General features: G+C 46.9%; 12 protein-coding genes and 2 long non-coding RNA genes across 33 annotated transcripts in view; 7 read left to right on the top strand and 7 right to left on the bottom strand.

Annotated features, from left to right (window-relative positions):
- The first annotated feature begins 8,007 nt into the window (after nt 1-8,007).
- Nucleotides 8,008-14,441, top strand: APOE (apolipoprotein E). Of its 4 annotated transcripts, none has more exons than XM_083515972.1 (4): nt 8,008-8,164; nt 8,520-8,586; nt 10,969-11,119; nt 13,404-14,441. In XM_083515972.1, exons 2-4 carry the CDS (start codon nt 8,544-8,546, stop codon nt 14,017-14,019), a joined length of 810 nt encoding a protein of 269 aa, XP_083372098.1. In that variant the 5' UTR covers nt 8,008-8,164; nt 8,520-8,543; the 3' UTR covers nt 14,020-14,441. The 4 variants fall into 4 exon arrangements, with proteins under 4 accessions (XP_083372098.1, XP_083372099.1, XP_083372097.1 ...); XM_083515973.1 differs by having other exon boundaries at nt 8,131-8,219; XM_083515971.1 differs by lacking the exon at nt 8,008-8,164 and adding an exon at nt 8,347-8,428.
- Nucleotides 14,442-30,773: 16,332 nt separating this feature from the next.
- APOC1 (apolipoprotein C1) lies at nt 30,774-38,213 on the top strand. The gene is made up of 4 exons (XM_083516079.1): nt 30,774-30,948; nt 33,023-33,100; nt 35,764-35,914; nt 37,893-38,213. The coding sequence occupies exons 2-4, from the start codon at nt 33,046-33,048 to the stop codon at nt 37,966-37,968; spliced, it is 282 nt and encodes a 93-aa protein (XP_083372205.1). The 5' UTR covers nt 30,774-30,948; nt 33,023-33,045; the 3' UTR covers nt 37,969-38,213.
- LOC310712766 lies at nt 38,138-41,813 on the bottom strand. Its single transcript, XR_014528998.1, has 2 exons — nt 39,060-41,813; nt 38,138-38,622 (listed from the first exon to the last, which is right to left on the bottom strand). It is a non-coding gene; the product is annotated as an uncharacterized lncRNA (long non-coding RNA).
- Nucleotides 41,814-46,787: 4,974 nt separating this feature from the next.
- LOC310712734 (apolipoprotein C-II-like) lies at nt 46,788-54,298 on the top strand. 2 transcript variants are annotated; one of them, XM_083516077.1, is made up of 5 exons: nt 46,788-46,872; nt 47,360-47,413; nt 49,748-49,814; nt 53,383-53,539; nt 54,077-54,298. In XM_083516077.1, the coding sequence occupies exons 3-5, from the start codon at nt 49,763-49,765 to the stop codon at nt 54,165-54,167; spliced, it is 300 nt and encodes a 99-aa protein (XP_083372203.1). In that variant the 5' UTR covers nt 46,788-46,872; nt 47,360-47,413; nt 49,748-49,762; the 3' UTR covers nt 54,168-54,298. The 2 variants fall into 2 exon arrangements, with proteins under 2 accessions (XP_083372203.1, XP_083372204.1); XM_083516078.1 differs by having other exon boundaries at nt 46,842-46,950.
- A 5,682-nt stretch (nt 54,299-59,980) lies between these two features.
- Nucleotides 59,981-69,385, top strand: LOC310712691 (trypsin-like). 2 transcript variants are annotated; one of them, XM_083515999.1, is made up of 6 exons: nt 59,981-60,414; nt 61,784-61,937; nt 64,752-64,926; nt 66,537-66,796; nt 67,607-67,743; nt 68,855-69,385. In XM_083515999.1, the coding sequence occupies exons 2-6, from the start codon at nt 61,898-61,900 to the stop codon at nt 69,002-69,004; spliced, it is 762 nt and encodes a 253-aa protein (XP_083372125.1). In that variant the 5' UTR covers nt 59,981-60,414; nt 61,784-61,897; the 3' UTR covers nt 69,005-69,385. The 2 variants fall into 2 exon arrangements, with proteins under 2 accessions (XP_083372125.1, XP_083372124.1); XM_083515998.1 differs by lacking the exon at nt 59,981-60,414 and adding an exon at nt 60,961-61,349 and having other exon boundaries at nt 61,697-61,937.
- Nucleotides 69,386-72,809: 3,424 nt separating this feature from the next.
- LOC310710440 (C-X-C chemokine receptor type 3-2-like) lies at nt 72,810-76,375 on the bottom strand. The gene is made up of 2 exons (XM_083511309.1): nt 76,335-76,375; nt 72,810-74,450 (listed from the first exon to the last, which is right to left on the bottom strand). Exons 1-2 carry the CDS (start codon nt 76,371-76,373, stop codon nt 73,413-73,415), a joined length of 1,077 nt encoding a protein of 358 aa, XP_083367435.1. The 5' UTR covers nt 76,374-76,375; the 3' UTR covers nt 72,810-73,412.
- A 3,923-nt stretch (nt 76,376-80,298) lies between these two features.
- CXCR3 (C-X-C motif chemokine receptor 3) lies at nt 80,299-96,589 on the bottom strand. The gene is made up of 3 exons (XM_083515950.1): nt 95,581-96,589; nt 90,284-90,413; nt 80,299-82,886 (listed from the first exon to the last, which is right to left on the bottom strand). Exons 2-3 carry the CDS (start codon nt 90,284-90,286, stop codon nt 81,792-81,794), a joined length of 1,098 nt encoding a protein of 365 aa, XP_083372076.1. The 5' UTR covers nt 90,287-90,413; nt 95,581-96,589; the 3' UTR covers nt 80,299-81,791.
- A 14,103-nt stretch (nt 96,590-110,692) lies between these two features.
- On the bottom strand, nt 110,693-124,528 carry LOC310712710 (galectin-5-like). Of its 5 annotated transcripts, none has more exons than XM_083516037.1 (6): nt 124,474-124,528; nt 119,410-119,504; nt 115,177-115,414; nt 113,392-113,511; nt 112,947-112,997; nt 110,693-111,660 (listed from the first exon to the last, which is right to left on the bottom strand). In XM_083516037.1, the coding sequence occupies exons 1-6, from the start codon at nt 124,474-124,476 to the stop codon at nt 111,619-111,621; spliced, it is 549 nt and encodes a 182-aa protein (XP_083372163.1). In that variant the 5' UTR covers nt 124,477-124,528; the 3' UTR covers nt 110,693-111,618. The 5 variants fall into 5 exon arrangements, with proteins under 5 accessions (XP_083372163.1, XP_083372164.1, XP_083372161.1 ...); XM_083516038.1 differs by lacking the exon at nt 124,474-124,528 and adding an exon at nt 123,240-123,383 and having other exon boundaries at nt 110,693-111,657; XM_083516035.1 differs by lacking the exon at nt 124,474-124,528 and adding an exon at nt 123,240-123,382.
- A 6,323-nt stretch (nt 124,529-130,851) lies between these two features.
- Nucleotides 130,852-139,448, bottom strand: LOC310712724 (galectin-9-like). The gene is made up of 5 exons (XM_083516064.1): nt 139,292-139,448; nt 136,958-137,046; nt 133,880-134,075; nt 131,893-132,001; nt 130,852-130,991 (listed from the first exon to the last, which is right to left on the bottom strand). Exons 1-4 carry the CDS (start codon nt 139,319-139,321, stop codon nt 131,894-131,896), a joined length of 423 nt encoding a protein of 140 aa, XP_083372190.1. The 5' UTR covers nt 139,322-139,448; the 3' UTR covers nt 130,852-130,991; nt 131,893.
- Nucleotides 139,449-148,337: 8,889 nt separating this feature from the next.
- Nucleotides 148,338-150,615, top strand: BLOC1S3 (biogenesis of lysosomal organelles complex 1 subunit 3). Its single transcript, XM_083516030.1, has 2 exons — nt 148,338-148,442; nt 149,785-150,615. Exon 2 carries the CDS (start codon nt 149,796-149,798, stop codon nt 150,369-150,371), a length of 576 nt encoding a protein of 191 aa, XP_083372156.1. The 5' UTR covers nt 148,338-148,442; nt 149,785-149,795; the 3' UTR covers nt 150,372-150,615.
- A 555-nt stretch (nt 150,616-151,170) lies between these two features.
- LOC310712673 (galectin-4-like) lies at nt 151,171-170,728 on the bottom strand. Of its 4 annotated transcripts, XM_083515959.1 has the most exons (11): nt 170,393-170,726; nt 166,634-166,722; nt 162,975-163,170; nt 161,160-161,279; nt 159,858-159,908; nt 158,384-158,431; nt 157,110-157,133; nt 156,915-156,944; nt 155,242-155,330; nt 152,633-152,798; nt 151,171-151,794 (listed from the first exon to the last, which is right to left on the bottom strand). In XM_083515959.1, exons 1-11 carry the CDS (start codon nt 170,417-170,419, stop codon nt 151,651-151,653), a joined length of 984 nt encoding a protein of 327 aa, XP_083372085.1. In that variant the 5' UTR covers nt 170,420-170,726; the 3' UTR covers nt 151,171-151,650. The 4 variants fall into 4 exon arrangements, with proteins under 4 accessions (XP_083372085.1, XP_083372087.1, XP_083372084.1 ...); XM_083515961.1 differs by lacking the exon at nt 157,110-157,133 and having other exon boundaries at nt 170,393-170,728; XM_083515958.1 differs by lacking the exons at nt 166,634-166,722; nt 170,393-170,726 and adding an exon at nt 165,897-166,042.
- LOC310712758 lies at nt 165,648-187,727 on the top strand. The gene is made up of 4 exons (XR_014528990.1): nt 165,648-165,928; nt 182,322-182,414; nt 184,982-185,040; nt 187,680-187,727. It is a non-coding gene; the product is annotated as an uncharacterized lncRNA (long non-coding RNA).
- A 175-nt stretch (nt 187,728-187,902) lies between these two features.
- Nucleotides 187,903-243,390, top strand: NKPD1 (NTPase KAP family P-loop domain containing 1). Of its 7 annotated transcripts, none has more exons than XM_083515842.1 (5): nt 187,903-187,917; nt 191,214-191,342; nt 230,950-231,208; nt 239,246-239,377; nt 240,538-243,390. In XM_083515842.1, exons 3-5 carry the CDS (start codon nt 231,088-231,090, stop codon nt 242,265-242,267), a joined length of 1,983 nt encoding a protein of 660 aa, XP_083371968.1. In that variant the 5' UTR covers nt 187,903-187,917; nt 191,214-191,342; nt 230,950-231,087; the 3' UTR covers nt 242,268-243,390. The 7 variants fall into 7 exon arrangements, with proteins under 7 accessions (XP_083371968.1, XP_083371966.1, XP_083371963.1 ...); XM_083515840.1 differs by lacking the exons at nt 187,903-187,917; nt 191,214-191,342 and adding exons at nt 213,111-213,555; nt 228,905-229,383; XM_083515838.1 differs by lacking the exons at nt 187,903-187,917; nt 191,214-191,342 and adding exons at nt 223,119-223,355; nt 228,905-229,383.
- Nucleotides 243,391-249,587: 6,197 nt separating this feature from the next.
- The window catches only part of PPP1R37 (protein phosphatase 1 regulatory subunit 37), a 52,255-nt gene continuing 19,203 nt past the window's right edge, over nt 249,588-282,639 (bottom strand). Inside the window, exons 2-13 of one of the 2 annotated variants that reach the window (XM_083515782.1) lie at nt 273,260-273,357; nt 271,646-271,691; nt 269,809-269,909; nt 267,489-267,608; nt 264,338-264,488; nt 262,420-262,575; nt 261,335-261,447; nt 259,065-259,206; nt 258,770-258,936; nt 254,633-255,608; nt 254,286-254,376; nt 249,588-252,530 (exon numbers count right to left, since the gene is read on the bottom strand). In XM_083515782.1, the coding sequence (XP_083371908.1) occupies nt 254,294-254,376; nt 254,633-255,608; nt 258,770-258,936; nt 259,065-259,206; nt 261,335-261,447; nt 262,420-262,575; nt 264,338-264,488; nt 267,489-267,608; nt 269,809-269,909; nt 271,646-271,691; nt 273,260-273,357 (2,153 nt within the window). In that variant the 3' untranslated portion in view covers nt 249,588-252,530; nt 254,286-254,293. The remainder of the gene's footprint in view (nt 252,531-254,285; nt 254,377-254,632; nt 255,609-258,769; nt 258,937-259,064; nt 259,207-261,334; nt 261,448-262,419; nt 262,576-264,337; nt 264,489-267,488; nt 267,609-269,808; nt 269,910-271,645; nt 271,692-273,259; nt 273,358-282,639) is intronic. The other variant, XM_083515781.1, reaches the window with a different exon arrangement.

Raw genomic sequence — 282,639 nt, forward strand, 5'->3', positions numbered from 1 at the left:
GTTATGTGGTCTTGATGGCCTCCCCCAGTCACCAGTCTAGCTGCCGCATCTGAGTGGGACCCAGATGAATGGGAAGGGAATGCCTCTGGTTTGAATGTTAAAGTGTTAGTTTCGCGTGCAGTGGTTAAAGTCCATAAACAGCTGGGGCTTCGTCACCATAAACTGACCCTGGAACAAGTAAGAGCTGCTCAACTGTGGAATGGTCTCCTTCAGGAAGAAGTGGGCTCTCCTTCCTTTGAGGTTTTTAAGCAGATGTTGGAAGACCATCTGTCACGGATGGTTTAGTTGAGATTCCTGCATTACAGGGGGCTGGACTTGATGGCCCCTGGAGGTCCCTTCCAACTCTACGAATCTATGATACTGTGAACAATAGAGCGTAATATAAAGGCATGTTAAAAGTAAAGGGACCCCTGACCATTAGGTCCAGTCATGGCCGACTCTGGGGTTGCGCTCTCATCTCGCTTTATTGGCCGAGGGACCCGGCGTACAGCTTCCGGGTCATGTGGCCAGCATGACTAAGCCGCTTCTGGCGAACTAGAGCAGCGCACAGAAACACCGTTTACCTTCCTGCCGGAGCAGTACCTCTTTATCTACTTGCACTTTGACGTGCTTTCGAACTGCTAGGTTGGCAGGAGCAGGGACCGAGCAACGGGAGCTCACTCTGTCACGGGGAGTCGAACCACCGACCTTCTGATCGGCAAGCCCTAGGCTCTGTGGTTTAACCCACAGCGCCACCCGTGCCCCTCAAAGGCATGTTATGCCCCCCCCCAAAGCTGGACCTGTAGCAAGGCCGCTCTTAAAGCAGGCTTCCCTGACCTGTTTCTTCTCCAGATGTTTGCGCCTGCCACTCAGGCAGGGCTGGTGGGAATCAGAGCCCAAAACATCTGGAAAAGAAGCAGGCTGAGGCAGGCTGTCCCTAAAGGCATGCAGGGATCTCTGTCAGGAAGAAAATACTAGCTGGAGGCAGTTTCCACCACGTGGTGACGAAGCCCCAGCTGTTTGCTTATCTGCTAGAAAAATAAACCCCCAAGATGTTTTCAGCGTGTCTCCATGAACCTCAGATACGGTCATCCTGACCTCTGGTCTCAGCAGCGCTAAGGAGGGTTACTTTAGGTCAGACTTTGAAATGAGAAGCACGCTTTGCATTGAAGCCCAAAAGGGTAGCTGTGTGCTAGTTCCTTTTCTGAGCGGACGTTCCCAGGATCCCATTCTTTTATTCTGAATTAATTACCGCCAAATTGTGGGATTAGAAGGGGCTTCCGATGAGCTGCCTAGCCCTGGGGTTGCCAGCTTTTAAAACCAGCCCTGCACCTGTGTCTTTTGATAAAAAGATGCCTGCTTCTTGGGAGAAAAGCAATGACAGACCTAGACAGCATCTTAAAAAGCAGAGACATCACCTTTCTGACAAAGGTCCGTATGGTTAAAGCTATGGTTTTCCTAGTGGTGATGTATGGAAGTGAGAGCTGGACCATAAAGAAGGCTGATCGCCGAAGAATCGATGCTTTTGAATTATGGTGCTGGAGGAGACTCTTGAGAGTCCCATGGACTGCAAGAAGATCAAACCTCTCCATTCTGAAGGAAATCAGCCCTGAGTGCTCACTGGAAGGACAGATCCTGAAGCTGAGGCTCCAATACTTTGGCCACCTCATGAGAAGAGAAGACTCCCTGGAAAAGACCCTGATGTTGGGAAAGATGGAGGGCACAAGGAGAAGGGGACGACAGAGGACGAGATGGTTGGACAGTGTTCTCGAAGCTACAAACATGAGTTTGACCAAACTGTGGGAGGCAGTGGAAGACAGGAGTGCCTGGGGTGCTCTGGTCCAGGGGGTCACGAAGAGTTGGACACGACTAAATGACTAAACAACAACAACAACAATGCAGATAAACCAAGCGGCCGAAGCTTTTCCTGGGGTAAAGATGAAGACCTATAGAGGAAGAACGTCACCTTATTTTTGACATTTCACCAGCAGCAGCAAAAGGAGGGTGTGGGAGAGGAGGTGGTAAACAGTAGCCAGGTTTGCCAACTTTTCAGCCAGCCACTGCAGCTGTGCCTTTAACAGCAGCCTGTTCTGAGCTACTTAGCAGATGACAGTGTTTTGCCTCCAAGCCGTGGAGGTAAAAACCACCCAGAGCTGCAGAAGAGCAGAGTGCTGTTCTGATCAATTGGCAACATGGTACTAACCAGTAACTATATTAATAAGTCTTGCAAACACAGCCAATTAAGCTCAAGGCCCAATTATTACAAGAAACAGTGGTGTGGTGTGGAGAGGAATATTGTTTTGTAGGCCCAGCTGAAGACTGGCTTCCAGAAGCAAGCGGTTTCTTTCAGAGTTGCAATACAGGCAGACGTCCGAAGAGGTGATCTCTTCCCCATCGCCATATCTCCAGACTGGTGGGAAAGTCACCCGTTGAATTTTTTTACCTGTCGTGATTAAAGCAAGAAAGGGTTCTGCTGGGAAAATAAAACTCCCCTTGTGCCTCAGCTTAATTCCTAGCTAGAAGCTCGAGAAAGGCACTTGTGTGTGTGTGTGTGCTTAAAAGGGTGTGTGAAACGGCGTTGATGTTAAAAAACAACAACACTGTTTCATAGAACTTCCTACCCAGGTGTTTTTAGACACCGAGGTGTTTTAGAGCACCTCAAAGACCCTGCTTGTAGTATTCATCACAGCACCTCAGCCGAGCCTACAACCCAAAATACAGTCTGTGGTGGAGGAATTCCACCTCTCTTGTTGACTTCCTTCCTTAAAAACTGGACAGGCTGTGTAGTTTGAGCTATCCGGGGTGGGAGGAAATCTGGGGGCTTGGAGTCCTGTTCCCGATACGCCACAGGGGATTCACAGTAAAAAAGGCTTCAGTGGTAGACTTGGCAATTAAACTCCTGCGGTTCAGGAGAAGCAGTAAGGTCAAACAAGGACAGAGGCGACTGCGAGGCGATAAAGGCCACATTCACACAATGTATTTAAAGATTTCTGGGAGCATCTTAAGGATGCTGAGAGTTGACACCTATCCCCCCCCCTCCCAGAGCTACAATTCCCAGACTTCCCTGGGGAGAAGGATTTAATGCCAAACCACTCTGGGAATTGTAGCTCTGGGATGGGGAACTAGCATTTCCTTGCCACTTCCGGCACCCTCAACAAACCGCAGGTCCCAGAATTCTTGGCGGGAAGCCATGGCCCATGGCAGTTTAAAATAGTATCATTGTGTTTTAAACGTATGGTGTGCATGTGGCCAACGTCAGTGGGTGGTGAGGAGGAAGTGGGGGCCCCCCAGCACCAGAAAGGGGGTTATTTATATATCATTATTTTAATGTATTTTTAATTTTTGTTGGAAGACGCCCAGAGTGGCTGGGGAGACCCAGCCAGATGGGTGGGGTACAAATAATAAATTATTATTATTATTATTTTTACAGTCATACCTCAGGTTACAGATACTTCAGGTCGCGTGATTTTGGGTTGTGCATCGCGCTGAACCCGGAAGTACTGGAAGTGCGCAGACGCGGTGCTGCGGGTTGTGGGTGCTGCGGGTTGCGAACATGCTTCCCGCACAGATCACGTTTGCAACCCAAGCGTCCACTGTATTATTATTATTATTATTATTATTATTATTATTATTATTATTATTATTAAATTTGCCATCCTCTTTATCTCACCCAGAGCAACCCAAAGCAACTGCCAACCAAAATGTTACCCTGAGCCCAATACATTTGACTCCTGAAAAGGCACATCCCTGTGATGTCGTCCCCTTGCTGGTGGTTGTTATTCCATTTGCTGCCTGAAACAGCCGCCTCACTTTACCTCAGATCTGTCCACGCAACTCCGCGACCCGCCAAGCTGAATGGATTGTGGGCTCCATTTGTCTTGGTGGGTCACACAGGTTGTATGTATGCCGGTTTGCTCTACTGCTAAGGCAGCAAGAGGCCTGTTAGCACTTGTCTAGAAAACAGCTGGTGGTACAAGGAATAATAATAATAAGGATAATAATTTGTACCCCGCCCATCTGGCTGGGTTTCCCCAGCCACTCTGGGCAGCTTCCAACAAAGATTAAGAATACATTAAAAAGAAAGAAGCTCAGACTGTCACGGGTTGTGCATGTCTGCAAGAGTTTGTGCCTTGCATGTGCTCATTTTGTTAGGCCTCGGTTTCGTGTTCAGTTCAGCATGTGCCTGGCAGGGTGAATTCACCTCTTTGACTCACAACCCTGCTAACCCTTCTCTCTCGAAGAACCCTTACGAAATCCCTCCAGTCAACAGAGTCACAAGAAGAGAAGTCTCCTCCGTCCCAGCGACCCAGACGTTTGCAACAGGACACCCACGATTTCCTGCATCCTAGTAGCAAAGAATGACGTTTTCCCCAGTAAAACTCCACCTCGCCTCTAAAAGTTCTGTCTAAAGTTGTGGACAAAATGGCCTCTCAAAATTCTGTACTCTTTATTTGTGGGCAAAGAAACCGTGGGGAGAAACATTCACAGCCAGCCCTACCGTTGGACAGATTTGAGTTGGCTGCCTCAGGTGGCAAATGCGGGGGGTGGGGAGCGGTGGCCAGATGATAGTGGACTGCATCATGTGATCTGCAGCCTCCTAAGCTCAGGTGTTCTGGAAGGTACTGCTCTGTTGACAATGGCGAAACAAGATTCAGGGCAACGTCTGGACACCACTGCATTGAATGAAAGGCTTCAGTGAGCCAGACACTATCTTGTTGTTGTTGTTGTTGTTTAGTCGTTTAGTCGTGTCCGACTCTTCGTGACCCCATGGACCAGAGCATGCCAGGCACTCCTGTCTTCCACTGCCTCCCGCAGTTTGATCAAACCCATGCTGGTAGCTTCGAGAACACTATCCAACCATCTTGTCCTCTGTCGTCCCCTTCTCCTTGTACCCTCCATCTTTCCCAACATCAGGGTCTTTTCCAGGGAGTCTTCTCTTCTCATGAGGTGGCCAAAGTATTGGAGCCTCAGCTTCAGGATCTTGCTTTTCACCCAAAGCAGCCAAGGCTACCTTTGTACCATATATCTAAAGATCTTTTATACAAGTTTAAGTCTCACGGATCTCCCCCAAGGCATACTGGGAACTGTAGTTTGTTAAGGGTACTGAGAGTTGTTAGGCGATCCGTATCCTCGCCCAAGAGCTACAATTCCCAAAGCGGCTTAACAAGCAATCCCTCTTCCTAGAGAACTCTGGGAATGGCAGCTCTGGGAGTGGAATAGCAGTCGTCGCGCTGTGGGTTAAACCACAGAGCCTAGGACTTGCCGATCAGAAGGTTGGCGGTTCGAATCCCCCCGACGGGGTGAGCTCCCATTGCTCGGTCCCTGCTCCTGCCAACCTAGCAGTTTGTCAAAGTGCAAGTAGATAAATAGGTACTGCTCTGGCGGGAAGGTAAATGGCGTTTCCGTGCGCTGCTCTGGTTCGCCAGAAGCGGCTTAGTCATGCTGGCCACATGACCCGGAAGCTGTTCACCGGCTCCCTCGGCCAGTAAAGCGAGATGAGCGCCGCAACCCCAGATTCGGCCACGACTGGACCTAACGGTCAGGGGTCCCTTTACCTTTACCAACTCTCAGCAGCTTTAACAAACAACAGTTCCCAGGATGCTCTGGAGAAAGCCATGCCTGTTGAAGTGGCGTAAGAGTGCAATGACTGATAAATTTCAACCCCTTTCTAGTTTTGTCAGGTGTGCAGTAACATACCCTTTCCTGTTTCATATGGGAGTAAACCAGAGCAACAAACACCTCTTGGTTCCTTCCCCACAACATGAAATATTATTCTTGCTGCCCACTAATATGAATTAGGTAGTTTGGGGGTTTGCACCCCAAATATGTCTCAATAAATGGCGTGGATAAACCACTTTGGTTTATAACCCTATGAGCAATTCTGGGAGTAAGCCCCATTGAACTCAATGAGACGTACACCTGTGTAGACAAACGTTGGCAAGAGTACCTGCATTTCATGCAGGAGTTTTGAAGTTCAACACCTGGCATCTACGGGTAAAGCTGAAAGCGACACCTGCCTAAAATCATGAGTAGCCGTTGTCATTACTGAGCTAGCTGGACCAAGGGTCTGACACAGCATGAGGCAGCTTACTCTGTTCCTGTGAGTTGACTTGATTTCCCTTGGTATAACTTGAAGAAGAAGAAGAGTTTGGATTTGATATCCCGCCTTTCACTCCCCTTCAGGAGTCTCAAAGCGGCTCACATTCTCCTTTCCCTTCCTCCCCCACAACAAACACTCTGTGAGGTGGGTGGGGCTGAGATACTTCAAAGAAGTGTGACTGGCCCAAGGTCACCCAGCAGCTGCATGTGGAGGAGCGGAGACACGAACCCGGTTTCCCAGATTACGTGACTACCGCTCTTAACCACTACACCACACTGGCTCTCTCTCAGGTGTCTGTCTATTGACAGATCTGGCAATTGCGACCTGTCACGTAGGGGTGTGGACAATCCCAGATGAATTTTCCAAGGGTCCAAAATCTCACAAAATCACCGTGTACAGTTGACTGTGTCTCTTACTGTCTGGATTCACTTGTGTGTACCTGAAAAAGTGGTAGAAATGTGTACAGTGGTACCTCGGGTTACATACGCTTCAGGTTACAGACGCTTCAGCTTACAGACTCCGCTAACCCAGAAATAGTGCTTCGGGTTAAGAACTTTGCTTCAGGATGAGAACAGAAATCGTGCTCCGGTGGCGCGGCAGCAGCGGGAGGCCCCATTAGCTAAAGTGGTACCTCAGGTTAATAACAGTTTCAGGTTAAGAACGGACCTCCGGAACGAATTAAGTACCGTATTTTTTGCTTTATAAGACTCACTTTTCCCCTCCTAAAAAGTAAGGGGAAATGTGTGTGTGTCTTATGGAGCGAATGCAGGCTGTGCAGCTATCCCAGAAGCCAGAACAGCAAGAGGGATTGCTGCTTTCGCTGCGCAGCGATCCCTCTTGCTGTTCTGGCTTCTGAAATTCAGAATTTTTTCCCCTTGTTTTCCTCCTCCAAAAACTAGGTGCGTCTTGTGGTCTGGTGCGTCTTATAGAGCGAAAAACACGACACTTAACCCAAGGTACCACTGTACATTTGTTTTCAGACACTCATAAGCTACACATTCAGCAACAGACTTGAACTGATAAATCTCAACAGCAAAACAGTTGAATGGCAGTAGAGGGGAGGATATAGTTTGGAGGAGAGAAGGGGCAAATGTCTCCCCCATCTTCTTCCCTGTTACCTCTGCTGGGGTATTCCAATATGAGTTTGTCACCACTGGGAACAGAAGCGTTAAGGGAGAAGAAATCGGTGGATAAGAGCTTTGCATGGCCTCCCGCTGCTGCTTCTCCCCTCTGAATCACCCTTTCCCCAAGTCTGTCCCACTGTTTTATGTTAACTCAGTCTGACTTTGATCGACCATTTCGGGCCTCACTGTAGCATAAACACATTTTAATCAATGCCATCTTTTCTCCACCACCCAAGAACACAATTCGTTTCATGCAAGAAAACAATTTTCAGTGAAGCTTGTGCAAATACACTGGTACCTCAGGTTAAGTGCTTAATTCGTTCCAGAGGTCCGTTCTTAACCTGAAACTGTTCTTAACCTGAAGCACCACTTTAGCTAATGGGGCCTCCTGCTGCTGCTGCGCCACTGGAGCGCGATTTCTGTTCTCATTCTGAAGCAAAGTTCTTAGGTACTATTTCTGGGTTAGTGGAGTCTGTAACCTGAAGTGTATGTAACCCGAGGTACTACTGTAGCTGCAAAAAAATGGGAGAAAGATGGCCATGGGAAATGTGTGAGAGCACCTCTCCACGTTCTTCAGGCAGAGAGGAAAAAGAATTATTTAACAGCTTCTATTCTGCCTGGTGGGGAGACTTGTGTCAGTCAAAAGTTCACATACTTGATGCAATAAAAAAAAACATTGCTTTAACTATTTTGTTTTCCTCCCTCCCTCTCTTTCTCTGGTGAGTTCAGGGTTAAGACTTTCCCTAGCAGTGTGTGTGTGCAAAGTGTGTGTGTGGGTGTTAAACTTTGTCCTCGATGCCACTTTGGCAAAATTTTGTGACTACTGCTGCTGCTGACTCTGCCAGTCCCGCCTCCCTCTCCCCCCCCCTCTCTTTCCTACCAGCTGAGCTGGGTATTTAAGTCTGCACTGAGGTCTGGCTGAACACTTTCCAGACTCCAGAGGAAGGGAAGGTAAAGGAAGGTGAGAGCAAAGCAGAATAACTGGCAACTTTGCACAATCTCTTCTTGTTTTGAAGGTGTGTCGGGTTTGTGGGTTCTAATGTGCATTGTGGACTGGGACCAAGAGACCAAGGGGAAAGAGCTGTTTTCGATTTAAGGACATTTGGAGAAAAGTCTGCTAATGTGTGGGGGTGTGTGTTTTTTTAATGGTATGGCATTCGGTGGGGTCTCTCTTTCAGGACTGAGCAGATACAGTCTCATCGTTGGCTGGGCTGCGATTAATCCTGTGTGTGTCTCTTAAAGATTCCTGCTGGTGGAGGAAAATACCCACTCCATTACCTAATTTTGTCCCTTTTTTTAATGTCTCCGTTTCTCAGAAGGGTCCAGAAAAGTCGGTGATCATGAAATTCCTTGCCCTGTTTTTCACAGCCGTCCTGCTGGGAGGTGAGTGGCGGAATTGGAAGAGGTGGTTTGTCTTGAATAAAATCGGACGCACAGAACGAGCTAAGCACCCTTCGTCCCCTCTATCCCAATGCTCCTTAAAGGCTAGTTCAAAGGCAGCACGGACTTCTATACTCCATGGGTGTGGAACTTCCACAAACAGTGGCAGTTTACCTCGGTGAAGCAGATCAGAGCAGCTCTTAGTCTTATGCCATGGTTTATTGGGAGAATATCGCTTCTCCACAAGTTGTGTGTGGCGTGAGCTAATGTAAAGAGGGAAAGAGGGATGAAGGTAGACTAGACACATCAGAACATCAGGGTTGCGTTGTGGGGAGCGGCCAGAAATCTGAGCTAGCTTGACTTTTGTGCTTTGAAATTATGGGGATGTTGGCCACATGGGCTTTAAAACTCTGTCCTGCTCACTGTGCGATTGATGCTGCTTTATTAAAAAAATTGGACACTTGTCCATTTAGCTCAGTGCTGTCTGCACTGGCTGGTAGCAGTGTCGGATTTACGTATAAGCTAAACAAGCTATAGCTTAGGGGGCCCCCAAAAAAATTATAGGAAAAAACCTGGATGTACATTTCCAAAATATAAGATAAAAAACAAATAAAATAAAACCTACATACAGCAACAGTGTTTTGCGTTGTATAGGCTCCTAGGATGTAAGTCATGGGCCCCGCCTGCTAGCCTGCACCCTAAAATATCACTGGTTTGCTCATTTGTATATATAGGATAGGGACACGGAGGCACTGTGGGTTAAACCACAGAGCCTAGGACTTGCCGATCAGAAGGTCAGCGTTCGAATCCCCATGACGGGGTGAGCTCCCATTGTTTGGTCCCAGCTCCTGCCAACCTAGCAGTTCGAAAGCATGTCAAAGTGCAAGTAGATAAATAGGTACCACTCTGGCAGGAAGGTAAACGGCATTTCCATGCGTTGCTCTGGTTCGCCAGAAGCGGCTTAGTCATGCTGACCACATGACCCAGAAGCTGTACACCGGCTCCCTCGGCCAATAAAGCGAGATGAGCGTCGCAACCCCAGAGTCTGTCACGAGTGGACCTAATGGTCAGGAGTCCCTTTACCTTTACCTATATATAGGGTGCATACATTCTGCATGTGCAAATGGCTTTAGATACCTGTTAGGTCCATAAATTACCCTATAGCATATATCCAACACAAAAAACAGCAGCCATTTGTTGTTGACAAAGAGCAGCTGGACATATAAAGGGCCCCATTACCTTCAGTAGCTTAGGGCCTCATCAAACTTAAATACGGCCCTGGCTAGTAGCATCTCTCAGGGGCACAGAGCGCTTCACTTGTGCAACTGTGTAATGTGAAATAAGGGAAGGGACCTATTGCTGATTGTGGAAGGAGGGAGCTGTAGAGTCCTTTGCCCCCTCTCATAGCTTGGCAACGCAGTGTAGTGGTTAGAGCATGAGACTAAAACTTGGGGGAGAGCCAGGTTTAAATTCCTGCTCGGAGAGGGTTGACTCTGAGTCAGCCGGCCTTGGCTACCTTGCAGGGTTGTTTTGAGGATAAAGAGGGGAGTTCTCGGAGGGCAGAGCACGATAAACCTGCAAACAAATGGGAAGAAAATGCATCCTAAGGGGAAAGGTTGGGGTGGGCTTGGCTCCCCAGAAGGGAAGGCTCTGTGGGGGTCTGGACTGACCACCCTAGGCTGAAGTAGGTCGCTATTTGCCTATTTAGGCATGCAGGTGCCTCGTCAAGGTTAGTTTAGGACTTGTGTTTAACAACCGCAACCTTTGGCCCCATCAATGGGTCACCCTATCTAGGAATGCTGAGTTGTGAAAGTAACATCAGCCCTAAAAGCTGCTGGGATTAAGTAAGGACGTTTGTGCCATCGATTGATGACACAAGGGAAGGAGGTGTAATGGCACTTCCATCTGGGCTTGCGAAATGACCAGCATTTTGAAAAACAAAACACTGGACAGTCACAAACTACACGCTCAAGCCCTTCCATCCCATTCCAGTCACTGAGACACTAGCTAGCGATGGGAAGAGGCGACAAGATGGCGGCACTTCCCCTCTGCAACAGGAAGTACCTTCTTAATTGGGGATATGTCTCCAACAAAGTTATATTCAGAGGAGGCCCACTGAAATCAATGGACACATGCCTATTGTTTTTAGTGGGTCTCCTCTGAGCAGGACTACGCCGCATAAATCCCTTCATGTTTTGCCTCCTTGCCATCACTCGCAGGAGTGTGGCTTCGCTGATTCCAAGGGCCTCACTTTGTAAGTGGCTTGCGGCCAGGTGGGATGCCCCAGGTGGGATGCCCCATATTGACTCATTCAGTATGGGGGGACGTGAGTTTGGCCTGTTGCTAGATCCTTGAATGTTTTCCTCCTTTCCCTAATCCACGCAGGCTCCTTGGCCAACCCTGTCCCCGAAGAAGGGACAAAGTCCAAATGGGAGGAGACGGTGGATGTCTTCAGGGATGTAGTGACCAGGATTGGGGATGCGGCTGATGATGCCACTGCTCAGATCAAGAGTTCGCAGCTCAGCAAGGAACTGGAGTGAGTGATTTTGCTTCTTCCTTTTTAGTGGGTACAGGCGCTAGGTGGGTTTTTTTTAATGACACGTGCTCAGCTGGAGTTTTCACAGCCCCAGTACATGCTCCAAAAAGTCCAAGCTCACATTGCTCTTAAATCTCATAGAATGACATAGATCTTAAGATGGGTGATATCTTATTATTAGAACTGAAACACATTTTGGGGAGAAGGAAAAAAATGAAGGCTGTGTACATTTACAGCACATTCAAAGCATGTTACCTCACCCCACCTCAAAGAATTCTGGGCACTGTAGTTTGATAAGGGCTCCTGGGAACTGTAACTCTGCGAGGGGTAAACTACTGTTTACCCATAATTCTCTGAGGGAAAGAATGCATTTTGAATGTGCTTTAAAGGTATAGTATGTACACAGCCCATATCACACTTACATGGCAGGAATCCCAATCGGAATTGTACAATTTCTGAAGTTAAAAAACCCCTGGATTTTAGAATCTTCTGTTTTTGTTTGTTTGGACACCAGCCCCTAGAATTTTCAAATTTGTCAGGTCCTTTGCAAAATGTTGCTTTGGTTCTTGCATGCCTAATTTGTTCTGGAACCAACAGAACTTTGAAATTTACTGGGGCCTGGTGTTAAAGACTGGCGTTGTCAGATTGGCTCACACCCTGATAGGGCCACGATATCTTCCAGAGTGGTCCCTTGTTACCTCCATCCTGCTGAAGGATGATTTAGGCTGTGCACACATTGCCAGCTTGAAACACAGTTGGACGTTCTTTTCCTCAATAATAATAATAATTTATTATTTATACCCCATCCATATGGCTGGGTTTTCCAAGCTGCTCTGGGCGGCTTCCAACAAAAGATTAAAAATACATTAAAACATCAGTCATTAAAAACTTTCCTAAACAGGGATGCCTTCGGCTGTCTTCTAAACATTGGATAGTTGTTTATTTCTTTGACATCTGGTGGGAGGGTGTTCCACAGGGCGGGTGCCACTACCAAGAAGGCCCTCTGCCTGGTTCCCTGCAACTTCACTTTTTGCAATGAGGGAACCACCAGAAGGCCCTGCGGAGATGAAAAGGTGGGAAAGAATCCTGGGAACTGTAATTTGTAAAAGTGCTAGGACTGTGACTTCAATGCAACCATAATAATAATAATAATAATAATAATAATAATAATAATAATAATAATTCCTTATTTAAATGCTGTCCACCTGAATGGGTTTCCCCAGCCGCTCTGGGCAGCTCCCAACAGAATATTAAAAACGCAATAAAACATCAAACATTAAAAACTTCCCTAAGCAGGGCTGCCTTCAGATGTCTTCTTCTTTTTTTTTTTTTTTGAATTCTTTTTATTAGGTTTCCTTTGTCGTACACATACAAAAAGAAAGACAAATGCAAGGGGAAAAAAACAAAAAAACAAAAATGTAGCTACTCAATTCACACAATAATTGAGTGAATTGACAAAAAAGACACTAAAAAAGAAAAAGAAAAGGAGGGGGGAAAAGAAAAAGAAAAAGACAGAAAAATTGGTACATATAACAATTAACATACAACAGATGTCTTCTAAAAGTCTTCAGATGTCTTCTAAAAGTCAATTAGTTGTTTATTTCCTTGACATCTGCTGGGAGGGCGTTCCACAGGGCGGGCGCCACGACCGAGAAGGCCCTCTGTCTGGTTCCCTGTAACCTCACTTCTCGCAGGGAGGGAACCACCAGAAGGCCCTCAGAGCTGAACCTCAGTGTCCAGGCTGAACGATGGGGTGGAGATGCTCCTTCAGGTATATAAGGTCAATGAGGCTGTTTAGAGCTTTAATCAGCACCAACACTTTGAATTGAGCTTGGAAATGTACTGGGAGACGATATAAATCCTCTTAAGACTGGTGTTATATGTTCCCGGCTGCCACTCCCAGTCACTAGTCCGGCAGCCGTGTTCTGGATTAGATGGTAGTTTCCAAGTCACCTTCAAAGGTAGCCCCACGTAGAGAACATTGCAGTAGTCCAAGCAGGAGATAACCAGATGATCTGCAGTTGCCAGGTTTCTCCTGGGTTTTGCTAGTGAGGTATACGAGGGATTTAAATGTATGGTGTGAATGTGGCGCCAGGGTTGCCAAAATCTCCTTGCCACTTAGCAGGGTGGTACAGGCACCCATGTTCCTCCAAGGTGGGCAAGCTCACCTCAGGATAGATTGGTTGTCTATCCTGCAAGAATTATGGCTGCAGGGCCGAATGCTAGAGAATGACCAGGGTGACACGATTCTGACCCTTCCCTGCTACCTCCTCCTTCTCCACAGTGGCTTTATCACAGACACCATGGCGGAGTTGGACCTCTACACAGAGAACCTGCGCTCCAAGATAGGCCCCTATGCCCAGGATGTGCAGCAGCGCCTGACGACCGAAATGTCGGCCTTGTCCGAGAAGCTGCGGACCGACATGGAGGAGACCAAGGGCAAGGTGGTCCAGTACACCAACGACGCGCGCCTGATGCTCAACCACAACATGGAGGTCCTGCGGTCCCAGTTCAACCTCTACATGCGCAAGATGAAGAAGCGCCTCACGAAGGACGTCGACGACCTGCAGAGGAAGTTTGAAGCCTACAGGGCGGAGGTGCAGACCAGCGCAGACGAGAAGGTGGAAGCCGTGCGCCAGAGCCTGGAGCCCTATTTCTCCAAAATCCGCGAGAAGGGGCAGCAGCGTTTCCAGGCCCTGGCGCAGGCCGTCGGCGAGCAAGGGAAGATGGTCCACGAGCAACTCAACAGCCGAGCTCAGGAGTTGAAGGACTCCTTTGACCAGACGGCCGAAAAGGTGCGCGAGTGGTTCGCGCCCTTGGTGGAGGACCTCACCACCCGGATCCAGGCCATTGTGGAGAAAGTCAAGGAGGCTCAGGCGCAGGTGGAGGCACAGGCCTAAGGCCTAAGGCCTGTGCTCCCAGGAAGAGCAACATGGCTGACCTCCGTTTCTGTGGGAACCAAGATGGCTCTCTTTGGCTGGACAGGCGTTGACGGTCCTTGCTGTATACTAACCTCACACCGCACGGCAGGTCCCCCTCCCTGTCCAGCTCTACTTGGCCAGAGTGCTGCCATTTTGGCCAATTAACATTCCACACACTTTTCTCTGGTGACCAGCACTTTCTACGTCCTCCATTAGTAACCGCTGTTGCACCTGCGAACCACTGACAAGAAAAGGGCGCTCTGCCCTGTTTCCCCGTTTTAACACCTCACACCCAAGACACTTGTGTCATTCCTTTCACCACAATTTCTTGGCTTTCCTGGTGTGTTTTTTCCTTTCTTTCCCATTTTGACCTGTTAACTGAATAAAACGTACTTTGGATACAGGGGTCTCCCTTTCTTGTGATGGAGTTTCATGTCTCGTTTTGCATTGCACGACAACCGGTATACACACAGAGCAGGAGGAACAGGTAAACAGTAATTGAAACGGCATCGGTTATCCCGAATCAGCAGCATACCTTTGCAGCTCCACAGGAAGCATGAAATCATAGAAGGGACCTCTGAGGGCCATCTAGTCCAACCCCCAGCAATGCGGGATGTTTCTGAACACCCAGGCGCAAAAACTCAGGGTTGTTTCTGCTTTGCCAGCTATATTCAAGTGGTTTCTTTCTTTTTGCCCGTCCTGCCACACACAGGCCCAGGCAAAAATGAATGCTATAAAATGATGCGCTTGGGAATTTACTGGATTGTAGGCCCTGATGGAATTAGATAGGATGGAGGTTAAAGAAGAAGTAAAGTCTATTGTTTTCTTGGCCTGGAAGAAGGGGCCATCTGAATTGGAGAAGGGGCATAGATCTGATTTGCAGGGAGAAGGTGCCAGTTTCAATCCTTGGTATCTTCAAATAGGGCTGGAAGAGACTCCCGCCTGCTGCTGCCAGTCAGTGTAGACCAGGGGTCAGCAACCTTTTTCAGCCATGGGCCGGTCCACCATCCCTCAGACCATGTGGTGGGCTGGACTATATTTTTTTTTGGGGGGGGGGTGAACGAATTCCTATGCAGCATAGGCTATACACCACAAATAATCCAGAGATGCATTTTAAATAAAAGCACACATTCTACTCATGTAAAAACACGCTGATTCCCAGACCATCCATGGGCCAGATTGAGAAGGTGATTGGGCCGCATCCGGCCCCCAGGCCTTAGGTTGCCTACCCATGATGTAGATAGTACAGTGGTACCTCGGGTTACATACGCTTCAGGTTACAGATTCCGCTAACCCAGAAATAGTGCTTCAGGTTAAGAACTTTGCTTCAGGATGAGAACAGAAATCGTGCTCCGGCGGTGCGGCAGCAGCGGGAGGCCCCATTAGCTAAAGTGGTGCTTCAGGTTAAGAACAGTTTCAGGTTAAGAATGGACCTCCGGAACGAATTAAGTACTTAACCCGAGGTTCCACTGTATGGAGTTTGATGGACCAAAGGTTTGGCTCTGTATGAGGCAGCTTCCCTTGTTCCTGTGTGGTGGCTCGTCGCTTTCTGTAAAGATGCCAACTTTGATCGCCTGATGGAGCCATGGGGCAGAGTCCAAGGCAGATCGCTACTCAGGTCGCATGGGAAGGCAGGTGTGGTAACAATCCCCACAGCTGCCATGTCGGCAAGTTGCTCTGCCGCTGCTCTCACCCACCTGCCTGCCTGAGCTCAGCATAGCATGTGACGTGCATCTGTGAAGATATCTTCCACATGTAGCTTTGCATGTGTTGGTCAACCTATTTGGGACTCTACAGTTGACCAGAGATGTTGTCTAATGTATTTCTTTTCTTTTTGAAAAGCCCAGCTTCAGTTAAAAACATAATGCTCACCCTGCCAATTTCTGGCACTTGCACAATGAATTCTGGCAACTGGCCCAGAGTAAAAACAATCGGACTCTCTTATTTCTGGTTCATTGGCTGCCCTTTGGCTCTGAACTAGCAGTTCACAACAAGGATAATCCCTTGGCTACTTACAGTGTGGCAATCCAAGATGGCTGCCCCCACAATCCCTTGGGGAATTGTCCTCCCCTTCACCCATTGCAGCATCAGAGGCTATGAGTGATGACATATTATGCGTATGGGGTGTTAAGGCGAGGGGTAGCACCTCTGGTAGGGACGCTGTGGCACTGTGGGTTAGACCACAGAGCCTAGGACTTACCAATCAGAAGGTCGGAGGTTCAAATCCCCGTGACGGGGTGAGCTCCCATTGCTCAGTCCCAGCTCCTGCCAACCTAGCAGTTCAAAAGCATGTCAAAGCGCAAGTAGATAAATAGGTACCACTCCGGCGGGAAGGTAAATGGCGTTTCTGTGTGCTGCTCTGGTTTAACAGAAGTGGCTTAGTCATGCTGGCCACATGACCCGGAAGCTGTACGCCGGCTCCCTCGGCCAATAAAGCAGGATGAGCGCCGCAACCCCAGAGTCGGCCACAACTGGACCTAATGGTCAGGGGTCCCTTTACCTTTAGCACCTCTGGTGGGGGACACATCATGCTCCTTCTGGGGTAGTTTGCCCCTCTTTGGTCCCCACCATGCATTCAGCCCTCACCTGTGGCTCCTAGAAGCTGTCAGCAGGCGACAGCGGCCACAACCGAGGAACGGATTTGACTGGCCTGCTAAACCAGGTGAGGGTAGCTGATGGGTCTCAAACCCTCAGTGAGTCAGGGACTTCCCTGGATGCGGATTGAGCAGATGATACCAAGAGTGGGTTCAATGGCCAAGAAGGCAGTTACTGCACAGGCTGTAGAAGGAAGTGAGGGGCAGATGGGGCTCGTCCACCTAAAAAGGTCACCCATCTAGGAGAAGGAAAACTCAGATCCTAAATCTCCGCTGCCTTGCAGAACATCTTTGGGAGAAGAAATGGCTAAGGAGGAAACCCTACAAAAACCTGGGGTGCAGTCCCTAAGATGGTTAGATGGTGCCTTGTACGCCTCCTTACGGCAACTCCTGCAGCCCAGCTGGTGCCAAAGGTCTTGCTCTGCTTTCCTTCAGACCACATCAGCGAGATTGGGAGGGGAGTCTTGTCGTCTGGGCAGCCCCGGACCTCCAGCCACACTGCCCAGGCTTGTGCCCCAGGGAGGTCCCTTCGGTGCTGCTAATACAGTGGGGTTTGACTTCACCCCTGGAGGCGCACTCCATTGTCTCTCGAGACAGACAAATGCCGAGGATCGCAAACTATTTCAATATGCTACAGTAGCAGCTAGGATCCTCGTGGCTCAAAAGTGGAAATTACAGGAGATCCCCAACAGCAATGGAGTGGCAGACTAAATTTTTTGAGTATACAGAATTAGCTAAAATGACTTATAAAATTCGAGACCAAAAAGGGACAAAGTTTGAAGAAGAGTGGGGTAAATTTGTTGCATACATAAGAATTAACTGTAGAAGTCTAAAATCTGTAGCAGGGTTAACATAAATCCTGTGATGTGTATAGAAGGTAAATAAGAATCTGCAAGAGAAGATATATACTAAGAAAACCAAAACAGGGAAGGAAGGAAGTCTGGGCGTGAATATACACAGTGTAAATAAGACGACGTAAAATGTTGACTGTAAAAGATTAAGTTTTATTTATGTTTGTGAAAATCCAATAAAAAGCATTTTTTAAAAAGAGAGAGAGAGAGAGAGAGAGAGAGAGAGAGACAGACAAATGCCAGCAACAGCAGACATGGTCTAGCTTATAAGACGTAGAGCTGCACGCAGCAGCTTGGAAATGGAAACTGTAACTCAATAAAGACTTTTATAAAGTGAACGCCGGCTAGCGTGATCCTCTGTGAGCTAGGATCTGGAAGCAGCTCTGACAAATATATAAAAGGATGTCACATAGAGGAGGGAGAAAGGTTGTTTTCTGCTGCTCCAGAGAAGCGGACACGGAGCAATGGATCAAAACTACAAGAAAGAAGATTCCACCTAAACATTAGGAAGAACTTCCTGACAGTAAGAGCTGTTCGACAGTGGAATTTGCTGCCAAGGAGTGTGGTGGAGTCTCCTCCTTTGGAGGTCTTTAAGCAGAGGCTTGACAACCATATGTCAGGAGTGCTCTGATGGTGTTTCCTGCTTGGCAGGTGGTTGGACTCGATGGCCCTTGTGGTCTCTTCCAACTCTATGATTCTATGATTCTATTCTATGATTCTATGAGAGAGAGAGTGAGAGAAGGGGCAATGGTTTACTAGGAACAGGTACCAGAAACTGGGATTTCGCCCTGCGTGTCTCAGAGTGGTTGATATGCACACACATGATACAAAGAGATAGTAATAAGACTTTCAGAGTCAAGCAGAGACATGTCCTTCGAGAGGCAGAAATTGCTTTGGGGAGCGTCGTGGCACCAGATCAGCCAGTGGTATCCAGAGTACCGTATTTTTCCGTGTATAAGACTAGATTCTTTCCCTAAAAAACAGTGTCCAAAATTTTGGGGCGTCTTATACGTGGGGGCATCTTATAGGCCATCTCTTCCCCCCTCCTCATTTTCTTAAACCAGAGTCCACCAGAATAGGGGGCGTCTTATACATGGGGGCGTCTTATAGACGGGAAAGTACGGTATTTAGAAAGCACCCGTGTTTTATTTTAATGCACATTTCTTTGTGGACGGGGTGGAAAAACAAGTCCTTTTTAGGGAAGCTACCCATGCAGCTTGGCCCAAAGGAGAGAAACAAGTTGGGGCATGAAGCCGCCAAAGTATGACTGAGAACACAGAAGAATACAAATATGGCCTGCATGACGTGAGAATATCCAGCCAGACACAAATGAGGCTCATTGGCCAGATGATGTGTGACAACCATTATTTGCAGCCCTCGAGAGGCGCTGGGGAGGTATCAGGCCTGGCTGGTGACGTGTGTTTGGCTTTGTTATGTCCAAGAAAATGATCAAAGCGATCGAGCGACTCCCCATGAGAAATGGCAGCAGCATTTTTAGCTTAGGGAAAAGGCGAGTCAGAGGCAACATGCTAGAAGTTTATGAAAACCATGCATGGCACAGAAAACGAGTGGATAGAGGAAGGGTTTTTCTCGCTCTTTCGTAAAAGAAAGAAAGAAAGAAAGAAATTCCCGCAGGAATTTAATAATAAATAAATAATATCCTTGGAAATCTGCGCTTCTCCACATTTTGCAATGTAGTTCTCCAACCAAATAATGCAAAAAAAGCATGGATATTTGGGGAGGCACAAAGCTGTCATAAAAATGCACATTATTATTATTGAAAATAGCATACAAGAAACCACTGTATCGGGCAAAGCTGCTTGCAGAGAATGTGGATGATAGAAGAACCGTACACTAAAATCTTGGCGATTTTTAAAAAAATTGCAAACATTCCGAAATCTGGGGAACTGTATTTAAACTGGGGAGGGGGGCATAGTGTTATGTACTGAAGTTCTTACCCTGGGCCAGCAGGGGGATACTGTAGATAGTTATGCAAATAAGGGATTGAAAGTGACATTCAGTGATTGGATAGTTTTAGAAAATTGTTACAGTTACATTGTACTGGAGCTCTATATAAGCAGGCTGGCTGAACCCTTCAGTTCAGTTCTGTCCTGGCCTGTGAATAAACAAGAGCTGTTTGAAGAATCGCTGTGTCGTCTGATATGTTCACCCACAACTTAACACATAGAAACTCAGGGTCATATCCAGTGTTGAACATAAGAAGAGCCCAGGTTGACAGGATATCTAGTTCTCTAGCATTCTGTTCTCACAGTGGCCTTCCAAGTGCCCGTCAGAAACCTGCACCTCTCCTCCATGAATCTGTCCAATCATCTCTTAAGTTGGTGTCCATCACTGCCTCCTGTGGCAGTGAGTTCCACAGTTTAACTGTGTGCTCATTTTCTTCTATCTGTCCTGAATCTCCCAGCATTCGGCTTCACTGGGGGCCCAACAAGTTCCTGTGTGATGAGAGAGCGAGAAAAGCTCCCCGCTAGCCACTTTCTGCACGCCACACATCATTTTATAATTCTGAAACGGCGCATGCTGCCGTTAAACTCGCACAGACTTTTCTGCTTGCACAGTGGAACCTCTCCTCCCTCCCTCAAGCACCCTCAAAATCTGCTCCAGACAGTTGAGGATTTGGGGCGGAGGAAAAGAGGGGGAACTCTCACAGATTAAGTGGAATTTTCCTTGTGCAGTGTTGGTCTCCAAAACCGAGAGACTCGCCCATATTTAAGCGCATTCTAGCAAGTAAAAGAGACGCGGTTGGCACTGTGGGTTAAACCACAGAGCCTAGGACTTGCCGATCAGAAGGTCGGCAGTTCGAATCCCCACAACAGGGTGAGCTCCCATTGCTCGGTCCCTGCTCCTGCCAACCTAGCAGTTCAAAAGCACGTCAAAGTGCAAGTAGATAAATAGGTACCGCTCCGGCAGGAAGGTAAATGGCGTTTCCGTGCACTGCTCTGGTTCGCCAGAAGCGGCTTAGTCATGCTGGCTGTACGTCGGCTCCCTTGGCCAATAAAGCGAGATGAGCGCCGCAACCCCAGAGTCGGCCACGACTGGACCTAATGGTCAGGGGTCCCTTTACCTTTGCCTTTTAGCAAGTACAGTAGAACCTCTGGTTGCAAACGGGATCCATTCCAGAGGTCTGTTCACAACATGAAAAGCCTGCAACCTGAAGCGCTGTATCTGTGCAGGTGCGTGGCACGATTTGGTGCTTGTGCGCATGTGCAAAGCGTGATTTAGTGTGTGATAGGAATTTTGAGGTCTTAGATATATGTTAAATGTTCATAAGTGTACCAACCAAGCACGTACATAGATCAGCACAGGAAGACCGACCTGGAACCATTTTGATTCCCAAACTGTCCCAAACTGAACAAATGTTTTCTCTGCAAGGTCAAAGGAAAATGGAAAAGCCTCCCCATTGTCTTTTCCTTCACAAATCCTGTCTTAAGGGTATGTCTGTGTTTGAATAGGGTGTGAGCCTGTGACCTGGCCCAGGAACTAAGTATTTATCATTACAAAAGATTAGCCAGGCTCCCCAGGCAATCCAATCAAGTAACCTGCCAGACAGGAGATAAACAAGGACAGGAGAAAAACAACATTCAAATTTCTGTTTTAGACCTCCTTTTCTGTGATGTAGGTATGATGTATCTGAGGGGTGGTCTTAGGTTACACCCCTTCTGTGATGTATGTATGATGTTTCTGGGGGTGGTCTTGATCTACAGGGTGGCAATTTCAAAAGTCTTTATAAGGCCTTGCGGCCATTTTTCTGGGTTCCTCCTCCTTTCCTGCGGGTGAGGGGAGCACCCTGTTGCAACAGTTCAATAAAGATCAAGCTTACTAGCTGCTTTGCTTCTCAATATTCTCTGGTTGGCCTCTGTTGTTCTGTCCTACCAATAGGGAAACTATGTAAGGTCTCTATATGGGCGCTTGGATACCCCATAAGGGGAAAAGGGCAGATTTTTGTTTACAATAAGTGCTTCTGCGCATGTGCGAGCGGCGAAACCTGGAAGTAACCCTTTCCGGTGCAGTTGTACCTCAGGTTACAGACACTTCAGGTTACATACACTTCAGGTTACAAACTCCGCTCACCCAGAACTATTGCTTCAGGTTAAGAACTTTGCTTCAGGATGAGAACAGAAATTGTGCTCCAGCGGCGCGGCGGCAGCAGGAGGCCCCATTAGCTAAAGTGGTGCCTCAGGTTAAGAACAGTTTCAGGTTAAGAACGGACCTCCGGAACGAATTAAGTTCTTAACCTGAGCTACCACTGTACTTCTGGGTTGCCGTGGGATGCAACCTGAAAAAACGTAACATTAAGCCTAGAGCCTAGGACTTGCCGATCAGAAGGTCGGCAGTTCGAATCCCCGTGACAAGGTGAGCTCCGGTTGCTTGGTCCCTGCTCCTGCCCACCTAGCAGTTCGAAAGCATGTCAAAGTGCAAGTAGATAAATAGGTACCACTCTGGCAGGAAGGTAAACGGCGTTTCCGTGCGCTGCTCTGGTTCGCCAGAAGCGGCTTAGTCATGCTGGCCACATGACCCGGAAGCTGTACGCCGGCTCCCTCGGCCAATAAAGCGAGATGAGCGTCGCAACCCCAGAGTCGGTCATGACTGGACCTAATGGTCAGGGGTCCCTTTACCTTTAACATGAGGTATGACTGTAGCTTTATTCAACAGGCAGCTTTTCCCATCATGGAGACAAATGGAAGCTTGAGAAAGCATCCCCTGCTAAAATAATCCCTGCAATAGGCAAAGGAACGAGGAGGGAATAGGAGTGGCCTCAAGGCACCTGTGCGTGAGAACTGCCGCAGAGCACTGTGACGTCACTGCCCCGTCCCATCCTGCTGACGCTGAGGCATGCCCGTGGGACTTTGCTCCCTGAGCAAATCCAGACCTCTATGGTTGTGGCAACTTTTCTTCCATGCTCTCTCCAAACTGCGGGGGCCCCCGCCAGGCTGACTCTCTTGGAAAGCGATGAGGCTGCACTTTCGAAAAGAGACTTTGTGTTTTGCTTGGGGTTGGCTGGTTACTGATGCAGCTGGTGTTTCGGGGAGCTTGCGCAACACGGGCAGAAAACCTGAGCTAGGAATCCGGGGGGGGGGGGGAGGGAAGAGATGTCTTTTTTTGAAAAAAGGTTGAAAGGAAAAGAAATGGCTTATTTCAAAATAATAATGGTGACGATTATTTAAAACACACACACAAATTAAAAAGCAGGAAAGTTGCCTGTACCGTTCTAATACGAAACCTTCAATTCATCATCTGCATTTAATCAACTGATGACGACTTCTTTGTTTTTTGGCAGAAAAACACTATTATCCTGCTTTGCTTTGAGGTGGATGGTTTTAAACTTCTGTTCATGTTGGACTTCAATGCTTTGTTTTAGTTCTGTTGTTGTTTAAATAGGCTTTGTGACTTTTTTATTTTGTAAACTACCTTGATAAATGCATTTATCATTAATTAGGGCTTGCCGATCAGAAGGTCACCAGTTCGAATCCCCACGACGGGGTGAGCTCCCGTTGCTCGGTCCCTGCTCCTGCCAACCTAGCTGTTCGAAAGCACGTCAAAGTGCAAGTAGATAAATAGGTACTGCTCCGGCGGGAAGGTAAACGGCATTTCCGTGCGCTGCTCTGGTTTCGCCAGAAGTGGCTTAGTCATGCTGGCCACATGACCCGGAAGCTGTCTGTGGACAAACGCCGGCTCCCTCAGCCTATAGAGCGAGATGATCGCCATCCGCGACTGGGCCTAATGGTCGGGGGTACCTTTACCTTTTCCTAATTGATTTAAATCAACGGAGAATCTCATGACCAGTTCTGGTATGTTATGCATTTTAGATTAGCAATCTGGCCCTCTGTATGATAACATACCCTCCAACATTTCCCCGATGAAAATAGGGACGTCCCATTCCATAATGATAATTTTACTATTTATACCCCCCCCCCAACATCTCACTGGGTTGCCCCAGCCACTCTGGGCAGCTTCCAACATATATAAAAACATAATAAGACATTAAACATTTTAAAAAGCCTTCCCTATACAGGATTGTCTTCAGATAGCTCAGGGATTGGATATCTCTGTAACCTCCCAACATTTATCCAATGAAAATAGGGACGTCCTAAGGAAAAGTGGGACATTCTGGGATGAAATCAGAAACTAGGACGGCTTCTCTAAATCAGGGACACCCCTGGAAAATAGGGACACTTGGCGGGTCTGCAATAAGGCCTGATTCACAAATAATATAGTGGTCCATCTATGGCTTGAGCTCCCTGCCTTGATGAGAGGGTTCTGGGTGGCTGCATACATGTGAAATACTAGTCAGTGTTTTACCACTAAGTGGTACGAACAGGAAAGAACCATATAATTTGTGGATAGCCCACATTTCCAAAATATTATAGCGTGCCTAAAGCTCTGTATACACTAACTTGCTTGTAACACAAAATGTAGTTTCCCTCTCAATCCGGAATTGTCCTTGCACATTTTCAGCATGCTGCTGTCACTCTAGATTGGTTCTAGATCCTGTCACCCACCCAAATGGGTGTAGTTACTGGAAACACATTTGAAAACCCTCCCTTTGATTAAGTCATTCATGTCCCTTCCTCCCTGCATGTGCTCCAGCTGAAGGAAGAAGAAAAAGAGGAAGAGGAAGAAGAAGAAGAAGAGGAGGAGGAGGAGGAGGAGGAGGAGGAATTTTGATTTGATATTCCGCTTTATCACTACCCGAAGGAGTCTCATCAGCTGGGACGTGGCTGGCCCTGTGGGTTAAACCACAGAGCCTAGGACTTGCCGATCAGAAGGTCGGTGGTTCGAATCCCCATGACGGGGTGAGCTCCCGTTGCTCGGTCCCTGCTCCTGCCAATCTAGCAGTTCGAAAGCACCTCAAAGTGCAAGTAGATAAATAGGTACCACTCCAGCGGGAAGGTAAAGGCATTTCCATGCGCTGCTCTGGTTTGCCAGAAGCGGCTTAGTCCTGCTGGCCACATGACCCGGAAGCTGTACACCGGCTCCCTTGGCCAATGAAGCGAGATGAGCGCCGCAACCCCAGAGTCGGCCACGACTGGACCTAATGGTCAGGAGTCCCTTTACCTTTACCTAAGGAGTCTCAAAGCAGCTAACATTCTCCTTTCCCTTCCTCCCCCACAACAAACACTCTGTGAGGTGAGTGAGGCTGAGAGACTTCAGAGAAGTGTGACTAGCCGAAGGTCACCGCTCTTAACCACTACACCACACTGGCGTAGGGTGGCTGTGATCTTGGACATATGACTACTCACGGGGTCATTGGGGTGGATGAATGCCCCATTTCTGGGACCGCCCACTCAGTGCATAGTTAAACTATGGAACTCTCTGCCACAGGAAGCAGTGGTGACCACCAGCTTCACGGAGGAGAAAGCTACAGATGGCTGCTAGCCACAATAGCTATGCTCTGCCCCCACTGTCTTGGCAGTAGTGTTGGCAGAAGGGGAGAGGCCTCTTTTGCTTGAGAGTCGCTGCTTTGAGAACAGGATGCCAGACGGAAGGAGCCATCAGCCTTATCTAGCAGGACTCTTCTGATACTCTTATCTGTTTTAATCTCTTTTCGAGTGGACCGCAGTATGTGGTAATGCAGAATCAATCTGCAATAAGCTTTTATTCTCAGAATGAAGCCAGTTTCTATCACAGAATTGTAGAGATGGAAGGGTGCCAACTAGTCCACCCCTACGCATCGCAGGAATCGCAGCTAAATAATCCCCCTTGTTATATATCGTTGTGGTATTTTGCCTGCGAGCACTAGAGCTCCAAAAGCTTAGAAATGTTTTGTCGATCGCTTAGAAGGCTGTTTTGCTCTACAAAGTGGGTCTTTCCCCCACCTCAACTCTACTCACCCCTTTGCTGAAGTTGCCTTAAAAACCTTTACTCTCTTTCTCTGGGGTTGTTTTCCTGTCTTGATCTCAGAAGTCTCCTTGCCCCCCCCCCCCCAAGATCAGACTGTTATTTCTAGAGATAGGACCCGAGGAGCACTTTCCAGGGGCAAAAATTAGGGAATAGATCTAGACTGTGTGTACAAATATGCAAGCCTGCATTGAGTTTAGAATAAAACGTGGTGTGTGTGTGTGTGTGTGTGTGTGTGTGTGTGTGTGTGTGTGGACTAAGGACTACAGTGCAAGAAAGAAGAAAAAATTTCCACAAGAGAAAGGGTGTGGGAGAGTTGAGTTTCTCAACAAAAACAAAGGATTTCTTAACCGGGGCTGTTTATCTAAAAAATGTGGACCTCGAGATAAAATAAATCCTAAAAGATCCCAGGAGGGGGTTACTGCCGTTCAGCATTTTGTTATTGGGAAGGGGAAAGGAAGGAGGCTTGGATTTCCAAACAAACATTTTGCAATGAACGCAAATAACCCCTCCAGGCTCCTCCTCTCCTCCCGGGCCGGATGAGTGGGGTTGCCAGGTCAAAAACTGGGGAGAAAAGGGACATTGTGGAACGGGACTGTTTGTTCCACAGAGCTGTATAGGTTAGAGACAAAAGGGCTGTTAAAGAGAGATGTGTGATGCTGTGGTGAATAAGACACAAATAAGGGCCTGCTTTAAAATAATGGGAGATTTCTGGGGGTACATGCTAGAACAGGGGTCAGCAAACATTTTCAGCAGGGGGCCGGTCCACTGTCCCTCAGACCTTGTGGGGGGCCAGACTATATTTTGAAGAGGGGGACAAGAACGAATTCCTATGCCCCACAAATAACCCAGAGATGCATTTTAAATAAAAGCACACATTCTACTCATGTAAAAACACCAGGCAGGTGCCACAAATAACCCAGAGAAGCATTTTAAATAAAAGGGCACATTCTACTCATGTAAAAACATGAGTAGATTCCCGGGCCAGATTTAGAAGGCGATTGGGTCGGATCCAGCCCCTGGGCCTTAGTTTGCCTGCCCATGTGCTAGAAGCTTCTACCACCACTGACATCTGTGGGGAAGGCTTCAAACTTTGAGACTCCTCAGGCATTATGGCCTGTGTAAGACCCCCAGTATCTGTTCTGGGAAACAGATGGAGGCACAGAGAGAGAGGGGGTGGGGAGTGAGAGAAGAAAGTTTTCAAAAAACTTTACAAGATGGGGGACACCTGGCTTGAGAGCAGTACATGTGAAAAGGATCTAGGAGTCTTGGTTGACCACAAACTTGACATGAGCCAACAGTGTGACGCGGCAGCTAAAAAAGCCAATGCAATTCTGGGCTGCATCAATAGGAGTATAGCATCTAGATCAAGGGAAGTAATAGTGCCACTGTATTCTGCTCTGGTCAGACCTCACCTGGAGTACTGTGTCCAGTTCTGGGCACCACAATTCAAGAAGGACACTGACAAACTGGAACGTGTCCAGAGGAGGGCAACCAAAATGGTCAAAGGCCTGGAAACGATGCCTTATGAGGAACGGCTAAGGGAGCTGGGCATGTTTAGCCTGGAGAAGAGGAGGTTAAGGGGTGATATGATAGCCATGTTCAAATATATAAAAGGATGTCACATAGAGGAGAGAGAAAGTTTGTTTTCTGCTGCTCCAGAGAAGCGGACACAGAGCAATGGATCCAAACTACAAGAAAGAAGATTCCACCTAAACATTAGGAAGAACTTCCTGACAGTAAGAGCTGTTCGACAGTGGAATTTGCTGCCAAGGAGTGTGGTGGAGTCTCCTCCTTTGGAGGTCTTTAAGCAGAGGCTTGACAACCATATGTCAGGAGTGCTCTGATGGTGTTTCCTGCTGGGCAGGGGGTTGGACTCGATGGCCCTTGTGGTCTCTTCCAACTCTATGATTCTATGATTCTATTCTATGATTCTATGATCCCAGGATTGCACCACAGATTCTGGGAGCTTTTGGTTCTCTCAGCTTCTCAAACTTCCAAATCTTTAATTCACAAATTAAAGATTCTCTCTCACACACACCCATTCTTTAATTCCACAGCTCTGCAGCAATTGGAAAGTCTTGTTTTGTTTTTTTAAAGTCTCATGAATATTCTCCAGCATTTTAGTGCGAATTTTGCCCAATCAACACATATTTGCGTGCCGTTTTGACAAGTACTGTAGACACGCTTTGGGGGAGCAGTTTCACCTGACGCAATGCATGTCTGCATGTCACTGTCATGAATATACATGTCCATATGCACACTTAACCTAGACTGATGCATTTCTGCTGTCACTGCTGGAGAGCAGCACAACAAAATTCAGAAAAGTCCGAATTTTGAGAGGCGGCTGTGTTCTAGTTCACGTGTTGTTTCGGAAATTGCAAATTAGGCAAGTTTGACTTTAAATTGGATCGGGTTTCTCCCCCAGCCCTGCCCAGGGAAGGGGATGACATCCTGTGCAGCCTACAAACTTGTTGTACTGCCTGCCTCATGAGGACTAGGATGGTGGCTCTGAGTCTTGGAAGAATGGGACTGAGAACAGCTTTGCACCTTGACACCTGCCCTGTTCCGCCGACTTCTGGAGCAGGCCAAGGAAGAAGAGCAAGAAGGGAGATTCTGCTTCAGAAAATAAAATTAACATGCTGTATAAACCAATTTGTCATGAGTAGAGAAGCTTGAGGAAGATGGTGTTTGTGAATTCCTGAACAATATTTTCTGACCTGCACCTCTCAGACTAATGTGTGGCACACAGTGGTGTAGCGTGGGGGGTGCAGGGGGGGCCCGGCCGCACCGGGCGCAACATCTGGGGGTTAGGGTTAGGGGGCGCAAATCCACGGGTTAGGGGGCGCAAATTACTTGCCTTGCCCCGGGTGCTCACAACCCACGCTACGCCACTGGTGGCACATATTTTAGCGATCCACTGGACTTCACACTTCTCCTGTCCTGCAATGCAATTCTTGGCTGTTTGAAGGCATCAGAATTCCCATTTTTGAAAATGCATGTATTTAGAGAAAATACACATTTAAATGTGTTGTGGGATGGGGAGGGGGAGAGGAGGGATGGGTAAAAACGTACAAAACTCCCCAATTCCATCCTTTCCCCAAATCCTGGATGGTCACTGCCAGTCAGAGTAGGCAATATTGAACGAGATGGACCAATGGTCTGACTCAGTAGGAGACAGCTTCCTGTGTTGCAGCTGAAAACACACAATGTGAGAATATACCCCTGAAGTATAGAAACCAACTCTTTGTGTTCAGGGCTATGTATTCTTACTTGCTTCGTCAGCCTATCTGCTCTCTGTCTTTAAGAAGGTCTTCAAGCCAGTTAATAATAATAATAATAATAATAATAATAATAATAATAATAATTTATTATTTGTACCCCGCCCATCTGGCTGGGTTTCCCCAGCCACTCTGGGCGGCTTCCAACAAAGATGAAAAATACACTAAAATGTCACATATTAAAACTTCCCTTCAGATGTCCTCTGAATGTCAGGTAATTGTTTATTGCTTTGACATCTGATGGGAGGGCGTTCCACAGGGCGGGCGCAACTACCGAGAAGGACCTCTGCCTGGTTCCCTGTAACTTGGCCTCTCGCAGTGAGGGAACCGGCAGAAGGCCCTCGGTACTGGACCTCAGTGTCCGGGCAGAACGATGGGGGTGGAGACGCTCCTTCAGATATACTGGACCGAGGCCGTTTAGGGCTTTAAAGGTCAGCACCAACACTTTGAATTGTGCTCAGAAACGTACTGGGAGCCAGTGTAGGTCTTTCAAGACCGGTGTTATATGGTCTCGGTGGCCGCTCCCAGTCACCAGTCTAGCTGCCGCATTCTGGATTAGTTGTAGTTTCCGGGTCACCTTCAAAGGTAGCCCCACGTAGAGCGCATTGCAGTAGTCCAAGTGGGAGATAACCAGAGCATGCACCACTCTGGCGAGGCAGTCCGCAGGCAGATAGGGTCTCAGCCTGCGTACCAGATGGAGCTGGTAAACAGCTGCCCTGGATACAGATTTGACCTGTGCCTCCATGGACAGCTGTGAGTCCAAAATGACTCCCAGGCTGCGCACCTGGTCCTTCAGGGGCACAGTTACCCCATTCAGGACCAGGGAATCCTCCACACCTGCCCGCCTCCTGTCCCCCCAAAACAGTACTTCTGTCTTGTCAACAAACCTCAGTAGCACAGCAAAGATCATCACTATCTATCTGATCATCTCTTTTAAAATTGAAGGTAGCAGGGATTAGACCCAGGATGTTCTGCTTGCAAAACACGAGCTCTCTGTCTGAGCAAAGGAGCCTCCTTTTTGAGTCTCACCACTCACATCCTATGCATGTTGCTGACCCAAAGAACATGAGAAGACCCTGCAGGATCAAGCCAATCGATAGCATATCACAGGGGCCACTCAGATACCTGTGGGAAACTTGCAAGCCCTCTCCCCTCCGGCAGTTTCCAGAAAGATGACTGTCTCCGACTGCGTAGACAGAACATAGCTATCATGTCTAGTAGCCATTGAATAGCCTTATCTTCCTCGAATTTGTCAATTCCTCTTTTGTAGCCTTCCAAATTGTGGTGGCCTTGAGGCTACCTCAGAAGGTTAGAGACAGACGACGACCTTTGAAAATGCAAATTCCAAATCTGAGACTTTCAGGAAGCCCCCACAGACTGAGCGTTTTGAGAATCAGGCGCAAGTGCTTCCATGTGTGAACTTAAAAACTGGGGGGGAAATATGACTTGAGAGACCATAATCTCTTCTCAGTAGTGACGCCCTCCCACCAGATGTCAAAGAGAACAACAGCTACCAGACTTTTAGAAGACATCTGAAGGCAGCCCTGTTTAGGGAAGCTTTTAATGTTTGATGCATTACTGTATTTTAATATTTTGTTGGAAGCCACCCAGAGTGGCTGGGGACGCCCAGCCAGATGGGCAGGGTATAAATAATAAATTATTATTATTATTATTATTATTATTAGTAGAATCGTAGAGCTGGGAGGGAACCTTTAGGATCATTTACTCCAACCCCCTGAAACGCAGAAATATGCAGCTATCCCACAGGGGGACCGAACCTGCGACCTTCGTGTTATCAGCACCATGCTCTAACCAGCTGAGCTATCCTTTAACTGTGCCTAAGGCTATTTATCCTTCCAGATCACGAAAGCATCTTAGAGGCAAAACCCTATCCGGGAAGCCTCAAGAAGGGGGGCAGGCCTCTTCTTTTCCCCAGCCTTTTTGCAAACTGCTCAGGCAGACAAAAAGTACAAGCAAACTGGGCTGGGTGGAAGGTGGTTCCTTCTCTCTCCCCCACCCCCAACTTCCCAGTGACTTTAAAGTTTGAGGAAATGGGATTGTGCGTGTGCACACACACACACACACACACACACACATTTGCCTTCTTTTCTTACAGCATCCCTGGCTGCGGTTTAAATTCCTGGGAGGGATGGAGCAACCTCCCAATTGCAGAGGGGAGGAGAAAGAGCAGCGAGGCTCAGGTTGCTGCCCTCCGAGGGGCGGATGTTGGAGGCAGGGTGCTAGGTTTATAGGGAGCAGCTGGAGCAGCTGGGAAGGAATTCCGATTTCACCTTGGATTCTCGCCTCCACTCCCAGCTGCAAGTAAGTGGAAATATAGAAATGGATTCATTTGGCATGTGGGGAAAGGGGAATTCAAACGGGGTGACTAAATTAGAGTCAAGTTGTTATTATTATTATTTCAAAATCTAGACGTGGCAAGTTAACGCAGAGCCCCTGGCGATGGCATCTTAAATGAGAAGTGTGTGAAGATGGAGCACTTTCTCTCTCTGAGTGGCCTCATTCCTGCCTCTTTAACAGCAGGAATTTACTGCACAGAAATTCAGCAGGGAAAGCTGTTGCTTTCGCTGCATCTCCATGCCAGGGAGAGCTTCACCTGTTAAATGACTGCCTGCTGCGTTGCTTTTCAAAAACAGCAACAGAGCCTTTTAAAAAAAATGAAGCAAATCTAAGAACATGAGACCGAGCAAAGTGCAGGATTGGGGAGTGGTGTGGGGGCAAACGGACGGGACTACAGACTCAGAAGAGGGGAGAAAGGTTCAGAAAGTTTAGTGGGCAGAGGGAGGTGGCAGTGAAGTGCAACCCTAAGAGAGCTTTTTGCCTCATTTTTCCAAGATGTTGACTTAGCTTTTGCCACTAACAGAGGGTTGCAATTTTCTAGCCGTAGTAAAGGTAAAAAGGGACCCCTGACCATTAGGTCCAGTCGTGGCCGCCTCTGGGGTTGCGGCACGCATCACGCTTTACTGGCTGAGGGAGCCAGCGTACAGCTTCTGCGTCATGTGGCCAGCATGACTAAGCCGCTTCTGGCAAACCAGAGCAGCACACGGAAACGACGTTTACCTTCCCGCCGGAGTGGTACCTATTTATCTACTTGCACTTTGACGTGCTTTCGAACTGCTAAGTTGGCAGGAGCAGGGACCGAGCAACGGGAGCTCACCCCGTCGCGGGGATTTGAACCGCTGACCTTCTGATCGGCAAGTCCTAGGCTCTGTGGTTTAACCCACAGCGCCACCCGCGTCCCTTCCTAGCCGTAGTAGAACATCTGATTTTCATGCATAAAATCCCAGGTTTGACCCACGGCCTCTCTAGGTGGGTCTGGGACGTCTCCAGGCTGCAACCCTGGAAAGCAGCTGCCAGCCAGAGTATACAATACTAAACCACTGGTATAAAAGGATCTTCCTGCGTTTTTATGCCTTTAAGAGCTGCATGAAGCAGGTGAAGCTTTGACATGCCCCCTCCCCAAAATCGCTGTCAGAAGCTCTTCAAAACCAAGAGCAGACAGCCATGCAAGCGACTCAGATTTATTAGGAGTCATCTAACATGGCTGCATTGACCCCTGCCTTTCCTTCTTCCTTAATGGAGAGTTCATGCCATCGTGAGTTTCATACCAGGCAGAAATTCAGCCGGTGAAGGATCCTTCCATAACAGCATTGCTATGCTGGGGTGAAGCTTTGCCTGTCAGCTGGCGAGCTGTGAAACGCACCGGTGCCTTTTCAGGTGACAGGTGGCAATCGTCTGTCGCCGTCCTTCAAGAGAGGAGGCAGAACATCATTCCATTTCTGGGTGGAGGTGGGGAATCAGAGACGGGACGGGAGGGCAGTGAAGGAGCACATGGAAAGAAAAAGAAGCCATTTGCAGCGTTGTTGAGAATTTTACAATGTGTATTGAACCCAGTAAAGGTGCGGAAGATTTCTGCTGCAAGGGTTGCCAACTCTCTCTCCTTTTAAACCAGTCCCTGCCCCTGCGCCTCTTAGGGTGCTTCCAGGCTGTTGCTAGTTCCAGGTAGGGTTTGATCGCATACCAGCACTCAGGCTGCACAACTGAAGTTAATCTTGTGCAACAAACCCACCTCTCAGAACTGGACTTCTTGCTGGAAGGAAAGTAATGGGGAAATCCCTGGGAAGTGTGAGGTGATATAGCTGGCTGGATGCAATGTCATCTGACCTCCCTGCAGGCAAATCAGAATAAATACTCAATGAACGGCTGATGGCATCGAAGCTCCACACAAATTTTGTGAGAACAGTTCAGGATTACTTAGTCATGTGGAGGAAACCTTAGGCACAGTCGTCAGGCAGCGCACGAGCATTTCAACACCATTGTCACCGTTATTAACCAGTTCTCCCAAATATGCCCTTGTTTTCTTCCTTTTTTCCTCCAGGAACTCGAAGACCCTCCAACACCATGCAGCTTGCGGTTTCCGTGGCAGTGGTCCTCATGGCTTTGTTTGCTGTGACAGGTAGGAGCCGAAAACCGTTTCTTAGCTCATTATGCAGCGCCACCAATGCGACTGGAACAGGCTAGACTGCATCTATTCCCTTCCACTGGCTAATTTGGAAATTCTAGTTACGCAGGTTTGGCAAAGGATCCTTTCCACACCTTCCTGCTCCCAGACACACACACCCCGGGCCCAAAATAAGCCCCTCCTTCTGACAGCTCTTCCCATTTGACATGTCTGTGCAGATCCTATCACTGCAGCTGGGCAACATATTTTTTTCTCTCTCATATGAAAGCACCAACACTTCTTTTTCCTGGCCAGAGAAAATTTGGCTTCCCATCAGTGCCGGGTTTGGATCTGCAGCTGGCCAAGTTTGTGGGCAGAATCTGCGCTGGGCATTGATGTTAAGTGGGTGTGAGGTTTGGAAGCAACAGAGGCTTAAAAATAAGAGGGGGAGGCAGGCTGGACGTGATCTGGAGAGTGTTAACAAAAGTCACTTATATAATGAGAAAAGACTTGGTAAAACTTTACTGAGGAAAACAGAACAAAACACTGTATAATTTGAGGAGAAAGAACTAGAGAGCGGATTATTTTTTTCTGGTGGGGGGGTGTTTCTTAATTCAGGCCTTGTGCAGGGCAGGAAGACATTCAGCCGAACATACAGAGAAAAGCTCCTCCAGAACTTCACAGCCAATCACAGCATGTGCTATCTCAGCAAAGAGCATGCCACTATGTTTAGTTGCTAAGCAACACCTCCACCAGTTCCTTTTTTGGCCTGCTTGCTAGCGTCAGAATTAACCCTTAAGTCGCAAACTGAACGATCCCTGCTGTTGCACGTATCTAACAGATAGCAGGAGGAACCTTAGAGATCGCAGGTTTAAAGAAATCAAAATCAAAACGATTTCCCATTTTGGAGTTTTGTGGTGTGCGCTTTATGAGAGGAATCCTGTTTGTTTCATGAATCAAAACACATAGGCTGCAATCCAACCTCCCCCTTATGCTCCACTGTTGTGGGTTTAGAAAGAGCAGAGGGGTCCCCAGTCTCACTTCTCTGTGTGTCTGGGGTACCACCCTATCTTTGCTCCATCCCAGCTTCCACTCTGGCTGAGCACAGAAGAGCAGCTCTTCCAGGCTCCTTTAGCTGGTACCTCTCGCCTCAAATCTAGAATCCAGAGCCATAACCAGGTAGACTGCCCCACCTGCTGGATGCGCTCTCTCTCTCTCTCTCTCCCAGAGGAGAAAACTAGACCACAGAGGTAGCAGCCATAGCACACCACTTTGCTTTGGGGTAATACAGCAGCCCCATGGCCCAATGCCAAAGGCGTAATGGTTGATACCTTAACCCTGGTTAAGAGTTTGGGAGAGGTCAGGCTCTGCCTCTTGTCTCCTTCTCAGCACTTTGACATGAATGAGCCTCCCTTCCTTTGTCAGCCTTAACCATGGTTCAGCTTTACATCTGCGCTGGCTGTAACCAAGGTTGGGGCTTCCTAGCGCTAGGTGTTGTCTCAGTCGATTGAATGTTCTGTCTCTCCTCCCTCCCTCCCCCCTTTCCTTGTGGTTATTTTCCATGTTTACCCACATCAAATGCAGGGGTTCATCCCCCAATCTGTGCATCTTAAAAAGAAATAGAGGGAGCATCTCTCTTTAATGCTACGGTGGCTCAGAGTTGTAGGTGCACATGTGTGTTTAGCCGGTATAGAAAAAATTGCTTCGCCCCCACAGTCCATTGTGCCTTTTTATATTTCTGTTTTGTCCTTTACATTCCTCTCTCCATTTGCTTTTTGTTACCAACAGTCAGGGATTTTAAAGTGGCTTTTGAACTAGGGCATGGAAATTAAAAATTGTGTCTTTTACTATGTGGGCAGGATACGTTCTTCCTTACTTTTAAATTTAGGTACCTTTATGCATCCTTTTGTTGTGTGTGGAGTGGGGCGGGAATCTGCCTTTCATTATTAAGCAAAAAAGGGAAAAGTTCAATTGGCTGTAATTTGTATTTTACGTCAGACTTCTTCATAATAGGTTGGAGTCATATAATTGGAAATATATGAATATTTTGTCTGATAGCTGACTGTGTAAGTGGCACGAGAGAGTTCAATCTCTCTGTTATCACCTCTTCAGCCATTAGGAAGGTTTGAGATACTATAGCACTGGCAAGAATCAAAATTTATATGAAAATTGTTGAAAGTTAAGAACATGAATACTAGCAATATATCACAGCTTCTATAACCTACATATAGTAGGGGTATTAAAAATGAGAGTCGTCATGGCAATCCATAGTTAAAAGTAGAAGTTGGCAAATGTGTCCTCTTTTTTCGCTCTTCAAAATATGGCAGCCCTAACTAACCGAGGTTAGTTTTTAGCTAGGTTTGCATACCCTGGTTCAATTGAAACTTGGTTCAACCGTGCAAGGTTGAAACCATGCTAGCTAATTACACGTAAGATGTGATTGTGCCATACTAACCGAGGTTAGCTTTTGGCAGTTTTGCATAACCTTGGTTCACTTGAATCATTCATGTCGATGAAGATGCAACACAAGGACATGTTTAGGGCCAACCAGAGAATCAGAGAACAGCAGGAGGAAGGAGGGGAGTCGGGGCATATTGCAAAACCAGATATGTTTAGTTTCCAAGCTGTGCAATCCATTTCTCACTGCCTTTGCCACTGTTCTCTTTGCTTTCTCTAAGCCTCCGCTGAGGTTGAACCGACAGAGCCCTCCCTGTCTCAAAGGTTTGAGAACTTCCAGCGCAATGTTCAGACTTTTATGGACAACGCTGGAGAGAGGACCAAAACAGCTTTCCAGGAGTTCCACAACAGTGAGCCGATCACCAAAGCCAGGTGAATTTCCGGTGGTTTCCTTGCAAGGCCTGAAACCCAGGGCTGTGTACACACAGAATTCTCCCCATCCAAGAAAAGAATTCTGGGCATTGCAGTTTGTTCATGGTTGCTGGGAATTCTAACTCTGTGAGGGAGAAACTACAGTGCCCAGAATTCTTTGAGGGAAAGAGTGCGTGTCAAATGTGCCTCAGAGCCATAGTGTGGGCAAAACTTCAGAGGGGGCAACTCCTGAGACTCATGAAGCAGACAGAGTTTTGTGCGCCACGGAACCTGCCCTGAGCCCCCTAGCCTAGCAAAATATCTCACCTAACTACTTGAATAGAGAGCCAGTGTGGTGTAGTGGTTAAGAGCAGTAGATTTGTAATCTGGTGAACCGGGTTCGCGTCTCCGCTCCTCCTCATGCAGCTGCTGGGTGACCTTGGGCCAGTCACACTTCTTTGAAGTCTCTCAGCCCCACTCACCTCACAGAGTGTTTGTTGTGGCGGAGGAAGGGAAAGGAGAATGTTAGCCGCTTTGAGACTCCTTAGGGTAGTGATAAAGCGGGATATCAAATCCAAACTCTTCTACTTAGAAAGTGGGATGGCATAAAAAGAAGCTCCAACAACAACAAAGTCATGCTCCTTGATGAATCTGAATTATGTCTTTTCACCAATTCTCATTAAGGCCCAGAAGGAACCCGAAAGCTCCTGTGGGTTGTAGCATAGTGGCTCTGCATGCAGAAGGTCTGACACCTAGCATTTCCAGAGAAAGGCTAGGAATGGCCACTGTATAAAGCTCCGGAGAACCTCTGCCAGTCAGATTAGACCATATTGAGCTAGATGGATAGAGCTAGATTCAAGCTAAGTATAAGGCGGGTTCTTATATTTCCTCTCTCAGAGTACAGAGTTGGGCTCCAACTAAATTCCGGCTAGATTGTCTAGAAGGCATCAGGCCCTGCATTTGGGGGGGGGGGGGGTTGCAAAGGAAAAGGGGCCACAGTGGTAGCAAGGATCTGCAGAGAGCAACATCTTTCCCCAACCTTGACAGGTATCTCAAGAGAAATAACAGTTCCTCCAGCCACCAGTAGATGGAGAGAGCAGAGCGGGACAGAATGTGGCAGGGCGAAAAAGCACTCTCCCCAGTCACTGCCCCTTTGCCACGGCAGCTAGAAATTCGTTTCAGACACTCTTGTGGACTGGTGGCGATGTAGGTGCTCTCCGCCGGGCCCCCTTGCCCCCAGAATGCCTCCCCCTGAAGAAGGACCTTGCTCACCTCTGTGCAAGGTAGAGAAGGGGGCAAGGCAGATTTCAGGAGGCTGCCGCCGCCGCTATTGCATTATTGAAATCATTGAAATACTTTATTGTCACTTGTACAACTTGTAAACAGTGAGATTACACAAGCACCCCCCACTCAGCTCTTAGTCTTAATTCCCCTCGTTTACTGACGCACACCCACCAAACCCGAAAGTCAGTTGCCCTGTTGTTATCTTTTCATTCAGCAGCCTAACAGCCCACGGATAGAAGCTGTTCTTTACCCTGTTGGTGTGACTAATCATGCTTCTATATCTTCTGCCCGAGGGCAGGAGATCAAGGAAGTGCCAGCCAGGGTGTGAATCATCCCTGAGAATTTTCCTCACTCTCCTGAGGCAACCTTCTTCCGCTGTTTCATCCAGCGGATTCACAGGGCAGCCCATAATATCTTGTGCTGTATTCACCACCCTCTGTAGGCACGTCCTATCAGTTGATGTCAAACCAGCATACCACACCGTGATGCAGTATGAAAGGCCAGGGTGTGAATCATCCCTGAGAATTTTCCTCACTTATTTTCCTCATTAGAGGGGGCAGAACTGTTTAACAGCCAATTGGGGGAAGGAGGAGAGGAGGAGGGGTAGCGTGGGGGGTGGGAGGGGGGATGGTGCCCACCTCGATCAAGTGCCGTGTCTTGCACAGACCCTGGCGAGGGTGGCATGGCTCCTTCACTGTTCCCTTCCCATTGGCAGGAACTGGCTCTCTGAAAGATTCCAGCAGGTGAAGGACAAAGTCAAGGCGACGTTTTCCAACGATGGCTCTGCCTGAATCCATCCCTTCCCTCACCATCGCACACCTCTGATTAGAAGGGAGATCTGCATATGACTCTCCACCGCCAGCAGGTTGCAGTGGAGGAACATCTATTTCTCTCCAGGTGCAGAAAAATCTGGGAGGAGGAGGCAGGGCTGCTTGGCTGTACCTCTCCTCAGCTCCTCCATTTTCTATTTTTTTGTTATGCATTTATTGGAATCATTTATTACCCTCAAATAAACAGAAGATTCCTCGCTCTGTAATCTCAATTGTTATTGCAATGGTTATCTGTTTATTGATTAGGTTTTCTTCCAAAGGTTTCATCGTGGGGCAGGAAGAATTGTGATTTGGGTTCCTTCCCAAGTTCTCAAACAATTTCCTGAAGTTGCCCCACCAGCAAAACTATTTCTTCCTCTCTTCTTCCCCCCCCCCCCGCAAGGTATTTCATGTGCGTTCAAATTTTCACACGGTCAGACTCCGAAGTTGTTTGCGCTTCAAAGGACACACCCCATCATCTTCTCTCACAAAAGAACTTTGAAAGTCGCAGGAGTGAATTCTCAAAGAAAATTGCATCTGAGACCATGTGTGCGTGTATGCTAGAGAAACAGAGTGAGGTTGGACTAACTGTTTTAAGTTGACAAAAGTACAAAATCCAGCCTTTCCCCCAGATCCCTGAAATAGAGATGGGAGAGAAATTTGATTCAGATTGCATTTAAAAGTGAACTTGCCTAATTCACACTTTGCAAAACAATACATAGAACCATAGAGTCATCTAGCCAACCCCTGTAGATGCAGGAATGAACCGAAACACAGCCATCCCTCAAAATGCACATTTCTTTGAACTTTGTTGTGTGTGCATCCCAGCAAGGGTAGAAGATACAGCTTTGATTTCAATCCGCTTCCTCTGCAGAGGGGAAAATGCTCTGCTTTTAATTTTTCTTTCTGTAGGGACTGCAAAGGGTTTCCCATTAATCGCAATCCTAAACCTCTTCTGAAGGTGCACTCCTAATGCCAAGCATCTTCAAAGAAGGTTGCTGCAACTGCCAATCATCTAGTCATCACTTAGAGCAACTTTCTCCTGAACTCAGGTCCGTGTATATACAATATACCTTTAAAGCACATTTGCTGAGAATGGTAACCCTGTGAGGAGTAAACTACTGCACCCACAATTCTTTGAGGCAAAGAATATACTTTCAACGTGTTTGAAGTCTAGTATGTACACAGCCTCAAATAGGTGTCATTTCCCTGATGTCATTGTGACATCAGGTGATGGACAGGTGAATGGTCCCAACCCACTTTTCCAAGTTGGACTTTGGAGGGTGGTGGGCTTAGATTGTTGGATCAATCCATCAACCTCTGATGGATGATTTAGAACAGGCATCCCGAAACTCAGCCCTCCAGATGTTTTGGGACTACAACTCCCATCATCCCTAGCTAACAGGACCAGTGGTCAAGAATGGTGGAAATTGTAGTCCCAAAACAGCTGGAGGGCTGAGTTCCCACAGAAAATGTCCTTGCATAGACAAAACAATCTCAGCCTTCTGCTGCTTCTTGAATCTTCTTCTCCATTCTTCTCTGTTTCTGGAACAAATGATTCTCACACACAGAGAGAGAATATCCAACATAGATACCGTATTTTCGCTCGCTCCGTAAGACACACTTTTTTCTTCCTAAAAAGTAAGGGGAAATGTCAGTGCATCTTATGGAGCGAATGTGTGGTCCCTGGAGCCGAATTGCCTAGGGGAGAAAAGCAGATCATGCTTTTTTCTTTTTCTTTTTGAAAGAGGGAAGTGGGTATTGAAACAAAGCCGCTAATCGGCAAGTGATCGGGAGGGAGATAAGGGACACTAGAGATGAAGGAGGCTGCTTGGGAGGGGGGAGGTAAAGACAGCAAACTTGCAAGGAGAGGAGACAGGAAGACTAAAGCAATGAGGAGAGAAATTAGAAGAAAAGGAGGAGCAAAAAACTGCTCCAGCTAAGGAAAAGACACTAAGGCAAACAAGAGGGAAGGGAGTGTTGAAAGGAAGCAGCTGATTGGCGCTAGAGATAAAGGAGGCTGCCTGGGAGGGGGGAGGTAAAAGCCCATGGATCCTCAGGATTTTTGCATTGGGTCACCCCAAATTCACCATCAGATCACATAGCATGTCCATCGCTATAGCCTACATAAAAAAAAAATCATGCATCCACTGTTGCTTTGGGCCGCAATGGCACAAAAACGTGGTTACAAAGCACGGATCCACATGGATTCTCAGGATTTTTGCATTGGGATACCCCAAACTCACCATCAAATCACATGTCTGTGGCCACAGCATGAACCACAAAAATCATACATCCACTGTTTCATTCAGAATTTTATTTTCTTGTTTTCCTCCTCTAAAAACTAGGTGCGTCTTATGGTCAGGTGCATCTTGTGGAGCTAGGTTAGCAGGAGCAGGGACCGAGCAACGGGAGCTCACCCCGTCGCAGGGATTCGAACCGCTGATCTTCTGATCGGCAAATCCTAGGCTCTGTGGTTTAGGCCACAGCGCCACCCGCCACCCCAGGCATAGACCTTTTTTAAGGTGGTGAGGCTGCAGGAGAGGTTCCATCTCAAGTTATTTTGTGCTGTCGCCACATTGAACACCCCAAAGGATCTCCTCTCCGCTGTAGAAAGGACGACACAATTTTTATCTCCATAGCAGGAGAGAGGGAAGGACGTGTGAGGGGATTGGTGGGTGCAGAGTGGGTGGGTGTCTGTGTGTATGTACTGATGAGCACCATCAGTACCAAACCAAACTGGTTTCTCACTCTCCTTTGCATTGCAAAGTTTATGGGGCTGTCACCTCGATCTTGGAATAAAAGTCTTTTCAACGCTCTTCAAGCCCGCATGGAATCAGGGCAACATTTCCTGACCTCCTGTGCGTCTGCTCCCCTTCTGGGTGGAAAGGGGAGATTCAGAAAAAGGGAAATGAGTAAATAACACAGACAAGCGATCGCCCACAACTGGAAGGTTGCCAACTTCTTCTTTTCTTTTTTGAAACAAAAGCTGCAGCTACAGGAATCAGGGGAAGTTCATAGTTCCCTTAACGCTGGGTGATGTTGTAAACAAAAATTGGCCTTTTCCCTTATGGGGTATCCAAGAGCCCATATAGAGTCCTTACATAGGTTCCCTATTGGTAGGACAGAACAACAGAGGCCAACCAGAGAATATTGAGAAGCAAAGCAGCTAGTAAGCTTGATCTTTATTGAACTGTTGCAACAGGGTGCTCCCCTCACCCGCAGGAAAGGAGGAGGAACCCAGAAAAATGGCCGCAAAGCCTTATAAAGACTTTTGAAATTGCCACCCTGTAGATCAAGACCACCCCCAGAAACATCACAGAAGGGGTGTAACCTAAGACCACCCCTCAGATACATTATTCCTACATCACAGAAAAGGCGGTCTAAACAGAAATTTGAATGTTGTTTTTCTCCTGTCCTTGTTTATCTCCTGTCTGGCAGGTTACTTGATTGGATTGCCTGGGGAGCCTGGCTAATCTTTTGTAATGATAAATACTTAGTTCCTGGGCCATGTCACAGGCTCACACCCTATTCAAACACAGATATACCCTTAAGACAGGATTTGTGAAGGACAAGACAATGGGGAGGCTTTTCCATTTTCCTTTGACCTTGCAGAGAAAACATTTGCTCAGTTTAAGAATCAAAATGGCTTCAGGTCGGTCTTCCTGTGCTGATCTATGTACGTGCGGTTATGAACATTGCCATATATCTAAGACCTCAAAATTCCTATCACAGTGAAAAGCTACATTTGCTCATGTCTCGATATCAAACTGCTGTCTAAAGCAGGGGGCTTAAATAGCTTTTCTTCTTCCTGGTCGGCTGGCAACCTTATACAGTGGTACCTCGCAAGACGAATGCCTCGCAAGACGAAAAACACGCAAGACGAAAGAGTTTTCCGTTTTTTGAGTCGTTCCGCAAGACGAATTTCCCTATGGGCTTGCTTTGCAAGACGAAACGTCTTGCGAGTTCTTGCGAGTTTGTTTCCTTTTTCTTAAAGCCGCTAAGCCGCTAATAGCCGTGCTTCGCAAGACGAAAAAACCGCAAGACGAAGAGACTCGCGGAACGGATTAATTTCGTCTTGCGAGGCACCACTGTAATAACAATAGCAATAAAATCTGAGAACAGTTGTTAATATCTGAAAAAGAAATGTGTCTGGGCTGCCTGGAAGCCGCATTGCTTGGAGGAGAAAGTTTTTCCCCCTAATCCCTGAAATGTGTCGCTGCCTAGAAAAGCATATTATGGCCTTTGTCAGCCTGGTGCCTTCCAGATGTTTTGGACTACAACTCCCATCAGTCCCAGCTGATGGGAGTTGTAGTCCAAAACATCTGGAAGGCATCAGGTTGACAAAGTGGCATACTGGATGCTCTCAAGCAGCCCCTGTTGTTATACTCCCATCACATGTTCCAGGGTTAATTGATAGTGCTCAGAAAGGAGTATGTATCAGGAAGCCACACTGATGGATCTTAGTTATAAACCAGCAGTGTCTTCTCCTCCCCCCCAGCCAAGTCCCCCGCTTGGTGCCTAGAGATTTCCTCTGCTTGTGAGAGGTGGGGGGTGGGTTGGTTTTTTTGAAGCTCCTCCAGAATAAAGTTGGTTGATCAGTGACCGGGGACAAACATTGCACAAGGCCTAAGCAAACTGTCCTTGTCTGCCCAAACTCTGCCTGCTCATCACTTTGCATCCTTGAATAAACAGCCCTTTGGACTTGCCCATTGCTGGGGGAGGCGCGTCAAAGAAAGGTCCAGCCCGGGGCTGGGATGGAGACATCACCGAGCACAGACTGGCCGGGTGTGGCGGGTTAGGGGGAAAGGCCTTGTTCCACTGCTTCTGGTGCAGTCAGTGCGTTCACACAACTACTTTCCACACTGTGTATACAGTGGACGCTCGGGTTGCAAACGTGATCTGTGCGGGAAGCATGTTCGCAATCCGCAGCGGCGCGTCTGCGCATGCACGGGTTGTGATTCAGTGCTTCTGCACATGCGCAAAGCGCAATTTCGCGCTTCTGCACATGCGTGACCCCCGAAACCCGGAAGTAACCCGTTCCGATACCTCCGGGTTTCGGCAGCTCTGTAACCTGAAAAAGCACAACCTGAAGCGTCTGTAACCCGAGGTATGACTGTCACAGAGAGAGAAAAATTATGCACAACCTGCATCTTTGTGGAATTTTCCCAGGGAGGATCCTGTGTTGTATTTAGGCATAGTTAACACTTTGCTGCTGCGGACAGAATCATGGAATCATAAGAGTTACAAGGGACCTCAAGGGCCAACTAGTTCAAACTCATGTACAGTGGTACTTCGGGTTACATACACTTCAGGTTACATACGCTTCAGGTTACAGACTCCGCTAACCCAGAAATAGTACCTCGGGTTAAGCACTTTGCTTCAGGATGAGAACAGAAATTGTGCTCCGGCAGCACGGCAGCAGCAGGAGGCCCCGTTAGCTAAAGTGGTGTTTCAGGTTAAGAACAGTTTCAGGTTAAGAACGGACCTCCAGAACGAATTAAGTACTTAACCTGAGGTACCACTGTACTGCGTCTCATGCTCTACTGACTGAGATATCCACCAGGGCAAAAGCCCAATTCCTCATTCAGAATCATCCCACTGGACTTAATAATAATAATAATAATAATTTATTATTTATACCACGCCCATCTGGCTGGGTTTCCCCAGACACTCTGGACGGCTTCCATTTTATCTCAACACCAAGGCAGCCATGTTCAGTGAGGCTTCCTCCTCCTCCTAGAAAAGTGCCCATCAGAGCCAATGCCTTCGCTGTTCCATCTGAAATCACTACAAATTGTTGTGGACCAGCCCACAAGCGAGGTCCCAATTAAAGAAGAACGGCAACTTAAACTGATGGAATATGTGCAGCTTGCAGACCTAAAATATAGAATAAGAGAACAAGAAAAACATATGTTTAAAGAAGATTGGAAAACGTTTATTGAATATATGAGGGGGAATTGTGTACACTTGAAAACACTGGCAGCATTAAGATAAATTCAGCAGTGTAAATAAGTTTTTATGGATGTAATAATGGAATACTGAATGGTTTAGTTTGTGTAAAATATGGCAGGGGTTTATGTCATGTAAAACGAACCATGGAAAGAGAAGAATGGAAGTCATTGATATTTTAAGGTTATTTAAATGAATACTCTAAATTTATAAAACAGAAAACTTAAACACACACACACACATGTTTGTGTGAAGTTTGTTGTGGACTGACGGGAGGAAGAGAGGCGTGCGGGCGAGGGCAACCTCAGGGCCTGCTCTTGTGAGGCCATGTTCCCATCGTCGCTCACAAGGCATTAGTCACGACGCATGACAATCCTGTAGTTTCTTGACAAATCCTGTTGTTCAATGTGGGCTTTCCCCTCAAACCAGCTTCAATCCCATTAGAAAACCAGAAGCAGTAATGTGAACATACCCAACCCCCCTCAACTGTCCTGCAAAAACTGTGACATTCCGTTTTTTCCCCTAGCGAGAACATGGCGGCCATTTTGGGCACACCATAGTTCCCTCTTCCCTGTGGCCATAATCTTGAGGGGGAACCATGACATGAGAGATCACAGCGCCCAAAATAACCACTATGCTCTCAGGAGAAACAAATGGAAAGATGGCATCCCAGAATATAGTGTTCCAGTTTTTCCCTTTGACACGTTTTCCCTCAAATGACGTGAGTTTCTCCCTCTGGTGAACATTTTTGTCCATGCTGAGCATTTGCTACCCAAAGAAGGGCGACTTTGGCACCAATGAAAAACAGCACACACGTTCTCCACCATCGTGAGAAAACCCCTTAATCCCGTTTTTTATTTTAATTTATTCTTTGGCAGATGTACAAAAAGAGAAACACACACCAATAAATAAATTTAAGAAAGGGGCGGAATTAGATGCAGATGCACAAAGCATCTTTTTTTACTGTTCAATTTTTTTTAATGAATTTTTCAAATTTATAACCAATACAACACAAAAAAGAAAACATATAAAAAGAAAAACAAACAAACATATAGAATCTGTGATCATAAAGAGGAGAAATATCAAGAAGATTGGAAGAAATTTAAGGAATATCTAGCTAAATATTATAATATAAGTGGAAATACTTGCAAGTATCAAATTGGTTTAGGATTAAAGTATGTTGAATTGTATAATACTATGGATTGAGATTATGATGAAAAGAAAGGAAGTTAATAATTTGAACTAGTTAATTATATTAGAAAGTGAATATTGGAAAATTGCTAAATGAGATTTAATGAAAATCAGTTAGGAAGGATTCGAGGAAGTCACTTAATAATGGAAATTAATTTGGATTTTTTATCACAAAGCATTTTTTTAAAAAAAAAACACACACACCAAGACTCCTTGTGCTCCACTCCCCCTTTCTTCCCACCCAGGGCAGCCCTGCCCTCTGCCTGCCCCTCAGGGCCGGTGCAACAACACAGGGCTGGGCCTCAGGGGTGCAAGCCTCTCCTGCTCTGCTCTCCAGCAGCTGGTATGCCCCGCGGAGGACCTTAAGGTCCACAAATAACAACACTTTGGAGGTCCTGAGTCGCAAGGTGGTTAGATTGGTCTCAACTAGGGCCAGGGCCTTTTCAGTACTGGCCCCGACGTGGTGGAACGCTCTGTCACCAGAGACCAGGGCCCTGCGGGACTTGACATCTTTGTGCAGGGCCTGCAAGACAGAGCTGTTCCGCCTGGCCTTTGGTTTGGACTCAGTCTGACCCTTATGTTTCCCTCCCCTTATGGTCTTGATTTATCAGCTATTTTAAAACGAGGCTGCATTTTAAATTGCATTTAACCTTTATTTTAAATTGGTTCCCCCCTCTCTTTCCCCCCTATTATGTTTTTAATTTTATTGGTGTTAGGCGCCCTGAGCCCGGCTCTGGCCAGGGAGGGCGAGGTATAAATAAAATTAACTATTATTATTATTATGAGTTGCCCAAGGGAGGAGGCTGGCAGCGGCAGCCATGAAGAGGCAATGGGATGCTCCCTCACAGCCGCCATCGTCATCAATTTGGACAAACGCCGGCTCTTCCTGCTCCCAGAACTCAGCGCTGGCAGGGGAAATAGGGACCTTCTGGGATCAAATCAGAAGCCGGGGCGGCTTTTGTAATTCCAGGACTGGAAAATCAGGACCCCTGGAGGTCCTGTGTATCGGGCGAAGACATCCCTGCCTCCCGTGACCTCACTGCATTTTAAGCTGCTAATATGGAGGGCTGGTTCCATGCGGATTAGGCCAGGGGCAGCCAGTAGCTAACAGCCCCTGTGGGAGGCAGTATGTCTCTAGGTACAAGTTTCTGTGAATCCCAAGATGGGGAGAGCACTGTTGCACTCCGAGAGGGGCCTCCAAAGGCATCTATCTGACCACTGTGAGATCGGGACGTTGGACCAGATCGGCGTTTCTCAAACTTGGGTCGCCAGTGGTTTTTGGACTACAACTCCCATCATCCCTAGCTAGCAGGGCCAGTGGTCGGGGATGATGGGGACTGTAGTCCGAAAAACAGTTGGAGACCCAAGTTTGGAACACCCTGGGCTAGGTGGACCTTTGACTTGATCCAGAAGGGCTCTGCTTCATGTCCTAAACTCTCGGGCCTCCAAAGTTGGTAATGGATGGGATAACTTTATCAATGGGCAGTGTCCCAACTGTTATTCAGCTGAGCCCCACAGCCTGCTGGCTCCTAAAGGCGAATATTCGCTGGAAACTCTCGTCCATCAGTGTTGCAGCTCAGACCTGTTTGCTTGAACTTTGGACATGTCAGGGGATGTGCCATTTGGCCAAGAGGATTGTGGGAGAAGGTGGGGCTGTGAGTGCAAGAGCGCCGTCTCATATAAAAGCGCGGTGGCTAATTCTGGGACAGGGAAGGGCAACACGGACGACGACGGCTGCAGAGAGTGAGTGTGCTTGTCTGCTCAGGGGCTTAACTCTGCGGCCACCTCCCTTGTACCTTTGGAAAGACCAGCAGGAGCCAGGTTTGACAAGGGAAAATGGGGGAGAGAAGTTGTCTGCGTGCTTGACTCCTGTACCCATGCAACAGATGAGGAAGTTGAAGCCACGCCAGGACCCAACGGGGAGATCCGTCACATTAAGATGTGCTCCTTGGAGACCCAGGGACCAAGGCCAGGGGAGGGGGAGTGTTGCAGAATTTAGGAACTGGTGTTATAATTCCCCCACCTTGTTTAAAAAAATGTTGTCTGTTGTCCTCGGATGCCTTGCCCACAGTCCATTTATATTTTTGCATATTTGAGAACAAGGTAGGAAATCAAACAGGCTTTTTGGAATTCTTGTTCTAAGGAGGTCAAGGGCTGACCTCTGATTCCGAAAGGGGAAGAACCGTTGTCCCTAACGGGCTCTGTTCACTTGCATATCTTCTGTGCTTAGTTTTAGGTCTCCCTAACAGCAAAGAAGAAGGAACGCGGCAATTTAAACTGAGAGGTAAGTCTCCATTTCTACTAGCCGACGTATTTCATAGAATCATAGAACTGTAGAGCTGGAAGGGACTCGCCCCCCCCCAAGGGCCATCTAGTCCAACCCCCTGCATTGCAGGAATCTCACCTAGATCTTGTGGGAGTCTGTTCCACCGGACATGCTCTTGTGGCTTTAACGTGTTTCCACGCCGAAACATAGCAAGTTTCCCACTAAATATCTAATGCCGGCGAGAGCTTCACCTGCTTAATCCCTGCATCTCGGACAGATGTTAGAGATACGAAAGGCAGAGGCTATTGAAAAGTTTGCAGCTGTTCCTGCAAGGCTGGAGGATCTGTGGCCCATCAGATGCTTTGTTGGACTCCAACTCCCATCAGCCCCAGCCAGCATGGCCAGCGGTCAGGTATGATGGGAGTTGTAGTCCAGTCACATGTTCCCCTCCTCGGCTTTACTGAACGGCAGCCTTCAGCATTATACTTCGAAATGTGTACTGTGAATTTATGGTAGCTTCATTAAGCACATAAGAAGATTAATTGGATCAGGTCGAAATGTTCTAGTCCAGCATCCTATTCTTATAGGAGCTATCAAATTGTTGTTTTCATTTCTATACCAGTTTATATATAAAAGTAAAGGTAAAGGGACCCCTGACCATTAGGTCTAGTCATGGCTGACTGTGGGGTTGCGGCGCTCATCTCGCTTCACTGGCTGAGGGAGCCGGCGTACAGCTTCCGGGTCATGTGGCCAGCATGACTAAGCCGTTTCTGGCGAACCAGAGCAGCACACGGAAACGCCGCTTACCTTCCCGCCGGAGCGGTACCTATTTATCTACTTGCACTTTGACGTGCTTTCGAACTGCTAGGTTGGCAGGAGCTGGGACCAAACAACGGGAGCTCACCCCGTCACGGGGATTCGAACCGCCGACCTTCTGATCGGCAAGCCCTAGGCTCTGTGGTTTAACCCACAGCGCCACCCGCGTCCCGTAGTTTATATATATATATATATTTAAAATCTCAAAGCAGTTTACAACCTCCGTTGGAATGTCAAATAAAACAATCCAGAATAGTACGAAAAACTATGGTAGAAATGGATTCTTTTTTTAAAAAATAATAGAGAAAATTAAAGGAAGCAGTTGAAAAGAAAAAGATTGACAAAGGTAACCACAGAAGGGCAGAGGGAAGTCGAAGCATTCAGGGACTCCTAAATGAGGGTGTTGATGATTAACGTTTGAATTTAAATTTGTAATGTAAAATTCAATAAAAATATAATTTTTTAAAAAAACAATCCAGAATAAAGCATTGCAAAAGAAAATCAAATCTAAAGTATACATTCAAGACGATGCAAATTAACAAGAAAGCTAAAATGCCATCTGAAAGATTTCAAAATAAGGCATTGCAAAGGAGGCCACTGCAGAATGCACATTACCCTGCAAGCGGGACCAGAATGGAACAGCAGCTGTCCCCACTTGTCAATCAATCAATCAATCAATCAATCAATCAATCAATCCTGCCTCCAACAGGGTAGAAAAAAGCCAGTTGTGGCTAGTAGTAGCCATTGATAGCCTTTGACCTGGCAATGATTTCCAGATGTCTCCCAACTGTGTTGTTCTATTGCCAGAGTTGTTTGCCTTGCATCAACGAAAGCAAAATGTGTTTTTTGTGTGTGATGAATCTGCTCATTTGGCTGAATTCAACTTAAAAATAAAACCCCCGAACACTGTAACCCTCCCTCCTAGCACAGAGGGTGAGAAAGGACTGTGTTTTATCTGGCAACGATTTATTTGTGAGATTCAAAATGTTTCAGCAAACACATATCATGGCCGTTGGGTCGGCAACTCCAGGGACTCCGCAGTAAGTGGATAGGGATGAATAAGATATCGACTGCCATCTTGTGCCCTCTGCCCTTCATCCAAGACCACCACCCCTTTATCATCACAACGACCCTGTGAGGTGGGCTACACTGAGAAACAGTGATTGGCCCCAGGTCATTCTGCGAACTTCACAGCAGAGTATTTGAAATGTCTCTCCACAGTCTAGGTCCAGCTCTGGCTCTTTAAAAACAAAAAGTATAATAAAGATAATAGAATCATAGAATTGTAGAGTTGGAAGGGACCACGAGGGTCATCTAGTCCAACCCCCTGCGATGTAGGATTCTTTTGCCCAACGTGGGGCTCGAACCCATGACCGAGAGATCAAGAGTCTCGCGCTTAACCGACTGAGCTGGATGGGGGGGGGGATTTGTTTTGGCTGGGAAACAGCAGGACCCGCTATATCCCACGAGGGGCTCAGCTTTGCCTGTTTCCTAACCCGGTTTACTTAAGCGAATGTTTGTGTTTCGACATCCTAGGCGGCGGTTGTGAAAATGGATCTGAAACTTGTGGCCGCGTCGATCCTGTTAGTGCTTTTCTGCTCAGGCAAGTTTCCTCCGATTGCTGATTTGAGAAGGCGTGTCTGTATATGGATATCTGTATGCGCCGTACATTGAAAGCGAGCGCACCCAAATCGCTGGGATTTGTAGTTTGTTAAGGCTGCTGGGAACTGTAGCTCTGTGAGGGGTGAATCATAAGAACATAAAAAGTGACCAGGGGCCCATCCTAGTCCAGCAACCTGTTCTCACAGTGGCCATTGAGATGCCAAACACACAAACAAGACCTGATCACAAAGAGCATTTCTCCTCCTATGGCTCCAGCAGAGGCACGGCCATTTTGGCCAGTAGCCACTGATAGCCTCTCACCTCCATGAATTGGTCCAGTCTTCATTTAAAGCCTATAGGTGGGCAGCCACCACTGCTTCCTGTGGCAGAGAGTTCCACAGTTTAAAGATGTGCTGTTCCCAGTATGCTTTGTGGTGGCATCAAAAGAGCATGCGTTAAATGTTTGTGGTGTGTACAGCAGTTGACGGCTGTGCTTCGGTCTCCGATAAAGTGGAAATCACAAATAGTTTTATGTTCCGATGTGAAGTGTAAAAGGCAGGTAGGATCAGGCGAAAGGGCCCTTGAACAGGGCACATCCCAAATGGTTGCAATGAATCCAAAAGTTCCCTGCGCTTTTTACCGTTTGTGTGCATCTAAACCCCACTAAGCTAATAAAATGCAAGTCAGCATGCAGAAGACGGAGATTTATGTGAGAGGTGGAATGTGAGAGGTGGAATGTCTCAGGCTGCAGATGCTATGGTGATTGGGGGGGGGGGGCAATGGTGGCAGTTCTTTGGCTGTTCCTCCAGAGCCCCATGCCATTCCTCCCTGTTGAGGGATAAGGGCCCGTCCATAAAGGTACAGGTATTAGGTCCAGTCGGGACCGACTCTGGGGTTGCAGCGCTCATCTCGCTTTACTGGCCGAGGGAGCCGGCGTACAGCTTCTGGGTCATGTGGCCAGCATGACTAAGCCGCTTCTGGCGAACCAGAGCAACGCATGGAAATGCCGTTTACCTTCCTGCCAGAGTGGTACCTATTTATCTACTTGCACTTTGACATGCTTTCGAACTGCTAGGTTGGCAGGAGCTGGGACCAAACAATGGGAGCTCACCCCGTTATGGGGATTCGAACCGCTGACCTTCTGATCAGCAAGTCCTAGGCTCTGTGGTTTAACCCACAGCGCCACCTGCGTCCCTAGGGGCCCGTCCATACTTTGACTTAATGTGGATTACAAATTCCTTGCATCTCCTTGAATTCCTTCCCCCTTCTCAGGGCCGTCTTAAGCATATCCAGTGCCGTGGTTCAAAGCTCCCTCCAGCGCCGCCACCCCCCATTTCCCAGAGTTTTTTTTAGGTAGGATGGCGCTGCCAGTGGGGCTGGAGGAGGCGGGCAGCAGCTGGAGGGCGGATCCTCCACCGGGGAAGAGGCGGAGACTGAACACGGCGCCTCCTGGCTCAGCTGGCCACTTCGTGCTGTGGTGGCCATGGCAGACGGAGGCTCCGGGTGCGGCGCTGCTTCGGCGCAGCATGGCGGAGGCGGGTGAGGGCAGCGAGCTGATGCCGCATCCAGCCTTCGCCTCTTCCCTGGCGCCCTCCAGAACTTGGCGCCCTGCACTACTAGCCTCTATGGGTAAGAAGGCCCTACCCCTTCTCCACGTCACACTTCTCCTCCTTAAATCTGGAGATTCCTTTGGCTTTGAAAATCCAGGGAACTACACCGATTGCATAGGGAATCTCCAGATTTACGGAAGAGAGGGCAGCAGCAGCTGGAGGCGAACGCCACAGAATAACCACTCTCCCATCAAAACTGGAAAGCGCCGTTTGTGAGGCCGCACGCGGCGCCCCGATCCCTGAGACAACGGCAGATGTTCCTGTTCCGCCTCCCCATGTCACAGCCCTTTGGGGTTCCCGCCAAGCCTCAGTTCGAACGAACCTATCTGTGGCAGGGGGAGGCGGAGCTATTTGCGTAGTTGAAAGGGGCGGAGCCTACCTGAGAGCACACAGTCAGCTCCAGAGCTCCCCCCCCTCCCCTCCCTGCTGTTAAGGGACTGGGAAGGAATTTCTCTGCATTGGCAGGTGTTTCGCCTTCCCCGTAGCAGATGTCACAACTAAATGGGGGGGGGGCAGTGCTGGATCTACGTATAAACTAAACAAGCTATTGCTTAGGGTCCCACTCTCTTTTGGGGGGCCCCAAAAAAAATTAAAGGGGAAAAACAACTGGGTGTACATTTCCAAAATGTAAGATAAAAAACAATTAAAATAAAACCTACATACATCAACACTGTATATAGGGTGCCTACATTCTGCATGGACTGATGGCAACATGTGCAAATGGCTTGAGATACCTATTAGGTCCATAAATTACCATATAGCATCTATTCAACACAAAAAACAGCGGCAATTTGTTGTTGACAAAGGACAGCTGGACATATAAAGGGCCCCATTACCTTCAGTAGCTTAGGGCCTCATCAAACCTAAATACGGCCCTGGAGGCGGGGGCGTGAAGTGGTGATGCATACCTTACCCCCCACGGCAGCAATCCCAGGGTTCCCCGTTAAAGGGGCTGAGGCGGAGGGGAGTCACTGGCCATACGCTGAAAGGTTGTCAGTGGACTCCCCATCATTGGTGTGAAATGGTGTCTTCCAGAGCCAATCCAGACAGACCTGATTACCCTGATGTGCCTCAGATCAGGGAGCCAGCATGGTGCAGTGGTTAAGAGCGGTGGACTCGTAATCCGGTGAACCGGGTTCGCGTCTCCGCTCCTCCACATGCAGCTGCTGGGTGACCTTGGGCCAGTCACACTTCTCTGAAGTCTCTCAGCCCCACTCACCTCACAGAGTGTTTGTTGTGGGGGAGGAAGGGAAAGGAGATTGTGAGCCGCTTTGAGACTCCTTAAAAGGGAGTGAAAGGCGGGATATCAAGTCCAAACTCTTCTTCTTCTTCTGATCCCCAGCTGGGGACTGGGAGAGATACGCGCCCAATGCCTAAGCCAAGGTCTTCCTACATCTGAAAGTTTAAATAAAGTTTTGGCCAATTTAATCCCATAACATGTTGTCACGAGTCATTCATTTCTTCCGGGTGGCTCTTGGGGTCGGGGTGTGTGTGTGTGTCTCTGCCTGGGCACACAATTAAAAGAGACATGACGAGTTCACAATCCACATTAAGCCGAGGTATTTCTGACAGGGGACCCCCTAAATTAGCGTATTGCCCTCAGGTGTGCAGGGAGATGTTATCCGCATGCCGGCTTTAAAGTAAGATTTCACAGCCAGCCTAGTCACCCTCTGTATACAGAATGGTGGGGGCGCCATCTTGTCCTCCGCCTCAGGCGGCAAAATGCCATGGACTGGCCCTGGTCATAAGGAAAGGCCCAAACCGAACAAACTGTGGTTTCATTTCCCTTAATGAATTTACATCTCTCTTTGAACAGGAAGCTCCCAGGAGCTTACAATAACTTCAAAACAAAAGTCACCATTTCAATCACCCGAGGAACACAAACAATAAATAAAGCAATTCATCCCCCAAATCTTAACAGTTTACCTTTTTTTCTTTTCTGTTCACCTTTTTTTGCAGAAGTCTCCAGCTATCGCTTGCAGAAACGAGAAGCCGAGGAGCCGGAACTGTTCGCTCAAGTTAAGGAGAAAGTCACAGGGGCCTGGGAACAAGTTTCCAGCACAGCCCAGGGCTGGCTAGCGAAAATCCAAAATCTGGAAGTCACAAAGCCAATAATGTGAGAATAAGGCAGGGGACAACCAGAGAGGAGGTGGACGGAGGGAGGTTTTCCAATAATTTCGGGTTGTAGCCAGTGTTACTCATACTCAGAAATTGAAATTGATGGACATGACTAACTCAGATCTATTAATTTCACTGGGTCCACTCTGAGTTCAAAATCTGTATTTGCAGAACTATGATAGCACTTTAAACTGTCATGGCTTCCCCCAGAGAATCCTGGGAACTCTCATTTGTTAAGGGTGCTTAGAGTGTTAGGAGGCCTGCTATTCCCCTTCCAGAGCTACAATTCACAGAGTGGTTTCGCAAGCCAATCCCTCTTCCTAGGGAACTCTGTAAATTATGGATCTGTTGGGGGAATGGGGGCAGGGTCTCTTATCAACACCCAGCACCTTTAACAAACTACATCTCCCAGAATTCTTTGGAAAAGGGGATCCCATGAGTGTTTCAAGCGGCGCCACTATGCTTTAAATATATATGGTGTGGATGTGGCCACTGACGACCCATCTTCAACCCTTCTTTCCTTTATCCTTTCCAGAAACATGTACGAAAACAGTGTGTCAAGGATTAAGACCTACACGGACATACTCTCCGACCAAGTTTACCACCTGCTGCAAAGTGAGAGTTAATGTCGCCCACCTTTCTCCCTTCTGCAGAGACTAGTCGCTGAGGCTCAGGGAAGCCTTCGTTTTTTTCATACATTTTGCTTGTAAAGATGCTCCCATGCTTAGGAAATGAATAAAGCTCCTTTCCTGCTGAAGTGGCTGATTTGTGAGTTGCATTCTTTCTCTGGGAGGGAGGAAAGTGTTGACATTTCAACCGATGAGCTACAAAATAAGGAGAGGCATTTCAGGGTGTGTGTTATTCTCAGCTCATTTTTCTCCAGTCGCTAGCTGGGTTCTCCACATTTCCACATCAGTTTTCATTCTATTTATTTATGTTAAAAGGTCGTCGTGGAAATTCGCCTGCTCCTAGCCGTGAATGTATCCCAACAGACACATTCTTGAATTCAATTTTGTGTTTTGATTGGGAACCTTAGGGTGGTGGGCACGCAATAGATCGCAACGACAAAACAGTAATTACACCTTTTGCAAAGCCATTTTGGCGTTCGTTATTTTCTACCACCGCATGCATTTTTATTTTATTTTTTGCAAACATTAGCATATGCAACCTTGTATTCATTACCTGGCTCGAGGACTCGCTCGCAAAATTCGGGAAAGTGTGCGAGGGACGGTTGCGATTTGATTCGCGCAATGCTTCGGAAAGCACAAATTAGGTAAGTTCTCTTTCAAATGCAAGCTGACTTTAATTTCTGCCACCCACCAACTTCCCCTACCTGCCACTCATTCTGTCACCTTAAGAACTTTGGGGGAGATATCGCGAGGTTAGAGGGAGCTAGAATTCTCAGCATTCTGACTATGCATTTCAACAGGGACAAATGTAAGTTTCTATATTTGAAATAATCAGATGCATAAATATAGGATGGGGGGGGGGAGAGAGAGACATGTGCATGTGAAAGGAATCCAGGGGTCTTCATAGACCACAAGCTGAACATGAGTCAACAGAGTGATGCAGCAGCAAAAAAGGCAAATGCTATTCTAGGCTGCAGTCTAGTGTCCGGATCAAGGGAAGGAATATTCCCGCTCTATTCTGCCTTGGTCAAACCACACCTGGAGTCCTGTGTCCAGTTGTGGGCACCACTATTTAAAGAGGATACAGTGGTGCCTCGCAAGACGAAATTAATTCGTTCCGTGAGTTTTTTCGTCTAGCGAATTTTTCGTCTTGCGAAGCACGGTGTCGGAAAAGTTTTGGAAAAGCTTCAAAAATCACCAAAAAACCTCAAAAAAGGCTACCACACTGCGTTCTATGAGTTGCTCCTCGAAGTCAAGTCGCAACTGTATTAACGGTGTTAAGAAAAAGGAAACAAACTTGCAAAAAGCACAAGACGTTTTCGTCTTGCGAAGCAAGCCCATAGGGAAATTCGTCTTGCGAAGCAGCTCAAAAACCGCAAAACCCTTTCGTCTAGTGAGTTTTTCGTCTTGCGAGGCATTCGTCTTGCGGGGCACCACTGTATGCACAAGATGCAACGTGTGCAAAGGAGGGTGACCAAGATGATAAAGGCTTTTGGAAACAAAGCCATATGAGGAACGGTTGAGGGAGTTGGGCGTGTTTAGCGTGGAGAAGAGGAGAATGACAGGAGGTATCAAAGCCATCTTCAAATATCTCAAGGGCTGGCACGTTGAGGATGGAGCATGCATGTTTTCTGCAGCTCCCAAAGTTAGGACCTGAAGCAATGGCTTCAAGTTTACAAGAAAGGAGATTCCAACTAAACATATGGAAGAACTTTCTGGTGGCAGTGGAACAGACTCCCACGAGTAGTGGTGGACTTTCCTTCACTGGAGGTTTTTAAGCAGAGCTTAGAGGGCCATCTGTCACAGATATTTAGTTGTGGTTCCTGGGGGGGCCTTCCCAGATCCTGACACTGAGTTAAACCACAGTAGGTATGTTTGCATCTTCACCGATGAGGCTTCCATTGGTTCAGTTGAACATTTTCTGCTGCCTAGCGCCACCTCCAGGGCTTGGAGAAAATTGCACAAGTGAAATAATAAATGGTTAAAAACCTAAGAATTTGGAGAGTGTGGTGTCTTGGTTTTGCCATTGTGGAGAGCTTTGAAACATCCTACAATGGTCCAGTAGCATGGCATACACTAATACATGTGCCTTTCTATTTAATCTTCACCCTGTTTGCTTAGGAGACAAATTTGCAGTGGTGTACTACAAGGAAACAGAACTCTGGGACTATTTTCACAACAAGAGTGAGGATATGTTCCAGCGTACTGGGGTAATGGACAGACCCTCCTTGTCCTGGAAAACATATGACCTTGTAGCTTTCAAGCTTGTTTGTGATAAATTATCACAGAAAAAAAAAGCCATTCTGGGAAATAACCCAGGAGAGGCTGGGTACGTCGTCCCTTTCCTTTGACCGCTCTCCTGTTTCAGGATAGCAATTTAGATGGTGGATGTTTCTCTGAAGGATTGTTTAATTAATAGCCAAAGCCGCTGCGTTCCAGCTGGCTGAAGATAATTTGTTAAAGCCCAGTGTGTTTTGGTAGTTGAACTTATATCGTCGGAGAAGTAAGCCTTGCTGTGTTTCATGGAGCTTACTCCCAGGCAACCGGTTGTACAGCTGCAGCCATGCCACAGCCAATAATAATACCTGATGTGTTGCCTTGAAGTCTAGCTAGGAACAGGTTTGATGGTTATAGGGTGGGAGGGAGGAGCAGGATCCAGGCTGGCTAAATCCTGAGCTCCTCCACAGGCCACGCTGACAGACGGGTGGGGTTGCCCTCTTGTCAATCACCAGGTGACACCCTGAAAAATATATGAAGATTCCTGTCAGGCCTAATTTGGCCCAGGAGCTGGAGGTTCCCCGTAATCTGTTCTGAAGATTTCACGACAAGTTCCTGCCCCTCAAAATTTACTCCCACGCCACTACCAATTATGAACAAACTGCTAGTCTCTGGTGTCAGCGCTGCTTAAAATGTTTTTTTTATTAAGGCTTGACCTCAGGTCACTCAGCGCTGCAAATAATAAGACCATCATCTGGTGCATCCAAGACTTCTTTAATTCTTTTTCTTTTTAAAGCAAATATATTTATAAACAGCTAATTTTTTAAAAAATGAGGGATGCAGGTAGCACTGTGGGTTAAACCACAGAGCTTAGGACTTGCCGATCAGAAGGTCGGCGGTTCGAATCCGCGCAACGGGGTGAGCTCCCATTGCTCGGTCCCTGCTCCTGCCAACCTAGCAGTTTGAAAGCACCTCAAAGTGCAAGTAGATAAATAGGTACCACTCCGGCGGGAAGGTAAACGGGGTTTCCGTGTGCTGCTCTGGTTCGCCAGAAGTGGCTTAGTTATGCTGGCCACATGAACCGGAAGCTGTACACCTGCTCCCTCGGCCAATAAAGCGAGATGAGTGCCGCAACCCCAGTGTCGGCCACGACTGGACCTAACGGTCAGGGGTCCCTTTACCTTTACCTTCTATTTTTTTAAAAAAACAAAAAAGATAAAGCAGATTGCAACAGATTTACATAAACCTCCACAATTAAAAAAACCACAACATACACCAAGTTAAAACCAGAAATCAGCTAACTGTTGTGGAAAGATGCCTTCTTTATTGACTACATAGGCCTGAAAGAATAGAATTTTCCCCCAGGAAACGGAAGTTACCTGCTTTCTCTATTGCCAGAGAATTTCACAACAGTGAGCAAATGACAATAAAGGCTCCTTTTTTTTCTTTTTTGGTCAAATGAGCCTTTCCAGCTCAGGGAACAACCAGTGTCACTCCTGCAGATGATCTCAAGGACTGAGCTGGGATACAAAGCTTCACCTTGTCCTTGAGGCAACCAGGACCTAAGGCCACATGCACCCCTTATCTGTAAAATATGACACCTCCTTAAGCAGTCATTGCTTCCTTCAAGGAATTCTGGGAGCTGTAGTTTTTTAGGGGTGCTGGGCATTGTTGGGGGGGGCGCTATTCCCCCTTACAGAGCTACAATTCCCAGAATGGTTTAACAGTCAATCCATCTTCACAGGGAACTTGTGGACAGGGGTGCTGAGTGTGGGCGAGTGGGACCACCTCATAAGAACATGAGAACAGAAGAAGATCGCTCCTGTTGTTGTTGTTGTTTAGTCGTTTAGTTGTGTCCGACTCTTTGTGACCCCATGGACCAGAGCACGCCAGGCACTCCTGTCTTCCACTGCCTCCCGCAGCTTGGTCAAACTCATGCTGGTAGCTTCGAGAACATTATCCAACCATCTCGTCCTCTGTCGTCCCCTTCGCCTTGTGCCCTCCATCTTTCTCAACATCAGGGTCTTTTCCAGGGAGTCTTCGCTTCTCATTAGGTGGCCAAAGTCTTGGAGCCTCAGCTTCAGGATCTGTCCTTCCAGTGAGCACTCAGGGCTGATTTCCTTCGGAATGGATCGGTTTGATCTTCTTGCAGCCCATGGGACTCTCAAGAGTCTCCTCCAGCACCATAATTCAAAAGCATCAATTCTTCGGCGATCAGCCTTCTTTATGGTCCAGCTCTCACTTCCATACATCACTAGTGGGAAAACCATAGCTTTAACTATACGGACCTTTGTCAGCAAGGTGATGTCTCTGCTTTTTAAGATGCTGTCTAGGTTTGTCATTGCTTTTCTCCCAAGAAGCAGGCGTCTTTTAATTTTGTGGCTGCTGTCAACATCTGCAGTGATCATGGAGCCCAAGAAAGTAAAATCTCTCACTGCCTCCATTTCTTCCCCTTCTATTTGCCAGGAGGTGATGGGACGGGCGGCCATGATCTTCGTTTTTTTGAGCTTCAGCGCATATTTTGCGCTCTCCTCTTTCACCTGGATCAACGCAATGGCCCATTTGGCCCAGAATCCTGTTCTCACAACAGCCAACCAGACACCCATGGGAAACCCACAAGAAGAATCTGAGTGCAAGAGCACTTCTCCCCTCCTGTACTGGTATTCAGAAGCCATGGAAGCAGAGCGGAGCCATCACCGCTAGAAGCCATCAATAGCTTTCTCCCCTATGAATTTGTCCAACAATCCTTTTTTTAAAAAAAAGCCATCCATGTTGGTGACCCTCACAGCCTCCTCCGGGTGTGAGTTCCCATAGTTATGCGCTGTTTGGAGAAGCACACACTTTTGTAAGCAATACACCCCCACGTGAACTCATACACATCTGCACTGAACACCTTCACACCGGTGCGTATTTTTAAATTCTTACCTATTGTGGCACCAGCATTCAAGAAATAATTTTAAACCAAAACAAATCAATACAGAATTACCACTTCCCCAGTGGCACAAAACATGTGCTAAAAGAAAGGAGGCAGAGCAGTCTATCGTCACATCTCTAGGTCTCCAGGGAGACCAGACGTCTGCAGTATATTTCAACGACAAAAAACCAAATAGAGATATTTAGCCACTAACTTGGTGAGCTCCTGATCATTCCCCAGTAATAGAAAATGTATGGCCTCCAACTCTGGTTTCCATTGGGGGATACAGAGTTGATCTAGAAATTGCTGGCGGAGATCAGCATATAGTTTACAATGAAGAACCATATGTGTGAGGGTTTCCACCAGGTGGTCTTCACATGGGCAAGTTCTTCCACCCTTCCTGAGAACCTTCCCCAAAAGAGGTTGGATGGACTTGAATTAAAGCTGGCCAGAGAAAATGCCTTTCTTTCTTGAGGGTTAAGCAAAAATTCAAGGTAATTGTGGTTAGTTTAAACCAGCTTTCAAACATGGCATGTGTGTGAGAGATTGCCATTGGGATATCTTACAGCTTGCAGCCAAATACTATTTGTTCCCTGACCCCCTCAGAAATTCGCCCCTGCTCTGAGGGTACATATTTTTCCCAGACAGGTGCCTTTGAAGTGTGTTTAACTTGGCAAGGTGCAGAAACTTCACCTGCCAAGCCCAGACCGTCATCTGCTGGCAAACAAGCTTGTCCTTGTGTTTCCGCGCCAGGGTCGCCAGTCAAGCTGTCCTTCGGTGAAATTAGCAACCCATTAAGCGCTGGTAATTTAATTGCGGTCGGAGTAAACTTGACCCTTTCGGTTTCTTTGGCGTGGGGACAAAAACCTGTACTTATTAAAAGTCATGGCAGGACAGTCCAACCCTCAGGGGGAAGTGAAGTGTCTTTCCTGAGTGAGGCTCATTGATCGTGGAGCAACATTCAAGGCCGGCAGCTGACTGCAAATAGCTTTGTTTGCTCACATCGGCCAGCCTGTTCACCATCACAATCGGAGTTAAGTGTTGTGTGGGGCAGGAAAGATGACGTGGACTCCCAGAGCAGGCGAAAACAAGTTGGCTCCATCTCCCAGATGAGTCCATCCATAGATGCCAGCTCCCTGGGGTCCTGGGTGCCCGAGCACCCACAAAATTCCCCACGAAGGGGCCGGGCACCCACAGATTGCGGCGCAAAGGTCACAGTTGCAGGGCCAAGCTGCTATGCCTGAGTCCATCAACATCTGGAGGGCCACAGTTAGAATCATAGAATCATAGAATCATAGAGTTGGAAGAGACCACAAGGGCCATCGAGTCCAACCCCCTGCCAAGCAGGAAACACCATCAGAGCACTCCTGACATATGGTTGTCAAGCCTCTGCTTAAAGACCTCCAAAGAAGGAGACTCCACCACACTCCTTGGCAGCAAATTCCACTGTCGAACAGCTCTTACTGTCAGGAAGTTCTTCCTAATGTTTAGGTGGAATCTTCTTTCTTGTAGTTTGGATCCATTGCTCCGTGTCCGCTTCTCTGGAGCAGCAGAAAACAACCTTTCTCCCTCCTCTATGTGACATCCTTTTATATATTTGAACATGGCTATCATATCACCCCTTAACCTCCTCTTCTCCAGGCTAAACATGCCCAGTTTCCCAGCCCTCTTTCACGGGTTACTAGGTCCACATGGCTGAAGTGAGGGAGGATTGGAACTGGTGCAAGTCCTCCCGGATGTCCCATTTGAGGGGTTTAAGCCAGCTGAATTTACACCAGCACAGCCCCAGTTTAGCCAGGAGGACCCAACATCTCCTGAATTTGAAACTCCATTTGCCTCAGTTGCCTATAGTTTGGATTGCTCTGTCCAGCAGTGACTGCCGTTTAGCACCCTTAGATCTCAAAAATCCTTATAGCGGCTTATGAGAGAGAAGGCAAATAGTCCATGGAAGCCTGAATGCTGAGAACGGACAGCAGAAGGAGGAAGAAGAAACAACCCTTCGCTTTAAGGCCTACGTTACCTTGACCGCTTTTAGAACAGGGTGCGTCGTTCTGAGTTACAGTGGTGCCCCGCAAGACGAATGCCTCGCAAGATGAAAAACTCGCTAGACGAAAGGGTTTTGCGGTTTTTGAGCTGCTTCTCGAGACGAATTTCCCTATGGGCTTGCTTCGCAAGACGAAAACGTCTTGCAAGTTTGTTTCCTTTTTCTTAACACCGTTAATACAGTTGCGACTTGACTTCGAGGAGCAACTCATAGAATGTGGTGTGGTAGCCTTTTTTGAGGTTTTGGGTGATTTTTGAAGCTTTTCCAAAACTTTTCCGACACCGTGCTTCGCAAGACGAAAAATTCGCTAGACGGAAAAACTCGCGGAACAAATTAATTTCGTCTTGCGAGGCACCACTGTATTTAAAAATTCCCACCCAGGGAATGTGTCAGGTGGAACCGACAACCATTTCCCTCAAAACTATCCCTCAAAGATAGTGGGGGCTGTTCTTTCTATTTTTGGCCTGTCAACGGAGCAGCTGTGAGATAAGGGGAGGCGATGGCTAATATATAAAAGGATCCAGGGTGACCACTGTTCTGTCTCCTGACACAATGGCAATTTTCCTGTTAGCGGTTCTCCTGGGTGCAGCAGGTAAGATCTCCATCTCTCTCTGTGTGTGTCTCCTGAAGCTTAGCATTGTAGAGTTGGAAGGGATCCCAAGTGTCATCTAGTCCAAGCCCCTTCCTAACATCTGAGGGGATGTTGCCAGAAAGGGGCATTCCCTATCTCCTCAGAATATTGCAAAAGAATGATGTCAATCAACATTTGATGATCTCCTTCTACTGGTCAACAATAGAAAGTGTCCTTTCATACTGCATCACGGTGTGGTACGCTGGTTTGACACCAACTGATAGGAAGTGCCTACAGAGGGTGGTGAATACAGCACAAGATATTATGGGCTGTCCCGTGAATCCACTGGATGAAATAGCAGAAGAACATTACCTCAGGAGAGTGAGGAAAATTCTCAGGGATGATTCACATCCTGGCCGGCACTTTCTTGATCTCCTGCCCTAAGGCAGAAGATATAGAAGCATGACAGAAGCAAGAGCAGCTTCTATCTGTGGACTGTTAGGCTGCTGAATGAAAAGATAATAACAGGGCAACTGACTTTTGGGTTTGGTGGGTGTGCGTCAGTAAACAAGGGGAATTAAGACTAAGAGAGCTGAGTGGGGAGTGCTCGTGTAATCTCACTGTATACAAATTGTACAAGTGACAATAAAGTATTTCAGTTCAATTTCAATTTCAGTTTCAATTTCCTTCACCTATAGAGAACATTAGGGATTTATCTCCTGTTTTGCAACAACAACAACAACGCTTTATATAATAATGTTGGAACTTCACACCCATGAGTCTAACGTGGTCACGGGAACCCCCTCCATGACTCGGGCAGCTAAGTGGCCTGAGGCTCAGGGCTTTGCACATTTGGCTACAGACTGACAGCTCATGGTTGTGGTTTTGTTGGGGGTCTCAAGCCAAAGCTGCGATGGGGTTCTTAAGAATATCTGAACATCTGTTTGATCAGCCAGGATCCAGTTCCCATGGGGGCCAACCATATGCCCCAATGGGAATTTCTCAAGAGGAATCTGAGCACAAGACCACTCTTCTCACTTGTGATTCCTAGCAACCAGCATTCAGAGGCCTACTCCTTCTTCCAACCATGGAGTAAAGCCTAGCCATCATGGCTAGCCTAGTAGTAGTCACTGAGTATGTGGGTCCTCCTTCTAACATCTCCATCTCCAATCACTTTCAGTCTCCCATCACGCATCTGTAGCCCCTCCATAGTTTCATACCCTCCAACACTTTGAAGGCAAAATCCAGGACGACATCTTCTGAGGCAACATCTTCCCGTTTTTTTCATTGCTAGAGAATGGCAGCCATTTTGGTTGCTGCGATCTCGCACAATTTCACATCATAGTCCCCCCCCCCAAAAAAATGTGGGTTTTTTTCAGACACCGTGCTCACAAACGTGTGTGTTGGGGCGCCATGCAAGATCACAGCCCCAAAAAAGCCCACATGTAGTGGGGGAGGGAACTGCGACAAGAAATCATGTGAGATCGTGGCAACCAAAATGACCGTCGTTCTCTCTTCTTTTTTAAAAAATATTTTTATTAGTTTTTTTAACATATCGTTTCCAACATTCATATAGCAGAATTTCTTATCTTATACAATGTTTTTGACTTCCGTCAGCTCCTCTGGTGATTTTTCGTTTTTATCACTTATTCTGCATTTCCTAATTTTTCTGTTACTCTTAATTATCACTAACTAATAATTCTCTTCATAGTCTTTTTTGCAATATTTCACATAATCCTCCTTACAAAACGTCTTGCAATGCTACTAGCGTAATCTCTTCATTACAATTAATTTTCAAATAGTTCGTATATTTACTCCAGTCTTCTGAGAATCTCTGGTCCCGTAGGTTTCGAATCCTTCCTGTTAGTTTATCTAGCTCTGCACAGTCCATCAGTTCCATCCTCCATTCTTCTTTCGTCGGTAGTTCTTCTTGTTTCTATTTTTGCGCCAATAATATTCTTGCCGCCGTCATTCTATATAAAAACAACTTACAATCCTGTCTATTTATATCATCTCCTACAATGCCAAGTAAAAATGCTTCTGGTTTCTTAATAAATGTATATTTCAACATCTTTTTCATCTCATTATATATCATTTCTCTCGTGATAACAAACGGGATGTCCGGGATTTTCCAGGACACTTGTGGGGCATGCGAAACATTGCACACTCACCATGTGCTGTGACCTGCATGTTGCTTGAGAAACCCATCTGCCGGCAAGAGTATTATTAGCCCAGAAATGGAAGCAAGAAGAAATTCTGACAAAAGAAGAATGGCAGACAAAATTAATGGATTATGCAGAATTAGATAAAATGACAGGAAGGATTCGAAACCTGCGGGACCAGAGATTTACAGAAGATTGGAAGAAATATAAGAACTATTTGAAGAGCAACTGTAATCAACAAATTACGCTAGCAGGACTACAAGAAGTTTTCTAAGGAGAAATGTACGAAGCATTGCAAAGTAGAGAAAGAATAGTGATATTAGTTATGAGTTAAATGTAATTGTGGAGGTAAGAAATGTATATTTAGTGAATAGACTGGAAAATTTTCAGATGTGATTGATGGAAGTCAAAAAACTGTATAAGATGTTAAAGTACTGTATGCTTAATTATTGTTGAAAATGATATGTTGAAAACTAATAAAAAATCTATATAAAAGAGAAACCCATGTGTCTTCCTAGCCCAGACAACTCCTAAAATCTGAAGGCTTCTCAAGACCCTGCTGGGCTGCACAAAGGCCTGCCATTTGTGTTAAGGTGCAGGAGCCCCTGCCAGGGGAAGGAACTGGCAGCCCCCAATCTCCACTGACGCTGCACGCTTGCTTGTCTTCCTGCAGCAGCTACACCGCTGAAAGGCTATGATGACGACGATAAGATCATCGCCGGGTACGAGTGTCCGGCTCACTCCCAGCCTTGGCAAGTCTTCTTAACCTACGGTGCCGGTTACCGGTGGTGTGGTGGTTCCCTCATTAATGACCGCTGGGTCATCTCGGCTGCCCACTGCTACAAAACGTGAGTTTAATGTGTAGGGTCGATGGGTTTATATGGATCATTCTTTAAAAAGCAAGCATGGCTGCATTACAGACTCCTTGGGGCAGAAAGGGCTTGGCAGGGGTATTCAACTTGAGTTACAGAACTGGCAGTATATTGGGGAAAGCCAGATGTGTACACTAAGAAAACAACAGTCCAGAACTTTCATAGAATCTGCTTCAAAGTCACACCCCATATTGCTCTCTCTAGTTCCCATAAAGAAACTGGGAGACATTCAAATAACTTTTCTTTAAAAGACAATCATCTGCCGATTGGAAAACTTACCATGGATGCTGGACGCTGTTTGGATAAGGCATCAGAGAGGACTTTGGCTGGCCCAGTGGGTCAGGTGATAGCAAAATATATTTTTTGTTATGTACTGAAGTTCTCACCCTGGGCCAGCAGGGGGATACTGTAGATAGTTTTCACTCAGGTCCACATATGCAAATAAGGGATTGAAAGCGACATTCAGTGATTGGATAGTTACAGAAAATGGTTACTGTTGCATTGTAGTGGAGCTCTATATAAGCAGGCTGGCTGCTGCGCGAAAAAAAAATAGGGTGTCCCATTTTTCCTGGGGCACTTGGCAGGTATGAAGTAGTGGCGCAGGAAAGGCACTCTGCGCAGGCTCAGAGAGCCCCTCTTTGTTGCTTTTGCTCTCTTACATATTTCTGATGGCGTAATTTTAAAATATTTTTGATAGCATGATTTTGAGCAGTGATTTTAAAAACACAGGTTCTGGATGGAGCACAAGGTTGAGGCCGGGTTAAAATCACGACCTGCCTGCTTCTGGCTTTGTGGTTATTTGCTCTCGAGAAGGTTTACTGTGAATCACTCTGAGTTCACACCAAAATCATAGAATCATAGAGTTGGAAGAGACCACAAGGGCCATCGAGTCCAACCCCCTGCCAAGCAGGAAACACCATCAGAGCACTCCTGACATATGGTTGTCAAGCCTCTGCTTAAAGACCTCCAAAGCAGGAGACTCCACCACACTCCTTGGCAGCAAATTCCACTGTCAAACAGCTCTGACTGTCAGGAAGTTCTTCCTAATGTTTAGGTGGAATCTTCTTTCTTGTAGTTTGGATCCATTGCTCCGTGTCCGCTTCTCTGGAGCAGCAGAAAACAACCTTTCTCCCTCCTCTATGTGACATCCTTTTATATATTTGAACATGGCTATCATATCACCCCTTAACCTCCTCTTCTCCAGACTAAACATGCCCAGCTTCCTTAGCCGTTCCTCATAAGGCTTCGTTTCTAGGCCTTTGACCATTTTGGTTGCCCTCCTCTGGACACGTTCCAGTTTGTCAGTGTCCTTCTTGAACTGTGGTGCCCAGATCTGGACACAGTACTCCAGGTGAGGTTTGACCAGAGCAGAATACAGTGGCACTATTACTTCCCTTGATCTAGATGCTATACTCCTATTGATGCAGCCCAGAATTGTATTGGCTTTTTTAGCTGCCGTGTCACACTGTTGGCTCATGTCAAGTTTGTGGTCAACCAAGACTCCTAGATCCTTTTCACATGTACTGCTCTCAAGCCAGGTGTCACCCAGTCTCTCTCTCTCTCTCTCTCTCTCTCTCTCTCTCCAGCCCCCGGACTCTCATGGCCCACCTTGGGGAGCATGATACCAGCCAGGAGGAAGGTACTGAACAGCACATCCAGGTGGAGAAAGCTATCCGCTACCCTGGGTACGATGCGCGGACGACGGACAACGATTTCATGCTGATCAAACTCTCGCAGCCGGTCACTTTCAACGCCTTTGCCCAGCCCATTGACATTTCCCCAAGCTGCCCCAGTGTGGGAGAGGATTGCCTCGTCTCAGGCTGGGGGAACACTCGGACTTCAGGAGGTACAGCGTTTATCCCTCACGATAATAATAATAATAATAATAATTTATTATTTATACCCTGCCCATATGGCTGGGTCTCCCCAGCCACTCTGAGTGGCTTCCAACAGAACACCAAAATATAATAACCTATTAAACATTAAAAGCTTCCCTAAACAGGGCTGCCTTCAGATGTCTTCTAAAAGTCTGGTAGTTGTTTTTCTCTTTGACATCTGGTGGGAGGGCGTTCCACAGGGTGGGTGCCACTACTGAGAAGGCCCTCTGCCTGGTTCCCTGTAACTTGGCTTCTCACAGTGAGGGAACTGCCAGAAGGCCCTCGGCGCTGGACCTCATTGTCAAGGTAGAATGATGGGGGTGGAGACACTACTTCAGGTATACTGGACCAAGGCCGTTTAGGGCTTTAAAGGTCAGCACCTACACTTTGAATTGTGCTAGGAAATGTACTGGGAGCCAGTGCAGGTCTTTCAAGACCAGTGTTATATGGTCTCGGCGGCCGCCCCCAGTCACCAGTCTAGCTGCCACATTCTGGATTACTTGTAGTTTCCGGGTCACCTTCAAAGGTAGCCGCACATAGAGCGCATTGCAGTAGTCCAAGTGGGAGATAACCAGAGCATGCACGACTCTGGCGAGACAGTCCACGAGCGGGTAGGGTCTCAGCCTGTGTGCCAGATATTGCCCTGAGACCCTTCTTTACAAAATAATAACCGTGGCAAACCGGCATGGAATTGTGAAGAGCTGAACTTATGACTGGGGAGCCGAAAAGGTCAGATTCACACCATCCCTAACTGAGACGCACCTTTGTTCTTTCCCCAGTCGAATACCCAGACAAATTGCAATGCCTGAAATTGCCGATTCTGTCCTCCTCTGCCTGCCAGACCTCCTATCCTGGCCGCATCAGTAAAAACATGTTTTGTGCTGGCTACATAGAGGGCGGCAAAGACTCTTGCCAGGTAAGAGGGAAACTGGGTTTCTTGAACTGGGGGGTGGGGTGGGAAGGGGGGAAAGGAGAAGCCCTGTCGGCAGGGCTGGATTTAGGTTTGATGAGGCCCTAAGCTACTGAATCATGTAATGGGGCCCTTTATATGTCCAGCTGTCCTTTGTCAATAACAAATGGTCGCTGTTTTTGTGTGTGTTGAATATATGCTGTATGGTAATTTATGGACCTAACAGGTATCTAAAGCCATTTGCACATCACTTCTTGATCCATTCCTTGAAACATGATGAAATCAGCTCATCATGAACAACACTAACACTTTCTCTCTGGTGTTCCTCTCCTTGCATGAGAAACTACTTAATCCGTACCTTTCAAAGCAATATGGGAACTGTAATGCAGTTATCCTTCGAAGTTCGCACGTCTCTGAATTTTGTGCTGCACTTGTCCAAACAAAAATGCACACAAAGTGTCCATTAAAAGGCACGCTTTGGTGAAAATAGCATTGAAAATAGCATTATATTAGGGAAAACGGCATGCAAAAAGTGTGCATATTTGTCAGAACTGCAAAAAAACATACATTAGGAGAAATTTGCGCTAAAAAGCTCACCAATTTCCTCTAGGAATTATTATTATTATTATTATTATTATTATTATTATTATTATTACTGCAAATTACTTCCGAAACGTGGAAAACTCAATTTAGGATTGGAGAAGTGAGAAAGTGAGAGAAACCAAAATCGACAGATTCATCTCTAATTCTTGTGGCCTACCTTGCCTTCAGAGCAGTAATTTTAAGAACAAAAGTTTGTACGGACGACAAGTTAAATTCTTTAGGGGAGCAAGCTGTTATCTGACATAGTGTCCTGCTTCAATAATTATCTTAAGCATGTAATGTTATTTTATTCCATTTTATGTATTTTATTTTTTGTAGCAGCTTCGGCTACACAAATAACTAATATTTTGCGGGAAAATGTGCTTGATACCTATGGAGGGAAGGATTAAGGAGAGAGAGAGAGAGAGAGAGAGAGAGAGAGAGAGAGAGAGAGAGGTGTGTTCTTGTGTGGCTCAGTTTCTCCTCTTATTCTAGTTCAGACAGTCATGTTTTGTTTGTCTGCTCTTGGCTGCAGGGGGATTCTGGTGGGCCCCTGGTGTGTAATGGAAAACTGAGCGGCGTTGTGTCCTGGGGTGCCGGATGTGCCCAGAAAAACAAACCTGGCGTGTACACAACAGTGTGCAACTACCACTCCTGGATCCAAGAGGTGCTTGCCAACGAATGAGACACTTGAGGATTTTCTTCAAGGAAAAGGGGGTTCCTCATCTAGGAAAAAGACCACATCTGATTATCTTCCCTGCAGCAAAACAAACCACCTGCGTAAAAGTGTGAAAGCTGGTGCCAAAAAAAAACCCCTGTGGCGCCCAATATTGGGAATTGTAGTTTTGTGAGTACGCTAAGAATCTCTAAAGTGTGCCTTCTTTGGAGCTGTAGTTCTTAGGGAAATCACAGAACTAAAGTTCCCAAGATTTAAAGCTGGGAGAAAGTCTTCAACAGGTAGAAAACTGGAATGGACTTGGTGGGAAGATCAGAAAGCGGAAAAGACTAGGAGGAGTTTGCACTAGGTTGCTGTGTTTAAAAAATAAAACTTAGTATGGGCACCCTACCTCATTGTCAGGTTTATTTTTTATGGTACTCATCATCACCAAAACTTTATTGCGGCCCAAAGACCCACAAAACAATTTCAAAACTAGATACAGTTAAAACGACCAGACAGACAGATGGAAGAAACCAAGGAAGTCATTTTGTTTGTTCATAATCATCTTCGTTTCTTATAACCTCCAAAAGAAACTTAGCCACGGCCAGTGTAATATCATTTGACCGGTCTTCCAAAAGATATTTAATATGGGAGGCTTTGGATTTTCCTGGCAAATTTGCCAGCAGGGGTTTGATCAGTTAACCCCTTGCTTGCTCATATTGCCCACAATGCAGTAGGATATGCTTCGTACAATCGACGTCCTGGGAACATAAACAAAGCCTATTCTGATAGGGGGATGCCTCTCAGCCTGCCATTTAGAACTTCCGAGGGAAATACATTTAGTCTGGCTTTGGTAAATAAACGCTGATAGGTAGGTACAGACAAATTCCTAAGGTATGAGGATATCTGAAAGTCGTATATTATGGTACTCAGCCCTGAACCCAGCGTGGTGCATCAATTCTAAGAAGGAGGCACATGAAGAACGGCCTCGGAAGATGATGTCAGGGTCCGGGTAGGTTCGTATGGGAGGGGGCAGTCCTTGAGGTATTGAAGTCCTGAGCCGTTTAAGGCTTTATAGGTCAAAACCAGCACTTTGAATTGGGCCCAGAAACTACCGTATTTTTCACTCTATAGGACGCACTTTCCCCCCTCCAAAAATGAAGGGGAAATGTGTGTGCACCCTATGGGGCGAATGCAGCCTTTCCTGAACCTGGAGAGTGAGAGGGGTCGGTGCGCACCGAACCCTCTCGCTCTCCAGGCTTCAGGAAGCTATCCGCAAGCCTGGAGAGACCGGCGCGACTTCCCGCATGTCTCCCCAGGCTTGCGGATAGCAGCCTGTATCCCAAAGCCTGGGGCGCGCTGTGCATAGTGCCCTGGGCTTCGGGCAGATATCCGCAAGCCTGGGTGGGGAGACCGGCGGGAAGTCGCGCCGGTCTCCCCAGGCTTGCAGATAGCAGCCTGTTCTGGGGGCTGAGGTCGGGGGAAGCTTGGGCTTCCCCCGCCCCTGGGGGGGAATATTTTTTCTCTCTGTATTCCCCCCCCAAAAAAACTAGGTGCGCCCTATGGGCCGGTGCACCCTATGGGGCAAAAAATACGGTAATTGGCAGCCAGTGCAGTCAGACCAGGATCAGGGTCATATGCTGAAACCATCTTGCTCCGGTGAGCAATCTGGCCTTTGAATTCTGCACTAGCTGAAGTTTCCAAACTGTCTTCAGAGGCAGCCCTACGTATAACGCATTGCAGTAAATTGTGTCCTCCCTCAAAGAGGGCACGTGTTGCCGTGCAACCTGACAACCAAACCCTGTGTTGTGGGTGGGTACGATTGGATAGCCACAACACTCTATTGGTAGGTCCCTCGATGCTGGATTTAATCAGGCCAACGGGACGCTAGCCAAACGGATCGAGGGACCTTTTTTTGCCCATGCACATGACCCTGAGCTTCCTCTTTGGGCCAGTGCATCAGAACACCTGTCCACCTCTCCCTATATTTAGGGCTTGCGCTTGACCTTGCTATGCCGTCGTGTGTCGTCTGTCGTTGGGACAGGGGCATGGCAGGAACTTTCCCCACTTGGCTGATTAGCTGTTGCCATTTCGGTTTCGCCTGCCGCATAGCAAATCGTCACAACTTGCAAGGTTGTGGGTAGGCTCTGGTTCAGGTGTTAGGGATGGGGGAATGCTCTCACCATCCCTATGTGAAGGGTATTCTGTTAAAAGAATCCAGGGACTCAATAGTTTGGTCAACCCTGAGAGAGGTTGTGCCCATGCCTGAGTCCAGGGGGACATCTGGGTGGTGGACATAGCCTGTGCCTGGCTTTCCGCTTATCCAGGTGTTCACCCTTGGCTGACCTATGCTGGTACCCAGGGTCAGCACTACCTGCCACGGTGCAGGTAGCTAGTCGAACCAGATCTTATGCAACCAGTCACTTTCTGTAATCAATAAAGTTGTGGCCTAAATTCTGCCAAAAACCAAACCAAAATTTGAGTGAATTTATTTAAGGGGGAGGTTAAAAGGTCTAAACACGCAATCTAACCCTGAGGTTACCAAAGCATAGACAACAGGAGTTAGGCTGTCCCTGTCCAGACAGGGGCGTAGCTGGGCCACCAGCTGAAGCTGATGGAAGGCGATCTGGGCCACTGAGGCCACCTGAGCCTCGAGCGACAGCAGAGGATCCAGGAGGACCCCCAAGCTACGAACCTGCTCCTTCAGAGGAAGTGTAACCCTATCAAGAGCAGGCAACCTCCCAGCCATCTGGTCTAGGGAACCACCCACCAACAGAGCCTGAGTCTTATCTGGATTGAGCTTCAGTTTGTTGGCTGTAATCCAGTCCATTACCAAGACAAGGCACGGGTCCAACAGTGGGAGGTGTGCAATCCTTGTTGCTCAAGTTGTCACAGTAGACACATGGCATTCGGTAGCTAAAGCTGCTCCTACAAGACAAGGCTTCTTCGCCTGCAGCATCCCTGCATTTCTGGGGTGGTGTTTAAAGGCACAGGATCAGGCCAAGGAGAGAGGGGGAAGTGGCAATCAGCAGTTAAGGGTTCAGAGATATCTCCACAAACCAAACACCTTGAAGGGTGATGACGAAACCTGCTCCTCAGGATGAGGGGGGTGTGCACAATCGACTTCCTCTGACCAAGACAGGAGGTGATCTTTACGGTAATTCCTGTGAGGGTGATGTCAGTTGCGTGCTTGGTGTTTTGTAACCACCTTTGAAGCTGTTGCAAGGCTGGAACCTTCCACTTTGGGGGAGGTTTCCCTTTCTCCACCCGGCCTCTGATAAGACGAAACAGGAGGGGAAGAGACAGACTGAAGAAATTAGACTTTGTCTCTGGGATCTATCTGTCTGTCATCTGTCTATCGATATCAGGGGTCAGCAGCCTTTTTCATTCGTGGGCCAGTCCACCATCCCTCAGACAGGGATGTGGTGGGCCAGACTATATTTTGGAAAAAAATATGAACGAATTCCTATGCCCCACAAATAACCCAGAGATGCATTTCACATTCTACTCATGTGAAAACACACTGATTCCCAGACTGTCCGCTGGCCAGATTAAGAAGGCGATTGGGCCGCATCTGGCCCCCTGGCATTAGGTTGCCCACCCCTGATCTATATTATATATCTATAAACCAATGAATGATACTAAATATTGATTTCCACCATAACCATGTTGAAGTAAGAGTAGCGAAATCAAAGCCAAGAAGCTCAAATTGTATATCTAATGGACATCCTTATTTGGAAATCAAACCCATGTCCAGACTTTAACATTCAAAAACTTTACTTGCAGAAACTTACAGTTATAAATGAAAGAAAACATCATATTTACAGCCACGGCGCCTATGAGAGTTTCCCACTTTTACTTTTTCCTGCAGCTTTACTCTCTTTCTTTCAATCAGAAGCACACCTGCACTCTACTCCACTTAGCAGTGTTGACAGTGGATTCTAACACACAGTCCTCGTGCTTCGCATAAAAGAGTCTCTCCTTCATCAGATACCTCCCATGTGACCAACGCTAGCCAATCACACGAGAACCACCAGAACTCCGTTATGAACCAATCCAATTTAGACACGTAGCAAATGTATACAACAAGCATTTACAATTTCAGTGAATTAAATTGCTATACAGTGGTACCTCGGGTTAAGAACTTAATTCGTTCCGGAGCTCCGTTCTTAACCTAGAACTGTTCTTAACCTGAAGCACCACTTTATCTAATGGGGCCTCCTGCTGCTGCTGTGTGATTTCTGTTCTCATCCTGAAGCAAAGTTCTTAACCCGAGGTACTATTTCTGGGTTAGCGGAGTCTGTAACTTGAAGCGTATGTAACCCGAGGTACCACTGTACTTAACAAACCGTGATTTTTCTCTCTCTCCTGGGGTTCCAGTTCTTTGGGAAAGAGATCTGGTGCTCTGAATAATCCTTCCTCTCGCCCCTAATGCTCACATCATGATGGAATAGTCTACGGGTCGGGTGATGGTGTGCTCTGTGGCTTGGCTGAATTCCCAGTCGGAGATGTTGCGCTGGCGTTCTACATCCCTGTCCCGACAATGGAACAACATGGAAAGCTCTCTCTGGAACTTGACCCCCATGAGGGCATACACCAGGGGGTTGAGGCAGCAGTGGACCAGACCCATGCTCTCAGTGAAAAGCAACCCAAAATCCAGAATCTTCTCTCTGGCGCAGTCTCGGGCCACGTGACCCAGGCGTTGCAGGCTGTCCACGAAGATGAATCCGTGGAAGGGCGCCCAGCAGAGGACGAAGAGAACCAGAATCACCAGCAGGATACGCACGGCCTGGTGCCTGCAGAAGATGCTGGCTTGGCGCAGGCGATGGAAGACACGGAAATAGCAGACCGCCATTACCAGGAGAGGCAAGAAGAAGCCGAAGAGGAAGGAGACCAAGCGCAGCCCCGACCGCCAAGACTCTGCTTGCCCGGCGTCGAATCTCAGGTGGCAGATGACGGCCCCAGCCTGCGGCGCGTAGGTCGCGGAACGGAAATGGAGGTCCACCACGGAGAGGCCGAAGCAGGCGATCCACACGAGGGAGGAGAGGACGTAGGTGTGGGGAAGTTTCACGAGGTGGTGGAGCTGCATGGCGTGAATGATGACCAGGTAGCGTTCCACGCTGAGGCACGTCAGGAGGAAGACGGTGCTGTAGCTGTTCATGGTGGAAATGGCTCCCACGAGCTTGCAGGAGACTTCGCCGAACACCCAGCCCTGGGTGAATTGGACGGCACGGAAAGGGAGAGTGAGGGTTAGCAGCAGATCCGCGACGGCCATCTGGAAGAGGTAGCAGTCCGCGAAGAGCCAAGGGCAAGGGCGCCGGCCCAAAATGGCCAGCACCAGGCCGTTGCCGACCAAGCCCACCACAAAGGCCACGGAGAACACCGCTGGACCAAAATAACGAGAGAAGGCGCCCACCTCATCCTGTGTACAGGGGGCTGTTCTGGGGTCGATTTCAGGGTAGCCTGTGGGGTACTAGGAAGGAGAGAGGGAGACAGTGAGCTGGGGAATCTCTGGGGATTCAACTCGCCCGTCCTGAAGGAATGGAAGGGAAACACAAATTCACGGCACGTTTTTTGAATTCGGGACAAAGCCACTGGGTTTCGTAATTTTCAAAGGTTTGGTTGCAAACGCAGGAGCAGCAGCAGCTGATCTGTGGGTTGCATCTGGCGCCACAAAGGGGTTTTTTCGTGGTCACTCAAGACATTCCCCACCGCCACCAAAAATGTGTCGCCGTTTTTATTTCAGCTTTTAATAAAACTGTCTGCTCCTGAGAGTCCCCTACTATGGGGTCAAGATGCAGAAAGCTTTTTGGCTGCCTCCGCCCAGCCCTCCACTGCGTCATACACATATAACACAAACAAAATGTTGATTAAAATAACGGTGACATTTGCTGACCTAGATCCTTTATATGCCCTCCCCAGTCCCATCAAAATGTGTCCATTAAACATTTTCATTTTTTCATTTTTTCACAGACAGTGAGTCCCTGTTCTTGTAATGTAAAAAGATTGGGGGGGTCACCCTCCCAAATTTCAAACTTTGAATTTATTTATTTATTTATTTATTTACCAGATTCGACTATGAATGAATTACAGTGGTGCCCCGCAAGATGAAATTAATTCGTTCCGCAATTTTTGTCGTCTAGCGAATTTTTCGCCTTGCGAATCACGAAATCCCATAGGAATGCATTGAAAATCAATTAATGCGTTCCTATGGTCAAAAAAAGTCCAAACAAAGCCAAATTTGGTACAACAACAGTTTATTAACTGCTCTTTAAAGTCACACATACTGTAAAGAGCAGTTCAAAAATTGAAGGGAAAATAAATTAACTTTATAAACAAAACATGTCTTTGTTTTTAGACAAAGAAAACAAAGTCGCGAGACGTTTTCGTCTTGCGAAGCAAGCCCATAGGGGAAATTCGTCTTGCGAGGCAAATCGAAAACGGAAAAACCTTTCGTCTAGCGAGTTTTTTGTCTTGCGAGGCATTCGTCTTGCGAGGTACCACTGTATAAAAATTCTGAGTTGGAATGTAAAGAAGAGAGGTTTGGTTTTGTTTTTGTCACACACACCCCACCCCAAATTTTAACTTCAACTTTATTTACCATATTTAACAATGAATGAATGGTGGGGGGGAGGGAAATCTATCAAAGAGTTTGGGTCGTCAGTGGGAAAACCTTTTGGTAGGCTGCCTTGAGGACTCCACGTGTTCTCACCAAGCCCCCCCCCCAATTTAATGTGTGACACCCTCATCCCCACACCCAGGACTGACCCTGGGCCGATGTGTCAGCCAGCCCCGAAAAGGTTAGCACTCGCCCCCCCCCCCCGGCAACAAAGGCACAGGATCCAATCCAAAATAGCCATGCCTGGAGTCCCACTGATAAGGGAGGACTTTAAGCAGGTGCTGAACGAATGGGTTCCAGCCTATAATTCACTGGTGAGAGGCAGAAGAGCCCTGGCTGAAAAAAAGTTGGCAACCCTTCACAATTTGGGAAACAGCTTTCTTATTCCAAGCCAACCCCAGGTAAACGGGCGTCTGCGAGTGTGTGTGTGTGTGAACATCGCTAACGTTGTGTCTCAGCCTGCTCTTAAAGGTGGCCAAGTGACAAACAGGACAGGGGCTCCTGTGCTTTTAATTGGCATGTTGTAGAAGAGGTGATTTTGACAGGGTGCCCTGAGCAACAAGCTATACCTGCTTCTTCTGCATTGCTATTAAAGGTGCAGGGTGCGTGCCCTTTTTCTCAACTCCCCACCGGCTCACCCTAGCTTAAAGGCAGAGGAGCAAGGCCAGTTTTTAAAACCCCAAACGTTGGCAGAGCAGGGAGCTATCCCTGTTGCTAGACGGAGGGAGAGTTACGTACCTCTATGTAATCGGAGTAATCTCCCCAGTCGTCGGACATGTTTGCTTCCGCTACCAAACCATTGCTTTGAGCCCTCGAGTTATGGGGTAAGCCGGGCCCTGCTGCACCTTCCCCACATCTCCTCCCCCCACCTCCAAATGTGGAAGTGGCCCAAGTCATAATTCCGGAGGAGACGCCAATGTTTGCTGCAGTGACGGAAAAGAAGGTGAAACCCAAGAAACCCTCCCCCATTGCAAAAGCGTCCCAGATGGGGAAGTCAAAAAGCAGTGAGCCTGTTTTCCTGGCCCCGTGCATTTAATGGCAGCCTAACGCAAGAGTATTCAACTTTCCCTCCATTCAAAGGGCTACCTTTGAAGGTGACCCGGAAACTACAACTAATCCAGAATGCAGCAGCTAGACTGGTGACTGGGGGCAGCCACTGAGACCACCGGTCCTAAAAGACCTACATTGACTCCCAGTACGTTTCCGAGCACAATTCAAAGTGCTGGTGTTGACCTTTAAAGCCCTAAACGGCCTCAGCCCAGTATACCTGAAGGAGCGTCTCCACCCCCATCGTTCTGCCCGGACACTGAGGTCCAGCGCCGAGGGCCTTCTGGCGGTTCCCTCACTGCGAGAAGCTAAGCTACAGGGAACCAGGCAGAGGGCCTTCTTGGTAGTGGCGCCCGCCCTGTGGAACACCCTCCCAATGGATGTCAAAGAGAAAAACAACTACCGTATTTTTCGCCCTATAGGACGCACCTAATTTTTTTGGGGGGGGATAAAGAAAAAAAGATTTCCCCTCCCCAGGCACGGGGCAGGCGCGGGGGAAGCCCGAGCTTCCCCCGACCCCAGCCCCCAGAACAGCCTGCTATCTGCAAACCTAGGGAGCTGCGCCGGTCTCCCCAGGCTTGCAGAGAGGTGCGCGAAGCCCGGGGGCGCTCTTCAGCGCGCACCAAGCTTCCGAATGCAGGCAGATCTGAGCTACCCTCCGGAGCCCCGCGTGGCTTCGCGCCGGGATCCAGAGGGTGGTGCAGAGCTGCAGGAAGCCCTGGAGTGCAGGCAGCTCCGCGCCACCCTCCAGAGCCCCGCGCAGCTTCGCACCGGGATCGGGAGGGTGGCGCGGAGCTGCAGGAAGCCTGGGAAAGCCTGCATTCGCCCCATAGGACGCACACACATTTCCCCTTCATTTTTGGAGGGGAAAAAGTGCGTCCTATAGGGCGAAAAATACGGTGCCTGACATTTAGAAGACATCTGAAGGCAGCCCTGTTTAGGGAAGTTTTTAATGTGTGACATTTTAATGTATTTTTAATCTTTGTTGGAAGCAGCGCAGAGTGGCTGGGGAAGCCCAGCCAGATGGGCGGGGTACAAATAATAAATTATTATTATTATTATTATTGCTGAGTCCCCATAGAATCATAGAAATGTAGAGTCGAAATGCAGGAGTCTCAGCCAAAGCATCGAACACAGATGGCCGTCCAACCTCTGCTTGAAAGCCTTCAAGGAAGGAGAGTCCACAACCTCCTGAGAGAGAGCTGTTCCACTGTCAAACATCTCTTACTGCCAGAAAGTTCTTCCTGGTGTTTAGTCGCAATCTCCTTTCTTGTAGCTTGAAGCCCTGGGTTCGAGTCCTACCCTCCAGAGCAGGAGAAAACAAGCCTGCTCCATCTTCCATGTGGCAGCCCTTGAGATATTTGAAGATGCTATCATATCTCCTCTCCATCTCCTCCTATCCAGGCTAAACATATCCAGCTCCTTCAACCACTCCTCATAAGGCATGATTTCCAGACCCCTTGATCATCTTGGCTGCCCTTCTCTGCCCACATTCCAACTTGTCAATATAGAGCCGTCTTAAGCACATCCGGCGCTGTGGTGCAAAGATCCCTCCAGCGCCCCCTCCCTTTCCCAGAATTTAGAATTCGAGGCCCAACTTGCGGACCACCTCACAGCCCAGGGAATCGCCACCCACAGAAGACATCGCCGATGTGGTGGCTGTGGCGTGGCTGGCCAGACCACCGAAACCCTGCGTTCGCCCGCAAAGCTCCAGGGCTCCTCCTCTGCTGCCTGCCAATGACAGCCCGCTACCGCCATGATCGCTGCTGCCCAGCGCCCTGAGGAGCAGAAGGCAGTTGCCATGTTGCCGCCTGTGCCCCGGGGAGTGGTGGTGGTGGGGCGGCGGGCACCAGTGACGCAGAGGAGGCCCCTCAGGAGCCGCTCCCGCCACCACCGCTCCCGCCACTCCCTCAGACAACAGCGGCTCGGCGGGCAGCGACTGAGGGGATTCCTGCGGCCGAGGGAGAGGAGGTGGCGGCGGCGGAGGAGGAGCCAAAGGCCTTAGTGGCTTGTTGCACCCCGCCAACCATCTGGCGGCATGCAGGGAAAGAGGAGGCCGCCGGGAAAGCCGTGCAAGCTCCCCCACCTCGCTGGGGCGCCCCTGAGAGGCCGGCGCCCTGGTGCAATGAGCCACTAGGCCCTAAGGGCCTCTGTGTCAATATCTTTCTTAAATTGTGGTGCCCAGAACTGAACACAGTACTCCAGGTCTGGTTTGACCAAGGCGGAATAGAGTGGTACTCTGACTTCTCTTGATTTGGACACTATGCAGCCTAGAACAGCAGAAAATATTTTCATAGAGTCTTAGAGTTGGAAGGGACCCAAAGGTCATCTAGTCCAACCCCCTGCAATGCAATGTTTCATGGCTAAACAGGGTCTATCTCAGGCCCTTGGGAATGCTTCCACAGGCCAGGCCCCCTCCTTGCCCACACGCCCTCCCCTCAGGCCTGCTTTGCACCCTAATTTTTTTGGCTTGCCTGGAATGGTACAGTGGTTGGAGTATAGGGCCAGGACCTGGGAGACCAGAGTTCAAATCTCCACTTGGCCACGAAGCTCAGCAGGTGACCTTGGGCTGCTCACTGCCTCTCAGCCTAACCCACCTCACAGGGTTGTTGTGGGGAATTAAATGAGGAGTGGGAGACCCATTTGTGCCACTCTGAGCTCCTTGGGGGGAATGTTGGTGTATAAATGCAACAAACAAACAACAAATGAATCTTTGAAATGTGATTGCGCCTTTTGCTTGCCGGGATAGAGAGGAGATGTTTGAGTGACAGGTGTCAAAACTAGCCTGCTGTGAAAAGGCAAAAACTTCCCTTCCCTGTTCTGCCTGCTTTTGCCTCCGGACACACTGGGCTGGTGGGTGAGATCCTGTCCCGTCCCCCCCGCATATTCCGCCTGAGTGTAAATCTTAGTTGATGTTTTACTGCACAATTTTCACGGTGTCTACGTGGAAATAAGTCCTATTGAATTTGGTGGGGCTGACTCCCAGGGAAGCGGGGTGAGTATTGCAGTCTATGACACTTAGAATAAACAAGCATGGAGCTTTCCGGAGGCAGGGTTCACACACCCCGATTTAAACACGTTTATTTGAACACCTAAAGAGTGCATACTGTACAGGTATTTTATACATGTTGTGTGATCAACCCTTTTCTGGTACTTGGGTGTCTGTAGTTTTCGACATTGTCCACAAAGTGGCGCATGGACTTTCATTTGGATGGACTCCCTTTTAATTTGTTATCTGCTAGGACCACATTCACACGTTTAAAGTGCTATGGTACCACTTTGAAGAGTCGTGGCTTCCCCCAAAGAATTCTGGGAGCTGCAGGTACAGGCACTCACCCATGACATATTTTCTTTGTGAGCACAGCTGTGGCAGATGAGATGCTCAGGCGCTCATGGAACCGACCGAAAAACCTTAGAAGATTCCTGCTATGTCAGACCAAGCACTCATCTAGCCTAGCATCATGCTTCTGACAGGGGACAGCTGGAAGCTGATGACCAGGGTGTGAAGGCATCAGTCTTCCCCACGTATTTGGCTCCAGCACCCGGTTCAATAGGCTCCCTTGGACATCCCATGGAAATATAACCAGGCTGGATCAGGCCAAACACCTATCTCAGAGCATCCTCCCAACATTTCTCCAATGAAAATAGGGACGTCTTATTCCATAATAGTTTTATTAGTTATACCCTGCCCATCTGACTGGGCTGCCCCAGCCACTCTGGGCAGCCTCCAACATATAAAAGAGCATAATAAAGCATTAAACATTTAAAAGCTTCCCTATACAGGGCTGCCTTCAGACGTCTTCTAAAGGTTGTATAATTACTTATCTCCTTGGCTGCGGGGTCGCAAAACTCCGTGCCTTCCAACATTTCTCCAATGAAAATAGAGACGTCCTAAGGAAAAGTGGGACATTCCGGGATCAAGTCAGAAGCTGAGACGGCTTCTGTGAATTTGGGACCGTCCCTGGAAAACAGGGACACTTGGAGGGTCGTGCATGGAAGCATGCAAGCTGCCTTGCCCCCGTGACTGAGTGGCCCTAGGCCACGTGATGTCAGCATGCCACCCACCATGTGTGGATGTCATGGGGCGTCCTGGCGTCATTCGCACACACAGCAGGGCATGCGGGTGTGTAATGGGGAAATTTGGGGTGGTGGCCCCCTGCCCCCACCCACTTGGCTCCCCTCTCTGGAAGGAATGTGCCCCTGGCCTGTGATCCTGCCTTTACTTGCATGGATGGAGAAATGTGTGTGCATATCAGAAACCTCACCTTTGCTGTATTCCCTCTCTGCCCCTCCCCAATACAAAAGTAAAAAAATGCACACTTGTTCCTTCACCTGCTTTTGCCTCTGGTCCCACCCACCACTGGGATGTGGCCCCCATAAGGGAACATGGCCCTTGGCGGAAAAGGATTCCATACCCCTGACCTAGCTAGACCAACACCCCACTCTCACTGTGGCCAACTAGACATCTGTGGGAATCCCAGAAGCCGGGCGTGAGCTCAAGAGAGCTCTCTGGTTCCATGTTGTTCACTGGGTGGAAGTTCCAAAGTTCCAAAAATATTTACATTCAAAATGTCTTGGGTGCGAGTCTCAGAGACTCTGAAGTCACAACTCTTCGTCTGAGACTTTGTGGTGAGGAAGTGAAGAAAAAAACAAAACCTGAACGTAAACACCAAAGGGGTGTGACTTGTGTAAGTGAAGTGTGAAATAGCTATGTTCACCAGAAAGCTTTCCAAAAAAAACCCCTAGAAAATCCTGGTGGATGGAAATGGACATTTCTCCAAACCCATATTTTGAAGGGTAGTTCTTCGGAATCTTGGAAGTCTACTTTTGAATTACGTTGAGGCCCAGACCTCAGGAGGCTCCATTCAGCGCTAGCCTAGTGATACCTTTTTCGCTGTTTTTAAAAAGCGGTACGAAAGAAACAACCGCTGCACACAGTGTGAACATTCATCTGACTGTCACCCCCGGCAAATAGGTTGTGAAGGGCGTGTGTGGGTGTTATTTCAGAAATCTGTAAACCCAGGTTGGTTGGTGTTGAGAGTGGGGCAAATGTAAATGCATGGGTGCATCGAGAAGGGATGCCACTTTCGACTCTCTTAAAAGCTGTTGGCTGGGAAACTCTGGATGAACAGGGAAACTCTAGGCTTCCTAGAGCCCCGAGTAGGAGGCCTCTGTGCTTTCAGACCAAGTTGAATCTCTCCTGTGGCTGGAGCTCCTGGCATGTCTCTGCAGGAACGCATGGCTGACGCAGCCAAAGGATTCGAGAAGGCTGAGGAACCTGTTCTGAAACTTGACGCCCACGAAAGCGTAGAGCAGTGGGTTGAGGCAGCAGTGGAAGAACCCCAAGCTGGTGGTGACCGTCTCGGCCATGTCCAGTTTGGCCTCCCACTCGCAATCCTTCTGCAGGGCGTTGAAGTCGATCAGGTTCTCGATAAACTCCACCAAGTGATAGGGAGTCCAGCAGAGGAAGAAGACCACCACCACAGCCAGGATGACTCTGAAGGCCTTGTTCTTCTTGGAGCCTTTGGAGTTCATGAGGCTGAGGATGATCCTGATGTAGCAACAGGTCATCGCTACCAGTGGGAGGAAGAAGGCAAGAAGTTGGCTGAAGATGCGGATGAAGAACTTGGCTGAGCTCGAGCCCGGGGGGAAATTGAGGGTGCACGAGGTGGTGTTTTGGCGGGAATCGGGTTCAGAGGTCAGGTAGATGAAATCCGGAAGCGTGAGGAGAATGCAGAGGACCCAAACGGCCAACGAGCTGAGGAAGATGAGAGAGGATCTGCCCCTGTTGTACATGCGAATGACGTAAACAATGGAGAGGTACCTGTCGAAGCTGATGCAGACCAGGAAGAAGATGCTAGCGTAGAAGTTGATCTTGAAAACGCTGCCAACCATCTTGCACATTACGTCCCCAAAGACCCAGCTGTGCACGGCCTGGACGGCCCAGAATGGAAGGGTCAAGACAAGGAGGACATCTGCGACAGCCAGGTGTAAGATGAACACATCCGTCCCAGGTAGGGATTCCTTGGCACGCAGCAAGACAGCAATCACCATCATGTTCCCACAGAGGCCCAGGAGGAAAATCAGGATGTAGAAGGGAGGCAGGAAATAGCGCCTGAAGGCCTGGATGGTGTCGGAGCCACAGAGCAAGGTGTCATTGTTGCTGTCATAGTAGTTGAGGTATGTGCTGTTGTCCATGAAAGAGGCAATGTCAGCTTCCTCACCTGGATTCCAGACATAAGACTAAAAAGGAATAATAATAATTGTTATGATTCCTCCTCACCACTATGAGCTGAATAAAGAGCATGAAATCCACTCTCGACTCTGAGTATATTTTAATAATAATAATAATAATAATAATAATAATAATAATAATAATTGTACCACGGCCATCTGACTGGGTTGCCACACCCATTCTGGGCAGCTTGCAGCATATACAGTGGCACCTTGGGTTAAGTACTTAATTCGTTCCGGGGGTCTGTACTTAACCTGAAACTGTTCTTAACCTGAAGCACCACTTAACCTGAAGCACCACTAGGATTCCCCAGCTGTTCCACTGGGACCCCTCCCCTCATTTGCCCCTCACCCCACTCCTGCGTCGCCTCACCGGCCCCACGACTCTAAAGCTTAGTTCTGAGAGTTGAAGAGGGGACGCTTAGCTCGTTGGTTCCTTGTGGTGTACGCACTTCATTTCGCTCGCCCCTCCACCATCTCTGGTGAAGGCGGTTTTGCAGGCTTTCAAGACACCACCACATCTTTCGAAACCTGTCAACAGAGTCATTCGGGGAACGAGTGAGCACAGCACAGAGGAAGACGCTTCTCTCGTTGTACCTTTGGCTCTCCAAAGTTAGCACATATTGGCAGTTTGTCTCCCCCTCCCCAAGTGTGGTATTATTGATTTGTTATTTAATTAGAGCATTTTTACCCCCCCCCCCAAAAAAAAGGCTCCTGGAGTGGCTTACAGACAATCAATCAAAACTAGACAGCCCCTCTCTGAGAAAACTTAGGTGCCAATTCTTAAATAATAGTTCTTATAATGACCCCCTCAGCTCGGGGGCATGAGGAAGTGCTTGATAGAGCTGGTTTGGGGGCAATCCTGATGGAAGGACCCTACTGCTCATCTCTCCCACTGAGGCAAAAGTATGGCAAAAGCAGAGTTGTCTTTTGACTCCCCTGCCCTTGCTTGAGGTACAGTACTTTCCTGTCTATAAGACGCCCCCATGTATAAGAAGCCCCCTATTTTGGGGGACTCAAGTGTAGGAAAATGGGGGGAAGTTGCCCAGAGTTGTTGAGCTATTTTGGGGAGGATTGCCCCAGAGTTGTTGAGTTTTTTTTGGGGGGAGGATTGTGAGCATCAACGAGCCCACCAATCATCTGAACGCAACACAACAGGAACCGCAAATCGCCCACCCTATTGCCGCAACAGCAGCCAATCCGCAGCAGCCCTGGACGCATCCATAACTCACTCGCAAAAACACCGCTGGCAATTTCCGCCTCGCGTCTCTCATCAGCCCTCCTTCCCCCGATGCACTACCCGTGTATAAGACGAGCCCCCCATTTTTGAGGTTAGTTTTCCAGGGGGGGGGACCTCATCTAATACACGGAAAAAATACGGTAATGTCATCACAGTATGTGTGTGTGTGTGTGTGTGTGTGTGTGTGTGTGTTTGTGTGTGTAAAAAAGAGAACAAAAGACAGGCAGTTTTGGAATTAGTCAGAGATATTCGCTGAGTTTTAGACTCCAAAAGCCCTTTCAGGGGTAATGACAGCATTGCCCTAAAAATCTGATAGGGGAGCAGTGAACTTTGAGGTGTTCATTAGTCCGACATCACTCAGCTTGTACTCAAGTACAGTGGTACCTCGGGTTAAGTACTTAATTCGTTCCGGAGGACCGTACTTAACCTGAAACTGTTCTTAACCTGAAGCACCACTTTAGCTAATGGGGCCTCCTGCTGCCGCCGCGCTGCCAGAGCACGATTTCTGTTCTTATCCTGAAGCAAAGTTCTTAACCCGAGGTACTATTTCTGGGTTAGCGGAGTCTGTAACCTGAAGCATATGTAACCTGAAGCGTATGTAACAAGAGGTACCACTGTATAACTGCAATCCCATCCATCGCAGAATCATCATAGATCTCCTTCCAAGCAAACAGAACCTTGGTGCAGGCTGGGTCCCCAGCATTTTCTCCATGTGGGGAAACTGGGGGTCATAGCAGGGCATTTTCCTTGCACACACAGAAGCCCCTGGGTTCAACCCCTGGCATTTCCAGGTACAGCTGGAAGAAACCAGTGTGCGAAATACTCTGGTAAAGGTAAAGGTAAAGGGACCCCTGACCATTAGGTCCAGTCTTGGCCGACTCTGGGGTTGCGACACTCATCTCGCTTTATTGGCCGAGGGAGCCGGCGTACAGCTTCTGGGTCATGTGGCCAGCATGACTAAGCCGCTTCTGGCGAACCAGAGCAGCGCATGGAAATGCCATTTACCTTCCCGCCGGAGCAGTAGCTATTTATCTACTTGCACTTTGACGTGCTTTCGAACTGCTAGGTTGGCAGGAGCCAGGACTGAGCAATGGGAGCTCACCCCGTCGTGGGGATTCGAACCGCCAACCTTCTGATCAGCAAGTTCTAGGCTCTGTGGTTTGACCCACAGCGCCACCCGCGTCCCTAGATGATGATTATTATTATTATTACCTAAATTCATACTTCCAGATAACCTGCTTGACCTAAGGGTGCAGCAAGAACCCTGCTGAATCATCTCTTATCGGGCCTAGAATGTTGATTCCCACAGTGGTCAAGTAAAGGACTCTTGGGAACATCATGAGCAGGACACAAAAGAACAGCTTTGCCCCCCTTCCTTTCTCAATTTTTCGCCCCCTCCTCTTTCTCGCATCACCTCCCCACCCATCTCTATTTCTTGCAACCTTATCTGCAACCTTATCTCTCCCCCTACATTGTCAGCAGCCATTTCCTCTCCGCACCTCCTCTCTCTCTCTCTCTCTCTCTCTCTCTCTCTCTCTCTCTCTCTCTCTCTCTCTCTCTCTCTCCCCCCCCCCTCTCTTTTGCCACTGCCCATCTCCATGTCTCCCTCGCTACCTTCTCACTGGTCCCTCTCCCTTCCTCACCCCCTCAACTTCCGCCCTGACACATCGCACCCTTTGAAGCAGCTTCCCCACCACAAGCACAAGACAATGGTTGCTGCACATCGTTTGCGATGCTCCTGAATCCACCACTGTACATAATTAGTTCTAGTAAACGATCCTGGCCTGCAGGACTGCGTGCCAGAGATGGCAGTTTAGGAGTGGGGGGGGGGGGAGTGTGTGATAGCCATGAGAAATAATACTTCTGCTCTGTCTCATACACACCAAACACACATGTGGGCTGCATTCCTGCAAGAGAACCAACTTTGGGTTAACCCAAGAATAGTAACTTTCCAGAACGCGGTTAAATGCGCACACACACTTCCAGGAAACACGTCAAATGTTGCTCTAAACAAGTTCAATGCAGGTAACAGCAAAAAGAAAAAAGAAAAGAAAAAGAAAGAGCCAAACACACATATTGCATCCTTTACTCCAGTGTAAATCTTCCCTTTTAAATTAACTGAGCTTTCCCCCCAGAATCAATTGTCATTATGCTCAGGGAGGGACAAGTATGGCAATTTTTTGTTCCTCCTCAGTTTCTCATTTTACACATTTTTTTCCAAAGCAATGTTATATAATGTCTGATTTCCCTAATACGTCCAATGCAATGCACACTTTATGGTAGCATATGCATTTCTGTAATAATAATAATAATAATAATAATAATAATAATAATAATAATAATAATTTTTATTTATACCCGGCCCTCCCCAGCCAAGGCCGGGCCCAGGGTGGCTAACAAGCAATAATAAAAACAAGTTGAATGAATACAACTTAAAAGCAAGATTAAAATACAACATTAAATTGTAGACGTTCGGATGTGCAAAATTCGGATGTGTGGGTTTCGAAGGACGGCTGCCTTTCAGTTTTTGTGTTGTTTTGGAGAACGAATTGAGTGAGCTTGCATTTAAGTGCGAACTGGGTCAAATTCCACCCTCCTCCTGAATTAAGGTCCAATGCCGCTCCTGATTCCGGCCGGCTCGTTTCAAGTCGACCAGGAGGATGAAATCTGATCACCGTAGGCAGCCGTCTTATGGGCTCTACAGCTTCAAACAGGCCCGGTTAAAAAGATTAAAAGAAGAAGAAAACTACTTTTGTCACTGTCGGCCAAGATGCAATGATCATGGAATGTGAAGAAGAAGAAGAAGAGTTTGGATTTGATATCCCGCCTTTCACTCCCCTTCAGGAGTCTCAAAGCGGCTAACATTCTCCTTTCCCTTCCTCCCCCACAACAAACACTCTGTGAGGTGAGTGGGGCTGAGAGACTTCACAGAAGTGTGACTGGCCCAAGGTTACCCAGCAGCTGCATGTGGAGGAGCGGGGAAGCGAACCCGGTTTCCCAGATTACGTGACTACCGCTCTTAACCACTACACCACACTGGCTCAAAGAGATCTGCTGTGAAAGTGCGCTGGGGGAGGGGGAACCTTTGGCTCCCATTCAGCTGTGAGCCCCACACTCTTGCCAGAGCTGTGCACTTCAAAATGCAGCCGTTGCTCCAGCCAGCTGCTCTGTACCAAGATAAATGTGGACAAGCCTGGGAGTTCAGGGGCAACAACACATGAGCAACCACGAAAGCAAAGGCCCTGTGTTCGATTCCTGGCACCTTGAACTCTGAAAGGAATCAGGCAGCAGGTGAGTCACCCCAGAGAGCCCCTGAGTCAGTCACAGTTTCCAGCCCTGATAAGTCTGTTCTGGCAAAAACAACAAAGGCACACACTTTACATTTACAGTGGTACCTCGGGTTAAGTACTTAATTCGTTCCGGAGGTCCGTTCTTAACCTGAAACTGTACTTATCCTGAAGCACCACTTTAGCTAATGGGGCCTCCTGCTGCTGCCGCACCGCCGAAGCACAATTTCTTTTCTCATCCTGAAGCAAAGTTCTTAACCTGAAGCACTATTTCTGGGTTAGCGGAGTCTGTAACCTGAAGCGTATGTAACCTGAAGCGTATGTAACCCGAGGTACCACTGTATAGCACTCCCCCCCCCCCACAAACACAAAGAATCCCAGGAACTGTGGTTTGCCTGCACACAGCTGCATTCCCCTGCACCCATAACAAACTACAGTTCCCGGGATTTCTTGAGGTGCGTGCATGGGCTTTAAATGTATGGTGTGCACATAGCTGAAGAGCCTTGAGTTGTGACATCCCATAAATGCACGCCGCATAGGTCACAGATGGACAGATAAATAGCCTGACCTGGTTTGTATCCTGCACAAGTTGGAAGGAGGCAATCAAGCTCCTTTGCCTCTCTCCAAACAGCTGATAGGAACAATCACGGATTTTTCTTAAAAGAAGAACTCTGCACATGCCTCTAGGGCAGTGAGATCAGGGAGGGAAGCATACGGGATGCCTTATTTTCTGTCAGCATCTTGACCCACTTAGCACAGCGTCGTCTTTTCTGACCTGCAGTCTCTCTCCAAAACTTAAACTGTTTTCAATGTATTTTAAAATGTCGTGACCCACCCTGGGACCTTAGGGTGAAGGGCAGGTAATACATTGAAACAAGATTTAAGAAAAATAGCAAAACCATTACTACAATCATGGCAAGCACAGTCAAAATCCAGCGACTAACAAGAAAAGCTATTACAGGTCATGTGTTGCAAATGAAAGTCAACTGCAGCAGCAGCAGCAGTCTCTAAAATAGTTATGTATGAATCTCTGTTCTACAGTTGCAAGCCCCCACCCCATTTATTTCAATATAAGTGTCATAAATATCCCCATGTGGCGTATCCATTTCATCAGTAACGTTGGTTTGTTGCTCATGAGAGTTATCTTCTTGAGGATTAGAGACATATATAGTATCACCTGAAATAGGTTTAGAGGGGGTTCTCTGTTTTGCTCCTCTGTAGCTTTAGAGGAAACAAATCTGAGACTGGAATCCTTCGAACACCAGGGAGTGAGCTTCCTTGAGCTCAATAGGACTCCCTGCTCCCCAATTGTATGCACATAGGATCAGGCTGATAGGAACAATCACAGGTTTTTCTTAAAAGAACTCTGCACATGCCTCTAGGGCAGTGCGATCAGGGAGGGAAACATAGGGAATGCCTTATAGATCAAACCTCTCCATTCTTAAGGAAATCAGCCCTGAGTGCTCACTGGAAGGACAGATCCTGAAGTTGAGGCTCCAAGACTTTGGCCACCTCATGAGAAGAGAAGACTCCCTGGGAAAGACCCTGATGTTGGGAAAGAGGAGAAGGGGACGACAGAGGATGAGATGGTTGGACAGTGTTCTCCAAGTTACCAGCATGAGTTTGACCAAACTGCGGGAGACAGTGGAAGACAGAAGTGCCTGGCGTGCTCTGGTCCATGGGGTCACAAAGAGGCAGACACAACTAAATGACTAAACAACAACAACAGCAACAACAAGGATCAGGCTGCAAAATAATCTCAGAAGGCAAATCTGGATGGGTGGCTGTCCGTGCTTTTGGCAATGTTGCTTCTCGCGGCACAACTCTTGATTCTTTAAATGTCTCAGAGGGGCTTATTAGAACGGTGATGCTGGAAGTTTGAATCTAATATCTGGGATATGGCACCTGTGGTCCTCTAGGCAATGCTGAACTCCCAACGTCCGTCAGCCCAGCCAGCGTGGTCAGTGCTGGGAGTTGCAGTCTAACAACATGTGGAGGGCTACAGATTCCCCATTTCTGATCTGAATGCAGCCTGATATTCAGCTCCATTCAAACAAGGCTAGCAGTCTAGTGAGAACAGCTCCTACCTTCAATGCCCTCTGGCAAACTGTGTGTTCCTAAATTATTTCACATGGGGTAGCTCAGTGGGTAGATCACGAGACTTTTAACCCCAGGGTTGTGGGTTTGTGCTCCATGCTGGGCAAAATATTCCTGCATTGCAAGGTGGGGGTTGGACTCTTGCGGCCCCTTGCAACTCAGCCATTCTATCATTCTGTCCCCACGCTTGTTTTTTCAAGGCATCAGGCTCCCCACCCACCCATGCTCTGTAAAATTTTGCGTTCCCTGCCCACGGCTTTATGGGATGTGCAGTCTACAAACCTGCGTAGCCCCATCAAAACCCAGACCACAATATCACCAGCTAAGTGTTATTGGTAGGTTTTCTTTCATATTAGTAACCCACTTTAGGCAACTTCTCTGTGGATGGGGAAAATGACACACACAAACACACACACATACCGTATTTTTCGCTCTATAAGACGCACCAGACCACAAGACGCACCTAGTTTCTGGAGGAGGAAAACAAGAAAAAAAATATTCTGAATCTCAGAAGCCGGAACAGCAAGAGGGATCGCTGCGCAGTGAAAGCAGCAATCCCTCTTGCTGTTCTGGCTTCTGGGATAGCTGCGCAGCCTGCATTCGCTGCATAAGACGCAAACACATTTCCCCTTACTTTTTAGGAGGGAAAAAGTGAGTCTTATAGAGCAAAAAATACGGTAACAATTAACCCAGTTTTAAGAGCAAAGTAGATTAGATTCAGCACTGTCTATGCCTTATTTGATTATATAATCACAAATATAACCAGAGATGGAGAAACTCACCATAGCTAGAAGTGTTTAGACTTCACGCAGCCCAACGGAGTACACGGGAGGAGGTTCTTCAGAAGATGGAGCCTTTCATCTGGCCTAGACCATTTTATATCCTCTCTCTGCTGAGCGGAGGGCAGGAAGTCTGTTGAGGTAAAAGTATGGTGTGATTGCACAGCATGAAAGGGGGCTGGAGATTTGCCTCCCCCTGGCCTGCCAAGGCTCCTGACATCGTGCAGAGTGCGTGTCCCCCTCCTCTCAGCGATGACTGGATGGGTCGAAGAATCCAGGGCAGAGAGAAACCTCCCAATGAGGCTTTGAAAGAGGCCCTTCTCAATAAGAAATTCAGCATCAAGTGGAAAGTAGGAGTGAAACCTACTTTCCCTCAGTGGAATCCATTATGTACATTAAAAAGGGGAAAGAAAGCTGTGTGTGTGTCTGTGTGTGTGTGTGTGTGCACGCGCATGCATACTTGAAGCCAGAAGCTGATAAACTATATTTCATCACAATGAATCATTAATTGATTTAGGATCACCAACTGTTTTTACCAAACCTGTTCCCCTCACCAGATGCAAACATGTACAGAGATCTTGTATTTTTAAAGCGCATGTAGAAGAAAGAGAGCGTTGTCTCAAGTGCATGAAAAGATGAAATCTTCCTCCTAAGTGTACATCACCCGAGTCACCCGGAATAGGCATCGCAAATGTTTATTAAACGCATAAATTGTTCAGAACGTGGCAGGAATCCACCCAGCACTCGTGAGGAAATGTGGCATGATCAAATGAAACTTTAACACATGACATGATAAAAGCCAGTGATTTTATCAGGGCAAGTTGTTTACTGTTGTAACAGCTGTTTTCTCAAAATGTATCTTCTGTACCATGAAAATAAATAAAAACTCTGTGTGTGTGTGTGTGTGTGTGTGTGTGTGTGTGTGCACGCGCGCGCGTGTGTGTGAATAGGCATCGCTACATATTGCAGAAGTGTTTCGCATCAGAAAGGACTCACCCAGGCCACCTTTTGCACCACACTTTCCAAGCACAGATCCAGTATTTAAATCTCTTTGTCTGAGCATTCTATTTCTCTCTTTCTTTTTTGAGGGTGTCCAATTCTTTCCCTGGGAAAACCTGAGTTTTGCTGCTGAATCAGAGCAAATGGCAAACCCGGGGGGGACGGGACTGGTTGCTATTTTCTCCGATTCAATGGTAAAACATGGGTTCGCCCAACGAAAGCACAGGGACCAAAAAAAGAGAGAACTGCTTGGAAAATATGGCACAAAGGGAATTCTGGAGGAGCCCCCAGTCTGCACCAATTATGCCTGATTCACTGAAATATCACACATCACAGTATCAATATGGGTTTTCATATGTGCTAGCTATACAAGTAGTAGATCCTGCAAATCCAGTCAAATGTTACCATCATATTGCCATAGTATTCATAGACTGGCTCCTGAATCAAAAATAACCATTCATGGCTCAGATTGCAACTGCCCCTGTTTTTCATATTTAGCTAACACCTAAGGTCTTCCACAGACACGGGTGGTGCTGTGGGTTAAACCACAGAGCCTAGGACTTGCCAATCAGAAGGTCGGCGGTTCGAATCCCCGTGACGGGGTGAGCTCCCGTTGCTCGGTCCCAGCTCCTGCCAACCTAGCAGTTCGAAAGCACATCAAAGTGCAAGTAGATAAATAGGTACCACTCCAGCAGGAAGGTAAACGGCGTTTCCGTGCACTGCTCTGCTTCGACAGAAGCAGCTTAGTCATGCTGGCCACATGACCCGGAAGCTGTACGCCGGCTCCCTTGGCCAATAAAGCGAGATGTGCGCCGCAACCCCAGAGTCGGCCATGACTGGACCTAATGGTCAGGGTCCCTTTACCTTTTAAGGTCTTCCACTGCAATGTGGTTGAAACGCAGCTACAATAGTGCAACCTTCACAAGGGCCACTAAAAGTTTAGGTCTCCCTACCCGTCACCTTCTCCTTTCATCTCACTCTGAATCACAGCAAGGCTTCTGCCTTGAGCCTGAACTTCAAAATCAGAGCAAGGTCTCTGTGCATTCCCACCAGCCTCTGTTTTAACAGCTTGCCCGGCAGGATCGATGACGCGAATCCCTTTCTAGCACAGGGCTAAAGCCTGTGGTTCATTATTATAAGCGCAGGAGCAGCGACTGGTAAAATGGTTGGCAACATTGTCCTGAAGGTAGGCTGAATCCAGTGCCAAGCCTTGGCTGGACTGAACCTGAACCCAACAGGCAGAACCTTAGGCAAAGTGCAACCCAAATTGGAACCGAATTGAAACACTCCCTATCTGAGTAGATTTGAGCCGGTTGGGATTCTGCTGGTGAAAGGCTCCCTAACAGCTGCACATTTTCTTGCTATGTGCCTGCAGTCAACTCTACTTTATCTGTTGCCTTACAAACAGGAGTAGCTGGATCAGAGGGAGTGTACTGGCTGGCTGTATTGACATTTGGAATCTTCTTCGGCGATCACTCGTAGCCGAGTAAGATTGTCTTCCATGAACGGTGTGTCTGTAGGTGACTATGGAGGCCAATTCTGGATCCACCCGTCTTTCCACAGTGGGGACATTGGTTTCCAGGTAGGAGTTGATCACAGTAGGGATTTGCCAAATTTGCCTTCCTCTTAGCTCATTTCTCCCTTTCATCCTGAGTTCATGCTTCTTCAAAGTCCATGATGCCTTTGGTAAAGGCTATTTTCTAATTGGAGCGCTCGCAGGCCAGTGTTTCCCAATTTTCTGTGCATTTCTTTTTAGATTTGCCTTGAGAGCATCTTTAAACCTTGATTGACTACATGGAATTGGCAGAAATGACTGACAGAATCCAAGACCAGGAAGAAGAGTCGGTGGAAGAAGATTGGAAGAAAATTAAAGATTATTTACAGAAATATTGTAAAATTAATGAATGTTAGAAGGATGTTGGATAGAAATTAAGTGGTTTCCAGCTGTAATGCTTTAAGAGAATATGAAAAAAGGCTTATAAATGGGTAAAAGCTTAATGGTAAGGATTTGCTGAGCTAATAAACCTAAGTGGAATACAAAAAAGGGAGGTATGAGGAGGTCCAGGGAAATAAGCTTAAGGAAAATAAGAAACGGAAAATTAATGTGTTGTTGTTTTTTAAACTGTTTTTATTTTGTTTTTTTGTTTTTCTTTTTCCATTTTTATTGTAATATGTTAAAAAATCTTAATAAATATCTTATAAAAAAAAGAGAGAGAGCATCTTTAAACCTCTTTTGTTGTACTGGAATAACCCAGGCCAGACTGAAGAGAAGTGAAACTCTTGATTTTAAGAAACGCAACAGTTTCTTTTCCAGGCTCAGATCGTCAAGAAACTTTAACTTTTAACTTTGTGTCCGTACACTCAAGACAATACGCATAAATGAATGTTCAGCCTGAATTCTGCCGACTGGGCATTTGAAGTCATATCTGTAGAACTGATGAAACCAGGAGGAGCAATTAACTAGCAAAGGTGTGAAAACATTCCATTGTGGACAGCCATCAGAAACATTTCTGGCTGATGTTTTTTAAAAAAAATTAAAAAAAAATTAAAACATGCCAAGAGAGAACAGGAATAAATATGTACAGCTAATTTACCACCGTTTCGTAACTTAACCAATCTGAATTTGTTCAGGAGGCCCACAAGCTGGCCATCTCTTATCTGCACCCAAGGTTGCCCATTGTTCCCTGCCCTACCCTGGCCAGACATTTTAAATGACTGAATCACACTTACATGTGCATCATGGGAAAGGGCAAGAGCATCTGTTTTGCATGCAGAAGGTCCCAGGTTCAACCCTCAGTATGTCCAGGTAGGGCTGTGAATGTTCCTCTCCTGAATTCCTGGATGGCCACTGCCATTTAATGTTGACAAAAGCTAGATGGACCAACCTCTGCTGGGCGTAAGGCAACTTCCTCTATGAAAGTTGTTGCTGCTGCTGCTAGTATTATTATTACTATTTCCCACGTCTCCTCCAAGGAGATGCACGCATGGTTCTCCCCCTCCCTATTTGTGTCCTCATGAAGAAGAAGAAGAGTTTGGATTTGATATCCCGCCTTTCACTCCCCTTAAGGAGTCTCAAAGCGGCTAACAATCTCCTTTCCCTTCCTCCCCCACAACAAACACTCTGTGAGGTGAGTGGGGCTGAGAGACTTCACAGAAGTGTGACTGGCCCAAGGTCACCCAGCAGCTGCATGTGGAGGAGCTGGGAAGCGAACCCGGTTCACCAGATTACGAGTCCACCGCTCTTAACCACTACACCACACTGGCTTCTGACATCATGACAAGGCAAGTCAGGCTTCGAGAGACTGGGACTGGCCCACAGTGAGTTGAGTCCAGAGGCACTAGCTTCTCCAGAGGATCGGGGGAGCCCTGTGTGACATTGAACATTGTCCTCTGAATATTTGGGGCGGTGAAATTGCCTCGGCCCCTAGGAGTCGGCGCCTATGGTTGAGTGGGAGGATTTGAAGCCTAGTTTTCCAGGTCTTGGTCCAACATTCTAGCCAATACACTTGTTTCACACAAGCTGGCTACCTGCAGCAGGAGTTGAGAACCCTCTTTCAGCCTGAGGGTTGGCTTCCCACCTGGCCAATCTTCCAAGTGCCAAAGGTTCCAGAGGCAAAGTGGGGTGGGTGGGGCAAGATGTTGTGCCTCTTGCTGTGATGGCCTGGGATTCGGACTCGGATGCTGAACCTGAGGGATCCCATCCTGCACAGGATTCCCCGCCTCCAGAACCAGCTGAGCCGGGGCTGGGGCTTGAGCCTGAAGGGTCCTCACCTGTGCTGGATCCTCAGGTGCAGCACCAGCTGAGTCTGCTCTGACTCCTGAGGTGATGGAGGACCCATTGCCTGCTGGTGCTCCACTCTCAGCCCCGTCAGGGGAAGCTGGGGTTGCCTCTGGGTCCAGTAACCCTCCAGCCTCTCCTGAGCTGCAGAGGCTCAGGGCAGAGAGGCGGAGGGAACTAAGTTCCCGCAGGAGGAGTGCTCGCCTCCAGGCCAGGAGAGGCGAGTTACCAGAGGATCGGGGCCGCCCTATGCCTCGGGGCAGATAAAAGCCGGCCAGCCCCAGTCCCAAGTTGCGGGAGCAATATTGTTGGTTGCTAGTTCCTGCCTGAACCCTGTCCTGCTTTTCTGCCTGAGCTCCTGGCCCGCCCTGGTTCCCTGCTTGCAAGCCTGTTCCTGACTTCACCCGACTCCCTGCCCTGCACCCAGCTTCAGCTATAACGCACTGCCTCCACGTTGCACCTTTGACCACGGACCGGACTTGGACCTCGCCTCTTGGGTAACCCACGGGACCAGCACACTTACCTTTGATGCAAGTGACAGAAGCATCCGCATCGCATGGCCTCTTGCTGAAATTCTTGAGGGGACCTCATTTCCTCTCCACGGAGATCCCAAGAGGGCTGATTGCCATTCCTGCACTCCAAGATCTTGAGAACTTCAGACACATGCATGCACAGGAGCATGGTGTGAAACTGGTTCTTGCTTCCGCTCAGCAAAAGTGGGAAGTGTGTGGGGTGGATCTCTGGAAACAGAGGAGGAAGAGCTCAGGAGCTGCGCAAGAGCCGCAAGTGGAGATTTGGCAGAGCGAAATGGTTCACATTGGCAAGAGTTGCAGAGATAATGAACACTGAAGGTCACTGTCTGACTTGAAATATCCAGTCAAGCTGTTGTCTGCAGGTGGTAAGAAGTGTCTTCTGGGTGAGACAAAATGGCCACCTAGTTCAGGATCCTGTTCCCAGAGTGGCCGAAACAAAAGACAGATAAAAGGGGTAGCAGAAAGAAGGAGAGAAGGGGTGGTCCCTCCCACTTTTGCTCCGGCCCCACTCGCTACAGGCTTCATCCTGCTCTCAGTTGGTGTGTGGCCCTGAAAGATAGACTCTGAAGGAATGTGTACAAAAACTTGGTCTACACTCTAGTTCTGTGATACATCCACATTTCCTCCAGTTCCTTAGACAGGGATATACACATCAAGTACAGTGGTACCTTGGTTTAAGAACAGCTTAGTTTATGAACAACTTGGATTGAGAACACTGCAAACCAGGAAGTAGGTGTTTGGTTTGTGAACTTTGCCTTGGAATAAGAACATTCTCCACTTCCTGTTGAGTGTGTTCCATTTGTAAATTGAGTCGCCCACTGCTATGGGAAAGCACACCTTGGTTTAAGAATGCTTTGGTTTAAGAACAGACTTCCGGAATGGATTAAGTTTGTAAATCAAGGTTCCACTGTAATCTAAAATTGACAATACCTACCCAGTGAAGACACAGGTGGCACTGTGGGTTAAACCACTGAGCCCAGGGCTTGCTGATCAGAAGGTCGGTGGTTTGAATCCCCGTGACGGGGTGAGCTCCCGTTGTTTGGTCTCAGCTTCTGCCAACCTAGCAGCTCGAAAGCACACAGTGCAAGTAGATAAATAGGTACCGCTCTGGCGGGAAGGTAAACGGCATTTCCATGTGCTGCTCTGGTTCGCCAGAAGCGGCTTAGTCATGCTGGCCACATGACCCGGAAGCTGTACGCCGGCTCCCTTGGCCAATAAAGCAAGATGAGTGCCACAACCCCAGAGTCGGCCACGACTGGACCTAATGGTCAGGGGTCCCTTTACCTTTACCCAGTGAAGAAACAGAGGGACAAAGTCAAAGTGTAACCCAGAAGAGGGTTGATGTGGTGCAGCAGTGAGAGTTTGGGATGTGGACAAAGATGATCTGAAGTGAAGACCAAGGGAGCAAGAGTTGCAATTTCCAAGTGCTGGAAAGATTTCCAAACAAATAGCCTTGAATTTTGTTGGCATCCGTCTGTCTCGGGAGTTAATGGAGGAGAGGGCCTTTGGGGGTGAAGTCAAATGCTTAGAAGGTTGCAGCACCCGCTGTGGCTTTAGAAACTGATATGGGAGAGACATGTTTTGTTGCAGCTGGGGCAGATGGAGGTGTCTGGTTGTGCTTCTGCAGACAAACCATGGTGTTTCTTCTCTCTGTGTTCCTCCCAGAGGTCATTCCTCCTTTGGTCGCTGCTATGGATGCACAACCTGATGCAAGGGATTCACACATGGCAGGCTGAAGTTAAGACCAAACTCTCTGCAGACTTGGACAAAAGGGTTCTTGAGTCTCTGTAGAGCTTCTTGGTGTGCTGTCAAGGTTGCATCATCTGCAGACACCATCTCTCAGAGAAAGGCCCACCACGATTTTTTCTTGGTGCACAAACATGCCAGGTTGAACAGACCCCCACTCTTCTTTGATGCAGCTTCAACCATCTTCAGTCGAGCTGAAGGCACATGAGAGCCACAGGGAGAAAAAAATGCCAAAGGTAGCCTGGAACCTGCAAGGAAGATGCTTATTACAATATTTTTTGCTCTATAAGACTCACTTTTTCCCTTCTAAAAAGCAAGGGGAAATGTGTGTGCGTCTTAGGGAGCGAATGCAGGCTGCGCAGCTATCCCAGAAGCCAGAACAGCAAGAGGGATTGCTGCTTTCACTGCACAGCGTTCCCTCTTGCTGTTCTGGCTTCTGGGGTTCAGAATATTTTTTTCTTGTTTTCCTCCTCCAAAAACTAGGTGCGTCTTGTGATCTGGTGCGTCTTATAGAACAAAAAATACGGTAATTAAAAAGTGGAACGAGCAAGATTTTATTTATTTGTCTGCTCAATTCTTCCAACTGATGATGTTATCCTAGATGATTTATTTGCAACAATCCTCAACGCCACTTTACGTTCAGCTAATTGGTTTGCATTGAATGAGACTGTTCCTTTTGCATGCCTTTCTTTAAATTTAATAAAAATAATTCAAACCAGCAAAGCCAAAAGTAATATGCACAGAGCAGTTGCTCAGCAGGTTCTTCCCCCCAATCTGAGCTCAGATTCCCAATTTGCATAGCAGACATAGGAGGAAATAACTCTCTGGTTCAGTTCTCCTTCCCCTCGTTCTTCATATGGTCTGCTGCATTCCGGTCCTTAAAAAAAGTTAGGCAAGCAGGTAGGTAGAGTATTGCAAGCCTGTTCAGATATATAGAATATTAGCATGTGTTTTAATCTGTTTTTAAGCTTCCTATCGGTACTATTTTTTGAATGTTTGAAACAATTGTTTTTACCTATTTTGCCAATAATTTTATTGCGCTATTCTTTACACAAACCGCTTTGAGCGTTTCTTTCAATGATCACGCGGTATAGAAATGTTATTAAATACCGTATTTTTCGCCCTATAGGACGCACCAGCCCATAGGACGCACCTAGTTTTTTGGGGGGGAAATAAAGGGGGGGAATAATTTTTACCCCAGGCGTGGGGCTGGGGCGGGGGAAGCCCAAGCTTCCCCCAACCCCAGCCCCCAGAACAGGCAGCTCTCCGCAAGCCGTGGGAGCCCAGCGCCGGGCTCCCACGGCTTGCGGAGAGATGCGCAAAGCCTGGAGAGCGAGAGGGGTCAGTGCGCACTGACCTCTCTCGCTCTCCAGGCTTCAGCGAAAGCCTGCATTCGCCCCATAGGACGCACACACATTTCCCCTTCATTTTTGGAGGGGGAAAAGTGTGTCCTATAGGGCGAAAAATACGGTAAATAAATAGGTGCTTGTGGTGTGGAGTTGTTTGAGCTTTTCTGTTCTGAACATCTTTGTCACACCATCTCGACACCTGCTCAGGTCCTTTTAGCATCGGCTCTGTCTTTCCCCAGTCTGATTGGCACAACGGAGCTCAACAGGAAGACCAAGTAAGTCACACATGGCGGTTTCGTTTTCACACCTTCATCATTGACGAAAAGGCTGGCAGGTTTTCTGACCTCCCCTCTTCTCTTTGCGGTTTCTGAGTTCGCACTTTGCTTACTTTGCAGCCAGGTGGAAAGACATCAGAAAGGGGGGGGGGGGGACCAGGACTGTAAAAGAGAGAAAGACGTTACGTGTCATGTCATGAGCTCAGTGACACTTCCACTTCTCATTTGTGCAGGGGTTGTTTTTTTGTTTGTTTGTTTTGTCCTGAGTTCAGTTTCAAGTAGGGACATTTGATTTGGCTCGCATTTAAAGGCGAACTTTCCTAATTTGTCCATTCTGAGACAACGTGCAAACTGGAACACACCAGTCCTTTGAAATTCACACTTCCCTGAATTTTGCAGTTCTCCAAGTTTACAAAACTGCACATTCCAAGGTGAAGTGTACGTGTACCAGTGAAAGTAGCATAAGGTAAAGGGTAAAGGGACCCCTGACCATTAGGTCCAGTCATGACCAACTCTGGGGTTGTGGCACTCATCTCGCTTTATTGGCCGAGGGAGCCGGTGTACAGCTTCTGGGTCATGTGGCCAGCAGGACTAAGCCACTTCTGGCGAACCAGAGCAGCGCACGGAAACGCTGTTTACCTTCCTGCCAGAGCAGTACCTATTTGTCTACTTGCACTTTGATGTGCTTTCGAACTGCTAGGTTGGCAGGAGCTGGGACCGAGCAACGGAAGCTCACCTCGTCGCGGGGATTCGAACCCCCGACCTCCTGATCAGCAAGTCCTAGGCTCTGTGGTTTAACCCACAGCGCCAACGGGCAAAATATTAGGGCAAATTGCTTTGCTGAAATGTGTGTCTCAGGCAAAATTACGTACAAAATGTGTACAGTGGTACCCCGCAAGACGAATGCCTCGCAAGACGGAAAACCCGCAAGACGAAAGGGTTTTCTGTTTTGGAGGCGCTTCGCAAGACGAATTTCCCTATGGGCTTGCTTCGCAAGACGAAAGCCCATAGGGAAATCTCCGGGGACCTGTTATAAATGCTGGTGGTGGGGAGCAAAGCCTTTCCCCCCCTCCGGCCTTCAGAAGAGGTCCAGGAAGGCCGGCGGGGGCCGAAAGGCTTTGCTCCCCACCGCCAGCATTTTAAAAGCAGTCCGGCATAGCAGGGAAGCGCTTCCCGCTATCGCGGACGGCTTTTGAAGGCAGGCGGGGGGGAGCAAAGACTTTCGCCCCCCGCCCGCCTTCAGAAGAGGTCCTGGACCTCTTCTGAAGGCTGGCGGGGGGCGAAAGTCTTTGCTCCCCCCTGCCTGCCTTCCTGGGAGAGGAAGCTGTCGCGGACGGCTTTTGAAGGCAGGCGGGGGGCGAAGGTCTTTCGCCCCCCCCCTGCCTGCCTTCACGGGAGAGCGGAGAAAGGCGCTGCCTTTCTCCGTTGTCGCCGATGGCTTTTGAAGGCAGGCGGGGGGGAGACTTTCGCCCCCCCCCCCCGCTGGCCTTCAGGAGAGGTCCTGGACCTCTTCTGAAGGCCGGCGGGGGGCAAAAGTCTTCCCCCCCCCTGCCTGCCTTCACGGGAGAGCGGAGAAAGGCGCTGCCTTTCTCCGCTGTCGCCGATGGCTTTTGAAGGCAGGCGGGGGGAAGACTTTCACCCCCCACCGGCCTTCAGAAGAGGTCCTGGACCTCTTCTGAAGGCCGGCGGGGGGCGAAAGTCTTCCCCCCCCCGCCTGCCTTCCCAGGGGCTTTTAAATCGCCCCGGACAGCGGAGAAGTCCTCCGCTGTCCCGGGGCGATTTTAAAATGCCGCCAGCCAGCATTTTAAGATCGCCCCGGAGAAGTCCTCCGCTGTCCCGGGGTTTTTTAAAATGCTGGGGGTGGGAAGAAAAGCCCTTGTCCCCCCCCCCAGCCTTCAGAAGAGATCCGGGGACAGACTGTCCCCGGACCTGGTCTGAAGGCGGTTTCCCTAGGAACGCATTAATTGATTTTCAATGCATTCCTATGGGAAACCGTGCATCGCAAGACGAAAAACCCGCAAGACGAAGAGAATTGCGGAACGAATTAATTTCGTCTTGCGAGGCACCACTGTATATTAGGAGGAATTCACACTAAAATGCTGATGGATCATCATGAGGAGTTTTGTTTTGTTTTGCACACTGGAAATGAGGAAATGAGGACAAATGATAAACTGAGAGAAACAGAAGTTGGCAGCTTCGCTCATCTCTGTCCATAAGCATAACATAAAGAAACATGGGGATGCAAGAATCACAGCCAGCGCTTTTTAATCTTGACTAGAAATTTGATGAATCTTGCCCCATCACATTGCAACCCACATACAGAAAAATGGTGCTGAAACCAAGGTTTTCTGTGTCAAAGAACTGGTGAGATTTAAGTGGCCTACACTCTTTCGTTTGATATTCATTGATTTCCCACCCCCACAAATATGCTTAGAGTGAATAATCTAATTGCAGGGCAAGCGTGCTCCCCCCCTGTCTAGCACTCCACTCGATGGGGCTGCAGTAAGGGTGCTGTGATGGCAAAAGAAGGGTCTTTGTGCTCCTTATATGGTGTCTTCCTTGCCTTTCCTAAATCACCCAAGAAAGGGAAAAGGGGAGCAGGAAATTAGATAATAATAATATAATAACAAAATTTTATTTTACCCCACCCTTCCTGGTTCAGAAAACCGGGCTCAGGGCAGCTAATAACAAATTTAAAACACTTAATTGTTATACCAAAAAAAAAAACCCAGCATAAAAGCGTGAATAACAATAAATTCAAAGTTCTAAAATTTAGGGGGAAATCCATCCAATAAACATTAGATGATCACCAGGGCTAGATGGCTAAATTAGTCCTATTTGGGCCAGCAAGGAGGCCAGGGGAGAATTAGCTGTGGGATCCCAGAGCGGGTAATCTTCATAAAAAGGGGAGGGGGAGGGAAGGAAGGGGAATAAAATATCAGGCTAAGTTCAAATTGAAAGCCATTCGGAATAGTTCTGTCTTATAGGCCCTGCGGAAGAAGGTTAAATCCTGCAGGACCCTGTTCTCATGCGGCAGAGCATTCCACCAGGTCAAAGCCATCACTGAGAAGGCCCTGGCGGAGGATAATCTGACTTCCTTAGGGTCCGGGACCTCTAAACTATTATTATTCATGGACCTTAAGGTCCTCTGCGGGGCATACAAGGAGAGGCGGTCCCGTAAGTACGAGGGTCCTAGGCCATATAGGGCTTTAAAGGTCAAAACCAGCCCGATACTCCACCAGGAGCCAGTGCAACTGGTAAAGCACTGGGTATGAATATGCTCCCATGGCAGGGACCCCGTGAGGAGCCTCGCTGCAGCATTCTGCACCCACTGGAGTTTCCGGGACAGTTTCAAGGGCAGCCCCACGTAGAGCGAATTACAGTAGTCAAGCCTGGAGGTGACTGTCACATGGATCACTGTGGCCAGGTCGGGGCAGGAAAGGTAAGGGACCAACTGCTTGATACAGCGAAGGTGGAAAAATATCGCCTTGGCTGTTGCTGTAACCTGTGCCTCCATGGAAAGGGAGGCATCAAGGATTACACCCAAATTATTCTATTACTATTTTCCTGTTGTTGTTTACGTTGTAACTCCAGAAGGTGGATATCTCCAGAGCTCTGTCTAGGACCTAAATCTCCTTTGAGATGTCTGGAGTCATGATGAGAGGCTGCCTGTCCCCTTCTGGAGAAAGCAAACGTTGGCAGACCGTTTCTGTCTTCTGAGGAACAGTATATCATGCCCTCTGGAATCCGGGGACAAAGGGCAGCTTAATAGCTGCACAATTGTGCCTTTTGGAGCCCTATTCTATATCCAAAGCTCGGGGGGGGGGGGAATCATCAAATGCCTGAAATATAGGCATTTATATATGTCACTAAAAAGGCGCTCGAACAGTTGTTAATTGGGTGAATGGTGACTTCTCCATTTTAATTCTCAGATCTCTCTTCAATTTGATTTGAAGATCTTTGGTACTTCACAACTTCCCCTTGGCTAGGAGGAAGTAGACAAGCACTACCCATGTGGTTAGCACATCTGGGCTCTTTCTGGTCCAATAGGTGTTTTGGACTTCCATTTTTAGAATGGTGTGAATTGCGATATATATATAGTCGCACAACAAAGAATTTGTTAATTCTTTGCTAAAGAATTAACTTTGCTAAATCTTTCTTAAAGTGCTTAGGCATTCTTTCCCTTTGAAAGTTTGTTTTGAATTTTTATTAGTTAAAATTAGTTAATTAATGCCTGCAATCCATTATTTCCTTAAATCCAAAAGACACAAGCTCACTTTCTTTGGTTTCCTCCACCAATCCCTCACAATCCACCCCCCTCTGTTTGCAAGTCCTGGCCGGGGGTCAGCAAATGTTTTCAGCAGGGGGGCAGACTATATTTTGGAAAAAATAGTAGTAACAAATTCCTATGCCCCACAAATAACCCAGAGATGCATTTTAAATAAAAGCACACATTCTGCTCATGCAAAAACACCAGGCAGGCCCCACAAATAACCCAGAGAGGCATTTTAAAGAAAAGGACACATTCTACTCATGTAAAAACACGCTGATTCCTGGACTGTTCACGGGCCGGATTGAGAAGGCGATTGGGCAGGATCCGGCCCCTGGGCCTTAGTTTGCCTACCCATCTCCCAGAGGCTGCAAGAGGTAAATAGACCTGGTGAAAGAAAGAAGAACATGAGGGAAAGGAAGGATTGAAATGGGTGAGAAGGTGGAAGAAAATGCCAGCAGAGGGGAAGCGGCAGCATGCAGGCCGCTGTTGATAAAGGATTTGGGAAGTTGCTGCTCGAATTTTACTAGCTAAATAGTGGAAAACCCAAGAATTACCAGCAGTGGAAGAATGGCAGATGAAGATGATGGATTTTTCGGAGCTAGCCAACCTAACCAGAAGAGTCCGCGACCGGAAGGAAGAGGAGTTTCAGGAAGAATGGACAAAATTTAATGATTATTTAGCTAAATTTGTTAAGTTAAACTAACTGGAAATAGCTTGCAGGTAACAGGTTGGCTTAGGAATTTACCGTATATAAGTTAAGTGATGTTTAACATGTTTAACTCTGAGTTGAAAAGATATAAGGATGTTAATAGACTAAGTTAAGTTTATAAGAATTATGATTTGGAAAGCTGTTAAAAGGATATGCATGGAAATTCAACCAAGGGGAAGCAAGGAAGTCACTTAACAATGTTAATAAGGTGTAATTTTAATAAGGTTTTGCTTTATGTTTGTATATTTGTTTGTTTATTTGTTTATAATTTTGTGAAAATTAATTTTAAAAAAATGGGGGAGATAAAGGATTTGGAAAGAAGGTGAGACAAGGAACAGAGTGGCAGTAGAAAAAGTGCCGAGAAGGGGCAAGGAGGCAAAGAGAAAGGAGGAAAAGAAAACCAAAGCAGAGGACAAGAAGTGCAATAAGGTAGGAGAAATAAAGGCAGGTGACAGAGAAGGAAAATAGGTTTTGAAAGCAAAAGAAAGTAGTAGAAGACACAGAAGACGATCCTGTGAAAAACCCCAGAAAGCAGAGAGAGAACACAACTACTGAAAGTTTGGCCAACAATACACGAAATATGGTTTCACGTATTGAAAAAAATAGCATGTCAAGATATTTGCATGTGCAGGGTGGTGAGATGCTAGCAAATGAAAATTTGCAACCATCAAAGCTGTTCATTCATTCATTTAGAAACAAAGCGTGCCATTTTGAGATTTTATTATTATTTTTAAAAAAAACTGGACAACCAGTTTAGAAGAGCAGGGAAACTTTGTTCCATATGCGAGAGGAAGGAAGAATGGTTGTATCCAATCTGTTCAGAAAGCAACTCTGATTCATTGCTTTCTTCTCTAATAATAATAATAATAATAATAATAATAATAATAATAATAATAATTTATTATTTATACCCCGCCCACCTGGCTGAGTTTCCCCAGCCACTCTGGGCGGCTCCAAATCAAATGTTAAAAACAGTACAGCATTAATATTAAAAACTTCCCTGAACAAGGCTGCCTTCAGATGTCTTTTAAAGAGAAGATAGCTGCTTATTTCCTTCACATCTGAAGAGAGGGTGTTCTACAGGGTGGGCGCCACTACTGAGAAGGCCCTCTGTCTGGTTCCCTCTAACCTCACTTCTCGCAATGAGGGAACCGCCAGAAGGTCTTCGGCGCTGGATCTCAGTGTCCGGGCTGAACGATGGCAGTGGAGACGCTCCTTCAGGTATACAGGACCAAGGCCGTTTAGGGCTTTAAAGGTCAGCACCAACACTTTGAATTGTGCTCGGAAACGTATTAAGAGCCAATGCTGATCTCTCAGGACCGGTGTTATGTGGTCCCGGCGGCCGCTCCCAGGCACCAGTCTAGCTGCCGCATTCTAGATTAATTGCAGTTTCCGGGTCACCTTCAAAGGTAGCCCCACATAGAGCGCATTGCAGTACAAGCTTCCAGACACATGAGTAATGTCCTGCTTTCTGTCCTAGGATGACATGTGAAAATTGTTACTTTTGGCGAAACTAGAGCTCCCGACAGAAGCTGTCTGCAAAGAATTGGGTTCTGAACACAAAACTCTGGTTACACGTAGAAGGGAGGTGGCTGCCACGAGGGAAAGGGTTTGAAAGGCCGTTTGAACTTCAACACAAAGTTCTTGAGAGATAAATTGTTAGCATATGCTCCATTAGTTGACAACTCCTTGTGTCTTTTAAGGTTGGCACACCTTGTGGATGTGTTCAGATGTTAAAAAAAAAAGCATTCAAAAATAATAGTAATATTGAAATTTGTTCACATGGTGAATGGTGTAGCACCCTCTGCTGGGCAGAAGAAGCAACTTATGAATATGAACCATAAAGCAAGAAGCCAGCCTGCATTTTTGAAGTGTGGCTGCTTGCAGTGAGCAAGAAAAGTGGGTGCAAAGGGTTCAGGTGTAGGAGTGCAACTATCCAGAGTGTGGGGTCAGGTGAGGAATTATAAAATATGCATCAAGCCATTGTGTCCACGATGAATGATGCCTTACTAGGAACGGCTAAGGGAGCTGGGCATGTTTAGCCTGGAGAAGAGGAGGTTAAGGGGTGATATGATAGCCATGTTCAAATATATAAAAGGATGTCACATAGAGGAGGGAGAAAGGTTGTTTTCTGCTGCTCCAGAGAAGCGGACACGGAGCAATGGATCCAAACTACAAGAAAGAAGATTCCACCTAAACATTAGGAAGAACTTCCTGACAGTAAGAGCTGTTTGACAGTGGAATTTGCTGCCAAGGAGTGTGGTGGAGTCTCCTACTTTGGAGGTCTTTAAGCAGAGGCTTGACAACCATATGTCAGGAGTGCTCTGATGGTGTTTCCTGCTTGGCAGGGGGTTGGACTCGATGGCCCTTGTGGTCTCTTCCAACTCTATGATTCTATGATTCTATGATTCTATGAATGCATTGTGTTGACTGTGTTTGATTCATTGACAATAATTTCTGATCAAATCCCACAACCCTCTGCATCTCTGGCCATTTCCTCTACTGCCCATTTTTCTTGCTTGACAAGTCACGTACCCACTTAGACAGGAAGGCATCCTGGGCCATAAAGATAGTGGGCAAGTTTCTTTGATGTAGCTTTTCTGATATGTTAATCTTAGGATGTTAATCTTAGGGCCAGGAAACAGATCTCACCTGAAGGTGATAATGGTCACTGTCTTCCTGGCCCTCCTTCTTATCATGTATATTGCTTGTTTATCACCTCCGGGGTTGCCAAATGCACTCCTTTGTAGTTCTGTTCTTTGTTTACCCCAGAAATATGCATGCTTAATTAGTTTTGGTAGTTTAACTTTGTCCCCACTTGGGGTTTGTTGAAATGCTTAGAAGAAATCTGATTGGTTCTTACGAACACTCTGTAAAAAGTTCTTTTGTGAATAAAACGACCTGGGCCAGGGGGTGGAGAGAGAGATTATTATACGCACCCTTCCCAGAGTCTTGCTGGTTCAAGCCTCTGTGTGTATTCTTATTAATCAGAGTTCAATCCTTCCTTTACTTTGAGAACGCCTCATTCAGGTTCTGGTAGGCTCCAAGAAAACCCCTTTGCCACCTACCACCTACCATTTAAACCAGGAGAAGCCAACAATGTGCCCTTCAGATGATGTCCGACTACAACTCCCATCAGCCCTAGCTAGTCAGCATAATCAGTGGACAGGAGTAATGGGAGCTATAGTCCCAATATCAGGAGGGCTCTGTGTTGGCTGTTCCTGATTTAGACCAAGACTGGTAGGAAACCTTATGTAAAAACAACCCATTGGGCCATAGTATTTGTGAATTGTTCACTTATAAAAAGAGTTCAACCTATTGGAAATGAAAGCCATTGCTATATAGCCCCATATTTTGACATTCTTTGACCTTTGGGGCTGTTTTTCCTCTTCATTTGCCGGCCTAGAAGATTCCGGCCGTTGCTAGCAAAGAAGAAAAAAATCCTTTCTTTGTGTTATTTCTTTATTGACCCTCCCAAATAATTCAATAAAAATATAGTTGGAAGCAGTGGAACCTCATAACCCAAAATTCTTACGAAACAAAGTTTAATTTATTTCCAGATTGATTATTTCCAGTCGCCCTACATGTGTGGGTGTGGGGAACAACCTTTTCCTTTCTAACGCGTTTGAAAAATGTACACACAGAGATACATATACAGTGGTACCTCGGGTTACATACGCTTCAGGTTACAGATTCCGCTAACCCAGAAATAGTACCTCGGGTTAAGAACTTTGCTTCAGGATGAGAACAGAAATCGTGCTCCGGCGGCGTGGCGGCAGGAGGAGGCCCCATTAGCTAAAGTTGTGCTTCAGGTTAAGAACAGTTTCAGGTTAAGAACAGACCTCCGGAACGAATTAAGTACTTAACCCAAGGTACCACTGTATACAGTATTTCTCCACACTTCCTAACATTCCTGTCCATTGGCCAGACTAGCAGGGGAAGTGCCAAGGGCACTTTTCACTCAAAGGATTGCACCTTTGAGTTACCGTATTTTTCGCTCTATAGGGCGCACTTTTCCCCCTCCAAAAATTAAGGGGAAATGTGTGTGCATCCTATGGAGCGAATGCAGACTCCTTGGCTTCAGCGATAGCAAAACGAAGCCTCCAAAGCGCAGAGGGAGCGCTCCCTCCACGCTCCGGAGGCTTCCCGTTGCTTTCGCTGAAGCCTGGAGAGCGAAAGGGGTCGGTGCACACCGACCCCTCTCGCTCTCCAGGCTTCAGGGATAGCCACCTGAATCCTTCTGCGCGCTCCGCAGGTTTCAGGTTCCTTTTGCTGGAGCCAGGAGAGTCTTGCTCTCCCAGCTTCAGCAAAAGGAACCCAAAGCCTCCGAAGCGCAGTGGGAACTCGTGCTGCGCTCTGAAGGCTTCAGGGATAGCCAGAGGCTTTGGGTTCCTTTTGCTGAAGCTGGGAGAGCAAGACTCTCCTGGCTTCAGCAGAGAGGGAGAGCTGCGCAGCGCCCCTTCAGCCAAGCGGGAGGAGAAATGGAAGGGGCTCCGTTTCTCCTGCCGCTTCGCTGAAGGGGCGCTTAGCAGAGAGGGGGAGAATTTTTTTTCCTTGTTCTCCCCCTCTAAAACAAGATGCGTCCTATGGTCGGGTGCGTCCTATAGAGCGAAATAAGTCTTTATTGTCAAAGATAACACTGACAGTCACTTCTACAGCTCTGGATACAGAAGCACACCAATCTAGCTCCCAGGCAGCTATTCCACATCCTTGCAACCAGGATCCACCCATCCAATCCATCAGGTCTGCCATAAAATCATTCAGGGGAAAACTAAACAATGAGTCTGCAGGGTCCAAAGTGGGGGCTTGGGCAGATTAATTCCAAATATATGGGGCCACCAAAGAATATGTCTTGTCCCTGACAGCCTCATGAAGGCACCTCTGGTTGAACACTTCACACATCACCATTCGGATACAGATTTATTATTTACAATACTATGGGTAAACCAGAAGAAACGTGGGGTTGGGCAAGATTTTGAACAGCTATTGCATCAACAAGAAACCCGTTTATTTGTTTAAATCCACATATCCTGGGGGGTTGAATTCAGAACTCGACTTCAATTGTTTTATTTAAAATCTATTTTACGTAAAATCCGTTGTATTTAAATACTATTTCAGAACCATCCAAATCTGTTCTGTTTTAAGTCTGTCACTTTATGGGTTGTCTTTGCATTGTGATGCCGGAATTTACGTACTGTTCCTCTAAGTTTCTTTACATTGTCTGCAATTAATTGTTATTTGAGACACATGTGGTCAACTTTATATGTCCTACGCATTTGTGTTGCAAGCATCAGCAGCGACACTATCCAGAGAACACTGATCCACTAGTATGATCCTTACTAGTACGTATATTTCATTGATAATTATTCAGTATGTACTTCTTTATATATTTTGTTCTACTGTATAACTTAAATGCAGGTTGCTCAGTTTTGTTGTCATTCATTGCTTGCAATGCCTTGTATTCCATTTCCAGCTGATGAAGACTTTATTCCGAAACAGTTGAACTATTCCGGATATACTGTTCTTTTGAGACTTCTGAGAGACATCTTCCTTCGAGACTTTTGTGAGACGTCTTCCATTGAGAGATGGCTTGGCGTTCCTCACTATTCATTGATGTGTTGTATGATATATGTGGCTTATTCGTATATTTTGAATGACATCATAACCAATTATATATTCACTAATAGTTATTAGCCAGCATGTTGCGTTTGCATTTTTGTAGATCGTGGTAGACTCAGCAGGTTCAAACTTTGCCTGACTTGCTTCTGAAAAACCCAGCCACAACCCCACATCTCTCACTGGCCCTGCTATGAACGCTCCTTAAGTGTTTTGTCTGGCTGGAATGCCTCCCTGAACTCCAATAATGCCACTTCCTTGCCTGGAGGGAGAACACAGGTGTGTGCTTGTGCAGAAATTAGCCTACCGGAGGACGGCAAACATTAAATTCCTGCTCTGCTCGCTTTTGCCTAAGGCTGTATCCACCCCTGCTATGTGGGCTGAAAACCTTAATATCATCAAAAGTCTCTGTTTGATCTTTTAAAGCAACCTCCAATCTGCAGACCATATTTGGCTTTCTGTTGGTCCCAATTTGCCCTACGAATCTTTTCCTCCCCCAAACCGCATCCACCGGCCCGACACTTGACATGGCTGCTGTCAGGGAACAGCCATCGGTTCAGGAGGGAGAAAGGAAAAGCCGAATGGATTATAGAGAGCCCCGAAGGATCATGGGAAGCAGCTCCTCCTCAGCGGAGGAGAGTAACCACGCCTCCAGTGGAGAGGAGCTGCAGGGCTCAGAGGAGGCGAGGCGGTGCCAGGACACCTTGTCTGGGCAAAGCGGGGAGGAGAGGGGTCCTCCGTTACCCACGCCCTCCCTGCGCAGTAGGCTTCCGCGCAGAGAGGGGAGGCGCAGACTGGGCATCAAGAAATTGCTTTGCTGGGGAAAGTTTAAGAACCGCCCACTCACGGATACTGCCAGTGAATGAGCCAGCCACGATAGCGTGGCACTCTGGACAAATAAAGTTTATTTTTGCAGCTAAAGCAAGGCTTTAATACCGAGTAGGCAGGTAATTGCCTGCTTGCTCTCGAGCAACCGCTTGGAACCTTTACAGCTGCCAATACACAAGTGGCAATCTTAAAGTGTGCTGCTGGTTGTGCCTGGGCAAAAGGAGGATTGCCCCTGATGTAACGTGCATTTTAGAGAAATCACATAAAAGTAATGCAGGAATTCCTAAAGGCTCCCACATTTCACTATTCTGTTATTTATATAGCACTTTTATTTATATATTTAAAATTTCCAAGCTTGTTTGTTTCAGTTCTATACCACCTTTGCGGGTGGTTAACAAATTAAACATGACAAATTAAACATGACAAATTAAAGCAGTAGAATATTAAAATGGAATTACCAGTCAGCACAAAAAAGCAACCTAAAAGCCAGCATAAACACAAGCAGCATAAAGTACATGCCGGTCCTGCTGTCCACCTGCTCACTATCTGCCAGTTCACTTATCCAAACATAAATAATCAGGCCCAAACCTCGCTATACACTCCACAGATTCAGATATCCAAAGAGCCAGAGTTTGCCCACTTCCTCACTTGTTGTGCTTGGCTGGTAAGTGGCAGCCATTTTCGGACAGAAACCGTGGGGAAAGGGAGTGGGGAGAGAGATTGGACAAATCAATTTTTTGCTTTGCTTCCCTTTAGCTGGTTGGCTGCAGCCATTTTAGGAACAAACCATGGCAGGAGGGGACAAAGATAACCGATTCCCAAAGGCATCAATGGAAATTGTGGGTTTGTCTGCAAACATTTGCCTGACAAAGGATTTCCAGGAAATGTATTGAGGATGGCTAGCAGGATATGCTGGTAACAAAGCATTGGTGGTGACTGTTGAAGGGCCTTGAGTTTACTTGAGTTTACAATGTTTATTCCCCAAGCCTTGTCATTTTGCAATCTCCCATTGCCCTCACAACAGCCAACAATAACAAAGTACAGTATATAGAAACCATGCAAATATTTTGCTAACCACTGGTTTTTATGACACTACTTAATTTTGCTTCATTCCACACATAACAGCTGAACTCTATCCTCAGTGAGGTCAGGAAAAGAGCACCCATCCCTTTACCCAACCAGCCAGGGCTTCCATTTTCCAAAGGACCATGCAGGCTCATCTTGGGTCTTCACTATTTGGTTGACTTTGCTTCTGGGGCACGCTTCTCTTCCTGCTGAGTGGCAGAGACAAAAGAAAAGAAAAGCACAGAATGAAGTCAATGCCAAGTTATCACCAACCTAGGTGGGCTTATGGAAGACTGCCATAAAGGAACCGGGGTCAAAGCTTGTCCAACCATAAGGAGGCTGGGGTGACTGCTTATTGCTGTTGCAGTGCTCAATACATATAGCATTAAAACTTGAGTAAAAGCAAAGTTTTTTGAAGGATAATTGCTCTGAACAAACCCAAAAAATCCTAAACTTTTGTTAGCCAGCAGAGGCAGTGACCTTTTAGTGTAAAATATGCCTTTGGCAATGACAAACCTAGACAGCATCTTAAAAAGCAGAGACATCACCTTGCCAACAAAGTTCCATATACTTAAAGCTATGGTTTTCCCAGTAGTGAGGTACGGAAGTGAGAGCTGGACCATAAAGAAGGTTGATCGCCGAAGAATGGATGCTTTTGAATTATGGTGCTGGAGGAGACTCTTGAGAGTCCCATGGACTACAAGAAGATCAAACCTATCCATTCTGAAGGAAATCAGCCCTGAGTGCTCACTGGAAGGACAGATCCTGAAGCTGAGGCTCCAATACTTTGGCCATCTCATGAGAAGAGAAGCTCCCAGGAAAAGACCCTGATGTTGGGAAAGATGGAGGGCACAAGGAGAAGGGGATGGCAGAGGACGAGATGGTTGGACAGTGTTCTCGAAGCTACCAGCATGAGTTTGACCAAACTACGGGAGGCAGTGGAAGACAGGAGTGCCTGGCGTGCTCTGGTCCAGGGGGTCGCGAAGAGTCGGACACGACTAAACGACTAAACAACAACAACAACAACAACAACATGCCTTTGGACATCATGGTAAAGCCCAAAGGTCTACAGGCTGTGTTAAGATGGAAGGCAGAGGTGCAATCTCAGTTAGGATACATGGGGGAGAAATCTGATTCAGTTTGAAGTGAACCTCCCTAATTCACAGTTTCCTAAACAGTACGCAAACATCCTTTGGACGTCACTTTTCCAAATATTGCAGTGCATTTTCAAAGCCAAATAATGTGTACAAAGATGCATATAGTATATTTTTTAAAACAACAACACAAGAATGTGCATTCTATTAGGGGAAGTACAGAATTGTACACACATATGCATATCACAATAAATTCAGTTAAACTGCTAATGAATCTTCATGAGGACTTTTTTAAAAAAAATATATAAACTCATGTGCAGAATTGAGCTTACTGAAAAATCTTTACCAGTTCCATCCATTATTGGGAGAGAAGTACAAATAAACACAGGGGACTGACTTACTTTGTTATTTGTGGTGTCACCAGAATCAGTCGGGCTGTAAGGGGGTGGAGCCTGGAACACAAAAATATAGATACCAGGGGATGAGAGCAGATGTTGAAAAGTGCATGGCTTCAGACAGTGGGGACTAAGCTTTAGAAATCCAGCCACTTGCATCATAACTGTTTTCTTGTTCCAACTTTTCATCCTCAGAGACCTGAAACTGCTATGCAGTCTCATCCATCTTTTCCAACTCTGTGCTGAATCATTTAAAAACAGAAATCAGGCATTCACCCAGAAATCATTAATATCCCATCCAGAATTTTGCAGGTAAAAAGCTGAGGGCCTCCTCAAATTATTTTTGGGGAGCCTCATTTCTTTGACAAATGGCCGTTTCCCAGGTTAGATGCCCCATAAACCACACTGGCAGGTTTAAGCTAAGGACAAAAGAGGAGAAAAACCAACTCACTTTAATCTCAGAAAATTCAAAGCGGTTCACTGAGACGTCACCTTTGACCTCCAAGGTCTGGATTTCTTTGAGGGGAACACGGTGCTTGTACTCCAAAAAGTGATTTCCATTGACATACACCTACAGGAAAAATGAAACAAGTATTCCCTCATTCAGTTACCAGCTGGCAGGTACAAGAACAAGGCTTCAGGTGTTTTAAAGACTACCAGGCGTAATACAATGTGAGTTCTTGTGGGATATAGCTTCTTAAAAAACCATCTTTAGATGCGGCCACGATGGCCAACTATCGCCCAGTCTCAAATCTTCCATTCTTGGGCAAGGTGATTGAGCGAGTGGTTGCTGAACAACTCCAGGCACGCCTGGAAGAAGCGGACCATTTGGATCCAGTCGGGATTCAGGCCTCATCATGGGACTGAAACTGCCTTGGTCGCACTGGTTGATGATCTCCGGCGGGCTAGGGACAAAGGTGAGAGCTGTTTCCTAGTTCTGCTGGATCTCTCAGCGGCCTTTGACACCATCGACCATAACATCCTTCTGGACCATCTAGAGGGGCTGGGAGCTGGGGGCACTGTTATACGGTGGTTCCGCTCTTTCCTCCTGGGCCGTGTCCAGAAAGTGGTGTTGGGGGATGAATGTTCAGACCCCTGGGCTCTCACTTGTGGGGTGCCTCAGGGTTCCGTCCTCTCCCCTGTGCTTTTTAATATCTAGATGAAGCCGCTGGGAGAGATCATCAGGGGGTTTGGGCTGGGTGTTCATCAGTATGAGGATGATACCCAGCTCTACCTCTCTTTTAAATCAGAACCAGTGAAGACGGTGAAGGTCCTGTGTGAGTGCCTGGAGGCGGTTGGAGGATGGATGGCGGCTAACAGATTGAGGTAGAATCCTAAAAAGACAGAAGTACTGTTTTGGGGGGACAGGGGGCGGGTGGGTGTGGGGGACTCCCTGGTCCTGAATGGGGTAACTGTGCCCCTTAAGGACCAGGTGCGCAGCCTGGGAGTCATTTTGGACTCACAGCTGTCCATGGAGGCGCAGGTTAATTCTGTGTCCAGGGCGGCTGTCTACCAGCTCCATCTGGTACGCAGGCTGAGACCCTACCTGCCTGCAGACTGTCTCGCCAGAGTGGTGCATGCTCTAGTTATCTCCCGCTTGGACTACTGCAATGCGCTCTACGTGGGGCTACCTTTGAAGGTGACTCGGAAATTGCAATTAATCCAGAATGCGGCAGCTAGACTGGTGACTGGGAGTGGCCGTCGGGACCATATAACACTATAGTTCCCAGTACGTTTCCGAGCACAATTCAAAGTGTTGGTGCTGATCTTTAAAGCCCTAAATGGCCTCGGTCCTGTATACCTGAAGGAGCATCTCCAACCCCATTGTTATGCCCGGACACTGAGATCCAGCGCTGAGGGCCTTCTGGCGGTTCCCTCATTGCGAGAAGTGAGGTTAAAGGGAACCAGGCAGAGGGCCTTCTCGGTAGTGGCGCCTGCCCTGTGGAACGCCCTCCCTTCAGATGTGAAGGAAATAAGCAGCTATCCTATCTTTAAAAGACATCAGAAGGCGGCCCTGTTTAGGGAAGTTTTTAATATTTAATGCTGTATTGTTTTTAATACTTGATTGGAAGCCGTCCAGATGGGCGGGGTATAAAAAATTATTATTATTATTATTATTATTATTATTATTATTATTATTATTATTTCCTCCTCAGCCTTTCCTTTTCCAGCTGACACTCCAGGTTACTTACTATCAAATGGAGTAACCTGGCTCACCACCCCAGTCCCACCGCACCTGATAGCAGCCACTCTCAACATCGATGGTCATCTCAAAAGAATTGTTTTGCTTGAAAGGCATGATGGGGGCAATTTCCTCTTCTCCCCAGAAGACTTCGTCACTCTTCCAGAACTCCCAGAGCTGTTTTTCACTTTTCATCTGCGTGTTGCACACGACCACCGGCTTTAGCATATCAAATCGTGGATTGAAGTGGAAGGCGATGTCGCCATTGGCGCACAGAAAATTCACTGCAAATCTGAAATGTAAGAAGGGCAGAAGCACTGTGAGGAAGGAGAGAGCAGCCGATCGCAGAGGGAAAGGAACTGGAAAAGCCAAGTGGACAAAGAAGCAGGAACAACAATACACATGTGGTGGGGTTGTGAGGAGATTGAGAAATTTTGGGGAGTAATGCATGAGGAATTAAAGAAAATGTTGAAAATCCCAATTGTTAGAAAGCCAGAGGCATATCTCCTAGGCGTGATAGGGAAAGCTATACCGCAAGTGGGAAAAAAGAATTTTTCTATATGCAACTACGGCAGTCAGGGTAGTGATTGCTTCTAAATAGAAATCTCAAATCTTGCCCTCAAAAGAGGGGTGGATTTGCAAATTAGATGTCAAAGAGAACAACAACTACCAGACTTTTAGAAGACATCTGAAGGCAGCCCTGTTTAGGGAAGCTTTTAATGTTTGATGTATTACAGTATTTTAATATTTTTTTGGAAGCAGCCCAGAGAGGCTGGGGAAGCCCAGCCAGATGGGCGGGGGTATAAATATTAAATTAATTTATTATTATTATTATTATTATTATTATTATTATTATTATTATTTATTTAGAACTGGCAAAGCTAACCTCAATCGTAAGATATCAGTCGAATCAAAAATTAAAAAAGGAATGGAAATGTTTCAAAGATTTTATGTTAAAATCTTGTAATAAGAAAGATATGCTAATATGCCTAGAATAAAAATGTAAAGTATATCCATGAATTGGAAAAGAGAAGAGATAAATTGGAAAAGAGAAGATATAAAAGAAATACAAAGAATGATAAATTTGGAGAATGCAAAGATAAAAGCGGAAATAGAGATTCAAAGAAGTCGAATTGTGGTGGAAGAAAGCTGTGGGTGGGGGGAGTATTATATGATAAGTATGTAATATTTGTTTTCAGCGTTTTTGGATTGTTTTCAATCTTTTTTTCTTTTTTGTTGTTGTTTGGTTTTTTTCTGTATTATTTAAACAAAAATAAATAAACATGCAAACCAAAAAAGAAAAAAGAAACGGCCAAGTGGAGGGGAGAATGGAGCAAGAGAAAGGCAAGGTTTGGAAAGGGCAGGATTCATGAAGGCTGACCAGAGGGAGCACAACTGGGACTCAGCAAAAGGAAGTGGGAACACCACAGCAAAGTTTAAACCACAGAGCCTAGGACTTGCCGATCAGAAGGTCAGTGGTTCGAATCCCCGTGATGGGGTGAGCTCCCATTGCTGGGTCCCTGCTCCTGCCAACCTAGCCGTTCGAAAGCATGTCAAAGTGCAAGATAAATAGGTACCGCTCCGGCGGGAAGGTAAACGGCGTTTCCATGTGCTGCTCTGGACTAAGCCAGAAGCGGCTTAGTCATGCTGGCCACATGACCCGGAAGCTGTACGCCGGCTCCCTCAGCCAATAAAGCGAGATGAGCGCCACAACCCCAGAGTCAGTCACGACTGGACCTAATGGTCAGGGGTCCCTTTACCTTTACCTATAGCATGCCCATTGATTATCCTCCCCGAGTCTTTTAAGCATGAATATAATTCTATCAAGGCATGTACTTGCCAGTGCTCTGAATTAACCCTCCAACGAATAACAGGCTGAAGTTCATTCCCAGATCCTTATCCCCGATTCCAGGTTCCTCGCTTGACAAAACAGAGAGCTGAGGGAACAGCTTGAATCAGGACTTCCGGTGCATGTGCCCCTGTAGTCCAATACACCTCTGTGATAAGATGCTCACTAGCTCTCAGTAATATATATATATATATTTATATATATTCCAGGGGAAGACATATTCATTAACATCCAAGTCTCAAGATTTGCTCTGGCCACTGAGAAAATGCAAGCCAGGTTCCAAGAAACTTGGTGTGTGTGTGTGCTTCTGTTCTGTTGTAATATTTAACACTTTATAGCTTATTGAAGAGTTACTGTTATGTACTGAAGTTCTCACCCTGGGCCAGCAGGGGGATACTGTAGATAGTTATGCAAATGAAGGATTGAAAGTGACATTCAGTGATTGGATAGTTTGTATGCAAATGAAGGATCGAAAGTGACGTTCAGGGATTGGATAGTTTTAGAAAGTTGTTACAGTAACAAGGTACTGGAGCTCTATATAAGCAGGCTGACTGAGCCCTTCAGTTCAGTTCTGTCCTGTGAATAAACAAGAGCTGTTTGAAGAATCGCTGTGTCGTCTGATATGTTCGCCCACAACTTAACAGTTACAGTGTGTGATATGCATGTCATAGAATTCTATTTAATATTGATCCAGAGCAGAACCCCAATGTACAGTGAAATGTACTCCAGGCTTAGTACATAACATATAGTTAACAGAGTAAAAATCTAAACACGTTGCAGGATTCCCTAAAAATAGACCAGAGGCTATTAATATTTCATCCAGCAGAGCTTTACTGCTACTGAAGGCAGATGAGCATTATGGTCACAAATCCAATACATTCAGGATTGTCAATGTCCCTAAGAAATCCAGTTGCACCAGACTTAACTTAAACGTACGATAACTTATAATACATCTAAACCTTAACACTATACAGTATGCAGAGATAGAAAGAGAAAGTGAATCCCAGGCTCCTTCTGGCCCTACTTTTATAGTCAGCATGACCTTCACAGAAACAGATAAGCGAACCAGTTTAAACCAACTGTACTAGCTTCTCTGGAGAGAATACTCAAACATCATGAACCTTCTTGCTTGTTTCTTTCACACAGAGAAGCTTTCAGAATCCTCTTGAATTAATTAAAATAGGAAAGATCTCTACACATCAGATCAATACAGTGGTACCTCGGGTTAGAGACGCTTCAGGTTACATACGCTTCAGGTTACAGACTCCACTAACCCAGAAATAGTGCTTCAGGTTAAGAACTTTGCTTCAGGGTGAGAACAGAAATCGAGCTCCGGTGGCACGGCAGCAGCGGGAGGCCCCATTAGCTAAAGTGGTGCTTCAGGTTAAGAACAGTTTCAGGTTAAGAACGGACCTCCAGAACGAATTAAATACTTAACCCGAGGTACCACTGTACTTTCTGCACCAAGAAAGGCAAACTGACAGTGCAAGGGGGTGTTATTAGTTTTCAGGTGTGTGGGTGTGTGGGTGTGCTGAATACCTCAAAATGATTATTTAGCTCAGCCAGTAGACCACAAGACTCTTAATCTCAGGGTTGTGGATTCGAGCCTCACACTGAACAAATACTCCTGCATTGCAGGGGATAGACTAGATGACTCTCGTGGTCCCTTCCAACTCTACAGTTCTGTGATACTTTTATTTGTTTGTTGTGTCTTTACTGTGGTGGTCTATTGCAAGAACAAATGGCAACAAAATCAAGCGGCAAAATAAGCCCCACAGTAACACATTCAAATCAGCAACAACGCTTTTCAAACTTTTTAAAATTTTATTTTAAATCAGCATTTCTTTATGGAGTACTATTTTTTAAATTATTCCTAAGTGAACTCAAGAAGATTCAAGCAAAACACGGCTGCTTCACTACCCTGACAGACTGTATACATCACCCCACATCCATGATTTTGGTCACAGAGGAAGAAGGGCCAGTTCTGAGAGGAAGAGATGGATGGGGCAGGATAAAGGTAAAGGTAAAGGTACCCCTGCCCGTACGGGCCAGTCTTGCCAGACTCTAGGGTTGTGCGCTCATCTCACTCTATAGGCCGGGAGCCAGCGCTGTCCGCAGACACTTCCGGGTCACGTGGCCAGCGTGACAAGCTGCATCTGGCGAGCCAGCGCAGCACACGGAACGCCGTTTACCTTCCCGCTGGTAAGCAGTCCCTATTTATCTACTTGCACCCGGAGGTGCTTTCAAACTGCTAGGTTGGCAGGCGCTGGGACCGAACGACGGGAGCGCACCCCGCCACGGGGATTCGAACCGCCGACCATGTGATTGGCAAGTCCTAGGCGCTGAGGTTTTACCCACAGCGCCACCCGCGTCCCTTATGGGGCAGGATGGTTCCCCCCAAAAAAGGGAATTGAACATGACCAGCAGGCTGGACAAACCTTTTCGTGTATGGTCGGACAAAGCCTTGGATTAAAAACCTCTTTCCATCTCTGAGGCCTTCAATATTGGTCCAAGCAGCAGCAATGGGTAAACTCTGTGGAGTGGGGAGGAAAGTGCAAAAAGAAGGTCATCACATTCTCGATCCAATAGCCTCAAACTCAGCCTCAAAATTATCCCAACTGTCATGAAGATAACTCACATTTTAATGGAAACTGTTTATATCGGCTGCATACATGCTATAGTTTTAAAGCACATTTGAAGCACATTCTCTCCTCACCTCACTGTACTTTGTTAGGGGTTGCTGAGAATCATAACTCTCTGGGGGGTAATGCCAGAATGCCCAGAATTATTTGAGGGGGGGAAAGGCGTGTCGAATGTATTTTAAAGGTAGAATTTTATGTATCCGTTGTTTGAAATGAGAATTTGTTTTAAGAGCACAGCCTTCAAGGGCCCTGGGTGGAGATGACAACACTGCACAGAACCCCAGCTCAGGTTTTGAGAGTCTACCCCCATATTCTGTGCTAGTATAAACTGCATTTGTGGATGTTGTTGTTGTTGTTGTTTAGTCGCGTCCGACTCTTTGTGACCCCATGGACCAGAGCACGCCAGGCACTCCTGTCTTCCCCTGCCTCCCGCAGTTTGGTCAAACTCATGCTGGTAGCTTCGAGAACACTGTCCAACCATCTCGTCCTCTGTCGTCCCCTTCTCCTTGTGCCCTCCCATCTTTCCCAACATCAGGGTCTTTTCCAGGGAGTCTTATCTTCTCATGAGGTGGTCAAAGTATTGGAGCCTCAGCTTCAGGATCTGTCCTTCCAGTGAGCACTCAGGGGTCCCTTTACCTTTACTTCCAGTAGAGATTTATAATAGATGATGATGATAAATGTATAGTTCATTTTGGAGAATAGGAACAAGGATGTGATGCTTTTTGCTGTTTCTGCTCCACAGAGTGTTCCCTTTCTGCAATCCTTTCACGCGCCCTTGCGTGGGGAGATGTCGATTTGCATCATAGGTCCTGTATTCCGCAAAAGGGTATGTCTCCCTGTGTGCCTCCTCTTTGCCTCCCATGCCCTCCTTCCCTCAACAAATGCCCTTGAAGGACCACACATATCTGCTATTTGGCTCCCTGAAGCACAGATTCACACAAAGCGGCAAGACGCTCTTGCAGGTTATTAACAGGATTTTTATTTGAAGTGCATATGCAGAACAAAGGCACAGGGTGATCAGAACGCAACCTGTACACAGTAGTCAGGGTGCGTCCCTTTATATAGATTTGCAAAATAGAATACCACCTGATCTCTTGTAAGTCACCTGATTTCTTGTAAATCACCTGATTTCTGGGAAATCGAAACTTATAATAAGTTCCATAAATTAAGGGGTTTACAGCTGTAAAGGTTAAGATTAAAGAAAAAAGGAGGTTATAAATTTGATAAAACTAAGAGTAAGGATTTGCTGGGGAAAAAAGTTTGAAAATAGAATGCAGAAAGGGGAGGTATGGGGGAGTCGGGGAAATAAGTCACATGAAAACAAGGATCTGAAATTATACATGTTATTTGGTTTTGTGTTTGTTTGTGTTGTTGTGTTTGTTTGTTTGTTTGTTTGTTTGTTTGTTTGTTAAAAAATTTGTGAAAAATTGAATAAAAAAATTTATTTTTAAAAAAAGAAACTTATAATAAGTTCCTATTACCATATAAGGTCTTGGTCTTCTCTCCCTCCTTCCTGCAACCTCCCTCATCCTGGCATTACAAGAAATCCTTGTTCCTTATCTCTATCTGCCCAAGCTAGACATTCCGAGAGGCCCATTTGCAATGTAACATTTAAGCATGTCCTTCAATAATAGAACAATTATATTGTAATATGCTCCTTCACCCTTACCCCTCCTACAATCTTTCTCCTATTGCTAAAGAATTTCCCAGGCTGAAGTCAGAAAGTTATCTTGTTGTAGTTGTTGTTTTTTAGTCATTTAGTTGTGTCCAACTCTTCGTGACCCCACGGACCAGAGCACGCCAGGCACTCCTGTCTTCCACTGCCTCCCGCAGTTTGGTCAAACTCATGCTGGTAGCTTCAAGAACACTGTCCAACCATCTCGTCCTCTGTTGTCCCCTTCTCCTTGTGCCCTCCATCTTTCCCAACATCAGGGTCTTTTCCAGGGAGTCTTCTCTTCTCATGAGGTGGCCAAAGTATTGGAGCCTCAGCTTCAGGATCTGTCCTTCCAGTGAGCACTCAGGGCTGATTTCCTTCAGAATGGAGAGGTCTGATCTTCTTGCAGTCCATGGGACTCTCAAGAGTCTCCTCCAGCACCATAATTCAAAAATTAACTGCATTTATATACTAATATTCATTCAATCATCTTTTACTGGCATAATTTAGACACCACATGATAAGGCTGAGCCAGGAGCACCACCACTCTCCCCCATAAAGAAAGCGTTGTTCCCCCTCTGAAATGCACTATCTCTGCACCCCACCCGCCATCTTGGAGCTGGTTCATCAACTTTTCGTCTCACATTCTCCTGGCGTGAAAGTGAGATGGGCCAGTCTGTCCATTTTGGTTTTTCTCAATTTCTTATTTCTCCAATCCTAAGAATAGCTCTCCACACTCCCACATCAGGTGCACTTTCTTTCCTCAAAGCCCCTATGAAAACTAAATCAGCACTTTGGCGTGCATTTCTTGTAATATACCGTATAACACGTTCTCATGCAGTCGCGCCTCATACACATATTTTTGCAAATTGATTTCCCCTGATAAAACACGTTTCTGTATATTATTTTCATATGTGTGTTTTTATTTCCGCATTACCCCAGTACTCTTGTGCATATTATTTTGCTACATTGTTAAATTCAGAGAAGTAAGTTCCAAAGGATAGGAATCATAACTCTCTGAGGAGTAATGCCAGAATGCCAGGATTCTTTGACGGGGAAAAGGTGTATTGAGTATTCATTCATTCATCCTTTATTGCCATAATTTAGACAATAAAAATCATAAAAACGGGGGGGGGGATCTATAAAACATAGGTAATCCAGACATATTAAACACATAAAACATAAAAGACTCAGTACTAAAAATTAAGGAACGGGAAACCTCAGAGCACATTCTCGGCTAAGGAAGTTATGATCAGTACCAGGACCAAGATCAAAAGTATTTTTGCCCAAAACCCACTCCTAGTTCTCCACCCCCAAACCCCTTTTCCCTTTTTCAGCAACCTAACTTGGGGTCAGGTAAGCTTTTCAGTTACCGTAGATATGATCCTGTTAGAAAACTGGAGTCATAAACACTTGCCGATTTGTGACAAATAACTCCTGAGAGATCTCAATCTGCTTTCTGCTCACCTGGCTTCCTGAGAGCAAAGGCTCTTCTGCTTTCCCCAAATAATCTTTAGGCTGCTTTCCCATACCCTGCAAGCCCCATTTAACAATGGGACTTACTTCAGAGTAGCCAAACTTTCAACTGTGTAGGTGATTTCACGGAACATGGGATGGAGAGGAAGATTCTATCCTGAAGAAACTCTTACGCAGATTCACAAAACTTCTGAGAAGTCAACAACATGATTTTCCCACAAGGCAAAACAGGGGCAGTTCTCTGCTATGGAAAGGGGCATTAAATAGGGGCTGTGCCAGCTAAAACGAGGCCGTTAAGAGCCGATCCTTTCCTTAGGAGTGAACTGCGTCACATGTCAAGAAAGATGCTGTCGTTTTTCCTGGTGATGATAAAGCAACAGCTCAGTGCTGGGGATCAACAGCACATGCTAAGGCTGAACCAGAAGCACCACCCCACTCCCACATGAAGAAGGGGTGGTTCCCCCTCTGACATGCCCTTTCTCTGCACCCCACTCACCATCTTGCAGCTAGTTCGTCAGCTTTTCTTCTCACGTTCTCCTGGAGTGAAAATGAAAGCAAAGCCTCATCTAGCAAACATCAACCTTCCTCAGTAAAGGAGTGGGACACAAAGCTGGCAGCTCCTTTTGAGCATAGTTCAGGCCACGGGGAGAACATCCTCATGGAGGGCAGGGATGGGCCAGTCTGTCCATTTTGGTTTTTCTCAATTTCTCATTTGTTTTAAGAGCATGGCTTTCAAGGGCCCAGGGTAGAGATGAGAACACTGCACAGAACCGCAGCTCAGGTTTTGAGAGTCTACCCCCATCTTCTGTGCTAGTATAAATTGCATTTATATACTAATATTCATTCATCCTTTATTTGCATAATTTAGACAATAAAAGTCATAAAAGATAGGGGGAATCTATAAAACACAGGTAAACGAGACTTATTAAACACATAAAACATAGAAGACTCAGTACTGAAAATTAAGGAACGGGAAACCTCAGAGCACATTCTCGGCTAAGGAAGTTATGATCAGTACCAGGACCAAGATCAAAAGTATTTTTGACCAAAACCCACTCCTAGTTCTCCACCCCCAAACCCCTGTGTCCTTTTTCAGCAACCTAACTTGGGGTCAGGTAAGCTTTTCAGTTAGAAAAGATCCTGCTAGAAAACTGGAGTCATAAACACTTGCCGATTTCTGACAAATAACTCCTGAGAGATCTCAATCTGCCTTCTGCTCACCTGACTTCCTGAGAGCAAAGGCTCTTCTACTTTCCCCAAATAATCTTTAGGCTGCTTTCCCATACCCTGCAATCCCCATTTAACAATGGGACTTACTTCAGAGTAGCCAAACTTTCAACCGTGTAGGTGATTTCACGGAACATGGGATGGAGAGGAAGATTCTATCCTGAAGAAACTTTTACGCAGATTCACAAAACTTCTGAGAAGTCAACAACATGATTTTCCCACAAGGCAAAACAGGGGCAGTGCTCTGCTATGGAAAGGGGCATTAAATAGGGGGGGGGGGTGCCAGCTAAAATGAGGCCGTTAAGAGCCGATCCTTTCCTTAGGAGTGAACTGCGTCACATGTCAAGAAAGATGCTGTCGCTTTTCCTGATGATGATAAAGCAACAGCTCAGTGCTGGGGATCAACAGCACATGCTAAGGCTGAACCAGAAGCACCACCCCACTCCCACATGAAGAAGGGGTGGTTCCCCCTCTGACATGCCCTTTCTCTGCACCCCACTCACCATCTTGCAGCTAGTTCGTCAGCTTTTCTTCTCACGTTCTCCTGGCGTGAAAGTGAAAGCAAAGCCTCATCTAGCAAACATCAAGCTTCCTCGTGAAAGGGGTGGGACGCAATTCTGGCAGCTCCTTTTGAGCATAGTTCAGGCCACGGGGAGAACATCCTCATGGAGGGCAGGGATGGGCCAGTCTGTCCATTTTGGTTTCTCTCGATTTTTCATTTTCCCAATCTTAAGTATAGGTAAAGGTAAAGGGGACCCCTTTAGTTAGCATTCTAGAAACTGATGACTATATAGTGCAAAATAAAATATACAGCTGTTGTTAGTCCTCCTCCCCCCCCTCGCCCAGCTGCATTGGCTGCTTATCTGCTTCCAAGTACAGGTCAATGAACCTGCCTTGACCCATAAAGCCTGAAATTGGTTGGGGGGGCAGATAACCTGGAGGACTCTGGTGGAATCTAAGGTAAAGGTAAAGGGACCCCTGACCATTAGGTCCAGCAGTGGCTGACTCTGGGGTTGCGGCGCTCATCTCACTTTACAGGCCGAGGTAGCCAGCGTACAGCTTCCAGGTCATGTGGCCAGCATGACTAAGCCGCTTCTGGTGAACCAGAGCAGTGCACAGAAACGCCATTTACCTTCCCGCTGGAGTGGTACCTATTTATCTACTTGCACTTTGACGTGCTTTCGAACTGCTAGATTGGCAGGAGCAGGGACCGAGCAACGGAAGCTCACCCTGTCGCGGGGATTCGAACTGCCAACCTTCTGATCGGCAAGTCCTAGGCTCTGTGGTTTAACCCACAGCGCCACCTGCGTCCCTCTAATCTTAAGTATAGCTCTCCACATTTCCACATCAGTTTCTTTCCTGTGAAGCTCTATGAAAACTAATCAGCATTTTGGTGTGAATTTCTTGTAATATACCTTATAACACATTTGTATGCAGTCATGCCTAATACAGTTGTACCTTGGTTGTCGAACAGAATCCGTTTGACTTCCGAAAACGTTCGACAACCAAAATGCGGCTTCCAATTGGCTGCAGGAGCTTCCTGCACTAAAACGGAAGCCGAGTCGGATGTTTGTGTCCCAAAGAACATTTCCAAACCGGAACACTCACTTCCGGGTTTGTGGTGTTCGTGAGCCAAAACGTTTGATTTGCAAGGCGTTCAGAATCCAAGGTATGACCGTACACATATTTTTGCAAATTGATTTCCCCTAATACAACACATTTCTGTGTACAGTGGTACCTTGGGTTAAGTACTTAATTCGTTCTGGAGGTCTGTTCTTAACCTGAAACTATTCTTAACCTGAAGCACCACTTTAGCTAATGGGGCCTCCTGCTACTGCTGCGCCGCCGGAGCACAATTTCTGTTCTCATCCTGAAGCAAAGTTCTTAACCCGGGGTACTATTTCTGGGTTAGCGGAGTCTGTAACCTGAAGCGTATGTAACCTGAAGCGTATGTAACCCGAGGTACCATTGTATTATTTCATATGTGCGTTTTTATTTCCGCATTACCCCAGTATTCTTGTGCATATTATTTTGCTGCTTTGCAAAATTCAGAGAAGTAGGTTCCAAAGGAGGGCTGCGTTTCGGTTCTCATATTGTTATGGGAAGTGTGAATTAGGTGTGTTTGTCTTTAAATGCAAATTGAATCAAATTTCTCCACAATCCCTAACGAAGGGGCCAAAAGCCGGCGCAGGAGGACAAGGAGGACTATGGACCGCTCTACCTCCTCTCTTCTAGCCTTGAACCCTTGAGGGGAGGAGGCAAGAGAAGGAGAAGTTAGTGACAGATCATCTGCAACATGCATCTTAAATATTGGGACTGGGAATACAAATTATTGAGCTATGATCAATTGACGACCATAAGGAGGAATTAGCCCAGGCGCAGGGAATCTTTTTCAGTCCGGGGGTGAGAGTCCCTTCTGGGCTATTTTCTGGGGGTGAGCACATGGCGCCAGAGGCAAAAGTGCACAGAGCAGCAAATGTGAATTTTACCTACACACAGCACACAAGAACATAAGGGAAGCCTACTGAATCAGGCTATCTAGTCCAGCATCCTGTCTTCACATTGGCCAACCAGGTTCCTGGGAGAAACCTGAGGGATGCGAAACACATAGCAATCAAGTACAACATTCCTATGGGATTGATTCCTATGGGTGGCGCTGTGGGTTAAACCACAGAGCCTAGGGCTTGCTAATCAGAAGGTCGGCGGTTCGAAAGCCTGTGAAGGGGTGAGCTCCCGTTGCTCGGTCCCTGCTCCTGCCAACCTAGCAGTTCAAAAGCACATCAAAGTGCAAGTAGATAAATAGGTACCGCTCCGACGGGAAGGTAAACGGCGTTTCTGTGCGCTGCTCTGGTTCGCCAGAAGCGGCTTAGTCATGCTGGCCACATGACCCGGAAGCTGTACGCCGGCTCCCTCGGCCAATAAAGTGAGATGAGCGCCGCAACCCCAGAGTTGGCCACGACTGGACCCAATGGTCAAGGGTCCCTTTACCTTTACCTTTACAACACTCCTAGAATGGACATGCTAGTGGATGCTTTGTACCAGCCAGGAGTCTAACTTCCTGTTTCCTCCTGAGCTGGGACAAATTTCCTCTGCATGTTACTAGAGGCCTGTGTGTGTGATGCCTAATCTGGGGAAGAGGAGTGCACCATCTTCTTTAGCTTCTCTCTCTTCTCCATTTTGTTTTTCTACATGTTAGCAGAAGTGACTGCCTGTCATCAGTCACTTGGAACTATCTCCCTTATGGGATAGTTCCACATGTACATATACTTTTGTAACCTAAGTCTGCCTTCAGGGATCCAGCTGTGAACTGAATGATTGTGAGTAAACTGGTTTTATATTGACTTTAATAAGATTGCCGTGTCTATTCTTTTTAAGAGGGACGAGACGGGATCTTACCAGGAATCTTGTTTTGAGAGGCTCAGACGAGCCTGCAACAAGCTAACCGCTGTGCGTTTAAAGGGGGATGTTTAAAGTCTGCTAAGCCATAGAATTTGCTAACGGAAATTAGGAAGGAGATCATTAAACAATATATACTCTCCTGCCTCCCTGAACATTCCCACAAAGTCAGCAAACAGGAGTCAGGACTCAAGCATAAGGGCATTCTCCCTTCCTGTGCAGTGGCGTTGCAACGGGGAGGGGGGGCGGTGTGCCCTGGGTGCCATGTCTGGGGGGGTGACAAGGCACCCCGTAGGGGTTTGTGGCAGCATGGGCAGCCACCGTGCTGCCACAGCCGCATGTGAAGGATCCTCCATTCGCGGCTGCAGCCGTGAGCAGAGGATCCTGGTGCCGGGGGCAAACCGCTATGTACAGCGCATGTGCAGCGTCGCACGCATGCGCTGTACGTAACAATGCCGCACATGCACTGTACATAGCAGTTTGCCAGCGGCGGCGCTTGAGTGCCGTATGGACAGTGGTGGGATTCCTCTGCCACCGCTACAATCACAAACAGAGGGTCCTCTGCTTGTGGCTGCCGCTGCAAGCAGAGGGTCCCGGCACCGTCCGTACAGCGCTGGAGCGGCAGCGCTGGCAAACTGCTATGTACAGCGCATGTGCGGCGCCGCTACATATAGCACATGCGTGTGACGCTGCACATGCGCCGTACATAGTGGATTGCTGCCCCGGGTGTCACGACGCCTTCGTTTGCCTGTTCCTGTGACTTCCAGCAATTCAGAAGCACCCCTTCCTTTGGTAATCCTCACAGAACTCTAGCCCAGTGTTTCCCAACCTTTTTTGGGCAAAGGCACACTTGTTTCATGAAAAAAATCTCGAGGCACACCACCATTACAGCCCCGTGACGTCAGCGCGCAGCGTCACGCCGGGAGGGACGCACGAAAGTGTAAGTTTCAATTCCCTCCCCCTTGCCTTCCTTCTGTGCCAACCGCCAAAAATCAAGAATCGCGGGACCGCCGGCGGAGGGGGGGAGGGCGAGCGGAGGCAGCGGCGAGCCCCGTTCCTCCCCATCCGCCCCATTCCGTGCAAGGAGCGCGAACAGGGGTGAGAAGGGGGTCAAACCTGCGGGTCGGCGCCGGGGAACCTCCAAGCTTTGGGGGTGGGGGGGAGGAGGCAGCAAAGCGAGGCAGGAAGGAGAGCGCGGCTTGGCTGGGTGAGCTTTGGCAGGGGCAGGGAATGAGAGCCGCGAGGCGGGCGCTGCGGACGGAGGCGCTGCCCGCCGAGCTCGCAGGCAGCCAGGCAGGCAGACGGCGAGAGCCCCGCGCTGGGCGGCCTCTCCTCGCCGCCGCCGCCCCGCCTCTTGCCGCCCGACTCGCCCGCCTCCCTCCGGGGACGGCACCCCAATCGAAAATTTGACTTTAAAAAAAAAAAATCTTTCAAATTTTTTAATTTTTCCCACGGCACACCAGGCAACATCTCGCGGCACACTAGTGTGCCGCGGAACAGTGGTTGAAAAACACTGCTCTAGCCCAATGGTTGCCATTAATTTGATTTTGAATTGATTTTTAAATGAATTGATTTTAGAATGCTGTGTTACTTTTATTGTTGTTAGCTGTTCTGAGCCCGGCTTCGGCTGGGGAGGGCAGGATATAAATAAAATTTTTATTTTTTTTTTATTATTATCACTGCCTACAACTGTGGAGCTGGAGCATAGCTACGTCATGGCTATAAGCCATTGATTGCATACCCTCCAACATTCCTCATATGGAAATAGGGACATTGCTCACTCCTCACCCCAACTGACCCTCCTCGAACCCCCATTGCCGTGCCCCCTCCCCCACAGAGCATTTCCTATCAGACGAAGGGTGAGTGCCACCCCACACTTCACCAGCACACCCCCACCCTCCACCACCCACAGAAAACCCATCAATCCTGGTTTCATTTTATTCTTTGGTAGATTGACAACAAGAAAAACACACTCCGATAAATAAATTTGAGGAAGGGGCAAGATTAGATGTTGACGTACAAAGCATTTTTAAATTTTAAAAAAATCAAGACTTCTTTATTCTCCGCTCCCCCTTTCTTCCCACCCAGGGCAGCCCTGCCCTCTGCCTGCCCCTCAGAGCCAATGTCTCATGTGGGGCTGGGCCTTGGCAGTGGCAGAGAAAGGCTGGGAAGGGATGAGGAGGTGTGGAGCTCCCTGCCCACAGAGCTGCATCTGACACCTTGCCCCTGGCAAATGCTGGACACACAACACTTGAAGCTGTCCCAGAAACTCCAGCGGGTGCAGAATGCTGCAGCGAGGCTCCTCACGGGGTCCCTGCCATGGGAGCATATTCACCCAGTGCTTTACCAGTTGCACTGGCTCCCGGTGGAGTACAGGGTCAGATTTAAGGTGCTGCTTTTGACCTTTAAAGCCCTTCACGGCCTAGGACCCTCGTACCTACAGGACCGCCTCTCCCGGTATGCCCCACGGAGAGCCTCAAGGTCCATAAATAGCAACACCCTAGTGGTCCCGGGCCCTAAGGAAGTTAGATTAGCCTCCATCAGGGCCAGGGCCTTCTCAACACTGGCTCCGGCCTGGTGGAACACTCTGCCTCATGAGACCAGGGCCCTGTGGGATCTGAGTTCTTTCCGCAGGGCCTGTAAGACAGAGTTGTTCCACCTGGCCTTTGGCTTGGAGCCAGTTTGATTCCCTCCCTCTCTTTTTTCTTTTCCTTTCTCCCCCTGCGATGAGGCTACATTTTAATATTTTAATGTTTCAATATTTTAATGTTGTATTTCAATTTTGTTTTTAAGTTGTTTCAACTTGTTTTTATTATTGCTTGTTAGCCACCCTGAGCCCGGCCTTGGCTGGGAAGGGAGGGATATAAATAAAATTTATTATTATTATTATTATTATTATTATTAACACTTTGCCCTGGCTTTTGAGACTTGAGGTGTTTATTTTTTGGACCCACCTAATTTCTGTGACTGCAAGTTTTTTGAAACAGTTTTAAACTTTGTGTTTTAATGTTGTAATGCACCCCTGGACCTTAGAGTGAAGGATGGGTAGCTCATAATAACAATGGGTTCAGATTTCTCTGTGGATTGCTGTTTCCATGTGCACATTCGTGTTCCCTCATTCATACAGGGGCACTTTCAATTTTATGCCTCCAAAATCTATGTCAATGTTTCCCATTCCCACTAGTGGCCGGTGTGCTTGGTGAAATATATTTGCATTGTCTGTTGCTGTCCCCTCCCTTAAATCGGCACTTCTCTGCCCACCATAACTTCTAGAAACCTCAGATCCATTATGGGCATGCCTGCAAGTATTTGTTGATTTTATTTTTTTAAGGAGAGGACTGATCTGTTGCAAAAGGTATTTTCTTCGAGCAATAATAGTTTCTCTCTTCCCAATGTTCACAGACTCTTCAGAATCCATATGCAAGAGGCCATGAAAGCTCAGACTCGTTTTTATATACTAGTCAACAATATTTCTTCCACAAATATTAAGTTGCATTCTCTTTTATTTTATTGTAAGTAGACAAGGTATAGCAATTTATAATCCTTTTAAAAAATAAATTTGTTTTCTGTTCTGTGTCGTCTTTCTGAGCATTGTCTTCTCTTTCCCCCTCTTTTTGTTTTGTTCCTGTAAAAAAAACAAACACAACCACACACAATTTTTAAAAATGCAAATGAGTTACCGGCACCACAGGTATTCCCCATTCATCACAGTCCTACAAAGTGGTCCAGAATGATACTCTGACTGATTGCATCAGCCACCACCAAGAGATCCAGGAGATTCATCAGGGTCTCATCCTCCTTTGTCTTCCAGGGAAGATCATCCACTGGAGCAATGAGAACCAATGTTGTGTAGATTGCCATACATCCAGAATTTCCTGGACACACTCAGTATTCAGCCCTCATAAACAGCGTCTGGGCGGAAATCGCTTAAATGTCCAGGAAAATCTGGCCATATGGCAGCCATGTTGGTAGTGTGTCCAGATTTCCACTTTTTGAAATATGGCAACCCTATTGTTGTACCCTCTACACATTTTGAACTACAACTCCCAACAGCCCCAGCAAGCCTGGCCAATGTAGAGAATTATGGGAGTTGTAGTCCAAAACATCTGGAAGGCATTACATTGGCTACCCCTGCCCTACAGAAGGCAGAGCAGTTTAAGATTTCAAAACTAGGATAGACATCACAACGGAACAGATCCAAATAACCTGCCTTCATCCAAGCGTACATGGAAGTCACAGTCTGCACCCAGTCTGCATCTGTACTGGAATTATTTTCAATGTGTTTTTATTGCTTTATCACTTGTTGCTCTGCAAATCTGTCTCCTTTGGGAGGAAGGGTGGGAGATATCAATGTAATAAATAAATAAACTTGCCCAACAGCAGCTCCTTTAAGATTAGATTGCCTCATTTCAAAGGACTTCTCTTTAACTGACAAACGGCTGTTTTCCTTACCGTAAGCAAGAGAAACCACGTTGACAAGTTTTAAACGGGGAAGGATTAAGACGCTTTAAAAACCTGCCACTCACCCTAAGAGACTCTCTGCAAGTTGACATCCCCTTTGATCTCCAGAGCCCGGGCGCTAAAAAAGGGAATGCGGTGGACGTATTTCAGGAAGTCTTTACTATTGACAGTTACCTAGGGAAAGAATAGAACAAGAAGGTGACAGCACAGGCAGATTTAGGGCAGCACGACCGGTACCTCCGCATAGGGTGCCGAGCAATTGTCATCTAAGACATGTGCCCTCTCTGAGGGATGTGTGGAGGGTGGTGACATGAGAATGGGCCTTTTCGGTGATGGCTCCCTGCTTGTGGAATGCTCTCCCTAGGGAGGCCGGCCTTACAGCATCATTATACAGTGGTACCTCGGTTTAAGAACAGCCCTGTTTACAAACTATTCGGTATACGAACTCCGCAAAACCGGAAGTAGTGTCCCGGTTAGCAAACTTTACCTCTGTCTAAGAATGGAAGCCAAACAGTGGAAGGGCACCAGCGGCGGGAGGTCTCATTAGGGAAAGCGCATTTCGGTTTAAGAACAGCTTTGGTTGAAGAATGGACCTCCGGAATGGATTAAGTTCGTAAACTGAGGTACCACTGTATATCTTTATGCAACAACATTTTTTTTCGCCCAGGCTTTTGCATGTAAATTTGGAGGGTTTCAGACATTTGTTGTCTCTTTTTAGTGGGTGAGATGTGTTAATCCTGCGAAAAAGCTACTAATCAGTAGAAATAATAATAACTATCATAATAATGACTACCACTAGGAGTCAGTAAAGTTGTTTTGATACAGGAGCGAGAGGTCTCATCGCCTAGCTCCCATTAGCAGCCTCGCTGCAATGTTCTTAGCTAGCTGCTGCCTCTGAACTGTCTTCAAAGGCAGCCACACATGGCCAGATTCTCTCTGTCCAAAAGAAATCATTGTTAGGAAGCCAGTCTCAAAAATGCTTCATGCCTCAGAGGCTATTTGCACCTCCAGTGACAAAGATGAGTTCACTAGGAAGATGAATTCCTACTTTGAAACATACTTTAGATAGGAGAGGGAAACGTGCCTTATCTAATATATTAACATTAGGGGCTGTGTGTTTTCCGAAAACAAGGAGTAAAGGTAGCTCAGAGCATGTTTGCATTTGCTCATCCTTGAGAGTATTTGGGGATGCAAAAGAATAGAAGGAGAAGCAAACTCAGAAGCTTTATGCTCATCTATGCTCTTGAGAGTCCCATGAACTGCAAGAAGATCAAACCGATCCATTCTGAAGGAAATCAGCCCTGAGTGCTCACTGGAAGGACAGGTCCTGAAGCTGAGGCTCCAAGACTTTGGCCACCTCATGAGAAGAGAAGACTCCCTGGAAAAGACCCTGATGTTGGGAAAGATGGAGGGCACTAGGAGAATGTCTACATGCAGGGCATTTTTTTTCAATCGGAACTCATCAGAACTCAGTTCCAGCATCTCTCAAGAGGGCGCCATTGCCATTCTAAGAGAACGAGGGGGCGTTCATGGTGAGTTCTGGCACCTCTTTTTCTAGAAAAATAGCACTGCCTAAACATAAAGCCGGGACACGGGTGGCGCTGTGGGTTAAACCACTGAGCTTAGGACTTGCCGATCAGAAGGTCAGCAGTTCGAATCCCCATGACGGGGTGAGCTCCCGTTGCTCGGTCCCTGCTCCTCGAAAGCACTTCAAAGTGCAAGTAGATAAATAGGTACCGCTCCGGCGGGAAGGTAAACGGTGTTTCCGTGCGCTGCTCTGGTTCGCCAGAAGCGGCTTAGTCATGCTGGCCACGTGACCCAGAAGCTGTACGCCAGCTCCCTCGGCCTATAGAGCAAGATGAGCGCCGCCACCCCAGAGTCGGTCACGAATGGACCTAATGGTCAGGAGCCACTTTACCACTTTACTAAACATAAAGCCATCTTGCCTGTTACAGAAAAAGTAAAGCCATCTTGAGCCACGAGAATTAAAAGCCCACAGGCCGTGAGAAGACTGTTTGATGAACAATAGATATGCCCCACCGGCAGCCTCACCCTGTAGCAGTCGCTCATGACATCGATGATCATCATAAAAGTGGCCCCTGCCTCGAAAGGAATGGGCCAACGCTCCTCTTTTCCCCAACCTCCGTTTTGCTTCGTATTGCAGACCACCTCGTTTTCGTTCATCCGCGGGTTGAAGTGGAAGACGATGTCGCCATTCTCGCCCAACAGATTAACAGTGAACGCGAACCTGAAATGCGATATTGACACTGAAGCTACGTAGGAGGAGATGGTACTGAAGGGAAAGGTGGGGTGAGGGGGGTTAATAGCGGAGGGGTACTGGGAGAAAGGGGTAGTTTGAGGCAGAATTAAGAAAGGATGTCCTGAAACTCATCTTAGAACGATAGAATCAAAGTTGTAAGGGACCCTGAGGATCATCTAGTCCAACCCCTTGAAATGAAGGAATGTGCAAATGTCCCATATGGGGATCAAATCAGCTACCTTGGCATTATCAGCGCCATGCTCTAACCAACTCAGCTACCCAGACTTTGGGATAGGATGGGCCATTAAAGCTTATTAAATACATACTGGTGTATAGTGCTAGGGAAACTACTTAACGCAAAGATGGCTGTAGTTTTCACCTCCTTAAAATGTGTAGCATTTCAATTCACACAAGTATCTGCTTTAAAAAAAAAGGGTGGTGAAATATACTCGGAGTCGAGAGTGGATTTCATGCTCTTTATTCCCCTCATAGTGGTGAGGAGGAATGGAATTTCCCCCACAATATCTGCTTTATATACATTATTTACACAATGGGCTGCACGTGATTGGCTAATTCCAGGATTCTCCTGTAGGCCAATCAGGTTGTGGATTCACTTCCACCTGGAGCTGGATTGGGTGGCTCCTGCGGACCAATCAGACTGCTGCATTGTTCTAGGACCAATCAGACTGCTGCATTCTGGATCCTGTTGTTCTAGGACCAATCAGACTGCTGCATTCTGGATCCTGTTGTTCTAGGGCCAATCAGACTGCTGCATTTTGGATCCCATTCAACTCAGTACATAACAGGTGGGGAGGTTTGCTCACCCCGAGGGCCACATTTGCTTTCTGGACAACCTTCTGAGTGCCACCCCCCAGTGGTGGGCAGGGCCAGAGGCAAAATGGAGGAAGGAGTTGTACTTATTTAGTAATATAGTTTTACCTGTTGCGCAGCAGATTAGTTTCTCCACCAGCCTTCACCAGCCTGGTGTCCTCCAGATGCTGTGGGACAGCACCGGGTTGTTGAAAGCTGTCCTGCATCCACTCACCCATCCATCCCCATCCTTTACCCAGGGAAGCAGAAAATGCACGATCAGAGTTTGAGGGCCAATTCCAGCCAGGCAAAAGCACTCTGGATATGAAGCAGGGCCAGTGAACAGTGTGGCCTGTGGAGAGCTCCAAGGGCCAAATGCAGAGGCCTGGAGGGCCGCATCCGGACCCCAGGTCTGAGTCCCCCATACTAAATTGTGACAGAGTGGTGGTGTGATGTGTAGCCAGTGCAAAAAAAAAAGTGACCTTTTAACAGCTGCACAGAAGAATTCTGGTAAGTGTGATTTGTCCTGAAGGGGTGGAAAAAGTTGTGACAAGTATTGACACCCTGCAAGGGAACATTGGGCAGGGAGCAGCTATAGAATAAACTTTAGCTTTCTTTTAAAAATGACAACTTTTGATAGCAGTCATTATTGAAAGGAAGTTTTAACCAGTACAGGCATTTTAGTCCCAGCACTTTCCTCAGGAAGACCCAAATTTCACCACTGAATCGGAGCAACTGGAAATAGGATTTTTTGGGGGTTGCCATTTGCTCCAATTCACTTGGGTTTTCCCAGGTAAAAGAAGAAGAAGAAGAAGAGTTTGGATTTGATATCCCGCCTTTCACTCCCCTTCAGGAGTCTCAAAGCGGCTAACATTCTCCTTTCCCTTCCTCCCCCACAACAAACACTCTGTGAGGCGAGTGGGGCTGAGAGACTTCAGAGAAGTGTGACTGGCCCAAGGTCACCCAGCAGCTGCATGTGGAGGAGCGGAGACACGAACCCGGTTTCCCAGATTACGTGACTACCGCTCTTAACCACTACACCACACTGGCTCTCACCACACCGGGTTTCCCCCGGGAAAACCTGAGGACACAACAAAAAAACACTCAAACACAGAGCTGGAAAGCCTGGGCAGTTGCCTCGAAAGCATGAAAGCAAAGGTGAATGTGAATGAGCCCTCAGTGCTGCTCATAGTATCTTTTCTATGTGACAAAAAGTCAAAATATAGTCTGAAGAGTTAATGTCGGTGTGGTAGAGGGTTTGTGCTCCCTAAGATAACTTTTGCCTGTTGTCTTTGTCCATGGAGTTTTCTTGGTAGGGATACTGGAGTGGCTTGCCAGTTCCTGCTCCAGGTGGATCACGTTTGGTCAAAACTCTCCACTATGACCTGTCCATCTTGGGTAGCCCTGCACGGCATAGCTCACAGCTTCTCTGAGTTATTCAAGCCCCTTCCCCATGGCAAGGCAGTGATCCATGAAGGGGATCACTTCATTCCCAGTAGTGATGTATGGAAGTGAGAGCTAGACCATAAAGAAGGCTGATCGCCGAAGAATTGATGCTTTTGAATTATGGTGCTGGAGGAGACTCTTGAGAGTCCCATGGGCTGCAAGAAGATCAAACCTATCCATTCTGAAGGAAATCAGCCCTGAGTGCTCACTGGAAGGACAGATCCTGAAGCTGAGGCTCCAATACTTTGGCCACCTCATGAGAAGAGAAGACTCCCTGGAAAAGACCCAGATGTTGGGAAAGATGGAGGGCACAAGGAGAAGGGGACAACAGAGGACGAGATGGTTGGACAGTGTTCTCGAAGCTACCAGCATGAGTTTGGCCAAACTGCGGGAGGCAGTGGAAGACAGGAGTGCCTGGGGTGCTCTGGTCCATGGGGTCACGAAAAGTCGGACACGACTAAACAACTAAACAACAGCAACAGGAAGAAGATAACTTTCTGACTTCAGCCTGGGAAATTCTTTAGCAATAGGAGAAAGATTGTAGGAGGGGTAAGGACATTTGTTGAGGGAAGGAGGGCATGGGAGGCAAAGAGGAGGCACACAGGGAGACATACCCTTTTGCGGAATGCAGGACCTGGCCTATGATGCAAATCGACATCCCCCCACGCAAGGGCGCATGAAAGTATTGCAGAAAGGGAACACTCTGTGGAGCAGAAAAACAAAAATCATCACATCCTTGTTCCTATTCTCCAAAATGAACTATACATTTATCATCATCATCTATTATAAATCTCTACTGGAAGTAAAGGTAAAGGTAAAGGGACCCCTGACCACTAGGTCCAGTTGCGACGACTCTTGGGTTGCAGCGCTCATCTTGCTTTATTTGCCGAAGGAGCCGGCGTACAACTTCCAGGTCATGTGGCCAGCATGACTAAGCCACTTCTGGCGAACCAGAGCAGCGCACGGAAACGCCGTTTACCTTCCCGCCGGAGCGGTACCTATTTATCTACTTGCGCTTGATGTGCTTTCGAACTGCTAGGTTGGCAGGAGCAGGGACCGAGCAACGGGAGCTCACCCCGTCGCGGGGATTCGAACCGCCGACCTTCTGATCAGCAAGACCTAGGCTCTGTGGTTTAACCCACAGCGCCACCTGCGTCCCCTACTGGAAGTAGTTAAGTTTTAAAAATCAGGAGGCTGCTTCTCAAATATGCACACTTGGTCCTAGAGTTGGGGACACCCTAGGCAGAGACCTTAACTTGGGAATAAACCTAAAGCCCCTAGGGGACCTCAGCTGGGGGAGCAAGGGTTAATTCCTCCTCCATGCCCACCACAGTCCCAAAAATTATCAGGCCTCCCAGCTAATGCTATTCTATTGGCTTTGGGGTTGGTGGGAGCCCAGCATGTTAAATGCAAAGATGCATTTAACACATAGCTGTCAACGTTTTCCTTTTTTTAAGGAAAATTCCCTTATTCCGAATAGGATTCCTCGCAAGAAAAGGGAAAAGTTGACAGCTAAGATTTAACCTCCTCCTCTGATTTGGAGAGGAGGAAGGAATGTGAGCCACATCACTGCTGAGGTTAACTGGAAGTCAGCGGTTAGGATTTGCCATCAGGAAGAACTTTCTGGTGGTAAGAGCTTTTCGATAGCGGAACGGACGCGCTCAGAAGGTGGTGGACTCTCATTCCTTGGCGGTTTTTAAGCAGAGGTTTCCTGGCCATCTGTCATGGGTGCTTCAGTTGAGATTTCTGCATTGCGGGGGTTGGACTAGATGACCCTCAGGGTCCCTTCCAGCTGAACCATTCTGTTATTCTATTATCTTAGCTTTCCCTCCCCCCCCCTTACTGTGCCTTGAACAGCCTGGCAGACAAAATATTTAAGGAGACAAGCTTTTCCCATCACCCAATTGCATGCCATAAACCCTGCTGGGAGCCTTTGCAGATGACCACAGTGCCTGGAGACAGACAGTCAGGTCATGTATCCACAGCAGTGATTAGAGCAGGAATGACCAATAAAACAAAAAACCAGGCACTGTAACTCTTCAGCCATTTGACTGTTCCCCCGATGGCACTTTCGTCCATTGTCCCGCCAGGCAGATGGATGACAACTTCAATTCCATGCCAAAGCTCTGTCTACTTAGTTTCTGCATTTCCTATAAGTTTGAATCAATATCTGATCCTAGCTGCAGGTCGCCATTCCACCTGCAAGCTTGGTCAGGTTGCCTGCAAAAACTCTGCTGTGAAGGAGGCAGGAAAGGGACTGTAAATCTGCTTGGCCACTTATTTAGAGATCTGCTTTAGCGATCTGCCTCACCGTATGAGATGCATGCTGTTATTTAGAAAGCTCCAGCTTTGTGCTGCATGTTGCACTAACATACCGTATTTTTCGCTCTATAGGACGCACCGGACCATAGGAGGGGGAGAACGGGGGGGGGGAATCTCCCCCTCTCTGCTCAGCGCCCCTTCAGCAAAGCGGAGGGCAGTGGCGTAGCGTGGGTTGTCAGCACCCGGGGCAAGGCAAGTAATTTGCGCCCCCTAACCCGTGGATTTGCGCCCTCTAACCCTAACCCCCAGATGTTGCGCCCGGTGCGGCCAGCCCCCCCTGCACCCCCACGCTACGCCACTGGCGGCGGGAGAAACGGAGCCCCTTCCATTTCTGCACAGAGAGGGAAAACTGTGCAGCGCCTCTCCAGCGAAGCGAAGCCTGGAGAGCGAGAGGGATCCCTGTGCTCCGGGGGCTTCAGGCGGCTTCGCGTTGCTATCGCTGAAGCCAAGGACCTTGCATTCGCTCCATAAGACGCACACACATTTCCCCTTAATTTTTGAAAGGGAAAAGTGTGTCTTATAGAGCGCAAAATATGGTAATCTATTGAGAAGATGCCCACGCCACCCTTCTTCCCATTGCAATCCCAGAAGCTTTCATCTATTAAACATCTTATTTCTATACTCACTGGATGCAAAATAGGTGAGGAGAAAGCCATCTTATAGCACTTGCTGGAACTGACCGAATGATTCTCTACCTTTTTCTGCCCTCCAAAGACGCAATGAAAGCAGATGCTTATATAGAATTAAGTTTCATTTCCTCAGGAAGCAAAACGTGTGAAAGCAAAACCACCAGGACTGTTTTACCTTTAAATGAGACGGTTCTTGGAAATCTGCTTTGCTGCACAAGCATTTCCCCCCACCTGCACTACATTGCCCTGTGACTGGTGTCAGCAATTTCTAAAAGCTGACAGAACTGTGGCTTTTCCTTTTTTTAAAAATACTATTGTTTGATGACATACCTCTATGCTCTTTGGAAGCCCAGAGCACTTACTTGAATTGTTATAATTTTTCCTTTTATTCGTGATTATTTATTGGGGAAACAAAGTGCTTTCATTCATTAGGAAGCCGTTTTTAAAATTTAAATTTGAAGAAATGTTTATGGGTATTGATGCTTTTCTTTGTTGTTTATAATAATAAATGTGAGAGAAACGGGATTCTTTCTGGGTTAGAAAGTTTGCACAAGTATTAAGGGAACATTGGGCAGGGAGGAGATATAGAATAAACTTTAGTTTTCTTTTTAAAATAACAACTTGCATGAGCAGTCATTATTGAAAGGGTGTCCCTTACAAATACTGAAGATGTATGGTTCTGTTACTGTTTGTATGGTTATGTGTTAAGATAGTTTGTACATATGTTCATGATAAATCTATGTATATATCGAAGAAAGAAATGTAACGTACTGCATTCTGTGAATCAATATAACGACTTCTGGAAAGGTTCCACCTTCTGTATCATGTGTGTTACATCAGTGGAATTTGCTGCCTTCTTAGTAGTTTGGTTTTTATCCTCAGCTGAACACCAAAATGCGTAGCTAACCCAGGGACAGGGAACATTCCCCTCTGAGCAATCATCTGTGGGTTGAGCACAAGCCAGTGATGGTCAGGGCCAGAGGCAACAGCGAACATAGCAATAAATCTTAATTCTGCCTTCACACCGTGCACAAGAACATAAGAGGAGCCTACTGGAACAATCCAATGGCCCGTCTAGTCCAGCATCCTGTGGTCACAGTGGCCACCCAGATACCTGTGAGAAACCAGCAAGCGGGACCCAAGCACAAGAACATTCTCCCCTCCTGTAGTTTCCAACAGCTGGTATTCAAAAGTAATATTGCCTCACTGTGGAGGTGGAGAATAGCCATCATAGAATCATACAATTGTAGAGCTGGAAAGAACACCAAGGGACATCTAGTCCAACCATCATCTTTCTTACCTCTGGGGCACATCTCAGGGCCAAGTCTCTGTGATTTATTCTAGCCTAAGTATTTTTGTGGGGAACATTTGTTTAAAGGTGGATGAGGGCAGATATCAATCTAAACAACTTGTGATGTTGCTCTCCGCTGCACATGTTCCAGCTTGTCAATATCCTTCTGAAATTGTGGTGCCCACACAGTACTGTGGTACCTCAGGTTACATACGCTTCAGGTTACATACGCTTCAGGTTACATACTCCGCTAACCCAGAAATAGTGCTTCAGGTTAAGAACTTTGCTTCAGGATGAGAACAGAAATTGTGCTCCGGCGGCACAGCAGCAGCGGGAGGCCCCATTAGCTAAAGTGGTGCTTCAGGTTAAGAATAGTTTCAGGTTAAGAACGGACCTCCGGAACGAATTAAGTACTTAACCCGAGGTACCACTGTACTCCAGGTGTGGTCTGACCAAGGCAGGAGTGGTACTATTGCCGCCCTTGAATAAAACCTAGAATAGTGATAAGGGTTTTTTGCTGCTGCATCACACTGTTGACTCATGTTCATCTTGTGGTCCACTAAGACCTCTCCGTCCTTTTCACATGTACTGCTAGTAAGCCAGGTGTCTCCAATCTTATACTGTGCCACTGGTTCTTGCTGCCTAAGTGCAGAACCTTGCATTTGTCCCTGTTGAAATTCATTTTGTTAGCTTGTGTCCAGGTCTGCAATCTGTGAAGGTCATTTTAAATCCTGATTCTGTCTTCTGCAACGTTAGCTACCCCTCCTAGTTTGGTGTCATCTGCAAATTTGATGAGCATCCCCTCAATTCCTTCATCCAAGACATTGAGCAACAACAGGCCTAGGACAGAACCCTGCGACACCCCATTTGTCACTTTTTCCAGGATGATGAGGAACCATTAATGAGCACTCTTTGGGTTCAGTCACTCAACCAGCTATGAAAAAAAAACTGAAAACCAAATGAACACTAGGCCCAGATGGTGTTTCTTCAAATTTCTACAAGAAGTTTAAAGATCTGATTCTTCCTTTTTTAATTATTTTATTTAAAGAATTGGAATGGTAAAGAAATACCAGGCACTTGGAAATCATCTCAAATAATTTTGCTTACAAAACTAGAATGTTTATAATCTTTTTTATTTTAGTCGGTTATAATTGTTCTCTTTCTTTTATATACATTATAAAATGAAATAATAAAAAACTTTACAAAAAGAGAGTAAAATTAAATAAACACTTTTAAATCTACAATATATTAGACATCTTATAGCTGTGATTCCTGCACTGCAGGAAGGTGGACTAAATGATCCTCGTGGTCACTTCCAACTCTATGATTCTATGACTGGCAAGCATCAAAGCCTTATATAAAAAGCTATGATTTGACCTAAATGTCTAATGCAAACAAACAGGAGCGCAGGGAGGATGAGGAAGAGTAAGGGTGGTTTCGTTGGAAAATCAGAGGACAGCAGTCACTGGATATTTCCAATGATAGCATGCATTGAATGAGTGGTTAAATTCATGCTTCTCCCATTTATTTTACCATCCATATCAGGCATGGTCATCTGGTCCACAGTGCCTTTGAATCCGGCCTACTGCCTCCCATTCTCAACCCTGTCCCACCATGCAACAATAATTACGCTTAGATAAATAAAAAACGAAGATCATGGCAACTGGTCCCATCACCTCCTGGCAAATAGAAGGGGAAGAAATGGAGGCAGTGTGAGATTTTACTTTCTTGGGCTCCATGATCACTGCAGATGGTGACAGCAGCCACGAAATTAAAAGACGCCTGCTTCTTGGGAGAAAAGTAATGACAAACCTAGACAGCATCTTAAAAAGTAGAGACATCACCTTGCCAACAAAGGCCCATATAGTAAAAGCTATGGTTTTCCCAGTAATGATGTATGGAAGTGAGAGCTGGACCATAAAGAAGGCTGATCGCTGAAGAATGGATGTTTTTGAATTATGGTGCTGGAGGAGACTCTTGAGAGTCCCATGGACTGCAAGAAGATCAAACCTCTCCATTCTGAAGGAAATCAGCCCTGAGTCCTCACTGGAAGGACAGATCCTGAAGCTGAGACTCCAATACTCTGGCCACCTCATGAGAAGAGAAGACTCCCTGGAAAAGACCCTGATGTTGGGAAAGATGGAGGGCACAAGGAGAAGGATACGACAGAGGATGAGATGGTTGGACAGTGTTCTCGAAGCTACCAGCATGAGTTTGGCCAAACTGCGGGAGGCAGTGGAAGACAGGAGTGCCTGGCGTGCTCTGGTCCATGGGGTCACAAAGAGAACGACTAAACAACAACAACAAAAAAGCTTCCATTTTCTATTTTGCTAATTTCTTTCTGTGAAGTTCCTGTATTTTCTAAACAGTGAAAATGAAGTTGAACTTTTCATAATAAAACAAAAACTAAGCATTTCCCCCTTTTTGTTTTTGCATGGCAAGCATTTTCATTGAACATGGCTGTGAACACATTGCCATTTACTCTGGCATTCCCACAGCTGGCATCTGAAGCCATGTACACATGATATAAGCAAAAACTGCAAGGTTTTTAGCAGGGGCAGTTAGAATAAGATCTATGATTTATTGATGTAAACCCCCAAAATGTATTTTCCATAGTTAAGTTTTTACCTCTGTCTTCAGTACATTTTATTTTATTGCTATGGCTAGCCGCTGATGCAAATAAAGACTCTTCTTCTACATATTATCAGCCACAATCCATATCTATCATGTAGTTTCTTGATAAATGCTGCTGTTTGATGTGTTTCCCAGCTTCCATCCAGTTTCAGGATGTAAGCCATGGTTAAGCTGAGGTGTGTACATTTGAGGCAGCCATTGTACATGCACAGATGACAGCTTTATGAATGGGATTTGGAGGGATTGCAGGCTCATGAAAACCAAGCAGATAATGCTCCTCAGGTGAAGACATCCCTGCCCCCTCTCTAGTGTGTACTGCCATGTGCAAAAGCAACTTGAAATGTGATAGGTAGGGGGAATGAGCTGTAGTTTAAGCTGCTAATGACCCCCAGCTTTAAGTCTGAACTTTACAATGACCTGGAGAACCAAAAGTTCTAAAGGTTTCTTTTCCTTTTGTTATTGCATGACCAAAAAAAAAAAATTCAGTACAGTCCACTCTTGTTCGCGAGAAAGTTAAAATCTTGCTATATAAGGACATGTTGGGAGGAGATGCTAGCAAAAAGGAAACAACAAGGAACTCTTGAACTTCCTCTCCAGGTCATGTGAAAGTGCAACTCTTGCAAGGAAAACGAAAGATGAACTACGGTAACTATCCATGGCTCGTATTGGGTTATTTTGGAAATAACTGCAGCCCTATCTCCCTAAATCCAGAAGCAGTTGGGCTAATTTCCTAGCCAAAGTGGAGTTTCATGCACACACATGCACACAAACACAATGGACAGTCTGTGATGATCACTTGCAACAATCCTGCCAGATCCCTGGCAGTTTCATGTGGTCAGCAGACATCTGTCCTGAGTGACCTGGGTCCATAAAATCCTTAAACAGGATGCACCATCCATGGGCAAAAAACAGGGGCATGTGGTGGAGTCCCTCAGTAGAGGACCCTTGAGGCAAGAAGGTCTTCTGCAAAGGAGTGACCTTTCCTCTCAACCAGCAGTTTCCAAGGGTGCAGCTATAAAATACAGCCAGAGATTAGGGGCCACTCTTGCAAGTCTGCAAATCTATCAGCTTTTGACAACTATATCTGCTCAGCAGAATTCCCATAAATTTATTTATACTCCTAAATATTCCATTAGTTGTCTCCTCTGAAATACAAAGTGGCAGAAACTGATACAGTGGTGCCCCGCAAGACGAATGCCTCGCAAGACGAAAAACTCGCTAGACGAAAGGGTTTTCCGTTTTTGCGTTGCTTCGCTAGACGAATTTCCCTATGGGCTTGCTTCGCAAGACGAAAACGTCTTGCGCTTTTTTTTAAAAGCCGCTTGAAGAGGCGCAGTTGTGACGGACCGTGCTTCGCAAAACGAAAAACATCGCAAGACGAAAAGACTCGCGGAACGAATTATTTTCGTCTTGCGAGGCACCACTGTACAGCATTTTATATAGAACAAAAACCACATAGGGCAGCTGCTGAAACTATATTTAAAAAACCAAGCAGTGGATTATGGAAGCACCTAGCAGAAAGAGTTGTTGTTAGGCAACAAAATTGTTTTAAAATGGTTTAAAGAAGATCCAATACTGGAGGCAGAATAATTAATCATAATGAAAAAGCTTAAATATCTCCTATGGTTTAAAGAAAACTATTGGGAACTTAAATTTGAAATTCTTCCTTAGTATAAGAACCTGGTATGAAATTAAAGACAGAATATCTATGGGTCTGTCATCTTTCTCTTCCCCATTTTGTAATGAATTTCTAAATCTGGAATAAATGGTAGTTAAATATTTCAAGCAATGGGAAAATCCTGGTTTAGAAAGCATAAAGATGTTGTGGGGTTGTCATTCTGACAACTGAGGAGGTTGTGGGTACTATGAAAGGAAGGAGATCTCCACTCTTCCAGTATTTGAAATTAGATGTGTGATCTCCTCTCTGATACAAAAACATGGGGAAGTCAGGAAAGAGAACAATTGTGAAACTCTATTGTCTCTTAGTTGGATAAAGATGTAACTTCGAGACTGAATTTCAATTTTAAGACTGGTTAAACTTGGATCGGAATCAAATAGAGAAATTATATGTGCAAGATTTGGACCAAAGAATAACTAGGAAACAATGGAACTGCATTTGGAATAACTTCTAATATAATTTCAGCAGACCTAAAAGAGAACCAATCTAGCCAGTGCCGGATTTACATACAGTGGTACCTCAGGTTAAGAACTTAATTTGTTCTGGAGGTCCGCTCTTAACCTGAAACTGTTCTTAACCTGAGGTACCACTTTAGCTAATGGGGCCTCCCGCTGCCGCCGCACCGCTGCTGCACGATTTCTGTTCTCATCCTGAAGCAAAGTTCTTAACCCGAGGTACTATTTCTGGGTTAGCGGAGTCTGTAACCTGAAGCATCTGTAACCCAAGGTACCATTGTAAAAGCTAAACAAGCTATAGCTTAGGGCCACACTCTCTTGGGGGGCCCAAAAAAATTAAAAGGGGAAAAAACTGGATGTACATCTCCAAAATAGAAGATAAAAAACAAATAAAATAAAACCTACATACAGCAACAGTGTTTTGTTTTGTTTTGTTTTGTTTTGTTTTGTTTTGTTTTGTTTTGTTTTGTGTAGGCTCCTATGATGTAAGTAATGGGCCCTGCCTGCTAGCCTGCTCCCTAAAATATCACTGGTGTGCTCATCTCTATATATAGGGTGCCTACATTATGCATGTGCAAATGGCTTTAGATACCTACAGTGGCACCTTGGGTTAAGAACTTAATTCGTTCTGGAGGTCTGTTCTTAACCTGAAACTGTTCTTAACCTGAGGTACCACTTTAGCTAATGGGGCCTCCTGCTGCCACCGCTGCACGATTTCCTGTTCTCATCCTGAAGCAAAGTTCTTAACCCGAGATACTATTTCTGGGTTAGCGGAGTCTGTAGCCTGAAGCGTCTGTAACCCGAGGTACCACTGTATTAGGTCCATAAACTACCATATAGCATACAGTCATACCTCTTGTTACGTTCGGTTCAGGTTACGTCTTTTCAGGTTGCATCCCGCGGCGCCCCGGAGGTACCAGAATGGGTCCCTTCTGGGTTCGCTGCCCGAGCAAGCGCAGACGCTCAAAATGACGTCGCGCACATGCGCAGAAGCAACAAATTGCAACCCACGCATGTGCAGACACAGGTTGCGTTCTGCTCATGTTGCGAACGGAGCAGAACGGAACGGATCCCGTTCGCAACCAGAGGTACCACTGTATATTCAACACAAAAAATAGCGACAATTTGTTGTTGACAAAGGACAGCTGGACATACAAAGGGCCCCATTACCAGTGGCTTAGAGCCTCATCAAACCTAAATCTGGCCCTGCATCTAGCCCAGCATCCTGTTTTCACTGCGGCTGAAGAGTTGTCTGCATGGGAAACCAGCACGCACAAGAGCCCTCTTCCCCTCCAGCGGCTTCCTGCAACTGTGGTGCTTTGTTGTTGTTTAGTTGTGTCCGACTCTTCGTGACCCCATGGACCAGAGCACGCCAGGCACTCCTGTCTTCCACTGCCTCCCGCAGTTTGGTCAAACTCATGTTCGTAGCTTCAAGAACACTGTCCAACCATCTCGTCCTCTGTCGTCCCCTTCTCCTTGTGCCCTCCATCTTTCCCAACATCAGGGTCTTTCCCAGGGAGTCTTCTCTTCTCATGAGGTGGCCAAAGTATTGGAGCCTCCGTTCCACATTTGTAAGAACTCTGATCGCGTAGCGTGGCGGCCCCTGCCCTTTGGAACTACCTGCCTATTGAGATCCAGAAGGCGCCTTCACCACATTCTTTTCGGTGCCTGCTAAAAGCATTCCTGTTTAGGCAATGCTACCCAGATGCTTAGGGACACGGGTGGCGCTGTGGGTTAAACAACAGAGCCTAGAACTTGCTGATCAGAAGGTCAGCAGTTTGAATCCTCGCGACGGGGTGAGCTCCCATTGCTCGGTCCCAGCTCCTGCCAACCTATAAGTTCGAAAGCACGTCAAAGTGCAAGTAGATAAATAGGTACCGCTCCGGCGGGAAGGTAAACGGGGTTTCCGTGCGCTGCTCTGGTTTGCCAGAAGCGGCTTAGTCATTCTGGCCACATGACCTGGAAGCTGGACGCCAGCTCCCTCGGCCAGTGAAGTGAGATGAGCGCTGTAACCCCAGTCGGCCACGACTGGACCTAATGGTCAGGGGTCCCCTTACCTTTACCCAGATGCTTAGGAAGGAATCGAATCATAGACTTTTAAAAGCTGGAAGGCACCCCAAAGGTCATCTCACCCAAACCCCTGCATCTCAACTAAAGCACCAATGCAAACTCTGCTTAAAAACCTCCAAGGCAAGACCATGCCACTGTCGAACAGCTCTTAAAGTCAGAAAGTAAGTCGACAAGGTCATTTTAATCCGTGCTAGCATGTTAACTTTGGCGTGTTTTAAAGTAGGGTTGTAGATTTTTGGTTTCTTTGTGATTCGCTTTGAGGGTAACTGTGTGTTTACGATGAAGCCGTGTATAAATTCTATGAAATTAAGTAAGTATGTAATGAATGATGCTTTACAGGGTTAAAGGAAAAATGGCGTAATAAAAGTATATAGAACTAATCTACATTAGACACAACAATTTAGAAAGAGTAAATTTTTTGAGGTCTTAGAACAAAGGAAGTCAACAGGTGTATATGTACTGACTAGATTAGAATGAGGATATGGTTTTATTTGTAGATGTGTGCTTTTTTGTTTTGTTTTTTGTGTGTTCTGTTTTTCTTTCTTGTTTGTACAGTATTATTTTGGATTCAATGTTTGTAATTTTTGTTGTAACTCTGCATTGAAAATAAAAAAATAATAATAATAAATTAAGTAATTTCTTGGTCCAACCGTTGAGCTCTCCCTTCCCTTTCTCCACCTCGCCCCCCCCCCACCCCGCCCTTTAGAGCTCCACAAACTTCTCTAGCGCTGAGGGAAACGCGCTCTGCACCAGCCGAGCGGCCCCTTTTATAGCCTCTCCTCAGCTCAAAACTTTTCGACGGTTGGGCTCACGAAGGGAGGGAAGGCGAAGACGGCGAGGCAGAGGCGAGAGGGGATTGGCTGAGAGAAGAGGACGGCTCGCGCCAGCCTCCAGCCGCCAGCGCGCATGTGCTACTTTTTTTATAACCTCCAAACTTAAAGCGACGCGCTGCTGCGGCACGTGATCCGTCTGTGTCATGTGACCAGCTCCAAGGTGGAGACGCTTCTTCCTGATCGAAAGGTTGAGTTTGGATGTTTGGGGGGGGGGGCGAGGGTGTATGCCGTACCTAAGGCAGGAGGAGCAGTATTAATAATAGCAGCAGCAGCATGTATATATATATATAAATGCACAAAAAACCCTGCAGCTACACACTCTCTCTCTTTCTATATATATATATATATACACACACACTCTCTCTTTCTATATATATATATATAGAGAGAGAGAGAGAGAGAGTAGCTGCAGGGTTTTTTGTGCTTTTACTTAAGGAGAAAGCTCCCTTGGAGTTAGTGGCGCTTACTTCCGAGTAGGCATCCGTTAGGTCAGGCTGTGAGAGAAAAAAGGGAGGGGAGAGGAGAGGAGGATGGGGGTTGTTGCGGCTGGTTCTGCAAGTGGGTCGCGCCTTTGCTTGAGCTGGGTTGGCAACGCATCCAGTTTAAAGACTCCTGCATTTTATGCGGCTGGAGTAGATGACCCTTGGGTTCCTTTCCAGCTCTACAGTTCTCTGATTCTATGAATGGGGGGTGACGTTTCCTATCTGCATTTAGCACCTGAAGTACACACTGAGCAGCCACACAGGTAGCCTGGCCAGTCTTTCTTGCTATCATTATTTTTTATTATTATTTCATCAGTTGCTTTATCGTGCCCAAGGCAACCCCGAGCAACTTAAAACTATTTAAGTGAGACGTATGGTATCTCACCATTTATGTTACAGTAGGCTTTTACAAGCAAACAGTTTAATAGATATAAATTAGCAAATGCTACACAAATCTTGTTTGTGGTGGTGTGTTAAAAGTAACAAACCTGGGGTAACCCGTGTGAGAGGATTGGGTAATGGTATGCTATCGGGCTGCTGGCATTGTGAGTGTGGAGGAGGTTTCTGGGCGAACTTCCAGGAGCCACATTTCCACGGTGGGCAGAGTGAAAGTGAGAGGCATAAACAGAGTTTGAGGACACCTTCCAGCTGGACAAAAGGAAGATGCAAAGCTGTGATGTGAGAGGCTTGGAGGGGCACATTTGCCTCCCAGGTCTGAGGTTTCTCACCTCTGTCTCCAGCAGTGATTAGACAGCTGCCCCTGAAAAGATGACAAAGAGGAGATATGGAGGGAGCCACCCCTCTTATGTTCTCTCATCTGTCAGTACATAGATGGAACTGGTCTCTGGACATGGAGGATTTGTGGAGCAGTTCCCTCATTTTTTGTATAGCCCCCCCCCCCTCCATCAACCTCCCACATCAACAGCACTGTCTGTACATCCTATTCTTAATTACTGCTCCATAATGGGATATAATCAATTGGGGTTATCCTGGTAGGTTTATCTCCGTCACAAATTCTCAAAATTGAAGTTGCTTTTGTTTCTTTAGGTAATGCAAAAATGACCACCCGGAGGTACAAAACTGTTGTTCAGGGAGAAGCCTCAGAGACTGATTCAGAGGAAGAGGTTTATCTGTCCTCCGTACCCCAGGCTTCATGTCCCAACCTTTCTGGCGTAAAAATTGCTGGGGAGGCCTCTGAAACAGATGAGGAGGAAGATGCAAGCCCCTGTAGGCCGAAAGCAGAGCCTAAATTGATCGGCACGGACTTGCCTCCACTGATTGTTTTCAGGAATGAGGATCTGGGGTCCCCCACAGCAGTTGAAGAGAAGCCTGCCCTTCGTATCAGACATTGCGGCCGCTACAGCACTTTGCTACAGCAGAAGCTGATCGAGAGTAATGCCCGCTTGTACTACGATGTCAGCAGCACCGTCAAGCAAGTGTACCAGACTGCTATCAAGGAGATTGGGGCCATAACTGGACAGCTCAGTAACTCCCAAAACGGCATCATCAGCGCATCACACAACATCCGGCTTGTCCTGGAGGACTTGCGTGCCGTTGCAGAAAAGATAGACATCATCACCAGCTGCAACCTGCTGCCTGATATCCAGATAGAGCTACCTCCAGTAAACACCTAGCTGGTTCTAGAACAATAGCTAGCCAATTAACTGCTTTTTGCAGGCAGTTAAAGGTGTTGAGAGAGAGAGAGAGACTGCTCCATCCCTGGCCATAAGGTGCAATAAGAAACTGGAATAGAAGCTTTTGACTCAAAACTTTTGATGCCTATTGTTTCAATCACACTTGTATATCCTGTAATAACCTTGCCTAAATAGTCCAGCATGGTAGAGTCAAAGAAAATTAAACTGCTCTTGATAAATCTTTTGTTGCGCTTCAATGTATATTGAATTTTTAAAGCTAATGCTTACCATATTTATACTCAAACCAGCATCTTAAAAGCTTCCATTTCATGTAAAGAAAAAACCTAGTCTGTCCACGCATACCTCTGTTCATTTGTGACATGTGAATAGTCTGAGAAAGAGCGGGAAAGCCTGCCCACCTACAGACATATTTAATGTAGGTGATTAAGCAAGTGAGTAGTACAGGGTGAGTCCTTTAAAAGAGGCCCCGCGGATACACAGTACACATGTTCCACGGGGCATCTTTTAAAAGACTTCGCCCTGTACAAGCTTGTGATCCATCATGATGGTGGTGGAACAGGACTGGTTTGAAATTAGTTGTGTCTATATAAAACACAATCCTCTGAATACAGAAGGCTGAGTATTTGTGGAATTCAGTGAGAGAGTTGTGTTACACCTTGTGTTAATTGTGTGCGCTTGTTTCGTTACTTCATACTTTTGCAGGTGGTTATGGAGTCTGCTCAGACAAAAATAGCACAACTATATAGAGTATCATTGAATGCTGCAGTTTCAAGTATCATTCCATCTTTATCTTCATTGGCATTTATTTTTCATCAAGGAGGCATATCAGCATAATTTACATAACTGTAAAGTATGATTAAGGGTACAAGGGAAGAAGTAAATGATTATCTGAATTTGAGACAAAAAAATTCTATCTGCTGTCCAGTTAGTAAAATCTCCATTCGACATCTTTATTCAACACCTGTATATTTGCATCAGTACCAGAAAGAGTTTTAACAGAGTTTGCAAGCATGGCTTCCCTACCCACAGGTATCCCACAAGGTTACCACATTTTTTTTCTGCAAGTGATCCTTTCAGACTATAATTCCCAGGGTTCCTTGTAGGGAAAATAGTAAACATTAGCCTTGCAGGTCAGGTATGCCTGACGTGGTTTGAAGCAGCGCTGATCCGCAGGGGGGAAAGGCACTACAGAAATGTATTTGCTTTTCTCTTTCAAGATAGCTTATTTAAAATGTTGTGTAAGAAGAACAGAGACTCGTCAGTACTGCACACAGGAGAGGGTCACATCCCCAGCTATTTCCAGGTGGTCCACCTGTCCTGAAGGGATTCGATGGGTATAACTGAATATCACAATTCCATTCACAGTCACCTGATAGTTATTCTTTAGGTTGGTGATCTCCATCTAGTGGTAGAAAGTAAGAAATGTTTTATTCTGAGTTTTCAAACCATACTAATCCACACACAACAAGAGGCATGGAGCAGGTTTTATCCATGATATCAATTTTATTAGGGTTGCCATACTGTTGTTGAGGGGTTTTGTTTTTTTGCAGAATCACTTCCGACATGGGTTGCTAAACATCTGGATTTTCACAGGCATCGCTGTGATTTCTGCCCGGACACTGTTTCCGACTGCCAAATCCCGGCTACGTCTGGGAAATTATGGACGTATGGCAACCCTAATTTTATACCAGTTTAATGATTTCCTAAAATGAAGCAGTTTGTTCAGAGTGCCAAGAATCCTGTCAGATGTATAGCACTACTTTATAAAAGTATAGCGCTCTGGTCCCAAGAAAAGTCCAGCCCCCTACTGGACTAATTAGGCTAATCTGGGGAGGGGGCAATCTCTCCCTTCGTAGCTGCTTAAAAGGCATTGTTTGAGACAGAATGCTGGAATTGATGGTCTGATGTGGAAAGGCAAGTATAAGCCAGTAAAATGGCTGTAGGAATATAAACACTGCTTTCCTTGATCAGGCCAAAGGTCCTCCTTCATGTGTTTTCACCTGCACATGAAGAGCAGGAGGAAGTGGCCAGTTCCTCTCTGCTAAAAGGGCAGGGGGCAAGGAGAGTGTTGGAAGGGTCTTTCCAAGATCAGCTGTTGAAACTAATAGCTGCCACAGAATGTCAGAAGCTTCTGTGTAACCGTTGCAACCTAAATTGGTATTGTTGATGAGGTGTGCCTTCTGACAAAGATCTGAAATGTAAACCAGTGCAAATGCTCATTCCCCAAAGGTATTTCTTACATGGAAGGCCTGGCCAGGGGAGAAAGGCATGGCAGGCAAGTGCCTCTCCTCCGAGCCCCAACTGCCATGGATGAAGGTGTTCCGGACTATTGCTCCCTCCTTCAGTCGGGGGTTGATGTGCAGGGCGATGTTGCCGCTCATTGTGTTTTTCAGGTTCACGTGGAATCTGGGAGGAAAAGCGCGACAATGCATATTCCTGGGGTCTCCAAAATGATACAACACGACTTTTAACCCAGCATAGTTCTTAAGAGAACCAAGTCTTCCTGATCCTTTGCCAATTTAACTGCAAAAAACCTGCAAAAATGACATGAAAAGAGCAGGAAAATGGCTAGCGATCCAGAAGCCTTTGCGCAGACCTTTGAGGGCTGTGGAGAGTTGGGAGTTTGAGAAAGAAGGTTTGGAGGGAGCAATTGTGATGGAGTTTGCCAGATTCTTGGCGGAGTTTGGTTTTTTAGATGGTGTTCCCCACTATATATAATTCCACGCACACCTGGAAATGTAACCCCTGCCTACAAGAACTTATAAAATGGGTGGGTAAGGTGGGTGGAATAAATAACTTCTTCACAGCTTTGCAAATAAATCTACTAAAGTTACATGCCTACTGAAAATGTTTACTAGCCTGGCTGCTCCCAGTATAAATATCTAATGCTATCCTCTTCTGTACACTTAACTTGGAGTGGGCTGCATTGAACTTACTGGGATTTAGTTCTCAGTAAATATGCATAGGATCTGATAGTTGCATGTGGTCTGAAAGAAAAACTTTTTTTGATCATTTTTGTTCTTGCCATAGCCTTGAGGACTCTCCATTATTTGCCACAAGTGACTGGGTAAGTGACAAATTACAACCTGCTGTTTCTTCGAGAAATACACAAAACAAATGGGTATTTGTGAGTACTTACCTGATAGACAATCTTCTTGAGCCTGCCTTTCTCTGCTTCCTGCTCTACAGCCATCTTAAATAATTCACTCTTTCATCTGCTTGGCCTAAACTTCTTGATCTGGCTTTTATTTCACTCATGGCTCATCCAGACTACCTTTTATGCCACATTTCTAGGCACAGGTCTGGGATTTAAAGCTTTGTGTCCAAGCAGGTTTTCTTTTTTGCCCCGGTGGTTTCCCTAGGGAAACCTGCGCTTTACTGCTGATTATGGCAATCAGGTTTTCTGCAGATTTTTATTTGCTCTGATTCAGCAGTAAAATGCGGATTTTCCCAGGGAAGCACTGAGATGGAAAAAAAACCAACCAACATCACTCTGACACACAGCTTTAAATCCCAGATCTGTGCCTGAAAAGCGCAATGTAACAGAAAGACTGGATAAGCCCATGATCTTTTTAGACCTGAGTCTGCCCTGGATCAGATTTGTATTACCACACTGGTAGCACCCCTTTCCTCCAATATACAGTGGAACCTCGGGTTACATACCGTCCTCCTTACAAATGCTTCGGGTAACAAGCTCCACTAACCAGGGAGGAGATACCCCTACTTGCCCCAGGATGCAAGCAGAAGTCGCGCACCCGCAGTGTGGCGGCAGCGGGAGGCCCCATCAGTGAAAGAGCGTCTCATGTTAAGAACGGTTTTGGCTTAAGAACAGACCTCCGGAACGAATTAAGTTCGTAACTGGAGGTACCACTGTACTCAGGGTGGCATCTTTGAAGATTACTTTGCCTTACCCTCACAATAACCCTATGAGTCTCTGGCTCAACCTCATCCAGTGAGCTTCATGGCTGAACGAGGATTTGAACTCTCCAGCCGAACCACAGTGCTCACCACACTGGCTCTCGTTATTGTCCTCATTTGCAGGAAAGCAAACCTGCACCTAGGAGCCACGGGTTGACCTAGAAGCTCAGCTTCTGCTGCATGTGTGAATGTTATGAAATCAGCCACCCTTCATGACACTTGCATGTCGTTCCCAAACAACGTCACTGCCAATCGAGAAAGAAAATTACTCTGAAAGAAATAAATATTTTGGAAAAACCACACACAGCAAAGGTAAACGTAGTAAGAAGGCAGCAAAATAAGATTCAAATGTGATAGGGAAGCGAATTAGATTGGTTGTATCTCTGGAACCCGCAGACATAATTTGACAGATACTGTATATACTCAAGTATAAGCCAACCCAAATATAAGCTGAGGCGCCTAATTTTACCACAAAAAACTGGGAAAACTTACTGACTTGAGTATAAGCCGGTTCACCACACCACAAACCTCCTGGTGGGCCAGAGTGCATGTGCACACGCGCACACAGCAGAGGGGGCTTCTCTCTCCCTCCCAGCCCCTCCTGTCCCCCAGCCTACCTAGGGTGCTGCCAAGAGGCAGAGGCTGGTGGCGGCAGCGGCGGAGTAAGAACAAGCAGCCCCAAAGGGCTGCTTTCGGGCTGCTCGTTCCTCTGCCGCCGCCGCCAGTGGCAAAGGCAGAGGAAGAGGAAGGAGCAGCCCGAAAGGGACCCTCACTCGAGTATAAGCCGAGGGGGGCTTTTTCAGCATAAAAAATGTGCTGAAAAAGTTGGCTTATACACAAGTATATACGGTACTTTCTGATTGGCTTCAACTTCATTTGATAATTGAATGTAGGAAGTTGGTGCATAATATCGCCCCCTCTGCAAACGCACATGTTTGCGTGAAAAGGCACATTCCCCACAATTGTAATCTTGCGGAACTGAGTGAAATTCCCCGGGATGGCAATGTGGAATGGGACAGCCTGGAAAAAATAACAACAGGGATTCAGTCTTTCATCAAGAGAAGCAAGAAGACAAAGCAGAACTAAGACTCCCAGAACTAAGACTCCCAGAATAAGACTCCCAGAAGCTGAAGAATGTTCCTGCATTCAGAAGTCAGCACAGGTGGATCTTGATCTATTATCAGAGGCAGAAATTGGGTAGGCTGGCTGCAACCAAAGGACACAATTTACAAGTCAGCTGTAATCGCTCTTCCTTAGCCCTAAAATGCAAGTACACATTGAACTGCTAGAACCTTCCCACACTGTATCTCTATCCTCCAGCCCCTATTGAAGCAGGGAGAAGCAAGGTACAGTTTAATGCCTCTGATTATGAGGCGCCTCTAAACACCAAAAAAATGGACTAGTTTCTTAGTTTTTAGTTGCATCCTTGCCTTTGTGCCAATATATATGCAAACATCGAACGTCATTATTTCTATCTTCCTTGTCTTTTCTGATAGAATACAGTGGTGCCCCGCAAGACGAATGCCTCGCGAGACGGAAAACTCACAAGACGAAAGGTTTTTTTTGTTTTCGAGTTGCTTCGCAAGACAAATTTCCCTATGGGCGTGCTTCGCAAAACGAAGCTTGCCCCCGCACCCCGGACCTCTTTTGAAGCAAGGGGCGGGGGGAGAAGATCGCTTCTCCCTGTTGCCAGCCCCGCAATCTCCGGGGACAGAGGGGAAAGCGCGCACGCACCTTCCCCTCTGTCCCCGGACCCCTTTTGAACCAAAGGGCGGCAACGGGGAGAAGCGATCTTCTCCCCGCCGCCCCTTGCTTCAAAAGAGGGGACAGAGGGGAAGGCACGCGCGCCTTCCCCTCTCTCCCCGGACCCCTTTTGAACCAAGGGGCGGCAACGGGAAGAAGCGATTCTCCCCGCTGCCCCTTCCCTTGCTTTAAAACAGGTCCCCTCTGTCCCCAGACGGTCTCCATAGGAATGCATTGATTGATTTTCAATGCATTCCTATGGGAAACCGTGCTTCGCAAGACGAAAAACTCGCAAGAAGAAAAAACTTGCGGAACGAATTAACTTCGTCTTGCGAGGCACCACTGTACACATCATCTTGGTAGTGCTATGGGATCTCTTTAACTTATAGCTTATGTCTTAAGGGGAGAAGCTGCTGGCACGCAGAGCAAATCTCTTGATTATATTTGCACCTCTTGAACTTGCTTGCTGAGCCTTTTCTTTCATTCTGCCCTGCCCAGGCCCTCTTTGACTCCTGTCTGCTTTGCTGCCTCTTAACACTCAGCTTTCCCTAATCTAACTAGGCAACCTATGTCTAGACTTGGCCTGATACCTGTACAAGATCAGACCAATCCATCTTGACTAAGCGTCCTGTCTCCCAAGAGTGGGAAGATTCAGGAGCTTCAGGGAAAAAATGCCACAAGAACACTTCATATAGCCAAAAGGAGATGCATCTGTTGTGTGGGTGTGTTGTAAATTATATTTGGGGCCTACAGGCTGCCAGTTTACCATCTTTAATCTATGTCAAAAACGAGCAGAAATTTCTAAATTTATCTATGATGGAGAACCAAGAGGCATAGAAAACAGAACACCAATATACTCACAGGATTGGACAAAGTTATTCCACTGTTACCCTGAGAAAAGATGAAGAAACAGAGAAAAAGTGAAAGGCCTCGCAATAATAATACTGTATAGCAGAACCGAAAAGCATCAAAATTCAATCTAGACCAAACCCCTGCAGTCCTGCCTTATCTAAACTAGGTAGACTACAATATTGCCCCAGAATTTAACCCACACACCTGGGCCGTCTTCTTCTTCCTTGTCTGCAAAGAATGAAAAGAAAAGAAATCATTTGACTTACATAGAACTATTGTTTGTATTATTATTATTTTGTTTCAGGGAACACTTGTTGAACCCAGTGAATAGGTGGAGCAATCAAATGTCTCCAGAGTTGTCTACTAACTAGAGAGAATGTTTCACTGACTAGTCTTGCCAGTGCTTTTTTTCTAAAAAAAATGTTTAGGGGTATTCTCATTTTCCTACTCATACTGAAATACTGCCCCTTAGTGAGGCCAAACTTAGATTCACAAAATGATTAGGGGTATGTGTACACCTGTGTCCCCCCAGAAAAAAACACTGAGTCTTGCTTTTTGATTAGTCAGTTTAAGTAAACCCCCCCCCCTAATATAATTTTAAATGTTTTCTTTGTAAGGGCCCTGCATGAAATATCAAAATCTATACTAAGAAAGAAAGGAAAAATCATCACTCTGGAATCTATAAATACTTCAGCTTCTTCTCATTTAACATCTCACCCTAATTCTTAACCCCATTCTTCTCCTAATCCTCACTTCCTCTCTGCAATCCTGACTTGCCAGTGGGTGGATCTATACGTAGCTCAGTGGGAGGGAACAAAACTCTTCCACAGTCTCATTATTTTGCAGGTAGGATTGAAAACGCATACCAGAAAATTTAGGTTTGCACAATCAAAGTGGATTAAAGCACGTGGATTAAACAGCGTTTCCGTGCGCTGCTCTGGTTCACCAGAAGCGGCTTAGTCATGCTGGCCACATGACCCGGAAGCTGTACGCCAGCTCCCTCAGCCAGTAAAGCAAGATGAGCGCCACAACCCCAGAGTCGTCCGCGACTGGACCTAACGGTCAGGGGTCCCTTTACCTTTACCATGTGCTTAGTTTGTTTTTCTGTTCTTTTTCTAATATTTCCCTTCAACTGTTTTTCATGTTGTATATACATTGATTGAAAAAAATGGAAGAAGAAGAAGAAAGTCCCACAGATTTCAACAGGATTTATTCCCAGCCAGGTAACTGAGTATAGAATCGCAACCTTCGGAACCTTCTGCCTGGAAAGCATGTATCTTTCTCGTGGAGCTATGCCCTGCTTCCACTGAGCTCTGGGCTCAGTGCCAATCCATTTGCCAACAGGATTCTGTTGTTGTGCGGCAACCACAACAAGTCACCATTGGTGAATGGATCAGGGTGCCAGGTTGTGCCTTAGGCCTCCCATCCTTTAGCCCAGTAGTTTATAGGATCTGTGAAGTTTCCACGAAGCTACTCACAGAAAAAGATGGCTGCACAAAGTTCGGCTGAGCAAACATCCCACCAACCTGAAAAGAAAGAGATATATCATTAAGAGAGCATTAACTTTTGCAGTGACAGAAGGATATTTAGCGTTTTGATTCTGTTAGCTCTGGGATGCAGTTTCAGCATTATTATTATTATTATTATTATTATTGTTGTTGTTGTTGTTGTTGTTGTTGTTGTTGCAGACAGAGGTCACTTTAGTGCTGCTAACACAGCCATTTGACTTCAACCCCAGAGGCGCACTCTATTGGTATGTTTAACCTTGAGGACTGAGGGGGGGATACGATAACACTGCTCAAATATCTGGAAAGCTGTCACAGAGAAGAGGGGAAAGACTTATTTGCTCCTGGGAAAGATCTAGATCTTAAGTTACAGAAGGGTAGACTTCAGGTGAACGTTAGGATAAATTTTTTAATGGTCAGAGTGGTTTGACAAAGTGATCTCCCTGTTCACTGTGCATTTGGACACCTCTTAAGATATCGTAGCAAAATTTTGCATGATGTTTCTTGAGATCAAGGCACAGGGTTTTGTCTGTTTGGATATAGCTAGATGTCATTTTGAGCCCTTCAAGACTGATTTCCGAGCAACGCAGGGTATGAGACCACTGATTACGTATATGGGGTCATGGGCCTCGCGCTTACTGGAGGCCTGCAAGTTGACGTTAGACAGCCTTGTTCTAGGAATGCCTTAGTGCTGAACAGTGGAGAAGGTTGGCCCAGATGATCTGCACAACAGGTGTGGGGAACCTTTGGTTCTCCAGATGTTGCTGAACTATAACTTCCATAATTTCTGGCCACATTTGCTTGGGAGTTGTAGTTCAGCAATATCGGGGAGGCAGAGGTTCCCCCTTCCTAGTCTACAAGGCTCCTCTAACAGTGATTCTGTGATTGGCTTCCAAGAATTAGGGAGGCAAAGGTTCAATGTGAACACAAATGGGATTCTCAACTATTTTCCCCCAGTGCACCATGTGCTCAACAGTCATGTGACCAGATCTTCAGTGGGTGACCTTGAATAAGTCACTTATTTCTCCGTTCCAACCCAGAAAATGGGAAAACTAGTGGCCTACTTTGCAAGGAGTTATGAAGGTGAATGTAGTACAGTGGTACCTCGAGTTACAAACGCCTCAGGTTACAAACTCCGCTAACCTGGAAGAGTTACCTTGAGTTGAGAACTTTGCCCCAGGATGAGAACGGAAATCATGTGCCGGCAGTGCAGTGGCAGCAAGAGGCCCCATTAGCGAAAGCACACTTCTACTTAAGAACAGTTTCAGGTTAAAAACGGACTTCCAGAACGAATTAAGTTCATATCTAGAGGTACCACTGTAAAGCACTTTGTGCATTGAAACTGCTACATAAATAACCAGTACCAATCAATCCCCACCAGCCCGCCCCCCCCCCCACTAGATTTGCAAAGCAAAGAGATGCAAACAAACTAAGGGCTTCTACTTACTGTGGTGGCTGTCACAACATTGTAAGCAGGAGGGGTGTATGGCGGTGGAGGCTGAAACACAATAAAAATACGTTTGGAAATAAGAACTATTTTTTTAAAACAACAACAACTTGCCCTTCTGGCACTGTCTCTTTTCCCAATTTGATCCAAAAGCCATCAACTGCCACCTTAAAGTGATACATCCATTAGTAAATATATGAATGAGTAAATAACATTATTGGCTTCCAAAGCAAAAAAAAATTCCTTTTTTATTTGTTTGCTTCCGAAGCAAGTTTGCATTTCTTATGCCCTCTTAAGATTAAGTATGAGCACACAAAGCCACTTTGTACTAAGTCAGATCACTTATCCAGCTTGGCCCATTCTGCTTACTCCAGCTGGCAGCACCTTGGGTAACAGGGCCATGAGACTTCTGGTAGAATCCTCAGACATGCCTCTCACAGTTCTCTTACCTGATATTTGAAAATTTGAAACTTAGCATTATTGGTGGTGGTACCTTATTTATGGAATGCTTTCTCTGATAGGTCTGCCTGCTGCATATTTTCTTATACTTCACGTATCAGGCAAAGGCTAATCAAGAAGAATCTTAACCCTGCTGATCACCTTGTGATATAAAGCAAAATCTTCTGTTTCAAATATTTGTGGGTACTGTGAAATCAATTTCAAGAACTGGCAAAGACGCACGGCAAGTACGTTTCAAAAAATAACTTGCAGAACAATCCTAATGGGACACAGGGTGTGTGTGTGTGGAATTCTGTCAAATTCTGCCAAGTCCCAAAAGCTTATGCCAGGCAATGCAATTGAAGGTTTATCTGGGGTCACAAGGAGGCCTGGGATCCTATGCACCCACAGCCTCCTCTGACAGAGGCTTGGCATGGCACAACACAGTTCATTGTTGGTCTTGCCACCGCTGGTGCAGCAATGGCAGAGCACAGCACTGATGGCACTTACGTTTTCTGCCACCACGAGGAAGAAGAGTCTGTCTGCAAACCACCCTCTCTGGCATAGAGGTCTGCAGCATCCCTCCCCAGGATTGCTCCCCAAGAAGGGTAAGTTGTTCATACAAATTCACTGCATCTTGTTTCTAGTGTTCAAGCTCGCATGAGAACTGCAACCACAAATGTTTTGTCTCTTCCGACTCCATATCTCACCAGTTTCCAGCACCTCGTTTTAAAAATTGACTGACGCATTTCTAAGTGTTCTCCTTTGATTTGCAAATGGCTGCTACCCACATTACAAGGTACATGATCCACCACGGTAAGCTGAAATTGGAGGAGGTGTAAGAGGTGAAAATGTGCAACTCACATTAGTGCCAGCAAAGCTGATGCAGTTCAAAGAGACATCTCCATTGATCTGCAATGTCTGGACCTCATGGAAAGGAAGGCGGTGTCTGTACTCCAGGAAGTGGTTGCCATTGACGGATACCTAGAATAATGGAAGGAGGAGGTGAGATTAGTTCTTGGGAAACAAGAGGCAGAATTTGTGCTTTGTGGGCTCCTAATCCGAGGGCGGAACTTGGAGGGACAACCTAGTTAAGGTGTTGGAGTCAGTGAGTTGAACTAGATTATAATCAGGGTAGACTCATTGAAATTGATGGAACTAAACTGACTCTCATGTCCATTAATTTCAGTTGTCTACTCTGTGTAGAACTACAATTGGATATAAGTAACTCTTAGCATTTAACTTTATTGTTATGAGTTTGGAGGAGGTTGAGGAACTGGTTAGGCAAGTCCCTTTGAGGCGAGGCAAGATTTTGTGACATGATGCTGCTGCCACTTCATGGGCAACCCAGGTAAAGGAGGAGGAAGAGGTGTAGCATGGCAGCGCAGCACATTCCCACTTCACCTCGGGTGACACAACGCGACACACTGCCCCTGCCCTCCCCACTATGACGAGATGGATGATATTTCCATTCAAATCGATAGAAAAATGGCAGGTGCAAACGTTATGCAAATCTGTGTCTCCTTTTTTGGTGGTGCCCACATGGCCCCTGCCCTCCTCTTATGGTTTCAAGATTTAATAAATAGAAACATTTAGAAAATCCACTGTCAAGTTTATTTCTTAAAGGTTGTTTGAATAAAATTATTATAAGCATAAATACATGATTATACAGACTACAGCCATCTCTTTAATGCCTTGGATTGACTGATGTCCTATGTTTGTTTGGCTTCTCTCTTGGCCTAGCTGCTTAAAACTGAATGACAGCCCACAGGGAGACAGTTTGGTGAATTGTACTGGACGCCTCACATGATCTGTGACAGCCTACCTTCTTCTTGGAATAGAATTCCACCCTTGTTCTACTTCACCCACTAGGTGGTAGCAGCTATCAAACAAAGGGGACTTGTGAGGCAACCCATTCAGCAGAACTCACAGGTGAAGCATTTCTTCTGTATTTTCAGAAGCCTGGCCCTCCTGAAATGGAAGGCTGTGCCCACACTTGTACAAGCGCCACACCCCTCAGAATGAAAGTATGCACAGAACCCCCTAAACACTTCACTTCCCAGCGACACGCTTACTGTGGTTAGGGATGGGCAGATAAATCCATTCAAGTTTCTGCAGGTTCCTAATTCTTCCAGTCCTAAATTCATTTCTCCACAATTTGCATATCGGTCTGCTCATTTCTGTTTTAAGTCCTCATGAGAATTCATTGCAACATCGGGCCAGCCTGCACAGCTCTTATACAGCCTTTATATATTTCTTCTTCGCTACCATCATCCCCTGCCAAATTGTTCTTGTCAGCCGAGCCGCATCTCTAACGGGAATGCGGCGGGAGGGGAAGGAATGGAGAAGCATATCTCTTATAGAATCATAGAACTGTAGAGCTGGAAGGGACCTCGAGGGTCATCTACTCCCAACCCCCTGCAAAGCAAAAATTGCAACGCGAGGCTCCCCATCCAATATGAAACCATACCCGACCCTGCTTAGCTTTGCAAATGTGCTAGCAGCTCTATTGCTGCACCACTATGGGGCCAAGCTTCTGCCGGCCTAAACATAAAGCCAAGTCGGAGTCCACACTGGAGATAAATCTTGCACTTGCAAATTATCAAGTCCTTCCCCTGCAAGACACGAAGGGGCTGCATGGTAGACAGCGAGCCGGAGCAGCTTCTCCAGCCTCCTCACCTGATAGCAGTGGCTCTTGACGTTGACGATCATCTCAAAATAAATATTTGGCTGGAAAGGCATGTTGTAGGCCCGCTCCTCAGCTCCCCAGCGGCCATGTTGCTGAGTATTGCACACGACAACTCGGCCTTCGTCAAAACGGGGGTTGAAGTGGAAGGCGATGTTGCCGTTGCCGCACACTAGATTGACCGAGAATCTGAAATGTGAGGGGGTGGTTGGGCTGAAGCTCAGCGGGAAGAGATGGGCAGGTGGGCTGGTTGACCATGACCACACCTGCAGGGAAAGAACTGGAGAGATGAAATGGAGGGGAGAGTAGGGGAAAGGGGTGATTCAGAAAGAGCAGGAGCCATGAAGGTGCATAAAAGATTGTGTTGTTAATGAGCTTTAGGCTGTGTACACACCATCTCTTTAAAGCACAGTCCTCTCCCCCAAGAACATTGGGAACTGTAGTTTACCCCTCGATGACCTAGAATTCCCAGCACCTATAACAAACTACAGTTCCCATGAGGTTCTTTGAGGGCGCTTAAAACATATGGTGGACCAAAAGAACCCAAACATTTGAAGAGACTGGCAAAAAAGTTGTATTCCTCAACTAGCATCGTTGTCCATATTTGATAATCAAAATCCTGGTGTTCCTTACATTTTTAATGGTGGCGGCTCAACGGCTAATAAGTACTGGTAAAACTACTCTAGGATTAACATCATCCAGGTGGTATGAAAGCATTTGGCAAACTGATTTAGTTGAAAAGTTAACGAGAAGATTGACGTAGTGTGGGGGGTGCAGGGGGGCCGGCCGCACCGGGTGCAACATCTGGGGGGGGCGCACTCGCACTTGCAGCTCTCTGCCCCTACCTGGCTGAGCCCCACCCCTGGGGGCGCAAATTACTTGCCTTGCCCCGGGTGATGACAACCCACGCTACGCCACTGAAGGCTATGTTTTTTTTAAAAAAATGACTGACGTAGTTTTGTTTCATTTCATACATTAACAGAGCTTAGTCACATGATAATTCTTCCATCAACCCATGGAGAGACTCTAAGTTAATCTACTGGACTTCACGCAGAAGCACCATGCTTCTGTTTTAGGATAATGTTTGTTAATTGTATGTTCAGAAAGCCAGTCAATAAAAATATTTGCCAAAAAAACCCCCAAAAGTATGCCACTTCAACCCACGGCTATCATTCTGAGTGAATAACAATATATATAGCCACATGCAAAATGAATTACAGGGCTTTGTTTTAATAACTGTGCATATGTTGTATGATTTGTCATGCTTGGGTGAGAAAAGTTCCATATTCTATATACCTATTGAAGGTACAGGGACCTTGACCACTTTTGCTCCTGTCCACCCTATTTTGTTTGTTTGTTTGGGTGAAGTACCTTTTGGTCTAGGGCACACCCTCAACATGGTTCACAATATTAAAATAAAATAAGAATAAATTTTAAAATAGCCATTTAGGCTGGAATCCCCAAATAGCTACTTTTGACGGACTTGAAGGGATGGGGAAGCTTAATGTGGTTTCTGCCTTTTTAATAGATCTTCTCCCCCAAGCTGCCTCATGACATAAACCATTTCTGAGACTTCCTACAGTTTCAAAAGCGGCTCATTGTGTGACAGGGTGCTATTCAAGAAACAAAGTCCTCCTTGGTACCAGGAACTAGTTTCCTGCTTCTTTAGATTAAAGTCATAAAACTTTGTTTAACAAACAAACAAAAACCCAACAACAATTTCATTATATAATGCTGCAAAACAAGCCTCTCAACAGCACCCTCACATCGGTATCTCCCTCACACAAGAAAGGCTTTTTTGAATGATTCTTCTTTAAAATAAAATAAAAATTTACCAGTTGTTTGAAAGCCAGTTGTGTGAGGTAAATTACCACAAAACACATGAAGACCATTCTATGGTTGCTTATGGCAGCATCCCCACTCCCATTTACCACCAGTAATGGGCAAAGGCGTAGGTGGGGGAGCTGCCATATTGGCAGCCATGGAATGTCCTTCAGGCGGTTTTGTGGTAATTTACCTCACGTGTCTATATAAGAACAGCACCCCATTACTAGGGGCTGGTTTTCAAGCAACTGGTAAATGGTTGCTTCTTTCAAAAATGAAATCCCTTACTATCAAAGGGATATAATTTCTCTACAAAAATTAGCGTCAAGTACCATGAGCTATGCTATATACAGAACCAGCACCAAACAAGGTGGCCTATGGGTATTTTGAAGTGTTCGCTGGAATGAGCCCAGGCACCAGGCAAAAAAACCATTTCTTATCACCAGACCTGTGGCTTTGAATTACCCGTGGCCTAAAACATTAGGTTAGAAGAATGCTTTAGCCATGCCTTTTTAAAATACTAATGAGTTTTAGCTTTTTCTGTTTTGTTTTATGCTGGTTTTAATGTATGTGTTATCTATTTATTTTTGTAAGCTGTCTGGGTTACGTGTGTGTGTGTGTTTTACTAATAAGTTTAATTAATTAATCAATGATAGAAAAAACAGCCAGTAAGGAGATCTTGCAGGGACCCATCAGCAATGAACACCTGGGAACAGGTAGGCACACAGCTCACCTGCTCACAGTCTTCACCACTACAATGAGAGCAGATGTATTGATCTTTTAAAAATAAAATTATGGTACAAAGATTTCTCTTAGTTATACTCAGAGGAGACCCACTTAAAATAGTGAACCTACGTTAGCCTTGTCCATTAGCTCTAATGAGTCTAACTCTGAGGCGGACTAGTATTAGGTACAACCCAAGATTTCTGCACATTTTGGGCAAATCTGTCCTCTCTTATTTGGGGTGACATCTAAGTGACCACCCTAGCTAAAGGAGAGGGGTAGATTAAAAACTGCACCACACTTTCAGGGGAAGGAAAATGTGGGTCCCTTGTGGGGAATACTACATGTTCTTGCCTGGGCATTAGTACCTGGAACCAACCCCGTTTGTGGCTAAATACTGGTAAATTGTAATATTTCTACAGATATTCTTAAAATCAAGAATACTGGTAACAGGGTAGGGCTTGATGTAAAACCCTCCAAGTTCGGGGGTAGACCACATCAGTATGGGCAGAGAAGTCCACTGCAAAAGCAGCTTATTCACTTGTGGTGAGCAGCTAAAAATAACGATAGTAAAGGCTGGATGGAGTTGTGGCTTTAATCGTTCTGGAAACTATTCCAAAAGGAAAACACTGCCCATGTTGTTGTTTCTCCTGGTTCCTTGCTCACACAAATATATTTTGTCCCCTGAGGCACAATGCAAATGACACCTCCTCTAATGTCAACATGAAAGCTACCTAGGGCTGGGCAAGTTATTATGGCACCTGAGGCAGGAAATCTCACATCTCCCCGAGAGTAAAAATCTCAATAAATATAAAAGTAAATAAGAGGTGATTTTAATGCCTTGTCTTGACGACACCCAAAATTTCAGCCGCCTGAGGCAACCAACTTACTCCGCCCAATGCTAGGGCTGTTCCTGACAGAGCAACTTCACGTTAAATGCAAAATGTGAGGCACTCTCTGGAATTTGGGAAAGCAGGGGAAAGTCAGTGAAGAGGAAGGAGACGGAAAGACTGTAAAAACAGAGAATCAAATGTGAGGAAAAGGTATTGATGAGGCGGGATAATTATCAAAAGGGCACGAAGAGCTAAGCGGAAGCAGGACAAACCTTTTCACAGAAACCCGGACTTGCCCTTGGATTACAATCATCTTCCCCTCAGTCAGACCCCCAAAAATGGGGCCAGTAAAGGGAACGCTCTGTGGGGCAGAAAAAAGAAAAGAAAAAAGTGGTCATCTGCTGGGTCCCTATTCCCCAAACTCAAGTATAATCTCCTCAGGCATTATATATCTCTGAATATCATTGGTGTGATAAACAATGGAAATGGTCTAAAAGTCCTGTTTTCTAAATACAGTGGTGCCCCGCAAGACGAATGCCTCGCAAGATGGAAAACTCGCTAGACGAAAGAGTTTTCCGTTTTGGAGGTGCTTCGCAAAACGAATTTCCTATGGGCTTGCTTCGCAAGACGATAATGTCTTGCGAATTCCGGCTGGTTTTTTCCCTCCCCCCCCCTTTTTCTAAGCCGCTAAGCCGCTTATCAGCTGATCCGATCAGCAGATAAGCCACTAAAAGCCGCTAATAGCGCTAATCCGCTAATCCGCCAATGGGCTTGCTTCGCAAGACGAAAAAACCGAAAAAAGTGGGAGAAGCAACAAGAGGAACAGCCATTTTAGATCTGGTCCTAACCAATGTTGATGACCTGGTTAGTGGGGTAGAAGTGGAAGGATCATTAGGCGCGAGTGATCATGCTCTTCTGAAGTTTACTATACAGTGGAAAGGAGCAGCCAAGCATACTAGGACTCAATTTCTTGACTTTAAGAAAGCCGACTTCATAAAACTTAGGGAAGTGCTGGGTGAGATCCCATGGACAGCAATACTAAAAGGAAAGGGAGTTCATGATGGCTGGGAGTTTGTTAAGAGGGAGATACTAAAAGCACAACGTCAGGCAATACCAATGAGACGGAAACATGGAAGGTGCCTAAAGAAGCCAGGGTGGCTATCTAATGAACTTTTAACTGAATTAAGATTAAAAAAGGATGTGTACAAAAAATGGAAAAGGGGGGAAACCACCAAAGAGGAATTCAAACAAATAGCCAGCACGTGTAGACACAAAGTCAGAAAAGCTAAAGCACAGAATGAACTCAGGCTTGCTAGAGAGGTTAAAAGCAACAAAAAAGGCTTTTATGGGTATGTTCGTAGCAAAAGGAAGAACAAAGAAACAATGGGGTCACTCAGAGGAGAAGATGGTGAAATGCAAACAGGGGACACAGAAAGGGCTGAACTACTCAATGCCTTCTTTGCCTCAGTCTTCTCCGATAAAGAAAACAATGCCCGACCTGAAGAATTTGGAGCAAATGATTCAGCAAAGGAAACACAGCCCAGAATAACTAAGGAGATAGTACAAGAATATTTGGCTAGTTTAGATGTATTCAAGTCTCCAGGGCCAGATGAACTGCATCCAAGAGTATTAAAAGAACTGGCAGATGTGATCTCAGAACCACTGGCAGTCATCTTTGAGAATTCCTGGAGAACAGGCGAAGTCCCGGCAGACTGGAGGAGGGCAAATGTTGTCCCTATTTTCAAAAAGGGGAAAAGAGAGGACCCAAATAATTACCGCCCAGTCAGTCTGACATCAATAGCAGGGAAGATTCTGGAGCAGATCATTAAACAAACAGTCTGTGAGCACCTAGAAAGGAATGCTGTGATCACCAATAGTCAGCATGGATTTCTGAAAAATAAGTCATGTCAGACTAACCTGATCTCGTTTTTTGACAGAATTACAAGCCTGGTAGATGAAGGGAACGCAGTGGATGTAGCCTACCTTGATTTCAGCAAGGCATTTGACAAGGTGCCCCATGATATTCTTGTAAAGAAGCTGGTAAAATGCGGTCTTGACTATGCTACCACTCAGTGGATTTGTAACTGGCTGACTGACCGAACCCAAAGGGTGCTCATCAATGGTTCCTCTTCATCCTGGAGAAGAGTGACTAGTGGGGTGCCACAGGGTTCTGTCTTGGGCCCGGTCTTATTCAACATCTTTATCAACGACTTGGATGATGGACTCAAGGGCATCCTGATCAAATTTGCAGATGACACCAAACTGGGAGGGGTGGCTAACACCCCAGAGGACAGGATCACACTTCAAAACGACCTTGACAGATTAGAGAACTGGGCAAAAATAAACAAGATGAATTTTAACAGGGAGAAATGTAAAGTATTGCACTTGGGCAAAAAAAATGAGAGGCACAAATACAAGATGGGTGACACCTGGCTTGAGAGCAGTACATGTGAAAAGGATTTAGGAGTCTTGGTTGACCACAAACTTGACATGAGCCAACAGTGTGACGCGGCAGCTAAAAAAGCCAATGCAATTCTGGGCTGCATCAATAGGAGTATAGCATCTAGATCAAGGGAAGTAATAGTGCCACTGTATTCTGCTCTGGTCAGACCACACCTGGAGTACTGTGTCCAGTTCTGGGCACCACAATTCAAGAAGGACACTGACAAACTGGAACGTGTCCAGAGGAGGGCAACCAAAATGATCAAAGGCCTGGAAACGATGCCTTATGAGGAACGGCTAAGGGAGCTGGGCATGTTTAGCCTGGAGAAGAGGAGGTTAAGGGGTGATATGATAGCCATGTTCAAATATATAGAAGGATGTCACATAGAGGAGGGAGAAAGGTTGTTTTCTGCTGCTCCGGAGAAGCGGACACGGAGCAATGGATCCAAACTACAAGAAAGAAGATTCCACCTAAACATTAGGAAGAACTTCCTGACAGTAAGAGCTGTTCGACAGTGGAATTTGCTGCCAAGGAGTGTGGTGGAGTCTCCTACTTTGGAGGTCTTTAAGCAGAGGCTTGACAACCATATGTCAGGAGTGCTCTGATGGTGTTTCCTGCTTGGCAGGGGGTTGGACTCGATGGCCCTTGTGGTCTCTTCCAACTCTATGATTCTATGATTCTATGATTCTAGACGAAGAGAATCACAGAACGGATTCTTTTCGTCTTGCGAGGCACCACTGTACACATTTTTAGCTTAAGGCCCCAAACTTGGTGGTGGGGACATTCTGGGCAAAGATTTGACTCAAATTTGGTAGTGCGCAAGGAGTGAAAGACCTCAGGGGCAACTTAGATTGCATTGACTGGAAGGCAGCAAAGAGTCACAACCACTTTAAATTTTGCCTTGCTTTTTTCTTACCATGCCTTTCGGTTGAGGTAACATAGCCAAGGTTATTCAGCATTTATCCCGATACGCTTCCACAGAGCTAACACGAAGCTCAGGCAATGTCCGGTTTTTACTGAGCATTTGTTCCAATTTGTTTATACTACAATGAGCACCCATCCCAATTTGCTTGCGGGAAGCTTACATGTCTTCTCGCTGCTACTTCGTTCACCGCATACTTTTCAATGCATTTCCAAACCACTTTCCAAACCACAAAAAGGGCTCATCTTTGTTAAGCAGATTTATTGCACTAGGGTAACAGAGCCCTTCAGTCCACTTTAACTGTGCAAACCTAAAGTTCAGGTACGCACTTGAATCTCTCCCACAAAACAGTGTCAGTCCAGAGGAATCCAGAGAAATTGAGGAGCTGAGCTTTCCCCGTTACTTATCTCTCTGCCAAGAAAAGCCTTATCAGCTTCTGCATTTTCTCTGGGAGTTTTCTGTAACTCAATTATCCTTGCAGCAGCTCAATCCTAGCTGTAAGGATGCACATAGAAAGCTTGCTGCAAGGAGACAGGGAAGGGCTAGTCAGATCTCCCGGCTAGTTCATCCTTAGGAGAGACACAACCTCTTAGAAAATGTCTATGCAGCCTTCCTGACCACCACCTTCTCAAGCTTTCCCCTCTTACACACACTCTCCACACTCACCGGGTTTAAAATAGGCTGCAAAGCCATCTTGGAGCTTCCTGGATCTCAGCACCTGGTCTTTCTCTTTCTATGCCCTTCTGAAGGAAAAGGAAAAGCTTGCCAAAGTAGAATTAAGTTTCGTTTCCTCAGAAAAGTAGGCGGGGTACAAAACTGGCCGCTGTTCGTTCTTTTATCAAATGGGAATAAAGCTATTATCAGGGACCCAAGAGATAGCAATGAACCTGCTCCAACACCGGTTACCGCATATATTTCTGGCACGATACATTTTTTTACAACATGAAGGTGCAGCAAGGGGAGGAGAGAAGGGTTATCTGTTGAATTTTTCCCTCTTCTGCAGCCATTAAAGCACTCTACAGAAGCAGCAAAGGTTTACTATCTGTTAGCTCATATGAGAAAGTTCTGTTTAGGGATTGGGTGTGTGTAGAATTCTGTTTAATTTGTATCTGAAGGTGAACTTCGTACTTTTTGAGTCAATACATGATCTGAAACACAGGCATCCTTTGAAATTTGGACTTCTCTGAATTTTGCAATGCAGTTCTCCAACCAAGTAATGTGCTAAAAAATGCAGGTACTGATGTAAAGGTGAACATAAAATGCTCATCATAGGGACAATAACATACAAAATGCATTCTATTAGGGGGAACTGGTTTGTAAAAATATGTATATTTTGTATAGAAAAAAAAGTGTGTATTCGGACTAAGCACTAAGATGTGGACGGATATTCATGAGGACTTTTTTTTTAAGTCACAAACCGATGTGGAAATGTCTGACTGGAAATGTGAGAAACTGAGAGAAATCAAAACTGACAGATTTCCCCATCCAAACGCCTGTGTGAGACAAATTGGGTCCTCCCTTAAAGAGGGCATGTACAGTGGTGCCCCGCAAGACGAATGCCTCGCAAGACGGAAAACTCACTAGACGAAATAGTTTTCCGTTTTGGAGGTGCTTGGCAAAACGAATCTCCTATGGGCTTGCTTCGCAAGATGAAAATGTCTTGCGAGTTCCTGCGGGGGTTTCCCCCCCCCTTTTTCTAAGCCGCTAAGCCACTTATCAGCTGATCCGATAAGCCGCTAAAAGTCGCTAATAGCGCTAATCCGCTAATCCGTCAATGGGCTTGCTTCGCAAGACGAAAAAACCGCTAGACGAAGAGAATCACAGAACGGATTCTTTTCGTCTTGCGAGGCACCACTGTATTGCAGTGAGACCTGGACAACCTGTTGTGGGTGGGTACAGTTGGTTAGCCACAACACCCGATTGGTAGCTCCCTCAAAGCTGGGTACAATCTGGCCAATGGGACGCAGTCTAAACAGTTTGAGGGACCTATTTATGCACATGCACGTGACCCAGAGCTTCCTCTTTCAGCGCGTGTATTCGGAACATCCGCCCACCTCTCCTCTACTTTTGGGGCTTGTTGCGCTTGACCTTGCTGTGCCGTCGTGTGTCATCTGTCGTTGGGACAGGGGGACAGCAGGAATTTCCCCCACTTGGCTGATTGACTGTTGCCATTTAGGTTTCGCCTGCCACATAGCAAATCGTCACAACTTGTTAGGTTGCGGATAGGCTCTGCTTCAGGTGATAGGGATGGTAGAACGCTCTCGCCATCCCTATGTAAAGAGTATTCAGTTAAAGGAATCCAGGGACTCGATGGTTTGGTCAACCCCTGAGAGGGGGTTGGGCCCGTACCTGAGTCCCGGGGGACTTTGGGTGGCGGAGTTAGCCTGTGCCCAGCTTTCCGCTTATCCAGGTGTTCATCCTTGGCTGACCTATGCTGGTACCCAGGGTCAGCGCTACCTGCACGGCAGGGAGCTAGTCGAACCAGAGCCTATGCCACCAGTCACTTTCTGTAATCAATAAAGTTGTGGCCTAAATTCTGCCAAAAACCAAACCAAAATTTTGAGTCAAGTGTAAATTTATTTAGGGGGCGGTTTCTGGGTCTGAACACGCAAAAGTTACCACATGCTCACAGCTGATTATAACAGCATGGTAAAATCTGCCTCTTCTAATGGATGACTGTTTTCAGCTCGAGGTGTGTGGACAGCAATTTGTCAGGCAAACATTAAGAATCTGTAAAGTCCAGTTCTTCAGCCTACAAATTCCTTTATTTATATCCTTATCTTGTTCTACCTCCCTAAGGAGATCAGAGTGGTATACACTCAATCCAGTATAACAATGTAAGCAAGTGATAGAAAACAACAGAACTCACAGCAGCCCAAATAAGTATGAGGGCCAAAAGACCTGATTAAAAAAAAAAATTAAGCCAACCTCCTAAGGGCAAACAGTGAATGATCACCTTACGGGTAGAACATAAACCATCAGAGTTGGTGGCCACTGACAGCGTTATCTCAATGAATTTGCCTAATTCTCTTTTAAAGTCATTCAAGTTGGTGGCCATCAAAGGACTGAGGGGGGCATAGAAAATAGCATATTAAACATTGCCATCTTTTGGATACCTGGAAGGAAGGCAAGAAAGGCCTCTGTTGAAGATCTTGATTCTCGGGAAGGATTATATGGAGGGACAGAGGACTTAGTTATACAGCTGCAAATAAAACTTTTAAAGCAGGCATCATCAAACTCAGCCCTCCTATGTTTTGGGACTACAATTCCAATCATCCCTGACCACTGGTCCTGTTAGCTAGGGATGATGGGAGTTGTAGTCCCCAAAAAGCTGGAGGGCCGAGTTTGGGGATGCTTGTTTTAAAGTGTGTTGTAAAGTGCAATATACAGATGTGAAACTAGATGGCGACATTGAGCTATGGCAAATTCAATGTATTTTTCAGAACATTTTTTTAAAAAAGCATTTTCACAGCCTTTTTTATATGTGTGTGTAGATTCCACCAGAGGGACGCAGGTGGTGCTGTGGGTTAAACCACAGAGCCTAGGACTTGCCGATCAGAAGGTCGGCAGTTCGAATCCCTGCGACGGGGTGAGCTCCCGTTGCTCGGTCCCTGCTCCTGCCCACCTAGCAGTTCGAAAGCACATCAAAGTGCAAGAAGATAAATAGGTACCACTCCGGCGGGAAGGTAAACAGCGTTTCCGTGCGCTGCTCTGGTTCGCCAGAAGCGGCTTAGTCATGCTGGCCACATGACCCAGAAGCTGTACGCCGGCTCCCTCGGCCAATAAAGCGAGATGAGCACCGCAACCCCAGAGTCAGTCACGACTGGACCTAATGGTCAGGGGTCCCTTTAGCTTTACCTTAGATTCCACCAGAGTCCTCCAGGTTACCTGCCCCCCCAACCAATTTCAGGCTTTATGGGTCAAGGCAGGTTCATTGACCTGTACTTGGAAGCAGATAAGCAGCCAATGCAGCTGGGGGGGGGGGAGGACTAACAACAGCTGTATATTTTATTTTGCACTATATAGTCATCAGTTTCTAGAATGCTTACTATAAAGCACCTCAAAGCACATTGGCTGGCATCCGTCTTTTTGAGAGACCATGGACCTTTGGGTGTGAAGTCAAAGCGTTGGAAGGTTACAGTGCCTGCTCTGGCTGTAGAGAGGGATGCAGGAGAGTCATGTTTTGTTGCAGCTGGGGCAGAGGAAGTGCTTTACAGTGGTACCTCGCAAGACGAATGCCTCACAAGACGAAAGAGTTTTCCCTTTTTTGAGTCGTTCCGCAAGACGAATTTCCCTATGGGCTTGCTTCGCAAGACGAAACGTCTTGCGAGTTCTTGCGAGTTTGTTTCCTTTTTCTTAAAGCCGCTAAGCCGTTAATAGCCGCTAAGCCGCTAATAGCCGTGCTTCGCAAGACGAAAAAACCACAAGACGAAGAGACTCGTGGAACGGATTAATTTCGTCTTGCGAGGCACCACTGTACAATCATAAGAATCAAAATGTTAAAACATACTATTATGCGCCACCGCAACCTCCAAGCAGTGTGGGATTCCAGGGGTCCAGGCACTTATCCGAGGTCGGTGTTTCCTTCAGAAATGAGGCACAGAGTCAACTGTTGTGGTGTCTTTATGACATATGGTTTATTTACACATATATACAACCTGAGCCTACGGTGGAGGAATTCAGAGCTTGACACCCCAAGCAGGTCCTGTTTCTCCCACGACTGCAACGTTGGATTCAAACTGCTAGCCTGCATTGTGATCTGCATTGTGCTCTTTCTCCAGCTCGCAAAACATTTACAAAATGCAGCTACCAGTATTTTTCCTCCCGTTTACAGCAGGCCAACTCCAATCCTGAAACTCGCCCCCCCCCCAAAAAAAAGCATCTGTCCTAAGTCTTTTGCTAACTACCCAGAGCACAGTGCAAGACTCAACCCATCTGCTGGCTGGCAGACAGTTTTAGCTTTGCTGGTAGCTTCCCTTCCTGTCTTTGTTGGCTTAATGACTCTGCCTATTCCCTTCCTTTGTTCTCCTTGATGGTTCCTTCACCAGGCGATTTCCTGCACACACAGAAAAACTGGTTTGGCCTGTATTTTGGCACTTTGCTAAATCCAGCGCCTGGCAACCTATTTCAATACTCCAAGCATCGATTAAATTATAACATCTACCAAACCCAGAAATTATGGGTGCCTGTTACCCACAAACTCATAACATCACCCACCCAGGAACCAAACATCTGTCCGAGATTCACCACACACAGCTCCCCTATGGAAAAGTAACAGAAAAGTTACAAAAGGCATTTAGAACACACATCATCAAAAACGTATCGTAACACAACATCATTTTTATCCCAACCTAACACAGCAACAGCTTATTCCTGTTTAACAATATCCAGTCCCTTGTGAACTCTTCGAGCCACCCTGTTCCCCATGGTGCACACTCCCAGTCACTTCTGCATCCCAGTCCAGCTTACCCAGTTACCCCACCTAGGCATGCCCAAGATAATGGGTTTCCGACACGTTTAAGTCAAGATGTAAGCCTCAGTGGCAGAGCTGTATCGCCCAAAGGCCTTTGTTCATTCTTTCCCGTTTTTGTGCCTGTTACGGAAATTGCCGGGGGGGGGACATCTTTAAAGTTAAATATTACAAATATTATGCCTGAATGTATCCTTTCAACTTGACAGCTCAGGGAAGTTACCTAGCTGAAAAAAATAATATAAAATCATCTCCTTTCCCATTTTCCCCTTGAAAAAGGACTCCAGGAAGTTCCCAGAGGTGACAATTGCTGGGCTCATTGTTAGCCAAAGGAAGCCAAATCTCATCACCTGACTCGCCTCTGGCTCCATACATGCAAAGGAACTTCTATTGTACTTTTGGGTGGTGGGTACTTAAGACATATTTGTCTATGCTAATCTTATAACTGAGTCTTGCCCTGCCTTGTCTGCTTATGCTAATCTTGTACCAAGGACTTGTCTGGACATGTTTGCCAAGGTCAACCCCTCCCCTTTTGTGTCAGGAATAATAATAATAATAATTTATTATTTATACCCCGCCCATCTGGCTGGGCCTCCCCAGCCACTCTGGGCGGCTTCCATAAAAACCAAAAATACAGTAAAATATCACATGTTAAAAACTTCCCTGAACAGGGCTGCCTTAAGATGTCTTCTGAATGTCAGGTAGTTGTTTATCGCTTTGACATCTGCTGGAAGGGCGTTCCACAGGGCGGGCGCCACTACCGAGAAGGCCCTCTGCCTGGTTCCCTGTAGCTTTGCTTCTCGCAATGAGGGAACCGCCAGAAGGCCCTCGGCGCTGGACCTCAGCGTCCGGGCAGAATGATGGGGGTGGAGACGCTCCTTCAGGTATACTGGACCGAGGCCGTTTAGGGCTTTAAAGGTCAGCACCAACACTTTGAATTGTGCTCGGAAACGTACTGGGAGCCAATGTAGGTCTTTCAAGACCGATGTTATATGGTCCCGGCGGCCGCCCCCAGTCACCAGTCTAGCTGCCGCATTCTGGATTAGTTGTAGTTTCCGAGTCACCTTCAAAGGTAGCCCCACGTAGAGCGCATTGCAGTAGTCCAAGCGGGAGATAACCAGAGCATGCACCACTCTGGCGAGACAGTCCGCAGGCAGATAGGGTCTCAGCCTACGTACCAGATGGAGCTGGTAAACAGCTGCCCTGGACACAGATTTGACCTGTTATGGTTGATGGTGTCAAAGGCTGCTGAGAGATCCAGCAGAACTAGGAAACAGCTCTCACCTTTGTCCCTAGCCCGCTGGAGAACATCAACCAGTGCGACCAAGGCAGTTTCAGTCCCATGATGAGGCCTGAATCCCGACTGGAAGGGATCCAAATGGTCCGCTTCTTCCAGGCGTGCCTGGAGTTGTTCGGCAACCGCTCGCTCAATCACGTTGCCCAGGAATGGAAGATTTGAGACTGGGCGATAGTTGGCCATCGTGGCCGCATCTAAAGATGTTTTTTTAAGAAGCGGTTTACTAACCGCCTCTTTCAGCGGGTCTGGGAAGGCTCCCTCACGGAGGGAAGCATTCACCACCCCACGAAGCCCATCGCCCAGTCCTTCCCGGCTAGCTTTTATAAGCCAGGATGGGCAAGGATCCAGGAGACAGGTGGTTGGTTTCACTCGTCCAAGCAGCCTGTCCACATCCTCGGAGGTAACAGATTGGAATTGATCCCACTCAACTTGACTAGACAGAACTCTAGCACTCTCCCGCCCCGGTCCTGCTCCCACGGTGGAGTCTACTTCTTCCCGAATCTGAGCGATTTTATCTGCAAAAAACTTTGCAAAATCATTGCAGGAGAACATGTGGCCCGTACTGGGCCCCGATGTTGCAGGTGGTTCCGCTAAATTGTGAACCACCTGAAAAAGTCTCCTGCTGCTGTTTTCTGCGGATGCAATAGAGGCGGTGAAGAAATTCTTCTTCGCCGTCGCTATCGCCACTTGGTAGGCTCGACGTTGAGCTCTAACCTGTGTCCGGTCAGATTCTGAATGAGTTATCCGCCACCGGCGCTCTAGCCGTCTCAACGATTGTTTCATTGCCCTCAGATCCGTGGAAAACCACGGGGCTGTCCGGGTTCCATGCAATCGGAGAGGGCGCTTCGGAGCCAAACAGTCAATAGCCCTGGTTAACTCCACATTCCAGCGGGCCACCAGGGAATCAGCTGAAAGGCCATCAACATGGGATAAAGCATCCCCTACCACTCTCTGGAAACCATTTGGATCCATTAAGTGGCGGGGGCGGACCATCCGAATTGGTCCCACCTCCCTGCAGAGGGGATGGGTCGCAGAGAAGTCCAGTTGCACCAGGAAGTGATCTGACCATGGTACTTCTTTCGTTTCGCTTTTACTTAGTGTCAGATCACCAACATCCATAGAGGTAAACACCAGGTCCAAGGCATGTCCATGACTATGAGTTGGGCCAAACTTATTCAGGGACAGCCCCATGGAGACCATGCTTTCCACGAAGTCCCGAGCGGCCCCTTGTAAGGTTGTGTCGGCATGGATGTTAAAATCCCCTAGGATGACCAAGCTAGGTGTCTCCAGGAGAACATCCGCCACGACCTGAAGCAGCTCAGGCAGGGAATCCTTGGTGCAGCGGGGAGGTCGGTACACCAAAAGGAATCCTGTACTGCCCCTATTGCCCAACTTCCAGAACATGCACTCAGAAAACTGGGTCTTCCCAATAGGACGCCTGGTGCAAACTAATGACTTCCTGAAAATCACTGCAACCCCCCCTCCCCGCCCACATGACCTGGGTTGCTGTGCGTAAGAGAAACCTGGTGGACAAGCAGCGGCAAGGACAGGCCCATCTGCTTCATCCAACCAAGTCTCTGTTACACATGCCAGGTCAAGTCCTCCATCCATGATCACGTCATGGATGGCAGTGGTCTTATGAATCATTGACCTGGCATTGCACAGCAGCACCTTCAGGTCATGTGGGTATCCCTTGCTGATTCTAGTATCCATCCGGTCAGGACCAGACCCGGAGGCAGGAATAGTCCTCAGACAACGACTAAACCTGCCCCCTCTGTAATGACATGGTCTAGTCTTAGCGTAACTCCTCCTCCTACCCGTGATCATTGAGATCCGTTGTCCCAGTGCATCCCCCCCTGTGGAACATGTCCCAGCCATTTTGTGGGCTGGGGCCCACTCCCCGGCAGCCCTGACCCCTCCCCCTAAGAACAAAATAACACCTTAAACAAACAAACAAAACCAATAAAACAATACAAACAAAAAATATGTAAAAATTACAAAAACATCAAATTAAAAATAATAATTCCCCAAGCCCAACCAAACATCCATCGCACCCCCACCCCCCACATACAAAAAATCCAAATAAAATTTTTAAAAAACATTTTAAAAACACTCTGTGCCTCTCCGGCAATAACAACTGTCCTAGTGAGGCCTGTCAGGCCCTGCCCTGGGCCAGATGGTAAGTGGCAGGAAGGAGCAGGGCCCTCAGGCACTCACTCAGGGAGTCTTGCTGGGCAGCAGGCCGCAAGCAGCACACAGTCCTTATGAGGCTTCAGGCCCCGCCCCAGGCCAGATGGTAAGTGGCAGGAAGGAGCAGGGCCCTCAGGCACTCACTCAGGGGAGTCCTCCTGGGCAGCAGGCCGCAAGCAGCACGCAGTCCTTATGAGGCTTCAGGCCCCGCCCCAGGCCAGATGGTAAGTGGCAGGAAGGAGCAGGGCCCTCAGGCACTCACTCAGGGGAGTCCTCCTGGGCAGCAGGCCGCAAGCAGCACGCAGTCCTTATGAGGCCCCAGGCCCCGCCCCAGGCCAGATGGTAAGTGGCAGGAAGGAGCAGGGCCCTCAGGCACTCACTCAGGGGAGTCCTCCTGGGCAGCAGGCCGCAAGCAGCATGCAGTCCTTATGAGGCTTAAGGCCCGCCCCAGGCCAGATGGTAAATGGCAAGAACAGGGCCCTCAAGCACTCACTCAGGGAGTCTTCCTGGGCAGCAGGCCGCAAGCAGCACACAGTCCTTATGAGGCCCCAGGCCCCGCCCCAGGCCAGATGGTAAGTGGCAAGAGCAGGGCCCTCAAGCACTCACTCAGGGAGTCTTCCTGGGCAGCAGGCCGCAAGCAGCACACAGTCCTTATGAGGCTTCAGGCCCCACCCCAGGCCAGATGGTAAGTGGCAAGAACAGGGCCCTAAAGCACTCACTCAGGGAGTCTTCCTGGGCAGCAGGCCGCAAGCAGCACGCAATCCTTATGAGGCTTCCGGCCCCGCCCCAGGCCAGATGGTAAGTGGCAGGAAGGAGCAGGGCCCTCAGGCACTCACTCAGGGGAGTCCTCCTGGGCAGCAGGCCGCAAGCAGCACGCAGTCCTTATGAGGCTTCAGGCCCCGCCCCAGGCCAGATGGTAAGTGGCAGGAAGGAGCAGGGCCCTCAGGCACTCACTCAGGGAGTCCTCCTGGGCAGCAGGCCGCAAGCAGCACGCAGTCCTTATGAGGCTTCAGGCCCCCGCCCCAGGCCAGATGGTAAATGGCAAGAACAGGGCCCTCAAGCACTCACTCAGGGAGTCCTCCTGGGCAGCAGGCCGCAAGCAGCACGCAGTCCTTATGAGGCTTCAGGCCCCGCCCCAGGCCAGATGGTAAGTGGCAGGAAGGAGCAGGGCCCTCAAGCACTCACTCAGGGAGTCTTCCTGGGCAGCAGGCCGCAAGCAGCACACAGTCCTTATGAGGCCCCAGGCCCCGCCCCAGGCCAGATGGTAAGTGGCAAGAGCAGGGCCCTCAAGCACTCACTCAGGGAGTCCTCCTGGGCAGCAGGCCGCAAGCAGCACGCAGTCCTTATGAGGCTTCAGGCCCCGCCCCAGGCCAGATGGTAAGTGGCAGGAAGGAGCAGGGCCCTCAAGCACTCACTCAGGGAGTCTTCCTGGGCAGCAGGCCGCAAGCAGCACACAGTCCTTATGAGGCCCCAGGCCCCGCCCCAGGCCAGATGGTAAGTGGCAAGAGCAGGGTCCTCAAGCACTCACTCAGGGCGTCCTCCTGGGCAGCAGGCCGCAAGCAGCACACAGTCCTTATGAGGCTTCAGGCCCCGCCCCAGGCCAGATGGTAAGTGGCAGGAAGGAGCAGGGCCCTCAAGCACTCACTCAGGGAGTCTTCCTGGGCAGCAGGCCGCAAGCAGCACACAGTCCTTATGAGGCCCCAGGCCCCGCCCCAGGCCAGATGGTAAGTGGCAAGAGCAGGGTCCTCAAGCACTCACTCAGGGAGTCCTCCTGGGCAGCAGGCCGCAAGCAGCACACAGTCCTTATGAGGCCCCAGGCCCCGCCCCAGGCCAGATGGTAAGTGGCAGGAAGGAGCAGGGCCCTCAAACACTCACTCAGGGGAGTCCTCCTGGGCAGCCAAAGTAATGTAGCAATGATGCTGTACGAACTGTATTCTGGGATATGGTGGGAAAGTTTTAAATGTCTTTGTCACCCCATCCTCGGGGTTCAAATTTGCTCTTTGAACCTATTGCGCAATAAACTTTGGTCTACAGCTATTTGCTCCGGTTGGTGGCTGGAATCCTTCCTTTATTCCGCAGGGACCCGTGGGCTCTGCCCGATGGGCTGGGTGACTGAGCAGCCTCACACCTAGATTTTTTCCTTAACAGTGCCCTTGTAGCACACACATGGCTTTCAAACAAACACACAGTTACCCAAACAATCATCACAATCATTTATTTTTCCCTTGGGCGACTGCAGCACAAGGTGGCTTTCAAACACACACACACACACACACACACACACACACACACACCATGTTCTTAAAACCATTAAACAGTTCTCATCACTTAACAACCTGCCAAAAGCACAGATCAACAGCATTTTTAAACCACTGCTAAATCTTGCAGGAAAAATCTCTGTAGCAAAAGTAAACAGCCTCTCCACAAAAAAATACAAACACAACCCTCCCCCCCCCCACACACACACACATTAGGCAGCGGCCTATGTTGTTTTCATCTTGGGATTTTCACAGAGTTCTCCTTTCCTGCAGATTAAGCAGCTACTTCAGGAAAAATCACAGGTTTAATCGTTTTGGAGTCACCCCGGTTGTGGATCAGTCTCTGCAGCTGCTTCAAGACAAAACTCCACAATCCAATTTGCTTTCTCACTGGCACACTGGGGATCCTCTAAATCTTTTTCTCTCTTGGTCCGGTCCACTTCATTCCCCGATCCAAACTGCAACAACTGTTTGCTGACCAAGATGGAAATGTTCTGAAATGCCATAGCTATTGACTTTTCAAGATGGAAGCCTGTGCTATAGAGCTTTTTTTACTGATGTCCAGCAGGGCAATGGGCTTCGCTATGGTGGCCAAAGGTCTACTTTCTTAGTAGCATGACAAATAAGTTAGTTTTGCAAACATTCTGTTCTGCTGTAATTAGTTGCTTTTTCTACATACAGTGGTGCCCCGCAAGACGAATGCCTCGCAAGATGAAAAACCCGCTAGACGAAAGGGTTTTCCGTTTTTCGATGTGCTTCGCAAGACGAATTTCCCTATGGGCTTGCTTCGCAAGACAAAAACGTCTTGCGAGTCTTGCGATTTTTTTCGCTCCCCCCCTTTTTCTAAGCCGCTAATAGCCTTTTAGCCGCTAAGCCGCTAAGCCTTTAATAGCCACTAAACCGCTAATAGCACTAATCCGCTAATCTGCTAATAGGGTTGCTTCGCAAGACGAAAAAACCGCTAGACGAAGAGACTCGCGGAACGGATTATTTTCGTCTTGTGAGGCACCACTGTAGTCCACACACAATCTAGATGCGTTGCATTTCTCCTTGCCTGCTAAAAACCACTTATTGAGAATGGTTTCAATCCGAAAATAAAGCAGGTTGGTTCTGCATTACCGTGCAGTGCCATATAACCATACAATTGTAAAGTAGGAAATTGTGTCCGTTTGTAGATGGCTCCAGCAATTGTGGAGGGGGGTGTAACCACACCTGCCTAATTCCGTTGTGGGTGGACTAATAACCAAGATTGCAGTCACCGCTTCCTCCATCATTCACCTGGGCCATGTGCAGGGAGGAAGAGGAGCGGATAATCCTATCGCAAGGGGAGGGGTTTATAATGTGTTTCAGCTAATCACACCCCACCCTTGTGTACGGCAGGACCTAGAATCAATTTTGATTGAAAGCAGCATGTTGAAGATGAGCATGAACAGTTCCGGATTGAGATGAACTATATTTTTGTGCTCCAAACAGGTTAGTGTGTCCGCAGCCTGACTATGCTATAGTTAATGACAGCCTACCTGGCAATAATCATTTGGCAGTGGGTGACTGAGCAGATCTTACTCTGTGCACAGGAAATACTCATTAGGGGCCAGACTCCTCCTTTTCTGCTGGTTATCTGGGCAGTCCAAGATCTTTCCTCATCCAAACCATCTGCTGCCTGTACCCAGAAGCTGGCTTTGATCACATCCACACTATAAATGTAAAACACTAATACAGTACCGCTTTAACAGTCATGGCACTGAAACAAGTGTTTGCCATAAATATTTATCATATTCTGATTGCCTAGGAAAAAGTACTGGTTTCAGCATTAGAAGCACTCACGATGACTTGGGCTGACTGCTAGAAGTGTAAGTGGCTTATGTTCATAGATGAGCGACTAAATCTCTGTCACAAACTACTTTTGGGATGAATTCCAGAGAGGCAACTCCATTCGTCAAGGTTCCTTGTGGCACCTCAGTGACTTAACAGTTTTATTCAATGACTTATTTACTTATGAGGAATATTAATAGCCCGTCCTAAGTGGATGCCAGGATGGGGTGCAAAATACAGAATGCAGTCACATGAAACAAAAATACAGTGGTACCTCCGGTTAAGTATTTAATTCGTTCCAGAGGTCTGTTCTTAACCTGAAATTGTTCTTCACCTGAAGCACCACTTTAGCTTATGGGGCCTCCTGCTGCTGCCCCCGCACCGCTGGAGCACGATTTCTGTTCTCATCCTGAAGCAAAGTTCTTAACTCGAGGTACTATTTCTGGGTTAGCAGAGTCTGTAGCCTGAAGTGTATGTAACCTGAAGCGTATGTAACCCAAGGTACCACTGTATAAACCACTGAAAACCAGTTTAAACAATAAGAACACACACACATAATACAATGAAAATGCCTTTGCAAATAAGTAAATCTCTTACTTATAAGAGCCAGTGTGGAGTAGTAGTTGGAGACTGCTCCAACTTTGAATCCCCCCCCCCCCCCGCCTTGGTCATGAACCTAACTGGATGACCTTTGGGCCGCTCACTGCCTCTCAGCCTAACCCACCTCACAGGGTTGTTCTGGGGATTAAACGAGGATGGGGAGGACCAGTGTTCGCCACCTTGAGTTCCTTAGAGAAAAAAGGTGGGATACACAGTGGTACCTCAGGTTAAGTACTTAATTCATTCTTGAGGTCTGTTCTTAACCTGAAACTGTTCTTAACCTGAAGCACCACTTTAGCTAACGGGGCCTCCTGCTGCTGCCATGCCACCAGAGCACAATTTCTGTTCTCATCCTGAAGCAAAGTTCTTAACCCGAGGTACTGTTTCTGGGTTAGCGGAGTCTGTAACCTGAGGCGTATGTAACCCGAGGTACCACTGTACATGCAATAAATAAATGAATAAATAAATAAAACTTGGCACCAAAATGATGGAAAGTGTCAGCAAAGCACCACTACAGAGAGGGCTCTTTCTTGCTTCATCACATACTGAGACTGCCCCACACGGTGGAATGCAAAGGAGAGCTTTCTCTCCACATCTTACAGCATGAGTAGGATGAAACGGTGAGAGGATCTCCTTACCATGCCACAATCCATCCAGGTTAGTCTTTGCAACACCGTAAGGCTGTTTGTTGTTTACATCTTAGGGATGCAGTTCCTCTCCAGTTCTCCACCCCCTTAAGGATTCCACTGGTGCTTTGACTTCCTTTGAATTCCAAGCAGATAGGTTTGTTTTTATTCTGAACTGGCGGGCCTGTGAGAGCATCATCACAATGATATGCAGAGTGTCACCATGTGGGTTAAAGCAATCACTTTTCCTGGGCCAACATCTCTTGGGAAGAAACACAAAGCAGTTGTGGTAGGCTGGAGCGGCTTAAATTTGTGTTTTCAACTCATACCACCCATATTAATTAACAATGTACATATTCCAGTCTAGTGAGGTAGGGAACCAGTTAATAAGCCTTTGCCACATGAAAGAAGCATGCACAATAGTGCTGTGACTTTTTAAAAAATATAAAACTGTTGCTGTCTATCTATTTTGCTCTGATGTGGTGATTCCTTTATCTTTTTTAAACACAGTGATTCCCAAACTCCCCCCCCCCTCATAAACCACTTTAAAGTTGCTAAGCATCTTAAAGGGGGACCCCGACCATTGGGTCCAGTCATGACCGACTCTGGGGGTTGCAGCGCTCATCTTGCTTTATTGGCCAAAGGAGCCAGCATACAGCTTCCGGGTCATGTGGTCAGCATGACTAAGCCGCTTCAGGCAAACCAGAGCAGCACACGGAAACACTGTTTACCTTCCCGCCAGAGCGGTACCTATTTATCTACTTTGACGTGCTTTTGAACTGCTAGGTTGGCAGGAGCAGGGACCGAGCAACGGGAGCTCACCCGGTCGCGGGGATTCGAACCGGCGACCTTCTGATCAGCAAGTCCTAGGCTCTATGGTTTAACCCACAGCGCTACCCGCATCCACTAAGCATCTTAGCAGATCACTAAATGACTTCTCGGCCTGTTGTAGCAACTGCTGTACTATATGGTGCATGATTATTAATTGCATTTTTTTTACAGGTATGCTGTGGACCAGCTGAATGAAGCTTGTGTCCGGGATCTTGACTCCGCTATTAACAGTAGATGAATCTCAAGGGGTGTCCATTCCTGTTGTGTTGGGCGAGTTTTAGCTAGTAAAGCTCAAGGATGTGGACAAGCTGTCAGGGCCACTACTTGTATTCTGGACCCTTGCCCCTCTTGGCTGATACAAATTAGCAGGGAGGGGACAGCTGGCTGAACCAGGGAGGTGTTCAATATTGCCTTGCAAGAGGGGGGGTCCCTACCCGCTTGAAGGAGCCTGTGGCAAAACCACTCCTCAAGAAACTCTCCCTGGATTTGGAAATTAAGTAACTACCAGCCAATCTCCCCTTCCTGGGCAAGGTTCTTGAGCAGGTAGTCGTGGACTAGGGACTCTTGGAGGAAACAGATTTTCTAGATCCATTTCAATTGGGGTTTCGGCACAGAAACTGCTTTGGTCAGCCGGTATGATGAGCTCTTTTGGGAGAGAGACAGAGGAAATGTGCCGCTGTTAATTTTCTTCAACCTCTCAGCAGCTTTTGATACCATCGACCATGGTACCCTCTGGAGCAGCTGTCTGAGTTGGGGGTGAGCTTTGCGGTGGTTCTGGTCCTACTTGGATGGCCATTCCAAGAGGGTGACGCTTCAGAAGTGCTCTTGGGTCCTTCAATGTGGGGTTCCTCAGCGTTCAATTTTATCTCCTATACTGTTCAACATCTACATGAAATTGCTGAGTGGGGTTATCCAGAGTATGTTGTCAGCAATACGGTGATGACACACAGCTCTACTTCTCCTTTAAATCCACAGGTGGGGCAGTATTGGATTGATGTCTTGCCCCAGTAATGGACTGGATGAGAGCCAACAAACTGAAGCTCAGTCCAGATAAAACTGAGGCACTCTTAGCGGGTGGTTCCCGAGACCGGATGGAAGAAAGGTTGCCAGCTCTTGAGGGGGTTACACTCTCTCTGAAGGAGTGGGCCCGGTGGTTTACCAGGACAAGATAGTTTGGGCATATGACACCGATCCTGGCCTGACAGCACTGGCTGCCAGATAGTTTCCGGGCACAATTCAAAGTGCTTGTTTTGACCTATAAAGCCTTAAACGGCTCAGGACTGCAATTCCTTAAGGACCACCTCTCTCCATATGATCCAACCTGGACCATGAGATCATCATCTGAGCCCCTTCTTGGTGTGCCCCATTCAGAGAGGTGCAGAGGGTGGCAGCACAAGAAGGGGCCTTTTCTGTGGTGGCTCCTCGATTGTGGAATGCTTTACCAAGGGATGTGTGCCTGGCACCTTCATTATACATCTTTAGGCGCCGGCAAAAACGTTTCTGTTCAACCAGGCACTTGCATTGTGAACAGCCCTGTGATCTCCAGGTGAAGGGCAGTACAGTGGTACCTTGGTTTAAGAACAGCTTAGTTAATGAACAACTTGGATTAAGAACGCTGCAAACCCGGAAGTAGGTGTTTCGGTTTGGGAACTTTGCCTTGGAATAAGAACATGTTTCGCTTCCTGTTGAGTGTGTTCCATTTGTAAATTGAGTCCCCCACTGCTATGGGAAACCACGCCTTGGTTTTAAAATGCTTTGTTTAAGAACGGACTTCCGGAATGGATTAAGTTCATAAACCAAGGTACCACTGTATATAAATTTAATAAATAATAACATAAAGTTCTTCCATTGCCCTAGATTGACAGAGCACTTCAATCCTTTTTAATTTTGCAAACCTAAATTTCCAATATAATAATAATAATAATAATAATAATAATAATAATAATAATAATAATAATAATAATTTATTATTTATACCCCGCCCATCTGGCTGGGTTTCCCCAGCCACTCTGGGCGGCTTCCAAAAGAATATTAAAATACCGTGATACATCAAACATTAAAAGCTTCCCTAAAGAGGGCTGCCTTCAGATGTCTTCTAAAAGTCTGGTAGTTGTTGTTCTCTTTGACATCTGGTGGGAGGGTGTTCCACAGGGTGGGTGCCACTACTGAGAAGGCCCTCTGCCTGGTTCCCTGTAGCTTTGCTTCTCGCAATGAGGGAACTGCCAGAAGGCCCTCAGAGCTGGACCTCAGTGTCCGGGCAGAATGATGGGGGTGGAGACACTCCTTCAGGTATACTGGACCGAGGCCGAGGCTTGATTCCCTCCTGCAAAATAGTGATAGTCTGGAGGCATCCTTAGTTTATATATATTTGTTTGTTGTCTTAAGAGGATTTCTCTCTCTCTGAAAGGCAGGATATCGTTTTTGCTAAATAAACAAAGCATTGTCAGGACTACGCATGATTAGCATTAATAAGATATTTGTCACACTCCTACTCGGAGCCAAGAAGCGACAAAACATTTCCATGACTAGCTTTGTCTGCAATCCTTGCCATGCCTTTTCTCCCTGGAAACACTTCCCCTTTCCCTTTGTCACGTGTTTTCATTAGTTTAGTCAAGGTATGCATTTCATCATTCTGTAACAGAGTTTGTTGCATCTGTTAGCCTTTTTTGAACTCCTTGCCTTAGGCAGGTGCCTTTACTCTATAACTTTAGACGACTGCGGAAAACCGTTTTGTTTTTTTCAGCAAGCCTGCCCACACATAAAATTCAGTTACGGTATCTATATTTGTTTTGTTTTATTAGAAGTTCTACTCATTTTATCTGTGTTTTATTAATAGTTTATGTTTATTTGGGTTTGTTTCTTTTAACAGCCATGGATATTAGCCGTGTTCTGTGAACAATTCCATCATGTACGCTGCTCAGAGAGTAGATAGGTAGCCGTGTTGGTCTGCCATAGTCAAAATAAAAAAATTCCTTCCAGTAGCACCTTAAAGACCAACTAAGTTAGTTCTTGGTATGAGCTTTCGTGTGCATGCACACTTCTTCAGATACACAGCTGCTCAGAGAGCTTCGCGATTAAGAAATCGACAAATATTTCTAATTAAGTGAGTATTTTATTCCAATCATGAATCGTCGGCTACACTAGTCCCTCATCTGCCGTTTTCGTCAATTAACAGGACGGGAGCTCAAAGCAGGATTTGAACTGACAGGGTCATGAGAAGGTCAAGCAGTGATTTAGTCTGTGCACTAGCGCCACTACTGAGCACCAGCCAAGTCAAGGATGTACTACAAGACAATTAAACACACAACAAAAAACCATTTTTAATTTCACAGGCCAGAGCAGGTCACATGAGAATCCATCAGGAAACCTGCCGTTGAACAAGCCCTATGCTCGGTGGTGGCCAAACTCTGTGGCAAGTGTGCCACAACAAGTCAAGCACAAAGTATGAGATTGTGCCACTCAAGGGCACGCTACAGTGTCCAGTCCTCTCTGGTGTCCTGTGTACACACTCCTGTTTACTCTTTGTGGGGAGATTAGATGACGCCAGCTATTTCAGAAGCATTTATGCTGACTTGTTTGCGGGGAGGTTAGACGATGTCGCACCAAGCATTGTCTCACGCTTTCCAGTGCCATTTTCCAATGACTTTTCTTATCAGAAAAAGTCCAATCTTTTGGAAGAGCCCCATTTATCAGCTTTAGTTGTGTAGCCTGAGTTCACCAGGATGTGATTGAATACCACCAAAAAAACAGTGACACTCTGGAAGCTCCTTGAGTGAATCAACTAGCCATTACACTTGGAGGCACACGAATCTGTTCTGAAAATTCATTTTATGAATAGTAACCTCAGAGGCTGCATTCAGGAGCAGTGAAAATAAAAGGTGAGGGGCTGCTTAACCATTTCCACCATTTGTTCATGCACAATGATTCTTTCCTACACTACTTTTCTCTCAGCAGTGGTGGTGAGATAAGGTTTATTCTGTATCTTTAAAATGTGAGGCAGCAGGTTCTGAGTGAAAAAAATGCCAGAAAGGAAAATTGCTAAGCAGTCCCTCCAACCTATGCTGCAAACGCCAAGGTTGTTATTCAGTTATTTTTTTAAAAAAAGGCAATAAGACTGGAGTTTGATGAATACATCTCCTATGTAATGTCTAGTCTAGTAGGAGGAAATATTTCTGGGTGCTTGAATTCCTTTGATCAGGGAAGCTTTCCTATAAATTACATCAAGCAAACACAAAGTGAACATCAGTACTTCCTGATCCTCTCAAGTGCCCCTATTTTCCAGGCATGTCCCTGATTTAGAGAAGCTTGTCCCGATTTCTGGTTTGATGCCGGAATGTCCTGCTTTTCCTTAGGACATTCCTATTTGCATTGGAGAAATCCTTGAGGGTATGCACTTCCTTATTGTGAAGTCCTATGCACAGCAGGTGGCCCTGATTATATAATATATGCAGGTGAAACAGTCTGAATCACCTGCATAAAATACACTCCACACACATCCTCATCTCTGACTGGACACACCTCAGTCACTGCACTTGCAACACACTCTAATCTCCTGAGTGGAGCACACACAGCTTATTCGTAAAGCAGAGATAAGGAACTGGGTCCAGCGACATATCGCCCAACAGCTGTGGGTCAATTTGGCAGGAGGCGGGGCTCCCTACCTGTCAGTCACTGGATGTTGCCCTGGTGTTTTCCTTTGCAGACCGGCTTGAAAAACCCTTCCTTTGCCCTTGGAGTTTGAAATCAACAAGTGCAGCTGATAGGCGGCAGGTGCTGCAAACCTCATGGTTTGTTATCAAACTTCAAGAGCAAAAGAAATGTTTCCCTTTACGTTTCTCTTCCCATGCTTCAGAACCAGATTATAACAGCAGAGCCACCTGCTTTGCAGTTGTGTCTTCACCTGCCCCACACCTGGTGTCACACATACCTGGTAATGGCAGGTATGTGGGCAGGCTGGCACGGTTTGGGGAGAACTGCCTTGTGAGCCTAATTAGGATACCTGCCGGACTTAATTTGCCTTGAGGGGGCTGAATGTTCCCCACCACTGTCGTAAAACCTATGTTTCGAACTCAGACGTTTCAATTCCTGACAACTCCACCTGATAGATCTCTGTAACGAGGGTTGGAAAGTCTACCTGGGACAGTCATGCCAATCAGAGCACACAATACTATGCTAGACAGAACAATGGCCTGATTGGTGTAATGACAGCCCCCCTCCCAAGCAAGCAGCCTTATTTTTCCAGAGTTGGTGTGCTAAGAGGGCCTTGCACCCCTACCCCCCCCCCACCACCACCACTCCGCAAACAAGAAAGAGAGTTTTTTAAGGTTTCTGCTTTGTTTTTAAGGTTCGGGAATGCTCCCACGAGATCTTGCAGGGTCATGCAAGTTCCTGCAAGAGCATCCCAGAGTCTGGCAAGCAAGGCAGAGAGCTTAAAAGCTCCTTCCGCACTGGGAAAACCCTGTGCCAAAAGAGCTTTTAAGCTCCCCACCTTCCAGCATTTAAATTGTTTGATTTCAACCCACCAGCCTCCAACTAGGTAATTTGAAAATGCACAAGTTAAATGCGGTTGTACAGTGGTACCTCAGGTTACATACGCTTCAGGTTACATACGCTTCAGGTCACAGACTCCTCTAACCCAGAAATAGTACCTCGGGTTAAGAACTTTGCTTCAGGATGAGAACAGAAATTGTGCTCTGGCAGCAGCAGGAGGCCCCATTAGCTAAAGTGGTGCTTCAGGTTAAGAACAGTTTCAGGTTAAGAACGGACCTCCGGAATGAATTAAGTACTTAACCCGAGGTACCACTGTACTGGATTGTTAATTTGCAAGTAAGCAAGCCGTGCTAGTATCCATCAGGATCAGTTCTCCCAGTCACCTGTAAAGCATTCTCCTTTGCTGGCCAAACAGTCAAAGCTAGAGTGGACAGATGCCAAAAACTGGAACAGGGCTCCTGTACCTTTAATAGTGATATGGATGGGGCTCCTGCACCTTTAATTGTCGCATAATTTCATCCAGTGCAGCTCGTCATGCACTATATAGGGAAGCTTTTAATGTATGATATTTTAGTGTTTTTTGGTTTCTGTGGAAGCCGCCCAGAGTGGCTGGGGAAACCCAGCCAGATGGGCGGGGTACAAATAATAAATTATTATTATTATTATTATTATTATTATTATTATTATTATTATTATATACCTGCTGGAATTCTCTCTTCTACATGACTAGTGAACATGCCCTCATTTCTTTGTCACCTGGCCACCCTATTCAAATCCTCCTTAAGCTCTCCCCTACTTCTCCAGCCAGACGAGGCTCTCTCATTCATTGTAGCAGTCGCTACTGTAGATTTCTAAATGAATCAAATATTACAAAAACAGCATCCATCTCCACTTGTCTCTCCTCCATCAGAAGCCAAACCCAAGTAGTGTTTTCTCATAAGATCTCACATCTCAGGAAAGTGGGGAGAGCATGTAACAATATTCAAATCCGACTGGGCCAAATCTGCAAGCAATTGCGATGCAGTGACAAGCCTCAGGAAAGGTAATTTGCATAAAAACAATGGATGATTCTCAGATTATAAGAACTGTTTGGAATTTTATTAGCATGATTTATGTTTCCATTGAAGGATCCATCAAGTGGGTGTGTCTGATGTTTGAACTCCTAAGTCAATTTTAAAAGATGAATTGCAGACTTGCCCTAAAGGAAACAATCTAATGAGCTGTGTTTTACTTAATTGGATTTACAGTACAGTCTTCCATGTGTGTACTCAGAAGCAAGCAGCATTGAGTTCAATGGAGCTTATATCCAGGTATATATCTTTAGGATTACACCCTAATTCATATTAACTGAGGCAGTGATGAGGGACCTATGTATACCCCACAAGTGTCCCGGAAGAAAGGAACATCCTAATTTTTTTTAATCATAAGAGAATGGTGGCCGTTTTGCTTGCTGTGACCTCGCTCAATTTCCACCCGGAAAAAAAAGTGAAATTGCATGAGATCACAGCACCCCAAACTGTTGCGATAAAAAAGTTGAATCTGGCGTCCTGGATTTTGGCTTCAAAGTGTTGGAGGGTATGCCTGTGAACATCAGATGCTTTTGGACCCAACTCCCACCAGTCCCAGACAGCATGGCCAACAGCCAGGGAAGGTGGGAGTGGCTGTCCCCCAATATCTGGAAGGCCACAGGTTTCCCCATCCCTGAGTTAAAAGGCAGCCAAATCTCAAGAGTACAAAGGCCTGGAAGCTCTGTAATACTACATCCAGCATGAGTCTGAATGCGGGTAGCTGAAGCTCACAAATAGGAGAGTTACAGACAGGTATCCGTGTTGGTCTGCCATAGTCAAAATAAAAAAGTTCCTTCCAGTAGCACCTTAAAGACCAACTAAGTTAGTTCTTGGTATGAGCTTTCGTGTGCATGCACACTTCTTCAGATACACTGAAACAGAAGTTGCCAGATCCTTCTATATAGTGAGAAGGTGGGGAGGGGTATTACTCAGAAGGGTGGTGGGAATGGGTGATTGGCAGATAGCTGAGATGAGCCTGTTGACGACTCTCATGTTGACGACTAGTCATGTAGAAGAGAGAATTCCAGCAGGTATATAGTGCGTGACGAGCTGTACTGGATAGGAGAGTGTTATGGTACATCACACTGGTAAAATTGGGGGAAATGTATAAAATTGGAAACAAAGCATGCTGGAAATGTAAGCAGAAGGATGGGGACCTTTACCATATGTGGTGGGTTTGTGAGGAAATGAAAAAAATTTGGGAGCTTATATATAACGAATTAAAGAAAATTTTCAGATATACTTTTTCCAAAAAAACCGGAAGCATTTTTGTTAGGAATAATAGGTGACGAAATTAAAAAGGAAGATCAGAGATTGTTTCAATATGCAACGGTGGCGGCCAGGGTATTGATAGCTCAAAAATGGAAATCAGCAGAGATCCCTACGGTTATGGATTGGCAAGTAAAATTATTTGAATACGCAGAATTAGCAAGAATGATACATAAAATTAGACACCAAGAAGGTACAAAGTTTATTGAAGAATGGAGTAAATTTGTGACATATATTGAAAGTAATTGTAGATATTTAAAAACTACAGTAGGTTTAACATAAACCTTGTGATGTGTACATAATTGGAACAGAAACTGTAAGAGCAGAAGTATACCAAGAAAACCGCAACGGGATAGGAAGGAAGTCGAGGCGTGATCTAACGCAATGTAAATAAGATGATGGTACCAAAGAATGATTGTTAAGAGTGTTTGTTTTAGTTTCTGACTGTTTATTTTGGTTTGTTTTCTGTTTAACTGAAAATCTCAATAAAAATAATTAAAAAAATAAAAAAACAAATAGGGGAGTGCTATTGCTGTTGTGTCTCACTCCCCTCTAATTGTCTCTTGAGCCCACGGACTGCAGCAAACAGAGGCAAGGATGTTGTGTGGCTCGGCACAGGTTATTCCCCAACTAACCCAGCAAGGAAATCGTTTTTCTGGGAACCTTAAGTCACACACCACACAAGTCCCTCCAAGCTAGCCGCTGGTGTTCTTCCTTGCTTCAGCCTGAAAGCACACCCGTTCCGGTGCAGGAACCCAAGGCTCTTTCTCAACCACCCAGTGACTCCCCAAGCCAACGCTATCCTGGTGTCTAAGAAATGGGCAGGTAGGAAGAGTATGCAAGAGGAAGGGAGAAGGTGACAAAGAGAGATTATGGGCACAGTAATTACACATAATAGCATTCCACACATTAGCATCAGGAAAATAAAGTAATTTTAAGAGATTAATTCCTGAATGATGCCTGAGCATCCTTTTAGGAGCATCCTATCATCCTCGCTGCAGTGTTAACTGCTTCATTGCCCAGAGGACTGGCACATTTTAATTTTAAAGTAAATTAAGCTAGTCAGATGCAAGGCCTAAAAAGACAAAGTGGCCCCATGCTTATTTAGTACATGCTGTGAGATTGGGAAACAATGAAAGCATACAGAAAGGACGTGCCTCAAACTCAGCCTTGAGAGCTAGACATGTATACAAGATAACACAGTCGCGTACGCCAGAAAGGGAGAGCCAAAGGGTGATGCCCCCACTGAGAAGGGAGTAAAAATGAATAGAGTAGATTGAACAATGTATTAGGAATGTGCTGAATTCTGGTAGATAGATTGTAAGCCAAGCCTCCAAAAGAGGGGCGGCAGCTAGGGATAAAACTGCTGTGCTTATGCCCGATCGGGGCTCTTCGTATCCACGGGTACGAGGGGTCCGCCTTTGCAAACGCGCTAATAAAAGGGTTACCCTTATATTGAAGTCCTTTGTCAGTTTCTATCCACGGACAACTTCCCACAACTTTTGGCGCCCAACGTGGGGCTCTCGACGGGCTGCTCGGGGGGATCTCGGAATCCGGGTAGGCGCCCCTCCGTCTTTTCGGAGTGACCCGAGCCGGAGTCCACCCGTGACGGTTCACGAGGGCTAAAAGACAGGACTTGATATAGGGGGATAGAGAGAGAGAACTAGGTCTCATTTTTGGCGGTCCGGGACCGCGAGCACCCAGCGGGGACGCCCGCCTGTTCACTAGTTGCGAGAAGCGACGCTGGACTGTACTGGGTGAGTAGACGTGGGAAAGTGAAGAAACTTGTGGGCTGTGGAACGGGACGGGGGCGAGAGAATCGTCTCCTGAACGGAAGAGAGGTTCCATACGGACGCGTGAGTGTGGATCAGGGTTCTGCCCTGACGGGAGGATTAGCTTGCGGTTCCGTCTTTCCCGCGAGGGGAGCGGCCAGGCGATTCCGCGTGAGTGTGTGTGTGTGTGCGAGTCGGAGACACTGTAAACATGGGCAAGAGTCAGAGTAAGGGAAGGGGAAAGGGAAAGGTGAAAAAGGAGCTGCCCTAAAGGAGAGGAGGCAGCTGCGTAGACTTTGAAGCAAAGCGGGGCTGCAGAATAGAAGAGAAAAGTGGCTTCGAAATAGGGTTGGAGAAAGGGGAATGAGGTTTTCAACCAGTACAAGGTTCTAGGGGTTTAATGTGTATTGGAGGGTCAGAGACTCCCAGTTTCATATTTTGAAAGTGGGGGTTTGTCTCTTGATCTTTCTTACCTTTAAGCAATTAAAAGGTGGATGATTGGTGTGTATTCTAGCTTGTGCATGTTTTAAAAGTTGCAACGTTACACCAGCCTTTCCAGTGCTAGACCTTGCACACCTCTTGATAGGCCTGGCAATGTAAGGCTGTCTAGAATGCTCCTTGCAGAGTTTGGAAGAACTCTGGTTTTGTTTGTTTCTTTGCTTGCAGTAAAATACAGTTTTCTAAAAACTTTAAAGTTTTTTTTTTTAGTTAGTGAAAACCAATGCTGTGCTCTTCAGTGCTCTGTGGGCAAAGCATAGAGCTATTCCATATAGAAGAGTATAAATACAACACAATGTGTGTCGCTCCTGGTTTCTTGTGTTGTCTCAACATGAAGGTCCAGGTTCAGGGTAGTAATCTTGAACATACATTTAATCTACAAGCAAACACTGCTGTGTGGGCAATGTCTAACTGAGCAAACTTAAAGATTGGGGGGTGCACAAAGAGGGCCGCAGAATATGAGAGAGGATAACAGTCTGGGAGCAAGAGAGTTGAGAAGAGTGAGGAGGGGTGAAGGTGTCTAAGGACAAACTACAGTTTGTACAGCGGAAGGTAAAGTATTTGGGACACTTACTAGAAGGGGGAACAAGGAAATTGGATCCAGAAAGAGTTAAGGGAATTTTAGAATTACAACCTCCTAGAAACAAAACAGATGTAAGAAGAATGTTGGGACTCCTAGGATACTGTAGACTGTGGATAGATCAATTTGCCAAGCTGGTCCGGTTTTTAAACCGGAAACTGGCCGGAGATGGTAGAATAACATGGGAACAGGACGATGAACAAAGATGGGAAGAAGTAAAGAAAACATTGATAGGGGCCCCTGTCCTAGCTCTACCAAACCTCCAACAGCCGTTCCATCTATATGTAACTATTAGTTCTCAGACCGCTGTCGGAGTCCTAGCCCAAAAGAGAGGGGGGCGGTATCAGCCAGTAGCTTATCTTAGCAAAACCCTGGAGCCAGTAGTGCGAGCATGGCCCACGTGTATCCAGGTGGTGGCAGCAGCAGCTGAGCTCCACGATACTAACTGGGGCAGCCTCCACCTGGATGACGGATGGCCGCCTAACCCACTACGAAACAGTGCTACGTACCAGCCCTGATATTACATTAGGAACTGATCGGAATTTAAATCCAGCAGAGTTCTTGATAGGAGAAAGGAAAGAATGGGAACCAGATGAGCATGATTGCTTGGGCACTATACAATTAATGGCAAAGGTTCGAGAGGATTTATCAGAAATCCCTTTAGTAATGGGGGAGAGATGGTACGTTGATGGATCTAGTTATGTTGAGGAAGGAAAAAGGAAGTCAGGATATGCTGTAGTTAAGGAAGATGGGGAGATAATCGAAAGTGGGGCTTTGCCGGCGAACTGGTCGGCCCAGAAATGTGAGATTATGGCCCTGGCACGGGCTCTCGAGTTGGCAAGGGGCTTAGAGGTAACCATATGGACAGACTCCTGCTATGCATGGGGGGGTGGTACATACCTTTGGTAGGACTTGGCGGGACCGGGGATATATTAAGGCGGATGGAAAGCAAATAGAACACATGGCATTACTAGAAAGACTATTAAATGCCCTCACTGGACCAGAAAAGGTCGCAGTGGTTCATGTTCCAGCCCACACCAGAGGGACGAGCCCCGAAGAAGTAGGAAATAGGTGGGCTGATTTGAGAGCAAAGGAAGCTGTCAGGGGCACCCCTAGAGCCGCACTGGTACAACAATATAGTTTGAAAGTACCTGTCCTGACCAAAGCAGATACAGAAAACCTGGTCTTTACCCCCCAAGAGATAGATTACATGAAAAAGGAGGGATGGGAACAAAGGGATAATAGATGGGAAACCCCAGAAGGACCCCCCCCCTTGGGATTACAATACTACAGAGGGAAGGGCGGCCTTAGAGACTTATCACAGAAATGTTTTAGAAGGCATGAGACGGGCAGCGGAAAGGCCTACAAATATGGCGAAATTCTCAAAAATGATTTCTTCTCATCTCTGTTCTTGCTAAAAGACTGTTGCAGCTAGAAGCGAGTGAACTAACTGTTTCTAACATTCATTCATGAAAGTAACAGGACATCAGTTTGTTTTTTTTCCTTGTGCCAGGCGCTTGGAGGTAGCTTCAGAGCGTTATCTCTTGGCTCCTATTCCAAGAAGGACACTGCTGCATTCAGCCAGCTACCCTGAACCTCACACTTTCTGGATTTACAGTTCAGCCACATAAACCCAGAAGGCCAAAAGTTACCCATCCCCCTGCCCCAAAGTATTAACCTGGAAAAGTGACTTTCTTAAAAAACAAGTGAATGCTTTCTGTGAACTTTGTCAAGTTTTTCTTTTTAATGTGCAATTTTACTCTGAAAGGAGCTGCGGCATAGGAATTGATACTTTGAGGAATTTGAAACTTTGCCAGAAGCAAGGAGCGCATTGTTCTTTCTACAGACACTGGCAAATGAACTGAAATTTGCAACATGGCTTAGAGTTCTGAAACTTAGAGCACAGGAAGACTTTTAAAAATCTCGGCTGGCAAACTTAACCCAAGGAACAGAACTGTTAACCCCTTGCGAAGTTTCTTGCCATGCTGACCCCTTTGAGTTAATATATCAATTTGTTCTGTGCAATCGCTGCCGTCTTTGTTATCTCTTCTCTTAACAGGTGGACTTCACAGAGCTACCAGAGAGGGGGAGCAGAAATATTTGCTGGTGTTCAAAGATCACCTTACAGGACGTGGCGTTTTGGCCCAGCGTCCTCCCTTACTGGTACATCATAAAAGTGTGGAAGGCGGAGAAATTGCACCCTGCTTGGGAAGGTCCGTTCCAGGTATTGCTGACCACCGAGTGCAGTAAGGACCAGAGAGCACGGGTGGACTCACTATCACAGGGTCAAGAAAGCCCCGCAGGACTGGAGGGTAACTGTTGACCCCGATAATCCGCTGAAGGTGACGCTTAACCAGAAAGAATCCAAACGCTGACCTCGATGTGTCTATTCTGTACTTGCAAATGTTTTTATGAATGCTGTTGCTGCGCTCATTGCGAATGTTGTGTGTTATGTGTGCATTGCACTGAGTTGTGTGACATAATTTTTATAGAAGACATAATTATACAATATTGTGCCATCACCCTTGAGGGAGAGGTCAATTGCAGTCTGAGCTGGACTCCCACGGTAGTGCAAGCAGTAAACCAATTAAGACGGAGGCAATGATAGCAGGGTTCAGCCTCCTGATTATGCTAGGGAGTATCCTGGCCACCGAAATTCAAGATGAGAGCTGCAGCCAATGTATCCGAGTTACTAAAACTGGGACAGTAGTTACACGAACTTTAATGTATTATAATGTTGCCCCCGAGTGTGTAGTAGAATTAGACCCCTGTGTCCACAATCAGACCCAATATCTTAGATGTAAGACCCAAAAGAATGAAACGGAATGTTATGAGCCCCTAGCGGTGGGACCTATTACCTCTAGCATATATGTATATGGAAATAAAGGGGGAACGGCAAAGAAGGCAAGTGAAAGGGCACATATGTTTTCCCTAGCACAAAATAGGCAGGGATATATAGCTCACAACTCCACCAGGGGCACGGAGAAGATACATGTTTGTTTTGATGCATGCATTGCTATTTCAAAGGGACAAGGGTCTAACGACCAAGCCGGAGTCACTTGTGGGTCATTAAGCTGGGAGAGAGCTTATCTCCAAGAGGATAAGTACCTGTTCCAGCAGGGTGCCGGTTCCAATGTAGGGGCCACTAAGATGGAATTATTGGTATACCAATGGGGTGGAAGAGATACCCCTATATAGGGGTCCGAAGGGGATAAATATCACCAGGGGAGCGGCTTCGACGGCCTGTGGGTCAGGACAATGCAATCCTGTATGTCTGTGGGCTAAGGAACTCCCTTCCACTAGACCTAAATATATTCACCTTGGTTTGGGGATAGATGGAAATGGGAAGGATCCTTATGGGCACCTAATCATAAAAGTACATACTACTAAGGTCAGCAAACAGCCAATCTCAGTATTTGAGAGCTTTGACAACAATTAAATAAATTACCTCTTCCCCCAAGAGCTCATAACATGTTTTTGAGTCTAGCTGAGACTATCGCCAAAGAGCTAACTGTGAAAAATTGTTTTGTATGTGGAGGAACGAATATGGGAGTTATTATGTGAGTTTGAGGCAAGGTACAAAAGAGAGGGGGGATTGTGAGATTGGGAAACAATGAAAGCATACAGAAAGGACGTGCCTCAAACTCAGCCTTGAGAGCTAGACATGTATACAAGATAACACAGTCGCGTACGCCAGAAAGGGAGAGCCAAAGGGTGATGCCCCCACTGAGAAGGGAGTAAAAATGAATAGAGTAGATTGAACAATGTATTAGGAATGTGCTGAATTCTGGTAGATAGATTGTAAGCCAAGCCTCCAAAAGAGGGGCGGCAGCTAGGGATAAAACTGCTGTGCTTATGCCCGATCAGGGCTCTTCGTATCCACGGGTACGAGGGGTCCGCCTTTGCAAACGCGCTAATAAAAGGGTTACCCTTATATTGAAGTCCTTTGTCAGTTTCTATCCACGGACAACTTCCCACAATGCCAAGTGCTCACTTGTAATGTGGCTGTATGCAACATATCTTCTCCTTCTCCTCTTCCTCCTTCTTTCTTCTTCTTTTTCTATTTATATACCGCCCTTTATCCAACAATCCCATGGCGGTGTGCAACATTTTAAAATCTGGGCATATCAGCTAGAGTAGTCCAGCAAACAAAAAGATGTATTTGGATGCAGTTTCTGTCTCAGCGCTGCCACTGGCTCAAAATCTATGTGGCCCTGGTCAAGACATTCTGTAATAGTTCCCTGTCTGTAAAATGAGGGTATCAGGCTTGCTCAACACACACAGCAGAACCAGTGAAGGCCGTGAATGTCCTGTGTGAGTGCCTGGCGGCTAACAGATTGAGGTTGAATCCTGACAAGACAGAAGTACTGTTTGGGGGGGGGACAGGGGGTGTGGGGGACTCCCTGGTTCTGAATGGGGCAACTGTGCCCCTGAAGGACCAGGTGCGCAGCCTATGAGCCATTTTGGACTCACAGCTGTCCATGGAGGCGCAGGTTAATTGTGTGTCCAGGGCGGCTGTCTACCAGCTCCATCTGGTATGCAGGCTGAGACCCTCCCTGCCCGTGGACTGTCTCGACAGAGTGGTGCATGCTCTAGTTGTCTCCCGCTTGGACTACTGCAATGCGCTCTACGTGGGGCTACCTTTGAAGGTGACCCGGAAACTGCAATTAATCCAGAATGCGGCAGCTAGAGTGGTGACTGGGAGCGGCCGCCGGGACCATACAGTAGAACACCGGTCTTGAAAGACCTACATTGGCTCCCAGTATGTTTCCGAGCACAATTCAAAGTGTTGGTGCTGACCTTTAAAGCCCTAAACGGCCTCGGTCCAGTATACCTGAAGGAGCGTCTCCACCCCCATCGTTCAGCCCGGACACTGAGATCCAGCTCCGAGGGCCTTCTGGCGGTTCCCTCATTGCGAGAAGTGAGGTTACAGGGAACCAGACAGAGGTTTGAAATGCTGTCCAGTTGTTTGCAAACATATGGAGGAAACCTGCTCCTTGATCTCAGGAACCATCATGCAATATTTGTTTAAGATCAATGCATTTTTGAGAGATTCAGTTTGCTATATTGATAAATTGTGTCCAAACACAGATGAAAACTAGCTCCTTAGTCGAGTGCAAATTTAGTTACGATATCTTAACAGGTGTTTAAATTCATAGTAAGTGTTAACTGTCAAAGTTATCCAGAACTCTTAACCAGGCCACATGGTAAGCAAAATAGGGGCAGAAAGGAGTAAGAAAAAACGTTGATTATTGTTGGAGCCATTTTATTTATTTGCTTATTTATATCCCACCATTTGTCTCCAAGACACACAGAGCCAGCATTTTGTCACAGTCTCTGTTCGGTGCTTTGCAGATTTCTAGTTGTGTCTATGAGAGTTCTGCACACTATTTCATAACATTTTGTTTGGGCTAATAAAAGTTCCCCCCTAAAGCAGATTTTGGAATTTTCCAAATGATAACACCTTCAGGAGTGAGAAGCTGTCGTTTTTCCAGATGCTGTTGGACTAGAACTCATCTCCGACTACTGGCACTGCTGGCTGGGGCTGACAGGAGCTGGGAAGTGACAAGTTCCCCATCCATGACTAGACAAACTGTAAGTGGGTTTTGCAATCTCTGAATGGGACAAAGCAACAACCCTGCAAGTTCTGGCTGAACTCTTCCACTCTTCTGGCTGAACTCCTCTTACACCCAGCCAGTGTGGTGTAGTGGTTAAGAGCGGTGGACTCGTAATCTGGTGAACCGGGTTCGCGTCTCCGCTCCTCCACATGCAGCTGCTGGGTGACCTTGGGCCAGTCACACTTCTCTGAAGTCTCTCAGCCCCACTCACCTCACAGAGTGTTTGTTGTGGGGGAGGAAGGGAAAGGAGAATGTGAGCCGCTTTGAGACTCCTGAAGGGGAGTGAAAGGCGGGATATCAAATCCAAACTCTTCTTCACTTTGACTGTTGTGTATCTCCACCCAAGGCAATAAGTTTGTGTACCCACTTACCTCTATGGCTTAATCATTAAGACACATTAAAAAAACTTATTTGTTACATGAAGAGGTGTTAAAGCAACAATGCAAGGAAGGGAGGCCAAACGGTTTAAGAACAGTTCTGTTTAAGAACGATTCGGTTTACAAACTCCGCAAAACCGAAAATAGTGTGCCAGTTTGAAAACTTTACCTTGGTCTAAGAATGGAATCTGAACGGTGGCAGGGCACCGGCGGTGAGAGGCCTCATTAGAGAAAGCGCACCTCGGTTTAAGAACAGTTTCAGTTTAAGAATGAACTTCCGGAACAGATTAAGTTCATAAACCAAGGTACCACTGTACTAAAAATCAGTTAAATAATGGATTAAAGGTAAATGGACCCCTGACCATTAGGTCCAGTCGTGACCGACTCTGGGGTTGCGGCGCTCATCTCGCTTTATTGGCCGAGGGAGCCGGCGTACAGCTTCCGGGTCATGTGGCCAGCATGATTCAGCCGCTTCTGGCGAACCAGAGCATCACACGGAAATGCCATTTACCTTCCCACCGGAGTGGTACCTATTTATCTACTTGCACTTTGGTGTGCTTTTGAACTGCTAGGTGGGCAGGAGCAGGGACCGAGCAATGGGAGCGCACCCCGTCACGGGGATTTGAACTGCTGACCTTCTGATCAGCAAGTCCTAGGCTCAACAGTTTACACCACAGCGCCAACCACATCCCAAATAATGGATTACCTGACCCCAATTGTCATTTTTCACATTCAGAACCAGTTCATGACATTTCACTCTGATTCCAGTTTCTGTTTGAAAAGATTGTTCTGGAGATTTCTTGTGCCATAACTAAAAAGTATTTATCTGTTTGTGTGTTTGTTTGTTTGTTTGTTTGTTTGTTTGTTTGTGCTTGCTTGCTTGCTTGCTTGCCTGAAGCATTTCTAGGTGGTCTTTCAACAAAGTTCCCAGGGTGACTAACATGAACAGAATATAAAATCATCACACACACACACACACACACACACACACCACAGAATAAAAGCAGCAACAATCATAAAATCTCACCCGGAGTTACAGGGATACATATACACACACCTGTAATTCAGGACGATAGTTCATGCGTCTGGCGAAGTAAACTGTAATCCATGAGAACCTTTGCCACAAAAAATTGTTGGCCTTTAAGCTGCCGCAAGACTCTGGTCTTTTTCAGAGGACAACTAGTTTATCGAGAATTAGTCTGGATTTGTTTGCATGTTTGGGAGAGGTTAGATGGCATTGGCTGTTTAATGAGCATTCATCCTCATTTGTTTGTGGTGAGGTTAGGAGACGTCAAAACAGGTTATCCCACAAGTCCCACTGCATTTCCCCATCACTTTCTCTATTGCAAAAAGTCTGATCTTTTGAGGAAGGAGGTCTATTGCACAAGAGCTCCAAATCAACTTCAGTTGTTCAGCCTGAATTTTCCAGTGTGTGAATGAATCCTACCCGGGGGGGGGGGGGGAATAGTCTGGAAGCACCCTTTGTTGTTTTAATGCAAAAAAATTAAACGCCCTGGACTGGATTACCCTAGGGGTCTCTTCCAACCCTGCAATTCGATGATTTGCTCTCAGCTGTCCATTCCTTGAGTGTCTCTCAGGTACTATGGTCACCTTTGAGCCTCATCACCTTTGGTTAAGCTTCAAGCATCAAGTTACACTGAGGCTGAGAGCACTGCTTTAATGTTCAACAATGAAGACCCTCTGCATATCTTGAGACTGGCCTCCTGTGACATTGTGGCATCACCTCGGCTGGCTACCACAACTCCTTACGGCCATAGAAACCTCACAGCACACAGGGGCAAGAGGTGCCTTCTGCCAGCTGCTTAGCAGTTTTCCTCAGTCAGCTCCCAACAAACAAAGGCTGCCCCAATCAAGGCTGTGAAAACTGTTCCTTTCAATCCCCTCCTCCTCACACAAACACTCACACACACATCCGGGCTGGTGGGGTGTAACATGTAGCTGGGATCCATTGTCACCGGCCATCAATGGACATAAATTCCTCTCATCCAGGTTCCTGGCTGCCAAAATGCACAAGAGCTAGTTTACATAACTACTAAAGACCTCGGGACACGGGTGGCGCTGTAGTCTAAACCACTGAGCCTAGGGCTTGCCGATCGGAAAGTCGGCAGTTCAAATCCCCGCGACGGGGTGAGCTTCCATTGCTTGGTCCCAGCTCCTGCCAACCTAGCAGTTTGAAAGCACGTTAAAGTGCAAGTAGATAAATAGGTACCACTCCGGCGGGAAGGCAAACGGCGTTTCCCTGCGCTGCTCTGGTTTGCCAGAAGTGGCTTAGTCATGCTGGCCACATGACCCGGAGGCTGTCTGCTGGCAAACACTGGCTCCCTCGGCCTATAGAGCGAGATGAGCGCTGCAACCCCCGAATCATCCGTGACTGGATCTAACGGTCAGGGGTACCTTTATCTTTACTAAAGACCTCGTTGGCAACAAGTTGTTATGGGTGGCGGGGGGGATGCAAGCCCAGTGTGTTGCCCCCTCCAAAAAACTTTCCTTCACTTCCCACGTGTACCTCCCAAATCAATCCACATGGATCATTGCTCAGCGCCATTTCAGGATGTTTGCAGGTCTCTGTGTGAAAGTGATTCTTGATGGTTTCATGGTCGAGATTTGGCGACATCACCTTTGCAGACCAGAATGGATTCCCAGTCAGGAAATGGCAACTCGGGGAAGGGGCTGTAGCTCACCGCTAGGACGCAGGGCTGGCTCCAGACATTTTGCCGCCTGAGGCAAAGGGCAAGATGGCGCACAAACATAACCCATTCCACATACAGATGCTGACTGGACTCGCAGCTGAATCTTACTTCAACACGTGTGATGGGGTGAAGAAATGGTTAACTGGAAAATTTATAAACACAACTGAGCTACTTTTGCCCAGATTTTTTGTGTGTATGGGAGGAAAAAGCAGCTGGAGGGGCATGTTTCAGGTGAAAAAATACCTTTACAGCCTCTTCCCTACTCACCTTTCCTCCACTCCTGATTGTAGCCTCCAAGAGCTGCTTTCATTTTAAAAAATAATAATCAAAGGAAAAATGACACAGAAATCTGGGTAATGTGTGGTTTGGCATCAAAGCACCTCTCTAAGCAGGCTTTTGAAGAGGGGTGAAAGTTTGGATTTATGTCGCCACTGCTGGTTTTATTTGCAAACTGAACTCTCCATTTTGTTTTATGTTCAGTGGTGCCCCGCAAGACGAATGCCTCGCAAGACGGAAAACTCGCTAGACAAAAGAGTTTTCCGTTTTGGAGGTGCTTCGCAAAACGAATCTCCTATGGGCTTGCTTCGCAAGACGAAAATGTCTTGCGAGTTCCTGCGGGGTTTTTTCCCTCCCCCCCCTTTTCTAAGCTGCTTATCAGCTGATCCGATAAGCCGCTAAAAGCCGCTAATAGCGCTAATAGCCCTAATCCGCTAATCCGTCAATGGGCTTGCTTCGCAAGACGAAAAAACCGCTAGACGAAGAGAATCACAGAACGGATTCTTTTCGTCTTGCGAGGCACCACTGTTGTTTTAATGTTATTGATTAATGTTGGTTATATTGTGTATGTCTCCACCGTGGACCCTTTGGGTGAATGGTGGATTAGGGATACTTCGAATAAAGCAAACAAGCAAGCAAGCAAGCTATGCTTCATACCAGGTGACTAGCGACCGGTCAGCTTGATGTTGATACCAGGAAAGGTCCTGGAACAGATAATTAAAAGGTCGGTGTGTGAGCACTTAGGAAAAGATGCTGTGATTACTAGGGCCCAGCTTGGGTTTCTCAAAAACAAGTCATGCTGGACGAATCTCTCTCTCTCTTTTTTACAAGTTTGGTGGATCAGGGGAGTGCTGGTGACAGGGACTGGCAGGGTGCTGGTGTGTGCGCAATGGGGGAAGCGAGGTTGGAATCTGACTTGGGAGAGGGGATCTGTGATTTGTGGGGAACTGTACTGGCCAGGAGGCAAAGGTGAGGAGCAGGAGCAGCTTCAGATCAGGCAAGTGACGGGCCAGGTGTGTCTCCACTTTCTCCTGCACCATCGTCTCCCAGAACCAGGAGGGGTTCGAAAAGCAACGAGCAGAGGACGTTGCCTCGCAGGTGTAGTCTCTGGCTGTGTGCATGCAGCTCATCAGGGGAAGGTACATAAACTGGTTGAGACGGAGTGGTCCCCTGTTTCTGCAACTGCTCCATAGAGTGTGGACCAGGGAATAGCTGCTTAGAGGCTTGACTAGCGTGGATAGGTATCTGGAGATGTAGAAATGGCTGTGTTATCTTTGACAATAAAGAGCTAACTATCTGCTGTGTGCATTCCGTTGGCTGGGGAGCACTCTTGACAGCTGTGGTCTCTTGATTTCAGCAAGGCTTTTGACAAAGTCCCCCATGATATTCTTGTGGAGAAACTGATAAAGCTGGACGGGGCAACCGTTAGGTGGATTTGCAGCTGGTTGACTGACCGAACCCAAAGAAGAAAAGAAGAAGAGGAGGAGTTTGGATTTGATATCCCACTTTATCACTACCCGAAGGAGTCTCAAAGCGGCTAACATTCTCCTTTCCCTTCCTCCCCCACAACAAACACTCTGTGAGGTGAGTGGGGCGGAGAGACTTCACAGAAGTGTGACTGGCCCAAGGTCACCCAGCAGCTGCATGTGGAGAAGCGGAGACGCGAACCCTGTTCAGCAGATTACGAGACTACCGCTCTTAACCACTACGCCACACTGGCTCTCCAAAGAGTGCTCACTATAGTTCTTCGTCATCCTAGAAAAAAAGTAACAAGTGGTGTGCCACAGCGTTCTGTCCTTGGATGAAGGAATTGAGGGGATGCTCATCAGATTTGCAGATGACACCAAACGGGGAGGGCTAGCTAATGCCACTTGGAAGTTGGAGAAAGCGTGTTTTCTTTTGTGAAAGAAGACTTTTGCAAAATACTCCAAGTTTAGTCATCTGGAGAAGATCCTTCGTGGTTACAGGTGAATAGGTGAGTAGCTCCTTGCTACCCTAGATTCAAGACATTCACATTATTTCTGTATTAACTGATCACGTGAAATACCTTTCAAGAATATATAGAAGCCTAGTGGTTAAAAATACCCCATGGTTGTCAACCCAAACATATTTACTTGGAATCAACTACCACTGAAACCAAGAGGATTTACATCTCGGTCAACACATTGACAGTGAAGTCTTAACCGTGTCTACTCAGTCCTAATGTGGCTTTCTCCTAGTGGGTTGAGAAAGGCATCCTTAGCCTGCTAGTCAGTGTGGTCTAGCAGTTAGAGTGCTGGACTAGGACCTGGGAGACTAAGGCTGAAATCCCCACTCAGCCATGAAGCTCACTGGGTAGCCAGTTGCTGCCTCTCAGCCTAACCTACCTCACACGGCTGTTGTGAGAACATAATCAAAAAGGGGGGAACAGAACCCTGCACTCTCCTCCTTGAGTTCCTTTTCGATGCTTTTAGAGCTTCTTGTTTTTATCTGTATGCAATCTTGAGTCCCGCCAGTAATAATAATACGCACCAGTCAGACACAACAGAAAGCTAATTGTTATTCCCACACAAGTCCATGTGCTTTTACCACATCCGCCTCCTACATATGGGCACATTCCAGGTGATTCCATGAGTCAAATCTGCAACTTCCCCCTTCTTTTGCCAATCCTGTAAGTCAGCAAGACAGGGCAGTTAGCAGAGGCACCTCAGCCGTCAAGTGTTGCTGCTGGAAAATGAGTGGTGGAGAGGCCTCGCTGTAGAGTTGTGTAACATAACTTTGGTTCTTTAATGCAATCTCCTTACGCCGCCAACATGCTTTACATTCGCAAACCAAGAGTGCATAACTGAGGAGCTCTTTAACAGTGAAAGCGTAACAACTCACCCGTTAAATGATTCTGAACGATCTGTTGTTGCTTAAGGGTAAGGCTCAAGATCAAAGTCCCACCTTCCAAGAAATTACCGTATTTTTCGCTCTATAAGATGCACCAGACCATAAGACACACCTACTTTTTGGAGGAGGAAAACAAGAAAAAAACTATTCTGAATCTCAGAAGCCAGAACAGCAAGAGGGATCGCTGTGCAGTGAAAGCAGCAATCCTTCTTCCTGTTCTGGCTTCTGGGATAGCTGCGCAGCCTGCATTCGCTCCATAAGACGCACACACATTTCCCCTTACTTTTTAGGAGGGAAAAAGTGAGTCTTATAGAGCAAAAAATACGGTACTTGCAAAAGGCCAAAAGCACTTCCGGAATGACACTCTTTTCAGGTGGGATTCAATCACATACCAGAAAATTGAGGCTACATGGTTATAGTTGCTTTGCTACTCGAGTGCAATAAACCCACTTCCTCAAAACATTGAGCTCTAATTCTGGTGCTGGAGGAGACTCTTGAGAGTCCCATGGACTGCAAGAAGATCAAACCTATCCATTCTGAAGGAAATCAGCCCTGAGTGCTCACTGGAAGGACAGATCCTGAAGCTGAGGCTCCAATACTTTGGCCACCTCATGAGAAGAGAAGACTCCCTGGAAAAGACCCTGATGTTGGGAAAGATGGAGGGCACAAGGAGAAGGAGAGGACAGAGGACGAGATGGTTGGATAGTGTTCTCGAAGCTACCAGCATGAGTTTGACGAAACTGCAGGAGGCAGTGGAAGACAGGAGTGCCTGGCGTGCTCTGGTCCATGGGGTCACGAGGAGTTGGACATGACTAAACAACAACAACAACACACAATAAGAGAAGTGAGGGAGGAAACATGCTAGAAAGTGCAGGATAACTGTTGCCTGATGAAAAGTCATGTAACCTCCTTGCAAACAAATAAGAATGGATGCTCAGTAAGCAATGTTGTATAACAGGTGTTGGGAACCCTTTGCCTTCCAGACGTTGCAGAACTGGCCATTGGTCATGCTTGCTGGTGCTGATGGGAGTTGTAGTTCAGCAATGTCTGGAGGGCAAAGAGTTCCCAACACCTGTTGTATAATCTGCATGCAAACTTTGTGCAAATTAGTGTGAATGCTCAATGAGCAGGATGCCTGGGAGACCCTGAGAACCAAACACAAGCCTGCTGGATCCTTAAAGCCCTATGCGGCCTAGGACCCTCATACCTATGGGACCGCCTCTCCTGGTATGCCCTGCAGAGGACCTTAAGGGCCACAAATAACAACACTTTGGAGGTCCCAAGCCTCAAGGTCTGGGATCTGGAGAGCCAGTGTGGTGTAGTGGTTAAGAGCGGTAGTCTCGTAATCTGGGGAACCGGGTTCGCGTCTCCGCTCCTCCACCTGCAGCTGCTGGGTGACCTTGGGCCAGTCACACTTCTCTGAAGTCTCTCAGCCCCACTCACCTCACAGAGTGTTTATTGTGGGGGAGGAAGGGAAAGGAGAATGTTAGCCGCTTTGAGACTCCTTCGGGTAGTGATAAAGCGGGATATCAAATCCAAACTCCTCCTCCTCCTCCTCCTCCTCTTCTTCTTCTTCTTCTTCTTCTTCTTCTTCTTCTTCGAGGTTAGATTGGTTTCAACTAGGGTCAGGGCCTTTTCAGCATTGGCCCCAACCTGGTGGAACGCTCTGTCACAAGAGACCAGGGCCCTGCGGGACTTGAGATCTTTCCGCAGGGCCTGCAAGGCAGAGCTGTTCTGCCTGGCCTTTGGCTTGGACTCTGTCTGACCCATGTTTCCCTCCCCTTATGATTTATCAGCTACTTTAAAATGAGGCTGCATTTTAAATTGCATTTTAACCTATATTTTAAATTGGGTCCCCCCCTCTTTTTCTCCTATTATGTTTTTACTGTGATTTTATTGGTGTTAGCCGCTGTGAGCCCGGCTCTGGCCGGGGAGGGCGGGGTATAAATAAAATTTATTATTATTATTATCAGGTCAATGGCCCACATAGTTCAGCATCCTGTTCTCACAGAGGAAACCAAATGCATGTAGGAAACCCACAAGCAGATGTCTGTAAAAACACACACAGAGATAATAATAATAATAATAATAATAATAATAATAATAATAATAATTTATTATTTATACCCCGCCCATCTGGCTGGGCCTCCCCAGCCACTCTGGGCGGCTTCCAAAAGAATATTAAAATACTGTGATACATCAAACATTAAAAGCTTCCCTAAAGAGGGCTGCCTTCAGATGTCATCTAAAAGTCTGGTAGTTGTTGTTCTCCTTGACATCTGGTGGGAGAGCGTTCCACAGGGAGGGCGCCACTACCAAGAAGGCCCTCTGCCTGGTTCCCTGTAACTTTGCTTCTCGCAGTGAGGGAACCGCCAGAAGGCCCTCGGTGCTGGACCTCATTGTCCAGGCTGAATGATGGGGGTGAAGATGCTCCTTGAGGTATACTGGGCCGAGGCCGTTTAGGGCTTTAAAGCTCAGCACCAACACTTTGAATTGTGCTCGGAAACGTACTGGGAGCCAATGTAGGTCTTTCAAGAGAGACGTATTTGGTTTCCAGCATCTGATATTCAGAACCATTAATGCCTCTGACCATGGAGGCAGGACATAGCCATCCTGAAAGCAACCAAAGACATGTTTTTAAAATCAAGAATGCTCTAATTCATGACAGTACAGTTTGAGGGAAACTTTGATTCAGAAAAGGGACATTTCTATGCTCAGGGAATATACCTGTGGACACTAGTCGTGGTCAGGAACTCCGTGGAACGGAGGCAGATCCCGTGTTTGTGCAACATTAAAATTGCCAGCTTTTTTTCCTGGCCTGCTCCTATGCCGTTAGAAGCAGCCTGGCATGCAGAAATGTAGCAGGTGAAGCTTTTCCTAGCATAGAGATAACGGGACAGGAAAAGCCTTGCCTGTTACATTTCTGCAAGCCAGGCTATTGCTAAAGGGTATGGGAGAGAGTTGTAGTTAAAAAAAAAAAAGTCTGGCAGCCATAGGTGTCTTGCAGCTAAGGGGTGGGGTGGGGCACATTTAAAGATGAACCTGCCTAATTCACACTTTCCACAGTAACACACCAACTGAAACACAGTAATTTTGCAATGCAGTTCTTCGCGTGCTGGAGTGACCATGTTAGCATCTTTTTATATGCAGGTAGGTAGCCATATTCATCTGACACAGTCAAAATATACCGTATTTTTCGCTCTATAACACGCACCCGACCATAACACGCACGTAGTTTTTAGAGGAGGAAAATCCGTAGGCATGCCACCCGTAGGCATTCCCTCCATAACACGCACAGACATTTCCCCTTACTTTCTAGGAGGAAAAAAGTGAGTGTTATGGTGCAAAAAATACAGTATATAAAAATAAAAAATTGTCCAGCAGCACCTTAGCTACAGTGAGGGGGGGAAAGTATTGGATCCCCTGCTAAATTTGCCAATTTGCCCTCTGACGAAGAAACCACCAGTCCATAATTTTATTGGTAGGTTCATTGTAGCTGTGAGAGATGGAATAACAACAGGAAAACCCCCAGAAACTCAGAAGACAAAAGTCAGAGATTGATGTGCATGATAATGAGTGAAAGAAGTATTTGATCCCTTTGCAAAAGATGACTTCGTCAGAGGGCAAACGGGCAAATTTAGCAGGGGATCAAATACTTCCCCCCCTCACTGAAGATTCAGGTAGGTAGCCGTGTTGGTCTGACGCAGTCGAAATACAGATATAAAAATAAAAAATTATCCAGTAGCACCTTAGCTAGATTCTTGTTATCATCTGTCTGTCTCAAGAGACAATGGAAGAGTGCGCCATCGGGGGCAATGTCTAACCATTGGGGATTCACAGTGCCTGATGGGATTGTAAAGGCCAATATGGTAGAGACATGTTTTGTTGCAGCTGGGGCAGAGGAAGGCGTTGGGTTTTGCTGCTACAGATGCGCCATAGCATTTCTTCTCTCTGCCCTCCTCCCAGAGGTCATTTCTCCCCTGGTCACTGCTATGGGTGCATGAACTGTCTTGTCTCCAAGTGCTGCGGTTAATGCTGCCAACCTCCTTGTCACATTTGCAGACATAGAGCACATCTTTGAGGATCCCATCTTCAATTCTGTGGACATGACTAACCCAGCACAGGTGTCGCTGAGGCAGGAGTGTGCACACGCAAGGAATGTGGGCATCTTTCTTTGTCCTGCCATATGATGCCCCAATTCTTCCCGACACAGTGCAAATGGAAGGCTTGGAGATGTCGCTTCTGTTGGGTAGAAGCTGCCCACAATTCGCTTCCATAGATATTTAGCTCTCCCAGAATCAGAGCGTCTCTGCAAATGTAGTAAACGGGAACCTGATACTTTGGAGCATATTTTCTTTTCTTCTGATTTTGGCATCTATGCCAGAAGACAATTATTAGAGGCCTTACAACTCAACAGACTCAATTCTATGCTACCAACAGTTCTGGACCTGCTCTCGGACAGGAATGATCAAATTACTTTAATAGTGGCTGAATTTTTGAGTGCTGTCCATGGAGAAAGACTGGGCCAATATAAAGAGATTTAGTGGTTCTTAACTGATCGGTGATGTGGTAGTGTTGTATTGTATTATTTATGCAAATTGATTTTCTCTGGAGTTAAAGATCTGACTGGGACAAACCTTGTTATGTTGAGCTCGTATTTTGCACAATTTGTATACGGTGTCTGTTTGATAATGTTTGATATGCCTAATAAAGGATATTCAATCCGAATTTGCTTCCATAAATCTGTGCTCAAGCCGAATGGGCCTTGGTATTGGTCATCAGCATCACATTCTCCCATACAAATGCATGTACAGTGGAAATAGCGCCAAAATGTCCAGTACATTAGGGGAAATTGCTTTGCAAAATATGTAAATTAGGAGAAATTACATAGAAACATGTGCATACAGTATTTGGAGAAATTCACACTAATGAGCTGATGAATTTTCAGGCGTTCTGTTTTTCTCGTGCAAGTTGTTTAGTCGTGTCCGACTCTTCGTGACCCCATGGGCCAGAGCACGCCAGGCACTCCTGTCTTCCACCGCCTCCCGCAGTTTGGTCAAACTGGTAGCTTCGAGAACTGTCCAACCATCTCGTCCTCTGTCATCCCCTTCTCCTTGTGCCCTCCATCTTTCCCAACATCAGGGTCTTTTCCAGGGAGTCTTCTCTTCTCATGAGGTGGCCAAAGTATTGGAGTCTCAGCTTCAGGATCTGTCCTTCCAGTGAGCGCTCAGGGCTGATTTCCTTAAGGATGGAGAGGTTTGATCTTCTTGCAGTCCATGGGACTCTCAAGAGTCTCCTCCAGCACCATAATTCAAAAGCGATCAGCCTTCTTTATGGTCCAGCTCTCACTTCCATACATCACTACTGGGAAAACCATAGCTTTAACTATACGGACCTTTGTTGGCAAGGTGATGTCTCTGCTTTTTAAGATGCTGTCTAGGTTTGTCTTCTCGTGCAAAGTGATGCAACAATATGGAGAATGGGAAATGAGAAACAAACATGGACAGCTCTGCACATTCCTAGATTCAGCTCAGCCCATTGTCCACACATCCTGCTCATGGTTTTGAATGAGTCGCTCATGGTCATTCCAGTGTTTCTTGCATCTACTCCTGGACATTGAGAGAAAAGAAGTATCCCTCATGTTGTGAAGTGCCCTGTGATCCCCGGATGAAGGGCAGTATCATACAAATTTAATAAACAAAACAATAATTTAATTCTTTGCTGGTATGACAAGGGAAAAAATATGGGAGTCTCCGAACTCTGAATCAGTGAAATAAATGTCTTCTTCCTGACTCACATTCCAAGGAAGGAAGGTGATTTCTTCCCCACCACAACCACCACCACCTCCTCCTCCTCCCTCTTCTGCAAGCGTCTAACTCCATCCCTCGCCGAGCTTGAATTTCTACTTGACACCAAGTAATTATTATTTTGATTGGAGAAGGTTCCACTTTTAACGCGGCTCAGGGTGTTACTCACAGCATTCCACCCCCTGCAAACTCATGGTAGCAACCGAAGGCATGTGAGGGATTAAATAAAGAAGCCAAATGGATGTCTGCACGTGTGTGTGAGAGAGAGAGCCAGCAGAGCAGGAGGACACAAGAAGAGCTGGGGAAGAGGGATCTTCCATGAGAACAGGAGAAGGACAGTGAGAGCAAGGATCAAGCGGTTTAAATGAATTCGGAGGGGAGGAAAACCCAGGCAGAGGAGATCACAAAGGTAGGAACATCCGCGACTCTATCACAAAAGACCTTGGAACAGCCTTGGCCAATATGCAGCCTTCCAGGTGTTTTGGACTGGCTGGGGCTGATAGGAGTTGTGGTCCAAAACATCTGGAAGACCCCAAATGTTTGGCAAAGGCTGCCAGAAGAAGGGCATTTTTCACGTTCTATTCCAAGCTGCTGTGTTTCGAGCAATCATATCTCCTGTCTGAGATATATCCTGCACTGGGAGCCATTGTTGAAAAGTAGGCTGTCCGTTGCCGGGTGATGAATGAAATGCACATCTCAGCTTATGATAACCTTTAAACTTTATTTAGTTAATAGGGCAAAATCTGCAGGCTGCTAACCCTTAGCAAAGGGACACGGGCGGCACTGTGGTCTACACCACTGAGCCTCTTGGGCTTGCCAATCAGAAGGTTGGTGGTTTGAATCCCCGCGACAGGGTGAGCTCCCGTTGCTCAGTCCCTGCTCCTGACAACCTAGCAGTTCGAAAGCACACCAAAAAGTGCAAGTAGATAAATAGGTACCGCTCTGGCAGGAAGGTAAACGGCTGCTCTGGTTTTGCCAGAAGCGACTTAGTCATGCTGGCCACATGACCTGAAAAAACTGTCTGCAGACAAAAGTCGGCTCCCTCGGCCAATAAAGAGAGATGAGCGCCGCAACCCCAGAGTCGTTTGCAACTGGACTGTCAGGGTCCTTTACCTTTACCTAACTCTTAGCAAATATCTGTAGAGTACGATGATATACATGCAATAAATAAAACAGATTTTTAAAACTCAGAAATCCGATACTGAACAGTTTCACACTGCTTAGGGTTTAATATCCAGTGTATTTAAAGAAAGAATGGGTTTATTCTACCAGATGCTTACAGGTGAAATGTTCCTCCTAGCTCTATTAAAACTGATGGGATTTTGAATGACACTTGAGACTTCAGCACTGAATGAAACGCTCCAATGCACTTTCTTCAGATTTAACACAGCCCTAATATATCAGCGGGACACGGGTGGCGCTGTGGGTTAAGCCACAGAGCCCAGGACTTGCCGATCAGAAGGTCAGTGGTTCGAATCCCCGCGACGGGGTGAGCTCCCGTTGTTTGTGTTGGGAAACTGCCAGGGAGATAGTGTCCATCATGAGCCCCCAAGCCGGAGTTCTGGACGATCCATCGGCCTCCCGTAGACAGGCAGATCCAGCAGTTAGCGACACGAAGCCTCTGGAAATTCCTAGCCACATCCCAGGGCTGGGTGTACACTGTTTATCAGCAGAAACACAGCCAAAAGCTTGCACCGCAGAAGAGCATAATTTTCAGACTTTATTAGCGTTTAACAGAACAAAAGAAAACGTGACCGTTCTGTGTCAGCATCTTCGGCCAACTGAAAACGAAAGGAATCAGCAAACATAAACATCCTGTTAACAGGACATGCGCAGACTCTGTGACTCACAAAAGCCTGCTCCCTTTTAAGGTGGAACGGAAATATCCTAACATCCTCCCCCTTTCCGTGTAACCTGTTGTACCTGTGGTTCACCCAATTGCAACTTTTGTACATAAACCTTATGTTGTTCTCTGTTAACAACCTTAGACAACAGATCAGCAGGAATTTCATTTCCTGCCATGTAGGACACCTGAATCAGTCCTTTCTGGATACACTCTCTTGCACGATGTAACTTAATCTGCAAGTACTTGGTTCTCTGCTTGCAACTCTCGGAGTTCAGCAAAGCCAAACACGATCTATTGTCTTGATACACTTGTATAGGACATTTTACAGACACTCTGATGTCCTTAAACAGTTGCATCAACCATTCACAATCCATGAGTGAAAATGACAGAGCATTGAGTTCTGCTTCACAGGAACTTAGGCTCACTGTTGTCTGCTTCTTGCACAACCAGTCAAACAGGCAGTGGTTGTACATGTAGCATACTCCAGAAGTGCTTGTCCCATCCGTGGTGTCACTTCCAAAACTTGCATCTGCAAAGATTTCAAGACCTCCAGTCTTCTGACTGGTGAACCTTAGCCTGTAGTGCATAGTCCCTTTCAAATAGCGGGCTATGCGCTTCAGAGCTTTCCAATCCTGAACCGTAGGATTGTTGGCATGTCTGCTAAGCAGATTACAGCTTACAGCTATGTCAGGTCTTGAACATCTGGCAATGAAATTCAGCTTGCCTAGAATGCATCTGTACAGCGTTGTGTCAGAAAACGCTTCAGCAGTACTGTCTACCTGGTAACCTGTCACCATCGGTGTGTCTGCTGGGTTAGCATCAACCAAATTCAACCTGGTTAATACATCAGCAATTTTCTGTGTTTGGTGTACCAGAAAATTACCTGCTTGGTCCTTCTCCACCTGCAGAGAAAGATAGTTGGATACCTCACCAAGATCCTTCATGTCAAAGTGCTCCTTCAGTTGAGCTAGGGTGCTTTGGTAAAAAGCCTGATTCTTCCAAAACATCAGAAGATCATCAACAAAACATAAACAATACAGTTTGTTTTGCCCCTCCTCCTTGACAAACACACATGGATCAGCTTTGCCCTGGTGAAAACCTAGAGAAAGCAATGTCTCAGTGAGTTTTGTGTTCCAACACCTGGCACTCTGCTTGAGACCATATAAGGATTTCCGCAGTTTACAGACCATTCCCTTCTGTATCTCCATCCCATCAGGTGGAAGCATGAACAGCTGTTCATTCAAAATCCCGTACAAAAAAGCTGTATTAATGTCGTGGTGGGAAACATGCAGTTTCTCCTCCGCAGCGACCTTGAGCATCAGCCGAATGCTCTCATATTTGACTGTGGGTGAGTAGGTCTCGTGGTAATCCTGTCCTGGTACCTGTGAAAAACCTCTGGCAACCAATCTGGCTTTGTGTCTGACTACCTTGCCATTCTGGTCTGTCTTGGCCTTGAAGACCCATTTGCTGCCAACCAGTCTCATTCCTGGGACTACCGGTACCAGTTCCCAAGTTTGGTTCCTGTTTAAGGAATCAACTTCAGCCTTCATGGCATTTAGCCAAGGCTCAGCATCTTTAGAGGTTAACTCCTGAACCTCTTTGAAGCTTGAAGGTTCCCACACCTTCTCCGAGCTACTAAGAACAGCAGTTGCTGTCTTAGCAAACTCATCAGCATACCTCTTTGGAGGTCTGCCTTTGGTCGCCCTTTCAGATCTGCGTACTAGACGCAAGTCTTCTGGACTCATCTCCTCTTTCTTAGGAGAAAAATGACCAATGGTGAACAGTGGTTCTTCCAGTTCATTGTCAGACGCATCAGATGGTCTGACTGAGGCCTTTGCGCTCTGGTAGTCTGCTGTGTCATCACTCTCACTGACATCAGCAGCAGCGCCGCCCACTGAACTGGAATCCGAACTCTGATCATCATCATCATCATCCTCATCATCCTCATCATCAGCAGCTTCCTCAGCTTTAGCTGTTTGCTTGACATCACCTTCTTCCTCCTCTGGGTAACTCTGGAAAATTCCCACATTTTCCCCCCACTTAGGATTGTACTCAACACTCCTTGTGAACTTTATGGACTTAGAGTCAGTCATCCACACCCTGTATGCACCTTTCTCGTACCCCATGAACAAACCATGTGCCCCACGCTTCCCAAGCTTGTTGGTTTGTTGTGTGCGTACCCACATGTCCGAACCAAAAATCCTCATGTGTTTGGTGTTGGGTTTCTTACCAAACATCTTCTCATAGGGGGTACAACCAATGGGTGATGACAATCTGCGATTAACGGTATAAACCAAATTCCCCAGAGCTTCCCCCCAAAACTTATCAGGGAGATTGGCATCATGCAACAAGGTTTTGATTCCTTGCAGCAATGTTTGATTTGCTCTCTCCGCAAGCCCATTCATCCATGGCGATCTGGGCGTTGACATGTCATGCTGGATTCCCTTCTCAGTCAGGAAAGCTTCAAACTGCTGAGAAGTGAATTCCCCGCCCCGATCAGTAAAAAAACAAGAAATACGTTTACTGTGCACATTCTCCAACCAAGCACAGAATTCCTTAAACTTCGGAAACGCTTGCGATTTCTGTTCGAGCAAATACACATGAATGTACCTAGAAAAAGAATCAATCAGAATCATGAAGTACCTTGCTCCTCCTATAGAGGGCGCTAGTGGACCAACCAGGTCCGCATGCACTAGCTGGTAGGGCTTGGAAGCCTGCCTGCTAGACTCCTTGCCTTTTGGAGCAACCTTCACCTTGTTCTCTGCACAAGATACACATTTCATGTGAAATTTACAAGGTTTGATGTTCAAACCTTCAACCACCTCTGGCATCTTGGCCAGTGCCTTCCAAGAGAGGTGACAAAACCTTCGATGCGCATCGTGAATGCAACCTGCATGAAGAACTTTGTTAGTTTGTGCAACACAACAAGAATCAGCATTATTCACAGCAACAGTGTCATCATAAGTTATATGGAACAAACCATCCATAAACTTTGCATGCAAATAGTCCTCTTTGCCTTTACTGATGACACAGACGCTCCTCTTGAAGGAAATCTGAAAACCACGCCCAGTAAGCTGTGGGACGCTCAACAAGTTGCTTGCAGCGCCTGGAACATATAGTACACCGCTGATGGTTGTGTGCAAACTTGCAAGTTTCACAGTCCCTTCTCCAGCAATTTGCAACGTCCTTCCATCAGCCAGGTGGATCTCACCTTCCTGAGGCTTGAAGGAGATAAAGAGATGCCTGTCCTTGGAAACGTGGCGATTCGCACCTGAATCCACAATAAATCTGCCTTTGGCTGTTGGAGCAGTCCTTACAGCAAGCAAACCCTTGTTCTCCAGCGGTTTGGGCTTTTGCAGCTTGCCCCCCTGCTGCTCCTGGCCAGCAGACGTGCCTTTAGCCTTTGGTGAAGCTGTGCCAGCAAACATCGCTTTGTTTTTCCCTGGCGCCGCAGGCTTTCCACCCCCCTTCTGCTTCGGGCCACCTGCAGGCTTTTTCCTCTGTTTATTTCCAGTCTTTGGACAAAACCTCTGAGTATGACCTTGGTTCCCACAGTTCCAGCACTTCACAGCTGCCAACGCTTTGGCCCCCCCTGGAGGCTGGAATGCTGTCCCACTTTGCTCCCCCTGAAGTGCACAAGCCGACTCAGCTGCATTCCTTCTATCATATTCATTTTGCAAAGTTGCCAAGACCTTTGTAGCAGTGAGGTCTTGCGCAGGGAGGGTCGCCAGCTGACTTGCCACGGCATGATAGCTTTCATCCAGGGAGTCCAGGATGAGAATAGCAAACAGTGACTCAGGCATATTGAAACCTCTCTGAGCCAACTCCTGTCTGAGATGCTGCAACTGCAAAACGTGGGCTCTAAGATCTTCCCCTGGCTCCAAACGCTTCCTGTGCAGCTTCCTGAAATAAAGCAACACAGACCCAGCCTCTCGTCGGAGATGACAGGCTTTAAGCCCATCCCACATCTCACGGGCAGTTGCCTTGCCAGCCAAGGTGATTAACTCTTCAGGAGCTACTGAGAGCAAAATTATTCCCATGGCTCTCGAATCCTGTGCTTTCCACTCATCTGTCACAGGGGCTGGGGGGTTCTCAGAAACAGTATTCCACACTCCAAGCCTTCTCATCTGGCCCTCACAGTACCTTGCCCAGGTCTGATAATTGTGGCCATTCAGCTTTAGTGGACACGGAGCACTTTCTGAGGTCTGTAAGAGATCCATCTCAGCTTTTTACTTGAGCCGTGAGCCCTATGCCTTCAAAGACCCCTTATCTTGGCAGCTCATTAATCACGAAGCCTTTCTGGCTCGGCTCCCAGGCCAATTAATCTGCCGGAGATCAAAGAGGTAAAACAGAAAAGCCAAATGCCTCCCTTCTTTTCTTTCGCTTTTCCCACCATACCTCTTTAACGCAGTCTGTTGCAGCTTTACTCTCCTGTAGGTGCCGTGAATCTGGGCCCGAAACCTTGTTGTTGGGAAACTGCCAGGGAGATAGTGTCCATCATGAGCCCCCAAGCCGGAGTTCTGGACGATCCATCGGCCTCCCGTAGACAGGCAGATCCAGCAGTTAGCGACACGAAGCCTCTGGAAATTCCTAGCCACATCCCAGGGCTGGGTGTACACTGTTTATCAGCAGAAACACAGCCAAAAGCTTGCACCGCAGAAGAGCATAATTTTCAGACTTTATTAGCGTTTAACAGAACAAAAGAAAACGTGACCGTTCTGTGTCAGCATCTTCGGCCAACTGAAAACGAAAGGAATCAGCAAACATAAACATCCTGTTAACAGGACATGCGCAGACTCTGTGACTCACAAAAGCCTGCTCCCTTTTAAGGTGGAACGGAAATATCCTAACAGTTTGGTCCCTGCTCCTGCCAACCTAGCAGTTCGAAAGCACCTCAAAGTGCAAGTAGATAAATAGGTACCGCTCCAGCGGGAAGGTAAACAGCAATTCCATGCGCTGCTCTGGTTCACCAGAAGCGGCTTAGTCATGCTGGCCACATGACCCGGAAGCTGTCTGCGGACAAATGCCGGCTCCCTCAGCCAATAAAGCAAGATGAGCGCCGCAACCCCAGAGACAGTCACGACTGGACCTAATGGTCAGGAGTCCCTTTACCTTTAATATATCAGTACAAATTGTCCTTCTTTATCAGGCGAAGACTCTGCATTGTATACAATGCTGCACAAGCTGAGTTTTGCTCTTACAACAGGACTGCCGTTTCTTCCTATCCCACTGTGTGCCACCCAAATCTGCTCTTTGTGTGTGTGTGGGTGTCCTCCAATCCTCTGGAGTGGATTTTGAAGGGCTGGAGGGGAGGGGAGTTGACAAAGACGGCCTGTTGCATGAACATGTGAAGCAGAGCTGCAGAATTGGATCAAACCCCTTGTGTTCTGATACCTACCTGTGCAAATAGTGCTGTTATACTTGTGGCTCCTCATATGTTGCTGGACTCCCAGCTCCAACCACCCCTGACCACTGAATTGTTCTGTCTGGGGCTGGAAGGAGTTGATGGCAACTGGACCACCGGTTCCTCATCCCTACAATATATTGTTACGCCACTAGGTGGCACTGGACTACAGACAGTGGCCTCAAAGTTGGGCAGCTTTCAAAGGGGATGAGTCAAAGTTCCTGGAGGAAAAACATTCAGTGGCAACTAATCATGTAAGCCTCCTGAATCAGAGGTAGTTGTACAACTGTACAGTAAAAACCATTTTTAAAAGTTAAAAGCAGACAAGAATCATGGTAGAAATACGTGTTCTTAATTGCCTGCATAGGCCTGGAGGAATAGAAAAGTTCCCAGCAGGCGTTTAGAAGTTGAAACATTTGAAATATTTATAAAAACCACCCTTTCTCCAAAGGTGTTTGGGGAGACTTAAAACAAATATATATAAATATCATAACACAAACAGTAGAAGCAGGATGCCTCTGAATGTCGATAACTGGAGGGCAGCAGCAGGGGGCGCCGTTGTGCTCATACACTGCTTGGGGGATTCCTAGGGGAATCTGGTTGGTCACTATGGGAAATGGGATGTAGGGTCTAGGCGGGGCTTTTTTCTTATCTAGCTACAGGATCTCCTTTCTTTTTTACACAACTGACCAAAAAAAATTTGATGTTTTACAAAGGGACGCTTGCTTTATCACCATATATGATTAACATTCCCCTCCCGCTTTTGAGTTTGCTAATACATATGATATTAATACTATTATAATACTATATAATGCTACTATATACTACTATATAATACTATTATAATACTATTAATACTTGTAATAATACAAGCGTACAATAATACAAGCGTCCCCTCACTTACGCAGCTCCCACACGCCTAAGTGAAATCACGCCAAGTGGGGAGCACCCTCTAAACACCCTCTCTGTTGCTCTCTTCAATCTATACCAAAAATACTGTATCCAAAATTATCCGCAACTAGAATTGAAGCTCTGGGGCCGGCAGGAGGCCAGAGGACGTGTGGGAAAGAGGCTGTGGTAGCTGCGCTACCCCGCACATCAGCTGTTAGGCAGGGAGGCTGAGCAGTGCAAACAAAGCCCTGCTGCACCTCTGGTCTCTTCAGGGCTTCCTCTGCCCTCACTGACGTCATCTTCGGGCTCCAGGGAGGGTCTCCTCGCGAGCCACAAGGACTCTCCAGCTCTCTCCTGCCGTTTCCAGGTTTGGGTCGAATTATTTCATTTCTTTCCCAGTGCCGTGAGCATAAGCCGGCGTGTGTAAGCGCAGGGGGCAGGGGCCTGTAGTCACCAATGTATTTCTGGTGGCTTGATGAACTTACTCACAACCCTGGTATTCAAAATAAAACCATAAAGCTTAAAAAAAAAAAATCTCAGCCCATTCAGTGTTTCGGCCAAGGACACAGCCCCTTCGATTCTTCCTTTTGTGTCAGATGGCAAAGTAACAAGGAAGACTTCCGTAGATTAAACCAGGGGTGGGGAGCTGGATTATGAGCTTTGATAGGTGTGGGTGGCTCTGGCCACCTATCAGTCACCTGGTCTTACAAAGACATCCGGTGACCTTTTTGTCCTGCTGATGATGAGGGTCTTGTGAAGCCCCTTTCAAAGCACTATCTTTGATCCCAGGCACCTCCAGGCAAAGGGATGGAAGTTTTCCCTCTTTGGAAAGCTGGAGAGCTGCTGTCAGCCAGTGTGGACATTACTGAGCAAGATGGACCAATGGTCTGACTCAGTGGAAGGCAGCTTCCTATGTTCCTATCTCGGCTTATAAAGCCAAGTTATGATTGTCCGGATGCGGCTGCTGCGAGGAGCCTTGAAAAATGAAGGCACCATATGAGCTGCTCCTCAGATCAGCGGTGGAACGAGGCAGCCATTTCCATCCAGTAATGCGTTTGTCACAATCAGTTTTGCTATAGGTCAGCTTCCGCCAAAACCTAAATTATTTGTCTCATTATCCACTGTTTCTGAAACTAGCGTTATTTGTGTAATTAAGCACTTCAGTGGAGGAGAAACATAAAAACCAATGCAGTAAATAATGTAATTATTTGCATAGCGTTTGCGGACTAAAACAACACCACCACCCAATACCATGCATCTTCGATCGGGCAATTTCCAATACTGACCTCCGTCAATGGTCTGCAATTTGCGTTCCTGTTTCCATTTCCCCTCATTCCAGGAATTTGAAATTTGAAAAATTCAATGCGCCCCAAGTCTTACTGTCTGCTGTGGCAAAGTTACTAACTTACGAAAGTTCATGTAAGTTATGTTGACGTTATGTTATTCCACCCCGTTTGTTTCAGCGCAAAGGAAACACAATGCATTTGGGGAACGGGAATAAGCACAATCAATTATGTATCGTTTGCTTATGATTTGCATGTGCCAAATAGATTGATTTCTCTTTGCGAAACCTGGGGTGCCTGGGTCCATGCTACAAATTATAGGGAGACCTAATGAAAACGAAAGCTTCTTCTTTAGAGAGATGCATATTAACACAGGAGACTGAAATAATCACAGAATTTGGCAGAGGCTGGTTTCCTGCCCTTGGGCACCACAGCACTCGTGTGAACCCCGTGTCCCTTACCGGCGAGGCCAAGTCCGCCCCCACATTCCCCCCGCCTGTTGCAACCCGGCCCACGAAAACAGGTCAGGGGAGGTTTGAGGGAGCTCCTGCGATCCTCAGCCCGCAGAAGAGGGGTGGAGGCTGCGAGGAAGGAATGTTCCCCAACTGCCTGCCTACTCTTTAAGTACCAGGAAGGGAATAAAGCACGATTCCCTCTCAGTGCTGCGACGAGAGCATCTGGAGCAGCCTTCTCGGCACTTCCGAGTGCCGAGGCCACATGAGGATTTTTAGACCCTGAGAAAGTTTGGCTCTGCTGACACCCAAAGGCCCTTGATATGATCTAGGGTAAGTCTGGAGATACTTCTGGGTTTGCGGCTGTCAGATGGGAAATTTGGTAGGACCTCAGATACACCTCACCACATATGCCCTTTGGGCGAGTGAAGGCAGCCGGCCATTTAAGCGAGGCGTCACCCTCGGAGGGCGAAAGGGCTGGTCATCCAATTCGGCAGAGTGACGTGCCCACCCTCAGGCACAGTTTGTGGTACTGTCCAGAAAGGCGTGAATAATCGGTTATTAAGGGCGTCCTATATTTTACCTAGGGATGCGGGTGGCGCTGTGGGTTAAACCACAGAGCCTAGGACTTGCCGATCAGAAGGTCGGCGGTTCAAATCCCCGTGACGGGGTGAGCTCCTGTTGCTCGGTCCCAGCTCCTGCCAACCTAGCAGTTCGAAAGTAAATCAAAGTGCAAGTAGATAAATAGGTACCACTCTGGCGGGAAGCTAAACGGCGTTTCCGTGCGCTGCTCTGGTTCGCCAGAAGCGGCTTAGTCATTCTGGCCACAAGACCCGGAAGCTGTACGCCGGCTCCCTCGGCCAGTAAAGCGAGATGAGCGCCGCAAACCCAGAGTCGGCCATGACTGGACCTAATGGTCTGGGGTCCCTTTACCTATATTTTACCACTGGAAGTGGATACACCACTCGGGCAGGAGGACTGTCACCAAAATGTAATGGAGAAGGGGCCTCTGGGTAAGGTAGTTGTTCACGCCACGTTGGCAAATAGAGAAGGCAATTTTACCACACTCTACCTCCTTCCTCACATTTCCGGCCAGGCACTGAGAGGTGGTAGAATTCTGCCCACAAGACCAGAAACACAGAGTAGTAAATTCCCCTTGCTCTTTTCGGCAAGACAGCACAGGGCGACCAGATTACCACCGCATGGGAGTTACGATACGATACGATAAGATCTTTATTGTCATTGTCCCATACAGAACAACGAAATTGGAAATCTACATCAGACATTCAGAAACCAACAAGCCTGTTATCCCAGCTATCCCAGCCTGATTAGCCCCCTAAAAACTCTGACACCCCATAATTAAATACAATATACTCCCACAGAAACTACCTTACACTGGGCATAAATGGTCATCTCTTTGCACCCAGCTGTGACCTTGGCTTGCAGGTTAGGCTGCTGCTGCTGCTGGCAAAATGGCTTTTTCTCTCCAGGTGTCCTTCACACCTCAGCCAGCCGCAGCTCCCATTAACTTGTGAGCAAGGTCATAGGATCGCAGAGTCGGAAGGGATCACCATGGTCATCTAGTCCACCCCCTGCAATCTTTCGCCCGAAGTGGGGCCCGTACTCACAACCCTGGGATTAAGAGCCTCATGCTCTACCAATTGAGCTAAATGAAATGAAGTTTCCCCAGCCAGTAACGTGGGGGGGGGGCCTTCACCTGCTGTATTTCTGCCTGTCCCACAGCTGTTTAAAAGCACAGGTCAGCCTGAATAACGGCTAAGTCTGAGCTTGTAGAGTCAGGTATGCAAATGTAATGATATTTGTTATTTGTGTATTCTGAATGTTTCCTTGCCGCTTTTCAACCACGCTAGCAGTAGAGGGCAGCAGAGGAGGATGAGAAAGCAGGAAATTCTCTCTTAATCGATAAGCTCTCGTCACTGGTAATTAAAATCCTGGCGTCCCATAATGGCCCTGAAAACTGGGACGCCTCCTCCGCAGCCTTAGTCATGCTCCATTCTTCCCTGCTGGAAAGGAGAGACAGCAGCTGAGGAGTGTGGCTGCCACACCTGATTTTCTGAGTGTTTTTCTGTCAGTCTGTAGCATTTCCAGCTGGTGCAGTTAATTACGCCTTTGCATCCTTTTACATCACCCAGCTCTGATGAGGCCTGCCCACTCTGAGCACTTAAAACTTCCTTTGCCTTTTCCCTTCTCCTTACCCTTTTCCCTTCTGCTCCTAACAGGAGCATAAGAGCCGTACTTCATTAGACCGATGTCCCCATCAGTCCCTGTTTCCTGCTTCCAACAGTGGTCAGCTGGTTTTCTTTCTCTCTTTTTTCTCTAGTTTTTTTTTAATTGCTTTTCAAATTATTATAGAACCACAGAGACAAACAATTAAAACAAACAAACAAAACCCATAATATACCGTATTTTTTGCTCTATAAGACTCACTTTTTCCCTCCTAAAAAGTAAGGGGAAACGTGTGTGCATCTTACGGAGCGAATGCAGGCTGCACAGCTATCCCAGAAGCCAGAACAGCAAGAGGGATTGCTGCTTTCACTGCGCAGTGATCCCTCTTGCTGTTCTGGCTTCTAAGATTCAGAATATTTTTTTTCTTGTTTTCCTCCTTCAAAAACTAGGTGCGTCTTGTGGTCTAGTGCGTCTTATAGAGCGAAAAATACGGTATCCAACTAACAACAGGGCACACATAAACTAAGCGTATTAAGTAGTAACACCTAATTTAAGATAACGACATACTTGAAAACCTGAAACTAAAACGATATGTCATAAAGTCCCACAATGTTGAGTAGAAATGAGCAGAATCTACCTGTCCCTTAGAGACCTGTAACCTATGCACTATTTTATCAGCAATACCTAAATTCTATAGATTTTTTATACCGTAATGATATAATCAGATTTTTCCATTGTTGTGCCATAGAGGTCCTGGCAGCTGCGGGCATCTATGTCAGAAGTTCATTTTGGTGAAATGTCCACATAGTATCTGTCCACATATTTATTAGGGGTAACTGAGGAGCAATTGAACATGTGTTTTAATCATCTTTGATGTCTCCTGATAGATTTCATTACAGAATAAGGCACCCTTTGGGCATTCCCAACAAAGATGGAAAAAAGTCCCTTTATCCCCACAGCCTCTCCAACTATTTGGTGATGTATTGCAAGCAATATAAGATAGTTGAATGCGTATGCAATGTATAAGATTTAAGGAACATTCTCTCACATGTGCAGATACAGTGGTACCTCAGTTTAAGAACAGTCCTGTTTACGAACAATTCGGTTTACGAACAATTCGGTTTATGAACTCTGCAAAACCGGAAGTAGTGTCCCAGTTTGCAAACTTTACCTCAATCTAAGAACGGAATCCGGAGGCGGGAGGCGTGCCTCGGTTTAAGAACGGTTTCGGTTTAAGAACGGACTTTCAGAACGGATTAAGTTCGTAAACCAAGGTACCACTGTACTTAATTGTGTGGCTTATTATTTAAGTGGGTTAAAAAAACAAACAACTGGTCTTCTATTTGTTTTTTAAAGATCCTCAAGGTAGCATACAAGAAATTAAAAATCTACTATATTTTTTGGGAAAGTTGTTTCTCTGTTTCCTTTTGGACATCTCTTAAGATATTGTAACCCATTTTTGCACAATGGTTCCTGTGATCAAGGACCAGGTTTTCTTCTGTGTTCAGATACAATAGGATGCCGTTTTGATTCAAGATCGAGGACTGAACCTTTAGTCACTGGTTTCAAAACTGCACTGATACGTTGTTTTCTTAGAATTCCCAAGCCATGCCTATTACAATGTTGCTAGTACACAATACACAATAAAATGATAAGGTATAGACTAAAGCAGCAACACAGAATAAAACCAGCAAATGACGTAAAAGTCATGACAGTTAATGTCAAAGACCAGGAAATTTTTATTTTATTTTTTGGGGCTGGTGCCCATATAGTAGTTGGCAGAGGGGAAATGTCCCTCGGGAGGGAATTCCAAAGCCAGGGAGCTACCACAGAAAAGGTCCTGTCTCTCCTGTAGTCACCTGCTTAATCTCTGGTGACGAGGGAACATGGGGAAGGGCCTCCGTTGCTCAAAAGCCTACAAGGCAACAGGCATCCCCATTGCTTGCTTTCAGCATCTGGTGTTTACAGGTTGACTGCCTCTCCGCATGGAGGTTCCACATGGACTGATCATTGCCAATGCAGCTGTTCAGTGGAACCTCCAGGGTGAGATGTAGTTTACCTGTCTGAGTTAGGGACAGTTGTCACCCACCCTGTTCTGTTTATGAGCTCTTGGGGGGGGGGGCACTTCACCAATTGGGCTGGACACTATGTTACGTGGATTTTTGTCTGATCCAGTAAGGACTTCTTCTAGCCTCCGATGTTCCTCAAAAGGAAATAAAGCATTTCACAATCTGATCTTAGTGCTTCATGGGGCCTTGCCAGGCAATTCATGAACACATGATGCTCTCACCACTGCGTTACTCACTGCGCAAAACAGAGTTTTTTTCACTTGGCACAATAGAGAGTGCCAAGTCATTTGAATACCTAGTACAGCAAACTAATTGATTTAGGGCGCCAGCAGATTAAATACAAGCTTCAGAACACTCTTAAGCCTCGTAGTCGCTGCCAGTCAATGAAGTCAGCACGAAGATAGATGTCTGCCCTCGTATCAGGCAGTTTCCCATCTGCCTAGCTGGCCGAGTCATTGCGATCTCTTCCTTCACCTCTCGAAGGAACAAACTAACCCTTGGGACTGAGCTGTGGGTGGCCAGCCGGATGCCGCAGCAGCAGCAGGGAAATGACAGCCCAACTGACTTGTTTAATTCCACGTAGAAGAAAATGAAAAGCAGCCTCCAGCCTTTGTGGAAATACATAAGATAAACGGTGTAGTCAGGATTCTCCTCAAGTGCCAATAATACAATTAAATAGCTTAACAAGGCCACCTGTATTTATGTTCAGGAAGTTCCCTGCTCCCTTAGGCACACTCAACACAAAATTGATGGATAACAGGCCTTAAACGGTTGCCTGCAACAGTGGGCTGCTTCCTTCTCAGCTACCTGAGCTGGAAGAGGCGTAGTATTCTGCTTTAGGCAACCGGTTGCAGGGGGTGGGCCTGTGGTGAGGGAAAAGTGTGCATACGAGTGTCAGATCGGCTACAGTTACACAGTCCTTGAAAGGATGCTCACAGTAAGCGGTAGATGAATGACAGTTTTGGTTTCTCTCCGTTTCTCATTTTTTAAACCTCCCGTTCCACACATTTCCCCATCAGGGTGCACTAAAAAAATAAAAATATAATAATAATAATAATAATAATAATAATAATAATAATAATAATAATGATGATGATAATAATAATAATAGCAGCCCTAATGAGAACTCATCAACGTTTTAGTGGGAATTTCTACTAATATACACATTTTACCAGATATACACTTAAATAAAAGCAACTTCCTCATATATAATACATTTCTGCACATCACTTTAACATATATATGAGCCAAAACCGAGGGGCAGCTTCTCCTGCCCCAGCCCCACTCTTGCACAGCTCCCATTCATTTCAGCAGGAACTTCTCAATGGACTGTGACGCGCAAGTCGGTGTTAGAATTGCGACAGCAGAGATCATTCTGCATGTAATTTAAGGGTTAATTCCCTCAACTAGCCAGGGGAGGCAGGAGGAGCTGTTGCTTAGCAACCAGTCAAAGTGGCATCATCTTTGTTGCAGTAGCACAGGCTCGGATTGGCTGTGTAGTTCTGAGGGAGATTGAGCTCCGCGTGCTTTGTTGAATGTCTCACTGCTTTGTACAAGGTCTAATGTAAGGAAAACAAAACCTCTCTGTCCTTCTACACCGGTGTTTTCTGTTTGTTTGTTTTCCAGTTCCCTCAGTAAAGCGTTATCAGGACTTCTTTTCTTTCTGGACCCTGCCTGCGTTATCTAAGTGACTTTGCTAACCGCCCGCGCTGCCTTTTCCCCAATCTGCCAGCGCCGCTCTTAATGACACCCAGTATTCCTTGCCTTAGCTAGAGGCAGCCCTCCTATAACTTAAGACCCCGGGATCCTTCTCCAGACGTTTGGAAAGGCCTCGCTGCCTTGAGAGATCTCAGAGCCTTTGCTCCTTTCTGCATCCTATCCGTTCCTTCTCTTCGTCACAAAATAGAGCACCAAAACAAACACACCAGATCTCTGCAAAGCTCCGCAGGACTCCAAGGCCTGGGAACGAAGCCCATCCTAGGAAGATTTGGGGAAAAGAGAATTCCAGAAGTTTCCAGACTTGTCCATAACTTAGGCCAGGTTCTGGCTATCTTTGCCACATGCAATTCACGCCTTACACTATCAAATGTTTGCCCAGAGTCCAGGTACATCCCGTCTTCTCAACCAATTTTTTTTGTTTGAGGGTGGTGGGGTGCGGCAAAGCAATAGGAGAATCGTGACAAGCTTTTCTTCCCATGTTTGTTTTTAAACCATGTTCTCAAAATGTCATTACGGGAGGTATGGGTGGTACTTGATTTCTAAAAGGGCAAATTCCAGGCCTTAATTCTAAGTATGTTTTGGGAGTGGAGCCACTGGCAGTTGTTGAAGGGTGAGAGAAAGGCTCTCTGTACATGCACTTTATTTATTATCTATTATAGACCATTAATTGAAACATATCTCGTTAAATGGGGCTAAAATGGAATGGATATGGCCTAAAGTCTGGTAGTACCTGGGAGAGTGATGGCTGCTTATATGGCTGGGTCGGATTCTGTCGGGCTCTTCTTGTTAAGTTTATATGTATAAGTTCCAATTGTTCCAATATTGTTAAGTTCCAATGTCTTGGTTCAAACCAAACTATCACAGATTCCATTGTGGCTCGGCTCCTCACCCAACTCAACGCCCTTCTGTCCCCAAGTCCTTCTCAAAGGGCCAGTATTTTTGAAATCAAAAGCAGAGTTGAGAGTAGCTATTTTGAAGAAAGGACGACCGCCCACAGCAGTCTCCCTCAAAAAGGACATTGCAGCAAGCCATTTTGCCATTTGCCAAAAGCTCTCTTCCTCTCAGACTTCATCTTTTCTGTAGAAAGTCTCTCGATATTCACCAGCGGTTTGGCTGCTAGTTCTAATCCTGGGCCAGATTTCCTTTAGTCTCGCTCGGCCTTTTGAATTGGCGACTCCAGGCGGGTTCCTGTCCTTGGGGGACTGGATTTGGGCCCCAGGGTGTCCAGTGGCCGATTCTCTCCTTTAACGGGTTTGAATTTTTGCAAGCGGAGCATAATATAACTAGAGAAACTCCCAAGGCACTCCGCTGCCCCCTCCCCTGGGAAAAAGGAGATGAAAGCAGGCAGCAAATGACATTCAACAAATACTTTGCTTGCTTTCCGTAATACATCGGCTCTCCTAAATGCACCAGCCTTTTTTCAACGTATTGTTTAAAAAGAAAAAGGCTCTCTCTAGTTGATAGGAGAGCAGGGTTGTGTGGCCTTCCTTGACTCAGTCCTCCTCCGTCACATTCCCACCTCTTCAATAACCAGTCACCAACCACTTAATGCGCTGTGGAGCCATTATCTTTCTCAGGTGACTGAGATATTTGTCTTGCTAATTTGTTTTGTTGGTATGCGAAGGCAGATTTCAGGATGCGTTCCAACTTTTTGCCACGCCTGCTGGATATTTCGTTCCGCTCATTTTTTAACCTTGGGTAGACTGAGGAAACGCGTGCCGTCGTTTCTGTTTCGTTGGCTGTACCTGCCCGGACAGGTACATCACCGCATTGCTTCCTTTGGTCTTTTTGACAATTCCACCACCAAAACCCCCCCAAAAAAATCTGGTGGGGAAGAGGGAGAGAATTCCAGCCGCAGCGGGACACTGACACAACTGCCTGAAATACAGTTTTGGAAAAGAAGTTTAGCTGCCTAAGGCAACTGCTGAGACTGGTCTCTTTCTCTCTTGCAGGGTCCCAACTATCTGGGGACTCTGGTGAGTTTGCCTCCTGCAGCTCCACCACCTCCACTTCCACCTCCAGCTCCTGCTCCAGCTCCACCTCCTGCTCCTGCTCTAGATCTAGATCTAGCTCCAGCTCCAGCTCCACCGATGAGCTGCTGCAACGACGAGATCACCAGGTTGCATCGCTGCGAAGATCACCATGACGGAGGCTGCCCATGCTCTGGCGAGGGCTCGCATTGCTCGAACGCGGAATGCCACAGCCGGAAAGGTAAGCCCTTCCCTGACTCACGGCAGCTGGGTTTGGGTGTAGTATGGGAGAGCGGGTCAGGTCATTCCGTTTATTTATTGTTGCGTTCGTACCCCGCCTGTCCTCCAAGGTACTTGTTGAGCTCAGGTGTCCGTGGTTCTCCCTTGCCCGGGTTTATTATCACAACGACCCTGCGAGGTAGATTCGGCTGAGAGGAGGTGACTGGCCCAAGGCCACTCAGTCAGCTTCGTGGCGGAGAGGGGGTTTCAAACTAGATATCCCAAGTTTAAATCCCGTTGGCTCCCCATTAAAAACGTGTATTAAAAGAAACAATATACCGTATTTTTCGCTGTATAAGACGCACCAGGCCATAAGACGCACCTAGTTTTTGGAGGAGGAAAACAAGAAAAAAAAATATTCTGAATCTCAGAAGCCAGAACAAGAGGGATCACTGCACAGCGAGACTGACCCAGAAACTCCAGTGGGTGCAGAATGCTGCAGCGAGACTCCTTACGAGGTCTTCGCTGCGAGATCACATTCGCCCAGTGCTATACCAGCTGCACTGGCTCCTGGTGGAGTACAGGATCAGATTTAAGGTGCTAGGACCCTCGTACCTACGGGACCGCCTCTCCTGGTATGCCCCACAGAGAAATTTACGGTCTTCAAATAAAAACATCTTGAAGGTCCCAGGCCACAGAGAAGTTAGGCTGGCCTCAACTAGAGCCAGGGCTTTTTCGGCTGTGGCTCCAATCTGGTGGAACACTCTGTCACAAGAGACCAGGGCCCTGCAGGACTTGACATCTTTCCGCAGGGCCTGCAAGACAGAACTGTTCCACCAGGCCTTTGGCCAGGGCACAGCCTGACTCCCTCCCTCGGCAATCTTCGCGGAGCTCTGGCCCAATGGTTGCCAGTGGCCTGAATTAATTAATTTTATAATGAATGATTTTAGAGTGTTGTTTATGCTATACTTTTATACTGTTTTATTGTTGTTAGCCGCCCTGAGCCCGGCTTCGGCTGGGGAGGGCGGGATATAAATAAAATTTATTATTATTATTATTATTATTATTATTATTATTATTATTATTATTATTATTACTATTATTCTGGGATAGCTGCGCAGCCTGCATTCGCTCCATAAGACGCACACACATTTCCTCTTACTTTTTAGGAGGGAAAAAGAGAGTCTAAAAATACGGTACTCTAAAAATTGGAATGGTAGGAATTGTTTTCGAATTTCATCTTCCAGTTGTTAAATCTGAGCATCAACGGGACTTCTGTTCTTCGTGTTTTGGAACAAAACATGTATCTCTTTACCACTTTCTTCGGATCCCCAACAACAGTTTTCTTAAACAGAAACTGAAAAAAGTTGTTTATACAGTAGGCTTCCCACTCACCACCTGAATTAAAATAATAATAATAATTCTCACAAGGTTAACTGCCAATTAGAACTTTTGTTTTGTTGCAGCGAACAATTCCTGTAAGTAGGAAGTTAATTAGTGCTTACCTCCGAAACATATTTGAATAGTTATTTCATTAATTAGCATAATACGTCAAGCCTTCAGTTGCTTAACAACTTCTCCTTCTTTTTCAAATACTTTGCAACAAGCATTAGGGCTGCCATTCAGAATTGCTAGCTTTTGCTTCCTGATGTGGCGCTTCAGGTTATGTCAGAAACAAACTCAGGGATAAGTTACTGAATCCAACTGCCATCATTTTAACAGCTCAACAATTCTCTTTGCAGATTTCCTAAGAACACTTTTTCTATCTTAATTACTTTACACCTTCAACAATTTCCCATCACATGAGGGGAAAAGTCCTTGCATCTAGCATGGATACGATACCCTTGGAAGTAATATCTTTTAAGGAATATTAATAAAGCAGCCCCATTTTTATAAATTTAATGCCATGCTTGCACTTAAAACTCTTGTTCTTAGATCTATTTCTTTTTATATTTATTTTCACAAGATCCTCAGTAAGATTCCCCCCCCCCAAAAAAAAGAAGCCCTTCATCATTTGAATTCATAGCTGTAATTGCTGTATTCATTTGTGAGCCACTTCCTGGTCATTTAGCCCCTTCTTTCAAGCCTATACCTCAAATCCCTAATGTGAAAGAAAGGTTGATGTTCCTGCACTTGAATTTTGCATTATTTCTGCTTGATTTAAACAACAACAACAGCAGAAACTGAAGCCCGGTTCTGACACCGTCATGGGTTATGCTACTTCAGACTACAGATAGGGGCACATATAAATAAATTCACTACATGGGGGGAAATCCTTGCACAAAAAACCTAGCCTAAGCTTCCCCTGACATTCTAATTTTTGTGTGGAGGGAATTATTGCTATGGAAGGGCATTCAGCAGTGTGAATCTTTTCCTGCAGTTTAGAATGGTACAGTCCAGACTCCGTACACAGACTTGACTTTAGCCAGTTCTTAGGCACTAAAGTTCCTTTTTCTTTGAGGAACAACAGGCTCCATCTGGAAAAAAACGCAGGAGGAAATTGGCGATTGTGGAACATTGCATTTTATTTTGACAACAGCCCTGTGAGGCATGTTAGGCCGAGGTGTGGTGCGTGGCCTGAGGCCGCCAGTGAGAATCGTGACTGGATGAGGGGAAGGATTTGAACTCAAGATCTACCCTGTCAAAGTCCAGCACTCTGTTAATTTAGGGTCTGTCTTAAAGCATGCCTTGGCCTGAAAGAACATGAGACAGCCGCTTTGTGGAAGCTAAGCAGTTTTGGGTCTGGATGGAAAGCCTTCCTTGCTATCTTATTATTTTCATCATGAAAGTGAGACCAGTGGCGTAGCGTGGGGGGTGCAGGGGGGCTGGCCGCACCGGGCGCAACATCTGGGGGTTAGGGTTAGGGGGCGCAAATTACTTGCCTTGCCCCGGGTGCTGACAACCCACGCTACGCCACTGAGTGAGACAGAATATATTGGTGTTTTCCACCAGTTTGGAGCGGCAGCTCTTTTTCTGAGGGGGGTGGGTGTTGCTGTTACTTTTTGCATGCCTGTTTGCAGAGCGTTAAGGGAATTCTGGAACGTAGGTCACACCTGAATAGTAGCAATGTAATTTATGTGTTTTAAACCATTACAGTGGGTGGCGTGTGCAGAAGGGAAGGCCTGGATGTTACAGGAACACCCAGGGGAGGAAGTGCTGTTGTGCATCTTGGCATTCTGTGGACAAGAGACGCATTTCACTCCCGCCAGGGCATTCCCTGTTGACGGAGGCTTTACTACCCACTGCCAACCCTCAAGTATGCAAAAATAGGCTTGGATGCACGTGGACTATTGCTCCTGGGCGGTTCATAAAAAAACGTTTTTTAAAAAATTGCCTGCTCCAAAGGTCTTATCTTACTACTTACTTACTAGGGATTATATAGCTATATCTGAAATTTCATACTGTACTTAACTGGTCTTCTAGAGCTCATCGTTATTTTCATTCCTTTTGCAACATTTTGAAAGAGAGTTTTACCTTGATGTTGCTTGAGCAAGCAATGTGCATGAGCAGGAAGCTTCATTTTTGGTAAACGAGGAGTCAGACTGTAAAAGGATTGTTGCTGCAACAGCCACTGCTGGCCAATATACTGGACTTAACTGGTCCTCTAGTGTTCATCATTATTTTCACTCCAGACATATCTGAAATTTCATGCATATCAGTTAATATCTTGACCCTCCTCCACGAAAACAGCTGTTTACTTGGCCGTTTTCCTATGTCGTGAAGGCCGAAATTTCAATTCAGTGGAGCAGGGTCAAGATATTAACTGATATGCATGAAATTTCAGATATAGCTATATAATCCCTAGTGTAGTAAGATAAGACCTTTGGAGCAGGCATTTTAAAAAAATAAATAAATTTATGAACCGCCGTAATATTTCTCTGTGGTACAGCAGGTACTTTAAGTACAGAAAGCCCCAGGTATGACTCCCAGGTAGAACTGGGAAAGATTCCTGCCTGAAACCTCAGCACAGATAATTCTAAGCTAGATGCAACCGAGCTGGTGTCAAACGTATTGCTCTGATATACCGTATTTTTCGTTCTATAAGACGCACCAGACCATAAGACGCACCTAGTTTTTGGAGGAGGAAAACAAGGAAAAAAATATTCTGACTCTCAGAAGCCAGAACAACAAGAGGGATCACTGCAAAGCAAAAGCAGCAATCCCTCTTGCTGTTCTGGCTTCTGGGATAGCTGCACAGCCTGCATTCGCTCCATAAGACGCACACACATTTCCCCTTACTTTTTAGGAGGGAAAAAGTGAGTCTTATAGAGCAAAAAATACGGTAGTCATTTGGACAGCCCTGGACCTCTATGTACACTACCCAGGCTTGCAGCCCAAGGGGGTCACTGCTGTGCTGCTAATACATTTCACCCCCAGAAGTGCACTCCATTTACTCTCAAGACAGACAGGTGCCAGCCAGATGGGCCAATGGGATCCACTGGTATAAGGCAGGTCCCTGTGCTCTTCTGATGGAGAATACCTGTGCAGCGTCAAAAGCCTGCGTGGCTGGGTGGACATGGGGAGTGTTGCCGGACAGGATTTCCCAGAGGCAGAATGTCTTGCCAGGCTTCTCTTGTCCCTGAATGTCCTCATCATTAACAGGGCCAAGTGGGAGATGCAACATGAGCAATGCACTACACCCTCTTGTGGCATAGGAATATCTGGAAATGATGCCAAGCAGCCGGAAATTCCAGAGCCAATTCCGTTGTAAGGCGGAAACGCGGGAGATTTAGGAGCCTATTGCCACGTTTCTTCCATTGGAATGCATCTGTGCCATCCCAGAGTCAAAATAATCTTAGGGTGCTTTTTTTCTTTAAAAAAACGTTTAGAGGCACTCTTCTTCCGACTCAAGAAAAATCACCATTTTATAGTTGAAATTGGGGGAAAATAAATATAGTAAACGGACAAAAGTACAGAGAGCATGCATTACCTCATGATGATGAAAAATAGTAATTTTCCTACTCATCTTGAAATACTGCCCCTCAAGGAGGCCAAACTTTCATCGGTAAAACACCACACATCCACATTCCACACTGCTTCACACATTAAACGCTCGCTTCCGTCTGAGACTCAGGAAACACTGCGAGAGGAAATGAGGCTGCCATCGGGGGTAGCAACGGAACTGACGATTCACTGTGCTAGAGAAGAAACTAACCTTTTTTTTAAAAAAAAAAAAAAGTTTCTTCTCCTGTTAGATTCACAAAATGTTTAGGGGTAAATTGTAATGATGAGAAGCACTGCAAAAATAAAACAAAAGAAGCTATACTCTATTTTAGTATATTTATATTTAGTATATTTTAGTTTTTAAATATATAAATATTAAGTTTTAATATTTACTGTTAGCAGAAGTGGATTTGCTGCAGTAAGGCGACAGAGTACTTTAATTGCACAAACCTAAATTTCTGATATGCACTTGAATCCCCTCTGTGAAGTACTGACTGTCTGAAGGCAATATTCATCCTGGTCCTGAATATTGAACCAGGAATTGTTTAACCACACGTATCCCTTGCTCACAAACCTCACGGTTGAACTCCACCCATCGGTAAAAGTAAAGGTAAAGGGACCCCTGACCATTAGGTCCAGTTGCGAACGACTCTGGGGTTGTGGCGCTCATCTCACTTTACTGGCTGAGGGAGCCGGCGTACAGCTTCCAGGTCATGTGGCCAGCATGACTAAGCCGCTTCTGGCAAACCAGAGCAGCCCACGGAAACGCCGTTTACCTTCCCGCCGGAGTGGTACCTATTTATCTACTTGCACTTTGACATGCTTTCAAACTGCTAGGTTGGCAGGAGCAGGGACCGAGCAACCGGAGCTCGCCGAACTCCACCCATCGGCACACAACCTAATTATGCTGGAGAAGAAATCTCCAAGAGTCTCTAACAATTAAGCGACTTTAAAGCTCACCTCAGCTTCCTGTTCAGTCACTGCATAGGCAAATAAAAAGACTTATAAAAAGCACTTACAGTTGCCATTAATTCCACTGAATAATTATCTAAATTTCCAAGATGGTGATGAGGATTCTTTTTTAAGAGTCCTGTAAAAATTGGTTCCTTCATTGATTTGTGGGCCCAGGAAACTGGTGTGGATGGAATAGGGGCTATCCAGCATTCCCAATACAACTTCATTTACCCTTCTCTTTCATCTTTGTATTTTAATAAAACATTCCAATGAAGAGGCCATGTAACCTAACTACCGTGCTTGCTCTCACTTAGCCATTACGGTCCTACCTCCTTTGGTCAGAGGGCCTGGGGCTGGCTAAATGGGGAACACAAAAGCTGTTATACAAGTAGCCTTAATCATAAGAGTGCAAATGGCATTTTTACTGAACTGAGAGTCAAATAAGAAACTGAAAGTAAAAGTGCAAAGTAGCTTACAATTTAAAGGAACAGTATTAGGGAGCAGTGTTTGTCCAGTGTCACATTTTTCTGCAATATCCCCTTAACCATGACATTAGCAATAAGCTTTGCAAGAGATGAGTTGCCAGATGAAACCTTGCAGGAGCTCAGTGTTTGAAATTAGCCAGGCGCCAGGAGCATTTTGCACCTAGCTTTCAACCACTTGCAACCAAGCGAAGATGCCTGTGTGCAAGGATGGATGGTGCCTGACACCTTTACTGATCTGGCCTGTTTTCACACACTAATACCCCAATTTGCAGAATTCTATCCATTATATTTTATCTGCACAATCAGAATGAATTTCTCAAACCATAATGCTTTTTCTGTGCATCCTTAGCAGGAACAGTCACTTTTAAGCAAAGGGGGTCAGAAAAGGCCAATATATATGTCAGGGAACTGACATTGGAGCTAGAGGCGGAGGGAAGGCTCTCAAATGATGCTGGAGAAGGGCCCAGCAGGGAGAGAGGCAGCTCCGCAGATGGGGAAGCTAATCAGCGCAACACCAGGGATATAGAAGGGCTGATGGGGGAATCGGCGAGAGGGCTCCAGGACTCTTCACCGGACACCAGCAGGGAGAGCACGGGTCCTCCCCTACTCACGCCCACCCTGCGCAGAAGACTTCCGCGCAGAGAGAGTAGGAGGAGACTGGGTGTCAAACAACTTTTATGTTGGAAAAGATTTAAGAAACGCCCACTGACGGATTCTGCTAGCGACTGAGGCAGCCACGAAGTGAAGGGCTGCCCAGACTGAAAGGTTTAGCAAGGCAACAAAGCCTGGAGAGGCGGCAACTTACGCACGAGCAACCCATACACATTACAATATATGTGGACTATCCCTGGATCAAGTGACTTTTATTCTTTAAAGTTCTCAGCGTTCTTAACCGAGCTCAAGGTTGTCATCTGAACTAGTCATACAGTCAATCACAGTCAATCCATTAAATGGCAACTAGATATTCTGTTCTGGCGACTGTAACCTTGGTTTAAGGAGACATTTGGCACCTACCTTATATATCTGAGTTTCTAACACTGCAGAAACTGCTTTGGAAGGGGGCAGTTTTCATCCCCGCCTTTTCTAGAACTGCAGGCTTTCCTGCTCCCACAGCTACCATTAAAACAGGCTGCCCACTTATGGGCACTTCCAAGCAGTCTCTATTTTCAGCAGGGATTCAGTTACATACCGGCAAACTTGCGTTGCACAGTCAAAGTTGATTTGCTGCTCTTGTGCAACAAACCTGCTTCCCTCTTCACCGCACCCAAAATCTAACTTTTTGCACTAAGGAAAGAATCGGCAAAATACACTGGGAAGTGTAGGGTAACAACTGTTTCACACAACATCACCTACTGGTCTTCAGCTGGTCTGATCCAAAGTGGGTTTACCATGCAAAATATATGGTAAAAAAATTAAGAAATGGGTCCCCAAAGGCATGTCTGGCTTAAAAGTGGGTCTGAAAGGTTTGATGATACCTGATCTAACCTCTCCGAAAACAGACCAGAAAGATTGCTCAATAAACAGCCAACATTGTCTGACCTCCCTGCAAACTTTGTGCAAACCCATCAGGACGAACGCCGACAGCCAGGTCATCTGAAAGCCACCCCCAGTTATCTCCTGCTGTCCTATCTATGCTGGTTCAGTTTACGAATGCTGTATTCTTTTCCTCTCCTCAGATATCCTGACGGAAGATGACATTTACTGCTGCTCCCTTTCCAAGACATTGTGCCACACCTCCACACCCGTCACAGTGGGGTTCTACTCCCCCTGCGGAAACCGCCTACATTCGCTGCTTGATCATATTGGAAGTAAGTCCCGGGCAAAAAAAAAAAAAAGAATCAACTGGGTGGAAGGGGTGGGGGAGGAATCCAAGTTTTTCTTGGGTATTCAGTAATAATAGGGAGGAAAGCCCTGCCCCTGTGCCTCCTAACATGGATTTTTGCCATAAACAGGCCTTTTTCTCTAGCCTGTCCATTCAATCAGGATTTTGTTATTTAAGAGACAAGCACAAATGTACAGTGGTGCCTCGGGTTACGTACGCTTCAGGTTACATACGCTTCAGGTCACAGACTCCGCTAACCCAGAAATAGTGCCTCGGGTTAAGAACTTTGCTTCAGGATGAGAACAGAAATTGTGCTCCGGCGGCACGGCGGCAGCTGGAGGCCCCATTAGCTAAAGTGGTGCTTCAGGTTAAGAACATTTTCAGGTTAAGAACAGACCTCCGGAACAAATTAAGTACTTAACCCGAGGTACCACTGTATTGCTCATTTGCCAATCAGGCTGTCCCACATGCACGGACAATAAAAGTAAAATACGTACATGCATAATGCATCAAGCCACACTAAAATACAGATTAAAAATTATACAATTACAACTGGCTTACGTGTATTAACATAATATTAACATCTAAAGTGGCATGTAAGTGTTTTCCACTTCCCTCAAGCCAATTTTACAAATTGCACACTCCTAAGTGCTGTGTAGTAATCTGCTTCAGCCAACTCAAAGAGAACTTTTGCTTGACGGGGGAAGTTAAGCAGATTCTTCCCGCAGTGCTCTCCCCGGCAATAAGGGGCTCAATTTAACAGCTTCTCGGATCTAAATACAAGGGGCATTCTGATAAAAAAAGGCTACCAGGTTCTCTACCTTCAGGCATGTACAAAAGAGTGATGATGAGTGAAGGTGTAGAGTCATAAAATTGTAGAGTTGGGAGCCTGAGAATCATCTAGTCCCACTCCCTGAAATGCAGGAATCACAGGGAAAGAATCCCTGAAAAATGGCCATCCAACCCGTTAAAAAACCTTCAGTGGAGTCCACCACCTTCCAAGGGAGTCTGTTCCACTGTTGAGCAGCTCTCACAGCCAGAATGTAGGAATCTCCTTTCTACGTTGAAGGGAGGAGGGATAGTAGCTGGTCCCTACATCTCATCTCACTTTTGAAAGGCTAATGGCTTCTTGTTCCACTTTGGCAGAATGCATGCACAAGGAAACCATTCGGAGAGAAGAAAACGAGTACAGGAGGACACACGAGAAGCCCCGGATACCGGAAGGATGGAACTACCTGACCCTCCTATGGTACTTGGTGTTCTATGAGCCAGTCATCACAGAGGTTCATCTCAGGAGGAAGAACATTGACTTCATGTTCCTAAGATTCAGCGCCTGGGAATACGCCGGCAGTGATAAGCTGTGGGCCGGTCTGGTCACCACCTTGTGCGACCGCATCCGCCACCAATTCGGGCCTCTGCCTCTGAGCTTCTACCACGTGGTGGGGAGCAAGCCCCACTTTGCCTCTGGGTTCAGCCAGAAGGAGTGGAGGCTCAAAAAGAAAGCCTCGTTTGCAGCCGGAGGGTTCCTGACCATCTTGCTAGCTGGCATTGGCCTGGCCACAACCGCATACCTTGTGCCAGGGCTGAGGGACGGCACTGTCTTGAAGATCCTCGCCGCCTCCTTGGCCAGCGTTACCGGTTCAGGGGCCTTGGTGGCCATTGCGCCGGTGATTAAGCACCTGATCATCAGCCAGAAGAAGAAGATCGAGAGTATGACCAGCAATGAGAAATTCACCAGCCACCTGGGCTTCATGAGCGCTGTGAAGAAAGAGATTGCACTCCTCACCAACTTCGTGTATTACATGGAGATCTTTGAGAGGCGGCGGCTGAGGATTGTCTTTGAGATTACCAACTTGGACATGTGCTACCCAGAACGAGTCATCGGGGTCCTGAACGCCATCAACACCCTGCTTTCAGACACCAACGCCCCCTTCATCTTCATCCTGGTGGTGGACCCTTGTGTCATCGTCTCTTGCTTGGAGGAAGCCAGCTGCATGAAGGGCATGGCTGACAACGGCTACCTCTACCTCAACCGCACGGTGACGCTGCCTTTCTCCATCCCGGAAATTGGCCAGAGGGCAAAGCTGCGGTTTCTGCACGAGGCCTTCCAGAGCCGGGAGGACTTGATGTACAACATCATCACGAGAAACGTGGAGCAGGGGATCAAAAGATCCAAAGGGAAGGGCAGGGCCTTGGGAGACATGGAAGAGTCGGCAGAGATGGACCAGCAACAGATCGATGCTCAGGCCGTGCAATACATCCACGAGGCTTTCCACTGCTTGCACGACGAATTCGATTCCCTTTCCAGGTACATCCCAGACAGTATTGTCCAGATGAAGAGAATCGTCAACACCATCCCCATCACTATCCGGCTTATGGCCCAGCAGCATGTCTTGAGACATGCCATCTGCCCCCGGTCGGTGGCGGCCTGGGTCGTCATGGCCAACCAATGGCCTTGCCGCTTGAGCTGGATACTGCAGTGCATGGAGGACAGGCGGCAGTGCCACACAGGGGGCAAGGACGGCGAGGAAACCATGTGGCACGTCTTCGCGGAGAACTGCAAGGAGCTCTTCTCCCATCATACGGTGCTTCAAAACATCATGGCGTTGGACAACGACCCCGAACTCTTCGAGAACTTCTTGTGGCACGATTTCCCTTTCACCGTGAAGGAAGGGGAGAAGTACGTGAGGTACACCGTCAACTTGGACCACTCTATAAGGTATCGGATGGGGCAGCTGCGGTCCCTGGCTTCCCTGGAAAGGGACTACCTCAAAGAATTAGCTTCTCTGGAAAAGGACAAAGATAAGGAGAAAGAAGCAGCTTCCTTGGAGAAGGAGGAGGGCAGAGAAGCAGCCAATTCAGGCAGGATGGTGTAAGGCGGAAGGTTTCCAGGGGTCTGTTGGAAGGTTATCAAATGTTCTGTAATAAGGTATGACCAGTCATGGTGGACAAGCTATTTGAGAGACGATTTTGCCTGCGTTGCCCATTTATCCCTTTGGTGTGGATCAGCGAATGAGTGTCGGCTGTGTTCCCAGGGTGGGGTTTCCCAAACTGTGAGCTTCACCCAGGTGGTTCCACGGTGTCAGTGGATTTCTGGCATAGCCGTCACATTTTCAACTGTACCTTTTATTTATTCCTTTGTGTTTTATTGCACTGCAATTTGAATTCTGTGAAATGCGGCTGTGACACAACAAAATACAGTATGTAAGAAATTAAAGGAAGCAATAAAAATGCAATTAGAAAAACCTACTGGACCACAGCTGCTGAAACGGCAGAAAAACCAGTCAGTGCCCCCACCCCAGCAATTCACTGACTTCAATGCAGGGTGATGGGGGAGGCATAAACATCCCAGAATCCTCTGGGAAAGGCACTGGGCATTGTGGCAGACAAGTTTACGGTGGGAAGTGTTTCTTGATGTCTGGGAAGTTTGAAAGCCAATTTACCATCAGCTGAGGAACACACATCAATCTGCAGCGGGAGACGGGATTAGGAGAGACTTCGGCCGTTCCCACACGTGATGCTAAATGGGCCACATTTGAACTTCCTTCTGTTCTTTTTGCGAAACTTAATGGAAGCTGTGAATACAGGAACGAATGTGAAGAGAAGGGAAATGAGTGCTGCTGTAGCCAATGAAGGATTTAGATTTGCGCAACAAGCTGATTGAATTATTTAAGGTGTTTAAATAAGTTTTGTTTGTGGAGGGGGGGAGAATATGGATGCTGAGCGACATCTACAGCAGGGCTGTGTGTATCTCACAAATGGAGAAACAGCAGCTCTGTCTGGCAAGGGCTTCAATTCTCTCTCTCTCCCCCCCTCACCCCCTCATTTTTGGGCTTTCTGCCTTCTGCCATATCAGTCCCTTGGGACACTGCTGGCAGGTAGGGAAGGGTCAAACCAGTCTAATTTCTTGTCCATGCCACTTTTGTACTGATTCTGTGATGACTCTGCATTCATCTTCTTTAAATAAAAAATAAACCTGTGCAAGAACTTGCATTTAAATATGACGTTTTGAATGTATTTTCTCTCAAAGCACACATTTCTACTGTTTTGATGCTTCTTCTTTTTTGAGCTAACAAGTGCACCAGAACATTCAGGAAGTTTTAAAAAAAAACTAGCGGATAATCCAGTTCAAACCTGCACATTAGTCCAAGCAGTAAGAATCAGGTCAGGTAATCTGCAAAGACTGAATTCCTTAAGCAGCAGCAGCAGCATACATTATGATCTATCAACCCATACTTTATTCAGGTTCCAGCATTTGCTTTGCTGCAATTTCAGTTTTTTAAAGGCACACAGCCCTGGACTAGGGTTTGTGTGTGTGTAAAATTTAAAAATGATCGCCTTATATCTAGTTAGAGACAAGCCTGCAATCCATTGAAGTCAATGGGGCTTCTGAGTAGAAATGTATAGGATCTTGTTGCACGTTACATTTGCTGGAATTTCAACAGCCTTTGCTAACCTGGCTCCCTTACAGATGTTTTGTTATCGTTTAGTCGTGCCCGCCTCTTCGTGACCCCATGGACCAGAGTACGCCAGGCACTCCTGTCTTCCACTGCCTCCCGCAGTTTGGTCAAACTCATGCTGGTAGCTTCGAGAACACTATCCAACCATCTCGTCCTCTGTCGTCCCCTTCTCCTTGTGCCCTCCATCTTTCCCAGCAACAGGGTCTTTTCCAGGGAGTCTTCTCTTCTCATGAGGTGGCCAAAGTATTGGAGCCTCAGCTTCAGGATCTGTCCTTCCAGTGAGCACTCAGGGCTGATTTCCTTAAGAATGGATGTGTTTGATCTTTTTGCAGTCCATGGGACTCTCAAGAGTCTCCTCCAGCACCATAGTTCAAAAGCATCAATTCTTCGGCGATCAGCCTTCTTCATGGTCCAGCTCTCACTTCCATACATCACTACTGGGAAAACCATAGCTTTATACGGACCTTACAGGTGTTTTAGACTACAACATCTGGAGGGGGTTAGGTTGGAGAAGCCTGGTCTAGAATGAAGGAGGGAAGGAGTGGGGCAGGCTTATGGATTTAAGGCTCAGCCTACTCTCCCAAGCAACGCCTCGGCAAATGTTGGGGAAGAACCGCAGCTCAGTTGCTTAGAGCACCTGATTGGCATGCAGAAGGGTCCCGGTTCAATCCCTGGCATCTCCAGATAGGGCAATGAGAGCCTGTTTGTCTGAAACTCTGGACAGAGCAGTTGTCCATCAGTGCGGATAATACTTTGCTAGACAGACCAATGGTCTGACTCAGGAAAAGGCAACTTCCTGCTGCTGAAAGCTCGCTTTTCTCGTCTCCCAACCCAATGAGTTATGAGTGCTCCAAAAAAGCAGCAGCTTCACTTAATTTAGGTAGCACCTAAATATGGAAACAGCCGCACTCGGGTTGTCGATGACGACATCGCCTTGAGGGAAAGTGGGTGGGTCTCCCGCAATTTCCACCTCGGCCACTTCCACAGGGCTAATTATATCACCCGCTTGCCTCAGATTCATGGCTTGGGCTTACCCCTCAACACGAGAGCAAAGTTAGCCAGCTCCAGGGGCAAAACTAGGCTTTCTTTCACCTCAAAAGTCCTGCACCTCCACGAATCAACCCAAGGTAGATTCTTTGCCCTGGAGTAACCCTGCAATACACACAAACCATTTTACTCATCATTCTGCTTCGACTGTCCGCACAGGATGTCCACAGGATGTGAGCAATCTCTCATCGGATCTCCGTATCATTTTATTTTCCTCGCAGCATCGGGAGTGAGATTTGGAGCAGAGCCACAGCTCTGGGGAAGGAGGGTTAACCCTTTCTCCCAACGGATATTGAGCCTTGGGGCTCCCGACTCTACAATTCTATGGTTGATACGTTTAGATTGAGACGGATGTATTGGTGGTTATTGTATTCTCAATTTGCACTGGTGGCTTCCCCCTGCTTTTCCCTCATTAGAAGTAATAAAAAATAATAATAATGATATGTGAAAATGTAAATAATAATGATCACCCTTCAGGCAGAACAAGCAGCAAGTTGATAAAGATGGAATGATACCCATTCAGTAATATAGAGGAAAGCAAATGCATAGGCTGAGGGCTGATGGTGCTTGTTCCTGCCACGAACGATACCTATGTGGATTCAAGAGCAAGTTTTGCACACAAGCCAGACTGTAGCTAGTTTAATTTATCCCACAGAATTCAATGGGAGCTGCTGAGATGGCTCCATCTGCCCAAGAGCTTCGCCCTGGCCTTATGTTTTGGTCTTGTGGCTAGAGAATGACAAGCATGTGGCAGAAAGCTGGAAACCTCTGTGTGTGTGTGAGAGAGAGAGAGAAAGAGAGAGAGAGAGAGAGAGAGAGAGAGAGAGAGAGAATATATACCGTATTTTTCGCTCTATAACACGCACCAGACCATAACACGCACATAGTTTTTAGAGGAGGAAAACAAGAAAAAAATATTCTAAATGAAATAGTGGATATATGATTTTTGTGGTTCATGCTGTGGCCACAGACATGTGATCTGACAGTGAGTTAGGAGTAGCCCAATGCAAAAATCCTGAGGATCCATGTGGATCCATGCTTTGTAACCACGGAGGAGGGAAGGAAGGGGAACCATGGATCCTCTGCTCACGACTGCAGCAGATGCCCCCCCCCCACCCGCAGGAATTCGCTCCATAACACGCACAGACATTTCCCCTTACTTTCTAGGAGGAAAAAAGTGAGTGTTATGGTGCAAAAAATACGGTGTGTGTGTGTATATATATATATATATATATATATATATATATATATATGAATGAGTATGTGTGTGTTAAGGTCCTCAACACAAAGGGGCATTGTGTTCTGTGTTTCCTGTTCCTTCTCAGAGCTGAATAAAAAAAAAATGTTCAAAACTATGTCTCAGAGTCTCCCCTTTCACCAGCAAAGCCTCTGTGTTTCTGTGGGACACTTCTCAAACTAAGATGATTCAGCTTCCATCAGAATACCCACTGGACAATGCACAAAAGAACACAGGAGAAAAACCTTACCAATGCGTACAGTGCTGGGAGTGCTTCTGCCTAATAATAATAATAATAATAATAATAATAATAATAATATCTACTTGAAAATCCAAATCAACAAACCTTTGAGCCAGAGAAACCTCTGGGATTCGTAGAGTGGGTTCCTCCATCCGAGGCTGTCGATATGTGCAAACTTAACCCCCCTGAGAATAATAATAGCGGAAACAGGGAAACGCACAAGCCCAACCTATGTCAGAAGGGAAACTTTATTTCAACCGAACATGGTATAAATAGTTAAATGCATGAACACAGATTCCCTGGGATTTCCTTTTCGTGTTTAATAAATAAAACTAGCTCAGAACCAAGGGCGAGCTTTCCCAAAATCAACAGGAAGAAATTATTCTCTCCTCCCACCAAAGTGCTGGAATGACAGTTTTGGTATCTACAAAAAAAGAGAGAGAAGATTCACTGGTGCTCTGGGACATCCTTGATGCCCACAAAACAATCCATCAATGGGACTCTGGCAAGAATCGAACCTTGTTTCATATCCCACCTCTCCGCCACTCAGGAATTCAAGGTAGCTTGCAAGCGTATGATCGGCCAAAGGAGTTTCCAGTTGTAACGGGGGTGGGGAGTAGGGAGCCTCCACATTCGAACCCTAAAAGAGAGAGGGGAAGGGCCTCAGCTCTAAGGTAGAACAGCTGCTGCCTTGCATGCAGAAGGTTCGAGGTTCAATCCCCTACGTCTCTAGGCACGGCTGGCAGAGACTCCTCTCTGAATGAAATCTGGAGAGCTACTGCCGGTCTGTGTGGTTACTACAGAGCTACATGACCTGATATAGCCTTCCTATCTTCCAAGCTGCTCCCCTGCCTTGTGTGTCCCCCCCAACCCGATGCCTTCTCAGATTTGGGGGACGATGAGCAAGCCCTCCCTGCAAGCCCCCGTCCTCTCTAGGCCAAATCCAGGAGCTGAAAACATCAGCCACGTCAGGAGGCTGGAGTTGTTTCCCACGGACAAGAGTTAACGTGCCTTTAAGAGAGGATCTTCACTGAGACAAATCATAGAATTGGAAGGAATAAATAAAAAACAGGAGAGGGTATGAATACCATATGAGAAGTCAACTAGAAGACAGAATAGGATCTCTTTTTTAAAAAAAGCAAACCACAAGTTTGTCCCATGCTCCATGAAGGCTGGGGGCAGGCGGACAAATGAACTTTCTCACGCGGCACTTGGTTAAAACTATGAAATTCGCTCCACTAAGATGTAGTGGCCGCCTCCAGCTTGGATGGCTTTAAAGAGGATTTTGACATATTCATGGAGGGAAAGGCTATCGATGGCTACCAGCCAGGATGGCTATTCTCTGCCTCCCATGCCAGTTGCAGAGGAATCGCAATTGTGGAGTGGGGCACTGTGGCATTCAGGTCCTGACCGGGTCCTGCTCCCCATTGGGGCATTTGGTTGGTCACTGTGAGAACATGACGTTGGACTGTATGGGCCTTTGGTGCGATCCAGATACAGGAGTCTTCTTGTATGCCCCAATCTCCTGAGCATCTGCCTGGACACAGAATAGCTGGAGCTGATGAATCTTGCTCTGCTCCAGCTAAGCAATGTTTTAAGTCCTTACTCCTGCAGTAAAGGTAAAGGGACCCCTGACCATTAGGTCCAGTCGTGGCCGACTCTGGGGTTGCGGCGCTCATCTTGCTTTATTGGCCGAGGGAGCTTCCGGGTCATGTGGCCAGCAGGACTAAGCCGCTTCTGGAGAACCAGAGCAGTACAGGAAAACGCCGTTTACCTTCCCGCCAGAGTGGTACCTATTTATCTACTTGCACTTTGACATGCTTTCGAACTGCTAGGTTGGCAAGAGCAGGGACCGAGCAACGGGAGCTCACCCCGTGGTGGGGATTCGAACCGCCAACCTTCTGATCTGCAAACCCTAGGCTCTGTGGTTTAACTCGCAGCACCACCCTCTATATTTCTAGGCCCTATAATTGTGGAGTTGGGACTCCAAGGATCCCCTCGTCCAACCCCCTGCAATGCAGGAATACACAGCTGTGCCATACGGGGATCAAACATGCAACCCTGGCGTTATCATCACCCCATTCTAACCAACTGAGCTATCCAGGCAGTGGCAATATTTTCCTTTTTTGTGGGGGGAGGATTTACAAAAAAAAGCAAAAAACGAAACAGGCTTGTTTATTTCAGAATGCACTTTTAAAACATGCATCAGAGATAAGCACGTGAGCAGGACCCCACCTTTCTGATGGCAGGAAGAAGTTTCAGAGGAGTTTAAAATAAAATAAAAACTTAAGCTTGCATATGAGTATTACTACGTCACGAGGAATTCACTCTGCCATCTTTTCCTTTGGCTTCCTGACAGTTCTACCTTTCTTACACCAGAGGGTGCTAGTCCGGTAGATTATTGCTTTTATTAGAAAGGGAAGGTAGGAAAGCTCTACACCTTGCCTGCTGATCTCTTCCTCAAACTGCTTTCCTGGCGTCTCTCGTCTGGCAAGTAAGCACCCCGCCCCCTTTTACTTCCTTCCCTCGGAACTGCGCAAGTGCACAATGTGTCCCCAGCTTCAGAGGCATCAATTCCTTTGCAAAGGGTCAGGGCTCATTGCTCCAATCCCTAATCTCTTCTCAGACCTATTTGCCCAAACGCTAACAAGCAAAAAAAACACACCAAACAACTGCAGTGCCCAATAGGCTTGGAAGCAAAAGTTTAAGGATGAATGTGGATGCGTAACGCATTTGGGTGGAGGGAGAACTAGCAAAGCTGTTGTGCAGCCAGGCGATGAAATTGCAGCGTCTCTCCAAGCTTTTGGGAAAGCCAGAGACAAAAAAACAAAGTTTCTTCTGAAGCTCATAGTTTAACCTGCAGAGTCCTCTCATTCTACACCAAAATATAATCTCAGTATGCACAATTCCTTTCCCTTCCTCTCCCATTGATAAATCATGCTGGAAGATTTTGAGGGCTCAGGCCTCTCTCTTTTTTTTTTTTTTTTTTTTTGCTTACGTCACTCTGTAAAAGCACATTGTCACCCAACGGCAATACATAAATAAGAAGGATGTTGTGCAGAGACCCAAGCCAGCCTCGGCACACTTTTCAATTCACAACACCGCTCATTTGGCGTCCGCTTTGCTGGCAAAATGTGACTGCGACATGGGGCAAGAACGCAGATTGTGCTTTGGACCCCCTTCCCCCAAAGAGACTGAGAGAAGCCACGTGATGAATGCAGCTTTTCATTTAATAGAAGACAGTTTCAACAAAAATAAAACTCCACACACACACGAAACAGAAATGACAAACTTTAGCCAAAAATAAAAAATAAAAAAAAATGGGGGAGGGAGGAAAAGGAACACAAGATCAAACTGGCGCCATCTTCTTTTCTGTAAATGTAGTGTTAACGCAGCAAAAACTCCATGTGTGTCTGTGTGTCAGGGTGTGTGTGTGTGTGAGAGAGAGAGAGAGAGAGAAAAGGAATCATGGTCAAGCAGATGGTGGGCACACAAAGTTTTTGTTTTTCTCCCTCCTGCCTCTCCAGCCTGAATTTCCATGCAGCAAAAGTGCCCTCTCAAGCTCCCTGATAAGATTTTTATTGCACTTAAGAAAAATAATAATAAAGTAAAAAGCATAAAGTTCTATTTCTACCCAACAGCTGCCACCCTCCCCCCCACCCCACATTTTCAGAGGGTGTTGCGGCGGAGAAAACGGTTCCTCTGCTAAGTCTGTACAAAAAAGAGAGAGATTCCTTTTCGCTTCCGTTTCGGGGTTAGTACCGCAAATCTCCTGCGGAGATCTCGTTCCGTGTCAACAGGAGGAAAGTAGTCCATCGCGTAGGGAGAATGAGGCGTGTTCCTTTTTCTTCCTTTCCTGCTAGCAACCAGGGTTAGAGTCGAGTGATCCCAGCGGGATTTCGTGAGAAAAGAAGGTAAGGGCCCAAAGAAAGGGCCTACTCTTCCCGCCGCACCTAGGCTCGGAACAAAAAAAGACGGCCCCTTGTTTTTACACCTGTCGTCCTACAACACAGACTTCCCCATGCAAAGGGGCTGGTTGCCCCGCCTCTCGTCCTACTGGCGACATACGAAAGCATCAGTCCTGGTTTCCCATCTTGACAGGCAAGCTTCTTCTGTTTTGGAAGAAACCTTGCCTATCGGAGCTAATCTCTGAGGCCATTTGAACCTGGTCTTTGCGGAGCTTCTCGTAATATCCTTTGGGATCTCTTCCGCTGGGTCTCAATGCACCACCGGAGGGGGGGGGCAGGGGGAGGGACTGCACTGTTGGCTCCACCGGCTTCCCCCGCAATCCCAGGTATTTTTTTGGCTGCAAAAAAGTCCTTCCCTGAGAAATAAAATAATCAACCCCCACCCACCCTCTAGCAATACGCTTTCTGCAGCAACCCACCTCCTCCCCGCTTTCGGCCGGCCAGGAGACCCACAAAGCCTGGAGCATTTCCTCTGTGGAGCAAAACTTGGGAGAGCAGTTCGCGTTTCAACTGGTGGTGCGTTTGCCCCCCTTTCTCAAGGAAATCGAAGTTCCAGGGAGTGGGATAGGGGTGCTGTTGTGAGGGATTCGACCTCCTTCTACAAAAGTAGTGATTTTGGACCCCGCAAGGCCCTGGTGATAGCAAGATAACACTCTTATCACTGCAGCTGGGTCCTTGTCCACAGCTGATGTACGCACAGGAACTGTGGGAAAGCCTACAACTTTTTGAAGAACAAATTAACAATAAAAGATGAAAACTGCCCCCCAAATCAGCAGCATCCTAAGAAGTTTCTCACGTCAGTTTTATCGCATGGGGTGAACAAAACAGGGGGGGGGGAGAGAAGAGAACCACCCTGCCCTCTTCATAAACGTGCCATTTATGTAGTTTTACGGTCAGTTAAAATATTCGCTACTTCAACAGTCAAGCCATACACAGTATCACCCCCATCGTCCAAAAGTTCGGCACGGTATGGCTTGAAGAACAAATCTTGATAGGAGAGATGCGAGGAGTTTGCCTCGTTCTCTCTGCAGAAGGAGAGGAGAAGCCGGATCAGTCGAAGCCACCGCATTCCTCTTATTGGTGGGCAGTGGGCAAAGGTTGCCCATCAATGCACAAGAAGGCATCACACACACACACACACACACACACACACACACACACACCGGGGCGCTCTCTCTCTCTCTCTCTCTCTCTCAGCTTACTTCAAACAACTTCACCAGGGAAAAGCAGCTTCTTGGTGGCTTCCCGATTTGGTGCACTCTGCAAATTGGGAGGAAGCAGAGATCCTTTTCCTTTTTTTAAGGTGGTTGGAGGTTAAAAGGCGGGAGGAAAAACTGTTCCCATTCTGTTCAACAGACACCGAAGAAAAGACAAACAAACAAGGAGACGCAAGTAAGGGAGGGCGGTGGGTGGGGAAAGAGAAACTGGAAAATAAAAATAAATAGTAGTCTGTGCTGCGGGTTAAACAGCCTCAATAGTCTTGCTCGGCAAGGGAGCTACAGCATTACGGCGCTCTCAGCCAGCGCGACCCAGGAGAGGCCTGCTCCTCCCCAAGCATTCGTGGAAAACTGGACCTACTGGGACCTGCGGCGCTCGCGACACACACAAAGCAAGCACACAGGGCCCTGTTCATCTGTAGTGTTCGCCCTTTTCCTTTTAAAGTTTCCCAGTTAGACTGGAGAGAGGCGGTGCCAACGACCCGAGTCCGCGAAACAGCCTCTCTGCCTTGTGAAATCACTTGCAAGGGGCATCCCCTTGCAAAAGGAAAAAACGAAACAAAAACATTGTTGAGTTTCCCCCCCTCCTGGCAAGAGTTCCAGGGAGACACACCAAAGCAGCAAGAGATGTCAAGAGTTCGCCCTGAAGGAAGCTCTTCTCCTGGGTCAAGGTCTCCTCGGCTCTTCTGTTTCCTGAATCCTGACCCCCCCCCCCAAAACAGAACATCTTTTATCAGAGGGAAGACTTCGAGAATGAGAAAAGGGGTGGCGGCGGCAGGGGAAATGGTCACAGTTGGAAATGGATGCCGTTCGGGGGAACGGGACGGGCGGCGCTTGTCACGTTGCCTCTGTGTGGCAGTCAGGGGGGCGGTGGTGGTGTTGTTTTCGGAATCACATGGTGAAGGGAGGAGGTAAAGCTAGGCAGGTGCTTCCCCAAAGAGACCCCATTGGATGCGGAATGGCCCAGAACTGAAAGAGAGAGAAAAGGAGAAGGTGGGGAGGGAAGCAAGAAAGAGGTTCGGGAGACCAGAGTGGGAGGGCAACGCAAGCAGATATAGACCCATATCTAATTATAAAATCACCGGCTTCTTACCGACTCATGAAAATGGCACAGTGCTAAATTTTCAATGTACCTGCCTTGAAAAGGGGTGGTGGTGTTTGAAAGCCTTAAAGAAAATTTCATTACAATTCTCTTCAGCCCCCTTCCATTCTTAACTTAATAATAATAATAATAATAATAATAATAATAATAATAATACTAATAATAATAATAATTTATTTATACCCCGCCCATCTGGCTGGGTTTCCCCAGCCACTCTGGGCGGCTTCCAAAAGAATATTAAAATACTGTAATACATCAAACATTAAAAGCTTCCCTAAACAGGGCTGCCTTCAGATGTCTTCTAAAAGTCTGGTAGTTGTTGTTCTCTTTGACATCTGGTGGGAGGGCGTTCCACTACCGAGAAGGCCCTCTGCCTGGTTCCCTGTAACTTGGCTTCTCGCAGTGAGGGAACCGCCAGAAGACCCTCGGTGCTGGACCTCAGTGTCCGGGCAGAATGATGGAGGTGGAGACGCTCCTTCAGGTATACTGGACCGAGGCCGTTTAGGGCTTTAAAGGTCAGCACCAACACTTTGAATTGTGCTCAGAAACGTACTGGGAGCCAATGTAGGTCTTTCAAGACCGGTGTTATATGGTCTCGGCGGCCGTTCCCAGTCACCAGTCTGGCTGCATTCTGGATTAGTTGCAGTTTCCGAGTCACCTTCAAAGGTAGCCCCACGTAGAGCGCATTGCAGTAGTCCAAGTGGGAGATAACCAGAGCATGCACCACTCTGGCGAGGCAGTCCGCAGGCAGATAGGGTCTCAGCCTACGTACCAGATGGAGCTGGTAAACAGCTGCCCTGGATACAGATTTAACCTGTGCCTCCATGGACAGCTGTGAGTCCAAAATGACTCCCAGGCTGCGCACCTGGTCCTTCAGGGGCACAGTTACCCCATTCAGGACATTCAGGTTACTCCCTTCAATTTGTCCCGGGATGTTAGCACCACGCTGACTGCTTCTGCTTCCCCATCCAGCAATATATTGAATAATAAGCATGTATTTCAGGTTATCCCCATCTAGAAATACCACTACTCTAACAGTAGCTCAAGTATCCTGCCCTCCCCATTCTCAGCCCTCACAAACACTTCCCTCCTCCTCTTGCTGTGCTGTATTATATACGTTTTGGGTAAATATATATAATATATACATTTTAGGTAAATATATTTACCTGAACACCACCCAGATTTCTTTCTAACTCCATGAGATTGAGAAGCTTGACTAGATAGGCACACCAAGCTTGAATTTTCAAAATGCTCAGGTCAGTCACCAGATTCTGCTAAAGCAGTGTTTCCCAAACTTGGGTCTGCAGCTGTTTTTGGACTACAATTCCCATCATCCCTGACCTGCTAGCTAGGGATGATGGGAGCTGTAGTCCAAAAGCCCAATTTTGGGAAAACCTGTGCTAAAGCTTACTTACTTAGAAAGTGAAAATCTCACTGAAGCCAGCGGGACCTGATTCCTGCTTAAGTGTATTCAGGATTAATGCTTTCTAGGTGACATTCTGCTGGTGCAGCAATGCAGGGAGGAAGAGCTCCTGCCCCAACCCCATGTTATCCTTCCTGGAGCCCCCTCTTTTAGCAGACAGCATATTCCCTCTGCCCATTTTGACACGCAACTCCCTTACCTAAAGCGTCACATTGGCTCCTGCCCCATCTCTAGGCTTGCTTCCAAAAGTAATTCCTCCAGCTCCTTCTCGTTCTTGGAACAGTTTAGCTCTGGAAAGCAGAGTGGAAAGGCAGAGAGTCAGCCAGGTCCTCGCCCTGCTCCCAAGGGGTGTCTAAACCTGGCCTTTGCTTCTGCGTTCAAAATACCTGTGAAATCCATAGTCACCTGCCTTTTAGGAGGCAAGACTGAGCCCCCCCCCCCCCCGGTTTCATTCCTTGACACAATAAGAGTAGGGTCTGTTTGATACCCTATATAAACGCCCCTCCCAGAATGCAAAGTGTGCTCTCTCTCTCTCTATGTGCTTACCATGTTCTACAGAGCAACTGGCCATTTTCCCATCATGCCCTGAGGGAGCATCTGGTAGTGCATGAACAAACTCCATCCTTAGTCCGTTGGGCAGCAGAGAGCTGTGAACAGCGCTCTCACACGGCCCAGAGTTCATCTTTTCTGCCCCCGAAACAGGGCTTGGTGTGGAGGGAGGGGTTTCTGAGCCAGCCGCCCTCTCGGGAACAGCCTCAGTCGCTTGTCCGTCTGAGCATTCAGTCTTTGCTGGCTGAGCCTGCGGGGCTGGAGGGTCTCTGGGCTTTGGCGGAGAAGCCTGTGGAGGAAGAGGGCTCCCCTCTTGCCGCGTATCGGCGCCCCCTGGCGCTGCCTTCTCCGGCAGGCTCTCCACCCGCGTAACGACAAATATTTTGTGGCCTCGCCCAGGGCTGGAGACCGCAATCCTCCTCTCGTTCCCGGGAGAGCTGGCCTGGGCTGGAGGCCCACTGGTGACTCCCAATCGAGATTCACATTTTATTTCTTCCGTAGTGTTCAAGGGGGGCAGCACCCTGCTTTCGGGGCTAAGGACACCGCTGGTCTTTGGGGGGGAAGGTGGCTTGGGCAAGTCGCCCGCGTGATCAGGGCTGCTGAGCTTCTGAGGCGACGGCGGGAGAGCCTTCATCACCAGCTTCTCATCCTCTTCTTCGTCTGTGTCCGAATCGGAGTCTGAGGACTCGTCGTCGCCACCAGCTCTCTTGTCGGCCTCCCCATTCTCCTGGGAGGGCGGCACCTCCCTGATTTCCTCCCCCTCTTCCGGCGTGGGCGCCATGTCGCCGTTCTGCCCCTCGTCCTCCACCGGCCCCTCCTCGAGGGGCTCCGTGATGGTGATTTCGGGCATGGAGGCGGACTGCTGGAGCTGCTGCTCCTTCTCCTCCTTCTCTTTGGCAAGGACAAAGTTGCGCTTGCAGCCGTTCTGGATCTCCGTCAAGAGGGCCTTCTGCGTCTCGATAAAGCTCTTCACCTGCAAAAGGGAGAAAGGCGGGTGCGTGAGCGGCACAGCAGCTGAAAGGCACAGGGGCACCATTTATTGTAAAGCTGGGGTACGCAAAACATTTTTCAGCCTGAGGGGCCCACAGCCTCCTGGACAACTTTCGGGGGGGGGGAGGCAAAGTTGGCAAAGCAAGGAATTTTATCTTTCAATGCCAGGTTAGTTTCCCCACATATTCATGCACCTCCTCTCTATCTTCGCAGGGGGTTGGACTCGATGGCCCTTGTGGTCTATTCCAACTCTATGATTCTATGATTCCATGCAAGCAAGTATTGTCTTTTTTATATATATATAAATATTTATTAAAGTTTTCACAATATTACATAATGAAAAAGAAAAAAAAGAAAAAATAGGAAATAAAAAACAGTTAAAAATAATTCCATCTTTACATCACTTATCTTTCATTTACTTGTTTCCCGGACCTCCTCATACCTCCCTTTTTTGTATTCCAGTTCAATTTATTAGTTCAGCAATTCCTTTCCCTCCTTATTATCCTGATCTTTAATCTTAATATATTATAACATTAAATTTTTACCTATTAAAAATCCAATTTTTCCATATTCTTTTAAACCATTACAGCTAGAAACCACTTAACCTCAATCCAACATCATTCTAACATTCCTTAATTTTGCAATATTTCTGTAAATAGTCTTTAAATTTCCTCCAATCTTCTTCCACCGACTCTTCTCCCTGGTCTCGGATTCTGCCAGTCATTTCCGCCAATTCCATGTAGTCCATCAAGCAAGCAAGTTTTGTCAGAGCTCAAGGACATTTTCCAGCTTAGGCAAAACATCCCAGGAGGAAAGGAAATGGGGCCACTAGGGAATAGGCTGGGAGGGTTGTGTGTGGTAGAGGGAGAGTGGCATGGGGCAGACAGAAAGGCTTGGGGCCCAAGAGTCTGAGGGTCCCAACCACCGTTGTAAGGGAAGCTGACACAGAGCCTGAAGGTGGGCGTTTGATGAGTTCGGCCTTGCCTGCTTGAGCTCAGATGCTGCGTGGGTTGGATGGAATCAGAGAGCTTTTATGCTGGACGGAATCAAAAGACCACTGTGGCCCCAGACAAATTACACACACACAGAAGCCTCTTGCAAAGTATGGACCTTCATAGGCAATGCAGGGGGAGGAGAAAACACACATTTGAACGCTCATCAAACATCATAGATTGTAGAATTGGAAGGGATCCCGAAGGTCCTCTAGCCCAACCCTCCTCAACGCAGGAATCTCAACTAAGACATCCACAAGAGATGGCCATCCAACCTCTGCATGAAAACTCCCAATGAAGGAGAGTCCGTTCCACAGTCGGACAGCGCTTACTGCCAGAAAGTTCTTCCTGATTTTGCTGATGTGCCTCTTTTCTCCCTGCGGCAAGTTTCAATGGTGGGGATGCATCTCTCGTGGGCCTCTCTGTGGCTACAACTGCCTCATCGAGTGCACACCTGGGAGTAGCTGAGAGACGTCGGACTGACAGATCTGCATTTTCCTAACTTGCAGGTGTACTTTTGACAATAGTCAATTACTTACTCCAGATATCCCTTGCCCAACAGTACCGTGACAGACCACAGGAAGCTGGTCTGGCTATCGGTGTGCCTAGATCAGTATCGCCCGCACTGACTAGCAGCAGCTCTCGCCAGGGTTCCAGGCAGAGTCTCTCCCATCTCCACATGGGAGACACTGGAGGCTGCACCTGGACTCCTCCGCGTGCAAATCATGCGCTCTGCCACTGCGCCACAGCTCTTCCACACGGGGAAGGCCTTCCACAAGTGGGAAGGGACAAAGAGAAGCCAAATGCCTGACACAAGTGGAGTTTTTCTACCTGCCTACAGCACACCTGTGACAGTGCCAGGCACTGGGCCTCTATTTTTCTGGAGCGGAAGGTTTATCGGAGAGGCAGCAGGCTTACCTGGCTGGCTGCGCTGGCACACGCCACGTGCGGAGCCAAAGCTACGCCAGCAAAACCGACCTATAGCAACGGAAACGTGAGACGGTGGGTATCGTGTGGCTCGGACAAAGGCTTTTGCTCCCTGACAGGCGGAATCATGTTACTGCCTCGCGACACAGAAAGCTTTTACAACGCGGCATTTCAAATGAAGGCAGCTCAGTAGCAACAGCAGTGTGCTGTCAGAGAGGGATGCTTGTGGGGCCTGGAAATATACATCGCTGGGAACAGGAGACAGCTGCCCACACGAAGGCATTTGCCACAAGCTCCCAAGCAGCTATTTAGACACCTGTAGACGTCAAGAGTGTTTATGTGTTTGGTCGTGAGGTGCCAGGAAAGCACATGGCTAAGCCATTCTGTTTCCATGCAGAGAACACTGCTGAGTAAATGCTAAGGTGTGTGGCTTCCGCCCTTTATAAAATACCCTGTTCCATCTTCATACCATCTCCTGCTCCCAGCCAAACTCCTCCCCCCCCCCCACTTTTTCAAAAGACCCTTTTTGCTTCTGCTTTGATGTTTCTATCCCAACCTGTCTTAGTGGGACTCAGGGTGGTGTACACAAAATCACCCCATTTCGTGCAAGGCTGAGAGCCTTGACCCACAACAGCCTAAAAAGCGAGTTCTGGGCATTTAAGGAGGATGTTGACAAGCTGGAATATGTGCAGAGGAGGGCAACCAAGATGATCAAGGGTCTGGAAGCCAAGCCTGATGAGGAACGGTTGTGGGAATTGGGTATGTTTAGCCTGGGAAAGAGTAGGCTGAGAGGAGATAGGACAGCCATCTTCAAATATCTAAATGGAATATCTCATGGAGGATGGAGCAAGCTTGTTTTCTCCCACTCCAGAGGGTAGGATTTGAACCAACGGATTCAACGTTAAAAGGAAGGAGATTCCTACTAAACATCCAGAAAAAACTTTTTGACAGTAAAAGCTGTTTGAGAGCGGAACGGACTCCCTTGGAAGGCTGTGAACTCTCCTTCCTTGGAGGTTTTTAAGCAGAGGTTGACCCTTGGGATCCCTTCCAACTCTACAGTTTTGTGGGCTAGGTGTGGACTGAAGGCTCCAGGGGCACCCCTGGTGGTTCCAGCACTCCCTGCATGCCTAATATGAGCAGAAAATCAAACTAGGCCATCTCAGGAGGGTTTTGACTTTCCCAGCCGCTTCCTTCGGTCTGCAACAGAAGCACAGCACAGACTCACCGATTCCTTTTTGGGCTCCCTGTCGAGGTCCAGCCTGAGCAGCGAGTGATTGACTTTCAGGGCTAAAGACAAGGCCATCAACCCTCCGGTCTTGATTTCGTTCTCCCGAAGGTCCAGCCGAAGCAGCCGGGGACTCTCCGCGATGAATTCCGCCACTGCCACAGCGCCTGGGCACCAAGAGACACAGCCAGTGAGTCCACGCGAAGGCAGGGGCTGAACCTGTGGCGGCTGCTCTGCCCTCGGAAAAGACAGAGAGCTGCCTGAGCACCCGGGGAGGCTGCGTAGCCTGGCTTACCCTCACACGTCAGCTTGGTCGACGCCAAGCCCAATCTCAGCACTGAGCGGTTGCTGATGAGCCCGTTCTTCAAGTTGCGGACACCTTCATTGCCGATGGGGTTGTGTCCCAGATTCAGGGTCTCCAGGCTCTGAGTGTGAGGCTGGAGATGTAAACAGGAAATGTTGGTTTGTTGCTCGTTTACTGAATGCCTCTGGGGGCTTAGTCCACTTCAAGGCAGCTCACAATGGCTCAATTTGCACACAGCACTGACCCAAACCAGGGATCAGCCCCGTCCAGTGAGTCTGCAAGCTCCCGGAGAGGAGACCGCAGTTGCTTTGTCCCTCCTCTGGTCCTGTTACTACTGCGAGCTATGCCACGGTTTGAGGATTAGCATGTTGTCTAAACCTGAGCTCACGCTTTGTCTCCTTCAGGCAAACCATGAACTGTAAATCAAGAAACACACCTTGGTAATGACCTTGTGGTCTGTCTGGAGTGAGACGAACAATGAGTCGAGCTTTGAAAGACACGCTAAGACAAACAACGGCTTAGCTCCCAGCAACAGAATCAAACAGAGAACCGAGGAGGCTGCAACTGCCTGTCCAGAAACCCACATGCTCACCTGTTCACACAAAGTCATGGTTTCACTTAGCCTCACCCGTGAACCGGGCCTGTGGTCTAAAGACACAATTCACACAACAGATTTTTTAATTGATAATGGCAGCAGCATGGACATGAGACCCACCATACAGAATTCCTGCATACATACAGAGCTCTTTTAAGAGGAACGGCTGTTCTAACAATGAAGGCCTTATGTGTAGAAGGTACAGCCCAAAATGAGTAGTTTTTAAAACCCACATACAAGTTTGGGGGCCAAATGCACCTCTGTGGGAAGGGCTTTCCACAATCTGGGTTTTGAGTCACTCTGTCCTCAGGTCTGCTGGTGCTCACATGGCCCGAGAATTTGCAAGGCTCTCTGTGCAGGATTCTGGCCACCCAAGTGGGAAATAAACTCCGTGTTTCGTAAGAGAACTGGCAACTGGCTGAAGTTTAACCCCCATTCAGCAGGGACCTCACCCTTCCTCCCTACTCCCAAATCCACAGCTGTGAGGAGGGTAGAAGGCAGACCCACTGAAACCCAAAGCAGGTCCAACATACAAGAGAGTTGTATGAAATATTTTCTGTCTCTTAACTACAGCCAATCCAATTCACCAGGTGATGAGAAAGGGACAAAACGTTCTCTCCACACACTTGCAGCTAAAAGCAAACATTAGCCGTTCCTTGGAGGAAAATCCTTGAGCCCCCAAGCCATTTTAGTTGTCCTGTTCAGCACCTATTCTGGGAAGGGCTGCAGCTCTGTGATAAGAGCACCAGCCTTGCATGCAGACAGTCCCAAATTCAATCCCTGGCATCGCCATGTAAGCCTGGAAAGGACTTCCTGCCTGAAACCCTGGAGAGGCACAGCTGGTCAGTGCAGGCAGCAGGGAGAACCCATGGCCTGACTCAATATAAGGGATAGCCTCCTTGGGATAGCTCCACCGGCAGAGCTCAGACTCTAAACCTCAGGGTTGTGGGTTCGAGCCCCATGTTGGGCAAAAGATTCCAGCATTGCAGGGGGCTGGACTAGACGACTCTGGTGGTCCCTTCCTACTCTACAATTCTATGATTCTAAGGCAACTTCCTGCGTTCCATTACCCTTTTTTTCTAGATGGGACAGCTGAACGCAGTACAGGCAGCGGACATTTCGCGCGGGGGTCCCATTCTCACCCTGCCTTTTTCCGGGTGCAAAAGGACCTGTGTGTCAACTGGACGCCCCTAGAATGGTCACCGCCTGTATTCTAAAGATGGCAGCAGCAGCAGCAGCCGTAGATTTATAATGGTTTTTGGTAGCTGTCTGTTGTTTTCAATACCGGGAAGGAGAAAAAGGAGGTTCTGTTTTCCAAGTTGGGCTGGATGGGTAGGAGAGAGAGAGAAGCAGCAAGTGCAGCTGCCTCTGGGCTTTCCAGCTCGCAGTGTGCTTTGGTGACACCCCCCCCCCAGGACTGCACCAGGCCAGATGTTCCCACCCCTAACATGGAAGGAGGAGGATAAAGCTCAGTGGCAGAGCTGCCATGTTGCACTCAGGAGGCCCCAAGGCGCAAACCCCAGATAACAGATCAGCTGGGCAGAGAGGGCCAACATGTTGCCCAACAAAGCTCCCACAGAAAAGGGTCGGGCTGGAGCTGTGACTGGCCTCTGGCTCCCGAGCCAGAGAACGAGGCCCCGGGGCAGCAAGGCTGCCTGTGACTCACCAGCGTCATCCCCATGTAAGCCATGCCGGTGTGAGTCAGCTGGTTGTTCCACAGCACCAGGGTGACGAGGCCTTTCCGCTGCTCCTTCAGCCCCTCGCAGATGTACGCCAGGCCTGTGAAGCGAATGACGAGCAGTTGAGGGAGGGAGGAGGGGAGTCCTTTTTCGCAGCCCTCACTAGACGCGACACCAGCTCAGTCGGACACAAATACCCAGGCACCATCGGCTTTCGGAGGCGGCACTTTCCTTGGCTCAACTAATCCCCCTCCCCTTTCTCTCCCTCCTCGCTCCGCTAACTCGGCTGTCACAGTGGCAGCCGGGAAAATTTTGTGCATTCATTGGATTTGTGTTTAAAAGGACAGAAGAGAGTACCATAAGAACACATTTGCATTTTCTCTGCATGTCCGATTTAGGGAACAGCTAAATCAGTTTGCTCATCAGATTTATATCCTCTGACGGCAACAGCTGTGCAAATTCCCCGTGTTAAGTTCAATTGGTTCTTTTGGTTCTAGTTAGAAGGGGGATTTTTAAGAAGGGGGAAACTGAAGACGGCAACTTTTTATCTGGTTGTAAATATCCAATGCCGCCTTCCATTATGTGCAAAAGACACCCACATGAGGTTCTGCTAAACGTGTCACGTTTTATTTCAAATTAAATGTGTTCAAGGATTTAACCAGTTGATAGGTAGATGATCAGAGCCAACCAAACTCATTTAAGTAGCCGATGGCTCTGTTCTTCCAAATTAGAAGAACTTCTTGCTGGTGAGTAGTTTGGCACAGATAAAATAAAAATATATTACTATATTAATTAACACACCAGACATTATAAGCTTCCCAATACAGGGCTGCCTTCAGGTGTCTACAGAAGGTTGTATAACAGTTTATCTCTCTTGACATCTAACGATGTCAAACAACATGTGTTCAAACAACAGAACCCGACCATTTCTTGGAAGAGAATTTGAGCCGCCCTGGCCTAGACCACAACTACTGTCTTTCTTCTTAAGCACACTGCAGACAGAGACACAGCCTGAGCCCTCCTCTCGGTTTCGCAAAGAATTTGGGGGGAGACCGAAGCAGGGATCCCTCACCTGAGTCCAGGATGTGGTTGTTCCTCAGGTCCAGAATCTGTATGAAGCAATTGAACTTCAGGAGGTTGCCCAGCTGAGCCGAGTCCTGGAGGCTGTTTAGCTTGTTGTCAGCCAGGTAAAGCTCCCGCAAATTCATGTTCATTTTAAGAGCCGTTGCTGGAAAGCAGACAAAGGGGAGAATAAAATTAAAGAGAAGTGGCTGCCTTGCTAAAGAAATCAGCCCTGAGTGCTCACTGGAAGGACAGATCCTGAAGCTGAGGCTCCAATACTTTGGCCACCTCATGAGAAGAGAAGACTCCCTGGAAAAGACCCTAATGTTGGGAAAGATGGAGGGCACAAGGAGAAGGGGACGACAGAGGGCGAGATGGTTGGACAGTGTTCTCGAAGATACCAGCATGAGTTTGACCAAACTGCGGGAAGCAATGGAAGACAGGAGTGCCTGGCGTGCTCTGGTCCAGGGGGTCACAAAGAGTCGGACACAACTAAACAACAACGGCTGCCTTGCTGAGCCTCCCAGGTGACAACGAGCTTTCTGCCTGCCCAGCTGGGCAGCGGATGTGAGTCCAGGCCACAGACCCCCTGTGCGACTGATGCATCCCTTCACAGGACAAGCCCTTGGCTTCGGCCTGTTATGAGTCTGCCAGCAGCAAGTAAGGAGGAGAGTTGGCCCTTGCCCCTTGATCTGACCTTGGCCTAAATTAGCCCACCAGCCAACTGGCCGACCGTTTGAAACTAACAAGTTAAATAATGAGGTCTGCTGTCTTTCTCCCGTTTTCCTCAGTGAGACAACTCCCCGTTCCTGCCCACAAGACGAGGTGGACAAATCTAACTGGCTGCCCCATGCGGATGGAGCAAGGAGAGGCACAATCCACCAGATGTTCTAATAAGTCTGTAATAAGTGAGTAAAGAGGAGATAAGCTGGGGTCACTTCAAGGGCAGATAACGTATGAGAAAATGGCAGCGGTGTCTTGGAAGCCTACGAAATCTCAGGAGGGGAACTGCCTGTCCTGCCCAATACAGAGAACTTTGTCTGAAAGCCATGAGTTCTCATTCAATCCACCTGCCTTCTGCCTGGGGCTGCGGAGAGACCACAACTGGCTGGTAGAGACTGGCTACCCAAGAGGAGGAAGAGAATGGAATTTAAGGACCAACCCCCTCCCTGCGCTTCACTTATAGACACCTGGAACTGAAAGCACAAGGTCAGCCGCAGCTGGGCATTTGTCACTAGGCGGCACGTAACTGAAGGCGACTGTCTTTCAAACTTCATCCATTATTGCTAGCATTCTTTAGGCTGGCTCCTATTCATTATTAATGCCTTCAGCAGGATGCAAAAAACCAGGTGTGGGCGTTTCGTTCTCCCAAGTTTAATACTGCTTCTCTTGGTATCTCTCACCTGGGCTAATCTTAAAAAATGGCGCCTTTGGGAACTGGAGTCCAATATTAGTGGTAAAGCCTGGATTTCATACTTGGAAGAGTCAGGATGAACCAAACCCAGAGCATGTGTGGTTCCTATTCAATCCTCCCCTATATTTTTCGACACCTCCCCTGCCCCCCATCATGGACTCTGCATGCGGATCTGGGACTTTGGCAAGGCAAGGGTGCCCCTCGAGCCTCCACACTGCGCCTTTCAAGGATCTAGGCAGACTGAAGAGCCCAGGGATGAGGGAAGGCAACAAGGGGGCTTCTTCCTGCATCTGTGGGGACCGCTCTGCCCCTCATTATGACCATCAATGCTGGCACATTCGCAGTGCTGCAGAGGGATGCCTTTGGCAGGCAAGGAGCCCTCGCAGAAAAGACGCCTGCTAGCAGCAAGCTGAGCTCTCAGCGGGGAATTAGGAAAAGGGGCAATGGAAGCGGAGGGTCAGCAAGAGAGAAGGGCGTTTGGCTGGGTACACAGAGGGCAACTCAAGCTGTTCACCTAGCAACATAAGGGGCCGCCCCGACAGGCTGGCGTTCTCCAGGTGCAGCACGGTCAGGCTGTTGCTGATGCGCAAGGCGCGCGCCACAAACGGTGCCGAGTGATCGAGCAGAGGTGTGTTGCGGGCATCCAAGTACTGGAGGCAGTTTGTCTGCGGAAGGAAGGAAAGGTTGAGAGTCAGGTCATAGAAAGGTATGAATGGTGCTGTACCTGGATATCAACCAACGTTTCAGCTCAGAACGCCCGTGAGCCAGAGGTGCTCTTAGCCAGCACCTCAAAGCAGGTTGTTGCGCAGCCAAGTCAAAGGGCTGGAAGCAGCCAGAAGAGTATGCAGTGGACCAGACATGCGCAGCAGGAGAGAACAATCAGTATACAGTGATACCTCTGGTTACAAACTTAATTCGTTCTGGAGGTCCGTTCTTAACCTGAAATTGTTCTTAACTTGAAGCACCACTTTAGCTAATAGGGCCTCCCGCTGCTGCTGCCGTGCGATTTCTGTTCTCATCCTGAAGCAAAGTTCTTAACCCGAGGTACTATTTCTGGGTTAGCGGAGTCTGTAACCTGAAGCGTCTGTAACCCGAGGTACCACTGTACTGAGTTCTCATGCCACCAGCACCCAGCTGCAGCCCATGGCGAGGGACACAGCTTGTGGTTTCACTCATGATATAACGCCGGGTGAAGCAGCCATCTCGCACTGGCCCTCATACCGCTGACGGAAGAACAAGCTACGTCGGCCAGACCAATGTAGCTTGTTCCTCCCTCGGCTGCCCACACAGGCAGGCGGCTTGTTTCTATTTCTGCGTTGAGGGGCGCATGGCTGCCTGCTTGCACAAGCTGGAGACGGAGGTGGGGGCTCTGGTAGACTTCTCCGTTTAGGAGCTAGCAGCCGCACACCCGCACTCCTGAACAGACAAAGAGTTAGCTCACACCCCCTGCACAAGCGAAGGGGCGGGCTTCTCAGATGATCAAGCCCCCCGTCTCGCAGGGTGGGTGGGTTAGCGCTTCCTCCCAGGAGGAAGTCCTGGGGCTGCCTTATGCTGCCACCGGGCCCGGCACTTGGCATCAGGCAGCCCTGCTGCACAAGCTGTGGATGGGGTACAGAGGCTGCTGTCGCTGTTTAAAGAGAAAAAACTTTAAAGAGACTTGTGGTAAGGGTGAGAAGCGTTAGCCCCTGCCCCTGCCCAAGATTGCTCATAAATACAAGGAAGACAAAGGAGCTTGTGGTGGACTTCAGGAGACAGAAGAGCAACGTCCAGCCACTTTTGATTGATGGGGTCTGTGTGGAGAGGGTAACAACGTTCAGATTTCTGGGCATTGAATCACAAGAGGATCTGTCCTGGAGTGTCAACACAAGGGGGCTTGTGAAGAAGGCGCAGCAGAGACTGTACTTTTTGAGAATACTAAGGAAAAACCATCTTCCGCAGAAACTGCTGCTTGCCTTCTATCACTGTGCCATTGAGAGCGTGCTCACTTATGGCTTATGTGTGTGGTACGGAAGCTGTACTGCCCAGGACAGGATGGGGTTGTGCAGGGTTGTTAAGGCAGCAGAGAGCATTGTTGGCTGCCCACTCTCCACCTTAGAGCAGATTTATGCCACAAGGTGCCATAGGAAGGCACTGGACATAGTAAAAGATCCATCGCATCCTGGTCACTGTCTCTTCGAGCTCTTGCCGTCGGGACGGAGATACAGGACGATGAAGACAAGAACGAGCCGTCTTAAGAACAGCTTCTTCTCCAGAGTGATCTCGGCCCTGAATGGGAAGCCTGGACTTTGAAAGTCATCGAATCTCCCTTGCTGTATTATATTGTATTGTTTAATTAGTGTTTTATGGAGCAGTCAAGTAATTTCGTTGTCCCCGAAGGGGGCAATGACAATAAAGATATTCTTATTCTTATTCTTATTCAAGATTCCTCTCTGCTGTGCAGGTTTTGCATAGCACTCCACACTGGGGAAACTATTCTATTTGCAGCTAGGAACAGCAAGATCCGTAAGCCCGTTAAAGCAGGAGATTATCACTGAGTTCCTGAACTAACAGAGCGCGGGTGTGAATAGGGGTGTGTGTCAATCTGAACTTATTCTATGGTTTATTACTGCAGGTCATGGCGTAAGTAAATGGACTGGCATAACTTAACAGGAAACGAGATTCCCCACTATGAACCTTGCTTGACCCTGGAACCAGCTTTATCACAGTGTGTTCCGAAAGCCATTCAGGAAAACATCCTGAGCTCCTCGTGCCTGGTAAAGGTCAGCAGGTATAGATCAAGTCGCCAGCAAAGTCTGTTTCAACACCTGAATGGACGCCATCGAGATAACAGTGAGATAATGCTAAGGTGGGAGGCAGACGAAAGGATCACCAAGGTTTAGTCAATTGCACATGGGAACAGATTCTTTCAAGCTTTTGTAAAGCAAAGCACACAGAGTGGGAAGCAGGCAGGAAACAATAAAATTGGAAATTATAGGAATTGTTCATCTCAAGGCCCTCCTCCCTTTTCGCATGGAGGGCATGGGCTGAAATCAGGATTTTTAAAAACCCCAGTCAGCTCTCGCAGCTCCAATAGCTTCCCCAGCGCTCTCAAGGAATCAGCACAAACCCACTTTGCCTTAAGGACACGTATATCTCCCCCTCCATTTCTGCCTTACTTTTAGTCTGAGTTCTGTGGCACAACTGTCACAACACATTTCTATGGATTTTTAAAAATAGTTAGGGAATCTTTTACTCTTCAGATCAAGGTGTGTGTATATGATAGGATTTGCTGCCTGCTTAAATTGTAATTTTGCTGGAACATTAATATAGTCTGTCCTACTGGAGTCCCTATGTCTGCCACTGGCACCAGACAGTACAAATTTCTTCCACCAGGGAAATCTACAGCTGGGCCCATGGAATCGTGGAGAACCTGTCAATGCTCACTCTAAGGGAGGGAAAGTCTTTTTCTCTTGGCTGCGGGGAGGGAGCAATAACACTGCCCCAGAAATGTTAACTTATGGCATTTCCAGGCAATGGGAGCTGCAGCTTGACGGTGAAACTGGGCTTGGGCATGAATGAGGACACGGGCTCAACGCTTGCCCTCTTTTTGCAACACGACTGCAAGCAATGCAATTTCGGGGGCGGGGAAAGAAGAGGGGAAATGTGTTCTAATCATGAATACAAACCTTCCTCATCATGTGCGCAGCTGCCTGCCAACCTCGTGTGCCGATGTGTTTGTTAAATGAGATGTTGAGGTGTGTGGCTGACTCATAGTATTCAATCATATCAAACAGCGCCGAGGCACCCTGGCAAAAACAAAAGAAACAACACCAGGACTGTTAGCAAGGGTGTGGCCGCAGCAGCCTGTCCTGGGTGCGACCCAGAGAGGGCGCAAAATGGGCAAAGTTCATGCAGCAATACTGATAATCTTTTAAGACAACATTACACAACGTACAAGTTCTCTTTGTGGCTTGAAAAAGGTGCGCTTTTTCAAGGCGGTAGATCCAAACCAAGTATCAACTTGCTCACAGCCCAAATCTGCATGCGCCTACTTGGAAGACAGTCTCACTGTGTGCAAATGGAGCAGACTTCCAGAATCGCAGCACACCTTGCAACAAGGCCTCACTGACCCGGTCCTGCAGCCTAACACAGTGCAGCACATCGCTCAGCTGGTTAGAGTGTGGCGCTGATAATGCCAAGGTTGCAGCTTCGATCCCCGTATGGGGCAGCCGAATATTTCTGCGTTGCAGGGGTGGGACTAGATGATCCTCAGGGCAGCTTCCTCAGCTACTGAGTATTACTGATGGGAGAGGAAGGAAGGGCAAGACTATCCGGAGACAGCAAGCAGGTCTTTTGCACAAGTTTCAGAGCAGTAGGAACATTGAAACTCCGCAAGCAGTAAAGGTCTGCAAAGAATCAAATTCAAAACTCTTCCAATTTGATCCTCGATTCATGAATGCACCTGCTGTATTTGCTCATCGCTACTTCTCAAATGCCATTTCTGGTTCTGAAGTTCTGCAATGAAATGTATTGTTCGTCTAATTTGTATACTGTGGAGCTCAGGGCTAGTGGGAGGGGGGAGGAGACTGGAGGCTGCCCCCAGGGAAATAACTGGCTAGTCATAGCACTGAAAAACCAGTAAACTAAGTCAAGGAGACAACACAAGACCTGTCTTGCTCTATGCTTCCAACCACAAACTATTTGTTATTTCGCGTTGGGACTTGCTTATCAACAAGCCTATGAGAGGAGCAGACTGAACTGGCACGATGTACTCAAATGCAACTCCCGTAATTTGCATGAAGAGGGAACCACAACACATTGCTGATGGCTGTGTAATTTAAGATGAGACACTCAGAGTAGACCCACTGAATTACCTGCCATGACTAGCTTAGGCTCATTCATTCCAACGGGTCTACTCTGAGTAAAAGTTAGCTGACTACAGCCCTAGATTTATACTTTTTAACAGGGAGCAGGCAGGGGGAGAGAGGGAGAATTTGGAGCCAGTCATCCATCACTTTCAAGTGCCTAATAAATGAAGGGGTCATTTTTATTTTTGTTTTAATGCTGGATGTACATCTTAACAAAGTGGGCCATAAACCTTGTCCACAGATGGAGTGGGAAGACATGGCACAATCCCAAGGTGGAATTGTGGGGGGGGTGGTCACATTTAGGTCCTCATGCAAGAAGAAAACAAGCACAAAAGGGAGGACGTTTTTAACCTCATCCATCTCCCAGCTGTGCCAATTCTCCACTTGCATGGAGCTTTGCTTGCTTTTTAAAAGAGGGAAGTTATTCAAGAATGGCAACCCCCTACCTATATTCTGAAGGAGCACAATTCACTTTTCCCTACATTACAGGGGGTTGAACTAGATGACCCTTCGGACACCTTCCAATTCTACAATTCTATGATTTAATGTGCAGATCAGGCCTTAGACAGGGTCCAGGGAGTGATGAGAACGAACCTTTGTGAGGCCACCTCAACCTGCCACCACTCTCACCCTACGTGACCACCAGCAGCTCAACAGGATTTTAGATTTGAACACCCTGCCTCTTCCAAATTAAGGGGCCTCACTAACGTGTCTTATGAAGAGGGCCCCCAAAGCCTAGACAGAGCCATCGCTAGCCAATGTTGGGAATCCACTTTCAGGAAGCAATTTGCTGCAGTTTTTGAAGAGCAGCTTGTCAAGATATTCAGTCTGAGGACTCGAGCCAGTCACACCATTTGGAGGGGCCCGTGATCTGGTAGCAAAGCTCTGTGTGCACATGGTCCCAGGTTCAATCTCCAGCCACAGGCCTGGGGAAATGCTTTGCCAAAGATGCCAGAGAGCTGTTGGTGATGGGAACAGACAACACTAGGCCACATTCCTTATTTATAAACACTCAGCCCTGAACTGTAAGTTTCTCCATGTTAAAGAACGGCAGAATTCAGCTCAGCTGACTGTTCACAAGGGGGGGGGGGGCGGAGGAGAAGAAAGGCAGTTCTTTATATGTTACATGCAAACCTACATCTTCATCTAGGTTCGTTTGCTCCAAATCCACTATTTTGAACTGGAGGCGCTTAAAAATCTCTTCCAGGGCCTCACAAGCCTTGTAGTCTAACTTCTCGCCTGGAAAACAAGAGACAAAGTAAATCTGCAAGCCTCCAGCATTTAAAAGGGTTCACTGTCAAGCACAGGATGCATTACATCCGTGTTTCTCAAATGTGGGTCCTCAGCTGTTCTTGGACTACAACTCCCATCATCCCTAGCTAGCAGGACCACTGGTCAGGGATGATGGGAGCTGCAGTCCAACAACAACTGGGGACCCAAGTTTGAGAAACACTGCATTAAAAACTGGAAAACAACCGGGCTATAGAGACCCAGGCATTAAGGTGCAACTTGGTGGGGTACAAAAATGATTTAAACCAGGGGCGGGGTGGGAGGCTGGTTTAAACCAGACTTTCTAATGACACTTCATCATCTATTCCCTAAACAATGGTGCAAGTCTAAATAGGAACATTCTAAAAACACCTGCTGCAATGAGAGCTAAGAACTGGCGTTCTAAATATTACAGGAAAGGCAGAGCTACCGTATTTTTTGCTCTATAAAATGCACCAGACCATAAGACACACCTAGTTTTTGGAGGAGGAAAACAAGAAAAAAAAAATCTGAATCCCAGAAGCCAGAACAGCAAGAGGGATCGCTGCGCAGTTAAAGCAGCAATCCCTCTTGCTGTTCTGGCTTCTGGGATAGCTGCGCAGCCTGCATTCGCTCCATAAGACACACATACATTTCCCCTTACTTTTTAGGAGGGGAAAAGTGAGTCTTATAGAGCAAAAAATACAGTATTTCTTAAACATATATCCCACCCTTTCCTCCAAAGGAACCCAGGACATTAAGCTGAATGTTTTGCACCACGAAGCATCGTTGGTGCTGTACTCCAAATATGAAGAACGACTGCAGGCCTGGGCTTCATTTCTGCTAAGGAGCCAGCAAACCCAAAGTGGCAGCTCTTTCCCCTCCTCCTGCCCAATCACATACCATCTGCTCAGCCACCGCTTTGCTTTTCCACTCCAATGAAGTCCCCACCCTTGTATGCCTTGGGGCCTTCGCAATCTTCTCCGCCCTGCCCACTAGGTAGGACTAGCCTCTCAACGGCAGCAGAAATTTCACAGGCAAACTCTGTACGTAAAAGTGCCCTGAAGTCGGCAACCTGTATCCGCAGTACGGACAGGATGCTCACTCGTCTGTTTGGAAGGAGCGACTCGCTGGTTATGAAATATGAAACCAGGTGAGGGAGTGGGAGAGGCGAGGGAGGGGATGACCCCACGTAACCCCAAATCAGGGCCACGTGCACCTCTAGTTTGGAGTCAGCCGTGTGTTCCGTTTGCATGTGCCAAACATGGTTACACAATCTGGTTCATTTCCAAACATTTGCGGGCTATTGCAAATGTTAAATCTGGGACCAGAGAAAGGATTTGGGATGTGAACAAAATGGGGTGCTGTTGGGGGGGGGGAGGGTTGGAGGAGGGAGTAGATGCAGGCTGGCAAACCTCTGAAATAGTGAGCTGGCTTCAGAACGCAAGATTTCCATGCGTTTGCCAGCAAAACAAGACCTCCGAGTTTATCAAATCTGCACATGACACTATGTTGTAACACCTGTGGCCTAGGCAGAATGATCTCACATTTACAACACTGAACATTCCTTCTCCCCAACCCCTCCTAATCTCCAAAGGGGACCATTTTCAAGCACAGACTCCCAGATAGAAGGTTTGAGGGATCAGTCACAGAGAAATAACCAGTGTCGGCAAGATGATTGTGATCTGCACTGTGTCAACAGAAGACTTGGGAACGGAAATATGTACCTTTCAGATCCAGGCACTCTATCCTGGGAGTCAAGTCTTTATATTCCTGCAATAAAGCAACAGCAAATTACTACACACGGAAGGGAACGGCTTAAAGGTTAGATATAATGAAGAAGAAGACCTAAAGGGAAGCATGGACAGCCCAGTGTTTCAAAAGCTCTATGTAATATGAGCGTCTTTCATTTCCCAATCTGATCCAGGCCCAGCCCAATTTGGTTCAGATCCAAATTGGTTCAGATCCAATTTGGTTCAGATCCAAAGTTAGGAACAGGTCCGATGAGAGGAGATGTCCCGATATATAAGGGGTAGCTCCTTTCTCCAGGACTGGTTTGGGCTGCTCCTGGGTCCAATCTGGAGACTGGCCTTTTTTAAACAACAACACAATTTTCGTTTTTTAAAAAAGAAATGAACAAGAAAGATGTGCACATATTTACACGCACACTTCTAATAACAGATTTAATAATAACCCCCCCCCCAGCTAATAGAAGGGCGAAAAGTTCATTACACCAATGTATACAATGACTAGGGATGCACATAATCAAATCTGTCATTCCAGCAACTGATAATAGCTAGCCACTTCATAACAAAGAGGTTTTCATTCATCAGCCCAAATATACAATGCAAGTGTGCGCATTACACCGCAAATCCTGCAAAACAAGTAGAGGTGGATTCATTTTCTTGCCCTGGTTCATGATCATTGACATTTTGGTTGCTACTGGTAATTCTTCAATCATCTCAACATGAGCTGAAAGCTCAGTTGATGATTTTCTGTCCCAAGCTGTTGTTTTCAGAGAAGGGTTTCAAATCAAAATAAGGGGCCAAAATTGTCCTCCCTCTTTCACACCCTGGGTGTGTAAATGGCACCATTCTGAAGGTTCCTGGGAACCCAAATACTTGAACCGGGACCTCTCCCTCCCTCGGCCTGCCCAGCTCTCACGTTCTGCAAAAGAGAGGGCCTTTGTCTTGTCCTGCCAATGGGTGTTGCCCATTGTGCAATGACATGGGACATAATGTCCCATGCCATAATGTCCCCGTCTGGGGAACCCCTGCCCTTTGGAGTGGGTCTCTGCTGCTGAATTGGAAGATCTTGTTCCTTTTGCTTGTTTCCAGCAACAGAGAGAGCAGCACTTCCTAAAACCACCCAAACGGCAGCCGCTATGGGAAGGAAGCTAGGAAGCTGCTCGTTGAAGCAGTAATGGGCTCTAGATCACTGTTGCCTGCATGGATAGATTTATCCCTGTATGCTTTTAGGGAGGGCCCAAAGCTCAGCATCTTCAGTTACTGTGTGAAGCACCTTCCGATGTTCATAACCTTGCAGGCTCACTTAGCTCTTTGGGCTCTGGCCCAGTTCCCTCTCCAGGTTAGTACAGCCATCTTGGAAGCAATGGAAAGACACACACAAACCTTGTCCTTGTTTAGTGTTTGCTGTGCTACATGGGCCTGGGCTGCAGCCTTTGAAATACACGTGACCCAACTCCAAGAGAGGACTTTTTTTTATTACTGTTCAGTTCCAGCGATAGCCAGCTTTCTTCAGTGTTTATAAAAATCCATCTCTGCCTTTGACAGACGAATCTGATAAGCGTTTCTGCTGTGCACTTAAGGAAAGGCACATACCTGGATCTGCTTCAGTAGTTTGGGTATCTGTTTACAGTTTAACTTCTGACAGGCTTGCTTGTAGGCGGTGATAATTTCTTCCACAGTCACATTCTGAGCTGAAAGAGAGAGAGAAAGGATCATACTGATGGTTAGCAGTCCATTTGATTTATGCCGCCTACACACTGTAAGGACCCTTTGGGGCGGGACAGGGTATTTTTGAAAGTCAAACAACCAGATAAACAAATACACATCAAGTAAATTTTCAAAAGCCATATTGCAATTTCACAGGTCACCTGTCATTAGTGGCGAGTGCTAGCTAAAACCTTGCAACCAGATTATAATATAGCGCTCTGTCACATACCACTCTTATTAGCAGAAGAGTGGGATATATAAATATTAAATAATAATAAAGAACACTTGCTTGCTTGTAAGAGCCGCAACATGCACAGGGACCAATTCTCCATCTCTTCATGCATTAGAAAGTTGCGGAAGAGAGTAATAGGGGAAACTGAGGCGGCATAGAGGGGAACTGGAGTGATGTTTTTGTGTGTGCCAATGAAATCAGTTGCAGGACTAGTCATAAGGATTTGGCTCCTTATGCAAACTTTTATTCTCAAGTGTTCAATACCTGAGAAAAGAGATTGGGGGTATTTTTTTTAACCTAGGTGCCAGCATTTGGTTTCTAGGATTTTTCCAGCCCTGTCCAAGCAGCCAGCATTTTTGCTGGTGTTAGCAGATGTTGCCTAATGAGATGATTTGCCAGAATCCCGACAGCAGCCACAAAGCTTTGTTCACTGGAGCAGGGAATCGGGTACCTCAGGTGCCAGATAGTCAAATTGATTCAAGCAGCAGAATGCAGATGGCTGAGCTCAGAAACTGGATTCTTTCAAAGCTGAAAGCTAGCACATTTAAGCATCACCACTGCATTTCAGGTGTTCAGAGCTCCTTTACACACATTTGCTTACGAAAGAGGTGTAAGGGGTGTTAGGGGAGGGAGACACATCATGCTCTTTCTGAGGCAGCTTGTCCACCTTTGGTCCCCACCCTGATCTTTGCTCTCGCTTGTGGCTCCTAGAAGCTGTCAGAATGGAACAGCAGCCACACCTCAGGTATGGCTTTGACTGGTGGGCTAAACCAGGTGAGGGTAGCCAATGGGTATCAAACCCTCAGTGAGTTAGGGACTTCTACTGCATGCAAAGACAGGATCCAGCAGATGGAGCAGACAAGGCCAATAGCTCATCCAACGGTCAAGAAGGCAGATTCTGCACGTGCTGTAGAGCAGTGTTTCCCAAACTTTTTTGGGCAACGGCACACCTGTTTACTGAAAAAAAATCTCACGGCACACCACCATTAAAGCCCCGCCCCGTGACGTCAGCGCGCAGCGTCACGCCGGGAGGGACGCACGAAAGTGAAAGTTTTTTCCCTCCCCCTTGCCGGGGAACCTCCAAGCTTTGGGGGTGGGAGGAGGCAGCAGAGCGAGGGACTGAGGGATGGCGGCAACTGAGGCGGCGGCGGCTGTTGTGGTGGTGGCGGCGATAGCGGGCGGAGGAGGGGGCGGCGGCGGGGCTTGAGGAGCCGTCGCCGGGAGTTGCTGCTGCTGTTGTTGCTGCTGCTGCCCAGACATGCCGGCCTCCTCCTCCTCCGCTGTCTCGCGCTACTCCCTTTTGCACGCGCTGCCCCGCCGCTCGGCACCACCACCGCGGAGCCGCCCCCGGCTCGACGCGGATCCTCGCCGCCGCCGCCTCTCACCGCCCGACTCGCCCGCCTCCCTCCCACGGCACACCAGCCAATGTCTCACGGCACAGTAGTGTGCCGCGGAACACCGGTTGGGAAACACTGCTGTAGAGGGAAGTGAGGGGCAGATGGGGCTTGCCCACCTGGGAAGGGAGCCCATCTAGGAGAAGGAAAACTCTGGTCCTCAACCTCTGCTGTCTTGCAGAATATCTTTGGGAGAAGAAAAAGGCTAAGGAGTAAACCCAACACAAATCTGGAGTGGCGTCCCTAAGACAATTGGATGGTGCCTTGTATGCAACTCCTGCAGCCAAGCTGGTACTGAATGTATTGCTCTGCTTTCCTTTGGACCACATCAGTGAGGCCAAGGGGGGGTGTCTTGTCTTCTGGGCAGTTCAGGACCTCCACAACCATTGCCCGGGGGCTTGCGCCCAGAGAAGTCACTTTGGTACTGCTAACACAGCAGTTAGACTTTGCCCCTAGAGGTGCACTCCATTGTTTCAAGACAGCCAGATGCCAACAACAGCTTATGAGAGCTCTGAAAAGTGATACCAGCATTTGCACCCCCAAATTGCATGTGGAGGTAAAGGCCAGGATCCAGAGCATCGCCCTACATGTGCACACAGGATTGGGCATGCCCAGTGGGAAGCTTGCCTTTATAAAAGTAAAAACCACCAAGAGAGTTTGATCCCAAATCTATCAGGCTTCATTACAGATTAAAGAAAATAATTCAGCTAAATGGATAGTTGATTTAAAGCCTCACCTATGACCATTGGTGAATAAATTCACTACAGTCATCCCTCGTGTAACGTTTGCTTCATGTTACGTTCTTTAAGGTCCTGCGGCGACCCGGAAGTACCGGAAAGGGTTACGTCCGGGTTTCACCGCTCACGCATGCGCAGAAGCACAAAATGACGTCACATGCATGCGCAGAAGCGGCAAATCGCAACCCGCACATGCACAGATGTGCCGCTGTGGGTTGCGCTCTTTTCATGTTGTGAACGGGCCTCCAGAACGGATCCCATTCGCAACCAGAGGTACCACTGTATTGCTTCCCGCTGTGTGAAAAGTATTTTTAATTGTCAAAAACAAATGGGAGGGGCTCAGGTGTATGCTGGAAACATGGAGGGGAAAGGATAATTTTGCTCATTGGTGGTGGTTCTGTTATTAAAACTATAATATGTATACTAGATCCTATTAATGACACGCTGAGAGTTAAAATTAACACAGGATCCCAAGATGTTTTTATTAGCAATTTCCACAGGAATTTTATTATTTGATTTGACCACGGCCCATCAAGATTCAGCATGCCTAAAACTTGAAACCTCCCCCCCACCAAAGTGACACATAACAGCACAGGATTTAGCAGTACTCGGGCAATTTACTGGAGCTATCTGGGGAATGACAAAAGGTATGTAATCTCAATTGTTTTGAGAGAGACTGAAAGCGTTGCAAACTTTATTGCAATAGTAGACCAAACAGAATGACTGGAAATTCTTTTCCATTACTGTAAATTGTATTAATGAACTGTTTTGTAATTCTCTCATGATTTCAGGGCAGGCTACTAGTACATTTTGTCCTTTGAAACAAAAAGACTGCACACCCATGATGACACACGTCACAAACAGCAGCTGAGGTGACATTTGAACTGGGGACTTCCTAGTGCAATATGTGTTTTGGGACGGACAACTCTTTCATGAAAATCTTGGGTCTCTGTTTTAAAAAAGCAATCTTCTAGTGCCTGTTCTTGCAAATATTGTTATTGTTATCAGATACATTTCTGGTTCCTTTATTCGTGAAAAGTGACCCAAAGTGGCTTTAATAATACAAACACCAAAACAAAGAATAAAAACGAAAACAAACCCTTAAAACCAACCACAGTATATAAAAAGGCAGAACTAACACAACCCAGGGACACAGGTGACATTGTGAGTTAAACCACAGAGCCTAGGACTTGCTGATCAGAAGGTCGGCGGTTCGAATCCCCGCCACGGGGTGAGCTCCCGTTGCACGGTCTCTGCTCCTGCTAACCTAGCAGTTCGAAAGCATATCAAAGTGCAAGTAGATAAATAGGTACCGCTCCGGCGGGAAGGTAAACGGCATTTCCGTGCGCTGCTCTGGTTCACCAGAAGAGGCTTAGTCATGCTGGCCACATGACCCGGAAGCTGTACGCCGGCTCCCTCGGCCTATAGAGCGAGATGAGTGCCGCAAACCCAGAGTTGGCCACGACGGGACCTAATGGTCAGGGGTCCCTTTACCTTTAACACAACCCACCCAACTAAGTTAAGAGGCTACAAGTACACCTAAAACCCTTCAAATAAAGGACATAGAACCTAGCTGAAAATAAATGTTTTTGCCTGCTGCCTAAAAATAAATACGATGCACCAGGCATGTCTCCTGGGGGAGAGCCTTCCACACGCAGGGAGCCACCACTGAGAAGGCCTGTTCTCAAGTTTCCACCGTCTGCACCTCCCTCAGAGGTGGGCACAGAGAGAAGGGCCTCCAGTGATGAGCACAGGGTCTGGCTAGTTCATGTGGGGAGAGGTGGGCCTTAAGGTCCTGAGCTACTTACGTCTTTCTAGGTCAAAAGCAGCTCGTTCAATTGCGCTGGAAACTAATTGGTAGCCAGTGCAGTCGTGCCAGAATTAGTTTCACGCTCAAAAGCGCATTAGCAACATTTGCAGACATTCCCAAAGCCAGAGGAGCTGTGGAATTAAGCTCCACAGATGCCAGAGCTTCAGCACCTTGTCTACGCCAGCGCAAAATGCCTTGCAAAAACTTAATCTGGCAAAGTCTGGAGAGAAGGAAGCCTGCCAGTGGGAGGAAAAGAAGGCAGGGCTGGGAAAGGACGACACAGAAGGTCTTACCAGGGATAAGGGTAAGGTAGAAATCAGGTGCAACGGAACAGTAGCAGCAACTTTGGAAGGAGGGAACTTTGCTCCCAGCCTTCATCCACAAACCACATGGCAGGGGCCAGAACCAGTCTCTTTGATTCAGAGGGGCTTGCAGGGGGCCTGGATTTATTTGCTCCTCCTTCCCAAAGAGCTCCTTGCCCCTCCCAATTGGCTAGGAGAAGCTATTGCAAAGCATGGGAAATTAGGGGAAGGGCTTTGAAAAACTGGGCCCTGGATTTGGGAGTACCTTGCAGCAGAATTTTAGGGGGATTGCTTTAGCACAAAGTACATCCACAGCCCCATTTACTGCCAATGTAAATTGCTTGTGCTTCCCTAGGAAGGAGTCCCTTCCCCCCCCCTCCATTGCCCCAATCGTCCCAGATAGCAAGGAGGCAGATAGCAAGAGGCCTGTTATTAAGGCAAGAAATTCTGGCAGCCCTTAATAGCTGCCCTCAAAGCGTCCTTTTTACACGCCGGAACAGACAGAGACCGACTTGGAACACTCAGAGAGCAGCAAAACAAGTGGCTTGCATCACAAAACGGAGTTCGTTGCACAGGGATCCAATTACAACGTTGTAATCCGGTCTGGATTACTGAAGCAGAGCGATCTTTCCACCCCCCACTCCAGGCTCAGTTCGGAGAAAGGATAATTCCACCACTAACGTAATTATCGGGGAAGACCAGAAATTTCCAAGCTGCGGCAGCTGCTGCACACTTCCACTTTAATTGCTTTATTGTGCGGGCCAGGCGTTCAGATATGCGGAGAAAAAGAAGTCTTTCATTTGGCATCACATTTCGTTCTGGGCTTTGAAAAAAAGATCCTAAAAGGTGTTCTGTAGCAAAGCCCCTGGCCAGCTTCTCGAAGTGAGAACCTAAGGTTGCAGTTTATTATTCAATTCCGTGTGCGAATTTAATGTGCAACGCACTTTCCAGCCTGTTTGTTTAGTCTAAAATTTCTTTGAGTTCTGACGGTGGCAATGAACAAACTATAGAATATGACAACGCTCTTCGAGGATATCAGCGGAGAGAGGGTAAATAAAAGTGATTACTGCCTTCTGAAAATAAGGATCAATGAGCCAAGAAATGTGGAATATCAGACCTTATTGAAAGCTCCTGTACCTACCTGCACTTCCCCTGGAAGTTGTGTCCCATCCCTAATCAGCAAACCCTTAAGCTACTAATAAAGTCAAGCTACTAATTGCTGAAGGAGAAATGCGCCTCAAATGGCAGGCATTCCAGCTAAGAGAGACTTTCCTGAGAAATTCAGCCACTGGCAGAGCAGCCCATTAGCAGAAAAACATTATCAGTTTGGGGTTTGAATGGCATTCAGCTGAATGCAGGTATCAGCCAGGGTTTTCCAGAATGATGGAAGAGAGGGTACACACTGGGCAGACCTTTCCAGCTAGTGCAGAGAGGTTGAAATAGGATGGCCAGAGTCAAAGAAGGGGAGGTGACAATTATGTTGACCAAGGAACTGCAGCAGGTACAGCTTCTCTTTTGAACTGCAGTACTGCAGCCCGGTTCCCTTCCACTGTTATATGTAGTTTTGGCTCTTGTTTTTATAGGAAAGCGGGGTATAAATCTAAAGTAGACTAAAAATAACTTAAAACTTTGGACTAAAAATAAGAGCAGGTGTGTTCAATTTATGAAATAAATATGCACGGTTGTTGCTGATTTTCCTAATACTTTCTTAGCACAAAAGATGATTTGTTGTTTATGAATAGTCCTGCCCAAGAAATTCCACATGGACTTTCAGTGTGCCAGAGGAAAGCTGCTCTATATTATTACTGATGTATTAATCGCCTTCACAAGGCAATGTACACTTAAGATTATAAAAAACAGTTAAAAACAAAAAAAGCAAATACATTTAAAACAAAATTAAAATGATACAAAATAAACACTTGTGTTAAAGACACTTTTATACTGTTGGATATAATTTACATAGATACAATTTATACGTTATATATGTATGTTGTTCTTATAGCTCTGTTAAGCCAAGAAAGTCTATGGGTGGTGGTTATCTTGTATAAAGCAGAGTTGCTTGGTCTAAACTTAGATAAATTTTAATCCTGGGAGTCTCCCCATTCCCAGCCCTTTGTTTACTGTAAGGAGAAGGCGTTTTCTTGCCAATAATTCGCACACAGGGTGTAATACACTGTACAAAATATGTATTGTGAAATTTCCGGTTTTAAAAATTAAGCTCAAAAATTGCGTATGAATAGACAGGCAGTCTTTGTTCCAGCAAATCACTAAATATTATTCACACTCAGTGCTCGCTCAAGATATTTTGGTGCCTGAAGTGGGAAATCCAAATGGTGACAACTCTCTCCCTTCCTCACAATGCACCGCTCAGCCTCCCAAATGAAAGCAGTGCACACAGATGTATACGTTGTCGTAACAAAGTATGCTACTAAAGCTATTTGTTTCCGTTATGTTCCATCTCCCAAATCAGGGTTCTCATTTATTCTCATTTTACAGAATGGAACATTCAGACACTTTAAAAACAACAACCTGCAATTGCCTAAAAGTATAGCAATCATAATACTAAATTAAATAATTTACAACCTGCTGCCCTTTAGGTTCTCAAAACCAACCCCCTGGAGGCAACTGCGTCATTCTGGCTAGTGTTGAGGATGGGATTGCATTTACTCTGTATTTTTAATACCAAAGAGGTCCTTTCGGCATGCACACCGAGTGTCCTTCTTTACTCACAAAGTAGCACAGCGACCCTGTGAAGTAAGCTGCCTGGACCAATTTTACAACTAGAGAACTGAGGATGTAAAGGGGGGGAATGAGGCTGCCCTGTAAGCAAGCACACCCTGAATATGTAGCACCATATTTTTTTAATCCACTGAGCCCTTTTCCCCCACATCGTGCATCTATGCCTTTTATTTTCTCATAAACTGACCATACATACATATACCAAAACCGCAGGTTGTCAACAAGTAGGAGCAGCGTTAGCAAAGTCTACTCCAATGTTTAGTTCTGAAGGTCTGGATAACCAGGTGCACATACCCCAATACCCTCGTAAGGCTACTTTACTTTTAACATGGGCCACAGATTAAAACTGAGCAAGGGCTGAAGGTTGAGCTGCAGAGTCTCTGACTAGTGACTCACGTGGCCTTAAATGGGCAGTGTCAGGGCAAAGGGTTGTTTAACCTTCTCTTTGCCTACATGAAGCTTTGGCAGAACTCTCCCTTTTTTTAGGCACACACACATACTCTTAAACTCACTTGCCTATTTTTTTTTACAGAAGCTGGATAATTTACTTTGGACTGCACAGAATTACTTCTGCAAGTTGTTTAAGAAAAAGGTGTCTCTACCATCTCCTGGAAGTCCTAATATCATTTCTGTGATATGGACAGAAGCTCAGGTGCTGGCCAAGCGGGTCCTAATCCCAAAGCACCCATTTTCTCCTGGCTCAGCTCTTTGACCCACCCCTAGCATGAACAGCAAAGAGACTTTGGCAGAGTTCCTCCCTCTTGCACCTCAGAAGTTCACTTTCACTCCTTCCCTTGCTTCACACGGAGATGATGTGGGAGGGAAACCCGTTCACGGGTAACATAGTTAAGGAACCAGAGACAAAGAAGTTCAGCAATAAGAGGGGGTTATGAAGAGAAAAAGGGACGCGGGTGGCGCTGTGGGTTAAACCACAGAGCCTAGGGTTTGCCGATCAGAAGGTCGGCGGATCGAATCCCCGTGATGGAGTGAGCTCCCATTGCTCGGTCCCAGCTCCTGCCCACCTAGCAGTTTGAAAGCACATCAAAGTGCAAGTAGATAAACAGGTACTGCTCCGGCGGGAAGGCAAACGGTGTTTCTGTGCACTGCTCTGATTCGCCAGAAGTGGCTTAGTCATGCTGGCCACGTGACCCGGAAGCTGTACGCCGGCTCCCTCAGCCTATAGATGAGGACCACAACTCCAGAGTCGTCCACGACTGGACCTAACGGTCAGGGGTACCTTTACCTTTAATGAAGAGAAAGGATTTTGTCTCCCATTCCACTCTACCTATTCAAAACATCAGCTGAATAAATCCAACCATTTAGAAGTCCCACTCAGTTCAACGGGGCTTTCTCACAAGTAAGCATACACACAACTGCAGCCTTCACTGATTAAATAATCTGCTTTATAACTGATCAATGAACTACACCTCAACATCAAAACTTCAATACAGTGTTTTGCTTTTAATGGAGGAATTTAGGCACACACCCTCAGAATAATCACACGCTCACGACTGGGGGGGGAGAGGCAAATTTCATTTTCTTCTTTTTCATTCATTTTTACAGTAACACACCAGAACAAAATAGCTTCAAAATCATACTAGGTTTTTCCTCCTATTAAATTTGCAATAAAGCTTCAGTTGACAAATTAAAACTTGCAGTCTTGGTTCACTACAAGTGCAAACACGTAAAAGTAAAATGCTGCAGGAAAGCCGTACAAGCATCTCCACTACAAATGCGACACCAATTTAGAAAGCCAACTAATAAACGTTCAAGCGGGATTTTTTTTTAAAAAAACCAGCAACTCCAACTTATTTATTCCCAGAAAGTATCACAAGTGCCCGACTCATCTTTTGATCTTTTTAAGCTCCGGGCAAAGCTAACAACTGAGGACATCTCTCTGCGAAGAAGGAGTCCTGTGACAGACCAGGCTTGTTCCTCCAATTGAAGTAGTTTTTTGCGAGGAGAGTTGCAAGGCAGGGGGGGGGGGGGCGGAAGAGGACAGATCCGCTTACTGTAGCTGGCTGTGTACTTGGCAGCCATCCCAGATCAGCT

This window comes from Podarcis liolepis (genome assembly GCF_965112155.1).
Source record: "Podarcis liolepis genome assembly, chromosome: 7".
Taxonomy (NCBI): Eukaryota; Metazoa; Chordata; class Lepidosauria; order Squamata; family Lacertidae; genus Podarcis; species Podarcis liolepis.

What these genes read in the sequence shown, in the direction of transcription:
- LOC310710440 (XM_083511309.1), bottom strand. Translation starts at nt 76,373, where the DNA reads ATGTCCGACGACTGGGGAGATTACTCCGATTACATAGAG. An exon ending in ATTACTCCGATTACATAGAG is followed by an intron (nt 74,451 to 76,334) that starts GTACGTAACTCT and finishes TCTCCTTCCTAG; the next exon opens with TACCCCACAGGCTACCCTGA.
- LOC310712691 (XM_083515999.1), top strand. Translation starts at nt 61,898, where the DNA reads ATGGCAATTTTCCTGTTAGCGGTTCTCCTGGGTGCAGCAG. An exon ending in GCTGCCCACTGCTACAAAAC is followed by an intron (nt 64,927 to 66,536) that starts GTGAGTTTAATG and finishes CTCTCTCTCCAG; the next exon opens with CCCCCGGACTCTCATGGCCC. An exon ending in GAACACTCGGACTTCAGGAG is followed by an intron (nt 66,797 to 67,606) that starts GTACAGCGTTTA and finishes TTCTTTCCCCAG; the next exon opens with TCGAATACCCAGACAAATTG.
- LOC310712710 (XM_083516037.1), bottom strand. An exon ending in TTGAGAGTGGCTGCTATCAG is followed by an intron (nt 113,512 to 115,176) that starts GTGCGGTGGGAC and finishes TTTTTCCTGTAG; the next exon opens with GTGTATGTCAATGGAAATCA. An exon ending in TTGAATTTTCTGAGATTAAA is followed by an intron (nt 112,998 to 113,391) that starts GTGAGTTGGTTT and finishes TTTGTGTTCCAG; the next exon opens with GCTCCACCCCCTTACAGCCC.
- LOC310712734 (XM_083516077.1), top strand. Translation starts at nt 49,763, where the DNA reads ATGGATCTGAAACTTGTGGCCGCGTCGATCCTGTTAGTGCTTTTCTGC. An exon ending in GTTAGTGCTTTTCTGCTCAG is followed by an intron (nt 49,815 to 53,382) that starts GCAAGTTTCCTC and finishes CTTTTTTTGCAG; the next exon opens with AAGTCTCCAGCTATCGCTTG. An exon ending in GAAGTCACAAAGCCAATAAT is followed by an intron (nt 53,540 to 54,076) that starts GTGAGAATAAGG and finishes TATCCTTTCCAG; the next exon opens with AAACATGTACGAAAACAGTG.
- BLOC1S3 (XM_083516030.1), top strand. Translation starts at nt 149,796, where the DNA reads ATGACCACCCGGAGGTACAAAACTGTTGTTCAGGGAGAAGCCTCAGAG.
- APOC1 (XM_083516079.1), top strand. Translation starts at nt 33,046, where the DNA reads ATGCAGCTTGCGGTTTCCGTGGCAGTGGTCCTCATGGCTTTGTTTGCT. An exon ending in GGCTTTGTTTGCTGTGACAG is followed by an intron (nt 33,101 to 35,763) that starts GTAGGAGCCGAA and finishes GCTTTCTCTAAG; the next exon opens with CCTCCGCTGAGGTTGAACCG. An exon ending in GAGCCGATCACCAAAGCCAG is followed by an intron (nt 35,915 to 37,892) that starts GTGAATTTCCGG and finishes TCCCATTGGCAG; the next exon opens with GAACTGGCTCTCTGAAAGAT.
- APOE (XM_083515971.1), top strand. Translation starts at nt 8,354, where the DNA reads ATGGCATTCGGTGGGGTCTCTCTTTCAGGACTGAGCAGATACAGTCTC. An exon ending in GCTGGGCTGCGATTAATCCT is followed by an intron (nt 8,429 to 8,519) that starts GTGTGTGTCTCT and finishes TCCGTTTCTCAG; the next exon opens with AAGGGTCCAGAAAAGTCGGT. An exon ending in CAGCTCAGCAAGGAACTGGA is followed by an intron (nt 11,120 to 13,403) that starts GTGAGTGATTTT and finishes CCTTCTCCACAG; the next exon opens with TGGCTTTATCACAGACACCA.
- LOC310712724 (XM_083516064.1), bottom strand. Translation starts at nt 139,321, where the DNA reads ATGGCTTTCTCCTCACCTATTTTGCATCCA. An exon ending in CCTCACCTATTTTGCATCCA is followed by an intron (nt 137,047 to 139,291) that starts GTGAGTATAGAA and finishes TCTGCTCCACAG; the next exon opens with AGTGTTCCCTTTCTGCAATA. An exon ending in TCATGAGCGACTGCTACAGG is followed by an intron (nt 132,002 to 133,879) that starts GTGAGGCTGCCG and finishes TTCTTTCCCTAG; the next exon opens with GTAACTGTCAATAGTAAAGA.
- LOC310712673 (XM_083515958.1), bottom strand. Translation starts at nt 166,027, where the DNA reads ATGTGGTCTACCCCCGAACTTGGAGGGTTTTACATCAAGCCCTACCCT. An exon ending in GAATAACTTTGTCCAATCCT is followed by an intron (nt 155,331 to 156,914) that starts GTGAGTATATTG and finishes TATTTTTTCCAG; the next exon opens with GCTGTCCCATTCCACATTGC. An exon ending in CCCCTGGCCAGGCCTTCCAT is followed by an intron (nt 151,795 to 152,632) that starts GTAAGAAATACC and finishes TTCTACCACTAG; the next exon opens with ATGGAGATCACCAACCTAAA.
- NKPD1 (XM_083515836.1), top strand. Translation starts at nt 230,614, where the DNA reads ATGCGAAGGCAGATTTCAGGATGCGTTCCAACTTTTTGCCACGCCTGC. An exon ending in GGAATGCCACAGCCGGAAAG is followed by an intron (nt 231,209 to 239,245) that starts GTAAGCCCTTCC and finishes TCCTCTCCTCAG; the next exon opens with ATATCCTGACGGAAGATGAC. An exon ending in GCTGCTTGATCATATTGGAA is followed by an intron (nt 239,378 to 240,537) that starts GTAAGTCCCGGG and finishes CCACTTTGGCAG; the next exon opens with AATGCATGCACAAGGAAACC.